General features: G+C 48.2%; 5 protein-coding genes, 2 long non-coding RNA genes and 2 pseudogenes across 11 annotated transcripts in view; 4 read left to right on the top strand and 5 right to left on the bottom strand.

The window, feature by feature from the left end:
• The window catches only part of LOC144156877 (presequence protease, mitochondrial-like), a 229,479-nt gene extending 224,054 nt beyond the window's left edge, over nt 1-5,425 (top strand). The window contains exon 28 of the mRNA XM_077688398.1: nt 1,422-5,425. Coding sequence (XP_077544524.1) covers nt 1,422-2,586 — 1,165 coding nt within the window. The 3' untranslated portion in view covers nt 2,587-5,425. The remainder of the gene's footprint in view (nt 1-1,421) is intronic.
• Nucleotides 5,426-36,545: 31,120 nt separating this feature from the next.
• Nucleotides 36,546-41,902, top strand: LOC144141335 (uncharacterized). The gene is made up of 8 exons (XM_077672929.1): nt 36,546-36,877; nt 36,957-37,053; nt 37,117-37,248; nt 37,335-37,507; nt 37,570-37,906; nt 37,989-38,146; nt 38,215-38,532; nt 41,703-41,902. Exons 1-8 carry the CDS (start codon nt 36,694-36,696, stop codon nt 41,756-41,758), a joined length of 1,455 nt encoding a protein of 484 aa, XP_077529055.1. The 5' UTR covers nt 36,546-36,693; the 3' UTR covers nt 41,759-41,902.
• Nucleotides 41,885-43,972, bottom strand: LOC144141341 (uncharacterized). The gene is made up of 3 exons (XM_077672938.1): nt 43,818-43,972; nt 42,796-42,980; nt 41,885-42,051 (listed from the first exon to the last, which is right to left on the bottom strand). Exons 1-3 carry the CDS (start codon nt 43,844-43,846, stop codon nt 41,885-41,887), a joined length of 381 nt encoding a protein of 126 aa, XP_077529064.1. The 5' UTR covers nt 43,847-43,972.
• A 9,507-nt stretch (nt 43,973-53,479) lies between these two features.
• On the bottom strand, nt 53,480-66,009 carry LOC144141329 (uncharacterized). Of its 4 annotated transcripts, XR_013316531.1 has the most exons (4): nt 65,967-66,009; nt 64,619-64,724; nt 62,591-62,688; nt 59,671-59,767 (listed from the first exon to the last, which is right to left on the bottom strand). It is a non-coding gene; the product is annotated as an uncharacterized LOC144141329 (long non-coding RNA). The 4 variants fall into 4 exon arrangements; XR_013316533.1 differs by lacking the exons at nt 59,671-59,767; nt 64,619-64,724 and adding an exon at nt 53,480-53,549; XR_013316532.1 differs by lacking the exon at nt 64,619-64,724.
• A 211-nt stretch (nt 66,010-66,220) lies between these two features.
• Nucleotides 66,221-71,740, top strand: LOC144156860 (uncharacterized). Its single transcript, XM_077688397.1, has 5 exons — nt 66,221-66,224; nt 69,481-70,479; nt 70,675-70,808; nt 70,899-71,184; nt 71,223-71,740. The coding sequence occupies exons 1-5, from the start codon at nt 66,221-66,223 to the stop codon at nt 71,738-71,740; spliced, it is 1,941 nt and encodes a 646-aa protein (XP_077544523.1).
• A 2,552-nt stretch (nt 71,741-74,292) lies between these two features.
• On the top strand, nt 74,293-74,719 carry LOC144168081 (uncharacterized). Its single transcript, XR_013322158.1, has 3 exons — nt 74,293-74,378; nt 74,438-74,524; nt 74,596-74,719. It is a non-coding gene; the product is annotated as an uncharacterized LOC144168081 (long non-coding RNA).
• Nucleotides 74,720-129,939: 55,220 nt separating this feature from the next.
• On the bottom strand, nt 129,940-191,543 carry LOC144156844 (uncharacterized). The gene is made up of 13 exons (XM_077688396.1): nt 191,237-191,543; nt 190,657-190,765; nt 181,966-182,090; nt 167,181-167,328; nt 154,768-154,980; nt 152,443-152,681; nt 151,597-151,718; nt 150,789-150,911; nt 139,011-139,100; nt 137,103-137,263; nt 132,967-133,150; nt 131,508-131,617; nt 129,940-130,476 (listed from the first exon to the last, which is right to left on the bottom strand). Exons 1-13 carry the CDS (start codon nt 191,541-191,543, stop codon nt 130,305-130,307), a joined length of 2,103 nt encoding a protein of 700 aa, XP_077544522.1. The 3' UTR covers nt 129,940-130,304.
• Nucleotides 191,544-197,851: 6,308 nt separating this feature from the next.
• Nucleotides 197,852-236,188, bottom strand: LOC144156828 (uncharacterized; annotated as a pseudogene).
• An 11,089-nt stretch (nt 236,189-247,277) lies between these two features.
• Nucleotides 247,278-260,095, bottom strand: LOC144156812 (dolichyl pyrophosphate Man9GlcNAc2 alpha-1,3-glucosyltransferase-like; annotated as a pseudogene). Its single transcript, XR_013319782.1, has 15 exons — nt 260,030-260,095; nt 259,813-259,893; nt 259,659-259,743; nt 259,464-259,553; nt 259,262-259,350; nt 257,047-257,138; nt 256,590-256,654; nt 252,900-253,085; nt 251,718-251,853; nt 251,139-251,224; nt 250,750-250,834; nt 249,289-249,359; nt 249,128-249,196; nt 248,153-248,279; nt 247,278-247,475 (listed from the first exon to the last, which is right to left on the bottom strand). The product of XR_013319782.1 is annotated as a dolichyl pyrophosphate Man9GlcNAc2 alpha-1,3-glucosyltransferase-like (transcript).
• Between the last annotated feature and the right edge of the window lie 28,263 nt (nt 260,096-288,358).

The raw sequence follows: 288,358 nt of genomic DNA, 5'->3' as shown, positions 1-288,358 counted from the left end.
TTTTGGCAAACACTTTTTTTGTTCTGTCTCGTTTGCTTTGGTGTTGCCTTATTAACAAAGAGGAAAAGTCTCTGTCCAGTTAACATTGAAGTTTTACTGTTGCTCTCTTTGCAGAGTTGGGGAATGGTTTTCGACAAATTAAAGGTGCCCCTCCCAAATAGGCCTCTGTGTCCTGGTTCAAGCGGTGGTTTACCCGTTTCAGTTGGTACTTGCATAATCTCTCGATGGATTCCACATTATGATTGCAAGCGTCAGGCAGAATGGAGGCATTTACCCGCACACAGGCAGCAGTGATGGCTATATCAAAATACGTACCGGTGATCCGAGCCTTAATGTAGTGATGGATTAAAAAACAGCTTCTTTTATAAGGAAATGGTTGCTTGCGGCCACTATCCGCGAACTCTTATAATCAAATTCCGCTTTTGTAGTTGGCACAAACATTTTTGCGTCTTATGCCACAACTGATTTTTAAAAAATCTGCTGCTGGCAGTGAAACAGGTCTCTGGCACCAGAGCTTCCAGGCTGCTTTGCAGACTTGCCTCCAGTAACCTCATACCTGGTGTGGTACAGTGGGATCCACTGTTAAAGGGAAACGGCGAGCGCGTGGCCACTGCGCTCCGCGAAGCGCCAGCAAGCGGCTTCTCTTGTCTCATGCGGTCAGTGCGCATGTGCCGGCTGTCTCCGATTCTCGCCGCTTCTTGGCGCCGGCGCTTCGGAGCGCAGTGGCCATGCACTCGCTGTTTCCCTTTAACAGTGGACCCCACTGTACATGCAATGAATTACTCGCTCTACTTTAGAGGTAGCTTGTGCAGTTCATTGGTTTGAAGCGAAGAACAAATTACTGCGAGAAAATTTTCTTCGAGATTAATGTTTAAACAAAAAAGTGACCTTTCAGAAGGCTTTCTGGGCTGGACAAGTTGACATGCTATTGGACGCATTTGTGCACATTACGAAACAAAAATTAGGTACTCGAGCTGTAGCTGTAGGAGTTCTGATGTGAAAAGGAAGCTGTTTTGTGCAAGGCCAAAAGGTCCATATTAGGCTTGCACTTGCAGTTGCACTGGCTGTGGCACTGCCAGCTAAAAATTGGACTGGGTTGTTATCTAGTCTGTCCCTTATCTGTTTAATTATGTCATTTTTGTGTCTTTAGTTAATTATGAACTGTCTCGACATGGTTTCGAGACGCTTTCGTATGCAAGGAAACACACCGCTACAGATTTTAGTCTCCAGTTTTCCCCTTCCCATAGCTTGATTAGTCGACTTCAGAGCATCCAACTAGAGTTAGCTGGGTGATACAGCTGTGCTGACCCTTGAGGTACTGCAATGACATCTAGTTAAAACACCATCATGTCAGCCTGGAACCACTCCCCCTGTGTTTGGTTGCCCTGTGCTGCAACTCCTTGCTTATGGTTGTTTCGCAGTGGCAGCAAGAAGCCTGGTGAAGACACAGACTGCATCAAGGAGGCTGAGGGTGTGACCGAGAAGCCTGCTGTGCACTCGCACAAGGGAACATCGCATCTGCCTGAAAGCGAGGGCAGCAGTGACCGGTTCCTCCTGAAACTTCAAGACCTTCCCCGGGATGCCACTCCAGCTCAAATTGCCAGGCACTTGCAGCATGCTGGCATCGAGGTGTCACGAGGCGCGGGCGACGTCCTCCTATTGACCGACAGGAATAACGAGCCCTCTGGCGTAGCCTTTGCCCAGGTGGCCTCAAAAGAGGACCAGGACAGAGCCCTCAACTACATGTGGGAAAGCGCCAAACTGATGGGCCATGAGATCAGGGCTGACGTGGCCAAAACGAAGGATGTTTGTTGCTACATAATGACGAGGAGACCGGCACAGGAAGCTCAGAGAACAGACACCGCCTCCAGCCGCACCATTCTTGTCCGGAACCTGTCGCCTCTCTGTACAGAGGGGAGGCTGAGGCAGCACCTTGCACATTGTGAGATAACGAAAGTGGAGCGTGAGCAGTTCCCTGACAGGGCTCAGAGAGCAGCGTTCGTACAGTTTGCGAGTGCTGATGATGCCCGGAGGGCTTTGGCCATGAACGGCAAGGCACTGACTGGGAAGAAGCTGGAGCTGCATCTAGTTTCTGAAGATTATGCTAGCAGACTCCTTGGGGGAGATCTCTTGAACTTAGCATCATATGCGGAAAAGAAGGTTTCACAACCAGGCAAAAAGTTGACTGGGGGGAAAAGAGTAACCAGGACCCTCGTGGAGCGGAAAAGTAAACACACCTTCCAGAAAGTTACGGAACAGCAGCTGGTCGAAGCACTGCGGACTATAAAGGGCCAACACAAGGTTTTCATCGAGAATCTTCCTTTCAGCACTGGCCAAATTGAGGACCTGCTCTGGCCTGCCAAGCCCAACCAAGTCATTCGCATTCAGCGCGCCAATGGTTCCTTCTCGGCCAAGGCAGTACTGTCGTTTGCAAGTCTGGCCGATGCTCAGGAAGTGGCCAAGAAAGATGGCCAGATGATCTTTGGCCGCCAGGTCAAAGCCCAGCTGTTGACTCCTGATGAGCCCAGCCATAAAGATGAGAACGTGGCGGCCAAAGTAGTGGCTTCTGCCCCTTCTTCCTTGTAAACGAGTGTTTCGGGACGGCGTCTTGCCCCTTTTCATGTGTAGTAAATGAAAGATTAGGTTTTAGCTATACATGTTGCTGAGTGAGTTGGTTCATTTTACAGAAAAAAGATTTAGCGCAGCGAAAGACACGGGCGGCGAAAAGCACGGGACGAGCATGCCCACAGCGCATGTTGCGCCAACTATGTAAAAGCCCATACTTGGGCACTTGTACTGCACGTAATGTACAGCCGTGAGCTGAAGTAAACGGACCACGCGAGCGGTGGCCAAAACTAATCGCTGCGCCGTCTGGTTGCGCAGCGCCTGCTGTCGAGACCGCGCACAGCGCAGGCGCGGCCAACCAGTTTTCCATGCATGCCACTATCACTTGCTTCATCGCGACTAATTCTTGCTTCGATAAATCAACGGCAGGGGAATCCCGCCGCGCAGTTAGGGAAACACTGCCGGGCACCGCCGTATATTTAAAACGGTGCGACTCACCTGATATGCGGCAATGGTTCTACGCTGTCACACATAGCGTCCTGTAGCTGCGAATACGGCTCGTACCCTTTCTGTTCTTCGGTATCACAAGGCTGCAGTGGGAAAGCATTGCAGTAAATACATCCGAAAAAAGGTCTTTGTCTTAGCTGAAGAGTGTACGGGCTATTTTGCTTGTTTTGATTGCTTCTTTATTTGCTTGTATGTCGGCTGGGCTGATCTGTGTTGGGGGTGCGGAGCGCACGTGTCAGAACATTTTTTGCCTTCCGGAACTTCTAGGAAAGTATGGATGTCGCGTATTATGTCCGAAACGGGCGGAGGTGAGCTGGCAAAGTGTATAACATTTTTACCAGTGTTTTTGTCACCTGAGCGGCACCATTTTTGTCCCGGGTTAGGGAGGTGACGATAATGGTCTTTGAGGGTGTTATAAGGGTCATGGTAGATAGAAGCTCCCAGTAAAGACACGAGAACTGTGAGGTCAGTCGAGGGGTGAGGAGGTTTAAATGGGGTGAACGCAAAAATGTGTACCCGGGGATTATGTTGTCAAAACTACGCGGTCACGTTTCGATTCGTCGCGGGTCTACGGCTGTAGCCACTACCGCAGAGATATGTTGACAAAGGAGTAAGTGATGGCTCTTTTGTAATGCGTGCACAGCCCGTCTTCTTCGAATGCCGGCGCCGGCTATCAAAGAAGGGAACCTTCTGCGCGGAGCTTAATTTTAGGTGTGCATTGCATGGCTGGAAATTCATACGGTACACCCGAGGTTTGATCGTTCAGTGCATGCTTCAGTGCATGCTTCTCAGTTGGAGCTGTTGTCTTGTTTCTTCGGTAGCGTGTTTTTGATAAACACCTTGGAGTTTCCGCATGAGAGTGCGAGCTAGAGTTCGGTCATATGGCTATCTGTGTACACAACTATTGACTGTATTTGTGGCCGATCAGCGGCCTATACTCGGTTACAACTCAAGAACGGCACCACCTCATGTAGTGTATCACTCCGCCAAAGCGCCGGACCCGTGATTTAAGTGCGCGCGCGTTTTGAAAGGGGTTTGCTATGAATGCGTGATATCGTCTGCCTTGTCTCACGCAGTTTGTTTGTCGTCACTGGAGTCGTTTATAAGCATATTATGTCCAAAAAATCACGGGAACGGCTCACGCCATGTTCAAAATATTCCCAGTAACGCCCTACTTGCGCCGCGCGGAGAAACATCCGGCTACGGTGATAAGGCACAGCGGCAACTTCCGGTGCCGTTCTTAAGTTGTCACCGAGTATAGTATCGGTTTATTGTTAGGTCCTCCTGACTCTCCGTTGTGACGTCTTATTTAGAGGCCGGACTTTTGTAATTAAACTTAAGTGCATGGCGTTGTGAATGAAATGGGGCTGCCCGCAGGTCTTGGGATTTGCCCGACCTCTGATTTTTTATTTCAGTGGTACTCGGCCGGCAGCATTCCGAGGACTCCTTCGGGGCTTGCAAAAGTGGTGGGGTGATATGTGTCGTATTGTAACACAATTAACCCTTGCAGCCAAAGTTGCTCATACACATCTCCCTATGCTGGCTTTTGAGTGTGGCTTTTCTGCATAATTGGAATGCTGTGCGAAAAGCCAGCTTTAAAATTTGTGCTGTGCGGAGAAGTTATTCTAACATATAATGCAGCAAATCCGCTTTTTTTTTTTTTTAGTTCGTGGCAGGATTTGGAAAAAAAAAAGGAAATTGGGAGTATCGCAGAGGGACCCACGGAGTCTGAAGTGTCTTTACCGACCTTTTTTTCTCTGCGGACCCCCATCTGAGAACGACGGCCCTGTGCAATGCTTTGTAAAATATTACGTGTAAATTTTTTTAATGCAACCGTCGTTTGTTTGCCGCATGCGGTCGACCATAAGCCAGTAATCTTTTTATCTTATATCATTGAATGACCGATCCCTCTTTGGTTCAAATCCTTCAATTTCAACTCGTGTCACAGAAGTGCGCAAGAACGGTCAATACTGTTTTCAAGCGGAAATATTGTAATTGAAAGCTGTAGTTTGTATGTGTTTCGATAGTCGCTGGGCATTTAAAGCTGGGTTCAATGGTGTCCCACATCGCAAAGAAGTTTTTGAACATTAAATGTATGTGTCGGTGCCTCGAACTTGAAAAAACTCCGAAGCTGGATTTTTCCGAGCACTTGCGGAATGACGTATATCCCTCATACGCCAAACGAAGTTTCATAAAGCAATGCAGTACATACCTAAACACAGCTGTCAAAACATCGTGTAAGCTTAGCGTCAATAATTTTTCAACTTCGCTGACATTCTCAGGATGCCTATAATTTTGCATCTATCCTCAAAACCGACGCAGATGGGGTTTTGTCTTATTTTCTTCGACTGCACAGTGATTTTTTTCTGCTTCATTATCTGCTTCAATATATGACGCAGGGGGGGGGGGGGGGGGGGGATGCAAAAAAAAAAAAAAAAACTAAAATCACCAGCGCACCAACTCTGCCAGCGGGCCGCCGATTGCGCCAGCGCGCCATTTCCACAGCAGACAGCGAAAGGGCTGCGCGGTTACCCTGACATCAATTTTTAGGGGCGTGAGACGATCGCGAAGAAGCGAGCGATAGCGGCATGTGTGCTGTACTGCTAGGCCGCGCCTGCGCTGTGCACGTTCTCGACAGCAGGCGCCGCGCAACCAGGCGGCGCAGCGATTATTTTTGGCCACCGCTCCCATGGTCCGTTTACTTCAGCTCACGGCTGTACATACTAGCATGGTGAAGCATTAGAATCGCATGTTCCATGCATGTACTGCTGGTCCTGAAGGTTAATTATACACATATGTGAAGTGCTGCACACTACCCAGCCACTGAGAATGGAGTTCGTGTGTGTTCTTGGTTCCTCACTCCTTGAAGACTGTTGTTGAGGATAAAGAAGATGCTTGGTCACCGGACAGTGCTGCATTCGGGACCACTTCCATGTACCTTTTTAATAGTGTTGCTGTTGGCTGCTTGGCAATTCTTTGTGGTCAACCCACCGAGAAAGAAGTATTTGAGGAGGGGAATCCGCTGGGCTGGGACAGCGCGGACGAGCAGCGCGATAATGTCGCTGCCTGGCAAGGAGGAAATGCAGCTTGCGGAGCAGCACAACAGATGACGCGTCAAGCGCGTTGCCATAGTTTACTTGTTCTATGGTCGCGACGCACAAAAATCGTAATTACATCGAATATACTGTAAACATTGCCAGATTTCTTAATGTAAAATAAATAAATAGAAGTGCTGGACATTTTAGCAGCAGTTATTAATAAATACTGCCCTAGTCACAAGTCATATCGCGCTTGAAACGAAGCTCCATGAGAAGGAATCCCGGAGCAGACAACGTCTTCCAATGCCGCCACCTCACCACGAGTGGTTCGCTCTCGCCTCTCGCGGGCTTCTCAGAATTGCGCGCGCTTTTCATGTTGCACAAGCAGGGCGGGCAGGGCAGGTAGGACGGGGAAGTTAGGACAGTCTAAATATAAACTAATGGCATAGAGGGTAACAACCAGCATTCACTGTTACTAATGATACCTAACTTCTCAACCACATGTTCTTTTTTATTGTAGGTTTTGCGTTCTAAAAAAAATCAAAGCCCCTTCATCTTACGACAACGATGTCTGAAATGCAAAGATTTCTTCCACCACAAACTGACTCCAATGAAAGTCCAGTTGTGCGAGGTGTTTGTCGGTGCCGTCTGCCCACGACGGCAGCTGGCTATGCACTCACTGACCTTGTACCCGCGAGCCTTTTCCCTTTAGCGCCTCGCGACAGAGGGCACGTCGGTGCCGTGCGGCGCCCGGTAAGTTCCTAGCGCCGTGACTTTATCACGCCGCCGGAGCAAGCCCTGTTGCACCTCCTCTATAATTCTTGCTCCGTGGGTCAACCAAATGAAAACCCTGATAAAGCCTCATAGCAGCATGGCAGCTGCTGGCTTTCTAAATTCACTGAGCATCTTGGAATTCCAATTTAGCTTTTGTATATCTCATATTAAATGCTAAATTTGTGCCTGTGTCAGTGTATCATGATAGCAACATAAAAGTGGCATTTTCTGGCAGCCATGAGTAAAGCAAAGTTTGTCAAACTGCTTGCTTGCTAATCTCCCAAAGCAGTTGGGCATGGAACATCCTCTCCAGTACAACAGAGTGTCGTACTAAAACTTATTAGAGGGAAATGTGGTACCATCTTTTCTGCATGACGCCGGCACGGCACTTTCCTCAAGAAGTTCTCCTTTCTTACTTGGCTCCTGAACAAACTCAGAAGATGCCTGTGGCTGTAGAAACACCTATTGGGTTGTCAAAATGCTATTAAATTGCTTCACCACATACTACTACAATTCATGCAATACTTGTCCGTGAGGAATTTGTGAATGCTCAAACTGCGTGGTTTGTCAATAACAAAAAAATTGTGCTGCTCATTGGTTGGTGCACTGCTTGGTTGGACGCCTTCACCACTCCACAGATGGTGAAGGCGTCGGCATAAACAGTAGATCCGATGTTGTGCACAGCACAGCTATCATGTTTCGCCAAAGGATATTGTAAGTGTTTATCAACATTGCAGACCAATGCACGGTTGTTGCCATTGTCAGTTCTTGCCTTTATGTAATAAAGAGCAATTTGAAAATTCTGAAAAAGCCATTGTTGCCCGCAGTTTGCTTCAAATGGCATTATTATGGCTGTTGTCCTCGTGCTTTGCCCTGCAAAGCCATGCAAAGCTCCATGCAGCTCCCATAATAACCGCAGACCTGATTACGATGCACCACCCTTGTGTACTAGTTTTACATGATTAAAGACGAGTGAAGAAAGTGTAGTGTATTGCACCATAGGTGAGTAAATATTCCCTGCATGCCTCAGCAGCATACTGGGAGTGGGGCACTGCTAAGAGGCCTCAAAGAAAAAAAAGAAGAAAAAAAAACGGGCCTTCTCTACTAACGGGAACCTGGGGAGGGGGGAAGCATGCACTGTACAAGTGTATTCAAAGATTTTAAGTCTCGTGCCACACGGCACGTGTTGGTATATATACGCGACATCCCAATTACGCAGATGGAGGAGGAGTAAAATTCGAAACGGAGAACTACAAATTTTAAAGAGATGCAATCAAGCGAGTATGGAGCGAAATAGAAGCAAGCAAGCAAGTGCTAACGAAAAGCAAGTGTCCCAGCGTGTTCTTTTAGCACATGTTTTTGCCGATGGAGATGAACTGCTTTAGCGCGAGGTGTATGAAGACGAGGGTCCCGGTGTGTTCTTTTAGTAGGCGTTGCGCTCTAGCACGGGGCATTGGAAATGTCCCGGTGTTTTATTACCGTGACCACACGAAGATGCGACGACGATGACATGAGACGCTGACAGCCCAAGCCCCTTAGGTGCTTTGCCCCTAAAAGCAGCGAAGTGCCACAAAAAGAAGCTAAGCCGCGGGCCAAGTCAAGTAAGAATGAAACATGTCCCAGCGTTCTCGTAGTGGGTGGCTGACTGCGCTGACATTTTCCATTCAGTTTATTTTAGTATGAATTTTTCTCAGTTCCGTTGTGACCTAAATTGGTGCTCGGACACTTTAAAGGGACACTACTTGTAAAAGCAAGTTGCTGCCAAGACGGCCGTCAACTTTCTGGATGATCAAATGTGCATATTTTCTGCACCCTTTTGAAGGCATCAAAAGGCTTGGCTAAAGCGGGGCTTGATGGCCACCCAGTTTGGGGGCCATGGGCACTGCCATACCGAGATGGCTTAAAAAAGACCTTTCCTGATTGCCTTTCAACCTTCGCGATGAAAGTAGAAGCCAATCAGAGCAGGCGTTGTGAAAAAATGGCAACAATTGAGAGAAGTCGAGGGTTGGGGTGACGTGCTTCATCACATCAAGAAAAAAATAGAAGTGAAACAGGAGAGAGAAATGTTAGCTTTAATTATTTATTTCTTGGCAAACAAGGTGTCATTGGTTGGTCAACAAAAGATTAGGGAACTACAAAATGCGTGATCTGTCACATGCAAAAATCAGTTTTTGTGTCCCTTTAAGCAGCCTGAAGATAAACACCCACACGTGTGTTTGTTTGCATTAAAGACAAAAGGCCCCTTTGCATGTTAGTATGGGCCTAAGTTTTAAATATGTTTTGAAATCTGATGTTAATTTGCGCATGAATAAACTGGTCTTGACAGCGCCACTGGTATTCTCTATTTCTGGAACGTAAAGGTGGAGGAGGGGGTGTGAAGCAGTACTCTGTGCATCTGTTGAGCCAAGGCTTCTTTGCTATGTAGATTATTCTTGACCACAGCCATTCGCAATGAAGAGTTAACTGAAAGCATTAATATTGCCGGGGTGCACATCCACAACCACAAATTCTCTGGGAATTCAACGAATCTCGAAAAATAAGGAACTATCATGAAATTTTGCTTTATTCTGTCTTAGTAGTGGGAAGTGAACATTTCGACTGAATCTGCGAAGAGATGTGTTATGATCGTCTCAGGGGAAACCCCGGAAGTAAGGACGTTACGAAGGCGCCCAGACAGGGCAGCAGCGCTGAGCGCCGCGAAGAAGGAGCATACGCAATGGTGGCCAATGCTGGCGTAGAGACGACTGGCTTCCCACGCTAGAAATCGGGGGAGCGTGTATTGTTTAGAAGAGATCGCCCTCTCCCTCGTTTGCCCCACGCCCGAGAAGCGGGGAAGTGGCAGGCACAGGCGGCCGCTTGCTTGCAGCCTCTCGCTTCGTAGTACAGTGGAATATACGAACATAACACTCCTCCCCCATTAGTTCACCACTTGGGGAGCTTGTCTTCACTGTGCATAATAGCTGGAGGCTTTCCGTCATCGGCACGAGCGCCGAAGATGGCGGTCCGACCCCTCTTGCGGTTCAAGTTGAGTGTCTGGCCCCGTTGCTTGTGAAACGGGGCTTGGCTGGCGAACAATGCTTGGCGGCTGAGGCATCGGCATAAACAGTAGATCCGGTGTTGTGTTGCCTCCTGCGTCGGTCTGACCGCTTTCGGCAGCTTCAAGTGTGGTTTGCGGCGGCTCTTCGTCGTCGGAGATAATGCAGGGAGCAATTCCCGGTCGGAACGTGGTCCCCATGTCTGTTCCAGACTGCCGTCTTGCAGCTCTACCTCAATTGAAAACGAGCTTGTGGAATTCCGGGCAGTTCCAGGAATCCAAGCAGGGCCTGGGCGAAAGTTTCGTGCGAATACAGGCTCTCCGGGCGAAGGCATAGGGGCCTTGCGGGCATTCTCGTCGCAGCGAAGTTTCTGCTTGAGTAATGTAAACTCCACGTCTGCTCGCAGGTTCGGATGCAGCCGGTCGAAAGCTGTTTGAAGTTTTCGCCCCATGAGGAGCTCGGAGGGTGTCGACCCTGTCAACAAGTGCTTCGTAGTCCGGTAGGAGAGGAGGATGCGGTCGATGCCCATCTGAAAATCCCCCGGCTGAGCTTTCTTGAGCTTCGACTTGATGGTTTGGACGACACGTTCGGCGGCGCCGTTCGAAGCAGGATGGTAGGGGCCCGGGGAACGAGAATTCTGCGAATCCCATTGCGAGCGAGGAAGTCGGCGTACTTGTTGCTGGTAAACGCAGTGCCGTTGTTCGATACAATTGTATCCGGCAATCTGTGCGTGGAGAAAATTTTCCGCAGGCACTTGATGGTACTCTCCGCAGATGGTGAAGTCACTGGGACCACTTCCACCCATTTTGGAAACGCGTCGACCAAAACAAAGAAGTAATGGCCTTTGAGTGGCCGGCCGAAGTCCACATGTAGTCGCAACCACGGTTTTTTCGGGAACGGCCAGGGAGTCGATTGAACTCTCCTTCAATGTCTTTGTCAAGTCCGTTCCACCACACGTGGCTTTGCGCGGCTGTTTTCATTTTCTCCACTCCAGGACGTGTTTCGTGGAGCAAGCTTAGAACGTCTGCCTGCAGGGACTCGGGAATAACAACACGGGCACCCCGCAAAACGCAGTTTTCGCGAACGCTGAACTCTGTCTGGCACTTTTGAAACAGCGACCATTCTTCTCCTTGCGGAATCTCGTCACCTGACAGTAACGCTCGAAGCAGACGAGACAGTATGAGGTCACGAAGGGTTGCCTTCGAAATAGTCGATGGAGACGGGAGTCGTGGATAGGATCCTTCAAGCATGAAGATATCTGAGGGCTGTGGGACGTACGTTTTTTGTGCAGGTAGCGGCAGCCGGCTCAAGGCGTTGGCGTTGCTGATGCACGCTCCCGGTCGGTAGATGAGCTGGTACCTGTACGCCGAAAGCGTAATTGCCAATCTAATCATTCGGGCGACGACCGCTGCGGAATCGGTTTGTCCTGTCCCAGCAGTCCCAGCAAGGGTTTGTGATCCGTCACTACCTCGAAATCATGGCCCCACAGGTATTGATGGAACTTCGTGATTCCAAATATTATGGCCAAGGCTTCTTTGTCAAGTTGGCTGTACTTCTGCTCTGCTGGCAGAAGGCTACGCGATGCAAAAACCACTGGGTGCTCTACAGTTTCATCTCACTGTGTGAGAACAGCTCCCACGCCGTACAGCGAAGCATCGCAGCTCAGGACGATGGCTTTGTCGGATCAAAGTGCTGTAGGGCGGGTGCGGAAGTCAGCAGCTCCTTGCTTTTATTGAAAGCTTCTTCCTCTTTCGCTGTCCACTTCCACCGCGCGTCTTTCACGAGCAGCAAGTACAACGGTCGGAGCACTGATGACAGGTCTGGTAGAAAACGCCTTTAAAAGTTGATGAGCGCCAGGTAGCTTTGCAGCTGTCGGACGTCCCCGGGACTTGGCGCCTTCAAGACGGCTTCGACCTTCTTCGGTGTTGGGCGCAGGCCCTCTGCGTCGATGACGTGTCCGAGGTACTCCGCCTCGTTGGCGAGGAAAGTGCATTTTTCGAGCTTAAGCTTCAGGCCTGCATCTTCGAGGCGTTGCAGGACACGGTTCACATTTGTGAAGTGCTCGGCGTCGTTCTTTCCGGTCACAATGGCTATTTACAAAACGGATAGTTCTGCTCACCCTTAAAGGGGTCCTGAAATACCTTCCGCCGATGCGTGGATGTACATGTAACCAAATAAAGCAATGTATTAGCAATCTCCTCCCGCAAAAATTTTGTTGAAGCGATGAGTATTAGCTGAGAAATCGTAAATCAAAAACCGCGTATTATCGTCGCGCCGCGTTTCCTCCTCCTTTCAACTTACTCTCCGCTGTTGACGGCGAGCGAGCCTTCCCTCCCATGATGCTGCGCTCCTCGGCGGTGACTAACTTCCGCTATTGCGCTACTCACACAGCCGTCTGCTACGGGCAAGCTTTGTTGACACCATGAATCCCGCTCTCCACTCAAGGCTGGAAAAGCGAACGAAAAATCTGGCCGCATGTGTGCGGCGGCCTGGCCTTGCCCTTTCGCGGTGTACGTTGCCGCAGAACTTTGCTATCGGCGGCACGCGACTCTTTATCGGCGGCGAACTCGCAGCCGCACGGGGAGGATCCTGCGCTCGCTCCCTTGGATGCACAGCGCACTGTTTATCCCCTCCACCGGGCGGGTGCCCTAACAACTGCACCTGTTGTTTTAATAAAGATTTTCCTCCTCCTCCTCCTCCTCCAAAAAGCGCCGTATCAGATGTGGCCCCGCTGGTGCCGGGTCTTATTTTGTGGCGGTGGTAATTCCTGGCGGCGGCATGTGAAAAAGACATTTTAAACCGATACAGAACCCGTGCACAAAACGCCAGTTCAGCTTGGGGCGACGCGTGGTAGAGAGCGGCAACGTTGGCAAAACATGCTCCTCCGCGGCTCTGAGCTTTCTAGCGCTGGAGCGAGCACCATTTCTTTGACAATATCAAACATCGGTTGCCCTAGAAACAAGTCACAAACCGCTCTAGAAGTCAGTTACGGTTGCGTGATCTTGGTTCAGCTTGGGGCCCCACCTCGCGGCGTATGGGCACTGCAGGCATACTACTCACTCCACTCACTCCCATTTGGAAGTGTGAGATGCATTTGGCATTACAGGAGGCGATGGTGTGTGTGTTGTGGACGCCTTTGTTTCGCGATGAAATGCGACGTTGTGCTTCTGCGGGTGGATAGTGCTTCCCATGGTCTGGATTATCTTTCTCAAGCGGTGTACGACTCAATCTCGCATGGCGTATGTGCAGTGTGCGTGGCTAAAAGCCATCTCGGCTTGTGCGCCAGAGTTAAGTGACTTGCTGTTCGTCCCCGCAAACCGTGCGCGAGGTAAGTGGCGAATTTACGAGGGGCAGGAGGAGGCAACCCATCGTCTGTCAATCGCGGTTCGGACTTGCAACGCATGTTGTGACGTTGTGTTCGTTCGAAACGCATCTCTGGATTGTTTGGAAGTTGAATAAAATGTATGCGTCAAACCCGGGCATTCGGCTCATGGCGTTCTCTGCGATTGCAAGAAAGAAGTGCCACGGGGCTTCAACGCTTTCTTTATGGAACGTACTCAAGTAAGAGAATATTCATGTCGTTTTATGGCCCTGTTGCATTCAATACAAACGGTTAAGCGTTTGTTTACACTTGTTTCGTTTGTCGTAAAATGTCCAAGCACTCCGGCACTCCGCTGGCAGATCAGCCGGCGAGCCGACGCTGAGCCGACGACTCATCTCTTTGCCGGAAGTGCGTGAAAAAGCCGCCCAATAGCAGGATGTCTAGCTTATGACGAACATCTGGGAATCGATGATGTAGACATGTGAAGATGGCGGCGTCCAAAAACACGAAGGAAAGGGTGAGAAAAAAGCGACAAACTTTGCAACAAAAGTGTGAGCTTTCCGCTGCGCGTAAAAGAGTAATACTTGGCACAGATGATGTTGACGACCCAATCTAACGATTGCGCTTTTCAGGGCCCCTTTAAGGAACTCTTCGCTGCTGAACGCCGCTACTGCCGGCATGGGCGGTAAGGGGGGGTTGCCCGGGATTCGGCGCGGAGTGGCAGCCGTCCCTTCGGGGCTCCCTTTGTTACGCTGCGCGATGGGAGGGTGTGTGGGGCGCCGCGAGATGCGGTGAGCGCCCGCGCGAGCTCTCGGAAGCGCAAGGCGCGCTCATCGAGCTACCGTCGCGGCGGCGGCTGCGCGGGTGGGAGGCATGGCTTCCCTGCCCGCTCGTGCGGCCTCCGGAGTGCAAAGCGTCTCCGGGAGCGTCGCGTTCGCCGCGCGCGCGCGCGCGAGATATTCGGAGCGGAGCGCGCTTCCGATACCTCGGCCAGCTTTGCAAACGGTAGTAGGGCTGCATGAACGCCTTGCCTACACCCTCCGTTCGCAATGTCAATCAATGCCTGCACGAGCCAGAAAATCACGGCCGAGAATTACAGGCACTGTTAGGCCCGGGAGATGTACGAATCTGTGGCGTCGCACTCGTTTCTCCCATCGGACCACCAACCTCGCCGAGCCGCCTGAGTTGTCTTTCCCGCTCGCTAGGTGGAAAGTGATGTCGCAATCTCGCAATCGAATAGCTCTCCGATGCAAATGAGCGAGGACATCATCGCCGAACAGCGTAGCAGACGCTCCGCTGTCCAGCAACGCCGCAAACTTTCGACCAGCGATCGTAAGGGCGATGAAAGGCGCTAGTGCGTTGGGGCGTTTTACCCTGCACGCCATCGGGATTAGGGGCTCAGGCTCACCACCTAATGCAGCCATAGCCGTCGGCGACGAAGTGCTCACCGACGGCGGCTGGCGTTTCCCGAATTGCGCTGCCTTTCCGGCGCCGGGCAGGGAGCGGTGCACGCGCGGGCATAGCGGCCCGTTGCGCGGCACTTGTATCAGACGATGCCGCGATGCGACTGCGCAGCCTGAGGCCGCTGTCCGCGCAACGCTACCGGGTTCCCTTGGCTTGCCACACGGGCGTAGCGGTTGGGTTCCGAGTGCGCTACTGCTCCCTGACTGTCGCGCTGCGCGTTCGGTCCCCTCGAGCTTTCCACACGGGCGTAGCTGTTGGGTTCTTCATGCGCGTTTTGTCCCCGGCCGTAGCCGTGCCGCGGCATGCCTTGCTGGGCGTCAGAACGCGCCCGCATGCCGTACGAGTACGGGTCGAGCGCGCGCTCCGACACATCGCGCAGCTCTATTACCGTGCTCTCCGCGTACGCTGCTGTTGCCGCGGCGCGCGGCATGGGCGGTGGGGACGCACCCTGCCATGCGCACCTTGGCTCCAGCGTGGCGTGGGCTGGGGGAGGCGGCCGATAGCTGCGAGCAGCTAGAATATCGGCTTGGATGCGTTTTGCTTCGCTGGCCAGTTCATTGAGGTTGGCAAACTGACTGCCTCGAAGGTACGCTGCAAAAGTTGGGTGGGCTTGTCTCGTCACCCTCTCAACCTTTTCCGCCTCAGACGCCATGGGCTTTGCAAGCAAAAACAACTCCTGCATTGCCATGACGTATTCGAGCAGACTCATCTCGGTGTTGAGTTCGCATCTCTAGCTCGTTCAACGCGGCGCTCGTAATCTGAGGGCAGGAATTCGCTACGAAAGAGCGCTTCAAATTCTCCCATCGTACGAGCGTCGCGCCCCACCAGCCGGTACCACCGTGCAGCCTGGGCGGTCAGCGATTGTCACCCGTTTCCTTAAATTAGGGTGCACTGTCAGAAGATATGGGGAGTCGACTCAAGAGAGCCAACAAACCCCACCGAATCTACAGGGCACAGGTGACAAAGGGGGTGGCCGTCTGATGTGCGGCTTTCGCCGGCTAGAGCGGCAAGAATGAGCAAGAGCCTTGAACGAAGAACAGCACAAAGACTTATATTTAGACAGGCAAGTCACAAATACAAGCACGAGGTAGCAGATCGATGATGACAGACAACCTAGTTGGAATTCTAATACAAGAAACAGTCCAATTAGACAAAATTATACAAACAGGGGCCCTAACAAATGAATATTACGAATCGGAGCAGTTAACTAAAAGAAAATGAACAGTTCGATGCATATGAGAGACAGAGTCCCAGCATATTCACCGACCGGGCCGGACGATGCACCGCTGTCGGAGGCGATTTGGCTACCTGGGAAGCGTGGCTTCGCTGTAGGCCAGGCCGTCCGAGACGATCACGGTCATTCGAGGCCCGGGAGCACGTTGGAGTCCTCCAGGGCGCGGGTCGCCGATGGTGTGATGTACAAACTGGCAGGTGCAGTTGTCAATCACGACGTCCAAACTTAGCTGGTTTGCTTAGGCGCGGCTTCTCTTTTTTATAGGCGCGCCGGTGCGGAGAGGGAGAGCACAACACACAACGCGCCCGCCGCCGTGAGCGAATAACTTCCCTCTTCTCCATTCTAGAATGATCGACGCTCTTTAGAACTGGCAAGGCCACGCGCACCTCCTCGAAAGTACTGGAAGCTTCGACGAAACCGGAGCGGCGGAGGTTTTATTTTTGTTGTTTTTCTCGCCGGCGAGCCGGCGAGTGATCGTGTTACTGTCTCTTCGTTCGAGAAACTTCCAGCCTTGTCTCGGGCGAATAGAATGGAATGAATCGGACGACTGCAAGAAGAATTAGGCGCTGTACAATAAAATGAAAAATTTATAAGGTACTTTTAGACGTCGTACGCTCGAGTTTGTGACACAGCCCCCCAGTTTCAGAATATTATGCAATAATATTCACAAACCTCACAAAGTCGTGTGTACGCGTCGTTCACACTTAGTGAAAAAGAGGCTGTGCCTACTAATACAAAATCAAGTACAGCCCAATGTTCTTCATAAGAATAATGACAGGTACAGAATTCGCATACAGAACAGCGGTTTGGCGCAGATTTCTCAACAAGTACACATCCTAGGCACAACTCGTAAGTTTAAGAACAATAAAGTTCTAGCATTCGAATTAGCCAGTGCCCATAATAAATGTCTGGCCAGTAGTCATTACAAGTGCGAAACTCATGAAAATACATCGTGCGCTCCAGTGCGAAAGTCTCGTACTCTCAAATACAGTGAGTGTACGTCAGTACACAACATAGAATGCACTGTTACAATGAAACTCAAAAGAAACATAACTAATATGTTGTTCACAAACAATAACATGCAACCACAAAGTTCACGAATGTCACCACTAGCAACGCCAACACTACACGGCAAATGTACTGTACAATAGATAGTACGAGCGTTCACGCAAGAAGCAACTAGTGCGTGAATATACACTGTACAGCAGGCCTCTCAAGCTTGGACGTTCCCTGTCTTCCCTATAGGCGGCGTAAAAATCGACGCCCCACGTGACCAACCTAAAGCGCTGTTTTCGACCATCAAGCCCACCAGACGGCGCAGGCAAAATGTTACTTTTGGTATAGAATACAAAACATTAATTCCGTGACTCAAAGAGCCCACACAGTTCGCTTACAATGTGTTATTTAAAAATACTATTAACAAGTTCCGCATCAAACATCCGTTGAGCAAAAATGTACGCAACTTTTTACGAACAGCCGACTGGTGCACCACCTCGTTTCTGAATTCGCAACCACAAAGCCGCCAATTCAAATTGAAACCGCTGCAACGGCCGACCGTTTCAATGTGCGCGGAGCACCGGTTTCGTGACTGTTATTGCTGTTATGTGCTTTTGCGTCCATCAGTTGTTGAGAGGACTGGCAAAACACGGGAATTGAGTGCTTGTGGAATGACAAATGTGGGAAATTCCGCATCGGAAGGCAGCTGTCGAGGCCAGAATATTCGATTCTTCCAACAGAAGGTGAGTGTTATGCACTCCGCTAGAAAGACGGTGCAAAGGAAACCGTTGTCGCCGTCAATACTTCATTTGTGCCCTTCGTTCGAAATCTTAGCGCAAGTGAACGAGTTGTTATGGCAAAAAAAAAAAAATGTTGTCACGAAAGCGACGTACAATTGCAGCGATCGAAATGAAATGATGTCCTGGCCTCTGTAAACTTGCGGATGTCAATAAACGATTTGTTCTCACTTGCTGCTCACTGTGGTCTGTGCCAGTCGAGGCCATCTGGTCACCTGGCGTAACATCACTTCACTAGCGCGGCGCAAGTAAACACGCGACCAGCGTGCCAGCCAGGAGCCAGCAGGAGCAGCCACGGCCGGACTCGACGCCCCTTTCGCGCGCGGGAGGAGGAGAGTCGAGTCCGGCCGTGGAGCAGCGAGCCGGCGGCCGCCGTGCGAGGGCAGCCATGTTATTAAGGAGCTCAAGCGGCCTGTGCAAAAAGCATCCGCCATGTTTACAAAGCCGTGTTTACAGCGCCATCAAGCGGGCGTACTGGGTAGTTCACGACGCCGCCACTACGCTTTTTCTGGCACTACAGGCAAAGCTAGACCTTTGCTTCTCTAAAATCCTCCCTGTTCTGTGCTGTACAGCCAGAGTGACAAAATAAGTAGGACCTTCGCGTACAGTACGACAGAGAAACAATGAAAACAACGTTCAAGTATACAGTACTCGACGTGATAATACAACTCTGTCTTACACAATTCCACTCATTTCCCACGTGCATACCTAAATTTGCATTCTTCATGTTTAGCCCGTGTCTATCGGGCGCTGGCGTAACTGCGGCTGCGGAATGCTTCTCTTCGGAGAAGATCCTTTCCAAATGTCGCGCGAAGCGACAATCTCTTTCGGGACCGCCGTGATACCGGGCCCGCGAAAATGATTTAGGGTCTGGAACTTGACTGTCCCTCGCCTTTCCTCGTGTAGTAACTGACCGGTGTATCTTTACACCTGCTCTATGTGTGCAATGCCTGCGCACACGTTTGCTCCTAAGCTTGCGCCCAAACCTGCACTCTTTGTTTCGGGCTTTCGGCAGCTCAGCTGCTTGCCGAGTTTTGGGAGGCCGGTTTTCAAACGTTTGTTCTTTCCCCGACCTTCGGCACTTATTTTCCTTCTGCGCGGCTCGATCGCAGGGGCCGCAGACTTTGGGCGCCGGAAATGTGCCAGCTTTGCTCTTGCCGGTGCTCGCGTTACGACGAGCACGGCTTCGCCTCTCTCTGAGGCATCGAATCGGGGTTCTTCTTTCGAAACAGCGGGTGGCTTCTCTCCCACCGCTGAAGTCACAGGATCGTCGCCGACGCTTATGTACGGCGCGTTCCCTCCGCGGAGTGCGGCTCCGCTTCGCACGGGGTTTTCAAACTTGACCTTAGCGTCAGTCTCTTTACTCCTCGAACTGTCAGCTACGCTCACGGCGCTAGCCTGCCCAGCGAGTTCGCAGTCTCGAACTGGGTCTTCCTGCTCAATGAGCATGCAATTACCCGTGTCTTTCGGAAAGACAACGGTTTCCTCGGGCACTCTCCCCGTAATATCGGGTACCCCTTCGTCTAGAGGGTTCGGCCCCGACATCGTGATGGCATCCACAACCGGGATGTTATCTCCATCCTCAAGCTCCGCATCACCTGTAGGATCATCGTCCTTCCAGGTCTGAAGTGGTGCGCTTTCGCACAATTCTGGAGGTATTTCCTCCCTGATTGCGGATACTTCCGCCTCTTCGCCTCCGGAGCTATCTTGGCATTCTTTTGCCTTCTCACGGTTAGTACTTTGGCCGCTATTCTCATCTCTTGAATTTTCATCATCTAATGAGGATTCCGCCTTCAACCGTTGTATCTCGAGTCGCCTTTTTAGAATCTCGAGTTCAGCTTTGCGTGCTTTCTCTTCGCGCTCCGCTTTAACTCGCTCCCTTTCGGCCTCTGCCTGGCGGGCTTTCTCTTCTAGCTTCACTTTCTCTCGTTCCAACTGAAGTTGTCTCTGAAATTCTTTCTCTCTTTCTATTTCAGCCCTCTCAGCCTCTTCTCGTGCTGCTTGTCTTGCTCTTTCAGCCTCTTTTCGTGCTGCCTGTCTTGCTCTCTCAGCCTCTTCTCGTGCTGCCTGTCTTGCTCTCTTAACTTTCTCGTTTTCTTCCTTTTCTTTCTGAGCTACCCACTTCTGCAGTTCGGCCCCTGAGAGGCCCAGCTTGCAGCCCAACGCTACGATTTTCTCTAAATCCATGATTGCAAATGTATCGCAATCTAGCCACAATACTCTAGCCTCTAGCTAGGTATATCTACACAGAGAAAGACAACAACGAGAGCACTAGCTTATAAAGGTAGTAGCAACTTATGCCAAAAAAGTTCCAGGCTCTTTTTCCTCCCTACCGCTCACATCAGACGTCCTGTCGCGGACGCCAGAAATTGTCACCCGCTTCCTTTAAATTAGGGTGCACTGTCAGAAGATATGGGGAGTCGACTCAAGAGAGCCAACAAACCCCACCGAATCTACAGGGCACAGGTGACAAAGGGGGTGGCCGTCTGATGTGCGGCTTTCGCCGACTAGAGCGGCAAGAATGAGCAAGAGCCTTGAACGAAGAACAGCACAAAGACTTATATTTAGACAGGCAAGTCACAAATACAAGCACGAGGTAGCAGATCGATGATGACAGACAACCTAGTTGGAATTCTAATACAAGAAAAAGTCCAATAAAACAAAATTATACAAACAGGGGCCCTAACAAATGAATATTACGAATCGGAGCAGTTAACTAAAAGAAAATGAACAGTTCGATGCATATGAGAGACAGAGTCCCAGCATATTCACCGACCGGGCCGGACGATGCACCGCTGTCGGAGGCGATTTGGCTACCTGGGAAGCGTGGCTTCGCTGTAGGCCAGGCCGTCCGAGACGATCACGGTCATTCGAGGCCCGGGAGCACGTTGGAGTCCTCCAGGGCGCGGGTCGCCGATGGTGTGATGTACAAACTGGCAGGTGCAGTTGTCAATCACGACGTCCAAACGTAGCTGGTTTGGTTAGGCGCGGCTTCTCTTTTTTATAGGCGCGCCGGTGCGGAGAGGGAGAGCACAACACACAACGCGCCCGCCGCCGTGAGCGAATAACTTCCCTCTTCTCCATTCTAGAATGATCGACGCTCTTTAGAACTGGCAAGGCCACGCGCACCTCCTCGAAAGTACTGGAAGCTTCGACGAAACCGGAGCGGCGGAGGTTTTATTTTTGTTGTTTTTCTCGCCGGCGAGTGATCGTGTTACTGTCTCTTCGTTCGAGAAACTTCCAGCCTTGTCTCGGGCGAATAGAACCGAATGGAATGAATCGGACGACTGCAAGAAGAATTAGGCGCTGTATAATAAAATGAAAAATTTATAAGGTACTTTTAGACGTCGTACGCTCGAGTTTGTGACAGCGATATAGGCCGAACACGTCCCATAATCACGCTGTCGTCCATACCCGACGCCTCCTGATAGCGGTGCAGCGCCTCTAGGTACTCCGTAGCACTTGGGTATTCTGAGGCTACCGAGCGAGCTGTTAGGCCTGACGCTCGGTTGTGCGCGCACCGCGTTGATCAGGGCTTGTGCGAGATCGACTGCTGCCGAAGGCAGGGGTGGTTCGTCGCGAGACAACGCTGGCGTAAGGCAGGCAACGTGCGCCCTAGCCGTAACCGCTTGCGAGGTCTGCGTGGTGGGGTACGTTCGTGGCGCAAACGCGCCGTCGAACGAGGCGACGGCCGCACCGCTAGAGCCGTGAGGCTCGTACACGGCGGGGTCGGGTGCGCTAGAGCTGCGGCACAGCTCCTCCTTTGCAAACATATCCGCTGGGTTGCTACGACCAAGGCCCGGAGGGCATGATCTCGTTGCAGCCCGTGGTGACAGCAGGTGGTCGCAAGAAGCGTTCCGCCCGCCGACACCGTGCGGCACGCCGGCAGGAGTGGGATGTTAGCTCCCGTGATTCTCCCGCGCGGCGCTTTGGTTGCCTGCTAGGATAGCGCTGCCTGGGCCCCAGAGGGGCCTGGGCGTAGTGGTGGCGGTCGACAGGCGCGGGACTGGGTAATCATCCCTCGCGCTGTCGGAGTGCCTCACGCCGGCAGAAGTGGGATGGCTCCCGTAACTCTCCTGCGCGGCGCGTCGGTTATCGGGGAGATCGGCGCCGCCTCGACAAAGCTCTGGCGTAAGCGCTGCGGCGGGCAGCAGCGGGTCGACAGTGGCGTCCCGCAAGCCGTTACCACAAGCAATCTCGTCCGACAATCAGCCCTCAACTTCGTAATCAAGCAACGAGAAGCGGGGGTGCCGCCCTGTTATCGCAAAAAACCTTGGTTGGGCGCCAATGTGGGCTAACGTACGGGATAGCAGAGGACCCCGGCTAGCTTTGCTAGAGAACGCTACGCGCCGACTAGCCCTGCGGAATCCGAAGACTCACACACGGGTTCGAGTGCTCACATGCGGTATACAGGCTCCGGCAATCCAAAGTGAAGCTTTATTGCCTGGCAGATACAGTGCATACACCAGACAACACGACTATCGCTCGCGGGGAGACAGTGGCTCCTGTCGCTCGCTCAAGCCGCTGGGCTCAGACCTCGATATCCGTCATCACGGCCGCGGGAGCAGGGGAGGCATCCCGAGGCGACCGATCAGGGCAGAATCTCTCGGCAGAGTCCGTGGAGCCAACTGGGTTCACCGTCATCGGGGCACTCGGCGTAGGCACAGCCGGGCCAACCGACTCCGACCAAATCGCCCAGTCGACTCCCCGGCGGAGCGTTCGTTCGTCCCGCAGGTCAGCTCGGGGGTAAAGGAGGTCTTCCCCAGGTTTGGGAGAGGGTGGCGCGAAGGAAGGCGACAAACTGGTCCTCCTTCCCCCGCGCCCTCGCGCACACGTTCGCGGCGACCCGGTTCGGCGCGCGCACGGGGTCACGAAGAGGTCATGACTGAGGTGACGCGCCGGCTGCCCAAAATGGCGGCTCCCAGCTCGCGAAAACATGTGCAGGCGAGGCGTAGGGGAACACAGGCCCCCACAAGGTCTAGATCGAGAGAACTAATCCAGTTTCTTCCTAGGAGTGTAGGACACTGGTCAGGGGTGAGAAACAGCAGCAAGGTCGCATGCCGGTTGCCAAACTGTACTGGAACGGTAACTTTACCCTTGACAGGAGTTCCTTTTCCGCAATAGTTTCTCAGAACAACGTCTGAGGGCTCTATTGTTAGCTCAGGAAAGCGCCCATGAAATGCTTTCTCTCCCATGATGGAGACGCTGGACCCCATGTCGAGCTCCATTCGAAGCGATTTTCCGGCTACTTCAACAATTGCGAAAAATGGCGGAACGGTTCCGGAACTTTCCATTGACCACGTTTCGTATGTCAGTGTCCGACAAGGCGAAGGAATTTCCGCGCTCTCTACAGCATTCACTGGATGTCCTCTTTTCTTGAATGCTTTGTTCAAGTGACGTTTGCTCTCAGCGTCAAACGCTTTCTTTGAAAGACATACTTTGGCTAGATGCCCCACCTTACCACATGCGACACATCGTGCCTTAGCATGCTTCCAAGCAGTTGCGTAGTGCGCATCTCCACAGCGGTAGCAAGTTATCTGCCGTTGCCCCGGCGCCCTCTTCACGACATGAATTTCTTGGGTCTCCTCCATGCTCGGTTTCCTCATCAACATGCTTGAGTCATTCTTCGCGGTCTCCATTGCAACGAGGAGTTTCACCGCAGAGTCAAACGTTAAATTTACTTCTTCGAGCAGGCGGCATTGCGTTGTTGCGTCAGCTATGCCGATAACGAGTCGGTCCCGAAGCATGTCCGGTAGGAAAGTGCCGTACTCGCATTCTGAAGAAAGCTTTTTTAAGGCTGCGATGTAGTTGCTGACAGCTTCTCCAGGTTGGCGGGTGCGACTGTTCAATTTGAAGCGTGACACCACGACGGAGGGCTTGGGCACGGAGTGGCTCGACAGCACGGTGAATATCTCGTCTATCGGCACTTCGTCGGGAGTCTTCGGAGTAAGCAGGTTCCGCAGCAGCGAGTAGTTGCGGGTCCGCAGCAGGTCAGGAACACCGATCTTTTCTTCGCTTCCGGAACGTTGGCGTCGAAGAAAATTTTAGCGCGCTCCAGGTACTCCGTCCACGCCGCTCCTTCCCCGTGAAAAGCTTCCAAGGCACCGTAGGTGGGCATGGTTGAACACGAACGAAGTATGTGCAATGACTTGCACGAAAACTGAATTTACCCTCGTCGCCAAAATTGTTATGATCGTCTCAAGGGAAGCCCCGGAAGTAAGAACGTTACGAAGGCGCCCAGACAGGGCGGCAGCGCTGAGCGCCGCGAAGAAGGAGCAGACGCAATGCTGGCGTAGAGACGACTGGCTTCCCACGCTAGAAATCGGGGGAGCGTTTATTGTTTACAAGAGATCGCCCTCTCCCTCGTTTGCCCCACGCCCGAGAAGCGGGGCAGTGGCGGGCACAGGTAGCCGCTTGCTTGCAGCCTCTCGCTTCGTAGTACAGTGGAATATACGAATATAACAAGATGCCTTAACGCATATGCGAGAATTTATCGATGAAGCTATGTTCTATTCCAACTTGTATTTTTCAGCTTGCCCACCCCTAACGAGTGACGACCTCCCCTCACCTTCATTTCTGCCCATCCACATGAACTGTAGAAGCACTCTCTCCCCGAAATTTTCACGCATATTTGTAGCTTTTTCAATAGCTGAAAAAAGCTATTGCCCACCCACTCTTTGTGACACCGCAGCCTGTCACAAGGCCTTTCACAAGCTTGGCCATCAGTATAAACCTGCGGCTGTTTGGTAAACCTCTTGTTTTATCCACTTACTGGTCACAAACTCGCCTCGACTTATTAATCGCCATATAGCACCAGTATGTAAAAAAATATAATCTGAGCAATTATGCCAACAACAGAAAACCATTAAAAGTGCCTTGGACTTCCTCTTATGAAATAGGAAACTCTTGCTATAACTGGAGTCATCTTCTGATGACACGCTTGCTGACTTGTCGGATGCTGGTGCGGCAAGACAACACGTGCCACGCACTACGGCATAAGTGAGGGGCGTGCAGCTTTGTGGAAGTAAAGTTAGAAAAATGAGGATGAATACGAGAAGGAGACAGGACGAGTGCGGACCATCGCCCTCTTGTCTTCGCATTTGAAATCTGCATTTATAAGGTGGGGCAAAAGTGTAGGTTTATGATTGACGGGAACCATGGGTTGAAGCTGAACATTTACCTTCAAATAGGGTCAAACACTGGTGTGGCCTTCCCGCTCCCTTGAGCTACAATGATTGAGAGCCCGGTTTTTGCTGGTAGGCTGGATGGTTAATGGCCAGCATCCAACTGCATGACCCTCACTTATGGCGGCGACTGCTTCTTCTGAACTCATCCAAGGAAAGTCCGCATGCTTGGCCTGGTGCAGTTGATGTTAGTATAAAAATAATGAAAGATGGCAACTGATGCAATCCAGCTAAGAAAACAGCAATCCACTAAATACTACGATGCACAGCTGAAAGCTGCAGTATCGTACCTTCAGTTCAGTTCATGCGATGAAGATCTACGGGCAGTTTGAGGATGGGGCACACGCTGGTTGGGAACATGGCAGACGACAGCCCATTCTGCCAACGATGTCTGATGTATGTGTCCTGAAAGGAGCCATGAAGACGAAATACAAGTTTGTGTTATTCGAAAGATTTGGTGTTTTGTAGTTCCCCCAGCGCTTGTTTGAATGCATACGCTGCTTTATTTACTGAAAAATTAATCAATCTATGTTAAAATTTTGATTTTCCCGCTAAATCGTGTGTTTTCGTAGCTGCAATGACATCACAGACCGCTCTGCAGCCTAGGATCCCTTGATATGCGCGTCCGCTGTACAGAGTAGAGACACGTACACGCTGGGGCCGCCATTTTGGATCGCTCGCTCGCCGCCGAAGCAAGTTATTGTATCAAAATCGCGCTAAAAGTATCGCCGCAACGCGGTTAACTGGCGAAGTTTGAATCAACCTATCCGTTTCGCGTTGCTGGGTCGCGTGGGAAACGAAACGAACAACGCGCTGAGCACGTTGACCCAAGCACAGCGGCACGGGATTGTTCAAAGGGTGTCTCCACCCTGTACGGCAGAGTTGGTATCGAGGTGTTCGTGCGTTTGTTTACGCTACTGAACCTAGATGGCGCCACCATACCGTGGCGTGTCGTTTTCTGCCTTTTTTTTCGTTCTGGGAGAAAATCGTTTCGTGAAACATACTGCTCGCTCGACAAATATGTTCACATAAGACACTGTCGCGTCAATCAATCGGCCAGTGGCGTCTGAGACAACCCCAAAGCACCGCAGTCCTGTGCAGCTAAACAAGAATAGTGCGCGCAGTACCGACAACAGCAGTACGCAGCGGTACTTATGTTTACATGTGCTTTCGTAACTTACACTTACCACCATTCTTACGGCTTTAAAAAGAATGTGCCCTAAATTCAAGGCAAATAGCTCGTTCGGCAGGCTTATACTCTGCCTAATTTTCGTTTGCTTTAGCCGCCCTCCGCCAATCGCAGAGATGTCTCGTGTGACATCATAGGTTCTGTTGCGGGAAATGAGGTAGTGGGTCGCATGGCCATTTCCTTTTTTCCTAATTATGTGGCTTATTTGAGCGAAGTTTACGTTAAAAGTGGGGTCAGTATGATTCTAACGAGGCAATCTTTTGAATGAACCAAACTTGTGTTTTCTCTTCATGCCTCCTTGAAGGTACAGTGCGAGGAGAAGGGCGTTGGGTGGAAGCAGTGATCTTTGAAGGTGTCTGGCACCTGCACAGGTGACGAAAACTCAAGGCAGGCAACATCCTTACTTGGAGTTGAATACACATCCTGCTATCTGAAGTAGTTTTTATTAAAGGGACACTGAAGTGAATTTGTCAAGCTCCCGTTTTTGCTTGCACTGCGTAGACTGGCTCAAATTAGCACACTTTTTATCGTTTATCCGGTTGACAAATCGGTAATTATTTTACAAAGCGCGAAAGAAGAAAAATTACCATGCGCGGTTTGCGGCGGCCGCACCAACTAAGGCTGTGACGTTGGGAGGAGGGGCGCCGTGATTGGACGATGCCCAAGGTTAGCAATCAAACAAGTTTCGGTTTCGGTTCTGTAAAACATAACCAATGGCGTTGTTGGATGGGCATTCTCAATATCTCAGTAATCATCGTACCGCACTTCTGCCATGTTGTCGGCTGTAAAATGCACAAGATAAGCCTCCCAGGACGGCTTGTAGTCGTAGCATTCACTAGCCGAGACCTACGCAGTGCATGAACGCCCTCCGCGTACCCGCAGACGCCCAAATGTCATGCGCTTTTCCCCCATATTTGAAGCTTGCCTCCCTCATGCCTGTATCGTAAAAAGCGTGTTCGCACCAGGCCAAGGGTCTGTTCATTCTGGCCTGTGCCCACTGCCTGCAAGCAGTCGGTGCTTATGGCAACAGCACGCCAACGAGAACTCGCTAGCGCGCCAGTGCCAGCCTACGCGCGTTTTGTGAACTAGTTCGTGTAGCCGTGAACGTTGCGGCCCAAAAAAAGGTGAACTCAATATCGAAAACATCGGCGGAAAACAAAAAAGTTAAGTTACAAAAAAAAAAGGGCGTACCCGCGGGGATTCGAACTCGCGACTTCCAAAACAGTTGCGGTGACATACCCAGCACCCCAGACTACTGAGCCACGAAGCGATTTTTTTTTTCCTTTAATACATGGAAATTTTAGAGAAGTCAGCCAAGACAATTGACACACAATATAAACACTAACAGACAGCAAAGGGTAAGCACGTCAGTCTAACAAAGGTCGGCACCAATTCAAAACTCAGGCAAGCAAACGCACGCATCCAAAAGATGCAGCCACGCTGGTGGATCACTCTGCGCAACGTAAACGCTCCGTACCAACGCCGCCTGTTCCCGAAAAATGACCTTGGTCGGCCTAGGTGGTTCAGCATGCCGATCAGTCATGCGGCACTTCCACAAGCTAAACAAACCTAGGAGCACAAAAACTTCATACGGCACCCGATTAACGTCCTCAAATGGCAAGAAGCGAATGGTGTATGGGGTGATATCAATGTCCTTTTTTAGTGTCCGTTGCAAAACGTCCCAGAAAAACACCGCGTCACGGCACAGCACAAAACAGTGGTCAATAGTTTCTGGTTGGTTGCACAAGCGGCAATTGTCTGACCAAGGGATCGACATTCCTTTGTCTCGCAGCCATGTTTTAACTGGAATTCAACGTTTGCGAATGAAGCTTAAAGAAAAACGTTTTGGCATTTGGCGGCACGCACATACGCTTGACACGGTCTAAAACATTATTCGTATGGTCCCGCAAGTATGGCTGGCGATAAAGAGGCACGGGGAATAGATTATGAATTAAAGTGTTCGTCATAGCCGTCTTTGAAAGACTAAACAGGTACTCCAGAGAAAACCGCGCAGTAAGGAAATGAAAAGTATCTACAACTTCTTTTAGAAAACCCCATGGCGGCTTTTGGTTCACCTCACCCGTAGAAACAAGGAGAAACGGCAAATGGTAACTTATGCGCTCTTGAATTACAGTACGTAAAAATGGATGCTCCGCCGACTTGTAGAAGAAAAACCGAGACACAAGTTGGTGCACAAACAAATGCATTAACCCAACACCACCAGACGGTAAAGGAAGAAACAAATTACCTTTGCGCATTGGCTCTTATTCAGATCCCCAAACGAAGGTAGCAAACACTCTGTGTAGAGCCTGGACTTTCGCCCGCGCACAGTGCAGTACCTGAAGCACATAAACAAGCTTTGCTACCAAGAAGACATTGAAGACTTGCGCACGGGCAAATGCAGAAAGTTCTCGCCCCATCCATGCCTGCGAGGCACGCTTGACATGCGTGAGTGCTGAAGACCAGTGTGGCCCTGAGTTCCTTATTTGGTGCAAAGGCACGCCAAGGTACTCAAGCGGTGTGCCGTCCCACGTAATACCTGCAAATTTGGAAGGTTGGGTTCCCCACAGGCCAAGCCAAAACCCCTTAGTTTTCTCCATATTCATGACCGCTCCAGACACGTCACAAAACTCCTTAGTCAATGCAAGGGCTTCGTGAACACTACGCTTGTCAACACAAAAATAGGCAATGTCATCAGCATACGCAAGAACTTTAACTTCACATGACGCTAACGAAAAACCACGTACTCTTTGGCTCTTTTGTATGCTAACACAAAGAGGCTCTATGTACAGTGCAAACAGTAGCGGCGATAGAGGACAGCCCTGTCTAACAGACGATCTGATCTGAACTGGCTTCGAGAGGATATGGATGCGATTGACGACAAGTTGTGTACTACAATTCTTGTAGCAAAGCTGAATGCCTCTATATAGCACATCACCTACATTAGCCGCTTCCAATAGTGCAAATAAAAAGTCGTGAGACACCCGATCAAATGCTTTCGCAAGGTCAATTTGGATAAGGGCCACCTGTTCAACCGAATCAGACACGCATTCCAATATAGAACGGGCAATATGTATATTCGTTTGAATACTTCTGTTCCGAATACCGCACGTTTGGTGAGAACCAACTAAACTAGAAATTACCTGTTGAAGACGGTTAGATAAAACTTTGGCGAATATTTTATAGTCAACATTGCAGAGAGATATTGGCCGATAGCCCTCTACAGATCTCAGCTTGTGTTCATCCGCAGTTTTTGGTATTAACACTGTGTGCCCTAAGTAAAAGGTAGGGGGCAAAACACCGTGATCGTATGCGGCTTTGAATATGTCCAAGAGGACTGGAGCGAGGATATCAGAAAACTTCTGATAAAATTCCCCGCTCAGTCCATCCGGTCCCGGGGTCTTGTTTGTCTTAAGCGAAGAGATGGCAATCTTAACCTCTTCCAGTGTAATAGGGCCGGAAACCCCGGCACACTCATCATCCGCAAGCCTTGGAAGTGCTCCAATGAGAGAATGAAAGCCACGCTCTTGACCCACGACATTGGACCCACCAAATAACCTGCTGTAATGAGCATGGAATGCACCGGCAATATCAGCTGAGTCGGTATACCTAGTACCATTATAATTAATCTCAATTATCTCCTTTGCAAGAGCCGATTGGCGCTCATCACACAGCGAACGGCGAGTGGGATAACTGTCATAAAACCTTCGTGTTCTGGACCGAATTAATGCACCGTGGTATTTTTCAGTAACATATTGCTGCAATTGTCCTTTAGTTACGCCAATTTCATCTATACTTGATCCAGGCGTTGCTGCCTCCAGTTCGTGAAGGTCCACCAGTGTACGGGAGATTTTCTACGTACGCAAAGAAAAGTCCTCCTCATGGGGGACTTCAATTGTGTATGTAATGTGCAGGATAGGCTTAGCGTGCAATATGATCGCAGCGCAGCCACCCTGGCTGATCTAGTGCACGAGAATGGTCTTGTTGATGTAGGAGAGAGGAAAGGGAGTTCCGTGCACTTCACTCACTTTCAGTGTACCTCGAATGCACGCCTGGATCGAATTTACATTTCTGCAGAAGAAGTTTCTGGGATTTCCGACTACACTGTGCGCCCTATTTTTTTCACCGATCACTGTATGGTATCTGTTTACTTCGGTAGCTCAAAGCCGCGTGGTGTGCTGCCTCAGTGGGATCTATGGAAGCTCAATGTCTCCTTATTGGCCGATGAAATCTTTTGCAGAAGTATTTCGGAGTGTTTACACAGCACTTTTGCAATAGCTGAGCTTTCATTATATCAACAATGGGATCTTTTCAAGCAAGAGGTGCGAAACTCGGCTATTGAAGAGTCAGCTCGTCTTGCGTTTCTAAAACGCTTTCATGTTCGTGAACTTTCCTGAGCCACGAAGCGAGATGCGAAGGCCGTGCTAATATAGGGTATATATTGTACAACCGGTTTACACTTTTATTTAGTTTTGGCATTTCAAGCAGCTTAGGTGACTATTTGTTGTACTGCGCTCGTGCAGTAAGCGTCGCCCGAGTTTCCACAGTAGCTCACGTCTAGCAATTGCATTTCGTAGACGGAAAAAGCGTTCGCAGATGCGTAGTCGTGCTCCTGACCGCTGTGCTTGTTCGCCCAGCGCAAAAAAGTGCTTCCCGCGCCCTAGTTTTACGCTGTACGGTAAAAATATCAGTTGATTTTATTTCCTTAGTACCTATATTGACTTCGCTGACTCTTCTCCCGCCTTCAAGAGGCTTTATATTTTCCTACTGGCGTACCAGAAGCGTCGCATGTGCGCTTGTGCAGCGCTTATGTGAAGCGGCCTTGACTTGGAGCTAGATACAGTGTACAAACAAACCAAGTAAAGAAAGGCACATTCTTCCATTCACAAACGTGTCCTGGCTTCGTTTCAACTAAGCGAACGAATTGCGACCAAGCAGTTTTTTTTAACCTCCTTGATTGCGACGACCCGCCGGCGGCCGGCGGACGAAACGCTGGGCCGACTGACTCTGTCTGAAGGCCGGGGAGCCGTGCAGTTGCGCAGCCAATTGCCGCCTCATCCCCTCCTGACGTCACACAAAAACGCCATAGAAAATGGGCGTAGAACTAACATTGCCTGCGTACAACTAACATTGCCTGCGTACATGTTTAACTAGGTTACCGCAATATTGAGGAATGTTGAATGTATAGCAGCTTTCATTTATTCATTATGTGAAACACCACACTAACCTATGTTTTGGAGGGATTACGTCACCTACAAAAGTTCAAAAGGTTATGCACAACGGACGCCTTAGCCACAGTTCACTGTACCATCGCCTCCTGTACTTTAGCTGCGTATAATACGGCGCTTACATATACACGCACGCACGACGCACACACATAAATGAAATCCCCAATCGTCAGCCTGTCCACTGCAGGACGAGGGTCTCTCCCAATACGGGAGGTTTTCGCCGCATGCTACACCAAAGGGGCCAATCTTGTTCTCGTGAACGGATGCCATCTTCTAGGCATCGCCTATCTGGTGTAGCCTCTCTGATATCCGCTGATGATATACCACAGGACAAGGCAGCACCCCAGACCGGAGAATATAACAGAACAAAGGGTGGTACCTGTACAAGATTTGAAGTTATTCAGAGGCAGACAGCAGGGCACCCTACATCGATGTGTGATCATTTAGAGACAGAGCTCTCGAAAAACTGGTCACCGAACGGACCCTAAACGTCGCGGCAGCCCTATGCCCCCCCCCCCCCCCCCTCTCACACTAAAACCACAGTTCCAAATAAAGTGGATTCTCTCTTTCTCTCTCTCTCTCTCTTTCGAAAAACTGCAGAAATGCATGTGGAGGAGTGTCACACTGAGCGTGTAGATTTCCCCATGAAATCTAAAAGAAACCGCGAACGTTTGAACGTTTCTCAAACGAAAGAAACGCGTGGTGCCGGTTCGATGGATGATGCAACCAAACTCGGCGGCAGATCCTTTTGTTTTAGTCTCTCATTTGTTGGATGATCGCACAATATTACTTTAGAGTGGAGAAAGCCTAGAATAAAATAATACCGCCATTTCGCGCATCGTGCGTTTCGTTAAAGCCAGATGCTGCGTCGTTCTAAGACGGTCATTTTTTCAAGATGGCCGCCGGCTGTCCCATAATAGAAATTCGTTTCTATTTCATGTTTTTAGTAAGAGTGTAAATCTGATCGCCGTTCTTGGTGTTAATCAATATATACCACAAATACGGGACCTTCGATTGAAGATTGAGCGCGAACAAAAGATTGTTTTTTTTTTCAGGAAAAACTTGCAAAAACGCTCATTTATTGCTGTATCATTCTGTATAACTAAAAAGATACACAAACAGGCTTCGTTTATGTTGACGAACAGAATTTCAACAGGTCAGGCAGGCCGATTCCCGATCATAGCCAATACTCTTTCTATAGCCTTGTAATCGGTGTCGTGCATGAGATCGCGTCATCCGCAATGATCGTGTTGGCGCGGCATTTCTTTGTGTCGGGCCCGCGGAGATTTCGTCCACGTGGAAGAAATCGAACCTCTGTTAGTCACGCAGGCGTAATTATTATAATCATCGTATAAATTACGTCCTATAAATATAAATGTCCGTATTCTACCTGTTTCCTCTTATTTTTACGGAATAGCAATTGCTCAGTTTAAGCCAATCCTTGCAGCGCGTTATTTGTTTTTAGTAATAAACAATGATGAGAAGTTTGAATTCCCTTTCGCGCCCTACTTGTTACTTACCCCTGCTCCATTTATATGTCCCATTTGCACTTCAGCCTTAGTAATGTTGCTCAAAAACAGTCACTTTAAAGAGCAATCATGAATTTTCTACTCGTCGTGCTAGTCGCACTTTTCTTATGGAGTTGCTGAACAAATGTGTACTTTTTTACGGTGAGCTGTCCACAATGATTTGAAGATATGACTCAACACCGATCGAGGCACCTTATTTCTATACTCTTCCGCTTTTTTCTTTTTTTTTTCATTCACTTTTCCTAAATTTGGTAACGCGTACGACGTTACACGCAAAAGTTTCTTGGCGGCGTGCATCTGACACATATGAATTTCTTGAGGACAGACTGGACTTAAATAACTGTAAGCGGTCGCTTTTGTTGGATATCGACGCGTTTCCGTGCAATATATCCAGTCCCCGTGAAATTTATGAAAGTGTGCGCCCGTGAAAATTATGAACGTGTGCGATGAAGCGTCGCTGTGCCATAGGCGCGACAGTCACGCCCTGAAAAATCGCTACATCCGGTGTAAATCAGATCCGTGTAAGTGTCATCAGCTAGATCCGTGCAAATGTCACCCGAATAATACCGTGTTTTAAGCACAATTTCACTGATGTACGAAACCAACTTCACCATTTTGCGAATGCGCTCTTAAAAATCTGTCAACGGTTCCTACCAGCCCATGCAGGCCGTGTCGCTCATACAATTTGTATACCGATTGTCTCATCTTATGGTGTGATTTAGTTATTTTAGGAACCCACCCCGGTGGCTGTTGTGCTTCTGAGCCCAAGGACGCGGGTTCGATTCCAGACCGCGGCAGCCGCTTTTTTTTGTGTGTGTGTGGAGGCGAGAAGCGAAAATGCCTGTGTGTTCTAAATTTCGGCGCTCGTTAAATTGATCCCCCGGTGGTCAAAATTAATCCGGAGCCCTGTACTACGCCGCGCCTCATCGCCTGTGTAGCGTCGGCGTGTGAAACGTCATAATGAATCAAATAAGAAATTTTAGTGCGATTTTAACACATCATTAAACTTAAGGAGCAAAACACAGCTGCTGCGCCCCGATAAAGCCGCGCGCAGCATTCACCCTCGAATGTGCGTTGTCACGTATGGCCAGCTATCGGGCTGTTTTCGTCAGTCTTTTACAAATGCCGGTCGGGTGCGTTTTTGTCCATGTGTATGCCGCATATATCCAGGAAACTGACCGAATACAGCGCCTGCTAATTAACCCAACGCGCGCATGAAATGGACGGCGCATGCAGCATGTTCCGACGTCAGTGCATGCGTGAGGCACGAATCAGAACTTGGGTTTCATTGCCTTCTGTTATTTCGCACTCATTATTTGCCGAATAAATAAATAAACAAACTGGAATTACAACAAGAAAATAACTTTTTATGCCATCGTCAAATAGTATCGAGTTTACTGTACTCCGACTTGGCTTCCTATTTCCTATATTGCCGCTCAGTTCACCATGTACATACCGAAATTTATCGCGGCCTCTTTACAATGCAGATGTGTTCTTTTGGGGAACGTGCACCATATGGAAAGACAAACTGATCGGGTATACGCCGTGCTTTTCCTTCTATGTGTTGGTCGTATCTTTAAGAGCTTCGCGCAGATACACCTAGCTTTTTTCATAATTGCCTGAAAACAGCACCCAGAAATGACTTCCCAACTTTCCTTTCCTATTGTTGAAACATTGCGCGTTTTTCTTAGGCAGTAGATTACGGCTGTATTATAAAAAGGTAATCATGAATCGACAAGGGAAACTTCCAGTTCCATTTGGCCCTTGCAGGCTCGGGTCTCCCTGAATATGTATGCTAATAAAGTATGATGTATTATTATTTGGCTAAGTTTTCACAAGCGTCTCGCACTGTTAACGTTCTCCCTTAAAGGAGTACTGACACCAAATTTTTACTTCATGTTTTTTATTGGTTAGGTGTAATATGTGGTATACGTTGTCATGAAGGGGCATTCTAGCGATTGCGCGATTGAAATGGCGACCTTTGGAAGCAGCCTATTTAGGGCCCCTTTAAAGCTTGCATGGCCGGATTGTTTTTATGGCGCCGCCTGTATATCATCAGACAAACATAATCTAGATAGAAGGCTCAAACGTTTCCTTGTTGCTGGGTCCTCATAATTGTTTGAAAAAATTAATTTACTGGGGAAATTTTATATGCAAGCTATAAAAACTTTTGTGCATCATACTGGGGAGTGCAAGCCATACATGTCGCCAGCGAATTACAATCGTATGTGTTTTCCTTCCAATTGCCGCAGCAATTACACTTGATTCATGAGACAGATTCAAACCCAAAGTTCATGTTCTTTAAATTTCCCCCTTCGTGTGAAATTTAGTCACTTCCCTCTGATCAGCGAACGTTCCGACTAGTCCACACCTTGCACCCTTGTTTGAAATAAACAACATGAATTGGGCTGTTTTATATTTCAACTTCCCCATAAACATTTTACCTATATCGAACGCCAAAGTAGAGCACCATCATGCATATTGTAGCAATAAAACAAAACAAAGACCTAACCCTGACACCCACTTTCCAGCCGATACTGCCTGTACGAAAGCTCATTGGCATATGTCAAGGATATTTTCTCATAATACAAACGAACCTGAATTCCAAGTAACCTGAAAACTAACTTCCCATTTTTGCTTTTGTTCCGTTCCAATGGCATTGCACACACTATCTTCAGATTTTTCCTGTTGTAATGTTTATTCGTAAGAGGCTCCAATGCATCGAACACTTGTCGCGTTCTGCTTGGCGCGAAACGAAATACAGGGCGCCAGGCGTTCTCAGAAATTTCGGGGTGCTGGGAGAGGCACGACGCCTCGCGCGTTCCTTTCTCCCTGCATGCCTTATTTTTTGTTTTCGTCGTCGCCCCGTCCCTTCTAGAGTGTGTCGCAAAGGAAGTTTTAGCAGCCGCAGCGCGAAGTTGGGGGCGGCTTCGGCGGCGCGCGGAGCGGACGTGTTTTTCGGAGCTCCCCGCCAGCCCGTCCCTGTGCCGTGCTGGACCCGCATCGCACGCTCGGCTAGCCCTAGCCGGGGCACTGGACCATCGACATGTGCGACGGTTCCTCTCCACTCAGGCGTGTGATGACTGGCCTACTCAGCAATCGCAGCCCACACCGTTTCCCCGCCGGAGAGCTGCAGCAGTCCCATGCGGCCGTACTTGCGTTGATGACGCTTCGTGGCTTCCTGAAGTCACGGAGGGGCACGGCAGCGAGCGACCTTCGACAGCGAGTCCGAGATTCCCTTGCTGACCTCGCAGCAGAGGCACGGGATGATCTCCTGCGCGACGCGGGACGGAGCGTGGGGCACACGCTTCCAAACATGACCTCGTACGGGAGACTCAACCACGACCCCAACCGACCCAGCGAGGAAGCTACCGCGGGCGACAAAGAAGGAAAAATCGGGCCGGAAACCGGTGTGGCGACGGACAACACCCCCGAGGAAGAAAGCCCCTCACGCCGCGCCACAAACTCGCGCCTCACCACCCAGACAGAAGGTATGCGGCCCAGCTACGCCGCCATTGCGGTGCGCGGGGGGGAGTGACGCAGGCATGGAGGAAGAAAAAGTGGCCCCAGCAGGGGCCCCAGCAAAAACGGCGGAGAGCAGACGACGCGAGGAAGCACATGAGGCCAGAGCGCGCCGACAGCAGCGCCGCTCCGAGCTGCGCAGTGGTCTTGAAGCAATAGGTGACCGGTAAAAAGCGCAAAGGCTCACGGTAGTCGTCTGCTTCTGCCACTTCCGGTTCGAGAGCTCACAATTTCATGGCTGCGGTAGCGTTGTGTGTGGGTTCTCGTTGGCGTTTCTCGGAGCTTGCGTAAAGCTTAGAAAAGAAAAAGATGGTCGGGTGCTCGGCCATTAACTGTAGCGGGGCGAGTGAAAAGGGCCAGAGGATGTTCAGATTTCCTTGGCACGCCCAGCGTAAAATGAAGTGGGCCGTGGCAGTGAAGCGTACTACAACGAAAGGCGCCCTTTGGATGCCCGGCGTTGGCGCAAGATTGTGCCAAGTCCACTTTGTTACAGGTAAGTATCTGCAAAATTGTCCTTATATGTTGGTTGCGACTACAAGAAACTGAAGTCTAAAAAAACTGCATTTGCACAGGCGCCCCTAGCAAGGACCCGCATCATGTGGATTACGTGCCGTCGTTGTTTACATACAACGAGGCGTCCGTTATGACGGCGAGAAAGACGACCGAGAGGTAACGTTTTTATTTTTCTGAAATTATGTAACGTTAACTAAATTGTCCCATGCCTGCCTGCAGCTACGCGAGGCATAAGGCGCTCTCTGAAAAGCGAGCCCTTGCGCAAATGCCCGCCGACACAAGTTTGAACGACAGTGGCGAGGACGACGCCGACGCCGTCGACGTGCCGCTACCAACGCACAGCGACGCAAGGTGTGCACGTGAGGTCCATGTAGCCTCTGCGACTGCATGTTGTTTGCATAACTTTGGTTGCGCTAACAGCCTGTAATTTTTGCCAGCACTAGTACAGAGGACATGCAGCTAGACTCCGCGCATGAAGAGCCATGTGGTGCCGCGCCGCGCATTCGGAACCTTGAAGCTCAAGTGCTTCAGCTGCGAATGCAGTTAGAAAAATGTGAAGCTAGCAAGCTTGCCAAAAACATGGACGAGGCAAAGCTGCAATTTTACACTGGTAAGCTTGTCTTGCATGAAGGTATAATCTCCTGCTGCATCCGAGCCTTCATTTCTTTATAGGACTGTCAAAGGCGCACTTCTTTGCAATCCTGAGCAGCATCGTGCCCGTGCTGCCGCCAGCCAGGTGCAAATGTCCGCACGAGACGCAGCTGCTGATGTTTTTCATGAAGCTGCGTCTCAATGTGCCTTTTTGTGACCTGGCGTATCGGTTTGATTTGACGCCAAAAACCGTGAGTCAGTCATTCAGACGTATCCTGGAGGCAGTACATCACCTTATGAAGAGTTTGGTGGTGTTCCCGAGCCAGGAAGTGTGCCACAGCTGGCTTGGTGAGCACGAGCTCCACCACTTCCCGAGGCTCCGTGCCATCATTGACTGCACAGAAGTGTCCATTGCCAGGTAGTTGACCTTGTTCCCCTACTTTATATTGCTAGCACAAAGTACCGTGCTGAAAAATGTCGTGCATTACTTTGCCTTTCAGACCACTCAACCAGGACGAGCAGCAAATTGTGTGGAGCGATTACAAGCACGACACCACACTCAAGTACCTCGTGGCCGTAAACACCCATGGTGCAGTCATGTTCGTGTCAGAAGCTTTTGGAGGGAGAACTTCCGACAAGGAACTTACACTCTCATGCGGTGAGCATGCATGCAATCATTACAGGAGCCACCTGCTACTGGTGCGAAAAACAATGTTCTTGATGCAGGATTCATGGACAAGCTAGAGGAAGGTGACCAAGTCCTTGCTGACCGCGGATTTTTGCTGTATGAAGAGTTCTACGAAAACAACGTGCAGCTCATCACGCCTAGCTTTACAAAGAACAAGAAGCAACTGGCCGCAGATGAAGTAACGACGTCAAGAAGAATCTCTTCGACAAGGATCATCGTGGAGCGAGCTATCGGGCACCTCAAGAAGTGGCGCATCATGACCGGAAGCGTGCACCACACACTGGTCGACTGTTACGATGAGATCATTATGGTCGTTGCAGGGCTGACAAACCTCTGCCCCCCCCTGTCCAAAAAAGGTAAGCCCTATCTTGTTTGAAATTCTTGCAGTCGTATTGTACAGACAGGCCACAGAAGATGACAGGTTGGTGACTGGAGTTGCACAAAAAATAAGAACAGTACAATCTTGTTGTGCATTTTTATTTTTTGTAGAACAGCCAACTTTCTGTAATCCTGATAAAAAAACTTGCATACAATGGCGTACTGCAAGGTCATTCGTGGAAGATAGTTGCACAAAAAATGCGCATAACATTAGTATGCCTTGAATGGCACTGGCATAATAAAAGACTAGTGTAAAATTGCACAAAAGTAATCTCACTGAAATTTCAAAGATGACAGGTTGGTGACTGGAGTTGCACAAAAAATAACAGTACAATCTTGTGCATTTTTATTTCTTGTAGAACAGACAACCTTTCTGTAATCCTGATAAAAACTTGCGTGCACTGACATACTGCAAGGTCATTCGTGGAAGATAGTTGCACAAAAAATACGCATAACATTTGTATGCCTTGAATGGCACTGACATAAAAACAGGAGCAATACCATTTTAGTGTGCTTGCCACAATAAAAGACTAGTGTAAAATTGCACAAAAGTAATCTCACTGACAGTTCATTATCACAATGCTAAGGCTGTATGCAAGCCTAAAAATGGAAATCACAATTGCGAAATGTTGTCATTACAGAAAAATTCCACACCTCAAATGTACAAGGACACCTAACAAACAAGTATATTTATGAGACAGACACTTTGACAACGCTGGCAGCAACAGTGGGACACACAGGAAACGACCAACTCCACAAATAGGCAGCTATTTCACAGAAAAAAACAAAACAGAAGTATACATGTGCAGATTATGAATAGGCCATACATGCTACACACTGCCCTGATGTGACAACGGACATCCTTTCAGTCGCACGTTTTAGTTGAGCGCGAGTACATTCACAATGCAAGAAAGAATCACTCTACACGTGTGATACCACTAGACCCCTTTTTGGTTTTAGGTGGTCAACCTTTGAACACCAATTAAAATGATTAAACTTATTTTGGCACTCTTTGGCTTCTGTTGACCTTGCGCCACAAAACAAACACATAAAGTACAAATATAGCTGGCTCATAAAAATGCAGTTTGATTTTGTTCCTCTGCACGTCACAAAAAATAGGCACAGTGCTACCTTGTGCCTGACATTGTGATCAACTAGTTTAAAATTGCACACAAATAATGAGACCTGTTGGCACTGCGTCCCGTATCACAAGTTTGCGTCAAAATGCAGCAGCCTAAAGCAGAATTTTCCAGTCGGGAAAAATACTTGGCGACTGCACAAACACTTCACACAGCACCACAGCATAGAAAAATCATGCGATTTTTTTCCTTTGTGTATGTGCTCACCTTACAATATTTTACCCATTCAGGAATTCAACATTGCACTCTGCTGTTCATAAAATGCTAACATGTTCAGACTAGCTTGGAAAAAAGGAAATGCCTCAATATTTCTGAAAAAAAAAAGGAAATACAGTGTGTTAAACGTACCGCTTTCAGACCAGCACCCACCGCGGTAACTCTGTGGCCAAGGATGCGGGTGTGATCCTGGCTGCGGTGGCTGTTTTTCTGATGGAGGGAAGCGAAAACTTTTGTGTCGAGATTCCAGTGCACGTGAAAGATCCACAGGTGTTCAAAATTAATCCGGAGCCCTCCACTACAGCAAGCCTCATAACCGAGGTGTAGCTTCAGCGCGTTCAACCTCATAATCAATTGAAAACAGACGCAACCAGTTTTTGCCAAGTGGCCTAGAGGTCACATGATCCATGTTACCTTGAACAGTGGCTGCCGCACCTGTACCTGCCTTAAAGCAGTTCACCTGACTGATGGATGGCCATTTTCACTAGCAGTCATATCTTGCCAAGAATAATTCTTGGCATTACAATTTCTCGAATGAAACTTTCTACACTTGGGTTGTGGATCTCCATGAAGTCTTCCTCCCTCTGTACTACTACCAGGTGCCCGCCCCCCTCAACATGGACGTAGAAGTAGCACTGTTGTATGTTCTCCAAGTTCAGGTGGAGTTGGGCTTGCACCTGGTAGTAGTAGGCATGGGTGACTTTAAGTCTTCCATCGGCTGAAAGGCAAAAGCCATTCTTTTTCGGACCTTCAGCGAGAAGTTCTGAAGGGTTGCAGTCTCTCAAACTGTATAAGCACTTAACTTCTACAAGGGAAGGCTCATGACACTCGCACCGAAATATCCCATCGGGACTGCAGCCTAGGAGCGGGTACTTCGGGTTTATCATAAGACCGCAGTCTTCAATTCTAGCATTTGAATGCAGGCCTTCAAGGTACCCAAGTAGCCTCTCCTTGGCCACAGCCTCATTGGCGATACCGTACTGCACTGCTGGTGCATTGATTGTTTTGGCATTGAAAATCCTGTTTAGTAGTGTTGTGCACCGTGCCTTCTTTGACCGGCATACATCCTTAAAAATGGATGCCGTTACGCGGCCTTTGCGATGAGAATACCACAGTGGTGCACTCCTCTGGCCACAAGTGGCCTGTTCAATGGCCTTTGCATCTTCTTCAGTGATAGACAACTTCTGCATAGCAACCACCGCCAACTCATCTACATTTTCACTCTGGAGCCCTCTCTGGGCTAACAGCCGTGCGGTAAACATCGACAGTGGTGTTGCGACTGTCACTGCCAGTCTGTCATCACTGGGCATGTTGACAGGTGCTACCAGCTGTGGCCTGTCTGCTTCTGGCCTGGGGGTTGTTAGAGTGTACACTCTTGCATTTGGGGCTACCTGGAAAACACGAACAATTAATACACATGTAATGTGAGGCAGCAACAAATTGCATGTGTGCTTTAAATGTGCCCCCGTAAATTACACGTGTGCTTTAAATGTGCCCCCGTAAATGCAACCATTACCTTTTGAAGTGTCTGCAAGAACACTTCTTCATTTGGAAGCTCCTTGAGGCCTGAGGGCTTCCTCCTTTGGGGCACAGTCTGCTGCGGACCATACCGGTGCCGTGTGTATGACAGCTGCTTTGCCCGTTTTGGCTGCACCTACAACATTTTGTTACCCTATGTGACTGAAATTTCTCACAATACACAAGTTTCTGCACGTCACGAGACTAAGTGTATTTCATTAGTATCATTTTTTGTTATGCAACTAGTCCTAAAATTGCCGTCATACCTTTTTCAGGCGAGGTTTCACCCATGAACATGGCAGTTCAGTCGGAGCCTGCTCAGGAGTGTTGACCTGGGTCCAGAAGTCTACAGCAAAGCAAGCTGCTGCCGCATGACTGCAGACCCGTCCCAACCTGCATATCCACATGAATAAGTTGCGTATCGTAGCAGAAAGCAGTAAAAAGAGGGAAATAAAGCTCACCCTGCCATGCATGAGCATCTGGCATCCTGGATGTTGCCGTTTTCTTCCACTTGTACCCAGCATTCGTATGCTGGGCACGTTGATCGCTGCGACGGGCCTACATAGGCTTTCAGAATGCAGAGACCTTGTCGTGGCCTAGCAGTCATGATGTTGTGGACCTTGCCTGCACAGATCATTTGCGCATTGCCATATGAAGTTCTAGCCACACGTTTACAAAACGCAACCAGGAGCTACTAAATAGCTTATATTTTCATTTATTAGGTGGCATAACTGTCTTGTTTGTGCTACACGGCAAAGTGCAATCAACAGTTGAACACTAATAAGTGCACCTGGTAAATAGCTGATGCACCACTGAATACTCTGTTGAAGAGAATGTGATTTGACTCAAATGCCACCATTCAGCTGCTACACATTTTTCAAAAGTTCAGGTTTGGAATGTCGTTTGGGTCCAAGGAGCACCACCACCAACTTTGGAGGCTTTCAGATGCCTTTGAAACACGAAAAAACAAGCTACTGCCCTTTCCTTAGCGTTTTGCGTATAAACTCACCTGTAGTTTTAATTGCATCACCCACAATGATTTTTTGGCCCAGTTTAACTCTGTAATTATTTTTTAAGTTACGAGAACAGAACTTGGCAGCAGTAACGACATCAAAACATGGCTGGTGAACACTCGATCTTTCAACTGCTTTTGAAAATTGTCCTGCCGATGGGTGAAACTCTCTTAACTCAAATGTCGTTTCAAATAACCGTGTAGTAAATTTATAAGAGCATGTTGTAAATAATCTTTCGGTGCCTTTTTTCTAATCTTGTGTGTCTTGAAACAGTATTTCATAAATGTCACAAATTTATCTGACAACCTGATATGCTGTACTTGCACCACATGTAAAACATAAGGTATGTACACACCTGATTTCACGTACTGGTATGCATCCAGAGCTTTGAACGCATCTGCGGCTTCACCGTCTCCACAGGGCCTCCCCAAAAAATAGCTGCATATATCTGTGTACTTTATAGGAGGCCAGAGGTGAGCCCCAGGCTGGTAACTCAAGTTTCTTCCAGTGTCCAAATTGAATGGTCGGGAAACTGGATCCCTGCAAGGTAAACAAAACAGTTCATTAGCCCACAATCACAGTGCCATACTACAATTGTCCCATTCTTTGACTGTTTCAATGTACTTGTTCAAAATGCACGCAATGACATGGCAAGTACATTAACCAAGGTTAGGCCGATAAAACAGGCTGGAGTTCATTCGCAGTGACTTGTGGAGTTCACCAATCAAATTAAAGCTCACAAGTTGGCCATGCTTTTATATCTGGTCCAAGTGTATTTCCTTTATAATCCTTTACTTTTATTCACATTAATTACAATGCACATCTTCAGTACACCTTGATTTCCTTCGTAGAGGCATTGTTTCAGAAGCCTTGTGTGGATTTTTGACATCGCTTGATAAAACGAACAAGGCTGAACTTCCCAAGGACCGACCTTCAATTAGAGTAGTTTTTTTAAAGTTATTAGCCACTACAACTACAAAAAAAAATTACAAGAGCAACCTGATGAACTCAGCGTGCGCGTTCAGCTTTTACAGCATCCTTTAATATCCACCGCGAGCTTGCTGGAAAAACCAAAAAGGGATGCACGATCGGCACTTAAACAGCGCAAAAAATACAGCAGCGGCTTTCGTAAACTTGCTGCGCGCATCAGTACGACACAACACGGCACAGCGATGTTGTAGAACGAAATGAGGCGAAAAGGTTGTATCATCGCAAAGCTTTCAATAACACATAAAATAGGCTTCAGCGGACGAGCATGGCACGAATAAATGGGAAGCAAGGCGACGCGGGGCGCGTGACTACTGGCGAGGCACGACACACTGGCTGGAAGAACAGAACGTAGCACCTTACGTAGCGTATATGTAACAAAGTGCTTACCTTTCAAGGAAGCCCCTCGGTGCATCCATCGTAGTTATGCGCTGAAGGCACGATGCATCCGTGTTTTCCTTCGGTGGAAGCAGATAACTACAGGTAACTACACCCACACACGCATGTGAAGGCAGCCGGCATGCCGGAGGCCAGGCAGGCCAGGAGAGCTCTCGAACCGGAAGTGGCAGAAGCAGACGACTACCGTGAGCCTTTGCGCTTTTTACCGGTCACCTATCGAGATGGCGCGGGCTGCCGCTGCTCCCCTCGAGAATACTGCGACCGGGCGTACGCCGACACAAGTGCTGCCGGCTGTCGACGGCACCGAACCCCACCCTGCACGACAGAAGGAAAGCAACATGGCTGCACCCAGGCCTGACGCCACTCCTACCCCACCACCCCCGACTCCCCAATCCATCGCCGTAGATTCCAAGGAAGACGACGCCACGGCAGGCCCCTGGCAGATTCAGAGCAAGCGACGGCGGCGCCGTCAACGGCAGACACCGCTTTTGTTACCGGCCAGGGAAACTGCGGGGACCGTCTTGTTCCGCCCTGCGGGAGGTATCTCTTTCCTCTCCGCATCCCCAGACGCGATTTCGCGTCAACTTGCAGCGATAGCGGGAGTGCTCGAGGTGCGGGTGAACGTGCAGCGAAATGTGGTGGCTGCCGACGCCTCATCTCCGGAGTGCCTCGCCAGACTCCTGGATGTGACCTCGCTGTGTGGCTTGACAGTCCGCGCACGAGAACCCACCGGCGGCAACTTCAGCCGCGGGATCATCTACGGCGTTGATGTGAACATATCCACAGCGGATCTCCTTGCTGGGATTGAGGCGACAGTCCCTTTGATCTCCGCCGGGAGAGCCGGACGGAGTAACCTTTGCCTGCACTTCGCCGGGCCGACCCCTCCACAGCAAGTGAGACTCTTCAAGAGGCCTGTCTGGGTGAGAGCTTGTCGCCCTCGGCCACTGCAGTGCAAACGTTGCGGGCGGTTGGACCATGCGACAGCCTCCTGCCCAGGCCCCGCGAGGTGTGCGCGCTGCGGGGGACCGCATCGGCCCGTCGACTGCGGTGCCAGAGTGTCCACCTGCACAAACTGCCGTGGCCCCCACTCTGTCAATGACCCTCAGTGCCCCCGTTGGCAACATGCACGACGGGTGACGACAGAGCTGGTGCGGGCTACACAACCTGTTTCACGAGTGGCCCTCCAGATCTCACTCCGCCAAACTACACCTCCTCAACCGGGTTCACAATCCGTCGGCCTGCAGCCCTCCTCAGCCCCCCAGACAGAGCCAGGTTCCTCCACCCTGACACATGGCCAGCTCTAACGGACCAAGACCACGCGTTCTCCAGTGGAACGTTCACTCACTGCGGAGACGCAGTGCAGAGTTGGCCGACCGCCTCCTACGGGCTGATTTCGATGTACTGGCCCTGCAGGAGGTTACGGTGAGGGGGGAGCCACCCCGGCTTCCTGGATACATAGGCTACCTCAGCCGCACCTCGTGCGAGCTAGAGTCCTGCACCACGACCCCCTGCCTGGATCTCAGTCACCCACAAGGACCGTCACGGGCGGCCCTGTACGTGAGACGGGACCTATCAAGCCTGGCTTTGAACCTGGATGAATTAGCTGGTGGCCCTATGGAGTGCGTCGGCGCTACAGTACGTATGGGCGGCACAGACACCTCGGTTGTCAGTATTTACATCAGGTCAGGAGAACCTTGGGACGCCAGCCAACTGGGCCGACTGCGGAGCCTCCTGGGTCGTGACTGCCTTATCTGCGGGGACTTCAACGCCCACCACCGACACTGCCCTACCAAAAAACACCATATATGGGATCTTATGGGGCCCATATATATGGCATTATTGGATATGGGTATATGGGGATATGGGGGGAAACATATAGGGCTTCTTTCATATAGGGATTTCATATGGTGTCACAGACCCGTATATTTTACATCCCCACATAAAAAGCTCAAATAACTTTTGTTTCGCTTGTTTACACGCGTGAACACAAATATTTGGTGTGGTGAATGTCCTAGCCGCGTTTTCCGGCTTCTCTTTGCGAGGACACAGTGGGGTTTCTGCTTTGTAAGGCATTTATTGCCACATTTGTGTACAAAAACACACATGCAGAACTGAATGATGAACAAATTTATTGCAGAGATGCGCTTTCATTTCACGTCTTTACGCATCTCTGCAATAAACCAGTTCATCTTCAAGCGTCGGGTTTTTGCCGGCACGTCGGTGTCCACTTGACCTATGAAGTAGTCGAATGCACCTGAAAGTGTAATATGTTCGCATTAATTTGGTAAGCTTAATTGCAATGACGTGAAAGTTAACTGGTTAATATGCACTTAGCAAAAAAAATTCCCCCGCATTTCCCCGAGGGGGAGAATGTGAAAGTGCGAATGCACGGTTGTCGGCCCGCTTGCGGCGCTTGCGCTCGGCCCCCGCAGCCCACCGCCTCGCCGCCTTCTCTTCCATCTCTTCCATCGGGTTTGTAGTATCACGTGTACACCACGCAGTTATCAAGCCGCTATAACGCCGCTGAGTCGCCAACGCACGCCGCTGACGACGTAGTTTGAATGCGTTAAAGATATAAGGCGCGTCACTAACACTGATATCACCGTCGCGTCCGTGGCTTGGTCGGTAGAGCGTCGCGCTGCGGCCGCAAAGTCCTCGGATCGAAACCTGGCGCCGGATGCTGTTTCTTTTTTAAATATAGAGGAGCACTGCGGACGCCGCCGCCGCCGCCGCCGCCGGCGGTGGATGGTTTGGGGTCGCTTATAAAGTGCATTCGCACTTAAAAAGAAAGAAAAACGCAACAGCTAGGTTCGATCAAACGCTGGGCGCGGCACAGGAAAAACCAGGAGGAGGTCTTAACGCTAGGCGTGGCTATGGTTTACCGCGAGTCCAAGGACGGAAAGTCACGGCGAAGTCGAGTCGGCTTCGCCGGGAAGCCGCTTACGTTTTTCGGGGAGGCCGCCATTATTCCCACCGGGTGAAAATAACGCTTTTCGGCCAAAAGCGTTATATCCACCCATGCGTCATTTCCGGTTAAACATTTTGCTTACAAGCCAATAACTCCTTATTGTGGTGCTATAATATATAAAACGATAACTATTAAGCTTTAAAAAGCAAGCACAATGACAACGTTTGTTAAAATAGAGCAAGTTTGTATCCTAACTTCTGGTTTTAACGACTGCCGTAGGGGAAGACTTTATTTACATTTTCTTGCTTCACAATAGGTTAGAATTGTTATGCGCAGAATTATTTGAGCTTATTTTGTGGAAAAAATCGATTTGTGAGGCAGTTTGGAACAGTTTGGTTGGTGCAGTTCTCATGTTGGCCACAAAGAGCAGCGGGAGCGGTATAGTTTGCGCGGCGCGTTCAAAACTGTGCTGGAATTCGTGTGAACGCAGTGTGCTCCTTATTCTGTCGTAGCTTTGTGATTTTTATAATTATACTGGGTATACTGTTATCTGGATCTGGTTGATGATATATAAACACAACCGCTGATCAATGGCGGGGGGAGGTCTAAGTAGCCAGGCCCACGACCACTTTGCACTTGTAGTTTCAAAGCCAACACGTCGCGCCTAGCCATCTAGGATGGCTGTGCGCAACGTACTCGCGAAAACAACGTGCAGGTGTACGACAATTGGCGCAAGAATGTCTATTTTTCCATAAATATCAATAGAATAAAGTGCTAGCACGCGTTTTATATGCAGAAAAACTTCATTCAAAGTCTCTTTGGAAGCGTCATAAAACCTATCCTCTTTTTTCTTGTAAGTTTAGGCGATCAAGGTGACTACCCGGCCTTAATTTCTACCACTCGGCTATTGTAATTTCGTGACGTGCGTGAATCTGCTGGACGCCAGATGAGCGTTGTCAACCAACGCATCGATCGCCGATCGGGATTGATGCACGTGAACTATCTTTATAAAGATAGTTTGAGGGCATATAAAGTATACTTACAAACATAACGCCTGAGATCAGCAGTTAGCAAAGTAACGGACAGCCTATCTCGCAAGTGATCGCCTATCGCCTAACCGTGTCAACTCAGCAGTAATGGCGATAAAGAGGGATGTAGACCTAAAAATGCGAAAAGGGGAGGGGATGCTAATATATCTTAGTTATTTACGCCAATGGTACCAGAAGGCGTAAATGTTACTTATTCACACCAATATTGATTATTACTGCGTTTTCTGGTGGCGGCGAGAAACTAAACCCGCACGCGCACGTACACTGCAGCCTGCATCTAACTTTCGCAGTTTTCTTACAAACATTGTTCGTTATAAAAAAAAAAGAAGCTAACGCTCTACGTATATTCTTGGCGCTTATCTACCTAGTATATTATTACTAGCAGTTGTTTCCAGTTTCGAAATTTTACGAATTCAGGGGGGCAAAAATTGGGGTTTATACCGCGTCGATTCGGTCGGGGCAATCAAATCTTGATCGCAGTAAAGAAATATTGAATTGACCCGAGTAAAACGCGTAGCTTTATACACTAATGGGACTCCTAGACTTGATCGAAGCAACTGATAAAATCAGACTAAACGAGGTTGAATTAACGATAGTTGACAGGCTCTCCATCGTTATTTCAACCCAGGCCTACGGGGACCGCTAAAATTTAGTTTAATAAGCGTAAAATGGGACTGACAAAAAATACATGGCTTTGTATACCCTAAGTCGGATCTCATGATTTAACTGAAATAAGTTAGCAGATATAATTAAGTTACATATCAAATAAAGAGAGTGGGCTACATTAAAGTTTGGAAACAGCTAGTGGAGAAATCGGGTTTTTATGAGTGCCGTATTTTGAGAAATTTCTTTTCCAGTCCCGCAAGGAAGAATTAATTACCAGCGACCTTTTGAGATGGCAGGATCAACGGGACAGCACAAGAAAGTGAGCTATGCTTCCTAACGCGCGCTTTTCCTTGCGACGTTTGACAAATGTTCGTATTATAATAAAACGAATATCGCCGGTTTATTTTTTAGTTAACGACAACGCCTGCACTGAGGGTTTAATAAGTTTGTAGGAAGTGGTATAAAAGTGTACTACTTTTCTCGGAAACCTGTGCTCGCGCTTTCTGGACGCTCTCGTGAGCCAGGGTGCACAACTAAAAAAATGCGTACCAATCCACCCTGTGAAGGTGGTTGGAAAGCGAAGCTGTAAACGACACCTATAACGGTTACCCATGCGACGTCACTTGAATTCATACACGTGACTCTCCAAAGAGTGAAACCAGAGACAAGTGAAATGCACTTAACCGCTCCCCTTATTACTTCATAGAGGTATTCTTTGCTAAGGTCAAATGAATGCATGATCCATGAATGGTGTTTGGTCGAGTTGTATTGGTAAAGCACGTGAGTGGAAACTTTTTTTTCATAAAATGAAAGGCAGCTCAAACACGGTGTTAGACGATCGCACTTCTCCTCTGTCTCTGTCGCCGCCGACGGAGGCGATGAGATCGGCGGCAAAGACGGAGACGTGAGGTGCCATTCGTTAATTTGAGCTTAATGTAATTTTTGGTAACTCCTAGCGCATGCGCAAGGCACGAACACGATGGCTACACGTGCCGCCGGCGGAGCGCACAGCGGCGCAAGAGTTCGCGTGACCCTATCACGTGGCATTCAAAGAGAACGCAAGGGGTAGATCTGCACATCTGCTCGGTGAATGCACCGTCTGTCTCCCCGTCTCCGCGTGGGTTCGTGGCTGAATCGGTAAGACGATGGGCTCTCGTTCCAGGTTCAATCCTGGCGGTGCCACTAATTTCTTTCATTTATTCGCGGGAGTTTTCTGCTGACACCAGCAGTCGCGGCAGAACCCTTGGGGGGTAGAAGTACAAAGCTCCACTTTAAAAATATTTACGGGTGAGCATTTAATTGATGGTGGTGCAGTCAGGGCGTGCAATGCAATTCCGGTTGTGTGTCGGACTGTGTTGACGAACTGAATTCGCTTCCCTCCTCTTCGTCCATCCTTCTTGCATGCCACTGCCCACTTTCGCCGAGACTTCAAACCGCGGACGGCGCCGTGCTTGTCTAAAAAGACGCCGAACCGCATACCCACCCGGGTGCGCGCTTATGCCGGCGTAGACAAGAAATGCTTTCGCGTTAAAACAAAAATTGCAGAAATGTTATAGGTTACCATTCTTTCTGGTAGCTTAAAACTGAATGTTTACAGTTAACATAAGCTCGCTGTGACGCTTTAACAAAATGTAATGTTCATAAGCTGTTTCACTGTAATGAAGAAAAAAAATCTTGTAATTCGTGGATATTTTATGCGAAAGCCTATATCGGCTAGGTCGGCAAAAACACGCACCAGGCTGGCGCCAGGTTGGCGTGCGGATATCTGCAAAACGCGTAACCCTCTCCACGCGCTCAAGTCCCATTGGGTGCGACGCGTTCCATAGCGCGTGCATCAGAAATCTCGCCCGAAGTCTCGATTGGCGTCCAACTTAAATGAAGAGAGTGTTTCAGCCAGTGTTCCTAACATCTGGATTCAAGCAGTACGGATTATGCAAGTATCTGCATTAAGTCCGACGAGGGCAGGCAGAAGACCCGTCCACGGATGTATACCGAAAAGAAACACTTTCTTGCACTCCTCTCATACGAATGCGCGCTTAGAGATCCTCTGCAAATATTGTTATTGGGCATTATGGCGCGTTCGCTGGGAAATCATGCTTTCGAGAGCCCTTGAAAAAGAAAAAAAAAGAATCGAAGTCTTAACTTTAAAACAACGAACGTCATTCATTTGCCTAAAATCCTGTAGAATATTGAGAGCAAACTACTTGATTGTTTATTTTTGCCCTCATTAAGGCGCCCATGCATAGTTGCGGATTTTCAATCAGCACTGCAATGTCGGATTCTTCCGATATCTTACTAAAAAGTTCTCTATCCACGTTCCAAATGTTTTTTTAAATGCAGAGCATTTCAGTAACTAACGATGTCACCCGCGTTGACGTCCGTAGTCCGCACCGTCGTTGTCCCTACTATATATAAAAAAAGTACTGTCCGGCGCCCGGTTTCTATCCCGCAACCCTGCGGGCGGAACGCAATGTACATGGTGCTCTACCCACTGCGCCACAAAGCCAACACAGAATGGGACGATACGAACGCGCCTTATATCGTTGACTCATTCAAATTACTGCTGACGAGCGCTCTCTCGTCAGCAGTTGCCACAAGTGCAACAACATTAACGTAACGCAGACTACTTAACGTCGTGCGCCCCCGGAAATGCTCTGCATTTGATCGTGCCCCTCGCGAGGGGGATGTTTCACTGCGTCTTCTCTCGGTCGCGGGACCCGTGGCACCATCTGGCGGAGGCGCGGCACAACTCGTAGCACTTTGAAAAGATGCGGCGCCAGCCAGTTCAGGTGTTTAGGTTAGCGCGCGAAGCGAGTGTTGTAATGCTGGCGCGGCGGGCGCCCCGAACACTCCCGCTGAGTGGGACGCTGACTTCCTTGTGGCCGTGTATGGGGTTGCGCTGATTAAAATTTTTTCAGGCAGTGTGGGCGCGCGTCGCATCCATTAAATTCTCATTGTAACATTATAATAAGTGTTGATTACAGCATTTCTGTATACGATGAATAAATCTGCGCTTGGGAGGCTACTTGGCTCTATATTCCCTATGAGGAAGTATTTTATTATTATTAGGCATAAAATGGTCAGGCCTTTCTACGGCCGGCTGCGCTTTGGCGACCATCAATAGGAGGAGGAAGCAAAATGTTTATTGAGAAAATAAAAAACGGTGGGTGGTACAAAGAAAATTTAAAAACTGCTCGGCTGCACGCACCGCACGCTGGCCTCAAAATATATATGCACTCCGGCGAAATTCACTTCAAGTTTCTTCTATTCCTCGCCAACAAAAAATTAAGAAATTTGTGCCATCGCGCACTCTGTGAAGGTGGACGACATGTGACACGATGTTTGGCTGCAGGAGGCATACACCAACGAAGGTCGCGCAGGAGAAACGGACCTCATGTGGCCGCGAGCTATGCAAGATGACAGCTAATTTCGCTTCATTACTGCGCCCCAGTGCGGACGATTCCCGGCACCGCGGGGAGTTGGAGGAAAGTAGTCACGAATGTAAATGGAGCGCGGGGGAGAGAAGGGCACATGCGTTTTTGTTGACGGAGAACAAGAATACACGGAACCCTAGCCGTATACAAACAAAATTAAATTATTGCTAGAAAGTATGGGTCAATTGAGATTCTCTGCTTGATTGACGTTGTTTATTTGCTGTAAATGACTAACTAGTTTGATTAGTCGTACGTGACCAAAGCTTGTTGAAGGATGACCACATTGAAGAGTGCCATAAATTTTAGCATCATGTCAAGCAGTTTTGAAGTTACTGGCTAACTCATATTGGTTTATTGTGGCTTATTGGCTAAAATTAGTAATTTTATTAGCCATTACATCACTTTGTCCTTTTGTCCAGGGCTCCTTATTGTACAGCTTCAACATTTTAGGAAGTCAATAGGAATTGCCAAAACTGCTGTAAAATTAAGATTTTTATAAAATTGAGAAACACTCGACAATGACAAAGCTAAATTTATTCCGAAGCGGTAAAGTACGCATCCTGTGCTTTTATCATAAATTATCTCTGCCGTTATTTCAATGGTGCACTTTTTCCTAGTGCGATAGGTCTCAGTGCTACGAAAGGTTACTTTGAGACACACTGTTACTTTTTGCGCTTATTTTATTCATAAGATGAGTCGCAAAATAGAATAAACTTTTATTTACCAAAACTCAATGACACTGCTTTCTCCTTGTTGAGCTTGGATGTGTGGCTTTGGTATGGGCACGAAAAATACTCCACTCAATGATGGGTCAGCAGGCACAACTGCATGTGTGAGGGTCCTCTCCTATCTGTCTATGCATGCACTCTTTTGGCCCTGCTGCCTGATGCACGAGTCTTGCTCTGGCTTTGGATGTCCAAAGAAGGCACTGCTCTCACGCCTTTTGTACACCGTGCCAACTTTAGCACTCTAACCATTTAAGTGGTCACGTCTGCCCTGTTTAGCAGTGGTGTTGGCTACCCGTCTTTTATGTTGTCCACCAGTGTTGGCTGTCCATGGCTGTCATATTCAGCCTTTCCTTTTTTGCCCCCCTTCACCAGCTGCACACTCCATTTCACACGTGCAAGAGGTGACATGACTCAAAGCCCACATGAGCCATCGAGATGGCGTGTCCCCGGTATTACAGCACAGGCAGGCGGTGAGCAGTGCTTCTACTTCACACCATTGGCGTCTCCCTACCAATGTCGGCAGCGGCACAAAAGCAGCACCACCTCAGCCACATGCTCCCTTTTAATCTGTACTGATCTCTTTCTAATGACGGATACACGGTAAAATTTTTTGCCAACATGCTCCACCTATTGCTCACAGGTAATGAAATTAAATTATCGATGTGGCTTGAAGACTATTTATTTTGCAAAAGTAGCATGCCAGTATACTCCATTTCATACATAGTGTGCAACACTGCCTAGGCTAAAGAGTATAATAGGAAACTTTTTGCAATGAGAAAAATGCTTGAACAATGAAAAAGTCTTCATACATGTTCTCAACTTGTGTGTAACCTGACAAAAAAGTGAACAGTGGAACAGTGCTCCCAATTTTATTAATGCAACAAGTGTACATCACGCAGATGTCATACATTTCTGGGTATCACACATGTACTGTAGACCAAAAAGAAGCCTTGGTGCTTGGCAGGGCTACGCCTGCAGACGGCCACGGCTGCTTGAACCTGCATGGAGATTAAAAGAAACATGGCAGTACATAGAAGAAATGCAGCAATTACTGGCATGAGAAAAAACTCGCCTGCAATTATCTGCCACACAATTTACAAAGAATGTCATGCACAATAAAACAGGTGCGTACGGGCAATAATACTATGCAGCAGCCTTTCTTGGTCCGCGTGAACGCAGAGGTTAACACTGCAGCGAACCCACTTGTGGCTGCCAGGTGGACAATTTTGAATAGAGTGAAGGCCATTACAGGCACACAAGGAATGCATTATTATGAGAATTTGGTGTGCATACGATTCCTGCTACAAGCAAGGCCGGAGCACTGCAGTTGGTCGCTAGTGTTGCTTGTATAGCAAGCACCTGCCTAGAGATTACTGCACGAGGTGAATATCATAGAAAGTTGCCCTACCGCTGCCATTCACTCAAGAACTGCGACAGTTCACTGCTCAGTGAACACCCTATAGACTTCACTGAGCAGATTTTGCTACCCAGCAAAAGCCGGACACAGATTAAAATTTACCTGATTCATGCTCCCTTCCTTCCCCACTTCGGTTCAACAAAATCTCTTTCCCTTCCTTCCCCACTTCTGTTCAACAAAATCTCTTAAGTGTCTGTACAAAGTTAAGGCATAAAGTTGGGCTAGTTGGTTATCTGACTGCATTTTACTAGCGAAAAATAGACGCGGACGAAGAAGAAGTACACAGGCCACTCGCTAGACCTGTATACTTCTGTGTACTCGCTAGACCGTGTCCTGTGTACTTCTTCTTCGTCCTCGTCTATTTTTCGCTAGTAAAATGCAGTCTGTACAAAGGGTAACTTCACTTCGCTGCTTAATTTATGTGTGCCTTGGATGGTCTGCCAGCATACACATTTTACTGTAAACGGAAAATTTTCGAAGTGTATTAAAGCAAAGCTTTTTACCTCTACCCCCCAAGGGTTCTTTCGCGACCGTTGGTGTCACGAGAAAACTCCAGCGAACGAATAAAATAATTTACTAGCACCGCTGGGAATCGAACCTGGAACTAAGAGACTAACAAAGCTAGAGCCCGTCGTCTTACCGATTTAGCTACGAGCCCACGCGAAGACGGGGAAGACAGGTGGTGTACTCACGAAGCACATCTACGGGTTTACCCCCTGCGTTCTCGCTGAATGCCACGTGAAAGCGTCACGCGACCACTCACGCCCGTCTAGCGGCCCTGTGCGCACCTTGCTCATGTGCTAACAGCTACAAAAATTAAAGGAAGCTCACACCAATGCATGGCATCTCACTTCTAGTCCACCAATGTGCTAAAGCCTGTGGCCTCCAGTGTTCACGTAAAAATCACAGCTCCTTGTCGTCCACCCTCATGCCAAATCAAGGAATACATTCAAATACTCCTTGATGGCCAGGCCATCACTCCAAGCCCCAGCATCAAGATCCTGGGCCAACATCTCGAGGCTAACACCAAGAGTGACGTCTCCTTGCAGCGCCTCAAAAACAGCATTAATCAAATCATACATATGATCAGGCGAGTTGCCACCAAGAAGCGAGGCCTAAAGGAATCCAGTACCTTTCGATTAATTGAAGCTTTTGTCCTCTCGAGAGTCACTTACGTCAACCCCCTGTCTTCCTCTCAACAAGGAAGACATAAAGATGCTTTATATAATGATTAGAAAGGCGGTCGAGCGGGCCATTGGTCTTCTCATGAGTGCGTCCACACAGAGGCTGCTTAGCACGGAGCTCCACAACATTGTGGAAGAGCTGATAGAAGGCCATCTGTCTAACCAGAAGGTCCGACTCAGAACTGCGGTGGGTAACCGCATGCTTCACAAGATTGGCTGGGCAACCCAGAATGTCACTCCGCTTGACGTACTCCCAGACTCTTGGCGACTAAAACTAAAGATGTTCCCTTTTCTTAGAAATATGAACCCTTCACATGACGAGGCTCACCGAAAAGCACGGGCTCAAGTGCTAAACACCATCCTCGGTGGGGATCATGCAGTTATCTACACAGACGCCTCCAAACATCGAGTGCAGCGATACGCCACCATCGTGGCTACATCCAGAACCAACCTCCTCGCGTGTACCTCGCTTAGGACCCAAGAAATGACGGCAGCAGAAGAGGCAGCCATCACCCTGGCTCTCACTCAACCAGGGGTTCGGAGGGTAGTCACCGATTCCAAGCAAGCCTCTAGAATTACCAGCCGGGTTGGGTGTCCTGACCTGCACTGCGCGTGCTAAAAAACCACTCCCCAAACGTTTCCATTCAGCTCATCTGGGTACCCCCTCACGCTTCAATGGAGCGCAACAAATGCGCCCACCCAACAAGCCTGCGCTTTTACCACCCGTGCTATGGATCTGCACGAGGACAGTCACCCGCTTGTCACGTTCAGGGAGATAACCCAGCATTATCGCCTTCTGAGACAGACTGTACCTTCGCCTTACCCTGACCTTTCCAGAGAACAACAAACTACCCTACGGCTCATACAATCCGGCCTACTTCCCACAGTATACGCGTCTTCACTTAATGTATCCGAATCGCTACGACGCAGAATGTAAATTTTGCTCAGAAGTAGGAACACACCGCCCCGTAATCGGGGTGTGCGACTTTAGCCCTGAGCCCCCTCCTCTCTTTCCGTCAACTACCCAACAAGAGCAATGAGAGATGCTGCTGTCCAGGCCCTCTCTACCTACCCAGCTTAAGCGGGTGGACAGAACACAGTGCGCGCGGACTGCATATGGGCCCCACAGAATAAGGAATCACTCCCAGGGTTGCACTCTGGGCCGTTCAGAAATCTTAAAGGGACACTGAAGTAATATGTAAACATTGCCGGATTACTAGCGCAAATTGTAGTCCGGAGTCCCCAGGCCATGTTTCGACCACTCTAGGCGCGTTTACGCGATTTTATTTAGTAGAAAAACTAATTCGAAAATGCTGTCCTCCTCTCTTTACGCTCGCCCATTTTCTGTGGTGTTTTCGTGTGACGTCAGGAGGGGATGAGCTGGCAATTGGCTGCGCCACGGCTGCGCTACTGCACGGCTCCCCGGCCGACAGAGTCAGTCGGCCCAGCGTTTCGTCCGCCGGCCGCCGGCGGGTCGTCGCAATCAAGGAGGTTAAAAAAAAGTTGCTTGGTCGCAATTCGTTCGCTTAGTTGAAACGAAGCCAGGACACGTTTGTGAATGGAAGAATCTGCCTTTCTTTACTTGGTTTGTTTGTACACTGTATCTAGCTCCAAGTCAAGGTCGCTTCACACAAGCGCACATGCGACGCTTCGCTGACTGGTACGCCAGTAGGAAAATATAAGGCCTCTTGAAGGCGGGAGAAGAGTCAGCGAAGTCAATATAGGTACTAAGGCAATAAAATCAACTGATAGTTTTACCGTACAGCGTAAAACTAGGGCGCGGGAAGCACTTTTTTGCGCTGGGCGAACAAGCACAGCGGTCAGCAGCACGACTACGCATCTGCGAACGCTTTTCCGTCTACGAAATGCAATTGCTAGACGTGAGCTACTGTGGAAACTCGGGCGACGCTTACTGCACGATCGCAGTACAACAAATAGTCACCTAAGCGGCTTGAAATGCCAAAACTAAATAAAAGTGTAAACTGGTTGTACAATATATACCCTATATTAGCAAGGCATTCGCGTCGCGCTCCGTGGCCTCCGTGGCCTGGCCGGGGCGCTAGGAATTCACCCTAGATGTTTTGCGAGTCACGAGTTCGAATCCCCGCGGGTAGGTGCTTTTTTTTTTTGTAAGTTAACTTTTTTGTTTTCCGCCGATGTTTTCTATATTGAGTTCACCTTTTTTGGGGCCGCAACGTTCATGGCTACACGAACTAGTTCACAAAACGCGCGCAGGCTGGCACTGGCGCGCTAGCGACTTCTCGTTGGCGTGCTGTTGCCATAAGCACCGACTGCTTGCAGGCAGTGGGCACAGGCCAGAATGAACAGACCCTTGGCCTTGTGCGAACACGCTTTTTACGATACAGGCATGAGAGAGGCAAGCTCCAAATATGGGGGAAAAGCGCATGACATTTGGGCGCCTGCGGGTACGCGGAGGGCGTTCATGCACTGCGTAGGTCTCGGCTAGTGAATGCTACGACTACAAGGCGTCCTGGGAGGCTTATCTTGTGCATTTTACAGCCGACAACATGGCAGAAGCGCTGTACGATGATTACTGAGATATTGAGAATGCCCATCCAACAACGCCATTGGTTATGTTTTACAGAACCGAAACCGAAACTTGTGTGATTGCTAATCTTGGGCATCGTCCAATCACGGCGCCCCTCCTCCCAACGTCACAGCCTTAGTTGGTGCGGCCGCCGCAAACCGCTCATGGTAGTTTTTCTTCTTTCACGCTTTGTAAAATAATTACTGATTTGTCAACCGGATAAACGATGAAAAGTGTGCTAATTTGAGCCAGTCTACGCAGTGCAAGCAAAAACGGGAGCTTGACAAATTCACTTCAGTGTCCCTTTAACAGAAGTATTTCTTCCTCTTCCTCCTCCTTATCTGCGCAAATCTCGTCGCTTCCGTCCGCGGCGCAGAGGCGGAGAAGTCAGATCGTCTAACACCGGGTTGGAGCTTTCATTTTATAAAAAAAAAAGTTTCCTCACTTGTGCTACACCAATACAACTCAACCAAACACCGTTCATGCATCATGCATTGATTTAACCTTACCAAGAATATCTCTTTGAAGTAATAAATGGTGTGGTTGTGTGCATTTCACTTTTCTCTTGTTTTACTATTTGTAGAGCGATGTGAGTGAATTTAAGTGATGTTTCATGGGTAATCGTTCTGGGTGCCGTTTACAGCTTTGCTTTCCAACCACATTCACGGGGTGGATTGGCGCGATTTTTTACTTCAGCTAGAGAGGTGTAACTTTAGTTATTCATTGGTGGTGGTTGTGGTTTGCGACGGGAAAAGGAAAGGAAAGTCACTGGAAATATTTTGAGCTCGGCCAGGTGAGCTCCCTGCCGAGCTCAAAATATTTTCAGTGAATTTCCTTTCCTTTTCCCATCACAAACCACAACCACCATATAGCCTTAGCCAGCACATTTATGTAATAAGTGGATAAACATACATCTTTAAGAGAAGCCTAACCTTATGTTTCATCAAGGCTCACCATCGTGCCAGTTTGCCACATCTGAAACAAGCGGGCTCAACTTTATAGAAAAAAAAACCCAAAACCAAACAAAAGAAACAATTACTAGACAGAGCTTGACAAAACAATGCAGACAAACTTCATTAATTCAAACTCTAAGGAGACGAAAAATTTGGTCGGTTATGATTATATGGGTTTTAATGACGTACGGCCAACTGAAAGCAATGAGCACCAAAAATGAAACTTGTTCAAATTAACCTGAGTTTGAACTAGCCAAGTACGTTTGATTAGTGGTACAGTGCACACACCAATATTACCACTTTCCTGCCCACGCCTGTTCAAATCGATAGCAGTTTATCAATGCTTTCAAGTTCAAATTTTGATATTTTTCCATTCGAATCTGGCGCTTTCCGAGCACGCACTAAGAGCTGGCTCCATCTACTGAGACATTTACTTCTTCTTCACTTTTGTTTTATTGCGAGGTGTCTATTTTTATAAAGCGCCGCCAGAGTTATGTGATGGGTGCCCTGAAGATAAGCAATGGCTATGGCATCACCTGCAACCATGCCATGGAAACGCCGCCTTTCTAGTGATTCTGACAAGCCCACATGTAAACGTTTGGATGATATTAGGAGTGCTGACTCCGAGGACAATTCTTATTCATCGTATTTTTGCATGGAAAGCGAAAGTGTAGAACCAGCTGGGAACCTGGTACCCCTGTCAACACAAGCCCCAGAAAAAGCAAAAGCATGGAAACTATAAATTGTGCTACGAACAAATAATTGGGCCAGAAAACCATGTTTTCTGCAAGCATGTGCAAACAACTTATGTTTCACAAGTTCGAGGAACTGCTTTCTCCAGAGGCATAAAATCCACTAGGGATAACTCTTTTTTTTGTAGTTCAAGAAATTTTAGTAAGGGATGTCATATTTGTAGGAGTTTTGCACCACTAGTATGTGTACACAATGCATATCTTAAATTTTTGTTTTTTCTGTGTGGAGCAACCCTGACATTTTTGCTTTTTTTTGTTTGTCACAATTTTATTGTTGTACAGCCTTTTTTTTCCCCAACACAATACTGTTCCAGTATCCGGGCACTCCCGGATAGCAAGATGTGGTGAGCAGGTAGCACTGACTGCAAAGACAGATACATTCCCTAAGAACAGCAAAAATAACCATACAGGCACACAAGCGAACCATTTCAAACAACATCGGGAAGAATGCATTGGGTTTGTAATGCTGCGGTGGCTAGTGATGCATTGACCTTTCATATTCAACTTTGGATTACACGAAAAGTAGTGTGTGCTGATGGGCAATCTTGTTTGCCCTCAAGTTCAAATTAAAGGCCAAAATCTGCTCAAATTTTCACCAATGTAAAAATACTATCACCCAATAGTACACATAAAAAGAGTGGTAAATGCAAAACACTGAGTTCGAAATACCAGCCTGTGCTACGCAAACGGATTGTAAAAATATGTGTTTTCAAAACAAAAGGAGGGGGAAGAAAAAAAAAAACACACGCACGAGAGCGCGCCACTACCAAAGGCCGGACGTGATGTAGGTGAAGGAATGGATATGCTGTTACTGGCAGCTGCTCACAGCACAGCCTCCAATACTCATGGGATTTGCTTGCGCGTTCGGGATTCACACATTCCACATTATTGTTTCCATAGAAGAACTGCCGGTACTTTGCTGTGGGCTCATTTTATTTTTTATGATTTACTTCAGCGGCACGCCAGCTATCGCTTGCACATCCGGTAACAAGGGGGCGCACTGGGCATTGCCCACCTCAGGCCCCTTATGCCCAACGGGCGCCTCTCGCTTCTTGTGCCTGCCACAGACCAAGGGCGCCTGTGAAGGCCCTTTTCTCCTTTTATTGTATTTTTAGGAGCGGTGCGCCGTCTATCGCTCGCACATCCGGCCGCGCGTGCGCAGCGGCTGGTTTTGGTATCGTCCTCCGGGTGCTTCCCGCTTTTTGCGCCCGCGAAACTGATGTCTATCTGATTTCGATTCACTCAAAAGGTGCCGGCTTGTTACTCTCTTGTTTTTCTAGAATTTTTCTTGTGTTACTCATGAATAAACCACATGTATGTAACAACACAAACGATTTTTTTGTCACTTTATGGTCACCAAAAATTACGATAATTTTTTCTTGAAATAAATTCATCCGAAGAATTTCAATCAGCAATAAATAAATCAACCCTGGGGGGTCGCATTTGACCATGGTGTCGAAACAAAACGAAAACTGGAAAAAAAAAAGATGTTTCTGGCTGGAACGAAAAGAGAATGTCACAATATTATTCCGCCGTTCAGGAGCAAAAACGAAATAATTTCGTTTCGGTTTGCGGTTTGAGTGGCAATTTCAGGTATTTCAGGAATCATTTCAATTTACATTAAGCGAGATGGAAAATTGCTTTGATTATCTGGCATAAAATCGTCTTTCGTGTTTCTCTCACCCACTCTCCTTAGGAAGGCTTGCTGCCTGCTCCCATACTCTCTCCGTTTGTTTCGATAGGCGCAGTGCTGAGCCCCACGCATTATTGCTGCGGTCATCTGGCTGCAATGCAGACGTCACGGCCTTAGTTATTTATTTGGTTAGTTTAATAAAATACCTACATTATCCCTACATTGTTTAGGGGGTGTGATACATGTATAATAAACACTAATATTTTAAAACAAGATATAAAAACAATGAGGAAAAAATGTAACCTTTGGTGTGAACATACACCACTACCAGCGCGTACAGCAGATTACAGCCGCACTCAATGCAAACAGCTACAACTCATGTTGCACTTGTATGCAAGTGCTGCGAAAGTGCAGCGGAAAACATTTCTTAAGCAGCGCAAGCAACAGTTTTGGGCAGGGCAGTACTATCTCTAATAGTTTTTCGAGAAATACGGTTCCAATGCAGATGTGCGCCATTAGTTTTCACCAATTTTCGTGCTGTTATGCCTTCGTCTGGGTATATATCGAGAGGGGTAGGGGGGGGTGGGGGTGTTGCTGAAGGTACTGATGTTAATGCATTGGTACCTGTTCTCATACTATCTCTTTTAAGATTAAAGACAGGAGTTTTACAGTGTTCCATGAGACAGACCATTTTAAACTTTTAACAATAACATCACAACTATATGAGTTCCTCAGAAATTATATTTTTCTAAATATATTAGGCATGACTTCACCTTTTTAAACAATATTTGATAATTCTCATTCTTTTCAACAATTTCACAAATCTAAATTTTGTTTGCGCAAACACGAACCGTTATGAACCATTACGAACCATTATTTTTTTCGTTCCGGAGCTGAAACGGAACGGAACTTTTATTTATGGAACGAAACAGAAACCAGAATGAAAAACATTTCGTTCAGACACCGTGCGTTTGATGAGAGAGAGAGAGAGAGAAAAAAAAAACCCCGACTCTCAAAGGGTTAAAAAAAGCTCCGCCACCTGCCAGCGGATCACATAAACACCCGTGACATGCCTGTGACGGTCCGGCCGTCCGAGGCTTCTTCTTCTGGCCAGCCACGCAGCTGGAGAACCGGTCGAGCTCTCCTGCGAATGCTCCACCCATTTGCTGCCCCGTGCACACATAAAGCTTGTGCGCAGGCTTGCTCCTGAGCTGCTGTCCGCTCGCTGGATGGCTGCAACGTCATTTTAATGGCTGCGCTCTCCTCGATTTCGGTTTCAAAATCGCCAATTTTTGCTGACCGCTTGCAGCGTCCACGTGCGTATTTCAGCTGCTGTATTTTGCAAGCTTGGTTTCTTTTTCAGCAGACTATATGGAAATAGTGTTATGAAGAAGTCGAAATTTTGAGTGCAGTTGGACTTTAAAAGCAGTAGCAACTTTAGTAGCAGAAAAGGGGAGGTGGGCCATTGGTTCATTCTGCAGCCTACTGCAGAACATGGGCCAGACTATGGCAACTCAGATTACTTCAATACTCGAGTTGCAATTGCACTTACCTAACCGCTGTGCTTGGTAAGGTGAACACCATCCACTTTAGCGGTGGCCATGGTTCTCCGGGGCCATCCAGGTGGATACAGCCTTTGGGGTACAGGTACTGCAATGATAGGTTTGTCTTCCAAGCATCACTGTTGCAAGCTTTCAGGTGATCCACAGTAAATGCCCAAATTGCCTTCATGCAGGCTCAGCTAGCACGACAAGATGGCAGACAGCACAATTATGACACTCTGGTTGACGCTTACATTAGATATGAAAGTTCAGAACTTGTCAACGAGCATTGTTGTAACACCGAAAGTTGGGCGAGTTGGTAAATCATCTTGAACGAAACACACACAGCGCTTGTGTTGTACATCCGTCCGTCTTTCGTCCCGTTGTTTTGCGCACTGTGTGTGTTTCTTTCAAGAGCATTGTTGAACGCTCTACAATGTTAGTCCCAACATGCAGCACTAAGTGTACAACATTCAGCCGTGGGGTGCAAAAGAATGCATTTACACATGCACTTGGCACTCGTCAGTAATGCACGTGCATATCCTAGCCAGACTCCACTGCCACTGCCCAATAATTCAAAACTACCTTGACTAGGACGCAACTACTGTAACATAGCCCTAGCTCTCCCTCTCTTTCTCTCACACACGCATTGACGCAGTGTTGAAAGACTGTGCTGAGTATTCCAACACTGATAAACAAAATGTGTAATGATAGCACTTAATGGTGAACAGTGGTATGCTCTTTCTCCAGCTAAGAAAAATATTGCTTATGAGATGACGGTTATTGACACCTGGGAACGGTCACGTCGTCAAGTCAGGCAGAGTTCGAGCGGACGTAGGAAACCGGGGCTGAGGTTCGAGCTGTGCGAGGACACACTTCGTCTCCTTCCAAAAGCGCTGCATGGCACATAACCTTATCGGAAGATTGTCCACCAACAGGACATGACAGGACATAGCCACTGGAAAAGTGTCCATCTGCTAATGTTCAGGTTCTTTGCTACACTTAGAAATATAAGAAATTGTGCATTTAAGGCTAGTCTTAGCCTGTGCAAAAACGAAAAGAAAAAAAAAAGCCTGTATAAATTTGGATTTTAACTTATAGCCTCTGTACAGATAGTTGTTGGCGGCGGTACCTCGCCATGGATTGAACAGCGTTAAGACGGGACAAAGTGAAGCGAAACAACCACACGAGCTGACTAACCACTGTTTATTTTGGAAGGAAATATTTATAGGGAAACAAAGCGAGCATGGTTATCTGTGTGCACTTTGCGGCACGCGGAGAAACAGATCAAATAGGCTGTGATAATGCGTATCTAACATGAGTTGCAGCGTTTTGCAGGTGAAACGTGAACCTCTCCTATCTCGCCAAATATGCGATTTCTCTGCCCACCAGGGCCACGGACAGCATGCTCATGCATATCTCACATGCGCGCTGGCCTCTGCGTGCCTTTTTGAGACAGGACTCAAAATCAGGCTTAAACAGATCGCAACTTTTCACGTGCTGGGCAAGCATGCTGCTGGTCGTTGATCGCCCTGTCTGACCAATGTATGATTGTGGGATGGTGGAACTTCGTATACGACTTCCTCGTCGCATTTGACAGAGGGTTTTGCCAGATTCTTAGTACAGCTCTTGCGCACTTTCTCTAGCTTAGCTCTTCTGCACAGCCCCCTCAGCTTGTTGGTCGATGAGAAAAGCAGACGTACGGGATGACTGCTCTCCTTGCGCCCTTCTGGCGGGATTTTCTTTGGAGCTGTATACAGTCAAACGCCACTACAACGAACGCTTCAACTACGAAATAGTCTGTACAAGGAAGCATGCCATATGGCCTGGCCAGATTCTTATGTATTGTGAAGACCACTACAGCAAATTTGCCTGTTTAATAGAAGAATTAATGCATTCCCAATTGCTGAATTGTGGTCTGATAACGAATACCACATGTCACCATGTGTGCGGTTGCACACGTGGTAACGGGCAGCTGATGGGTGTGCCGTGAGTCATCCAGTTCAGCCAGGTAGCTGTAGGAATCATTAAACACATACAGTGCGTGTTGCATCGTAGCATCGGTTGTGACGGCCGACGGAAATGTCTCGGTGGAAGACCAGGCCTTGGTTTGCTCTGACCTGACAAGTGACCACACCGTGGAGGCTATCATAGAGAAAAGGGACGCCACAAATGATCAGGTGAGCAGTGAGGAATAGCTTCTCCTGTATGGAGCTGAGCGTTATGACTACCGCGAAGCGGTAGCAGCGTTTGATGTGCTGCAGATATAGATCTCGTCACTCTCAGAACTCGCTCCGCAGATCACTGTGCACTTCAATAGCAGCAGGTCAGTGGTGGGTACGCATTCAGTGCATCTTACTACTCTGCACAAGAAAATTGCTGACTTTATTTCGCCTACTGCAGTTTAATTCTGACAATTATTTCTCTCAGTATGCTTATCTACTTTATTGGGTCACTGAAGTGCATGACGTATAAAATGAATAGACGTGTGTAACGAACAAGTATCGCGGTCCCACACGCTTTGTTATACGGGCATTTGACTGTAGTGCATATCGGCCAGGAGCTTGTTGGCTTGCTGTGCAGCAGCTGATCTGGATACCCAGCAGAGCGGAGATGCTAGATTTGAGCCCCAAAACTGGATTGCACCGAGTGCTCGCAGGACGTGAAGAGGGATGGCTATTGCCTTCTAAATCCAGCGTCTCCGCTCCGCTGGGTATCCAGATCAGCTGCTGCACAGCACAGTCAACAAGCTCCTGAGCGGCATGCACTCTCGGTCCAGAGAAATCGCATATTTGGCGAGATAGGAGAGGTTCACGTGTCACCCGCAAGACGCTGCAACTCATGTTAGATACGCACTATTACCGCCTATTTGATCTGTTTCTCCGCGTGCCGCAATGCGTACACAGATAACCATGATCGGTTTGCTCCCCTATAAATAATATTTCCTTCCAAAACAAACTGTGGTTAATCAGCTCCCGTGGTTGTTTCGCTTCACTTTGTCCCGTCTTAGCGCAGTTCAATCCGGGCAACGAACCAACTAGCCCAGCTACAAACACTCCTGCAGTACCTGAGACAAGCGGACACTTGTTCGCAACCGATGCTGAAGAATTTGCATTGCCACCAGCGTACGCGATATCGTGCGTGGCCTCTTGTAAGGCACATAGATGGAAGATGGGCAGATATACGCATTAGCGATAAGTTCGAAAGCCACGGGTCCGAACTAGTAGGCGCGTCCTTTGTCTGAAAATTTTCGCGCTCAACTGTGGCGGATCTAAGGAGCATAGGACAAAAGAATGGGAAGTGTATATAATTTTACACATATCACAAGGTCAAGCGGTAAGGTATCGCAGCAAAACAAGCGATTGAACAATAAACAGTACCACTTACCACTGTAGAAAGAACGTTGAACGATGCGGGAATCGTTACGCGGCCATATCCATGGCCATATCGCTCGCACATGGCTCGCACATCGGCTCGCACGAAAACAACGGTAGCCACACGACTACATCACAGAAAAGAAATAATTGTACAAAACATAGCAGGCGAACGTTCCTAAAATAAAGCCTCATTTAAAATATTTATGTCTGCAAATTTGTAAAACATTTTGATGCAAAAAAAACAGCCGGATACGGATGTGACGCATGGGTGAGAATAACGCTTTCAGCCGAAAAGCGTTATATCCACCGGGTGGTAGCAGACACTTGCCTTTCGGGGATCCGGTGTGCGAGGTCTGGTCGGCCTTCATACCCACGACTACCACGACGACGAGGCGAACTCCTTCCCGTAGAGGAGGCGCTGGTCGTCCCGCCGTGGGCCTAACGACGGACTTCGCTAAAGCCGCGCCAGCGTCTTGCACCTTGAAAAATCTCCAGCCGACTGCCCCTAGCCCCCGCTGAGCCGCTCCCACCCAGATAAACTTCCCCGATCGCCGGACGGCAGTATTGTACACGTTCCTCTAAAATAGGAACGAAACCTCGTTCCTCGTTCCTTCCCAATTTTGAAACGAGTTACCGTTACAAGTTCCTTTATTTCGAAAGGAACGCGTTCCAGTTCCAGTTAAAAAATTGGAACGTTTCGTTACTTTAACGTTACATTCAATTTTTTAAATTAAAATATAGGGTCTGATAGGTAAAATAGAGTTCGAATTTTAAAACTATAATCGAACTACGTATATTATACGAATATGAACACCGCCGGCAGCAGATTATCTAGAAATAAAAATAATAAAAAGGAACGCTCCCTGACAATTTTTTTTTTCAGGAAGCTCCGCACAAACCCTAGACATATCTAACTGCGTTTTTGCTGCTCGTCTATTATAGGTGCAACACATACAATAGACGCAGTAAGGTTCCTGCGCGTCAGATGTGCAAATACAAAGTTACTCACGTGCAGGAAGATAATTAAATTTCTTGCATTCGATTCAATATTACAGTTTATTTAAAATACTTTACAGGACCCTTTGCAGGATTTGGTTAAGGGGGTTACAAAAGTGAAGCGTTGCGGATCGTACAGCACAAATTTACAAGTAAGAAAACGCATTGCAGCAGGCGACAGAATCCAGGTTGGTGCTGAAGCAGGCAAGATGGCGTTCGATGATTCTCAAATGTCCGGTAGACCCACGAAGACCCAACTTGCTACTTGCTCAAACAAAACGAAAAAAAACCAGCTATCTCTCTCTCTTATGGTCAGTCTCGGCGCCGCGCGATTCCTGCGCCCCCGATAAACGAAGTTCACATAAAAAACAGAGAAATGCTTAAATTATCTCAGCTAAACCAGAGTCTTCTCTGGCTAAACCTAGCTAACTCACGAGGGGCTCCGCGTTCGCTCTGGTTCTGTCAACCCACCGGACTCAAGCTTCTGTAAATGGACTTTATAGTTCTCGCTCTGACTGTCCAAGAACACCAAGCACTTCGGTTTTATTACACTAAAACCAAGCCTCGAGGACCTACTAAGTTCTAACTAACACACACTGGGCCGCTGATTGGCCAGGTCAAGAAAACCCAAATATTTGAGCACAAACAATCACGTGATCCACACTAACACTCTCACTCAAACTTCCAGGTATTCATCAAGGCACAAGTATAACACAGGTTTAACTTGAAACCGACCAACTCAGAGCGCTGGTAGTTGACCTTCAGGCGACCTCTCTCAGGTATTGTCCATACGGCGCGCGACGAAAATATGCCCAACAGTGACAGAATTACTGCCCTTTGTCAACACGACGCTTGCAATACAAAAGCACCTTGCACTCCCGTCGGCCCATTCCCGCCAGATCGGCGACAGACCGCGCCGTGACGAACTGCGCGCGTACTCTGTAACTTCGAGCAGTACGACATCCCGAGACACTGCGGTGCGCCCAGCTCTTTTGAGAGCCGGCGACCCTTTGAATGACCTCACAGCGAGCGCAACTGCCCCTACAACAACGCATCCGCGCCTCGCGAGCACTAATGCTGTAATTACCCCTGACAATGTACAGAAGGGGTAGTTTCACAAAGAACCTGGGGCGCCAACAATTCTATCGGCCAGACGGGCATTTTGGCCACCCCAGACAAACGATGAAAGGTGAAAAGCATTCTTCCGGCAGCGCTGTTCACCCGTCGAACGCCACGTAAGCTCAACCGGCATGACAGCAAGCCTAAGCTGCGAACCACTGCGTGGTTATTTTTCTGCCTTTAACCTTCGAGGAAGCACAATCCGCTGAAGGGCCGACAAATTGGGCAGCTTATAGGAAGAGAAACACGACGACTTGTGATTTTTGTACTCGAGCTTTGGCAACAAAAACAGCCAAATCCTGGCGATGTAACGGCAGGAACGCCGTTCCTGCCGTTCCTTCAAAAATCTAACAAGTTACCGTTACAGTTCCACCGATCCTTAATGGAACGGTGGCGTTCCTTCGTTCCTCCAAAAAGGAACTAGTTCCAGGAACGCCGTTCCTTGGAACGCCGTTACGTACAACACTGCCGGACGGTGCCGGACCTTTGTCCCCCCTGTCTTGCACCTTTGTTTCCCTCTCTCCCTGGGCCCCCGCGACTCCGCCGCGTGCCCTCTTCGGAGCAGCGCCAACGAAAGGCAGGAGAAAGAAACAAACAAACAAACGCGGGAAAAGCGGACGGGGTGACTCAGGTCCCGAAGCGCGACGAAAAATGGCCGCTCCCCGTTGAGGAAGCCGTCATGTTGGCTGCCCGAACGAGAAAATTGAGGGCCTGGCCGGCCGGTTATGACAGGGAATCAGTTGGGTACGGTGCACATATTTAATGCGCTGTTTGAGATATCATTATGAGAGTGAACACAAATAAATGTATACTTTTATTCCACAATTCATGCCCATGTAGCACATGAATTTTAATTTGTTAAAACATTTACAACCTTACGGGCCCGATCTGCAACAGTGTGGTAACAACGTGGGTCTGTGTATAGCTTTATATCACGCACAGAAAGTTCCACAGAAAGCTGCATGGTGCCCCGTATGCCCCCACATGACTTCGTGAACCACATATAACCCTGAATGGTGGTTGAAACAAGCCCGTATAATTCGTATAGAGATCGATCCCTTATGGGACCGTATAATATATGCCCGTAAGAATCCATATGGAGATTTCATATGGGCCCATAAGAATTCATATGGGGTTAGACTTCTTATGGGTCCGTATCATATGTGCCCGTAAGATGCCATATGGGAATCTAATATGGGCCCATAAGAATTCATATGTGGTTAGACTTCTTATGGGTCCGTATCATATGGGCCCATAAAAATTCATATGGGTCCCTATATGAATTCTTACGGGCCCATATGAATTTTATGGGGCCCATATAAAAATCATAAGGGTTTTTTCGATAGGGTGGGGAAGTCGCAGAAGCAACAGACGGGGTAGGGACATCCTCGATGCGTCGGTCGCTGCAGGACTGCTGATAATCAACACTGGCAGCCCAACTTTTGTCCGCCGAGCCTGCCAGACGTGCATTGACCTCACACTGGTGTCCGAGCGCTGTACTTACAACTGGGAGACGGCAAACGATACCTGGGGCTCCGACCATTTCCCAGTACTCCTCACCCCGTCCTCCCTGTACCGGCGTTTTGAAACCAGACGCTGCAGCGTGATCAACTGGACCATCTTCAGGCAAAAACTGAGCGAACGACTGGAAACAGCAGACGACAGCACCCTCCTAAAGGAACTTGTTCCCTGCACTGAAGCTGCCACTACCTACACCGAAGTGACCCGGGGAAAGCCGGTGCCTGATATTAAGGCACTCAACCTTCGGGCCGCCAGGACCAGAGCCCACAAGCAGGCCATCCGCCACAACACCCCCACCCTTTGGACGGCCTTCAGACGACTGGACGCAGCAGCCAGACGGCACGCCAGGCAGCAGCGCAAGAGATGCTGGCAAAGCCTTTGCAGCTCCCTTGACAGCAGCCGGGGCCCTGTCCGGGCGTGGAAGCTGTTCAATTCCATCACACAGCCGGTCTGCGCTCTGCGCCCAATCCACTCAGTGGCCATAGGGGCAGGGATACGGGAGCAGGAGCTGGCTGAGCTCCTTGCAGAGCAGTTTGCCCCTTGCATCAACCCGATACACCCACCTCCAACGCCGGTCCCTATGGCCACTATCTTCGGGCTGGCCCACACGAGAGCAGGCTGCTACCTGCTACCATACAGAGTCCCCCTCGCCGAGCCGCCACGGAGACCAGCTGACCCTCGGGTAGAAGCGGCCTGCAACGCAGACATCACACTGGCTGAGCTCCTGACGGCTGTGCGGCGCTGCCCCCGGGGGCATAGCACCCCCGGCGCCGACGGCATCACCTACGCCATGCTACGAAACCTGGACACCGACCAGCAACTGCGTCTACTGGACCTTTTCAACCATGTCTGGAGGACGGCTATTGTGACAGCGGTGCTGAAGACTGGCAAGCCACCTAGCGAGCCTTCCTCGTATCGCGCCATCTCTCTAACCTCAGCGGTGGGGAAACTCTAGGAGACGGTGGTCCTGGGCAGACTAGAATGGCTAACAGACCTACGAAATGCCCTTGATGAAAAGCAGAGTGGCTTCCGAAGGTCTCGCTGCACCGCTGATGCCCTCGCTGATGTGGTGTCGTTTCTAGAGCAGGCTCGACACGAGAGAGAGGGGGCGTACCTCCTGCTCCTGGACGTCAAGTCAGCTTTTGATGCGCTAACGCACCAGACCATCCACGATGCACTTGACCGCCTGGGAGCGGAGGGAAGGCTCAGAAGGTACGTAAGTGGCTTTCTCAGAGACCGCACACTGTGTGTACGCGTCGGCAAGACCCTGAGCGGCCCTCGCGGACTGGGGACTGGTGTCCCGCAGGGCAGCGTCTTGAGCCCACTCCTCTTCAACCTTGCCATGGCGAACCTACCCAGCTGTCTACCGGAATCCCTGGAGTACCCGGTAGAGATGGCCATTTATGCCGACGACGTGGCACTCTGGACCCGGGGCCCCACCAAACACGGAAGGCGGGTTCGCGCGACCCTACAGGTGGCCATCGACGCAGTGGCGAATCACCTGACAAGAAAGGGACTCAGACTCTCCGAGGCCAAACGGAGGCCATCGCCATCCATCCGCGCCCAGCTCAAGTCCGAGGCACTGCTCCACTGTATCTCAACGGACGACCCCTCCCCTGGCGACGCAAAGTCGTCTACCTCGGCCTGGCCATCGACGAAACCCTCTCATGGAAGTCTGCCGTTGGGGCACAGCTGGACCAGATGATCCGCGCCGTTAGGGGCATCAACCAGCTCGTGGCACAGGGTAGAGGGTGCTCGCACCAGTGGGCGCTCCGGATCTACAGAGCCTGCGCTGTCTCGCGTGTTCTTTACGCACTCCCCCTGGTGAACCTCAGGGACGCCCAATGGAAGACCCTGGAGCTGGCCCATCGAAAGGCCCTTCGGCGCTGCGTCGGCCTCCCAAGAGACTCTCCGGTGGCCAGCACCCTGACGGAAACTGGAAGCTGGCTCATCCAGCTGCTCGCCACGCAGCGCTGCGACATGTGGAGCGCCTGCACCGAGCACCTGGAGGTGACCACCTCCTCGCCAGGCTCCGCTCGAGAGGCCAATCCCGCATGGGCAGCATGGCCGCTCTATTCGAGGACTATGTCGAAGTCCCTCAGAGGGCGTGCCTTCTGCCCCCACCGCCGCCGGCAGCCGCACCCCTAGACATAACTACCACGCTGCCAGGAGTTAGGTCCCGGGCGAGACTGCCGGAGGTTGGGATTCGTCAGGAAGCGGCTGCCCTCATAGACCTGGAACCGCCGGGACAACTGCTGGTGTACACAGATGGCTTGGTCCTTCCAAGCGAGGGCCGAGGAGCTGCTGCCTGCACTGCCCCGGCCAGGGGAGCTCATAGGCAATGCCGGCTGCCGTTCCCCACCAGCTCCACAGCGGCCGAGCTGGCAGGCCTACACTTGGCCGCGGACATGCTGCCGCCAGCGGCCACCATCTTCTGCGACTCCCGGCCGGCGCTACTTCGCCTGAGGGAGGCATCTACACCACGGGGGCGAGGTGGCCACTTCGAGATGTCCCTGGTTGCCAAGCTGCGCGACCTGCAGGGACAAGGCTGCAACCTCCGACTGCAGTGGCTCCCTGCCCACGTCGGTATACCGGGGAACGAGGCTGCAGACGAATTAGCCAAAGCAGCCCACCCTTCCCCAACGGCCCCAGTTTCTGCGTCCCTGGTACGCTACGATGTTGCCAGGGGCGTCATCAGGTGTGAGGTGACCGCCCGCCACCCCTGCAAACGAGTGGCCACCGGCGAGGCCCCGCGGCTCCTTCCCACCAGAGGGATAACCCAGACAGAGTGGTCCCTCCTCCTCCGGCTCCGCACCGGCTGCTACAACACAGCAGCACGCCTCCACAGGCAGGGCCGCAAGGCCTCACCCACCTGTGCCCACTGCCCCGACCCCGAGACACTGGATCACGTCCTCTGCTCCTGCCCTGCGTACGCTGGTGCCCGGAACAAACTGGTGTCTGGGTACCGGCGGCTGGGGCTACCATCAAGCACCGCAGAGGACATCCTGCGTCCTAGGGGGCCCTTCATGCTGCACCGGGAGGCCTTCAGGCTGCTTCTCTCGTACCTCGACGAGTCAGGCCTCAACACCCGCCCATGAACTGTTAACACCAGAACCCACCGGCCATCCATTCACTGTTAGCACTCTTGTGTGCGTGGCTGTGTATGTGTGAGCGCGAGTGTGTGTAAATAGGCTGCAGGTAACCTGAGAGCGTATGTATACAGTCTGTACATAGCCTTTTATACATAGTCTGCACATAGCCTGCTATCATACTTATCAACAATGCCCTCTCACTCCTTCTTCCTCCGGCGAGACCTGTGCCCTCTACCGAGAGGCAAAACTTCGCCCTGTAAACATTTTCAAGTTAATAAACAATTTCTCTCTCTCTCTCGAAGTTGGGGAGGGCCGAAAAAAAAGGAAAACGCACGTCCTTGGCCAACGTCCTACCCTCCTCTCACACGCGCACACGTGCGCGCGTTCCTTGCAGAGCGGACCCCTCCTGTTCCTCTCTCTCTGCGCCTGACAGCCGTGGCTGGTGCGTTAGGTTGGGGAGAGTGAACGAAAAGCGCGCGCTTTTGCAGAAACGAGGAGCCATCCTGAGAATCAAACAGAATGGAGAAGGAACATTGTACGAAATTTTGTTGTGTGGCCGCATGTTACGGCGAATATTAGTGGGCCGGAAAGTTCATAGCAACCGACCAGTGAAGGTAACCGCTCGATTTTCTGAGCTCGCCTCGTTCTTTCGAACGCAGTTTACTTCGTAAAAGAGCGGGAACAAGACTGCCCTCCCGTCTAGCTTCTAAGCATCCTTCTTGCTTTTGCGAATGCGTACGGTTGTAAAACGTGGAACATGTATTCAGCGCTTAAATCAGGTGGGCGCTCAGAAGTACATGCTGAAATCGAGTGTAGGTTCTGCAAGAACCTTGATACGTACGATTGGCTTTTAATTTACTTCTCGCCACAGCTGCTGTCGCGCGCGAAAAATATCTCATAAATTTAACTTTGTTATGTTTAATTTCACGCGAGTTTCAGCGGCATGCTGTTCCAGAACACAATTAGCGTTGCAGTTAAGCCATATGTTATCATCTGGTTATGCTAACTGCCTTACGATGTAAAACAACGCCTGACGTCTTTGTAGCATTCACAAACTTTCCATGTGAAAAGCTGGTCTACGTCGGATGCTTATAATTATAAAGAAAATGGCATACGCAAAAAAAAAGCAGCTCAAGGCCAGTTTTAAACACATTTTTCGAGAGCAAAAGGTAAAATAAGGCAACCAAGAAAATACGCCGTTGTACGTAATTTTGTCTAGTTGTGTAATGTTTCCATTCTTGACAATTGCCTATTTTCTCATTTTTGTTCATTGCGGGCTTCTCTTGTTCATTGAAAATTCTCTTGCGCACGCTGTCTGATGACTTCTCAGTTAATTACTGAATTTACCTGTAAAGAAATTTGTGTAAGGTATTTTATATAATTAAGTATTTATATCCTTTTCTGTTTTCCAGGGATGCTTGAGCTAAACCCACTCATGCGATGTGCGTGTCCACACAGGCATTAGAAAAAGTTAAACAAGCGCAAGACAAAATGGAAAGTGAAGCGGCCTGTTTTGCTGTATTCCTTCCTTTAGGTAAGGTTTTCTCCATTAGCTAAAATTTGCTTCACTTCAGTTTTCTGCACCCCTTCTGACTCTGTTTTGGTTTCAGAAATGCCTTAAGATTTACCAGCACCACAAAATTGACATGGGAATAAGCTAGCTCACCTGGCAGCAAACGTCATCCAAAGTGCAGGTGAGCTTTTGAGCACCCTATGTACGTGTTACAGCAATGCCCTTTTGTTTGTTTCTCAGGAATGGCTGTCAAATCTCAATTGAACTGCCAGTACAAGAAAATCAATGAGGCCATATTGTATACCAAAAGTCCTGGTGTTCTGAGAGGTGAGACATTGTCTATGCTGTAACAACTTTGCAACTTGTCCTATAAACTACAATTTTTGTTCATTTCGCAGAATTAAGCGTCGCAGTAACAACCCTACGTGTTACTGGGTTCATGGCTGTCAAGTATGTCATCAAATTGACTCGTCAAGGCGCAGAAGAACAAGCGAGCCCCGGAGGAGGAAAACGAAGACATCGTCTGAAACAGTGTACTTGCGAAATTCATGGCTTTAACAGAATGCGTGTTCGGCTCGATTATTAATGGTAAAATAAAAAGCACATGTCCTTTCATTTTAAAGAGTCTAGGTGTTGTTATTTACGCTAGCTGCATGTTCCTTGCTTTAAAATTCTGCCATTTCTTAGTTTGTTATTTTGCCAGACTGCATTAATTGTGTGTGTTGGTCCGTGTAGGGATCAAATTTATGAATATACATGTCTAAAATGCCGGTTTATACCTTTCAGGAGTTTATGCGGACGAGGTTTGAACCGCTCGCTGATCATGCAGTCAACAATCGTCTCTCTAGGCAAAAGTTAACTTCTATTATTTTCATCTAGTTATTGTTGCATGTATATTAGATTCATGTAACTGTAAGTTACCTGTATATTGCTGCAATATTATTGCTTTGTAAGAGAAATATTGCTTGAAAGTCATATCAACAGTGCGCTGATGTAGCCCTCGTGGTGAAAAAACGTATCTGTTAAGTCGCGGTAATGTTGTAGGAAGCATCGCTTAAACATTAAAGCGACGTTTTCTAAATGTTACCCGCACGTTGGAAAATTATAGCTGGAAAGTTACCGCAAAATTGTAGCAGTGTTATTGCAACTTCATAAAAACATTGCTTGAACGTTGAAGAAACGTTCTTTGTATGTTAAAAGTGTAAATCTAAAGTTTCTGCAATATCGTAGCAATGTTATCACAACGTCTGAATGATACAGGGATATGCTTAAATGTGGTATGCACGTTGCGAAAATGTAGGTGAAAAGTTACTGCAACGTCACCAGAAAACGTCTTATAAATGTTGTTCAGATGTGTCCTGCACGTGGCTTGAAGGTTGCTCCAAGAGTGGAGCAACGTTGGCGAACGTCAGAAACAACGTTATCCAAACGTTAGAACAACACCCTTCAAACATTGCCCCCAAGTTGGAGCAATGCTAATATCATGTTGACGCAGTGTTTCTGGGAAACATTGCACTAACGTTAAAAAAAAGCGGACATTAGCCACGTTTTGGCAACGTTAAGGGGAAACGTTGCAGAAATGTTCGGGCTTATTACTAAACTGCGCACGGCCGCTGGATGAAAGGCGCACTTTGCGTGCGCTCTCATCCAGCGGCCGTGCGACTTCTTACTATACCCAGTTACAACTTAAGAACGGCACCACCTCATGTAGTGTATCACTCCGCCGAAGCGCCGGACCCGTGACGTCAGTGCGCGCGCGTTTTGAAAGAGGATCGCGGTAAATGCGTGACATCATCTGCTTTTCTCACCGAGTTTGTTTGTCGTCACTGCAGTAATTTATAGGCAGATTAAGTCCGAAAAGTCATGGAAACGACTCGTGTCCGGTGTGGTTATTGTGTGCGTGCGCTGTCGGTGATTGCTATCGGTTGTTTATCTTGCGTCTCTCATTTCAGAACTGATCGATTGTCCACACCTCACCCCACCTATTCGTGGACGGCGCGAGATTCCGTAATTATGACATACGAATGAACAAATAAGTTTTAATGTAGGGCGTAAAAGAGCGAGTGCGTCATTAATTTGTATAAGACTCACCATGTTACAAAGATCGATGCAGTTATGCGTACGTGAAGTACTCGATGTGCTAAAGCATTAATTTCGCGAGGTACGCAACATTATGCGAGTTCGACGACGACGCGGAGAACAATTTTAGATTTTTAGATTATGCTGATGGGTAATAACAATGGCATGAAACACTCTTGTGTTTAGTACTGTGTGCACGAAAGCCACGCCAATCGGAGGTGCACATAGGTAGCGCGCTGTTTGTAAAAAGCAAAAAAAATAACAGAATTGCTCCTTTTAGATCTCGCGCGAAAAATAGCTTCGCTTCTGCTTCATTATTACGCGTGAGTTTATTACTTTCTATTCCTGGTTATTGCTCCTTACATGTGCATTGCCTAAGCACTGCCGTCATTTCTACGACTGTCCTTAATATCGCACTGTTACACGTTTTTTTACACAGTCTTGACAAGAAAGCCTGCAGTTTACAGGAAGCGACCATGAAGTGTCTGCGCGTAAAAACCGTGCTTCACGGTGCTGCACATTTTTGGGAAAAAGCGCTTTTAAGCTAAGTTCTGCTCCAGTCTCAACGCAATGCGATTCTGATCGAGTCTCGAAATGGATGGTAAATTCTCCATTCCTGAAAAATGCTCTTTCGCAGCTGCCATGGCAATTGCGATTTTGACAACGCCAATATAGGTTATAACAGGCTATTTCACTTCTTTATGCTCTAATACGCCCTAACACATGGCATTTGGAGTGTCATTTTACGATACTGGGGAAAATGCCTGTACAGGGAAAATTTTTTGGCGTCATAGTTGCAGCTCACCTTTTTATGCCCATTGCTTGAATTTGCATCTGCTGGGGCAAGCTCAAAGAAATCGCAGGCCAAATAGCAAAAAAGTTTGATTTTCTCTTAATTATATGTGGGAGTGAATTATTCACACTTATAATTTGGCTAGAGAAGCGCCACTTATAAACAGCATTTGTTTTTATTCCCTTTTGTGCTGAAATGTTTATGAATGAAAAGTTGTAGTGTCTTCTATGCAAATTCAAGTGCCAAAACAAGGGCATGATGCAGACAGTCTCACTGGCAGACATACTCATGGATACGAGCTTGAGGTATCATGGACACGAGCTTGAGGTACCAATTTACAAATATGAAAAGGTTATCCCAGAAACATTAGCAGGCGTCTCCCCCCCCCCCCCAAAAAAAAAAAAAATAAATTGGGCTAAAACATGTTGTGTGGTTTTGACATGGAGCTTCACTGAACAACAGAATGCAGAGTGCGATAGGTGATTCCCTGCAGGGCTTCCATCTAGATTTAACACTAGGGCACTACCACAGGTGTATGAAGACATTCACAGTGCCCATACACAGTTTTGTTCAATGTTTCCTCCACATTATCACAGTAACGCACTGCTAAGAACCTCGATATCTCACATTTCTCTCTGAAGTATGCTTTACAGTCCAGATGTTGAAACAGCTGCTTACACTTCTATTCAGCTGCCTATTTAACTACGTGAGGCACTTTCGACAAACTTGACACTCAGTCTTCTAAGTTGCATTCAATGACCTCCCCATGCCCATAATATGAGTCACATTTTATCGTGTCTTACAATGAGCCTGAGATTATTATACATGCATTAGTTATAAGCAGTGTACTCTACGTGCACAAAAATCGCAACGGCTGCTTTTTTGATACCATTCAACACGACACCAAGCCAGGGATGTGTTGCAAAATTGCAACTGCACCGTATATTGTAATTTTTTTAATTACATATTACATACATTGAATTACACTGCAAGCTTGACTTGAAATCACATACAAGCACACCTGTAGCGAGAGGAAAAAGTACACATCCTCAGTGAAAACAAAACATCCCATACGTGGCGCTGCCATGAGAAGCCCATTCAAGCACATAAGTAGCATATGATGCCACTCAGAACACTGCAGTGATTTCCCTTATACCTTACTTCCAAATGCTGCCGGTGCAAAGGGGCTTAGTGAGATTGCTATACAAGTCGTTTTTTGCCTCAGCACCTCGGCAACTCTTCATTGCCAGCAGTTCCAAATGAAATAAAATCACCAAACAACCAGAAATATGGTTGCAGGTCACGTAATGCTGCAAGACAATTTCAAGCTTATGCGCAGAAGGTTCCTACTCATCAGGCACAACGCCACAAATTAGACGTAAAGAGAACAAAACGACATGAGCACATTTTGTACAGCAGCTAGTTATCGTAGCAGCCATTTAAAAAAAATTTTCTGTACTGCCGCGAGGCACAGTCCTCTCGTTGAAGCTTGTCGCTGAAAGTTTCAGGCAGTCCGATAACTTGATCAGACAGCCTTGCCCTGATGGTATTCAGCGTATCTTGTGCATTGTTGCAACATGTTGGCATTCGTTCCAAGGGTAGAAGAGTGTATTGTGGAAAGGCAGGGCACACATGGTAGCAATAAAAAAAAATGTTGGTTGGACAGTAAGTTAGCCTGCTAAATGTAGTCGTGCGGGCAGAACAGCCATTCTTATAGAAAAAAAGACTTCCTTAAAATTGTTGACTGCAAGCTTGGGCAGATGGTGGTTTCTCCCTTGTCGATGCAAAAATGAGCGGGAAGTTTTTCTGTTTCCTTTGCGTGCATTCCCCCGACAAGGCGTAAGCTCGTACTGACCTGTTTGCTTCCCCACAAACAGTACCACTTAATGTAACGGGAAATGTATTTCTTCTTTGTGAGGGGATATTAACTGCGTAAAGTGTCAGTGACAAGGGAGAGCAGAGCTAGACACTCTCAGCTTGTACACTAATGTTCGTTTTGTGGGACAGTGATAGAATGCATGTGGACCCGGGACGTCAGTGGGGTGCCTCCCCGCAACACACGGCGGCATGGCACGCCTCAAGCTCACCTGGACCGCTTCTGCGTTACCACGGACTTCTTGCAGTGGGTGGTTAGATGCGGTGTCGCATGTCTTTTCTGACCATGGACTAGTGTCTTTTTCCATATTAATCAGCTTGGCTCGTGTGGAAAGAAAGACCAGCAATCGCCGGATAACGAATCCTGGCGCTGTTCACAAACCTCAACTCGTTGAAAAGGTAAACAAGACCATTGGAAACCTTGAAACCAACCCTGCAGAAGTGGCCGCATGAAAATATTTTAAGGCAAGAATTGAGCGTGAGGCCACAAAGATAGGTAGGCGGGAGGCAGCCGAGCATAAAGTTAGAGCGTTGCCTCAATAATACAAGATTGTCTTTTCAATAATGCAAGATTGTGTCACCATCCCCCTTAGTTTTATGTTTCATGTTCCTCAGCCCTACATTGTTGACCAACCATGTAAACAACCTTGGTATTGGTCCAGAAAAAAAGTTGAATTCTGCTGCATAAAGCAAACATAGTGGGAGGATACACAGGTGGCAAGCTCGCTGTAGGCCAGACCGCTATTCAACATTTGGTGGGCTCTTAAAAGAGCCGTTTGGAGCTTCGGAGCTGAAGACTGCAGCATGGTAAGCCTCACTCCATTTGCTCGATGCCGGAGAGGTCGTCATCTGCACTCCCACAGCTGTCGTCGTCTTCCTCCCCAAGGCTGATGATGATTGGCTCCACATGGTCGCTGAACCCACGCGCCTCTCGGCACTTGTCCTCAATGCCAATGACGTGCTCAACAGCCTTGGCCCAGTTGCTTGGAGAAACAGTCTCAGCTGCTGTGATGAGGAGCTTCCGCACACTGTCAATCTTGAAGTCAGTGTTCAGCCTAGCAACTTCACCTTTCATCTGCGCCCAGATCAGCTCGATGGGGTTAAACTCGCAGTGGTATGGTGGCAACCTCAGAACGACGCACCCAGCCTTTTCTGCCGCGACATCAACTCTGAACTTCACAAACTGGTCTTTCACTGGCACCACCAGTTCAAGAAGGTGCTTCTTTGTCATCGTTGCATCACACGGGATACCTTTTGATGTCAGCCAGGCTAGTATATCAGGCTTGCGTGAGGACATGGTCGGGACAGTCTCCAGGTGCCTGGAGTGGTAGGACGCGTTGTCCATGACGACAACACTACCCTGGGGCAGCTTAGTGAGAACAGAGTCAAACCAAGCCTCGAAATGCTCGCCGTCCATTTCCTCGTGATAGTCTCCCGACTTCGTTCCTTTGAAGACGGACAGACAGCCGTCAACAAAGCCATCCTCGTTGCCGATGTGGGTGACTATCAGCCGCGCTCCTCTTCCGGATGGCTGTTTGAGCCCAGTCGTCAAACCACGCAGGAAAGCGTCCTCAGACGTTTTCACTGTATCGTCCCTCCAAGCCTTCGTCATGGTGTGGCCAGCGTTTACCCAAGTTTCGTCTGTGTAGAACACCTTGCGGTGCTGCTGCCTGTACTCAGCGGTCTGACGAAGGTACCTCTGCCGCCAAATCAGCACGTCCTGACGCTCGATCATCATCGAGTTTCGTTCGCGTTTCTCGAAGACGAAGCCGATGTCACTCAGGAGGCGGCGGATGGTCCACGTTCGAACGCTGGGGAGATGCTCACTCCTCCGAAATTCTTCCGCAATCTTCTGTGCAGTAGGAGGCTCGTTGCGCCGGAAGAGGTCGTGCACAATGTTTCTCAGCGCGCACAAAGTGAAGCCGTTATACATCGCAGTGCGGCGTTTGCGGTTCTCGCTTCCGGGCCTTTTCCGCGAAGGTGTTGTCAGCTTCCCGCCCGTCGCCTTCGCTTTGGATTTGATGACCAAAATCTTCCGGAAACTGACACCGGTGTACTCACTTGTCTTGCGGCAAGTTTCTTTCACGCCAACGTGCTGGTGCTCCCCTCGCAGCTTCATGTAGACGTTCAAAACTGTCTGCTGAACGTGGCGACAAAGAACTGCAGTTCTTCCTGTACAGATGCTTCGGCGTTGACGGGCTCTGAGGGGGAGGTGAACTCGCCCCAGACCGCAAACGCGACGAAGAATCTGGAGTCGAAGAAACAGTAACAAATGCGGCTGCAGGTGGTACTGCGTAGTCATGCTCCGCCAAAAAATCGACCTCGTACGAGACGTCCATGTTGGAGAATGAGATTGATGAGATGGTGGAAAATGTGAGGACAAAAATACAATGCGTGAAGCAAAAAGGCCACTATACGCTAACATATCGTAATTTCAAAGCTAGTCAATAATGCATACGTGTGTAAAATACAACACGTAAGCCATAAAAAGTAAACTGAGCTTTGTTATTTTTTTCTTAATAATGTTCTGTTTTGTCATTTTTGCACGGGGTTTTGACTGGGAATGGCAAGTTTTTTTATATTTTTACGTTTTGATACACGTTAGTTGCGGTAATGTATCTCACATTGAAATTTTAAACTCCCAAGAACATTAAGTTTACTTGTTTTGTTTTTGGGGGTTCTTTTATTTTGTGCTTCCAGAAACATTCGCAGTAACGCACTCTTTGCGCCGAGCGGAGGAACAGCCGGTTGCAGTGATGAGGCGCGAGGTGCCGTTCTTAAGTTGTAACCGGGTATAAACTGCGCACGGCCGCTGGATGAAAGGCGCACTGACGTGCGGCCTGCCGCGTGCCTCCAAAGCGGCGTGAGTGCGCCTAGAGCCGAATACTGCCACCGCGGCGCCACCGTTCCGGGACTGGTTGCGGCGAGCGCGGCCCACGGGACGCCGGCTTTCGGGCCGCTTATTTCGAAGTGTGGGCTTATCATCGGCGTTCCACGCTCCACATAAGGCATTTACCAGCACTAATGTTACGACTGTTAAAAGACAAACACGATTAGCGGCGGCCGAGCTTCATTTGTTGAAGATGCAAGTTAAATTCCGTTCGCAGCAGCAGCATTACGCGTTGATAGTGTGCCTTCTGTCTTGCATTGCTGTGTCGTTGTGTCTTACATCGCCCGGCATGCTCTTTGTGACCTCACGCCCGGCAGAGATTTACGTTTTGTCGGCAAGCTGCGACTGCAGAGAATATATTAAAATTCCGGACAAACAGAACCAATGTTTTTGTGACGGCGCTTGTTATTTATGAGTGCCAACACTTCTCAATGTTTAAGACATAACCAACTTTTTTGTAGGTTTTTTCTCGTGCACTAAATAAAACACCACAATTCGTTTAATCTCACGGCACATATGAATTGATTACACGTTGTTTAGTTATGAAGGAATACTACTATCACAGCTATGTCGGCCTTTCGGCCTTTTTTATTTGGCAATATATATATATATATATATATATATATATATATATATATATATATATATACACACACACAGTTGAATGAGAAGCGATTCCAGTTTCTACCTGATATTTTTACTTGTTCCCTGTAACCTCGAAAAAAAAATGAAGCAGAGCATATGGAATGTCCGAGACGACAAAAATATTAAAAAAAAAAATTGGCGACCTCGGCAAGCTAAATTTTCGCCCGGACACAAAAGAAAAAAACGAAATTTTACAGAAATTCCGAAAATTGCCTAATAAAGCGTAGGCATTCAAACACCGCTTTTCCATTTCACATTTTCTTCCTTTCTTTGCTATTTTAAACCAACAATCTACATCTTGAATATCATAATTATTCTAACTGCGTGAATTACGCATTTTTTGTGCAGATACGAGGCATTACACATCTTGCATTGCGTAGAGATTATGCTTGAGTACTCAAAAAAGAAAGCTGACATGATAATGTATGTAAAAATTTTCCTACGCTACGAAAATTATTTCAAATTGAAGCGCAGTATGTTCACATAGCAAAATTACCGCAACGTCTTTAGAGCGCGCTAATTTGAGAACATAGTGGTGCTGCTCCAGGAGCCCGGCTATTAGCTTCAGGGATAAATGCATATGGGTTTGAATCGGTGATGAAATAACGGAGGAACTGTACCTAGCGCTAGTTCTCATCGCAAAGTTTGAAAAATGCTTAGCAGCTAGGAGAGTCGACCGTACGCACTGTCTCTTGAACACAGCACGGTGCATTTATTTTTCTTTCTATACAACCTCTGTAATCAAGTTTTCAGTAGCGCGTTTAAAGGCATTGTCGTGCCCGCGAAAATGAAACAACCAATATCTCTATGCGCGGCAAGACATGATCGAGCCAGTATAAAAGTATCAAAAGACACGCATAGCAAAATGTCTAGTCTTTTCAAATCCTTTTTGAACCATCCTATCGCGTGTCCTCGTTTTACGAGGTGCGCATTCCACCCGGCCAACATGTTTTTTGCAAAGAAGCTTTCCGCGGTTTCTCTCCTAGGAGTGCGCGCCACGTGACCCCTACGTCACGGTTTCTCTCCGGCGCACCGCCTCCGATGGGAGATCGGAGCTTGTGCTCGCAAGCTACAAACCCTCCGACGCTCGGCGGCGGAGGCGGCGGGATTTCGTCTGCTCGTCGGGCAGCTGGCCGCGACTGAAGTTCTAGAGCGGTTGCAGGCACTGTATTTTTATCGCTTCTTAAAACATTGGACACGAAAATGCGTGGCGCACATGACAGGCGCACCGAGGGAGCCGCGTATACCACCAGCACGGGCGCTTGGCGAACGGCGGCCGCGGCCGCGAAGTGGCGCAGGCCGGCGCCGGTAGCTGCCGGTAGCTCGAGCGACAGCTTGTTATTGCTCCTCAAGGCGCAAACAAAGCTGCGTATAAGAGAAATGGGGTAATGATGTGATGGAAAGTTGCTTTAAAATACTGCTCTGTTCCGATAACAACGAGACCAGTTTTATCGCCAACTTCGAAGAAATAATGGAGATATCAAGGAAAACAGATGCAGAACTGGCTACTCCACCACCACTCTCCGGCAATTTCTCTATGACGTCACATAATCTTGTTTGTGCGATTGGCGGCCGCAGGCCTGAGTCACCGCCAAAATGAAGACCGGGGGATTGTAGTCGGGCCTCTAGTCCCCTTTGATCGTATCACACGAATGCTAACGTGTTGTTATAACACTCTGATAACTACGTTGATAACTATAATGCTGACGTACACGCTGATAACTAAGCTGATAACTAAGCTCCAGTGGTTTGAGGGTAAGGGGAAGCGCAACAAACTGGACGAAGCGGAGACGAGACAAACACAAGCGCTTGTGTTTGTCTCGTCTCCGCTTTGTTCCGTTTTCTGCGCTGCCCCTTACTCTCACAGTTACGTACCAACCGGCTCAAGCCTCAACTCTTCTGAGTTTCAGTTGTGCCCCATGTTACATCACTCCTGCACATAACACGTCACTGCAGCGCGGAATTTCAGTTTTTCAATATTTCTTGATTTTCTCAGTTGCAAAAAACGTATTTCGCGGCTGGGATATGGAGCTGAGTAAGTCACCATGAACTAGTTCCTTAATAGCGGGCGCCCCAACGCTGCCCCCAAGAGGCGCTGGCGTTCTTTGCGTTGCTCTCGCAAGCAGCGCGACTGCCCGTCAGCAGCGGCTCGTTTCCCGATCCACCCGATCAATTACGACAAAAGCAGTGCGAAATTTGTGAATTCCGTGTGTCTTCCGCCAAATAAATGGATAAACCAGGCAATCATGAAGCGTTTTCAGCGCTCGGAAACGATCGGCGCACACGTCGGCCGTGCCTGCGAACACGCCGGTGCGCCTGCCCGTACGGAACTGCAAGTGGCTCGAACCGGCCCAGACCATCGCTGCTCTTCGAAATCAATCTGATCGCGGAAAACAACTTCCTCATGCGAGAAAGTTGATGTTAGTGCGGTGAAAAAAAGTTTCCCATCCAGTCGTCGCCCGCGTCGACGCATTATGCAAACATCCCCCTCGCGAGGGGCACGATCAAATGCAGAGCATTTCCGCGGGGTGCGCGCCTGCAAGTCGTATGGATTACATATTGGTTGTTGTTGTTGTAATTGTTGTCTTCCAGCGTAGACATTGTCGATGAAGTCGATGGTGAAACGTGAAACGTGCCGTGAACCCCCTGCCGCGGCTATGACGCAACGTGGAGCGGCTATGACGCAACACAATCCAACACAATCCACTTTAATCCAAATTCAAATCCAAACCAATCCAAGCCAAGGCAATCCAAGCCAATCCAATCGAATCAAATCCGATGCCCCTCGCGAGAGTGTTATAGCGCCGAAATCGCGCCACCACATGAACGCGTGATGTTGACGTCACGATCACGCCACAGATGTTAGCGACCGGAGAGCGCACGAACGACATATGTGGTTTAAGCGCGAACCGACCGCGGCGAGAGAGCGCGATGCGAGCGCCCCCACCTGTTCTTGCGCGCTAACCGAACACGGCGAGAGAGGGTGTTGCGAGCGCAGAGAAGGCGAGGAGGACGCGGGGGAGAGGGCGCACCTGTGGCCGACGGTTGAATGAGTCAAGGATATCAGGCGCGTTCGTAACCTTCTACTCTGTGTCGGCTTTGTGGTGCAGTGGTTAGAGCGACGTGCACCTTGCGTTCCGCCCGCAGAGTCGTGGGATCGAAACCTGGCGCTGGTAAGTATTATTTCTTTATGTAGTGTAGGGGGAGCGATGCGGACTACGGACGCCAACGCGGGTGACATCGTGAGTTACTGAAATGCTCTGCATTTAAAAATCGTCGCCTGAGCCGCTTGCCAGAGCGGCGATCGAATATTCGCCGCAGTGTTAAGCCTAACATCAGTATGCGGGCCTGTAGGTGGGCCGGCTGGCTGCTACCATGTCGCGCGCCGTTCTCTGCGCGCGGCAGCACCTGCATCGCGTCGACGACCAATTTTTGGTCGGTTGACAAGATCAGTACGTATGAGCTTAACAGAAATTGCCGCACTCGCGGAATCGGCGGTGCTACGGCAGCTCTGCTTTAGAGATAGGCGACTGCAAACAGTGATGTCCGTCCGACAGACGCATCCTCCGTGTGAGCGAAGGAGCTGGCCGAGCGGAGGTCCGCCTGCGGTGTCGTCACGACCTCCCTCGGATTTCTCCGCTGAAACGCTCCGTCGTGTGAATACCCCTTAAAGGGACACTGAAGTGAATTTGTCAAGCTCCCGTTTTTGCTTGCACTGCGTAGACTGGCTCAAATTAGCACACTTTTCATCGTTTTTACGATTGACAAATCGGTAATTATTTTGCAAAGCGCGAAAGAAGAAAAACTACCATGCGCGGTTTGCGGCGGCCGCAGCAACTAAAGCTGTGACGTTAGGAGGAGCGGGCACCGTGATTGGACGATGCCCAAGGTGAGCAACCAAACAAGTTTCGGTTTCGGTTTCGGTTCTGTAAAACACAACCGTTGGCGTTGTTGGATGGGCATTCTCAATAACTCAGTAATCATCGTACCGCGCTTCTGACATGTTGTCAGCTGTAAAAATGCATAAAGATAAGCCTCCCAGGACGGCTTGGAATCGTAGCATTCACTAGCCGAAACCTACGCAGTGCATGAACGCCCTCCGCGTACCCGCAGACGGCCAAATGTCATGCGCTTTTCCCCCATATTTGGAGCTTGCCTCATGCCTGTATCGTAAAAAGCGTGTTCGCACCAGGCAAAGAGTCTGCTCATTCTGGCCTGTGCGCACTGCCTGCAAGCAGTCGGTGCTTATGGCAACAGCACGCCAACGAGAACTCGCTAGCGCGCCAGTGCCAGCCTGCGCGCGTTTTGTGAACTAGTTCGTGGAGCCATGAACGTTGCGGCCCAAAAAAAGGTGAACTCAATATAGAAAACATCGGCGGAAAACGAAAAAGTTTACTTACAGAAAAAAAAAGCACGTACCCGCGGGGATTCGAACTCCTGACTTGCAAAACACTTGCGGTTGCAGATCCAGCGCCCCAAATCACTCAGCCACGGAGCGGGCTCCGCTGGCCTTCGTAATATAGGGTATATATTGTACAACCACTTTACACTTTTATTTAGTTTTGGCATTTCAAGCAGCTTAGGTGACTATTTGTTGTATTGCGCTCGTGCAGTAAGCGTCGCCCGAGTTTCCACAATAGCTCACGTCTAGCAATTGCATTTCGTAGACGGAAAAGCGTTCGCAGATGCGTAGTCGTGCTGCTGACCGCTGTGCTTGTTCGTCCAGCGCAAAAAAGTGCTTCCCGCACCCTAGTTTTACGCTGTACAGTAAAAATATCAGCTGATTTTATTTACTTAGTACCTATATTGACTTCGCTGACTCTTCTCCCGCCTTCAAGAGGCCTTATATTTTCCTACTGGCGTACCAGTCAGCGAAGCGTCGCATGTGCGCTTGTGCAGCGCTTGTGTGAAGCGACCTTGACTTGGAGCTAGATACAGTGTACAAACTAACCAAGTAAAGAAAGGCAGATTGTACCATTCACAAACGTGTCCTGGCTTCGTTTCAACTGAGCGAACGAATTGCGACGACCCGTCGGCGGCCGGCGGACGAAACGCTGGGCCGACTGACTGTCTGAAGGCAGGGGAGCCGTGCATAGCGCAGCTAATTGCGAGCTCGGCTCCTCTCGACGTCACACGAAAACGCATCAGAAAATGGGCGAGCGTAAAGAGAGGAGGACAGCATTTTCGAATTAATTTTTCTACTAAATAAAATCGCGTAAACGCGCCCAGGGTGGTCGAAACATGGTCTGGGGATTCCGGACTACAATTTGCGCAAGTAATCCCGCAAAGCTTGACGAATTCACTTCATAGTCCCCTTAAGTGCTCCGTTCTTTCCGCGCGTCTGCTCGGTACCCGTGCATTACCAAGTGAACCGTAGTGGTTTGGCGTTAAGTTAGCGGTTGCAGTGCTTGTGTGTGTGTGTTCTGTTTTGTTTTCATCATCTGCGGACCGATTTTAGGTCCTAATTTGCTGCCAGAGCGGAAAATGCCGACCACGGCTGTTGCGAGCAGCAGTAGCAGTGTGGTGGTGGTGCCGGTGGTGCTCCGCAGTTCCGCGATGCAAACGTACCGGTATGGCACCGACTGACATAGAAATCGATATCGGGGAGTAAATACGTGTTTTGAATGCCACCGTGCTTGTTATGTTCACCGATTAGTCTTGTTTACGGAAGCGCGGACGTCGAATGCGGAGCTCACACAGCATATGTGGGTCACGGTGATCCGTGCTCGCGATGGACTTTCGACCAGGTGATTGCTACGCTGTTGACATTGCAATGCAATATAATCTCTCTTAACTAGACTTATGGCGGTTACTGACGAAACGAAATTACCTGGGCGGAAAAATAACACGACCGCACAACCAGTCAAATTACTATTCGAAGGTTGAGCAGAAGGGTCGACGTTCGGGCGAGTTAATATTGGTTGATCATGATCGTGATCATGATTGACCTAACTCTGCGCAGCGCATGTGGCCTGTCGCTCGGAGCCCACCTTTGTGAAACTGCTGCTTGCACCAGAAATGCTTTACGCGACCAGCGGTAACTGTTTTGTAATTGTAATACTTTAGATTCCGTGACGCAAAAGAATTAGAAGCTTTTTCTTTGACCGCGTTGTGAGCAGTTTGAGCTATTTTCCAAATGCAGCGTTTACGCGTATCTCGAGCTGCGTTTCCTCATTGGGCTGCCTGCTTATCCTGCTATCGACCAGCAGTGTGCGATGGAGAAAGTTATCCTGCTATATCGTTTGGGAGTGTAATGCGTTGGCCTGGAAAAAAGTAAACAAAACGCCGTGATTTTAAAGGTTCGGTTAGATAAAAAGGGGACGTTTATAATGCCAATCGGCTATAATGACCAAACAATATTGTGAGCGTGTGTAAGCGCAGTCAACATTACTGGACAATTATTGCGCTCTGGGACACTTACGTGCTGTGGCCAATCGCCGTCATTCGGTAGGACCAATCCCTCATCTGTGCGTACCCATTATCATCATCATCTGTACATAATCATCGTCTCGAGTGGCTGATTCCGTTCAGTCACCGACGGTCTCATTAAACCTACTCCGCTGGTACTGGTGCCGACTTGTGCCGGGTCCTCCGTCTCCTTACAAGTGGTGGAGGGTGCTTCTTTCGACCCTAACCTCTCCCTGACCTAGCTGCACCCCTGGAGCTCCGTTCAGGTCGCCTTGTTCAACCGCCATCCAGTCCAATGGACCGAGAAGGCGCACCGAATGCTGCCGCTCCTACTACGCCGGCATGGATGGCATGGATGGTGACTTGCCGCCAGCGCGACCCTCCCGGCTTCGCTGGTCTTCGTGGCGAAGACGTCGAGGAGTGGCTTGACGAATTCAACAGAGTCAGCCAATTTAACAGGTGGGACGAGAAGTTCAAGCTCGATAACGTAGGTCTCTCCCTGCATGAAGTTGCAAAGACCTGGTACCGCAACAACGAACATACCATAACTGATTGGGCCTCCTTCACTGAGAAGATCCGCCAGATATTTGGCACACCGTCTGCGCGTTCAGATGAGGCAAAACGAAAACTAGATGCCCGCTGGCAGCGTCCAGACGAGACATCTGCGTCTTATATTGAGGATGTGCTAGCTCTCTGCCGTCGGGTGAACCCAGACATGGCAGAGGCTGACAAAGTTCGCCATCTACTCAAGGGAATCGCAGAGTTCGCCTTTAACTCGCTTGCCCTATAAAATCCGTCTTCCGTGGAGGACGTACGAACCTCGTGTCAGCGCCTCGACCAGCTACAAGCGATCCGCCTGCAGCCACGGCAGGAGTCAGCTCGTCTTCCTCCTGAGTCGGAGCTTCGTGCTCTCATACGCGATATCATTCGTGAGGAACTCCAAAGGCAAGGCCCATCGTGCCCTCATGGTGACCGGTGTGCTCAGCCTGCGACTGATTTGCGGGGGATTATTAAAGAGGAGCTGGCGTCGATGACGTGTAGCCCGCGCTGTAGCCCCCCAGTGGCTTTCGCCGCACCCTCGTACGCGGACGCAGCTTCGCGACCCCCGGTCTCACCGATCGGAGTTCCTGCACCTCCGCCAATGTTCGAACAGCTCGCAGCGATCTCCTCAGCGGCCCATGCGTCACCAACATATTCCAACTGGCGACTGCGTATGGATTTCCGGCCTAACGAACGCCCGGTCTGTTTCTATTGTGGAATCCGCGGCCACATCTCGCGGTTTTGCCGACGGCGCCAGCAAGATGAGCGGCGAGGCTACGCGCCCTACGAACGCGACGTTCGCTACAGCTACGGACCTCGACGACCTGGAAATCCACTTCACGACCGCTCCCCGTCGCCTCAGTTTTCCCCAGACCGTTCGCGCCGTCAACTGGATCCCAGACGCCGCTCCCCTTCGCCCGGACGTCGTTTCGTCTCGCCTCTTCGCCCCGTTTCGAACGACGCCAACCACCTTCCGGAAAACTAGATGCTGCAGTTTACGGAGGGGAAACTGCATTGTGCGAACTGTCTAAAACTCCTCCGGCGCGTCCCTCGAACATTTTGCCTGTAATTGTGGAAGGAATTGTTGTACAAGCTTTAGTCGACACTGGTGCCAGTATCGCCGTCATGCATAGTGATCTGTGTGACCGGCTACGAAAAGTGAAGACGCCCTACTCTGGACCTTCATTGTGCAGTGCAAATGGAAATGTCATACAGCCTGCCGCATCTTGCACAGCACGTGTCGTCATCGGAGACGATTGTCACCATATTGAGTTTGCCGTTTTGCCAGAATGCGCCCATGAATTAATTTTTGGATGGGACTTTCTTTCTTCAGCTTTTGCGGTTATTTCCTGTCGCCAACCAGCCATTCACATTTCCAGCACAGAGCCGTCCCCTTCACCAAACTCACGACAGCAGAACTTAACCTTACGGACGGACTGTTTTTTGCCGCCGGGTTGTGAAGAAGTTCTTTTGGTGTCCTCGAGCAGCATTTCCGCAGGTGATGTGGTAGCGTCTCCATCAAGCCGCATGCTTCCCCGAGGAATTGCTATGTCCACATGCCTCGTCCGTTTTTCACAAGGATCTGCAGCTTTGGCCGCTCGGAACACCACCACAGAGCCAATTTTGTTGCCTAAGGCATGACCGTCGCTGCTGTGGTTGACAGAGAGCCTGTTTATGTCCTGTCCAACGCAGTACCACCTTCGCGTGCGTGTGACCTTGCTTCTTCGGGTAGTATGTCTAGTATCGCTGCAACCATCAGCCCCGACCTTACATCTGAGCAAACAGAACAGCTGCTCACGGTACTGGCGAAGCACCTTGCATCCTTTGACGTGGTTGCTAACACACTCAAACGGACGACTGTGTCCACTCACCGAATTGAGACAGATGGCTCAGCGATTGTACGCCGGCGACCATACCGCGTCTCTTCTCACGAAAGAAAAATTATTGAAGAGCAGGTCGCTGAGATGCTCAAGCGCGACGTTATCCGCCCATCGTCAAGCTCTTGGTCATCGTCGGTTGTGTTAGTCGAGAAGAAGGATGGATAAGTTCGCTTTTGTGTCGACTACCGTGCACTAAATAAGATCACTCGAAAAGACGTTTATCCGCTGCCCCGCATCGACGATGCTTTGGACAGTCTTCAAGGAGCGGAGTACTTCTCGAGCCTAGACTTACGTTTGGGATATTGGCAGATCCCAATGCACGAGGATGACAAAGAGAAGACGGCGTTTTCCACCCCAGACGGGCTTTTCGAGTTCAACGTGATGCCATTTGGGCTCTGTAACGCGCCTGCCACGTTTGAACGAATGATTGACACCGTGCTTCGTGGTCTTAAGTGGAAAACTTGTCTCTGCTACCTGGACGACATTGTTGTTTTCTCAGGTACATTTGACCAACACTTACGCCGTCTGGACGAAGTACTGAGTTGTCTTTCCAATGCGTGTTTCCGTCTCCAAAACGCTGTAACGCCAAAACTTCCGGTGACGTCACACAAAAATAAAAAACAAAAAACAAATACGCAGAAGCCGTTTATGCATTAAGTAGTAATAAGGATAATCATAAAAAATTAAAAGTATTGCTGCGCGTGTAAGCATTTGCATCGAAACATTTCCCGCATTAACGAAAATGGGGCGGATGCGCCACGAGCGCCTACTAGTGGCACTAGGGGTAGAAAGCACCCGTAAAAAAAAAAGAAACAGTGGCGTTTTTTTATGTGTGCGATTTGTCTGTCCCACGACGTTTGTGTAGGAACTGTTACGAATGTAGTGCATCATAAGGCTCTAAAGTCGTCTGCGCCGTGTGTGTCTTGCCAAGTCGTCATTTGTGCGTGAGGAAGTCGTGGTGGGCTGTTTTTACTCGTAGCGTCGTCACCTATCTCCTGCCGAGAACGTCCTGGCTTTATTTGTTGCTGGTGTGATGTGTGTCTGTGTAAAATCCCCCTGATGGAATTTGAGTGGCTTTGTTCTACGACAGCAGTGGTGACAAGCTACAAGGGTTCTTTTTCTGGCTGTGAACATGGGCTCACCCGACGTTAAACGTGAGGCCTACGTAGCTGGTGTTACAACTCACATTCTAGTTCACTCTAATGACAACGGAAGGTATCCTTTACGGAGTGGTTTCGCAGGTTGCTCTGGGCGGTAGTACAATCGGAGCAACGATGCGTTTTTATCCTGTACGCAATCGTCTGAGGCTGCGTATCTTACAAACAAAGCAGTATGAACGAGCGCGAATATTGTTCAGGTAATCAAATGTGCTGGCGTTATATAGAGTGTTTCATGACTGCTATGGACTATGGTTGTTCGTAAGCATAAGTAGTTATGTCGGCTATACAGATGCACTGCACATCGTGTGTGTGTGTGTGTGTGTGTGTGTGTGCGTGCGTGCGTGCGTGCGTGCGTGTGTGTGTGTACACATATTACAGAGGTGGTGCCACATGTTGGCATCTACGGATAATATGGCGGCACCTGGTGCTTCTGCGGGCCACTACATCTTTCCCTCCCGGGAAACAAACAATCATTAGACTACACAGTCCTGTCTGCACAAATAACCAATACGGTCACTGTTTGTGTGCAGAAATCACCAATACAGTCACTGTCTGTATGAGCCCTGACAGCTGTCAAATCACTGCATGTAATCTTGGAAGTGCACTGGAGGTCTGTGATTTCTCCTAGGCCGGTCAGGTGGTTGCCCTGGCATTGAGTCCATTTCCCTCTACCGGTACACTGCACTCCTCAGTGCCAGAGCCTGGAGCCAGACTTTGTGGCTGTGAACCTTGTGGCTGTGGTGGGCTCGGTGGCACATGTGGTGGTACAGCGCGTGAAGACTCAAGTTGATCTGCGGATGAACTCGCAGATTGTGTTTGTGGCGGACCCCCAGGTGCAGTGATCCAAGTCTTCGATGGTGCAGCTGTACTTTGGTAGTCCCTCAACGGGGGCATGTTGTACGTGCAAGAGTTGTCCTTAGTTTCTTGCCCTGGTGATGCCTCTTTTGGTACCGCTGATAGCTGTGAGGCGTTCCAAGTTAGACCGTCTTCCAGATAGAAGGACCAGCGGCCAATTTTTTTTAGGATTTTTAATAGTGGTCCATAACTTGAAGCCAGGAACTGGTTTCTTCACTCGTATGTAGGTGCCAACTTGGAACTTGGGGACTCTTGCAGCTCGCTGTTGCTCAGCGTATGCCTTACTTTTTCATTCACACTCTGGGACTCTTTTTCCTAGCGGGCTCATCTCCCGTGAAGGATTTGTGCTGAAGTCAGCTGTCAGCTGACCAATGACGTCCAAAGAAGTTCTCATGTGTCGGCCATGTAGAAGAACGGCTGGGGAGAGACCAATGGTGCTGCGAGGGGTGGCTCTGTATACTCCCAAGTACTCAGTCACAGTTTCCTTCACTGAACGCTGCTCCAGCAGAGCCAGGTGAATGTATGACTTCAGTACACAATCAAATCTCAATGAGACGACTTGCCTGTGGGCTGTACACGGCAGAAAAGATGTGGTTAATTTGATTCCACGGTCTTCAAGGAAGGACTCAAATTCCCTTGATGTGAAGTCGACCGTGAACAGACACTATTTCAGTAGGGTTACCCTCACGTACGAAGAGTGCTAGAAGCAACTTCGTCACCGTGTGAGTGGTAGCGTCAGTGCAAAAAGCCACTTCTGGCCACTTTGAAAAATAATCAACTACTCAAATGGCAAATCGGTAGTCTCCAGGTGCACGCTGAAAAGGAGCAACAACGTCAATAGCTATTTTGTCCCAAGGTTTGTCAGGAAGAGGAATTGGCTGAAGTGGTGTGGGTGAGATCTTGGCACTTTTTTCCGCGTGCTGACAAACAAAACTGCGGATAGCTGTTTCATCATGTTTGCGTAACCCTGGCCATCATACTTCTCTTGTAGGCATTGTTTGGTTTTCACGATACGAGGGTGGGATTTGTGAGCCAGCTGGACAAAAGTCGCTGTGAGCTTGACAGGAACTACGATGCGCTTAGTACGGAAGAGCATGCCATCAACTGCTGTCAACTCCTTTTGGACTTCATAGTATGGAGTCAGCTTAGGTGCCCGATTCTTGCGGGGCGGCCACGATGTCTGCACGTAACGGGAAACTTCTCGGAGAGTGGTATCCTCCACTGTCGCTTGTCTCAGTTCATCTTGACGTATAGACGTCACCAGAGACACTATTTCTTCAGACTCGCGTGGTTTCGTGGTGGGCGGTGACAACTTGTTTGAGTGCTGTGGATGCATTTCGGGGCGTAGCATTTTGGGGCCTTGTGTCAACGTTTTACTTGGTTTGTGTCAATGTTTGGCCATAGTAAGGCAGTGTAATTCTGTGCCCACAATCTGGAGGCCAAAAGCTTGTACGGCATCAATACCCAGAAGTGATGTTCCACCTTGGGTAATGTGGAAAGTCACTACAGCTGTTTCCGATTTGTGCACAGTGAGGGCAGGGAACTGTCCACGCACAGGAATTTGTCGACGTGAAAAATCCAGTAATGTTAGTTGCGATTTCTTCAGCTCAACTTGGTCTAGCTCTGAACAGGTTTTGAAAGCTTTCGATACAGCTGAGCCAGTCGATACAGCTGAGATACAGCTGAGCCAGTGTCCACTAAAAATTTATCGATACAGCTGAGCCAGTGTCCACTAAAAATTTTATGATGTGCTGGGGTGATGCCAGAGAAACAGGTTGAACCCCGACATCAAAGTAGACATCCTTACGCTTAATTATCAGTGTGAACAGTAAGAATGTTCATGACACTCTCAGCGTCTTCCTCTGGAACAATTTCGGCGACTCAGGCCAGGCGTCTTCCACGCCCGCGACGCAAACTTCGACAGTACTGTTGAAAGTGACCTCGGGGCGGCCACACTTGAAGCAGGTTCAACCGCGGGCTACGGAGGTAGACAGTTGTCAGTTTTGTGCGACGCAATTTCCACACGCGGCTGTGTTTCTGGAGTACGGGATGACAGCGCCACTACATAGGACACTACAGTAGTATTCTTTACAAGTTATGAAAAAGGAACCAAAGACATTGCTGGATTTGGACCCCGTCATTGCAGAAAGCTGAAAGTATATCGCCCCGCGGCATTACTTCACGTGTTTTTGATAAATTGATTTTAAAAATCCACATACACGCAGTGTTTTATTATGCCTGCTACGCTGCTGGTTCGTTGTTCCCGTTGCTAATGAAAGTGGCATCAAAGGGGCCGACTAAGGGTGTACTGATCTCAAATTGCCGTTATTTTGTTGGCTGTGTTGAATTCTGTCTGAAGTGTCGTCAGCTATTAAAGTTATTTTGGAATTGTGCAGTACATTTCTGAGAAATGAACCCAGCAATGTATCTTTCCTTTATTTTTCTTCAGAGTTTGTAGAATGACCTTCGTGAGAAATAAAAATGTGCTTCTGAAATTGTGCTTCATAGTGATGGCTGGAGTTTCATGATTACATTTTGCTGCTTGTGCAGTTTAACAGTGGAGTATAAATTTTTCCAAAGGAGTTTACAAAGTGTATTGGCAAACAGTCAGGTGTCCAGCGTCCCCTTACAACGATAGAGCCATTATTCTACCAAGTGGGACAATTTTTTCAGAGACTTCCCATAAGAAGCCAGGAATCCCGTCCCCCTCTACAATGCGCCCGGCGAAACATCGAGTGAGCTGGGCATCTGCAAGATAATCGATCCACCCCCCATGCTGATCGCCACCACGCCTGATGTACGCCTGACCTACGGGATGGCGTCATCAACCAACGAGCCTATATATGAACCGACTTCTGCCTGGATCCTCAGTGGGCAAGGCGGCAGCGCATCTGCAACCATGTTGACCAAGCCTGCCGTATTTCTTGTGCAGGTTAGTTACTTGCCTGGTGCTAAATGCTACCGTAGCAATAATGTCAACCTTTTGCTGCTGCCTTGCCCCCAGAGCTTAAAGTGTGCTTGCGACGCGTTTTTGTCGGTTTTCGTTGATTTACTGGGTCTGTGCGGTGACATTGAAGAAAATCCAGGGCCCGATACAACTGTTTCCAAGGAAGTGCAGCCCGATGGAGCAGTTGGAGCAGTATCAGTAGCCGACCTGAGTGACCGTGACCTTATTCTTACGGTATTGTTCCGCCAAGATGAAATGCTGAAATGCATGAACGATTTTGGCGCTGCGCAGAGAAATATAGCTGACACACTTTCTGAATTGAAGACTAGGATTGACTCGTTAGAATCCTCTTTTGAGCACCTTAGCACTTCGCATGATAAAGGTTGCGCGATAGAAGATCAAATGAACGCAATCGAAAAACACACGGAATTCTTGACCGATAAGGTAGAAGACTTGGAAAATCGCGGCCGCCGCAACAACATTATCATACACGGCTTTGAAGAACCTTCAGATGAAACACCGATTACGCTAAGCGAAAGTATATCTGAAAATTTTTTCAAGAGCAAACTAAATCTGAGTGTAACTGGAATAGAAAGGTGCCACAGGCTAGGCAGTAAACGCCCTAACAAAATCAGGCCGGTAATTATTAAATTGATTGACTTGATTGACAGAGAAGCTACAGATGCTAACAAACTGCAGATGCTAACAAATTGATTGACAGAGAAGCTACAGATGCTAACAAACTGCACCAAACTTAAAGGTTCTACTTTATATGTTACTGAAGACTACTCTTTGAAGGTCCGCCAAACAAGGAAGAAGTTATGGGACAGCACAGCTAGTCACAGGGAACAAAAGGAGAGTGTCAAACTTGTGTTTGATAAGATTTTGGTGGGAAAAAAGCTTTACGCTTGGAATGATCAAACTAATGATAGAGTGCTTGTTCCGAAGCATGCGCAGACGTGACCTCAAGGGTACGGCGATTCCCTGAAGCTGCTAAATGTTAATTGCCGAAGTGTCGTAAAAAAAGGACTGGATATCGAACACTTGATAGCAATTCATGACCCCGACGTTATAGCACTCACGGAAACTTGGCTCCATGATAGTGTTTTTGACAATGAATTTGTGCCGCCAGCATACTGTGTGTACAGACGAGACCGTGATTCGAAGGGTGGGGGCGTCGCCCTGCTCTTTAAGAAAAACTTGAAGGTAATGCGAATGCTGGATGTTGCAGGTTTCGAGGCGTTATTCTGTAAATTGTTTTGCGAAAGCATCTGTCTAGTAATTGGAGTTGTTTACAGGCCACCGGGGGCTGATCTTGTGGTGTTAGAAAGTCTCAAGCGCCACATTACTTTAATCACATCCCGAACTACAAAACTCATTTTATGTGGTGATTTCAACTTACCCACAATCAATTGGTCTTCTTTCACCTGCGGTAGCAATAACACTAATAATAATGAAGAGCTCATTCATATTGCCTTTCGTTTTGACTTAATACAACAGGTAAAAGACTACACTCGGGTACAGGGCAATAGCAAGTCGATTCTTGACCTTGTGTTTGTTCAAAGCAATATACCAGGTGAAATTGATTGTGAAGTGGTAGATGGAATTTCAGATCATAATGCCGTTCTAGTAAATTTCACCTCGATTTAAGCCAAGAAGGTTGTTACATCCACTCGTGTACCTGTTTTCTCGTTAGCCGACGATGTGTCAATTTTGGATAAATTGGAGCTGGCCTATGATGAATTTTCTTCTAGTGCTCACTTGTTTGACGTCAACACACTATGGTTAAAGTTCAAGAATACCGTCCATGCATGTATTCAGCTGTTTGTCCCATTCAGAAATAAAAGGGTAAATTTATGCAATCCCTGGATCACGAGGAAAATTATTCACCTTAAAGGGGTCCTGAAATACCTTCCGCCGATGCATGTATGTACATGTAACCAAATAAGACAATGTATTAGCAATCTCCTCCAGCAAGAATTTTGTTAAAGCGATGAGTATTAGCTGAGAAATCGTAAATCAAAAACCGCGCGTTATCGTCGCGCCGCGTTTCCTCCTCTTTTCAACTGTTGACGGCGCGCGAGCACTCCCTCCCATGATGCTGCGCTAGTCAGCGGTGACGTCCTTCCGCATTACGCTCCTCCGACTGCTGTCTGCTACGGGCAAGTTTTGTTGACACCATGAATTCCGCACTCCGCTCAAGGATGGATAAGCGAACGAAAAATCTGGCCGCATGTGTGCGGTGGCCTGGCCTTGCCCTTTCGCGGTGTGCGTTGCTGCAGTGCAGCACGTGACTTTTAATCGGCGGCGAACTCGCAGCCGCTGGGGAGGATCTTGCGCTCGGTCCCTTTCATGCACCGCGCACTGTTTATCCAAAAAGCGCCGTATCAGATGTGGCCCCGCTGGTGCCGGGTCTTATTTTGCGGTGGTGGTAATTCCTGCCGGCGCCATGCGAAAAAGACATTTTAAACCGATTGGCGGTGAGATCTTTGAGTGGCGCCCCCTGGCTCTGACGTCGGCTTAGGGATTCGCGCCGCTGTCGTCTGCTACACTCCGCTTGTGAGGGGCAACAGTGCCTGGGCTAGAAATCGCCAGCTTCGTTGCTGTAGTGCGTTAAAAAGCGTGTCTCTAGCGACTTAGTTATTTTGCCAGCTTCTTACGCATCTGAATAATTTGAAGCTGTATCCCCCACAACTTTGCAACACACGAAGAGATAGAGAACAACTTGCTTCAGAGTATCGGTCAGAAGATCGTGTGTAACTCGTCCTTTCTTGCTTATTATTCGCGAGGATCAGCGATCAGAGCTTCTCGATAAGTATTCAAAATGCATAGGCTTCCCTGCAGTATTTTTGAGATGCTCCTATGAAGACTCAACAGTCTAATACTACGTACCACGCAGCGGCCTCTACACGCTCATCACACAGCAGGAAATAAAGCGGCTTTCTTCTGTTTCTTTCGTTGTCTTGTATCGAATTAATGTTTCTTGCTTTTTTTTTTCTGCCCAACGCATTAATTTTTCTGCGCCGTCACCAACTTCTTATTAGGAGGTTTCGGGATGTTTGGGAGCCTCACAAAGGTCGTGTGGATATTTCCTTCATTTTATATGGCATACATTCCCTTCTTCACAAATTGTCTTTCATTACCGCTGCGTGCAAGAAGGTGCATATCCGCAGCGTGCTTTGTTTATTCACATGCAAATACAATGAGAAGGTTTGTGCTACGCCACCGCGATCGCGCCCTAAACAACGTGGTCCACAGTACTCGAGGGCGGCTTTTGTGCTCCGAATTTCTATCGTAATTATATCGTTATCATAACAAACTGACTCTCAACTCGAACAATGATGACATGATTACGGTGTTGAAGGCATGATATACTCGCTAACTAACGTAATAAATAGTATACCTGCATATATTACAACACTCGAAACCGAAGAAGAATTCCAAGTAGCTCTTTATTGCTTTTCAACCCTTCCAGGCGCGAAGAACAAATCCTATTCTACTCGGGATGGCGTTTTATGATTTGAAGAAAATTACTTTTACTCTCTTGTCCTGGACTGAGGACCCGGCCCACTAACCAGATCGATTTAATTGTTAAACAAAGTTTTCCCCTCCTCCCCTTACTCCTCCTCCTCCTCTTGAGTGCAGTTTTCCTATAACGCATATCCGAATATCGGGAAGATATCTGTGCAAAATGTTCCGAAATATCCCTCCAGGTCTTAACAAACATATATGCGTTACTATAAATTTAACGAAGACGTGACTCGTTTTGCTCAATAAACCTCCATACTGGTTAGATGTCTGGTATAGAATCAGCACGCGCGTATATACACACTGGGTTATTTGGAACTCAACCTACAGTTTTTGCAGTCTATAGTGCATGTCGGCAAACTTTCATGCTTTGACAACGTAAAGTGATGTGACAAAACGCGTTCGAGCGTTCGGCAAGGTTGCAAAAACTGTTTTACCTTACATATGATTACCGGGAATCGTGATGCCTTCTGCCAAAGCCGACAGCCCTGAAGGCCTAGAATTTGTTTTGGTCTTCCATTTTCGCTGTTGTCGGTTATTAGCAGCTGACTGTTCCTTTTGTTCGAATGCTTACATGAGAAGCTGACGCATAGCTCCGTCCGACTCTTCCCGCTCCGCACAGGACCGGCTTCGCAAGGAATGGGGTGGCGCCGGCAATGTTTCTCCCGTATAGCGGTATCCAATACTATACTTTAATTGAGATCATGAGCTAGTGTATGCGATTTTAAGCCTATTAATATGATAAAAAGTTACCCACACGCCAATTCTGGTGCGGACAAGCATCAGACGTTGACCGAGCGCAAAGAAACAGCAGGGAGAGCGATCCTGAGTGAAGCAGACGACAAATGCCAGAATCCCTAAGCTGACGTCACGGAGGCGCGCTTCGCAGCGCCGCCTGTGTTCGCGCTCACCGCCAATACAGAACCCGTGCACAAAACGCTTCAATCATGTGACCAGTTCAGCTTGGGGCGACGCGTGGTGGAGAGCGGCAACGTTGGCAAAACAGCTCCGGCGCGGCTCTGAGCTTTGTAGCGCTGGAGCGAGCGCCTTTCTTTGACGATCTCAAACATCGGTTGCCTTGGCAACAAGGCACAAACCGCCCCAGAAGTCAGTTACGGTTGCGTGATCCCGGTTCAGCTCGGGACCCCACCTCGCGACATGTGGGCACTGCAGGCGTACCACTCACTCTCATTAGGAAGTGTGAGATGCGTTTGGCATTACAGGAGGCGATGGTGTGTGTGTTGTGGACGCCTTTGTTTCGCGATGAAATGCGACGTTGTGCTTCTGAGGGTGAATAGTGCTTCCCATGGTCTGGATTATCTTTCTCGAGCGACGTACGACTCAACCTCGCATGGGGTATGTGCAGTGTGCGTGGCTAAAAGCCGTCTCGGCTTGCGCGCCAGAGTTAAGTGACTTGCTGTTCGTCCCCGCAAACCGCGCGCGAGGTGAGTGCCGAATTTACGACGGGCAGGAGGAGGCAACCCATCGTCTGTCAATCGCGGTTCAGACTTGCAACGCATGTTATGACGTTGTGTTCGTTCGAAACGCATCTCTGGATTGTTTTGAAGTGGAAAAAAATGTATCCGTCAAACCCGGGTATTCGGCTCAGGGCGTTCTCTGCGATTGCACGAAAGAAGTGCCACGGGGCTTCAACGCTTTCTTTATGGAACGTACTCCGGTAAGAGAATATCCATGTCGTGTTATGGCCGTGTTGCATTCAATACGAACGGTTAAGCGTTTGTTTACACTTGTTTCGTTTGTCGTAAAATGTTCAAGCACTCCGACACTCCCCTGGCAGATCAGCCGGCGAGTCGACGCTGAGCAGACGACTCATCTCTTTGCCGGAAGTGCGTGAAAAAGCCGCCCAATAGCACGATGTCTAGCTCATGACGAACATCTGGGAATCGATGATGTAGACATGTGAAGATGGCGGCGTCCAAAAACACGAAGGAAAGGGTGAGAAAAAAGCGACAAACTTTGCAACAAAAGTGTGAGCTTTCCGCCGCGCGTAAAAGAGTAATACTTGGCCCAGATGACCTTGACGACCCAATCTAACGATTGCGCTACTTCATTTAGTGTGCTCAAAATGCCTTTCAGGGCCCCTTTAAAAGGAAAATCAACCGGCTTAGGAAAGCACGTAAAAGAGCTGTTCCCAGAAACTTGAATGATAACATTTCTTTTCTGTTGCGTCAACTTAAGGACAAAATGAAAAACGCAAAGCACAACTTTTACGAATTTCGCTTGAGTAGCATGATAAAGGAATCGCCTTCTCGCTTCTGGCGCTTTATATCACCTAAGGTGTCGACGACTGACAGTTTTGTCATCAGTAACGTTTGTACTTCTGATGCTAGTGCAATCGTTAATGCTTTCAACGACCATTTCCAGTCAGTATTAACAGACGATAACAACGTAAGGCCACCGTTTGATAAATATAAAGGGATACCCCCAATTGAAGACCTGCAAGTTTCCGAGGCTGGAATTTTTTCTTTGCTCTTGAACTTAGATATACGGAAATCCCCGGGTGCAGACCGAATACCAAACGCTTTCTTAAAAAGATATGCCGAGTGGTCCTCTAAATTTCTGGTTATTGTATTTAATGCATCACTGTCCATGGGTAAATTGCCGGATGACTGGACGCTGTCGGTGATAAAACCACTATACAAGCAAGGTAGCAAACAGAATATTCCGAATTATCGCCCAATAGCTCTGACGAGCACTTGCTGCAAACTGCTGGAGCACGTCATTCACAAGCACATTACCCTTTTCCTCGATACCCATTCAATACTGTCACACACCCAGCATGGCTTCCGGCGCGGTTTTTCCACAATAACCCAACTTGTTGAAACTACCCATGATTTCGCTTCAGCCATAAACGAACGATCTCAAGTGGACGCAATTTTTCTGGATTTAGCAAAGGCTTTCGATAAGATCTCCCATCCAAAGTTACTCATCAAACTCACGGACCTTCTAAAAAATTCCCAGCTCTGTAATTGGGTTAGTTCTTTTGTCACGGGTCGTAAGCAATATGTATTATACCAAGAAACTACTTCAGAAGTTTTGCATGTGTGCTCTGGCGTACCACAAGGTTCAGTACTGGGCCCGTTACTATTCCTAGTCTTTATAAATGATGTTGTAGACCAATGTGACGTCAATATAAGACTGTACGCAGATGACTGTGTTATATACTCCGAAATTAAGTCCCCCAGCGACCACCTAAAACTAAACACCGACCTAGGTAAAATAATGCAATGGTGCAATACGTGGCAGATGTCCGTAAATTATAATAAATGTGCTATTATGTCTGTCACTAACAAAAAACACCCTCTTCTTTTTAACTACACCGCCGATGGTAATACATTACCACGGGTCAAAGATTTCAAATACCTCGGTCTTATCATATCCGATGACCTCCATTGAGACAAACATATTGATACCATATCCAGCAAAGCAATGTCGACACTTTATTATTTAAAACGATCATTACGTAATGCTTCAAGTGACACTAAGCTGCTGGCATATAAAGCCCTTATTCTTCCAATTCTGGACTATGCAAATATCATCTGGGATCCTTACGCTGCTGTTAATATTCGCAAAGTAGAAAGGGTACAAAATAACCCAGGCAGCACGAGCATGTGCGGCCAATCTTTGCCCAAAGAACATTGGCCAGCCCTTTTCCTTTCGGCCAAAGTGTTCGGCCCTTAGTCCAAAATGGTCCTTGGCCGTGTAAGGCCGGACCTTGGCTGTTATTCATTGGCCAATCTACTATGGCGGCTAGTACCATTGGCTGACCGACCATTGGCCGAAGAAGTATGGCCTACTATTGGCCAAGCATATATGGCCTACCATTGGCCGAGCATGTATGGCCTACTATTGGCCAATGATGTATGACCTACCATTGGCCTGATTCAGATTATTCTCTGCAGGCCAGAGGAAGCCCGCCCAAGGCTGCTGCCATGCATGCCCTACAGCAGGCCGTTAACCTTGGATTAACATCGAAAATATATATTTAATGAATTTTCATGAATATATTTAATTTTTAATGAATATATTTAATGAATGCTCAGAAAATGTAATTTTAAATACGTCCAAAATGCATTAGTAATGCATTTTAAATGCACAGAAAATACTGCTTCAGATATACTCAAAATGTGTTACTAGTGTATAGAAAATAAAATCATGAATAGATTGAGAGATGCCTTGCAATGTGTTTTTGGGGGAATTGTTAAAGTTCAACTAGAAAATTTCATGTTGTGGTTTCGAAAAGTTTAATAGGCTCTAGCCTCAAGATATGATCCATTGTGAAAATGTAAACCGGCCATGCTCTGATTGCGGGCCAGCAAATGACTGAAAAGAACAGCATGTATGAGCAAGATTGGCAGTTTCAAAGTTGTTTATTGTACACCTCAGCAAAGTGGCCAATTTCGCCATTACTAAGCAGCAGGAATGAATGCCTTTCAGCCACCTCTGCAGCCAGCGCAGATGCAGCGTTGTGCATCAGAGTCCTCGTACTTCGGATTCTCCACGCAACAAATTTCACCAGCACCTGCAGTGAAAAGAAAAGAAAACAGGGGAAAATATTAGGGAAACACTTCTTTTTTAGAGGCAAATAAATGTCAAATCAATCAGGCCTTTTCCCTAGCCGTACCAACGCTCCTCGTGAGCAAGGAGTTTTTAGTTTCCCCTTCAAAGAAAAAAAACCGTCATGAAAGCAATGTCCATTTGAAGGACGTAAGGCAATTTATGTAATGTTAAGCATAGTTTATATCGTCATGCGGCAGTGACATTGGATCTTCAATACCATTATAAAAAAAAAGCATGGTGGTTGGGGGGGGGAGGCTTATGTATGGAGATTGTCTAGGGATAAAAGTTAGCAAAAATTAGTAAAAAAAAAGACACAGCTAACAACGTTACCAAACGTGCAACAGAGTTCTTAGCGTTACGCTGCTTCTCTTTCTTAGGCGCTTGAGTTAACTTGAAATGGTGGCCATTCTAGGTTTTTTATTAACTTCGACAAAACTTGTCTGTGACCTCACAAGGCGCTAATAAAATAAGATAAATAGTAATATTATTAACTATATTTATTGCTATGTGTTCCGTGTTTCGGCGTCAACTTCTTCGGAGATTACGTGCTAAAAAATAGTGCGCAGCGAAACAGTTTAAAAATGCATGGGCAGGATTGTAGTAGGAAGCTTACATAAAAGTCATTAGATTGGCGTAAGCACTCAACAATGCCTTCAAAGGAACGGCAAAGTAAGTTTATTTCGAAAAAGAAAGAAAACTTTCAAGCCGTCCTTAACATTACAAGCTCTTATATGGTAGGCACCTAACCAAAGCGACTAAAACAAGCAAAGCAAGAAAAAGATGTATTTTTGCCTACACACATATGTAATTTTCTTGCTCTCCATCGCACATAACCGGTAATTTTATACTTTTTGCTGTACACAGAACGCAATCAATTTTTAGGGAGCGACGCGGAAAATAATTGTAAATTCTCGCGTCGTTTACATACAAAAAACAGATAAATACCTGTTAGCGTCAGGGACCATCAAGTAAAGAGTAGTGGCTTCATAAATACTCGAGACACCTAAAAGGAACTCGTTTAAGTACACCCTTTAGACGCAAATGAGCAATTGCGGCTGCTAAACACACACAACTGCCAAGCAGCCCACGCGCATCCGCTCTAGACTTGCTGTTTTGCGGTGCCTTTGGCACATTTTTGAAATTCTCACTCGACCACGAGCGGCCTAAGGGCCCCTCGAAACGCGCACACGTGTTCGTGAATGCGCGACAAAATGAATACAGCAAGAAGGGGAAAAGTTGCTAGGAAACACAAAAGATGAAGGGTGAAACGACCTGAAGTTTCACGAAGTTTTGGGGGAGCGATCAAAGGAACAAAAAGAGAGGAACCCGGCCGGGGGACCCGTTCTGGGAACCGAGGGGTCGCCTGCGGGGAACTGGTTGCCCCCCTCGCATCCCCCCTTCCTTCTCCGTCCTTCCTTGGCTGGTTATTGGTTCTGGGAACGGAAACTGATTGTAACTTAGCGGCGACTCTCGTACAGTTTGTCTTAGATGGACAAATCATTTTAAGTCCCTGGGCATGAAGCACTTAGTGTCGCTACAGCCACTTGCACCGAAGATTACGTGTGTGGCTTTTAACACTTTTGGTCACTTCCAAACAGACGGCACAAACTCTTTCATGGCTTTAGTTGACAGAATGGCGACATGCGACGGACAAAAATCGCGAAGGCTACCCGGCTTCTCGCCGTATGGGCAGGGCATGCTCATTAATCGGATGCATGTATGCCACAAACTGGGTTCCTTCCCCGTACGGCGGCTGCTGTCAACATGCGCAGCTGTGAGCGGCTGCTGCGAACAGAAAAAAAAAAAAGCTGCGTCCCTGAATACACTGATTTGATTGTTTGTAGGGTGCGATACTTATGTAGTGCAGCCGGGGAACCTCTTCCCCTTTCACACTCTGTTTGTAGGGTTTAATGCGCCGACGGAAGGCTCCGGATTAATTTCGACCACCTGGTGGTCTTCAACGTGCGTCGAAATCTCGTACACACGGGCGTTTTTGCTCTTCGCCTCCATCACAAAAGCGGCCGCCGCGGCCGGGAATCGAACCCGCGACCTCGTGCTCAGCATGAATACACTTCGCAAATTTCTCAAACGCGTAAATATGGACGGCGGACTTTCGGTGAACAGGCTGTGTTTAAAACGTTCCTGGCTGTTATGTGTTTACTGCAAGTGTTAGTTCTAAATAAGCTCACAATGGAATAACTCTATCTACAGAAAAACTCGTACCAAGAGTCCCCGGCCACTCAGCAAGACCCGAGCTAAAAACTAGGCGCAAAAAGGGTAGCACTAAAATCCTTTTTTTACGTCTTCTTGCTGTCATTGATTTGTGAGTACATTCCCTCGCGCGGAGTAGTTAGGGTTGGAAATCTTGCTCGCAGGTAAAGGTAAGCTTAACAATTACGTGCGGATTTCAAAAAAGGCGTTAACACACTTTGATTGCAAGGCAAACATACATCGATTAATTGTTGTGCGACACCGTACGCGCAAATAGCTGGTAAATCGCCCTTACCTTGGCTAGACGGCAATCCTGATAAAAACGCCGCTGCAACGCGCCGTCCAAGCAGAGGCTTCGTCCGCACGACGACCGCGCGTTGAGGAGTCCGAAAACTTGTAACACCACAAGACAGGCAAACGAAACGCAGTGAGGGCAGACAAAACGTGAAGGAGGGGCCGCTCCCCGCAGGTACCGGGCACAAAGGAGGAGGTAGTGAGCGGCAGTGAGAGGCGCCGAGCTGCTCGCCCTCGCAAGCATAGCCAGCGTTGTCCATCTAAAAGGCCGATATTTTTCAGAAAAAGAAAAATTTCAAAGCCTCCACAGTGATACCGTCGTAACAACGCTGGCAAAGTGCAAGTGTTTTCATACATATATATATATATACTCGTTGAATTAGATGTTTTTGCTTTGTCGATTACGTTGGACAACCGCCGCTTACATATTTGTTCGTCGAGTTTCTCTCTAATACAGAGAGCTTATATGTATGCCTGCCTTAGACAGCGCAGTAAGTGAAAGTATCTCTCTCAGTTTCTTTTATTATAAGTAAACATCGAGGAGAAATTCTCAGTACGTTTATTCATTTGAGATGTATTTTATCCGGCACTTAAGATATGCTTTACGTGAATCTTACGATTCAGCAACTGAAGCAGTGCCTCTAGTGTACTCGAAATGTATTTCGGCAAAGCTTTTTTAATACATTTAAAATGTATTTTCAATAAATATTTTTCCTGCATTGAGAGTATTTCTACCATGTTCGTTCCACAAACCTACAATGCATTTGAAATATATTTCGAATATATTCGGAGTATATTTCTATGCTTCAGCACACTTTTAAAGTATACTCACTCAGAGTGCTGCTCTAAATGTAGTTAGGTAAGCGTATTTTTTAAATATTTACAGTGCATTTGGACCTAGATCGTTTGGTGGGAAGGAATACATTTTCGATATATTCTGAATGCCTTAAGCGCGCATTCGTGAGGTTCAGTACATCCCTAATCTATTTGTAGGGTACTTAAAAGCACTGTATTTTTTCTGCTTCTTTAATAATGTATTTTTAATATTTACTAAAAATTAAGAAAATGCAATTTTTAATGCACTTGAAATACATGTACGAATACAAAGCATATTTGAAATGCACTTCAAGCATACTCGTAGGTATTTCAAACGTATTATTTTTCGCTAAGGGCCCTTATCCTCCCTCTCCTACCCCTCCTCTTTCCTCAGTTACACTCAGCCTGACGTTTGAGCCCACAGTAGACTTTCGATTGATTGACTGTAGGGTTTAACGCGCCGACGCAACGCAGGCGGTGAGGCGCGCCGTAGTGGAGGGCTCCGGATTAAATTTGACCACCTGGGGATCTTTAACGTGCGGCGAAATCTCGTACACACGGGAATTTTTGCTTTTTGCCCCATCAGAAAAGCGGCCGCCGTGGCCGGTAATCGAACCCATGACCACGTGCTCAGCAGCGCAACGCCTTAGCCACTGAGCCATCGCGGCGGGTGGCAGTAGACTTTCACTTCCTGCCTAAGTTTTTAAACAAGCATAGAGTCCCGGACAGAACCTGCGCTTCTTTTTTCTATCTTTCGAGTAAGGGAAAATTTATAAAAGTAGCTCAAAAGCGTTTTAGTAACCACAAAGGTCCGCTAGGCCGGAAATATTCGTGAAAAAATAGGAAGCGACCGGTGCAAGAGTAGAGCGCATGTGGGAGAAACCTGATGGGGGTGATGGAGGTGTAGGGGCAAACATTTTTGTGTTTAGGCAAGACGCGGCCTCATGCCGGATCAGGCCTTCAGCAGTGTCACCAGCACGATTCTTACACCGTGGTCACCAGTAACCTCCACTGGTGTGTTGTTCACTTTATAGATGGCTTGTCGCTGACGATATTGAAAATAATATTGAAGTACTTGGCCATCTGATAGCCTCACAAGGAAATTGTACGGAAGTAATACTTCGTAATGCTCTCGTAATAATTCATTTTGGAGGCAGATTGATCACCTCGGCTGCGTAAAAGTGGCGGCACTCAAAATCGTGAAGAAAGCGTTCAAATGCGCTAGATTCGCTACTTTGAAAAAAAAAACAGCTGTGATACATACGTTGCCAGTGTGAGAATATGTTTGTGGTAACGACATGGACAAGATTGTTAAAGCGATAACTGAAAGCATGCTATGACGTTGTAGGGAAACAGCGCGTAACGTTCCTTTAATTTTCCATGTTATAACTCGCATACGCGTTTCATCACACCCACGGAATACATTATTTCCAAATTCAGGACGCGCCCAGCACGTGATTTCGTACTATTAAGGTATTCACAATCGTCGTATACATAGCTTGGATTAACAACCTGCGTGCAACCTCGTTACGCTTGTATTATCCCCTGTGCATGTCAGGAGAGTTCTTATGCCCTGGGTGCCAGAAATATAGGGCTTCGCAACTTCCGTGGTTCCCACAACTTTTGATGAATAACTCACGTCGTTTCAGAGCATTCGCGTTTCATATAAATATACATTAGAGCGTAAAACCTCAGCATAGCCTGTAGCTATCGTAAAATACATATTTTGAATCCTCGAAGGGTGGTTCTTTTTTTGTCCAGGTACTGAACTCTATAGGAAATAAAACTGAAATGAAGCGTCAAGGATGTTCCACTCACCAATGACGAAACATCGTGTTTTCGGCGACGTAGCTGGGTCACAAGACATCGTGGCACAGGGATGTATGTAGTCATGCATAGCAGGGCTAAGGGGTATGTTTTTATTACGACGCAAATTGAATAATATTTATTAACACAGCATATGTCTCAAATGAAAGGCTGATGTGAATCAGTAGCGCCACGTGTATTACGGGCACTTAGCTGTATGCTAGGAGCATATGCATGTGCTTGGTAGGCTGGGAAAAAGAAAATAATGACTTGTCTACATGCTCATTGCCTGTTTTTACTTTTATTCATGGGTATCACGCCTAAAGTAACCAGAGTGGCACGGTGCTTCCAAACACCACACGAATGCTAGTTAGATCAACTGCAACAGCTGCCGTTTTTTTTTTCGTTTATTTTAAAAGAATGCCCTGACGTCGCCTTTGCGGCGCTAACTTAATACCCTCGTGTGATGTAAATGTAGCATTTAGGTATACTTTTTGTTTAAGCCAGCTTCGGCGCGAAAAAAATGTTTGAAGTTGAATTTAGCATCCCACACACTAAAATTTCAGTTAAAGCAAGTCTCATGTCAGCAGCCCTACCTGCTTTATCAGAGCTTATAAACTAAAGGAGAGATTTTTCTGCCTATAATGGCCTTCATTAGCTGACTCACAGAAAGGGAGATTCGCCGTAGAGGTTACTGCCACCGCCAGGCCCTCGCGAAGCTACATATCATGCTACTGCATGCCATAGAGCCCCCGCGGACAAGCAGCTCGTTCTCCCGCACCATTGTATTTCCCGTCCACCGCGACCCCTCCTTCTAGAGGTCGTCACGTACATACACGCAATTCTCTGTCCGGAGATCTTTTCTACATAGGTGGCCGCAGAGAAAACGAGTATTCCGCGTCCAGATGCTTGTCGTTCGTCTTCGGACCTTTGTTGGCCAAACAGGAAAGAAGTAATTCGTGGCCAGACTGTTTCCGTTCGTGTTCCGACTTCCGCTGGCCAAATGGGAAACGATTAATGCGTGGCCAGACGTTCTTTGTTCGTCATCAGACGTATGGTGGCCGTGGAGAAAGCGTGTACTCCGTGGGCAGATGCTTGCCGTTCATCTGGGGACCTAAACTGGCCAAACAGACAACGCGGCCCCCGTGGCCAGTCGCTTGCAGTTCGTCTTCCGACCTCAGCTGGCCAAAAATGAAACAAGTAATCTGTGGCCGGACACGTGCTGTTCGTCGTCGGACGTGTGGTGACCAATGAAAAAACATGTTCTCTGTGGCCAGATGTTTGCCTTTGGTGTAAAGACCTCGGCTGGCCGAACAGACAACAAGTATTCCGTGACCAAATGCATGCCAAAGAACATAAGTTCTCTGGCAGTCCAAACTTTGCCAATGGCCAAACAGGCCAAGCATCGGCCAAAAATAAGCCAAAGGCTGGCCACGTTTTCTGTGCTGCCTGGGAAGGCAGTAAGGTTCATCTTCAACAGCTATGGAATAACATCGGTTTCTCAGTTAGTTGCCAGAGCAAGCTTAAAACAAATTTCTGCGCGAAATCGTATTTGTCGATTGCTTTTCATGTTTAAACTGGTGAAAAGGACGCTCCACAGCAGAACATCGGACAATGTTGAGTTTTCCTCAGGGTACGCAACAAGGCAACGACATCCGTTCAGTTTAGTACCATTTAAGAACCGAAACAATGTATTTAAGTACTCCTTTATTCCTCGGACCGTAATAGACTGGAATGACCTAAACGCACACGTAGTTACAGAAAATGACATTGACAGATTCCAGATTCATCTTGAAAGTTGAAATTGCTGCTGTCAAAGTGTATCACTGCTTCAATTTTGTCCTATTGTTAGTAGATGTCTGTGCGTACATACATTCCTTAAAAAAAACTGATATCTTGCTTCTGATCCATGTTTCTCACGTTGTGTGATAAATGCACTTTAGTTCAATCTCGAGGCTGAGCTCGAGAAATCGCTGTATTGTTTGCACGGAAGTACTGTGATGTTGTTTGGATGTTTTGTCATCCAAATGTGTACAAATGTATCTTTGTATTAACCACTCTGCTACAACCCCTTTCATTGGGGTTAGCAGTATTACTAAATAAATATATAAATAAAATAAATAAATCTTTAGTTTGTTTAGATTCAACAGCTCTTCCATACACTTGGAAGTTATTATTGTTCTAGCAACTATGACGAGTTGGAGGGGCTTCAGAGTGATGTGTCACTGATTTTCAGGCATGCACAGTTGCATCTGATTATGCAGCTGCTGTAAGAATAGAAAATGATGCGGCATATCAGAATAGTTCAGGACCTTAGCGCTTCATGTTGCTGCATTTCAAGAATATTCTGGCTGTACAGCTGCAGTAAGAATAGGAACCGGTTACCCAGCATGTTGCAATGGTTTGATGTCAGTCCTTCGAGGTGCTAATGTTGCTCCTTTGCACAGGTGGGCTGTTGCTTCTGACGAAGGCTACGGCAAGAATTGCAGACTTATGTAGTACGCTGGAATGGATTCATGTGAGGCCCTCGGGTTGTAAAGCCGCTGCTTCTCAAGCACACCTCTTGTTTACAGCCATGAAGCCGCGGTGAGAGAACATGCCAGGCCTTGAGACTGTGAAGTTGGTGATTCTCATGAACATAACACTGTAATTTTTGTATAGGACCCACACCTCCACTATCACCTTTGCCAGCTCTCCCAGTATTGGCGTTTTCAATGTGTGTGCACAGCCTGGACAGCTTTCATGGTGCGGAAAACACTACTCGAACACTGCGCCATGAAATAATTTTCTTTATGTTGTGCGACGGCTTATGAAGATACCGCATCACTTTCACCTTGTTTTCATGGGGATTGTGTACTTTCGTTTTGCCTTTTAAACTTGATACCGAGGCAGACTGGTGTCAGAAAACCCTCTGCAGAAAACCCTATGAGTCTGGTGGTCAGTGTGTTCCTGGATTACGTGGACACAACTTTTCTGCGTGCACTGCAGAACCGTAATGTGGCTATGCCTCATCAGCGATGGCTCAGAGGTACTGCACTCACCTCATATGGGGGAAGTATTGGGTTCGAATCTGCGCACCGCCGGGCACCGACTGGTTTCTTTAATGGGTACAGGTGTCCCTGGTCGAGTGCGGACCTTTGAAAGGATAACTCACGCCTGGAAAGCTGCCTTTACCCTTGCGAGGGGCTTCCGACCTTTGTCAATCTGGTGGGGCCCCGGCCTTCTACCACACCGAATTGCCGAAGGGAGGAAGAGTCTGGCGGCATGTCCTTCCACAGGCAGTTACTGAGTAGAGTGTGCAGCGTTGCTGTGGAAGTCACCATGTGCATTTGTGTGCCTTGGTGGTGCCGGGCACCTATTGAGAAAATAGGTACAAGCCTGGTGCTCGGCCATTGTTACCACTAGACGATGCTCCTGGCGTGTGACTACACTTGAAGAGTTGACCCAGCTTGTACAGGAATCACCTCTATGCAATTAGGTGGCTAGAAAGTGCAATTTTTTTTGGTTTGTGTCCCCACACGATTGATCAAATCAATATAAGAAAAAGGGACTGCTAGCACACATCTTCACCTCAAAAATTGCAATTAATGGGACAAAAAGTCTACGCAAATTGTAGCAAAAACTGGAAAGCGGCAATAAAGTACACAAGTAGTTTACTGAAACACTGGCACTATCGCCAATTACTGAAATTTTATAAATTGGAGCTGAGCTGGTGGTATATAGCGGCATTGGAGTTGTAGAGAATAAGTGAAAAAAGTTTTGTCAATGGCACCTGCATGATTTCGGTGACACAGGTTTTGGGAATTACATTCTCAGATGTAGGCTATAATTTATATTTTAAGCACCTGCAATGCAGCCTACTAGGGAATGGTGCTATGAGATGCCCCATACCCTACAATGTACCAACAAAGTGACGTGACTCTGGTCTCTGAACCACTGTTAGATGGTACGGACAGTAAACAAAACCGTTCGCAAATGACAGTCAACAGGTGATTTTTAATTTTAACGCTCTCTTTATCTGCTTTTGCTGCTAACGTTCCAATTTTGACACATACACGTTCTGGGGAAATAGAAATTTCGAGAAATGTGAGCACGGCCCCTGCAAAAATGGTCCCAACTCAGCGATTATATCACCGTTTGTTAGCTGGCTGAGAAAGAAATCGTGCAATGTACTTTCCGCCCTTGCATTTCAGAAATACAATACACAGAACTACAACTTTTTCGGAGGCTGTGTTTTTGTTCGTGAACTTGACTAAAAATAGTTACTACAGGCAGGGGCGGATCGAGGCTTTTTCTGAGAGGGGGGTCAGCTCCTATCAGTGATGATGATGAGCAGGAGGAGGAGGTGAAGCTTTATTTATTCACTGAAATTTCGGGAAAGCAAAAACACAAGGAATACAACAAGTCATCAATTCACCTTTTTCTGCGACCTGAGTGGTCATCTCCTTGGAGGTTTAAATTAAAAAATTAAGGGAGGGGTCAGGACATCCGGACCCCCCCTCTGGATCCACCAATGACTACAGGTGCAGGATGCGCTCTTTATCAAGCGTAGATAAGGTGACGGGGATTTCGAGAAAGCCCTTTCTTATATCGTTCCGTCTACTCGGAACGCCAAACAGCGTTCCCGGCTCACAACTCGCAGTGAAGGCAGTTTGTGTGCATTTTTACCATACCGCTACCGCGCACTGCTAATTAGTAAATACCCTTAATAATTACATTGATAATTACAGCTTCGGCGACGGGCCTCGGGGCAAGCAACCGCACTGAAATGGTCCATGTGAAAAGCTTGGCATACTGCTGAAAAACAATGCGATCACAACCATTGTCACTCGAGAATGTAAACACAAGCAGCGCACCATCGCCTCATGTACGATGATCGCGCTCGCCTGCTGTTTATTATTATTTTTTTGATAACTGCTGCTACCACTAGTAGGCGCTCGTGGCGCATCCGCCCCACTTTCGTTATTGTGTGAAACGTTTCGATGCAAATGCTTACATGCGCAGCAATATTTTAACGTTTTATGATTATCCTTATTACTACCTAATGCATAAACGGCTTCTGCATATTTGTTTTTTGTTTTTATTTTTGTGTGACGTCACCGGAAGTTTTGGCGTTACAGCGTTTTGGAGACGGAAACACGCCTTTCCAATGCGGGACTGCAGATAAACACAAAGAAATGCACTTTCGCCAGCAAATCTATCAAAGTATTAGGCCACGTCGTGAGCAAAAAAGGAATTCAACCGGACCCCAAAAAGATTTCGGCAGTTTTAAATTTTCCCCGTCCACAACAGCAGAAGGAACTCCGCAGCTTCATCGGCCTCGCATCATACTTCCGCATTTATACAAAATTTCGCAACAGTTGCTTCCCCGCTACGTCACCTTCTACGCCTTGGCATCCCTTTCGTTTGGACAGAAGATTGCGAACGGGCTTTTCAGGCCCTCAAAGACGCCCTCACGTCGAGCCCCGTCCTTTGCCATTTTAACGACAGCGCTCCCACGATCCTACACACGGACGCCAGTGGGCAAGGCATTGGTGCCGTCTTGCTTCAACTAGACGCCCAACAAAAAGAGCGAGTGGTTGCATATGCCAGTCGTTCGCTTACGGCGCCAGAAAAAAACTACAGCATAACGGAAAAGGAGTGCCTCGCCGTTGTTTGGGCAATTCAAAAGTTTCGCCCTTACTTATACGGCAGGCATTTCACTGTCGTTACCGATCACCATGCGTTGTGCTGGCTGTCGACACTCAAGAACCTTTCCGGACGCCTTGGCCGTTGATTTCTTCGTCTGCAGCAGTACAGTTTTACTGTTACTTATAAGTCCGGCAAGAAGCATTTGGATGCGGACGCCCTTTCACGTTGCCCGTTGTCCAAATCGCCAGCCCCTGTCTCCGCGTCGACGCAGCCTGTCCTGCCCATCGCACCCATTCCTTGCGCCATGGTTGAAGACACACTCAACTTATCGGCCTTGCAACGTGGCGATAATTATTGTCGCCGAATCATAGAAAGACTTGAAGGCACCGCACGACCACCCAACAGCCGCTTACGTCGGCAGCTCAAGAACTTTCAGCTCGTTAGTGGAGTTCTTTGCCGTTACAGCCATCACCCTGCAGGCAGTCGATGGGTCACTGTTTTGCCTCGGATGCTCAGGCCAGTCATTTTAGAGGCATTCCACGATGACGCGACCGCTGGACACCTTGGTTTTAAGAAAACGTACGACCGAATCCGTAGTCGTTTTTGCTGGCCTGGAATGTCCACAAGTGTGGCAAAAAAAAATTGCCCCCACCTCCCCGAAGGGAATCGTGAGGAAGTGCGAATGCATTTCTTGCGCCGAGAGTATACGGCGTAGTAATTCTGCCATCGCCTTGAGAGGCGCAGTACCGGCGAGGGGGAGCTGTCAGGCGAGGGGAGAGGCGCGCGCCGAGGGTGAGTGCAAACCTAACGGGGGGAGAGGCGCGCCAGCTGCAGAGCATGTGACGTCACGGCGCGAGGAGAGGGGGAGCAGACGCAAAGGCGCCAGCGCGCGGTCACGTGGAAGTGTGACGTCACGGCGCGAGGAGCGGTGCGGGAGCCGGCGCGGGAGGCGGAGCGCGCGCGGGTCACGTGGGGTGTGACGTCGCTGCGCCGTTGCTACAGACGCTCCTCTCCGCTCCTCGCGCCGTTGCTAGGGGAGAGGAGGAGGAGCAATGCGGACGGCGGAAGGTTCGGGGTCGCTTATAAAGTGCATCACACTTAATACATTTCATCATGTGCCAAATGCCAACACAGGAAACGCAGTACGTCTTCCCCAGCTGGTCCGTTACAACCAGTTCCCTGTCCCCCTTCTCCTTTTGATACGGTGGGCATTGATCTGTATGGACCACTGCCACGCACACCCACCGGCTACCGCTGGATTGCAACGGCGGTCGACCATTTGACCAGGTACGCGGAAACATCACCTCTGCGATCTCGATGCGCTCAAGAAATAGCAGATTTCGTACTTCAGAGCATCATGCGCCACGGTGCACCTCGCGTGCTTTTGAGCGACCGAGGCAAGGCATTCCTTTCTCAAATTCTGGCTGAAGTGCTTCAAGCAGCAAATACTGTGCATAAAACTACCACTAGCTACCATTTCTTGCTAAATCGTACTCAGTATGTTTCTGTTAATGGCCATGACTCCGGCCCTTGCCCGGTGACATCCGGTGTTCCGCAAGGATCGGTGTTAGGCCCTCTCCTATTCTTAATATATATTAATGATCTTCCTGATAGTGTTAACTCGCCTATAAGGTTGTTATTTACAGAGTCATTTATAACCCATCTGATACCGCGATTCTTCAAATTGACCTCAATAACATTTCAACGTGGTGCGAAACATGGCGTATGAAATTAAATGTTAACAAGTGTAAGTTTATGAGAGTTTCGCGAGCAATTAACCCCACCACTCCTTCCACTTATTACCTCAAAGGCTCGCCTTTAACTGAAGTTACTACCTATAAGTATCTCGGAGTCCATATTACCAATGACCTTTCTTGGGAAACGCACGTGAAATACATTTCTAACAACGCCAATCGCACGCTTGGCTTTCTTCGTCGCAACTTTTCTCTTGCTCCGTCATTGTTGAAACTAATATGATACAAGACACTCGTTCGACCAAAAGTCGAATATGCCTTATCCGTCTGGGACCCCGGTACTAAATCGCTCACCTCATCTCTAGAATCACTGCAAAATCGTGCTGCTAGGTTCATTTTATCAAACTATGAGCGCCTGGCCAGTGTAACCAAAATGAAAAAACGGTTAAATCTGTATGACCTTTCCACACGACGCATCGTTTCTAGCTTGTGTACATTCCATAAAATTTATCACACCAATCAAATTCTTAAACATTTGCTTTTTGCTGGCCCCACTTATGTATCTCCCCGCATTGACCACACTTTCAAAGTTGGTTTACCTTTGTGCAGAACTAAACATTATCATGACTCTTTTTTTCCAAAAACCAGCGTGCACTGGAACGGCCTTCCCGCTTCCATCGTCTGCATCACCGAGCCTGTCACCTTCAAATCGGCATTTACGATTTTGTTCATTGATTGTGATTTTTGTTTCTCTTCCCGCCCCGCTGTGTGTTATTGCTATGTGATTTTTTTTTCCTGGTTACCCCACTCCTCTCTGTAACGCCTGAACGGCATTGAGAGCAAATAAATGAAATGAAAGCCTCAAACCAACGGCATCACCGAACGATTTCATCGTACCCTCTCCGACATGCTATCCATGTATATTAAGCCGGACCACACTAACTGGGATCGAATTCTTCCTTTTGTTACATTCGCCTACAATTCGGCTATCCAGCGCACCACTGGCTACGCACCTTTCTTCCTGATTTTTGGACGCTCCCCCTCTTTCATCATTGACACGGCTTTCTTTTCTGCCCCGGACTCCCTTGCCGCCCCGTTTTCTGACGTGTTCATCTCTCGGCTTAACCACTGTCGTCACCTGGCCCGTCTTCACACTGAACTCGCACAGCAAGAACGCAAAAGCCAGTACGATTCCACTCACCGCTCCGTTCACTTCCGTCTTGGGGACGAAGTATTACTGTGGATGCTGTGGACGCCACTACGCTCCCCCGGTCTATGCGATAAGTTTTTGCATAGGTACATTGGTCCCTACATCGTAGTTGAGCAGACATCTCCTGTAAACTATCTGGTGTCTCCGGCAGCTGCCCCTACTGACCGCCGACGGCGAGAAACTGAAATAGTGCACGTCTCTCGCATGAAACGTTACAACCAGCGTACATCGTGACTCTCGGCGACCAGGATTCCGTTTCCAGCCGAGGGGGGGATATTGTGAGCGTGTGTAAGCGCAGTCAACATTATTAGACAATTATTGCGCTCTGGGACACTTACGTGGTGTGGCCAATCGCCGTCATTCGGTAGGACCAATCCCTCATCTGTGCGTACCCATTATCATCATCATCTGTACATAATCATCGTCTCGAGTGGCTGATTCCGTTGAGTCACCGACGGTCTCATTAAACCTAGTCCGCTTGTACTGGTGCCGACTTGTGCCGGGTCCTCCGTCTCCTTACAATATATAGTATTTTAAATTGACTACAAGGAACCAGAAGCTATTGTAATGTTGTATTATATCGGCGCTCGTGAAAGATACCCAGGTGGTCAAAATTAACCCGGAGCCCTCCACTACGGTGCGCCTCATCACCCTTAAAGCGTCGGGGCGTTAAGCACCATAATTAATAAATTAATCAATCAAACAATCAATAAATGCTGTATTGTAAAGGATAAAGTTGCTTCTAACATATCAGGGGGCTCCGTTCCCTGTCGCAGGTTTGCGTGTGATAAATGGATTTTGCTCCGTCTGCTTGCCGTCCAAGTGCACCCAGCAAACCCTGGAGTTGGTCGTTGGTACAAAGCCGTTGCGATTTATCAACGGCATCCACCGATATCTCAACTCTGTGTGCGTTGGGAAGCGATGCAGCAAAAACACACCGCAACCGCACTGCATTTTCTCCAGGCAGTGTCGTGTGCATGCGTGCGTGCTGTGCGTGTGCGTGTGCGTGTGCGTGTGTGTGTGTGTGTGTTTATTTATTCGGGTGAAGATAAGCAACCCGTTTTTGCCAAATAAAAGCCCGCCAAACTGAAGACAGCCGATCCTTCCGTATCTCCTTTGAATCCGACCTGGCTATCTTCTCTTGAATCTTGCACTTGTGCTGATTGAGTGCCCTCGCCTTCATGGCCACTTCAGCCCTTCTGAACTTGTAAATCGCCTATCTTCTGCGTCTACGTCCATCATTCACCTAAACACGCGTAGTTTAAGAAGACACTTTGATGAAATAACATGTCTGTTATCAGCCATTCGTCACCGTTTTTCTATTATCTGCTTGAGTGAAACGTGGTTGACTCCAAGTGATGGAAATCTATTCGCGTTTGAAGGGTACACCTCTGAATACTGTCATCGTGAACATAGTGGCCATGGTGGGCAGCAATTTGCATCGCATCTTCATTATCTTATCGCCGTCGCTCTGACTTGTCACTGCACTTACATAAGTGCGAATCTGTTTGGATTGAATTTCCTGATGCATTCCTTCCGAAGGATACTAAGCAATTAGTTATCGGTTGCATTTATCGTTCGCCCTCATCATGTCTTACTGATTTCTGTACAGCGTTAAATAGTGTCCTGCACACGTTATCATCAGAAAAGAAAAACGTCGTTATAATGGGTGACATAAACGTCAACCTACTTGACTCTACAACTCCTTCTTACGTCGAATACACTAACGTTCTAAACGGTTACGGTTTAGAATGCCTTATTACACTTCCAACTCGATGTTCTACCACTGGACCTAGCACGTTGATCGACCACGCCTTATCTAATCTTGTTCCTGTGCCCTCTTCAGGAGTGATTGAGGTAGAAATAACAGACCATTACCCCATATTCGTTCAAATAAACATGTCCTCTAGGAACGATGGTATGCTGTTCACTAAGCAGAGTCTAAACGCGCCCTTATTTCTTGAAGAAATAGGAAAAACTGACTGGCCAGCATTTGTGCTCCAGGACGACGCGGAAAAAGCATTCGAGCTATTTGCCTCTACGTTGTCTAATGCTCTTCAAATATCATGTACCACTGTCAAGTGCAAAAAAAGGTTTGCGGCTCCACATAATCCATGGTTAACAGGTAGTCTCTTGAAATGTCTTAGAAAGAAAGACAATCTTTATAAGAAAACTAAAAAACAACCATTTAACTCGCGTCTGCTAGCTCGCTACAAAACGTACTCTAAAGTATTGTGCAAGCTGCTCAAAGACGCTAAAAAAAGTTACTATGACAGCGAAATCACCAGTGCGGGGAATGACGTGCGAAAGCAATGGAAAGTTATAAACTGCTTCCTAAATAAAACATCGGTGAATCCTTCCGTAACAAAAATAAATTCAGACAACAGTACATTTGACAACCCATCTGATATCGCATACGCTTTTCTAGATTCTTTCACACCCAACCGACCAGTTCCGCCGGAATCGCTCAACACGAATTTTCCACGTTTGCCTCGTAGTTTTTTTCTTTTACCCACTTCGCCTGAAGAAGTGTATAGGGTTATTCAGAATTTGAACGACACGGGTCCGGGATTAGACAACTTTAAGCCTTCATATATCAAGTTGATTGCGCATCTCGTCTCTGGAGCATTCGCCCACATTGTAAATCTTATCTTTAAGACTGGTGTATTCCCATCCGTTTTGAAAAACGCCAAGCTAACACCGGTGTTTAAAAAAGGGGACAGACTTCACATATCAAACTACCGCCCCATAGCCGTATTATCCTTCTTTAGCAAAATTATTGAAAAACTACTTGTTCTGAGGCTCACAAGTTATATATCAAAATTTAGCATACTATCGGCGAATCAATTCGGGTTCAGGGCTGGGTATTCCACTGAACTTGCTTTAATATTTCTAACTGATAAATTTAAAGAAGCCATTGATGCGGGATATCTGGTTGGTGCGCTGTTTATTGACCTGTCTAAAGCTTTCGACTCTCTGAACCATACCATATTGTTTAAAAAATTAAATGCAATTGGAATTACCGGCCCTGCTCTAACCCTAATAAAAAGTTATTTAATTGATAGGAAACAAACCGTATGCATCTCTGGTACTTACTCTGAATTCAAATTAACAAACATAGGCGTACCACAGGGATCTCTTCTTGGTCCTCTTTTATTTTTAATATTTATCAATTATCTCCCGCAATGCCTTGCATTTTCAACTGGTGTACTTTATGCTGACGATACCACTATCTTTACAACTGATATGAATTTAGAATCGCTAATTGTGAAGCTTAATGCTGATAGTAATAATTTAGCTGCATGGTGTCGGGAAAACATGTTAACCATTAACTCGTCCGAATCTCGATTTATTATTTTTATATCTCAACACAAAATAATCCCGGAAAACTCTTCCATCTGCCTAAATGATACTCAAGTTCTTTGCTCGGACTACGCCACTTTTTTGGGTGTTGAGCTTGATAAACATCTCAAATTCCAAAAACACATCTCTTTGTTAACTAAAAAGGTAGCATATGGAATACGAATATTAATTAAGGTTCGTCCTTATTTTGGCTTGAAGACTCTAATTTCATTGTACTATGCTTTCATTCATAGTTACATTAGTTATTGCATATCGTCGTGGGGCAATACATACCCGACGCACCTGTCCCCCTTGCAACATATCCAGAATCAAGCCATACGAATTATTACTCATAGTCATTTCCGTTGCAGTTCTTTACCGCTGCTTCGTGCACATAACATTTTATCAGTTTCTAATTTGGTTAATTATTCTGTTTGCATCATAGTATTTAAATTCTCCAGCGGTAGGCTTCCCATCGAAATTATCACTGCTAACCAACTTCCACTTCAGAGCTGCACTCGTTTTGCCCTTCATAACAATGTTTTACTTCCTAAAGCTCAAACTAATTATGGTAAACAAGCTGTTCATTTTTCTGCTGCTTACGAATGGAACTGTTTGCTTCACTTGACAAAAAGTGCTTCAAATATTTTTTCTTTCAAAAATAGCTTACGTGCTCATCTTCAGTCAATTTGAGTTCATTTTGTTCGCGTTTATCACATGTTTTGTTTGCTTTTTTACTTTAATTGTGCAATCTCAGTTTTGTAGTATGTTTTGTCGGTTTCAACATAATACTGTAACCACTGTTTGTTAAAACTTTTACTTGTTGATGCTTGTTTTATAGGAGGTCCCCCTGCAGTCATTGACTTCGGGACCTCCTCCTGTATATACCCTCTGTATGTTGTTTTTTTGTGTTAAATAAGCCACCATCGAATCGTGTGTGTGTGTGTGTGTGTGTGTGTGTGCGTGCGTGCGTGCGTGCGTGCGCGTGTGCGTGTGCGTGTGCGTGTGTGTGTGTGTGTGTGTGTGTGTGTGTGTGTGTGTGTGTGTGTGTGTGTGTGTGTGTGTGTGTGTGTGTGTGTGTGTGTGTGTGTGTGTGTGTGTGTGTGTGTGTGTGTGTGTGTGTGTGTGTGTGTGACATGTGACATTTGCTTCGGCATCACCTGCCCTGGGTGGCAGGCTAGCAGACGCACTAGCGTACAGGCCTCAGCCTTTCCGTCTAGCCTTGCGTGCCACCCAGGGCCTAGTTTTCCGCAAATAAAGATTATTATTATTATTATTATTATTATTATTACCCTCCTGGGTCTGGCGACGGTAGAGTCACGCGCACCACGAAGCGTTCGATGACCTCCGCCTTTCGAGCCACACAACTTCCCGTAATATGGCTCGTTATCTCTGGCATTCCCATCGCGATAACGTCCGTGTGGAATACCACAGATTGAACAGAAACTCGGCCGACCGAAGCGGCGAAAATGAGCTCAAACTGCTCGCTACGCAGCTCAGGCGGCCGCCATCTTGCGTTGCGCCCGCGACCTCCAGTCAGGAGGGTCTTTGTATTGCGCCCCGACCGGAGGACCAATAGCGCTTCAGCATCTATTTCTAGCTTAGTTTGTGCGTCGTTTCTTTTCTGCCGTTTGTGCGTTTGTGAATGAACGAAGATAAAAAATAACACCATCTTCCCGAGGGGAACCATGTGGTGATGCGGAGCGATTACTGCTGCTCGCTCAGGTACTGCTGCTCGACGTTGTCGTTTCGAAGCGGCTTCTCGTTGTCTTAGTTCAGGTTCCGCTGCTCGACGTTCACGAACCGCCGCTGCTTCACGTTGTCGCAGTTCAGCATCCGCCGCTCGACGTTGACGAACCAACGCTGCTTCACGTGCTCGAAGTTCAGGTACTGCTGCTCGACGTTGTCGTTTCGAAGCGGCTTCTCGTTGTCGTAGTTCAGGGTCTACCGATCGTTTCAAACGTTTACGTTCAGCGTCGCGTGCCGTTCGCTTCACAGCTTTGTCTTAATTGGAAGTAACGTTCCTGTGTGCGTTTTTGCTGATGCTAGTATGAGCTTGCGTCAGCCCACTCGCAGACGGGGCTGTTGCTTCCATCACACTGCATCTGATGTCAACGGAGTCAAGCGGAGTCAACTGACGTCAACCGAAGCAAGCGCTGCACCACAGAACAGGGATGAATTTAGAGAAGCAAAGGTCTAGCTTTGCCTTTAGTGCTAGAAAAAGCGTAGTGGCGGCGTCGTGAACTACCGAGGACGCCCGCTTGATGGCGCTGTAAACAAGGCATTGGAAGTGGTGACGAGCTGAACGCGAGTGAGTGTGGTGGGGAGGCCGGACACATCCCGACACAGAACTCTGCGGCTACGGCCACCAAACAGCGACTGACACAGTGGTGGACCATTGTGCGCCAGGCTTGATTCAGGCCAGCAGTCTGTGTTGGGCAGTTGGCTCGACATGCACCTCTTCTGTCGATGACTTTCTTGTTTTTGTGCTCCCCCCGCCAACTGACGTGTGCGTGTGCAATCGCGTGGAGCACTGTGCGCTCGCCGTGAAACAACTTTCCGATAACGTTCTTGTGTTTTCATGCCCCCCTGTGTGTGTGTACGGTTCTTTTTTTGTAATACCGGCTGGGACACCTCTTTGGGGTCCACCCGTTACAAAGGGTCAAGCCACTGCATCATCATCATCATCATCATCATCATCATCATAATCATAATCAAACATGGCGGATGCTTTTTGCCCAGGCCGCTTGAGCTCCTCAATAACATGGCTGCCCTCGCACGGCGGCCGCCGGCTCGCTGCTCTTGCTGGTTCCTGGCATTCCTGGCTGCCACGCTGGCCGCGTGTTTACTCGCGCCGCGCTGGTGAAGTGATGTTACGCCAGGTGACCAGATGGCCTCGACTGGCACAGACCACAGTCAGCAGCAAGTGAGAACAAATCGTTTATTGACAACCGCAAGTTTACAGAGGCCAGGACGTCATCGTCGCTTTCGTGACAACATTTTTTTTTGCCATAACAACTCGTTCACTTGCGCTAATATTTCGAACGAAGGGCACATTGCTTCCAATATTCTGCTGCCCATATCTTTTTTTTTTGGACGTCGCAACAAGTTACGAAGGATACAGACGCTTGGAAATTCTCTCGGATTAAAGCGATAGTTATTGCGAACTCTATCGCTTACTGCGAACATATCTACATTTGAACGTAGCAATGGAACTAAAATCCGTGAGCGAGTGTTTGAGGCGCGGAGTTTTTTTCTCTATCTCTTTTGGGGGGTGCAACAGGCCCCAAGCACGCGCTAAGCAGCATCACAAGTTGGAAGAAAAGGAAAAAAAAGAACACCTACGGCATAAAAAAAATTAATCGGACTTTCTTTACCAACTCTTTCAAAATTCTAAAAGTACTCCCATATGCTCTGTTACTAGTTTATTTACAGTAATGCTTCTTGCATGCTCCATTATTATACTTGATGGTGGCATAAACAGTAGCTTTACCGTTCAACAATAGGATGTACATAACATTGGTATCAGCTGTTTATTACGCTCTAGGGCGGTTACGAACCGTGCGGTAATTAATACTCATGAATGAGATATTTCACTTGCTGATGACATATAGAATGTAATATAAACACGCTCGGTCTAAATAATTTTACCTTCATATTTACACAGTAAAAATGCGACATGAAATTTAATTTCCATAAGCAAGAGAGGATAAATATGATTTCAGAACCCAGCTGCACAATAACGTATTACGCACCCTGTGTTGACTCGCACTTGCACGTCGAAGAGCGACATTGTTAGTTCCATTACCCTGATTAACACCGTTTGCTGCAAGTTGAATTTGACCTCGTTAATCTTGTATTCTTTTTGTTCTCATCGTCTTATTTTTTAAATGCGAATGCATTTATTAGTCGGGGGTTGTCTTGCGTCCATCGAGCGGCGTGCGCCTGCATTCCTCCAGCGCGAGCGCACGTGAGCGCGCGCCTCGTAGATCTGCCTTCGTCGTCCTCGTCGTCGTAAATGCGAATGCATTTCTTAGTCGGGGGTTGTCGTGCTCCGTCGGCGTGCGCCCGCAGGTGTTATCTCTCCGCGCTCAATGCCGAATGCATGCGCTTGAAGCGAGCTGTACTAGTTTGCTCGAAGCGGCAAGGACGGCGAGTACTGCGGTGTTAGTCTCGTGTCTAACGTGTATGGGGACTTGATATCGCACGCCGTTGCCACGTCTCCCGTTCGAGACACGTCTCCGTACAAGGACTTGTACACCCTTGCCTACACCGGAGACGGAGTCTTTGTGGCGACCGTGTACCTCGCACCCAACCTCGCTCGAGACGCCGTTGCCGCGCAGCTGGACGCGGCTATGGAAAGTGTGCGCGTGCGCTCCAAACCATCTGACCCCATAGTCTTGGTTGGCGACTTCAACGTTGACGTGCGCAAGAAGAGTGGCGAGTGGCTGGTCGAGTACATGCAGACCAGGCACTCTATGCATTGTCTCTCTGCCGGCTTCGACACGTGCCCCACTACCATTCACGGGAGTTGCATTGATCTGCTCTTTACGCGAAACTCTGACGCGCGTATGCTTCTCAAAGACCCTTTGACCGTGCACTATAGCGATCATCGGTGCACCCAATGCGTTCGCATTTCTGCACGATTCCCTTCGGGGAGGTGCGGGGGAATTTTTTTTTTGTATGCGTTGCAACGCTGACACTTCAGCCAAGAGCCCCTCCCCCCCCCCCCTCCGTTATGTAATGCCCTTTCAGGTGTAAATAAATGAACTGAAATGTTGAATTTTGCCAGTAGTAATGTGGATGGCCTGATACTGTATTGACAGTAAAATTTTAAAGGACTTTTTATGCTTCAGTGATTGATAAATGTGAAAAAACCATGCACATCAGTAAGCAAGACTCACAAATATGATTTTACGCTGCAATGCATGGACTGCAATTTGCACAGTTCGGTACACGACTTAAAGTTCTTAGTCTCCTTGTAGGTTCAACCAATAGTATCTACTATCTTCCATTCCTTACAATTTAGAACAAGACCTGCCTGCGTGCAATATTTTTGGGAGTGACATCATGGTGCATTGATTGAATAGTTTTCACCCACTTGTGCAACAATTTGCAGTCGGTGGCTACATGTAAAATTGTGCCCTGGAGGGAACTGGGATTTTCACACGCTTACTAACTGAGTGTAGCAGTGGCCTCCCTTATTATATTCAATACAAAAAGCCCTTGCGAGGTATCCGCAGGCAACCCATCCAACTCGCTAAAGCAATCTGCCCTTGAGGTACAAAGCGCCACACCTCCTTCTTCTTCACTAATGTCACAAGCTTATCCCTGTTTCTAGATGACCCGGGCTACTACATCTCCAGACCTCCAAGACAACCTCGGATCCCTCACATTTCTTTGTGTACAAAGGTTTAAAGGCCACCTGCAAGGTCCACACACCGCTATTAACAAAGGACACACCTACTCGGATCACCAGAGCATATAATCATAGTGTCTATCCGAAATGAGCTGCTCCAATAAAGTTTACTTCCTTTCATCTTCTTGCACGAACTTGCTTTAGGCTGATAACAGGAGCTGTACAGTTGGTCTTGCAGCAATTTTTTTGTGCGAAGTGTTGTAAATGTACAGAGAAAGTGAAGTTCTCTTGAGCAGCAGTGAAAGGGAATGGATAAAGTAAACTAGAACCCGCATTTGTTTTCTTACATTTGCCAATGTGTACGCATCGTGATTTATTAATAAACGTTGAATTTCGGGGCTAGAGTGAGCTTAGTGGTTAGCTACGTAACAATATCACATCGCACATTTTGATGCGTCTGAATATTTGTAGTATACCAAATACTCGCCCGAAGTTAAAAATTTTATTCACCGAATATTGTGTTCTTGAATTGAACAACAACTATTCCATTCATACTCAGAAATATGCACATCACATGTATGAACGCATTGATATATGCTGACCTTCTTTTTAAACTTTTGGTGAAAATACCTGGCACTTTGTAACATTTATCTACAGGCAACATAATACATTTGCTCGCGCTGAGAACTTGATCTGGTCGCCTTCCGGTGTGTGCTTCTTTGTTCCATGGTTGTATCTGCAAAAAAAAAAAAAGGAATGAATGAAAAATGTAAATTAAATTGGAAGAAGGAATAGTTAAGAGAATCATGTCACACAAATTCAGAGAAACAAATATAAGTGGAAGTTTAATATACATAAACACACCAGTCGGGCGCATGGCTGTCATATCAGGCAAGCACGAAGAGTTGAAATGGCCTGCCAGTCCTTGGTGCAGTTGGTGCGAGCGCCGACAATGTTGAAGGTTCAGCCAGAATGTCTAAATGAACACCGACCTCTGAAAAAAAAAATAACGCAGTATTTTTGAGTTCACGAGTATTAACCATGACGCAAGCATCAGCTGTCACAAGGCATGCTAATATAACCTAACTCGCATTACCACGTCTCTATGAAGACAAACTTTAGTTGTAGCAGAGCGCTGTTGACTAAATGCTCACTAACGCGTGAAAACAGAAAGGCAACAGTTAGGTAAAGCCTGGGAGAATTGCTGTCCTTTGGTAGCCTCAAAAGTTCCATCCAAAATAATGCCACACCTTTTGAAGCAAATGCGCCCACAACTTTTCAGGTTTTAGTAAGAAATGTTTGAGAGCGGCCAGGACAGTTGAGAGGCTGTTTGTTAAGGGTTTTTCTCTTTTTTTCAAGTTTTTCTTGCTAACTCCGCAAGCACCCTGACCAAAAACTCCGAGGAATGCATATTTTATATTTGAATCATGTAATAAGACAATATTCCAGCGGAAGTCATGCACAAATGAGGTATTGACGACGACAACGGTTTTGTTTGCACCGTCTTTCTAGCGGAGTGCATGACACTCACCTTCTGTTGGAAGAATCAAATATTCTGGCCTCGACAGCTGTCTTCCGATGCGGAATTTCCCACATTTGTCACTCCACAAGCACTCAATTCCCGTGTTTTGCCAGTCCTCTCAACAACTGATGGACGCAAAAGCACATAACAGCAATAACAGTCACGAAACCAGTGCTCCGCGCACATAGAAACGGTGGGCCGTTGCAGCGGTTTCAATTTGAATTGGCGGCTTTGTGGTTGCGAATTCCGAAGCGAGGTGGTGCACCAGTCAGCTGTTCGTAAAAACTTGCGTGCATTTTTGCTCAACAGATGTTTGATGCGGAACTTGTTAATAATATTTTTAAACAACACATTGTAAGCGAACTTTGTTGGCTCTCTAAGTCACGTAATGAATGTTTTGTATTCTCTACCAAAAGTAACCTTTCGGTTGTACCGTCTAGTGGACTGGATGGTCGAAAACAGCGCTCTAGGTTGGTCACGTGGGGCGTCGATTTTTACTCCGCATATAGGGAAACCAGGGAACATCCAAGCTTGAGAGGCCTGGCTGCACTGACGCGCGCAGCACGCTACCACTGCTTATATTCGCACTTGAAGGAGAGGAGACTAGAGGAGGAGAGATGCGCAAGCGCCGAGCATGCGCGGTGTGAGTAGAAGCGAACGCACGCGAAGCGCACGCAGCTGGTATAGAGAGAGAGCGGAGAGAGTAACGCGTAGCTGTTGGAGAGAAGGAAGGAGGAGAGTTGCGAATGCGCAGTGTGAATGCGGACACCGACGACGCGGGACAGGCCACCGCCATAAGATGCTCCGCATCTAAAAGAGACGAGCGGAACCGGAAAGACGATCGCTCGGCCGATCTAACCATATCAAAATGACCGCGCCCGGTGGCACCGTTGCCGAGGTAGAGCGCTCCGAAAATTGCCGTTTTTTCGCCCTTTTGCGCTGATAGTTTATCACCGCGCCTGACAAAAGTATTTTTATGCCGCTTTGCGACGCTTTTCAGCGGAAAAACTTCGCACACGCATAGAATAGGAAACACAGAAGCCGAATATGTGGGTTTCAAAAAAATTCCCCCGCATTTCTCCGAGGGGGAGAATGTGAAAGTGCGAATGCACGGTTGTCGGCCCGCTTGCGGCGCTTGCGCTCGGCCCCCGCAGCCCACCGCCTCGCCGCCTTTTCTTCAATCTCTTCCATCGGGTTTGTAGTATCACGTGTACACCACGCAGTTATCAAGCCGCTATAACGCCGCTGAGTCGCCAACGCACGCCGCTGACGACGTAGTTTGAATGCGTTAAAGATATAAGGCGCGTCACTAACACTGACATCACCGTCGCGTCCGTGGCTTGGTCGGTAGAGCGTCGCGCTGCGGCCGCAAAGTCCTCGGATCGGAACCTGGCGCCGGATGCTGTTTCTTTTTTAAATATAGAGGAGCACTGCGGACGCCGCCGCCGCCGCCGCCGCCGGCGGTGGATGGTTTGGGGTCGCTTATAAAGTGCATTCGCACTTAAAAAACGATGTTTTGGTCATTTTTCCGAAGTTGAAAGCCGCGTCCCCCCTTAAACATCTGCAGCTTAAACATGTGCAGCAGATGCCAGTAACTCTTCAAAATGGTCAACTTTGTGCTGGCTGGATAGCAATGCGGTAACACCAAAACTGGATGCACTAAATATCTGTTTATTTTGTACACTTCCCACAGGCAAGGACATGACAAGGCTAAATTCTACCGAGCAGCTACCCTTTGTACAAACGGCGGAGTAGCTTTCTAGTGGGGGCTGCGGTCAATTATAATAGAGAGACGAACTTCGGTCATGCAACACCGTCAAAGTGTGCAAAAAAATGGCCCGAAGGCCCCATTCAATCTTTGGAGCACACAAACACATTGATACGGTGTATTTACACAGTGAAAGAGACTGACCATGTGTGGTGAAGTTGCGTGTTAACCTTGCGTAAAAAAGTCTCCTGCCTGCCAGTTTAAAAAGAGTGTGCCTTAAAATTGTTCAAGTTAAAAGCTATTTTAAAGAGTGGTCAGCGAGTGCTAGTCTCCTCAAAGATTTTTCGCTCGGAGTGCCTCCATGACAACGTCGTGCGCCCGCGACCTCTTCAGCAACAGGTTCTTGATTTCGAGCAGAAAGGGCGTCACGTCTGGCTGTTCTGCACAGCTCGGGATGTTCAGCAGCTCGGAGAAGAGGCGGGTCCACAGGTCCTGCTGCCAGTACCTGGACGGGGGGAAAGAAGAGTGTTCGCTAGCACTTTGCTCGCGAGTAGATAAATGGACGGAAGTAAAGAAAAGTGGCGTTACCACCCCTGCAAGCAGTTTTGATAGTTCACTCTAAAAATTGCTACAGCGCGAATATAAACAAGGACACAGACAGACGATAGAAGAGCGCTGTCGTCCAACTGAATTTAATAACAGAAAACTTGCACCTGTTATACACACACTTTATGGTAACACCAGTAAAAAATATATATATGTATAAAAAACATAGAACAACAAAACAACAGACAATAAACACAATCTCTGATAGCACGCCAGCATATCAACACGCATACACGCAATTGGCACAATCTATACAGACACCAAATTAATTCATAACCGATGTACAGCCAAACCAATCTACCAGACTACGCGAGAAATAACTGAAGCACACGAAACTGAAAGGCACGGCAGTAAATGTGTGAGTTTGTCGGCACGACAGAGGTGTTTGTGTTTGTCGGCATGTTTGTCGGCACGACAGAGGGTGTAGATATAGAGCTGTGGGAACTGTTAGGTGCCCAATTTTATGCTCAGGTTTATTCCACACTACACGACGTGCAAAGTGATGACTAAGGTACAAAAGACACAGGATATCATTTTTCCCCGACCCTTTTCTTGTGTTCATTGTTGCGTTGCTCAATGCGAACGCCACAGGACACAGTCGCCCACTAACCCGACCAGTTTTAATTGGTTCCTGTTAATGGCACTCCACGCCTTGTTGAGAACGGCAATGCCACTAAAGCTTAATTTTGATATGACAACATGGACGGAAATCTGACGGCTCATGAAATTAGCATAAGCCGATTTAGACACAACAGGCGCCCTCTGCTGCTCAAGATATTTACCGAGGTCCCACGACAACTACCACGTCCTACTAGTGACAACAAACATTTAGGATGCCAACCGACAATTCCTGGCAGTTCCCCTTGGTCGCAGTGATTTCCTGGGAAATGGCGAGAAAGGGAAAGACACAGAAGAGCAAAGGTAGCACACCTCTTGAACCTGAGACGGGGGGCCCATCTGCCGTCTGCGAGTAGCTGGACAGCCATGTATTCCCCGAACAGCAGCACGTGCAGGCAGCCAAGGACACCAAACCAGTCCACCTGCAACACCAGAAAAGAAAACAATGAGGAAATTCTCAAGAGAGAGAGAGAGAGAGAGAGAGAGAGAGAGAGAGAGAGAGAGAGAGAGAGAGAGAAGGCTCTTTAATGTGAACTGGTGAGGTCAGCCCTGCTAGGGACAAGGCTTGCTACACCAGATGGGGGGTCACTACGTTGATGAGTGGTGAATATCAGACATCAGGGTTACAGCAGGAAGTATACAAACATGAAGCGTTAAAAAAAAGAAAAAGAAGAAGAACAAGAAAAACAAGAGTATGCTGCCAACAGAGTCCAGACATAAAAATACAATTGAAAAGAAAATCGTTAATGGAAACGCTGAAAGAGACAACCAAAAAACATCACCACCAGCCCAGCAGCAGTTTGTGGGAATTGCGGAGGTCCGCTATCTTCCCCATCTTTCTCGGCCCACCGCGGAGGCGAGAGGGGTGGGTGGCCCCTCTCTCTTCGCGGCCGCGAACCCCCCTCCCGGGAGGATGCCCGTGGGAGCGGCCCCTCACGTGACCAGTTTGTCCGGAAGCTCCAGGCGGCCTGGTCCGGGGCCGACGACGAAGGAAGGGCCTCTTTGGATACCAGCCATCATCGGGAGCGGCCGTAAGTACGTGTTGCTCCTTTTTGGGCTTCCTTTGTCAGCCCTCGCGCCTGTTTCTCCCGTCCTGGCCAAGGTGGTCTTGGCGGTGGTAGAGCGACGCGCCCGACGTCATTATTGCAGTGCAATAAACGTCGCAGTGGGCGATTTCCGTGTCTTGTGTGTGTGTTCCTTGCTGTTCGCTGCCGCTGCGCCAAGATGGCAGTCCGTGGCGGCGTTCAGTAGAGCTAGCCTTGCGGCCGAGTCTCGAGGGTCAAGCTTGGTCGCCATAAGAACCCTGGTCCCCACAAGTTGAAACCCTGAAATCAGTATTTTTCAGGACAACCTTTCGTGGCTGGATTGCCACGGCCTTCGCTGTCAACAGCATTCGTCGTCGCTAGCTGGGTCCGCCTGTCCGCCAAGTGTTGCCACTTTGGGTTGCGGCTTGAAAGCCAAGTGGAGAGCAATCTTCCATAACCTTGAAATATGCTGCACTCTGAGGGCTGAAATTAAAGTTCCGCAAACCCTGCCTCAAATTTTTCCCTCAAAATGCACGCCAGTTTAATGCCCACTCACAGAACTTATTTTTTTTTTCGACAACATCGTGCTGCACACAGGCACACGGAGAAATACACGCAAGCAGGAGAATCCGCACAGTGGCCACGTCTTGCTTTCTGCGCCTTCTGCGTCTCCTCCGTCAACCACCCCGAGAGAGAGAGAGAGAGAGAGGGAAAAAAAGAAATAATAAAACAGGGTTGTCGCGCACCTGAAAGGTCCATGGCCGGCCCGAGAGCATCTCGGTGCACTTGAAGCTGTCGGTCTCGATGACCTGGGTGAAGGAGGTACCCGTAGGCAGGGCGGTCATGTCGATGGCCCGGCCAAAGTCGTTCAGTTTGATGCACTCGACCCCATTCTCGCCAAAGCGGTCCAGGAAGCCAGCCTCGCTTGGGCTGCGTGGGTGCAGGTAGGTAAAGGAAATACAGGTTGACACCCAATGTGCCTCCCTCTAAATATGTCGCAAAAAAGGGGGGGTGTGAAAAGCCAACTTGTCTTCCCGAGTTTTAATACGTTTAACCGCACCTTTTCGTATAGAGACGGACTGACTGTCTTTGAATGACACCCATTCTACCACAAATTGTGCAGTGATGGGGGCACTGTTTCTTTGTCCGCAAGGATGTAAGGATGTTGTGGTGTACAAAAAAATTTTTTTTTCCTCCTTCAAATGGATCAGTTGCAGAACCAGTACAAACCTTGCCAGGCTGACCTCTGTTAGCCCGATAGATTTGTTTTTACTGCGTGCCTAAGCAAGAATTAGATTGAAACTGTTTTACTCTCCGTTTCCCGGCTTCAAAAACGTCGTCCCATCTGAATGAAGTAGCTTTTGATAACTCTGCCTAGCCCATTTCCAGTACCGAAAAACTTTTCTATCCCGCCCACCCCTCCATTGTTTTATGTTTTCATTAACCTAGGATTAGTCATACCCGTGCCACATGTACAGAGGTCAAAAGTGTTAACAACGCGCGAATGCGTGGCTTTCGATACATGCAGCGCAGCATGCTGGTAGCCACCGGCGTGACCAGCGAGATTACGTGACGGCGCTGCGGCGGCTTGGTATGTGAAAGCTATTGCCTATGCTTCCGTTTTTTGGGGGGCAAGATTCGATGCCGAAAGTCCCCCACCACGACCACCGCTGAAGCTTATATTAAGTGTTATCTTACGCTGATAACCAGTGCAGTCTTGTTTTCGCCTTTGGTATAGTTCCGATAATAAAAAAGTGGAATGTGGGTCTGGCACAGCCATGCTAACGCAGGGTGTGTCGGAAAGAAGGAAACAAGCGTTGGCTCAGTATTTGGCTCAATAGTTTATTGGCGCGGTGAAGTTTTGGCACGCATGCGCAGGCACATACAGCGCGGCGAGGACTCGTGTGGCTCCACGGTTTCGCCGTCATTATTAATAGAGCAAATACCCGCAACGTTATTTAGGCGTTAGTTTCTTTTATTTTCACACCCGCAAAGCCGACAATGGCACAACCTGTCCTCGAAGAAAAAAATAAAAGGAACGCAAATTCTTCTACTACAGCAACAATCTTTCACATATGCGCTCAATACCGGAGCATTTCTCCTCGCCTCCGAACAACTTCTTCCATTCTTCGGGGCAGCGAAGAATACAAGGAAGCTATTATTTCATTGCGGCTCTTCATGCTGTCCCACTCGTTTTTAACTGCTTCCCACAGTTCATCTTTTGATGCATTGTGCAGGGCTTGCTTGCTGAGGCTAATCTTCATCATTCCCCACACATTCTCTATTATATTCAAATCCGGCGATTTAGCAGGCCACGGAAGAACCTGAATACCCAGCTCCTCCAGCGCAGATCTAACAGGCCGTGCTGTGTGTATGGGAGACAGATCCTGTTGAAACCAGAACAGACCGTCGGGAAATGGTCCATCGAGGATGAAGGGAACCAGCTCGGTCACAAGGAGTCTTTCGTAAGAAACTGCGTTGAATCGGCCGTCAAGTCGTATAAGAGGACCAAGGCCCTGCCGCGTCACGCAGCCCCAGACGTTAACGGACTGTCGCCCGCTGTGCCGCACGTGGTGAATGTAAGGCTCTTCCATCCTGCACAAAAAAGCGTTCACTGCGTTCAGAGTACGAAATGCGTTCAGTGCGGCCCTTTTACAAGATTGTGGCTCCATTCATATGTGCAGTTACAGATCTAAGCGAAAGTGGGGTTCCATGAACGTCACAATACAGCAGTTTTTTTAGAAATATGCGTTATAAATTACGCTTCGTCTATGAAGAACTACCCTGGATAAGCATCATGTTTAAATCTTCCAAAAAGCACGTGCCGAACTACAAGAGCAATTAGACAACGCGTTTATTGAAAAAAATAAATAATCTTTGGTTGATACGATACATCCTCCGTCCAAGTCTCGAATCATGAAAACACGCTATATAGTTTTTTTTAACCTAACGTTGCAGTTCGTGTCATTTGTGGGAAGGCGCTTTTTAATAATGTGTTATAAGTTACAGCAAGGGCTCCTCACCAGAGGGAAGCATTAATGACGTCAGTATATAGAGCATAATCAAAAAAGATGATTAACCACATACATTTGATTAAAATTCCCCACAGGATGCGATATAATGCATGTTACTAACCTGTAATGAACGGGCCGATACACTCTTTGCATTTGATGCCAGCTTGTCGTGAATGTGGACTCATCTGAGAAGACCACTGCTTCCCACTCTCGCTCAGTCCAAGGGGCGTGATCTTGGCAGAACTGCAGCCGGTTTTCCTTGTTTCGGTCAGTTAAAAGGGGTTTCTTTGGGGCAACACGGCTCCGCAAACCGACCTCATGGAGGCGGTTCCGAATTGTCTGACTACTCACATCCAAGGAAAGCTCGCTGCGAAGCTCCCTAGCGTTGAGAAAGGGGTTGTCGCAGGCGGCAGCAACAATTAATAGATCTTCCTCTGGTGTCGTACTTCGTGGCCTAGGAGCACGTGCAGCATCCCCGATCCTGCCCTCATCCCGAAAGGCTTGAATTATCCTGTTGACAGAATGAAGGTTTAGCCCAAGTTTCAGAGCGATGGATCGCTGCGATGCGCCTCCTTGGGACAGATGAACAACTTGCAACCTGGTGTCGAGCGGTATTCGTGGTGGCATTTTGTTGGCAAATGACCAGTTACCTTAGACCGCTCGCGGCTTATAACGACTCAATGCGAACTCTGACTGGAGGGCAAATTCTTGTAGTGCCATTCCCTCGGGCTACTTGCTCTCTTTTACCAGGTGATAATACGCAAGCATTTAGTGATACTAGTCGGTCATTGCTGAGCCGATGGCGGTGACGTCATCCTAGGCTGGCGTAGTATATAAAGAACATTTTGTGGACTGCGCCTGAGCACGACTAGGGCACGAACATATCTGCTCGAAATGATATTTGAATAAAATCGGTCCCCGGCTGTAACAACTTATCCTTCCTCATTTCCTGCACATCCTACGTTAGAACGACCATGCCCGGACCACATTCAACTTTTTTTTTATCGGAACCATACCAAAGGCGAAAACGAGACTGCGCTGGTTATCAGCGTCAGATAATGTTTCATGTAGGCGTTGGCGGCGGTCGTGGTGAGGGACTTTCAGTGTCGAACATCTCCCCCTAAAACAAAGGAAGCATCAGCAATAGCCTTTGCTTGCCTAGCTTCCGCAGCGCCGTCCCTTAATCTCGTTGATCACGCCGGTGGCTATCAGCAGGCTGCGCTGCACGTATCGAAAGCCACGCGTTCGCGCGTTGTTGTTAACACTTTTGACCTCTGTACACGAAAAATGACATTATGAGTGCCTAATTCCTTAAGTTTCAAACTTTCAATGCTATTATTCACTGCTACACGCAAAAATCTAATGTCATCCGCTCTAATGTCATTTTTGGTTAAAGGAGTTCCGCACAACTCATTCGCCTTCACAAATGCCTTAAATCTGGCTACTCTCGAATGCAATGGGCACGAAATGGAACCAACGAAGCTCTCAGCACCAGAGTATTGATGCGCAAACGGAGCTGAACTTTGAAATAAGACGATTTGTTATGCCCTCTTGGTGACAACTCCTGAAGAAGATGAAGTTCGCTAAAACAGCGGCAAAAGGTAGAACTTCACGTTACTTGTCGTTTTGAATATTTCGGATTTGGCTACTGCTGGCAGGCGATGGCATCTGCTGAAGCCACTCTTAGAAACAGCTCACATCATTTGTTTAGAAAACACTCGTTTTCTCTCACAAAAACATTTTTAACCCTTCTAAAAAGTTTTTTCTCCCCTGTAAAGACTAAGACTGCGCAATGCTGCTACACGTTAAAAGGGTAACGCTCCAGCAGAACAGAGGAACAGAAAAGAGGTGATCCCCCCATGACTCACAGGTCCTGGAGGAGCACGTTGTCGGGCTTGATGTCAGCGTGGATGACGCCGCACGTGTGCACCTGGTCGACGGCCGTGATGAGCTCCAGGGCCAGGTAGAGGACCAGGCACTCGGGCACAGCAGAGCCCTTGCCCAGACTGCGGTAACGGCTCACCAGGTCCTGCGTGCCAGTGGACACCGTCGAGCCCAGTCACATCGAACTCGCAAAGAGAAAAACGCCTATCGGATCGATATTAGCACGCTAAGGAATGGGATGTCATCCAAGCCCATACCATTTATGAAAGCACCTTATTGTAGGGTGTGGGGACCCTTTAGATCCCCTTTTCACTTTACCACGAGCATGTCGACCGCGTGCGCTATGGCATCTCGCAGGGCGGCGCACCAGCGGGGAAAAACTGGCCCGTCCCCAGAAACCTGCCCCCTTTCAGCCACTCTGTCCAGGTCGGGGCCTACCTTTGACCCCAATTGGATGCGCAAGGTAGGCCTGTGTTTACCTTGCGGGCAGCCCACGTGCCATGACAGCCTATTCAGGAGGGGCCCCAAGGTGCGCGCTGCTACAGTTCTTGGCCCTGTCATGGCGATCAGTATGCGGTGTACCATCCAGCCCATAGATCTCCTGGTTCGTCCTGGCTCTCTGCAGCCTGTCATCATTTTGTTGGCAAGCCAAAACCGTTGTGGTGCCCCTCGAGATGCCGCAAACTTTTAGGGGATTTTGGTGGGTGTATCTGTTGAACCCGCCCTGTAGCCCACAAGGGGTGTGTGAATACTCGAATACGAATCGAATAGTACCTCCGCGAATCAATCAATTCGTGAATCGAATATTCACTATTCGATTTTCGAATAGTCGTGTGGATTTTCCAAATGTGCCCGGCTCTGCGAAAAAGAAAGATATCAGCCTACACAAACGCTCTGCTGATACATTAATCCAAATCGCACTTTCGACGAGCGGGCCTTGCAGAGGCTGTAAAGTTTATTCTGCCGCATGGAGTGATTTGCGACTCTGTTGACAGCATCTTTTCTTTGTGCCGCCGGCATAGACTTGTGGCTGCCATTTTGAATTCTGTGAGCGGATGTTTAGTGTTAGGGCAGCGTCCGCTAAAGCAATCGCCTCCACTCTTGTTGCTTTTGACAGCGCCTCCATTTTCTGGCTTTCTTTAATGCAGTTGGTGTGTTTGTAATGACTTTTTTTTAGACCACAGGGGACAGCGCAGGCTCGTGCGTGGTGACTGTACTGCGAGCTTTCCTTCCGCAATGTATCGTTCATGCTTCAGGCTCCCAATGTGCTTCTAAAGTAGTGCCTCATTGTGGTCTGTGATTCTGGTTGTGCCGTGTTAAGTCATATTTTTCATGCCTGCAAAGTGCTGGAGTCAGAGTTACGAGGCGCTGCCTATGATTGCAGTGCAGAAACTCCAGTGCAAGTCTTTCTGTGTTTTTTTTTTGTTCCCCTCAAATGCGTTATTGCGCTCGCTCCGGATTCCTGAAATACCTACTGTCGCAGTGGTTCGGCATCCAGACTGCTGTTAATGAGTTGAAAACTGCGTTCTTTGGGTAAAGGAGGGGGGAAAAAGTCATTGCTTCTGAACATGCTAAGTACCTTTTGTTTTTGCACAAATACTTATATAAAATCGAGGTACATAAAAAAAAGATATTCGATATTCAATTCCAATATCTTGAAGCGAAGGGAAGCACCTGGAAGCAATCGGGTTCAATATAGTCAGGTTCAAGTGTACGCCGGAATTCACAAAACTTCGCCTTTACAGGTTTCTGCGGGGATGCTTGAGCACTCGAGAAGTAGAGCCACAATCGTAAGCCACCAGGTCTTCAGGAATGGTCATAGTTGAAGGTGAGCAAACAGCGTATAACTAGGCCAGCACCGAGACTGAAATTTGTGGGCGGGGACTACTCACGAGAAGAGTTCCATAGCAGCTGAACGGGAAGACTAGGATGCTGCTATTGCTGAAAAAGCAGCCAAATAACAGGTCGGCGACCGAGTTCACCTGGAAAGAGGACCCAAGAGGAAATGTGTTCAAGCATCAATAAAAGCTGCCTCACACGAACGAAGACTATGCTTCCTTTATTTATTCCAAATACCTACAGCGCCCGTTGGGCATTTTTGTAGGGGGGTTAATTATTAATCACAAAAACAACAAGTAATCATAGAAATGCAAGCTATATAATGGGAATACAGGTTTGTCTCTGTAATCAGAACGCAGCAGAACATAGCAACAGAACATAATTCAGAACAAATCAACAATATACGGTCAAAAGCAGTAAATCAAATGTTAGCATTCAGGAAACACTTTCAAGAGCAGTCAAAACATTTGGTGAGCGCACAATTTCATTCGGGAGCACGTTCCAATCGTTAATTGTATTGGGAAAGAAGGAATACCTAAATACATTGATGCGGCACTGGAACGGTTTAATTTTTTCTAAATTGTCTCTTCGTGCGGACACGTAATTCGGCGTTTTTAGGTAAGTGTTTCTGTTAATTCCAGTTGACCCTATCTTAATGTTATGGAGAAGCTTTAATCTACAAATTTTTCTGCGCGAGCATAATGTTTGCCACCCTAAGTTATCTCGGATGACATAGCTTCTTACATTGAAGTTGAAGTTCCCTGTAACAAATCTGGCTGCACGCTTCTGTACCCTTTCCAGCTGTTCTTTCAACACTTCCGTATATGGGTCCCACACTGCGCACGCGTATTCCAAAATAGGCCTAATGTTGGTGAAATAAGGTGTTTCTTTTAGTGATTGAGGGGAATGTTTGAAATTTCTCTGAAATAAGTACAAGAGCCGAGAAGCTTTTGCAGCTGTTGCATGAATATGGTCTGTCCAATCTAATTTAGAGTTCAATGTTACACCTAGATATTTCATTTGTTGTACACTTTGTAATACATTATTGTTTAAAAGATAACTACACTGCAGTGGTTTTTTCTTATTAGTAAATGTTACATGGTAGCATTTAGCTATGTTTAAAGTCATCTGCCATTGCGCACACCATTCTGATACTTTGAATAAATCTGATTGTAATACATGTGAATCATTGACACTCTTGACAGGGTAGTACAAGACGCAGTCATCGGCGTACAATCTGATATTTGACCGGATACCATTGGGTAGGTCATTCACCAAAAAATCGCGCCAATCCACCCCGTGAATGTGGTTGGAAAGCAAAGCTGTAAACGGCACACATAACGATTACTCCTGCGACGTCACTTAAAATCACTCACATCGCTCTACGAATAGTAAAACCACAGAGAAGTGAAATGCACTTAACCACACCATTTATTACTCCAAAGAGATATTATTGGTAAGTTTAAATCAATGCATGATGCATAAACGGTGTTTGGTTGAGTTGTATTGGTGTAGCACGAGTGGAAACTCTTTTTATAAAATCAAAGTAAGCTCCAACACGGTGTTAGACGATCTGACTTCTCCGTCTCTGCGCCGCGGATGGAGGCGATGAGACTTGCGGCTGAGAAGGAGGAGGAAGAAATACTTCTGTTCAGATTTCTGAACGGCCCAGAGTGCAGCCTTGGGGAGTGATTCCTTCTTCTGTGGGGCCCATATGCAGTCCGCGCGGCCTGTGTTCTGTCCACCCGCTGAAGCTGGGTAGGTAGAGAGGGCCTGGACAGCAGCATCTCCCATTGCTCTTGTTGGGTAGTTGACGGAAAGAGAGGAGGGTGCTCAGGGCTAAAGTCGCACACCCCGATTACGGGGTGGAGTATTCCTACTTCTGGGAAAAATTTACATTCAGCGTCGTAGCAATTCGGATGCATTACGTGAAGACGCGTAGGCTCTGGGAAGGTGCCCTGATTTTATGAGCCGTACGGTAGTTTGTTGTTCTCTTGAAAGGTCAGGGTAAGGCGAAGGTACGGTCTGTCTCAGAAGGCGATAATGCTGAATTATCTCCCTGGACGTGACAAGCGGGTGACTGTCCTCGTGCAGCTCCATAGCACGGGAGGTAAAAGCGCAGGCTTGTTGGGTGGGCGTATTTGTAGCCCTCCATTGAAGCGTGAGGCGGTGTCCAGATGAGCTGAATGGAACCGTTTGGGGAGTGGTTTTTAGCACGCACAGTGCAGGTAAGGACACCCAACCCGACTGGTAATTCCAGTAGGCTTGCTGGGAATCGGTGACTACCCTCCGAACCCCTGTTTGAGTGAGAGCCAAGGTGATGGCTGCCTCTTCTGCTGCCGTGATTTGTTGGGTCGTAAGCGAGGTACACGCAAGGAGGTTGGTTCTGGAGGTAGCCACGATGATGGCGTATTGCTGCCCTCGATATTTGCAGGCGTCTGTGTACATAACTGCGTGATCCCCACCGAGGGCGATGTGTAGCGCTTGAGCCCGTGCTATTCGGTGACCCTCGTCATGTGAGGGGTTCATATTTCTAACCAAAGGGAGCATCTTTAGTTTTAGACGCCAAGAGTCTGGGAGTACGTCAAGCGGAGTGACATTCTGGGCTGCCCAGCCAATCTGGTGAAGCATGCGGTTACCCACCGCAGTTCTGAGTCGGACCTTCTGGTTATAAAGATGGCCTTCTATCAGCTCTTCCACCGTGTTGTGGAGCCCGTGCTAAGCAGCCTCAGTGTGGACACATTCATGAAAAGACCAATGGCCTGCTCAACCACCTTTCTAATCATTATATAAAGCATCTCTATGTCTTCCTCGTCGAGAAGAAGATAGGGGTTCGTCGTAAGTAACTCTGGAGAGGACAAAAGCTTCAATTAATCGAAAGGTACAGGATTCTTTTAGGCCTCGGTTCTTGGTGGCAACTCGCCTGATCATGTGTATGATTAGATTAATGCTGTTTTTGAGGCGCTGCAAGGAGACGTCACTCTTGGTGTTGGACTGGAAATGTAGGCCCAGGATCTTGATGCTGGGGTTTGGAGTGATGGCCTGGTCATCAAGGAGTATTTGAATTTATTCCTTGATTTGGCGTGAGGGCGGACGACAAGGAGCTGTGATTTTTACGTGAACACTGGAGGCCACAGGCTTTAGCACATTGGCGTACTAAAAGTGAGATGCCGTGGATTGGTGTAAGCTTCCTTTATTTTTCGTAACTCTTAGCACATGAGCAAGGTGCGCACAGGGCCGCTAGACGGGCGTGAGTGGTCGCGTGACGCTTTCACGTGGCATTCAGCAAGAAGGCAGGGGGTAAACCCGTATATGTGCTTGGTGAGTACACCATTTGTCTTTCGGTGTTTGCGTGGGCTCGTAGCTGAATCGGTAAGACAACGGGCTCTCGCTTTGTTAGTCTATTAGTTCCAGGTTCGATTCCCGGCGGTGCCAGTAAATTCTTTTATTTGTTCGCTGGAGTTTTCTGGTGACACCAACGGTCGCGAAAGAACCCTTGGGGGGTAGAGGTAGAAAGCTTTGCTTTAAAAACAGCAGCGGGCCAAGAACTGATCCCTGGGGCACGCCCGACATAACTTCAACTGGGGAAGATGAAGTCCCACTTATGACTACCCGTTGTTCCCGTGCAATAAGGTACTGTTTTAACCAACCAAGAAGGCGACTACGGATTCCTAAAAGTGATAACTTATGCAACAAGAGGTTGTGTGGCACTACGTCAAACGCCTTTTTAAAATCTAAAAATACTGCGTCTACTTGCAGGCCCTGGTCGAAAGAGAAGGCAACATCATGAATGAACTCAGTTAATTGTGTGACACACGATAAACCAGAGCGAAAGCCATGCTGAGCTGGTGAAGAGAAATGATTATCCTCAAAATGTTTTATGATAGACGAGTACAAAATATGCTCAAGTGTCTTATAGCAGACTGACGTTAAAGATACTGGTCTATAATTGCATACTTGATTCCGGTCCCCAGCTTTGTGCATGGGTGTGACATTTGCGCTTTTCCAATCACTAGGTAGCATTTCAGTTTGGAGTGACACATTGAAAATTAAAACTAAGAAAGCAGCTACTGCGGCTGCGCAGCGCTTTAAAATGTGGTTTGAGATACCATCAGGGCCATACGCGGAGTATGGATTAAGATTACAGAGTAATGACGTCACACCCTGCTCAGTAATAGCAATGTCATTCATATCTGGCAATTGTGGAAGCGAATGAGACACAAACGTGGGATTTTTAGCTGAAAACATTGAATAAAAATATGCGTTAAAGCACTCGGCTTTAGTGAAATTATCTTCCAGTAATTTGCCGTTATCCCTGATATCAGGAATGCCAACAGGGTCCTTCTTGTTATTTTTGATATAACGCCATACTTCTTTGGGGTTTTAAAGCAAAGCTTTCTACCTCTACCCCCCAAGGGTTCTTTCGCGACCGTTGGTGTCACCAGAAAACTCCAGCGAACAAATAAAAGAATTTACTGGCACCGCCGGGAATCGAACCTGGAACTAATAGACTAACAAAGCGAGAGCCCGTTGTCTTACCGATTCAGCTACGAGCCCACGCAAACACGGGAAGACAAATGGTGCACTCACCAAGCACATATACGGGTTTACCCCCTGCCTTCTTGCTGAATGCCACGTGAAAGCGTCACGCGACCACTCACGCCCGTCTAGCGGCCCTGTGCGCACCTTGCTCATGTGCTAAGAGTTACAAAAATTAAAGGAAGCTTACACCAATCCATGGCATCTCACTTTTAGTACGCCAATGTGCTAAAGCCTGTGGCCTCCAGTGTTCACGTAAAAAATCACAGCTCCTTGTCGTCCGCCCTCACGCCAAATCAAGGAATAAATTCAAATACTCCTTGATGACCAGGCCATCACTCCAAACCCCAGCATCAAGATCCTGGGCCTACATTTCCAGTCCAACACCAAGAGTGACGTGTCCTTGCAGCACCTCAAAAACAGCATTAATCTAATCATACACATGATCAGGCGAGTTGCCACCAAGAACCGAGGCCTAAAAGAATCCTGTACCTTTCGATTAATTGAAGCTTTTGTCCCCTCCAGAGTTACTTACGACGAATCCCTATCTTCTTCTCGACGAGGAAGACATAGAGATGCTTTATATAATGATTAGAAAGGCGGTTGAGCAGGCCATTGGTCTTCTCATGAATGTGTCCACACCGAGGCTGCTTAGCACGGGCTCCACAACACGGTGGAATAGCTGATAGAAGGCCATCGTTCTAACCAGAAGGTCCGACTCAGAACTGCGGTGGGTAACCGCATGCTTCACGAGATTGGCTGGGCAGCCCAGAATGTCACTCCGCTTGACGTACTCCCAGACTCTTGGCGTCTAAAACTAAAGATGCTCCTTTTGGTTAGAAATATGAACCCCTCACATGACGAGGGTCACCGAATAGCACGGGCTCAAGCGCTACACATCGCCCTCGGTGGGGATCACGCAGTTATGTACACAGACGCCTGCAAATATCGAGGGCAGCAATACGCCATCATCGTGGCTACCTCCAGAACCAACCTCCTTGCGTGTACCTCGCTTACGACCCAACAAATCACGGCAGCAGAAGAGGCAGCCATCACCTTGGCTCTCACTCAAACAGGGGTTCGGAGGGTAGTCACCGATTCCCAGCAAGCCTACTGGAATTACCAGTCGGGTTGGGTGTCCTGACCTGCACTGTGCGTGCTAAAAACCACTCCCCAAACGGTTCCATTCAGCTCATCTAGACACCGCCTCACGCTTCAATGGAGGGCTACAAATACGCCCACCCAACAAGCCTGCGCTTTTACCTCCCGTGCTATGGAGCTGCACGAGGACAGTCACCCGCTTGTCACGTCCAGGGAGATAATTCAGCGTTATCGCCTTCTGAGACAGACCGTACCTTCGCCTTACCCTGACCTTTCAAGAGAACAACAAACTACCGTACGGCTCATAAAATCAGGGCACTTTCCCAGAGCCTACGCGTCTTCACGTAATGCATCCGAATTGCTACGACGCTGAATGTAAATTTTTCCCAGAAGTAGGAATACTCCACCCCGTAATCGGGGTGTGCGACTTTAGCCCTGAGCACCCTCCTCTCTTTCCGTCAACTACCCAACAAGAGCAATGGGAGATGCTGCTGTCCAGGCCCTCTCTACCTACCCAGCTTCAGCGGGTGGACAGAACACAGGCCGCGCGGACTGCATATGGGCCCCACAGAAGAAGGAATCACTCCCCAAGGCTGCACTCTGGGCCGTTCAGAAATCTGAACAGAAGTATTTCTTCCTCCTCCTTCTCAGCCGCAAGTCTCATCGCCTCCGTCCGCGGCGCAGAGACGGAGAACTCAGATCGTCTAACACCGTGTTGGAGCTTACTTTGATTTTATAAAAAGAGTTTCCACTCTTGCTACACCAATACAACTCAACCAAACACCGTTTATGCATCATGCATTGATTTAAACTTACCAATAATATCTCTTTGGAGTAATAAATGGTGTGGTTAAGTGCATTTCACTTCTCTGTGGTTTTACTATTCGTAGAGCGATGTGAGTGATTTTAAGTGACGTCGCATGAGTAATCGTTATGGGTGCCGTTTACAGCTTTGCTTTCCAACCACATTCACGGGGTGGATTGGCGCGATTTTTTTCTTCATTCTATCAGCTAGGGATGATAAATATCGGCGTTTTGAAAGCTTCAGGTCGTTTTAAGCTGCACACTAAATTCCTTTAGTTTAGCGTATAGGCTGGGGCTTTTTGTTCGTTTAAATGTCTTGTACATTCTAGCCTTTCTTTTTATGGACGTACGTAACCCTTTACATTTCGCTGCAGTCGTGTTGGGAATGAAAACCACACTGGCACTTCCGACAAGTTTCTAACTGAAGCGACACATTTCCCTTCACCACAATTTTTAAAGATTTGGAAGAAAAAAGTTCAGTCAGTCAGCCCACTTTGTGCCAATATCACAGAACAAGAATAAGATAAGAGGCGAAACTTGGTTTCCTAGCGCGACCACATAATGTCACAAGCGCTCGTCATACGTTGAGCTAGCGTCATCTGCTGCGGGTGAAGAAACTGCGCGGCCGTCGGAATCGGCATTTCACTGCTCAGCCCCAGAACAAGTGCGGCCGCTATCACTTCGTCCATCAAGTGTCGCTACCCTCTCCTTCGCCGTCGCAGCTACGAAGCTTTGCAGTTCGCCTTGGTCTTCATTGTGACATTATCTGGTCGCTCTCCCGCGTTTGCCGCAATGGGCCGTTTCGCCTCATATATTCTTGCTCCGTGGCCAACAGGGACAGTAAAGCGGCTATTGCATATTTAGCCTAGAACACGATGCGTGCTGTGTTAGCCTCATGTAGGGCCCCTTACTTTTTGTGGCGGAAAATTTGCATTTTTGCAAATCTAGGCAGAGGAATCTGGAAAAAGTCTGCGGCAACATTGAAAGCTTGTGACACCCGATGTCACCACAGCGACTGAACAACCTTCCTGCATTGACAGAGTTGACTGGCACTGACGGGCATTTAATGGGCAATGAAAGAAAGTGTGTGTTGAAGTCCCAGCCCAGAAAGACAGAACATCACAATCTTCACCTGGCTTTTCCTATTTGGAAAGAAATGGTGCAGGGTCTCCGGTGCTTGGCCAGGTTCTTGGGCAGAATTCAGGTACACCTGCCATTCAGCAGCCAGGGCCAGTGATTCCTGCCCAAATTCCTGCCCAAGTCCAGGAAAGGCCCCAAACTCTGATCTCTCCTCTGAGACATTGAAGGGCTTGTATCCCCTGCAAGTTGGATATATATCCAACTTGCAGGGCATACAAGCCCTTGAATAACTTGCAAGTGCCCCATTTCTCCAAGTATACTGGCGCAGCCACTCAAGGTCATTCTGGAAGCTCCAATTTCCGAATTCGTTGCGCTTCCAGAAATGCCTTACTTCCGTGGGACAAATTTCACTACCACTTCGATGTGCAGCGAAGTCGTAGTTCAGTCTGCTCTGTTCCCACTTAGAGGGAGGCACGTTGCATTTGTTTGAAAATGGCTTTGACGGGCTGTCCAGTTCAAGTGCATCAGTTCATCAATCAAGAGCACCGGCAGCCGAGTTACTGCTGAATAGCCTGCGTGCCTTCGTTTTGCTGGTCGCTTTTCGCCTCTCATCATTTGTCTGGGAAACCAAAGATGCGCGTCTAGCCGGTAAAAATATTCCCAGTCAGGGAAAGGTCGTCGGCGTCCTTTTGCGGCTCGCCGCACCTTTGCTGTCTTAGGTCCGAGTGGCGCCGAGGGCACGTTGTGACACCAGCAGAAGGTCTCTCTAACGGCCGGGGGTAATTACCGGATTAGAGCGGGCAAAGCGCTGGTGCGCCCTGGTTGGTGGGGTTATGCTCGATGTTGCGTCATTCATGGGGGCCAGAGATGAATAGGGAAAGGCGCAGCGCGGCACTTGGAGAAGCTGTACCATTCAAGACACAAAGTGAAGTTCAACTTCGTGATGGGTCTACAGTGTCACCACGATGTCGGATGTACCGTATTTATTCGAATATAAGGCGAGGTTTTTTTCAGAAATGTGCGGTCTCAAAGTCATACCCCGCCTTATATTCTAAGCTCAGTATCCCAATATGCCGATTCTGGTGTGACAGTTTTGGTTTCCATCTTCCAACCATTTCCAAGCTTCCAAAAGAGCCCGACAACACTGTTGGAAAAGTAGCAAAGAGATTTCAGGATAAAACGCATAAAAGTTTACACAAACGCAGGTTGCAGATAGTAATTACCGAGTTTCGGCAACTGCAAGGGTATTGAATAGTTCGCGATACAGCAGAGGCCATGGCAGCAGACGCCTTCGACCATGTCAACGAGCTGAGCCAGCAGTAGCCGTTCCAAGCCAGTACTAGCCGCAAAGCTTGTAAACAAGTCGGGACGCCATTTTGCATTTTTTTTTGTTAGAGCTCTCGGAGTCCCTGCTGGAAGATTTTCTTTCTATGTGCTTGTTTCACGCCACCAGCGCAATGGCGAGTCGTCGTTGCCACTACGATGCAGCCTTCAAGAGGAAAGTCACAGCAGAGGAGGAAGTCACTGGAAACTGCGCGGCGGGTCGAAAGTTTGACGTTCCCGAAAACAACGTGCGTCGTTGGCGCAAACAGAAGACGTCGCTCTTAGCATGCACCGTGACAAGGAAGGCTTTCCGTGGCCCACGAAAGGGAGCGTTTCCCGAAGTGGAAGAAGTGCTGACGGACTTCGTCAAAGAGATAAGAGGCCGCGGTTTGTGCGCTACTACTAACATCGTGCAGATGAAGGCGCGCGAAATCGCAAAAGAGCATGGAATTCTTGCTCTCAAGTTCAGAGCCAGCCGGGGCTGGGTGCAGAAGTACACGAAGAGGGCCGGGCTTTCGTTGCGAAGGCGGACCTCCGTGATGCAGAATTTGCCAGGAGACTATGAAGAAAAACTAATTTCCTTCCAAAGATATGTTATCGGCCTGCGACGCGACCACGACTTCCTACTTAGGCAGATTGGCAATGCCGACGAAACTCCGATTTTTTTTTTACATGCCGTCGGCCCAGACCATTCACCAAAAAGGTGATCGCCAAGTGAGCCTGCGCGCTAGAGGCAACGAGAAGGCTCGGATAACCGTGATGTTAGCCTGCACCGCGGATGGGCGGAAGTTGCTCCCCTTCATCATCCTGAACAGAAAGACTATGCCAAAGAACGAGGTGTTCCCGCAGAACGTCCACATTCGTTGCCAAGAGAAAGGGTGGATGACGGAAGAGCTTTTTCTTGACTGGATAAAGTCGGTGTGGTGCCGGAGACCAGGGGCACTACTCACCCGGAGGTCAATGCTGGTGCTTGACGCCTTCCGCGGCCACCTCACGGAAGGTACGTGTGAAGAAGCAGCTCATGGACAACCAGACGGATCTGGTCGTCATTTCCGGGGGCATGACGAGTCAACTACAGCCGCTTGACGTTTGCTTTAACAAGCCCTTTAAGGCACACGTCAGACGGCTGTACAATGAATGGATGGCGTCTGACACTGTGGCCCTGACGCCGTCGGGACGTCTGAAGCGGGCGTCCCCGTCTATGCTCGCCCAGTGGGTGGTCGACACTTGGGCAGCGATCCCCGAAGCCATGGTTGCGGCATTGTTCCGCAAGTGCTGCATTTCAAATGCTCTTGACGGCACCGAGGACGATGACCACTTTGAGTGCGCAAGTGACAAGGAAGATTCGGATACCACCACCTCTGAAGACAGTTTCTAAGTTGGACTTCTGTCTCGCTCCGAATAAATATCGTTGTGTGCAGATAGTTCATGAATACACTTGGTGTGTGCTTTGCTGAAAGGTAAGGAATTTAGTTGTCTTTTTTCTTTCCTTATTTCGCCTTATATTAGTGTGCAAACTTTTTTTCTTTTTCTTGGGTCCTTCAACTCCCCGCTCGCCTTCTAATCGTGACCGCCTTATATTCGAATAAATAAGGTATGTGACGAGGGACTGACAGCTGCGTTTGTGATGACAGAACTTCCCAACGCTTTTGAGGGACTCTGGTAATGCACACGCCATGTTGACAAAGGCAGGAATTTCATAGGCGCTGAACACATTTTCGGCAAGCGCCGTAGGAACAATACTTTAGAGTGGCTGCCGGAGGGTTGCTGGCCAGTGCTCAGAGTTGCTATCAGTCGGTTGGTTTTTATTAGTGATGTGCTTGTGCTTTCATGAATAGCTTGGAGTCTAAGTGAGAGTGTGGATCAAGTGATTGTGCATAAACCTTTGGTTGACGTGGTCAATCAGAGGCGCAGCGTGTGTTAGTTGATTAGTTGACGTGCCAACGCAACGCAGGCGATGACGCATGCCGTAGTGGAGGGCTCCGGATTAATCTTGACCTCCTGGGGGTCTTTAGCATGCACCGAAATCTCGTACACACACAATGTGTGTGTGTTAGCAGTCTCTTCTCACACTCTTATGGGACACGGCCTTTAGGCGTGGTTCTAATGTAATAAATCAAGTATTTGGTGTTTTCGGGTGGATCTTAAGAAGGTACAGGAGAGGATCAGACGACCGAACCAGAGCAAATGGAAGCAGTTGCCAGGAAATCCTCGCGATTTAAATGTTTAGCTAAATGCATTTAGGTATTTCTTCGTTTACATCATGAAAATTTTATACATTTAATTGGCATGTCTTGAATTGTAACCAAATGTCGTCGCCTGTAGATTAAAAAGAGTTTTCCCCAGGACCTCAAGGCCATTTCGCACTTCATCGCTGTGTAAAAGTCCTTCAGTGTCCTTAAATATTTTTTGAAAATCATTGGAGGACTCTGGCTGTACTGAGCATGCTGTCGTAGCGGCAGGCCAAACGCAGTCTCTACAATATGACCGAAGGTGTTACATCGACTAATTACTTGAAATTGCGAAAACAACCAGCCGCCGCCGCCGGATTCAGCGGGAGCCTATCTTTGTTGATGCAGCGTGCGCATCCTATCTGCTCCCTCCGTGCTCCCAGCGCTGCCCCGTGGTGGCTTCGGTGACAGCAAACTTCTTCCATAGCGTTACGGCGGGGTTTTGTGACCAGAAAAGCATTGGGGACTCTGATAACTGACATATTTTAATTAAGTGGGTTGCAGAAATCACGCCGCGTTTCCCTTGAGCTCATTCCTCATCTTAGTTTTTCACAGACTGGCTTGCAATAATTACTGTGTCTACTTAATAAAGCACTTGAAAAAAAAACGTGTGGCTTGAACTCCACTTTTCGTAGACACAATCAGGCCATTTCTATGCTGTACACTGGGCAATCAAATCACACATGACTGCCACAGCACTCTAGGTGGAGAATGTGACCGAGGGGTCTGAACCGCAAGGTCTGCGTCACTCACCGCATTCTGGTTGGAGTAGGCTTCGCGCAGGCGTCGTGCCAGCTCGGTGGTGACGTAGAACTCCCACAGGCCGCTGTTGCTCTTGGCATCTAACTTTAACACCACCTGGGTTTGAACAGGGGCCTGTCCAGTTAAGAAAAGGAGGAGTCAGCTTGCTCTGACAGTTACAACAGAGCACATAGTCGTAGGGTGTGCTAGAAGGTGCGCACACTTTGTTTCATTATAGGCACTGAAAAAATTTTTGCACCGAAACTTTTTGCACTAAAACTTCTGCATCGAAAAAATTGGGAGATCCCCAATAGGTTCTAAGAGTGGGACGTTTCCCCCCAGGAACGAAAATGCACGATCGATAAATCAACACACACAAAACCACCGACAACCTTGCTGAGATATAGTTCGACGAATGTCTCGCATAAATACAGCCACGTAGTTGACCGACTATGCGATTTAACGTGTTGATGTTACAGAGGTGCAATAGTGGAGGGCGCCGGGTAAATTTTGACCCCCTCAGTATCTTTAACACGTGCCAAAATCTCAAACGCACGGGCATTCTCACTTTTCACCTCTATCAGAAAAGTGGCTGCCGCAGCCGGGAATCAAACCTACGTTCTTGGGCGCAGCAGCACAATGCCTTAGCCACCGAGTTGCCACGATGGGTCCACCACGTATTTGATCAGTGAATCGAGTTGTGCAAGAATTGATGCAATCCCCCTACGTTCAATCAAGCATTCGCACACTTCACTTCAACACAGCTCAAATAGATGACACAACTGCTTTCACGCTGCACTTGCCACTCAAAATAGCTCACCTGGAAGGATTCGTCCGGTGCATCATCCAGGAACGTTTCCTCTGTGTTCACCGTTTCTGCCAGATAGACACGAGCGTACGACCCCGCCGCCAGGTGGCGCACGACCCTCAGCTGTTGGCCTCCTGCACGAGGGGGCACCGGAAACTTCCAACACTGCACTTTCTGAATCCTCTGCAGAGCTTGTTTTTACACTTGGAAGCCGGTCATGAAAATTTCATGCCCCTCTATTTCAAAGCTAAACTTACTCCTTTTTGCAAACCCTTACACACTTGGCCTAGTACAGCATGAAGTCTCTTGTAGGTGAAGTCACCTTTCGTAGAAACGTTACTGGAGTGGCGACACCTACCATTGGGTGCTGCAAAATCTTCTGGGGGGAAGTTTTAGTCGATCCGAAAATGGGCACAGTCCGACCAATGTGGGTCACATTTTTTCCTTCTTTTTGGGACTTGTACACCTGGTCTCTGAGGCGCGCCTTAGTGGAGGGCTCCGGATTGACTTCAACCGCCCGGGAATATTTCAGCTTCACAATCTTGAGACACGGGCGCTTTTGCTTTTCAACTCTGCCTGAAAAGTAGCCACAATGGCCAGACTGAACCCGTAAACCTTGGGCTCAGCAGCACAACACCCTGGCCGCTGAGCCGCCACGACAATGTGGCCGACTCGTAATTCATTGTACGAATATCTAGCAGAGCTGGTGCTACGACCGACGATAAAGGGTGAGTGAGAGTCTGCCACCACCCAGAGCTAGGAGCATCCTTGACTAGCACCCTCGTGCTGCACACTTTTCAGCATGCCTCATAAGTATTCCCGATCTCCCGGTTGGAGGACACGACAGAGGGCTCTCACCCAGGGTGATGTGCGCATCGGCTTTGAGGGCCGGATGGTTGCTCTTCAACTGGTGAAAGCGCCCCCGGTCACTTTCCGAAACCTGCCACGAGCGAAGGATGCGGCTCCGCACTGCATCCGAGAATGGGTCCACGGAAAAGCCGCCTCTCTTCTGCTCCTCCCTCTCCGCCTCTTCCACCATTTCCTCCTCAACCTCCTCCTCGTCCCCTGCCACCTCCTCTTCATGCTGTTCCCGACACCTGCGCATTGCATTGAGGCTGTCACACATCGAGCCTTTAACGGAGGCTCCAAACGACCTGCCTTCTCTATACAGACTCCCACGCAATGAATATGCAAGAGAAATTGCCTTACGGCTTGCAACAAAGCAGTGTTGCCACTACTAGCATGCAAAAGCTGCCAGCCATTACTCCGTCAGGAATAATGTGCATGTCTGTAGGGAATTTATAATACTAGGACCTTGTCTTGACGGACAGAAACGCCCCAATGCTCCACCGTTAGGAAAGGGCGCAAGACCGAAACGAGTTTCTAGCTCAGCTTGAATCAAAGAAAAACCAGCTTGAAGGGGCCAGTTGGCAAGCAACTGCCCTTCGGTTCTTTGGTCAGTGGCTTCAGCGTACGCGTGTACGAATCAACGAACAGTGTGGGACTCATCAGTGCGGATAAACGTGTTTGAATTGTAAAAGCAAGTAATTTTTGTAATTAGCTACAGTCGAGTCCACTTATAACGATACCATTTATAACAATGTATCGGATATAACGATGAACAACTATGGCACCGTCAACTCTTGTATTCTTTCTATGGTGAAATAAACCACTTATTACAATGCCCCAGTGCCACGCTATCGGATATAACGATTGAACCCGGTTATATTGTGCACCAAAAGTGCAACAGTGACGACTAATGACGCGGTTGCGTAGCCTACTCAAGCAGTGTCTTCGTAGTAGGCCCAATGCATGACGCAGTCCCTCGGGGACTTAGTTTCCGCCAAGTACATTTACCTCAGCTAGGTGAACCACCTATAGATGCTCTTGGAAAAGATTTGCGCTAGCTTCACACGCGGCAAACAAAGGTGACAGACTGGGGCTTCTTTTCTGCAAATTAGCAGCAGTACGACCTTGGTGGCATGCGAATAAAATATTTTGAGCTGTGTTCCGTCTTTTTATTTCGCAACCGGCTTATAACAATTATCGGTTATAACGAGGGGATTTCCTTCGCACTTGGATATTGTTATAAGTGGACTAGACACTATATGGATAGTGGGATGGCTGACTTGCAGCCTTTTCGTACCTCACCAGCGACTAGAAAACACTGTGGAGTTCAGAAGCATCAGAACTTTTGAGTGCGTGAAAAGAAGAAAAATTTGTGGGCTGGGATGCAAGTGTTGCAGAGTGAAAGCACACGTGTGTATTTCTTGCTGAAATCATATGTTCAAAAGAGCCTGCTTGAGTTTATTATTTCCCGCTCCTCCCACAACCCGCAATGCTTTCGGCACTGTTCCAGGTTAGCAACACGCGTTCTACAGGGATTTCAACTTGTTCTTGTTGCGCCAGTGTAACATATTTTCCGTTGAGGGCAAATGGTGGAGCACCAATGAAGTCGTAGAGATCGGGTAGCAGCTTCAGTGACACAGTCTAACTATAAACACTGTCGCCTCAGTGCTTGTTGCAAGTGAGAGCACTGGCGATGTGCTCGAGTCGGAAGTGGGAATGTGCCTTTACAGTTTTGTACTAATGTACACAAGAAGGAAATCTGTTGCCGAAATTGCATGCTGTCGTGGGTGCCGCCGTAGCAGCTAGAAGCGTTCCTCTCCCGCTTGGCTCGGCTAGCCATACAGCTTCGTTCCGCTCCTGAAGCCAAAATTAACCGGAAAGGCTGACAGCTGTTTCTCGCACTTATCTTGCATGAAGCTCCCAAAAAATCAGATGGCTAATATGTTGGAGCTTCACTTTCTTAATAGAACAACTTTTACAATCTTTTACAATGACAATGTTGCTTTTTTGCAGCAACGGGCAACTTTTGGGCTTGGCGAGCATTGCCAGGTAACAACAAAACGCTTCTTCCCAGTACGTGACGGCACGCTTGCAGAAGCTCCGCCCGCATAGAAAGTTTAGCCAGATTTCTCTCTAGTAACCCAATGCATTGTGCTGACGACACCCACCCTTCCTATTTGATTGATTGCGAGGTTTAATGCCCCGACGCTACACCTAGGCTATAAAGCGCGCCATAGTGGAGGGCTCTGGATTCATTTTGACCACCTGAGGATCTTTAATGCGCGTCAATGTTGAACACATGGGCCTTTTTGCTTTTCCCCTCCATCAACCCACCCTTCCTGGAACTCCTGCTCCTGGTACTCGTGCTCCTGGTACCCCTCCTTCCCCTGCTGGACAGCAGAGGGGGGCTGCTGTGGGTGCTCCTCCTCCTGGACAGTCGGCAGCATGCCGCTGACCCCCCTACACAGGGTGGCCCCCACCGAGTGGGCCGATGATGCGCCGCTGCTCACGCTGCTGCTGCTGCTCGCAGAGGATTTGCCCTCCTTGCTGCATTCGAAGATTGTGGTGGAGGTGGGGGTAGAAGAGGAAGGTCCTCCGTCAGGAACAGGGTCAGCCCTGTCGCTAGTGCGAAAAGGAACCAAAAATTATAATTTCTTTTATCAGGTTGTATAGAATCCCCCTCTACAGAGCAGCACCATCTCTTACTTTCCTGAAATTTCCTTGCTAAAATAAATAAGTGTAGATGAAGTTGGCATCACTGCATACTGTGATGGTACGGTGCACCGTGCCCCATTGAAGGTGCTTTCCATAAGCGCTGAAGGCAGAAATACCCATGTGGGAATGAATGAAGAGGCTGTCCTGGCCCCAACTTGAGAGATCTGCTAAGAAGCCCTTCTGCTATAAAGTAGGGGTGTGCGGATATCCGAAAATTTTGAACGTTACTTATATATTAACCATGTTGTTTTCGTATTCGCTTCGATAATTATGTATTCGAAAAAAATTCGAATATTCGAGAGGGTTCGAATATTCGGATTGATTAGATTATGCGAAGCTCACGGAATAAGCCGACAGTCAAGTTTTCTTTTTTAGACTGCGAGCGCGGCATGCATTTGTTAAGACTTATCGTGACGTTCGGAGACCGCAGAACTAAGTGCATACTCTAACCTATTAAAGATTTTGTTCTATCTATAAGTGGATTAGCCACTCGAACAATTGAATAAAGCATGCAAATATGATGCAGTTCGCATCGTTCGGCATCCTCAAATCACATAATGGTGACAACACAAGGAGCGCTCATTGCACGCGCTGCCAGCGACACTGTTCCTGGAGTCGCGCTGAGTCACTTAAGACACTGTGTAATTTGACACAAGCCTCAACAAAATCGAATGAACGATCATTCATGGACACAAGCATGTATCACGGCCCTTTATCGGCCGATGGCCGAAGTGTGTACCTGCAGGCGACACGTGAAATTGCACCTTGCAATTTATCACCTCATGCAGGCAGGCAGAGACAAAGAAACCAAATGATGCGTTGTACAGCATCCAATATTTCAGTCCACCTTATTTCGATTTTGACGGAACAGGGAAGCAAAAAACTAGGAAGCAGTGGCACTCGAGAAGCGTGAAGCCAAGTCATAAAAAGTAAAATCCAAGTCAGCCCCGAGCGTCACTGTGCCACATGATTCCCATGTGAAAGCACGCTGGCTTCAAGTGAACAAATGCCGGCATGAAGCTACAACAAAAAAAAAATCGCGCCAATCCACCCCGTGAATGTGGTTGGAAAGCAAAGCTGTAAACGGCACCCATAACGATTACTCATGCGACGTCACTTAAAATCACTCACATCGCTCTACGAATAGTAAAACCACAGAGAAGTGAAATGCACTTAACCACACCATTTATTACTCCAAAGAGATATTATTGGTAAGTTTAAATCAATGCATGATGCATAAACGGTGTTTGGTTGAGTTGTATTGGTGTAGCAAGAGTGGAAACTCTTTTTATAAAATCAAAGTAAGCTCCAACACGGTGTTAGACGATCTGACTTCTCCGTCTCTGCGCCGCGGACGGAGGCGATGAGACTTGCGGCTGAGAAGGAGGAGGAAGAAATACTTCTGTTCAGATTTCTGAACGGCCCAGAGTGCAGCCTTGGGGAGTGATTCCTTCTTCTGTGGGGCCCATATGCAGTCCGCGCGGCCTGTGTTCTGTCCACCCGCTGAAGCTGGGTAGGTAGAGAGGGCCTGGACAGCAGCATCTCCCATTGCTCTTGTTGGGTAGTTGACGGAAAGAGAGGAGGGTGCTCAGGGCTAAAGTCGCACACCCCGATTACGGGGTGGAGTATTCCTACTTCTGGGAAAAATTTACATTCAGCGTCGTAGCAATTCGGATGCATTACGTGAAGACGCGTAGGCTCTGGGAAGGTGCCCTGATTTTATGAGCCGTACGGTAGTTTGTTGTTCTCTGGAAAGGTCAGGGTAAGGCGAAGGTACGGTCTGTCTCAGAAGGCGATAATGCTGAATTATCTCCCTGGACGTGACAAGCGGGTGACTGTCCTCGTGCAGCTCCATAGCACGGGAGGTAAAAGCGCAGGCTTGTTGGGTGGGCGTATTTGTAGCCCTCCATTGAAGCGTGAGGCGGTGTCCAGATGAGCTGAATGGAACCGTTTGGGGAGCGGTTTTTAGCACGCACAGTGCAGGTCAGGACACCCAACCCGACCGGTAATTCCAGTAGGCTTGCTGGGAATCGGTGACTACCCTCCAAACCCCTGTTTGAGTGAGAGCCAAGGTGATGGCTGCCTCTTCTGCTGCCGTGATTTGTTGGGTCGTAAGCGAGGTACACGCAAGGAGGTTGGTTCTGGAGGTAGCCACGATGATGGCGTATTGCTGCCCTCGATATTTGCAGGCGTCTGTGTACATAACTGCGTGATCCCCACCGAGGGCGATGTGTAGCGCTTGAGCCCGTGCTATTCGGTGACCCTCGTCATGTGAGGGGTTCATATTTCTAACCAAAGGGAGCATCTTTAGTTTTAGACGCCAAGAGTCTGGGAGTACGTCAAGCGGAGTGACATTCTGGGCTGCCCAGCCAATCTGGTGAAGCATGCGGTTACCCACCGCAGTTCTGAGTCGGACCTTCTGGTTATAAAGATGGCCTTCTATCAGCTCTTCCACCGTGTTGTGGAGCCCGTGCTAAGCAGCCTCAGTGTGGACACATTCACGAGAAGACCAATGGCCTGCTCAACCGCCTTTCTAATCATTATATAAAGCATCTCTATGTCTTCCTCGTCGAGAAGAAGATAGGGGTTCGTCGTAAGTAACTCTGGAGAGGACAAAAGCTTCAATTAATCGAAAGGTACAGGATTCTTTTAGGCCTCGGTTCTTGGTGGCAACTCGCCTGATCATGTGTATGATTAGATTAATGCTGTTTTTGAGGCGCTGCAAGGAGACGTCACTCTTGGTGTTGGACTGGAAATGTAGGCCCAGATCTTGATGCTGGGGTTTGGAGTGATGGCCTGGTCATCAAGGAGTATTTGAATTTATTCCTTGATTTGGCGTGAGGGCGGACGACAAGGAGCTGTGATTTTTTACGTGAACACTGGAGGCCACAGGCTTTAGCACATTGGCGTACTAAAAGTGAGATGCCATGGATTGGTGTAAGCTTCCTTTAATTTTTGTAACTCTTAGCACATGAGCAAGGTGCGCACAGGGCCGCTAGACGGGCGTGAGTGGTCGCGTGACGCTTTTACGTGGCATTCAGCAAGAAGGCAGGCGGTAAACCCGTATATGTGCTTGGTGAGTACACCATTTGTCTTCCCGTGTTTGCGTGGGCTCGTAGCTGAATCGGTAAGACAACGGGCTCTCGCTTTGTTAGTCTATTAGTTCCAGGTTCGATTCCTGGCGGTGCCAGTAAATTCTTTTATTTGTTCGCTGGAGTTTTCTGGTGACACCAACGGTCGCGAAAGAACCCTTGGGGGGTAGAGGTAGAAAGCTTTGCTTTAAAAAGGTATGAAGGGTTAAGTGCTAGAGAGCGGCGTCAACAAAGTTTGGCATGCGAAGGCTGGCTGCTGGCTGAAAGCCGTTTTCAGCGCTCCCGACAAGTTGACCCAGCAGGCTAGCAGTACCTCTCCCGTAAAGCGACGTGAGGTCCAATGCACTGTCGAACACAGAACACAGTTCGTAGAATGTGTTCAAAATGTAGTATATAGAATTCCTTTGTTGTGCGGCGCGATCTACGTGGGACAGACGGGCAGATGCCTCAATGAGCGTCTACGCGAGCATGCCTATAATGTGCGCAATGGCAAGGAAGGTTTTTTGGCACAGCATGTCAGCACGTGTAGGGGTGCACTGCGCAGTTCCTTGGCACCACAGTAGTCGAGATAATTAAGGACAAGCAAGCGCGCTTAATCAGTGAGGCAGCTCAGATGCCGCGTGAAAGGAACGACTGTGTTAGCAAACCGTCGGTCGCGTTATCTGACCGTGAATTACATTTCCTGCAATGTGATGCCATACGCGACAGGCCACTGTGATTGTCAAAATGTCTGGCGCGTGTTGGGTGTACTTGCTCTTTCTTTGTCAGTATTTTACAGCAAAGCTGTAAATGGCTATTCTTGGTGACAACTTAAAGGGCCCCTGAGATGGGGGTTTTTGGGGGGTCGATGGTATCGGAGCGCAACGGCTATTTCTTGAACTAATCGTGACGTGTTTGTGCGCTCTTGATTTAATCAATTTTTTACGAGCGTAAAAACATCAGAAAGCTACAAAAAACATCTTTTGTGTGGGTGCTTTTACACAGTCACACATATTTGTTTTATACCGGAGTGTAAAACACTTACACACCGGGCCAAACCGGGCTTGACGCTCCTCCGTTCTCGGCGGAAGGATACAGTGAGCGCAGGAGCAACGACGCTTGCAGCCAGCGTGATCGCTCAGCGCTCCGTGTCTGGTGTTAGAGTATCATCAGTTTTCTTTGCATTTGCTTTCTTGGACGCTGTACCCGAAAGTATTCTTTGCACCATCTGTGTTTCGAGCGTAGCCTCGACGTTGTTCCAGAGGTGGTAACGAACGGCGCGCCAAGGGAGCGCCGCGCCGACGACGAAGGAGGAGCTCCGCACGCAGCGCTTGGACGACGCCGGGCACTGCTCGTGATCACGAGGCGCACGCTCAAGTGTGCTCACGCGGGCTGAATAAATCAGTTCAAGCCCAAACGCTGTCGCAGCTGATTCTCTGCGGCGGTCGCGACAACGGCAGGAGCATGCTCATCCCGTAACGACAACTGCCAAAGCGTTTCATTTCATTGCTTCCCATCAAGCCATGATCGCAGGAAAGTGTGGTTTGCTGCACCGGCCTTCTGAATGAACCTGTTGCCTAGTGTCCTTAGTGCGCTTTACCGTTTACCGTGTTAAATGAAGCAAGAGGAGCCGTTTGCCGCTGAAAACGAAAGGATTGCACTCTGCGGTTTCTGCATTCCGGCTTACCGGCTCTGCCAAGTAGCGACAACTGGCGAATTTGTCGCAAAGCAAATGACACAAACGTTTGTTGCCCAGAACTGTTCGCTTACGCTTGAAATGGCTTGAATCTTAGACGTCTTAGATTGAACTCTCACAATACAATAATTTTTTTTTAAAAGAGCCGTATACTTCTACTGTAGAGCTTAAAAAATCGAAAACATGACGTTGACGCGCCATCTAGTGGGAAGAATTAGGACCAAGTATTGCATTAACCAGAATTCACGCCACCGCTAAATATTTCGATATAAAATGAATAAGATATATTGTAACGATTCCGCAGTTACCTATATTACCTTGCCCAAGACGATTTTGAAAGCATAAAAGAGCTCTGCTAGTTCATAAAGGCATCTGAAGGCATAAAGGCATGAAGGCATAAAGGCATCTGAGATTTCGGCGCACGATAAAGATCCCCAGGTGGTCGAAATTATTCCGGACCCCTCCACTACGGCGCGCCTCATCGCCTGCGTTGCGTCGGCGCGTTAAACACTACAATCAATCAAGAACGCCCACCCAAATTTAAGTACAGTGATATCAAGTGACAAATACGAGATGGGCGAAATTTCGCGTCAAGCGCGGAAAGGACGAATAAGTGACCGCATCTACACATGAAGAGATGATTCGGGTTTGTTTTGTTCACTCATCGGCGCTAAAGCCATGGATTTTATGGGGTGGGCGCGCGTCTTTCAGTAAATTGAATATTTCACCCGTAAAAGGGGGTGGGCGATGTTTCGGGGGAGGGCGTTCACTCGGAACTTTCCGGTAATCTAATCAAAACGCGAGCGTACATTTCGCCGGCGCAGGTGGCTAGCTACTACAGTCGGTAGAAATTCTAGCCTCTGTATAGCTATGTAGCGACGGTAAAAATAAGTTACCGTTCACGGAAACTCTCGCGCATGCAAGGTCGACTTCCGCAATCACCAGTATCTCCTGCTCAAAGTCCGTAAAGACTGAAAACGTAGCTTAAAAAAAAAAAAAGGACGTCGTCGTCTCATGTGCGACCCACTCGCTGAAGTAACCATGGTAACGACGGCGCTCTAAACCAAACCGCCGCCGTCAAAAATCGCGGACATTCCGGCGGCCAACCACGAAATGAGTGCTTCGCCTCGGACGAGGTCGGACTATGTCGTCATCGCAAGCCGCCGAGCCAACAAATAGTTCTGTCTCGTCGGGGTGACAACTTTTGTTAGCGTGAGCGAATATGCTTACTATTTTTGGACTTGTTTCTACAAGAATTATAGAGTAGATTTCTGACACAAACAAAAACACTTTGAAATCCATCTCAGGCCCCCTTTAAGAACGGCACCGGAAGTTGCCGCTGTGCCTTATCACCGTAGCCGGATGTTTCTCCGCCCGGCGCAAGTAGGGCGTTACTGGGAATATTTTGAACATGGCGTGAGCCGTTTCCGTGATTTTTTGGACTTAATATGCTTATAAACGACTCCAGTGACGACAAACAAACTTCGTGAGACAAGGCAGTCGATATCACGCATTCATAGCAAACCCCTTTCAAAACGCGCGCGCACTGACGTCACGGGTCCGGCGCTTTGGCGGAGTGATACACTACATGAGGTGGTGCCGTTCTTGAACTATAGTGCCTATACTCGGTGACAACTTAAGAACGGCACCGGAAGTTGCCGCTGTGCCTTATCACCGTAGCCGGATGTTTCTCCGCGCGGCGCAAGTAGGGCGTTACTGGGAATATTTTGAACATGGCGTGAGCCGTTCCCGTGATTCTTTGGACTTAATATGCTTATAAACGACTCCAGTGACGACAAACAAACTGCGTGAGGCAAGGCAGACGATATCACGCATTCATAGCAAATCCCTTTCAAAACGCGCGCGCACTGACGTCACGGGTCCGGCGCTTTGGCGCAGTGATACACTACATGAGGTGGTGCCGTTCTTGAACTATAGTGCCTAGAATATATATTCTAGGCACTATACTTGAACCATCTCCGGTCCCACAGCGATGTAGACAGGAATCGCTAGCGAGCGTTACGCCATGTTGCGGAGCCCACTTAAATCCCCGGAATCGAAAAACTGCGCGCCGCACCCCCGTGACACGAAAAAAATCACACAAAATAAAAAGGTCCTAGGGCCTTCATAGAGCATGCGCCGTGATTACCATACCCACACTGTAATAAATTTCTACCCACGATTCCTGTGTGTTTTGTAGCGTAAGCTACACTGGCCGAGGTTGAGCAGTTTCGCGTGTGCCGTGAAGGGCCGTTCTGCGCGAGCGCGACTGGCATTGGATTGAATTGAATTCGATTAGATTGGCTTGGCTTGACTTGGCTTGGCTTGACTTGCTTGGCTTGGCTTGGATTTGATTGGATTAAAGTGGATTGTGTTGGATTGTGTGGCGTCATAGCCGCGGCAGACGCACTGGCGCCGGCGCTGCCCAGGTGTGCGCCTCAATAGCGCAGTAGCCAAGTCTGACGATGCGTCGGAGTCGCTTGATAACCGTTTCACGTGGCTCGTGAAGAGGCGTGCTGAGCATGCGCGAGGAGCAGTAACTGGACAGGACTGGACTTTCAGTTAATAACCAGGAACAATGCTCAACCGCAAATTACAAACAAACGTGTTTTGCTTCGTGCACCCCTTGGACTACGACCCAGTCAAACCTCACGTGGAGGCTCGGCACCGCAGCTTTGCTGGCCATCCCTCTTCACAGGGTGGAAGGGCTCTGAATTTTTTTTAATGTTTATTTTTTTCTGTTTTGTTTGTTTTTTTCTGTTTTTATTGTCCTTTCTAAGGCTAAGCATATATATTTGCCGTCATGTGAATAAAGAATCAGTTGGAAGTGAGCGCTCGTCTGTGTGTATTCTTTCCGTCCCGTGTGTTTCTGCTGCGCTACATTTGATCACAACATAGGAAGAACTTTTTTTGATTCTGCTATTTTTGGTCGTTTTACAACATGGTAAACTTCGCTTCTCCCGCGCTCTGCCAGAAATGGCTCGCAGGTGGTGCCAATTTAACGCAATAATAATTTTCCAAAGCCTCCATTTGAAAAATTTGTTTCCAACATTGTATTCCCCACACATTTCGGCATCAGAAGCAAAACGAATTACAGTTGTACCTGCTCTGTGTGCCGAGATATCTGAGGGCGAAATGCTAGCTTCGCATTGCAAGAAAAGTGCCGTTTCACCATCGAATCCTGCGCTAACTTAGCTGTAGAGTGCACTTTAAAGGGACCCTGCAACACTTACCATCGACTACTCGGAATGTATTTTGGGGTAAAGTCTATTGTCCCAGAAATCTCCTCCCGCAAGAATTATGAAAATCCGTTCGCTATCCCCGAGACTACGCGCGATGCAAAATCGCGCATAAATGTTCCCCCTCAACTCAACCGCGGACAACGCGACGAAAGCTGCGCGCTCTCTGCCGGAGATGGGGGCGGCGCGCGGCGTTCTTTTCGGCGGCCTTCGATATGTCACAGGCCGGTGAGTTCTGTCCTTTTCCCCGCAACGTACACGGGTCTATTTCTGGTCTGGTGCCACAAAAAAAGCAGGCATGGCGGCCTGCTCGCAAGCAAGCGCTCAGGCTGGTAGGGCGTTTTTGAAGCAATAAACGTTTGTTGTCGAGTGGGCTCGTTGAAAGTGGAATATTTAGTTCGTCACTCAAACTCCGCGCGCACTCAAAACAAAAGAAACGCCAAAAGCATGTGGACAGGTTCATACACAGCGCCGATGACGGCGGATCGTCACAGGAAATGCCAGAATTTAGCCGCGAAGTTGACCAGCGACAGCCAATAGTACAGCCAGAACAGCCATGACCCCGATTGACGTCGCCGTGCATAATGAGGAGAATTGAAGAGAGCGCGGTTGGTTTTTCCGCGTCTTTCACGGCGATTTGCGCGCTTACCGCTTCACGTGCACGTGTAATATTTGGCTCGGGTGTTCCTGGCAGTGTAATCTAAACGTCGCGCAGGTATAGTTGCACTGCACGAAGAGTGTTGCAGGGTCCCTTTAAAATGCGATTATAATATTTTAGCGCCACCACCATCATCTTCTTAAGCGCCACCATACCATCACCATCAGCAGATTGACCAGCTGGCACGGAACACAATCTGCACCCGGCACACCTCGGGAACGGCACCCGCGTTCTACGCGCCTCGTCGTGTTCATGGCACAGCCAACGCAGCCACAATAAACGTGGGCTCGGCCGCACCGCCTCATCGGCCGCCTACAATTTGGTGACCCGGACGTGATGAATCCGGACTAAGACATGACCGACCCCCGCAACCTCGCGCCCTCGGGCCCTCTTTTGCCTGACGCTTCGTCGCGGCCGCCGGACGTCGCAGTCATACAGCTCCGTTTGCCCACCTTCGTGCGCAAGAACCCACACGTTTGGTTCACCAAGGTCGAAGCCGTCTTCGATCTGCACCGCGAGTAACCTCGGAGACTACTCGGTTTCGCCACTTGCTTTGCAACCTGCCTCCTGCGGTGGCTGATGAGGTGGCAGACGTCATCGGTGCACCTTTGAACGATGCTACGTACAAGCGGCTCAAGCAGAGTATTTTGGACCGAACCACGGCGTCCGAGAGCGCGTGCCTCCGGCACCTGCTCACCCACGAAAAGCTTGGAGATCGCCGCCCTTCCCAGCTGCTCAACACCATGCGACAGCTCGCGGGCGTGAGCAACGTGGACTCGAACGGTGCTCTTTCTGCAGCGCTTGCCACAGTCCACTCGCATCGTTTTAGCTGCTGCAGGGGACTTGACCCTCGACCGCGCCGCCGAGCTTGCCGATAGAGTTCTCGACGCGACTTCTCCCTCAGTCGCTACCCTCGCTTCGACAGCAGAGTCATCGGCCGTGTTCTGCTTAGAGGCTCGGATCGATCAACTCGCCGCTTCCATTGAAGCGCTTAGGACATCCTCTGATCGCCGATGCGGCTCCTCCCATTGTCCTAGCCGTCGTTCGTCTTCCCCGGGAGGTTCTTGCTCGCGCAGCCCTCGAAGCTCGTCTATCTGCTGGTACCATCGCACTTTCCAGCACCGCGCCCGTCACTGCACTTCCCCATGCAGCTGGTCGGGAAACGCGACGCGAGATCACTGATGGTGGCATGCGACCTCGCCTTACAACCCGGCCGCCTTTTCCTGGTCACGGATCGCATTTCTGGTTTGCGCTTCCTTGTAGACACGGGTGCTGAGGTCAGTGTATTACCAGCCACCAAGGATGAGCGTACTTCTAAGTCACCTGGGCCTACGCTTCGTGCCAGCTGGCCAATCTGCTGATGATGATGGTGGCGCTTAAGAAGATGATGATGGTGGTGCTACAATATAATAACAACAAAATATGGTGCCTTTTCATGAGGAAATTTACAGACTGTTCCAGACTGATAGAAAAATGGCCGTGGAGGCTAAAAAAGCCATTTTTAAGAAAACGCTTTTCTTGACTGTTTTTCGGCCCCAAGGACCCAACTGCTAGCTTTGCAGGTCACGTGACAGGGACACATATTGTAGTGTCAAGTTTCGACACTACGAACCGCCACCCTTCCGATTTCAGGAAGTTTGCTGCCAAATTAAAATTATTTCCCCCAATTTGTTTAGAAATTTCTTGGCGTTACCAGGCTATATAATACGCTGGCTTTCATATGAGCTAGAGAAAATATACGCGACAAAAACCGGTTGTCTGTCCCTTTAAGGGCGGACACTGGTTATGAAACAACTTCTTCCAATTTGCAGGTAAACTCTGTGAAACTTGCCAGACTTGCTGCTTTTTTCCCACTCATTTCGAATATGCCATTTTTTTGAGTAAGTCAATTAGTTACCAAGATAATTAGAGATAAATGGCTTTTTTCGGTCAAACAACAGACAAAACAGTGTTGTTCATAAAACTGTAATCCTTATACTTTCCAATACTGTGAACCCTGATGAGTGCAATAAGATAATCAGTTTTTTGATGCACCGCTTGGAACTAATTGTACAGCTCATTAAACTTGGGTGGCACTGGTGTTAAGGAACCATTTTGAGGGCCCATTTCAAACACTGAAGTTTAATGAGCTGTGAAATTATTTCCAAGTGATGCTTCAAAATACTGCTTCGATTTTTGCATTCACCAGGGTTCATATTCAGAGTGTTGAACATATAAGGATTACAGTTTTATGACCAACACTGTTTTGTCTGTTTGACCAAAAATGACTAATTATCTCCAATTACCTTTGGAACTAATTTCCCAACTGAAAAAAAAAGTGGCATATTGGAAATCAGTGGGAAAAAGCAGCAAGACTATCAAGTTTCAGAGTTTACTTGCAAATTAGAAGAAGTTGTTTTAAGACCAGTGTCCGCCCTTAAAGGGGCCCTGCAGCACTTACCATCGACTACTAGGAATGTATTTTGGGGTAAAGTTTATTGTCCCAGCAATCTCCTCCCGCAAGAATTATGAATATCCGTTCACTATCACCGAAACTACGAGCTATGAGAAATCGCGTATAATCGTTCCCTCTCAACTCGACGGCGGACAAAGCGACTAGAGTTCCTGTATATGCTCCCTACGGGAGTTGCTCCCTACGGGGGCTCGCGGCGTTCTTTTCCGCGGCCTTCGATATGTCACAGGCCGGCGAGTTTTCTCCTCTTCTCCGCAACTTGGAAGGGTCTATTTCCGGTCTGGTGTCACAAAAAAGCAGGCATGGGTGCCTGCTCGCAAGCGCGCGCTCGGGCTGGTAGGGCGTTTTTGAAGCAATAAACGTCTGTTGTCGAGTAGTCTGGTTGAAAGGGAAGTATGGAGCTCATCACTAAAAATCCGCGTGCACTCAAAACACAAAACAAACGGCAAAACTGTGCCTACACGTTCAGGCATAGAAGAGGTTCGCACGCAGCGCCGACGACAGCGGATCGTCACAGAAAATGTGACAGCCGACTGGCAAACCATGGGCTCAGTGACGTCGTTTAGGGCATACCAGGGGTGCATAATGAGCGCGGTTGGTTTTTCTGCGTCTTTCACAGAGATTTTTGCGGTAACCTCTTCCCGTGCACGTGTAATATTTGGCTCAGCTATTTCCGGTAGCGTAATCTAAGCGTCGCGAAGTTTTACTTGCATTGCTCAAAGAGTGTTGCAGGGTCCCTTTAAAGATCCCCAGGTGGTCAAAAATAATCCAATGCACTCCACTTTGGCGCACCTCATAACCCCAGGTGTACCTTTGGCATGTTAGACTCCCAAAATTTTGAACTCTGGATACAGTGTTATTCCTATGAGGCAGTCCCTTGGTCTGAGCAGACACAGCTACGTGTGCGGCAGATTACCTGTTCTCGTCCCCTTCCTCCATGGGTGGGCCCATTGGGGAGCGAGGTTCACGGAAGACTGCACCGGTCACGGTCAGCTCCATGAACACTTGAAAAGGTGCGGCCACTGGATTACCAGCGCACTCCACAGCACCGGCGCCCGTCTCGTCTGGGACAGATAAGACGGCACGGCCTCAGCCGATTGACAGCACACTGCGGCTCTTCTCACCAACAGCCAAGTTGAACTATTCTGGTCTAGTAAGAGGGACGGGTGCATCGCACTGAGAAGTAAGTTTCAACACTGTCACAATGCATCCGCTCCTGCCTGGATGTAACGAAGTTGACAAAAGTTCGCAATTTTTTATTGCATGCAGGTTTCAAGTTAAGACTCACGGGAATTCCCGCCGTGGCCGGGAATGGAACCCGCGACATTGTGGAAGCCAAAATGAGAGCATCAGTGAAGGTGAACTCGTTCCTCAAGGATTTATGTCAGCGTAAAAAACTGCGCGAGTTACACTTGCTGCTTTCTTTTGCACAAGCTCAGGCACTACATGGTGCTCCAAAGAAGCACGGCCACTTACCCCCGTGTTCGAAAATGTAATTTAGCCATCACTTTTGCCTTTTGACACTTTTCAGTGCCTTGGGGAAGACGCGGGTCTTAGAATCCTAAAATTTCGCCAAAAAACGCTTTTTTATATCGCTTTTTTCACAAAACCTGGCCTTTTTTTTTCTTCCGGCCATCCAAATATCCAGGCCCAGGAGCAAGTATTGGAGCCGTAATATCAATGGACCTTTTTCCAGTAGCGCTCTGCGCATGAGCTCCTCTTGTTTACAGCGATTCATCCGCCATTATTCGGGGGCAAAATGTAAGTAAAACAACGCCCTGTTCAATTAGCCAGTTGTGAACGAGTGCTACTCGTTGGCCGCACCCTTTGGCCGCACCCAGTGGCCGCACCCTTTCAAGTAGAGTGCTACTCCGTTTCCTAAGCCCTGGAAGCAGCCGACAGGTAGGCCTACCGCTGTCATCGAAAATGTTTTCTGCCACAAAAAACAAGCATGGCACCTGGGACAGCTTCCGCAACGGCGCAAGGCACGCAGAAAAAAAGGGGGCGTGTTCTTCTATAATCTTCCCAACCCCAAATATGGTTCGGGCGGCTGCCGCAAGCGGGCTACTCTACTGAAAAAAGGTCCATTTATAGCAACGACAACTGCTAAAATTGACCAAAAATTGACCAAAAGAGCACCACCTGCTGACCACAAAACAAGCGTGCGACCAAAGCACTAAGCATACTCCGCGCTCTTTCCCTGCTCCGTAGTTCATAGAGTTTCTTACAATATACACTAGAGAGGAATCTGGCGCTGGCATCTATGCGGCTCACATGAAGTCCGTCTGTGTCGTCATGGACCGCCACATGGAGGAAGAAAAAGTTAGGATACGGCTCCACCGGAGAAACGTGAAGCCTATACATAAAAAGTAAAATCGACGTCGGCCCAGGGCGTCACTGCACCACGTGACCCCACCGCGCCGCCGTGTGAGAGCGCGCGGTAGGGTTTATGGGCCGCTGCACGCTCTTCAATTTCGTCTGCTCGAAACTACTCTGCGGCACGTTGTCGCGAAGCCTGTTATATGATGTTTTTTTTTTTTCCCACGGCTTTGGTCTTTCGCACGTACGCGGCACTCCCGCCCGAACAGACGCGGGCATGAGATCGCCGAGCAGACGAATACAGGAAAGACGGTGGAAAGCTACCGCCAACCAAACACGAGAGATGCGAAGGAGTCAGAGACCGCCGCCGGCCCAGCCGACCATGGAGGTCACGTGCTGGGCCGACTCCGGCGGCTTGAGAAAGGGAAACGGCGGAGAGAGCGGCTTCAACGGAGGTGGGCTTGCGAAGGCTAGCTGCGTGACGTCATGCCATCTCCTAACTTTTTCTTCCTCCATTAACCGCCATTAAATCATGCGCTCGCCTAAATTTCATCACTGGCTTGGATTGAAACGTTTTAGTGACCGCAAATTGAAACAAAGTTCCACAAAAACGCGAAAAATAGTGTGCAATTATGCAATTGCAAAATAAAACTGGCTGTTTTAAAACTAATAAAAAAGGAAGTAAAGCGTATTTTTGCCGGAACGTTTGTGCCTGCTATTTTGCAGGCCAAGGTGGTAGTTACGAACAATGTTAAAGGGACACTGAAGTGATTTGTAAACATTGCGGGATTACGAGCGCAAATTGTAGTCCGGAGTCTCTAGGCCCTGTTTCGACCATTCTGAGCGCGTTTGCGTGAATTTATTTAGTAGAAAAATCAATTCGAAAATGCTGTCCTCCTCTCTTTACGCTCGCCCATTTTCTACGGCGTTTTCGTGTGACGTCAGCAGGAGATGATCTGGCAATTGGCTGCGCTACTGCACGGTTCGCCGACCAGCCGACCTACCGATCGAGTCAGTCGGCCGAGCGTTTCGTCCGCCGGCCGCCGACGGGTCGTCGCAATTCGTTCGCTCGGTTGAAACGAAGCCGGGGGCCGAATTCTCTAAAACGACGAGGCGTCGTTTTGAAACGACGGGGTAGCGCCATGCAAATGCATGTGTTCTGGGGTTGGGGCCGTCGCTTTGGGGCGACCCGCAGGGGCAATCACCGCAGAAAAGCGCCGTGGCAAGGGCGCGAAGCGACACCCACTGCCCCCCCGTCGCTTCACTTGTCGCTTCGCGCCCTTGCCACAGCGCTTTTCTGCGGTGATTGCCCCTGCGGGTCGCCCCAAAGCGACGGCCCCAACCCCAGAACACATGCATTTGCATGGCGCTACCCCGTCGTTTCAAAGCGACGCCCGTTTTTTAGAGAATTCGACCCCAGGACACGTTTGTGAATGGAAGAATGTGCCTTTCTTTACTTTGCTAGTTTGTACACTGTATCAATTAAGCTCCGAATCCGGTTCGCTCCACACAAGCGCTGCACAAGTGCACATGGGACGCTTCGCTGACGTTACGCCAGTAGGAAAATATAAGGCCTCTTGAAGGGGGGAGAAGAGTCAGCGAAGTCAATATAGGAACTAAGGAAATAAAATCAACTGATATTTTTACCGTACAGCATAAAACTAGGGTGCGGGAAGCACGTTTTTGCGCTGGGCGAACAAGCACAGCGGTCAGCAGCACGACTACGCATTTGCGAACGCTTTCCGTCTAAGAAATGCAATTGCTAGACGTGAGATAGAGTGGAAACTTGGGGGACGCTTACTGCACAAGCGCAGTACAACAAATAGTCACCTAAGCTACTTGAAATGCTAAAACTAAATAAAAGTGTAAACTGGTTCTACATTATTTACACCTTATTTGCAATGTCGAAACCCCCGACCGTGGCCTAGTGGTTTCGAGCGCTGAGTCACGCATCGCCAGTGTTTTGCAAGTGAGGAGTTCGAATCCCCGCGGGTACATTTTTTTTTATAAGTTAACTTTTTCGTTTTCCGCTGATGTTTTCGATACTGAGTTCACGTTTTTCTGGGTCGCAACGTTCACTGCTCCATGAACTAGTTCACAGAACGCGCGCAGGCTGACACTGGCGCGCTAGCGAGTTCTCGTTGGCGTGCTGTTGCCATAAGCACCGACTACATGCGGGCAGTGGGCACAGGCCAGAATGAACAGACCCTTGGCCTGGTGCGAACACGCTTTTTACGATACAGGCATGAGTGAGGCAAGCTCCAAATATGGGGGAAAAACGCATGGCATTTGAGCGTCTGCGGGGACGCGGAGGGCGTTCATGCACTGCGTAGGCCTCGGCTAGTGAATGCTACGATTCCAAGACGCCCCGGGAGGCTGATCTTATGCATTTTACAGCCGACATCATGGCAGAAGCGTGGTACGACGAACACTGGGATATTGAGAATGCCCATCCAACGACGCCATCGGATGTCAAGCATTTTGCTTTACAGAACCGAAACCGAAACCGAAACTTTTTTGTTTGATGGCTAACTTTGAGCATCGTGCAATCACGGTGCCCCCTCCTCGCGACGTCACAGCGTTTAGTTGGTGCGGCCGCCGCAAACCGCGCATGGTAGTTTTTCTTCTTTCGCGCTTTGTAAAATAATTACCGATTTGTCAACCGGATGAACGATGAAAAGTGTGCTAATTTGAGCCAGTCTACACACTGCAAGCAAAAACGGGAGCTTGACAAATTCACTTCAGTGTCCCTTTAATATTTGGGGAGGAAACTCATTAGAGACTCTTCTTTTAACAACTTTACCATTCTTTCAAATAATAAGTTGTTTGAAGAGTTTGGAAAGTATTTTGAGCGCGCCTATGAAAACGTCACCTTCGTGGTGAACCGGTGCACCGACCGTCAGCTATGTAACAAGAAAAAAAAAGCGTGGCGTTAAAAGCCGTGGACGATGACAAGATAGGACGGATTCATGCGCCCGTACCTGTCGTATCTTGTCTTCGTTGAAGTACGTTTTGTTTCTTTTTTTCGTCGGCTACAAATTTCGCGGTGGCATATTACCCGCTTAGTCATACGTCCTTCGACTGTGGCATGACCAACGTCCGGTGCGATCACGGACTGCCTGCTGTTTCACCGAACAAGGCTACCACAGAACAGGAAGGATTTCGGCTTCCTCGTAGACGTGTTAATGCATAGTGAAGACAGCAAATCCCCAAAAGCGCTTAAGAACCCAATTGTCATGTCAAGCACAAGCCAAACGGGGGGGGGGGGGGGGGGGGGGGGTGTCTTCCTATAAAGTCTACAAATTCTTCAACTCGTTATCATGCGAAAGCCTCTTCATAAAAACTGCTCACCACCCATCCAATCACCTCAACCACTCAAAAGCAGGATACCCACCTCACGCACGCACGACCGCCTATCTAAATTAATTTCCCTTTTGACAGCCATCAAATGGAACGGCCTTCACGAAAGTGTCGTCACACAAACAAACCCGGCACAGTTCAAAGCTGCCGTAAAAAAACTTTTGCACTGATTATTTTTGTGTCATGTATGCGATTATCTTTAGTGGTGTTATCTACTTTGGTGGTTAGCATTGTATGCTTTTTATGAAAATAGCGTGCTTGAAACCCTCTATATTCGTGATATGCTTGTTCGGTTGTATTTTTTTCTCTTGTTTGTTGTTCGGTTGTTGTGTAATTTTCGTGCTTTACCACCCCTCATGTAAAGTCCCAGCCATTGGGGTCTTTGAGGTATCTGTAAATAAATAAAACCCCCACGACGACATGGATTACCAAGCGCAGTTTCCTGTCTAGTACACTTACTAAGAAACTATATGCCGTAGCTGTTCTGCTGGCGTGCAAAAAAAGCACCAAACGTACTCCGCACTCCTTCCCTGTTCTGTGCTATTCCGCGACTTCTCCATTACCCTCCGTGGTGTTGTTGAGCTGTGTTCCGAACTTTTCTTTGTGCTCCTGTTGCGCGGTGTACTCTGGGCCCGTACATAAGCTACAGAGGCAGTTTTAAACTAAAAGTGGTGCAGCATGCATTGATGCACATGGAACCTGCGCGGCTGGGTGGCAGCTGACCCAGTGCGTGAACACTACTAGCGAAAGCAAGAGGTGTCGACGATGAACAGGGATCACCGTCTGTTTCGTGGGCCCAAAGGGAAGTTTCCCGGTGTAGGAAAAAAGTTTTTGGAGTGCCTTTAGGCCACGGAAGACGATGCGCCGTGGGTTAACGACAAATGTGAAATGGCCAGCAACTTCAGCAAGGAGCACATCTCCGTGGCGAGTGTGGGGACGACGGCAAGTAGCATGTTGCAGGGGTGGAAGCGAGCTTGAGTTTTTTGGAGGAACTCAGGGAGCAGAAATAGTGCTGTTTTGGAGCAGCTTTCGAGCACCAAAAAGGGAATTTCGGAGCAGTCTAATTAAGTGTGTTTGGGAGCATATTTATAGAGGCAAACGCCAGTTACTTGCAATTTTTCATTTCTAGTAAGCACTAAAAACAGGAAAAAATTTAAATGGCATTTACTCAACATTCAATCAATACTGAGCCGACAAACGTTTTGACAAGTCAAAAATTTTGCATTCCCGGAATTAAAGCATCACAGCTTACAGAGCAATAAACAAAAAAACTATAGATAAGCGATCCTTTCCTATACCTCCGAGAAGTGAAAAATAGCACCATTACAGCCATGAGAAACAACCAAGAGAAGACCAGAGCTAGGTAAAATGGTCTGTCTTGCACCTAAAATAGCAGGTTCAACTTTATTCTACACCTAATGAGACTATAGAGAAACAAACAAAAACCCTGGCATAGGAAGAAATTAAGAGGAAAAGAAACTTAGAGGAAACTAGAGACAATTTGAACTAAACCTGACAAGGTTCCAGAGAAAGTAAAAATAATTAAATGTTCACATTCCCAAAACAAAGAAAAAATATCCTAGCGTATCATTCACATTATTGACCAAGTAATATCTACATGCTTCTAACTAAGAAATATACTGAGTAAGCCCATCGCGTTTATCCAAATAACGAACGTACCAGTGTTTATCCATTCCTATTTTATTTTTTCAAGCTTAAACAGCGGCTCGCTAAGCAGTCTGTCCACTTTCCTTTCACCATGTTAGAGAAAAATTAGAAAATGCGCACCTACGATTGTGCCAACAACTCCTGTGGCATTACATTATGTAATGGAAATACTGTAGGGATAAAAAAATAGATCCCCTTCCCCCCTCTCTGTGTGCAAGGACTCTAGCCCTCACAAAGACGGAGCGTTTGTCCCGCACCATACACCTTATAGCTCCTGCAGCCAGTCGCTGAGGTGCAGTTAGTATATTGTAATTACTTTGCTCCGTTGATGCAACCAGTACAACGTGGCTGATAAGGCCCCTCGTTCGTACTGGCCCTTTGGAGCCTGTCGTCACTTTGTCGGTGAGTCGAACCCATCGTGGCGTCCCTATGTGATGTTGCGAAAGCTTGGTGAATTTCAGAAGGGGGGGGGGGGGGGGGTACTGTTGTTTACCGTAGCTAACTAACCAGGGTTTCATCACTGTAGCGACACCATTTAAGCCAATGTTGGCATTCGATGCGTGAAAGAAGCCCCCAGTAACCCCACAATACTCAGCATTAGGCAGATGCGTTTAAAACAACACCAGCAAGGTAACATTGAGCAACACTTGAATGTTTGCAACAATTTTTGTTGCCCGTGAGTGCAGTAGAATCTTTAAGATACGACAACGGATGATCCGAATTTCGCGATGATACACACTTTAGAGGTACTACGCTATATAAAATACACTATCATTGGGTTTACGCGAATAATTTCTGGAGCCTCCATGACTGATACAAATGCGCGAACGACAGGTTCACACGAGTGAATGACATGGCACGCCTCGGAGGGGGAGAGGGTGCACTGCGCACTGCACAGATGCTGCACTTTTCTCGATGTCCTGCGATGCACAGTAAGTGCTGGCAGCGTGAGTGAAAAAAACACAGCAAGGTTTTACGCGTTTCAGGTGGCATTCCTCACTGACATGGAAGTAAGGAAAGGACAAAAGAGCATGTGGCCCCAACAAATTCTCACCATCGCGATTCTACTGTACAACGAAAATCCAGCGGGGATTCAGCTGCTTTTCAGAGTGGACGGCCAGTACCTATGCTCCACTAATTTTACGAAACTTTCCATCACGAAACTTGTGTGATTCCTTTATCAGTGTAGTTCATATTCACTGTTGCCTGTCGTGGTTCCTCCCTTCCTGCCTCTTTTTTGGTATATTTTGCAGCTTGCAGAATCAACACCAGTTGCTCATCAGCACTGTGGTCTCTTTTCTTGTCCCATTTGTTAGAGTTGTCCAGATTCCTCTGGAACAAATGAAAAGCGGTGCAAAGGGATAAAGGGGAACCACTGTAGCACAACACCACTAGGCTGGTACAGAGCTCACAGCAACAAACGCCAGAAACACGCAGCATGTAACCATGGGCGTAGGAAGGGGGGGAGAGGGAGAGGGGGGCCCAAGTGCCCCTTTTGGACCCCCCTGAAGACGCCCATGCATGCAAATTGTCGCTGACCAGGCATGACAAGTCAGGGACGCCATCTACATGACTTAAAGGAGGACTGACACGAAATTTTCGTGTTACGTTTTTTTCGCTGCTATGCGTGCCTACCAGCCCACTAATCATAGAATGACAGATTAGACGGTTGAGCGCAGCGTAAACATTCATTTACGGCGTCGTTTATTCGTGTCAGTTTCGGTTTCGACTGAAAAACGCCGAGCGGCCGCCATAACAGGATGTATCACATGACGTCACCATTCGTGCCGCATCGCTGCCTCTCTGGAAGCGCGCGCGAGCGAGCGCACACGCGCGCCCAGACCGGCCGAGGTCTTCGCCGTCCCCACAGGCCCGGGCAGCATGACGTCAGTCCCAAAACCATGACGTGTACACACGCCCGAGCAGCGCGCGCCAACCACGGCCATCGCGTCGGCTTTGTCACGGGAGCCCCGACGTCGGCAGTTTGGGGCAAGTAGCACATGATGTCATGTCGGCCCGCTCTGGGCTTTCTCGTGCGGGCGATGATTAAAATGGATTTTAAATATGTTTCGCTGAACTGTTGCTGTTGAAACTTGCTGGGAGATATCTCCTGATAAAAAGGAAGCGTTTTACATAGTTATCACAGCTTTGAAATTTCGTGTCAGTACTCCTTTAACCACAAAACCTAACCCCGGTGCCAGCCTACCAAACTTTCACTGGCACAATTACCCTCTAATTTACCTCACATAAAATAACAACATCGTTTCCCCTGCACACACTGATATCTAGCTTGGCCAGCTCTGAATGACGATGAGGCAATAAAAAGAGGGCCCTACTTGTTTTTAATCAACTGTCCCTGCCTATTAAGAACCTTCTCTGGCAATGTAACACAAAAAGAGAGCAACGTAACTGGATAATACAGTGTAGACTATTTAAAACGTCACCGCTTATAGTGCGGGACCGGATATAACGCGGATTTTTGTGACCACCGGTTCACCTCCCACAGAACTCAATGCGTAAGCATACCGCTTAGAATGCGGCTGGCCGAAGCACATTACCGCTTATAACGCAGTTTTCTAACGGGACTGCTGATCGACCGGTGCAGCTGGGGCATCGTTTTAGGGTAGCAAAGAAAAAAAGAAGGGATGAAATCGGCCATCTGACGCACCGCGCATCCCTTGCTCTCCTCTAACTTCGACGCACAAAAGAATAAGCACCCTTTAGTTCATGGTAACCACAACTGACCTTGCTTGACGCACCTTGGGAGATAGCGACCCCCGTCCCCGTCCGCGCGCGAACCGCATGGCCCGTTTTCGTACATGATTCGTGCACATCGGCGTTGCGCGTTTTTTTTTTTTTTTTTTTCAGGCTTGTGTCGACGATTTTGTGCCCGCGGTGGCTTCTTCGCATGCAGTGGTAGGAGCCTGACGACTTGCACAATTGGGGAGACGCGCACCTAATAGCTGGAGATCCGGAACGCTCCGACCAGCCGGCTGGCCACGCCAGAAATGTTTAGGCCTATCACCACGGTATTTTTTGATGGGCGCTTTCACAAGCAACGTGGATGGCAGTTTATATTACTCTTTTCGCCCATATTATCAGCTCTTTTCTTTCGTAAGCATCCTCGCTTGCGCCTCGTGCGGCATTTCAGCGAGCAGTTAGAAGCGGTCGCTGGAGCTGCCTGCACCACTTCACGGCCAGAGCCGATGCCATGTTGCCGCCTCTTACCGCGCCGCACCCCACGCCAGTTGTAACTGGGCTGGCGTCGCCGTGCCTGCGGCGTGCTCTCCAAGTTCTCGCGAGAAGACATCGCTCCATGCGGTTCACGCTTTAGAACGTTGTGCAGATAAGCCACCGCTCTTTCCCTTTCCGAACAAGCGAGCCGCGCGAAGCCGAAAATTTCCACCACCAGTACGCTGTTCTGATAAGCAGCCGCCTTCACCATCGTAAAAACAAGGTGGGGTAAAAAAAAATCCCGCTGGCGTTCATATCACGTTCTGCGGCATCTGTTCATAGATGCTAAAAACGCAGCCACGATCCTTGAAGCCACAAATACAACAAAAGTTAAAGCCGTGCTCGCTTGTAAGACCGCATTTGCAATGTGCAAGACCCTGCAGCCGTGGCTTATGTGGGAAAAAAAGAACGATATAAAGACCGTGCCTATTTTTAATTGTCATGCGTTTGAGTGATGATAAATAAAGGTTGACTGAGAGGTAGGTTGCAATGTGGTTTGATTGGCACATGTTTTGGTTATAGTGATTGATTGATTGTAGGATTTAACCAACACCACCTATAGTGGTTTAACGAGCCGCCGCAACACAGGCGATGAGGCGCGCCGTAGTGGAGGGCTCCGGATTAATTTTGGCCACCTGGGGATCTTTAACAAGCGCCGAAATCTCGTATACACGGGTGTTTTTACTTTTCGCCTCCACCAGAAAAGCGGCCGCCGCGGCCGGGAACCTTTTGGCTATAGTTCGGATTTTTGCTGCTCCCGCGACATACGTTATAAGCAGTCTACACTGTACTGTATTTTCGAGAGTGTAAACATTCCCTGACTCTAGACACCCTCTCCTACTTGCAGCAAAAAATTTGGAAGAGAAGTTTGCATGCGACTTTAGGCACCCCCTCCTCTGCAAAGAGGCGTGCGTTGCTCAGGCCGTCAAGTGGGCTTGCTCCCTCTGCTGTTGAGCTTAAGATGTTGGAGATGCGCTACCTCCAGCACCTTGTGCACAGCCAGGCTCGAAGTGGGTCCACGTTACACTGGGCCTCCTCGATTATCACTCCCGGATCGTCCACAGACTGCCACAAACGTGGTCCGGCACTCGATTTTCACATGCATTCCTATGGGGATCCCGGTCTGAATGCAGCCCTCGCACTGACCGCGGACAGTTCAGGACTGGTAAATCAAGGAAGCCCGTTGTGGCCAAGTCATTTAAGAAGTGTTCGATCACAAGCCACTTCAACTGAACAGAAGCCAACCTTTTGACGGGTATACTGACAGCAGTGGCTCGTGCTGTGTGACGGACACAAGTTGTAACGATAGCATCACGTTTAAGCAGTGGGTTCACTGTCTCTACCTATTTAGTTTTGAATGTTTGCCAGATATACCATTACTCCTCGTGCCCGTCTCGTAGAGATAGCACTGCGAAAAATAGTGGCAAGGGGAGGTCATTGAAGCTTTTTCGAATGCAAGCACCCCCTTCACTTTGAACATCGCGATTGTAGGGAAAAAAGGGGGGGCTGCTCAGAATCAAGTAAATATGGTAGTTGGGAGGAGGCTTGGCCCAGGTAAGCCAAGCTGCTTCGGATGGTGTGTGAACCAATATCTGGTGGGCTATAAATGGGGCCATATTGTTGAGCGTGTGGTGCTTCTTATTACAGCTGCACACTGAAGTTACACTTCTCAAGCTGTTCACACAAGCCAAAAAACTAGCAGTACATAACCCTGTTTGGGAGAACACTAGCTCCACATCGGCACGCATTGCTGCAGATCTTTACTGTCAGTGTTGTCCCTTACAGCACAATTTCTCCAAGAAGCTAAAATTTAAAAAGCATGCGAGTAAAGGCCAACTGCACTCAAATTTCAACTCGACCAAATTTATTTTTAATGTGCCGTAAGTACCACCAAATCAGCTGGGACACGAGTGGTTGCCCCGTGAAACGCCTTGTGAATCAGTCACAAGCGTTTAAAAAGTTCCGCCGCGGACCAAGCTGCAGCTGCCGGCAAATCGCGTAAACAGCCATGACGCGCCTGTGACGCTCCAGCCAACGGGGGCTTCTTCCTCTGGCCAGCCGCGCAGCTGGAGAACCGGCCGAGCTCTGCTGCGAAAGCTTCACCCATGTGCTGCCCCGTGCTTGCGTATAGGGACCGGGCAGCTGGACGGGTGGCGCCACCACTCGGCGCTCCCCTCGTCAGTGGAATGAGCCGGTGCATTGGACTACACAGCCTCCCGTTTTTTTTGTGTTTGCATCGATGCTTTGAATGTTTTGGTGGTTTTGTGAGCGGACATGTGAGATGAAACGAAGTCTAGACAGATGTGTTGGGTTCTTAGATGCAGTAACGATTACGTAAACTTGTCGGACGCTTCTAAAGTTGGGTATCGGCTGCAATGGCATGAGCGCTTTTTGCAGCGATTTGCGCTTGGCTCCACCCGTTCGAGTACGAATAAAACTACTAATATTAGTATTCATTTCTTCTTAAATGCACTAATGGCTACGCAAACTTATTGGATGCTTCTAAGGTTGGGAATGGGCTACATTGACATGAGCGCTTTTTGCAACGGTCTGCGCCCATGGCTCCACGTGATCTGAGTAGGAATAAAACTATTAGGATTATTAGTATTCATTTCTACCACTGTAAATTATCTTCACTGGTTTCAATGACTACGGTTGCCGCGCCAGCCTTAGCGCTGGGATACCTCGATATGTGTGCTTTGAAGAGAAAGGCACTTGCGTACGATATGGATTACCGTGTAGCCGTAGAAACGTTGCGGTAGTTTACACTTTCTGAAACAGTGAGCTTTGTGCCTTCGGTTTTGGTGAGCGACACTGGTACAGCATGGGAGCCTGAAAGCCGAAGTGGAAGTCCCACGTTTGTGGTGGTCATTTTTTCAAGAGCAAAGGTTATTCAACCACCCAACAGCAAACTATCCCTCCTCCCCTTCCCGTTTTACTACCTGCGTGGAATAAAGGCTGGCACCGATAGTTAAAAAATGTGGCAGTGTTAACGTCAGCTGGTGTTTTTTAATGCTTAAGTATTCTTTACAGAGTACCTTAAAAAATCGTGTAATGCCTTGTGAAGACACCAAAAACGCGTGATTGGTTGCCTCAAATATGGGTGCATCAATCCGAGTCCTCCAGCACAGACACATTTTCGACACGTTGGAAAAAGTTTAGATTTGGAGAGGGGTGCATGGAAGTTCAAAATTAAACAGCAAAATCATCTAACCCGTCGTCTGATTATTACGATGGTTGAACGCAAAGCTTTCTTCGTGCGAATGAATAGGAAACGGTCAAACAAAGACGCTGTGATCAAAAGACCAAACTGCGTGCTGGTCAAATTCGAAGCTCAACTAGTCAAAGTTTAACTCCAGAAGGCAACCAAGGAAACCCATACGAGAAAGCTTTGCGATAACCATCATCGTCGTTAGACGGAGGAGTGCATGATTTTTCAAGCGTATGTGGCAGCTTGTAACCGCAGCATTCAGTTGTGAAGCTGAGTACCGGCTTCGGTGCACCCTCCTGCTTTGCGTCCTTCAGCCACGCAGGAATTGGTTATTGAAAAACCATTTACCAACTGGCCAGCAACCATTGCAATTCTTATAAATCAATGCTTCTCCACGACAAGCAATAACGTTCTACTATCATGCGGTATTTATTCTATCAGCGATTCCCGATTACTGTAGTAAGAACATTTCTGTGAAATAAACACGTTTCAGCCGTAGGTAATGAAGTTACGGATGCGTCGTCTGTTTCTGTTTTGAGGTAAATCTTAGAAGGCACCCCCAACTTTGTCTTTCGCTTGTGCACGACGTCGACGCCGTTTTGTCATTAACTGTCAAAGGCTAGCGGCGCAGCATTCCTGGATCGGTTGCACACACCGGCTTTGTGGGAGCTTTTAGCTGCAATATACTCCTCGATACGCGAAACTGCATGCAGGCATGAAAAAATTACATGAAGGAACGGACTTTCACTTCCAGCTTGACTTCCAGCTTAGCGCATTGAGCGTCGTCTGCTATTTTTAAATACTGAGTTTGGGCGTAAATCACACACATGGCATGCCTCGTCTGGTCACATCCACGCTCAAGATTTACCGATCTGAAAAAAGTCCTTGTGGTTATGTACACTTTGCAAGCCGCACCGCAGCAGAAAGAAAGAAAGCCATGCACAATAACGCTGCGCTGACCGCCACCGGCATTCCACTGACGAGCGGTTCGCCACGGGCGGCGCTGTTCACTGAAGCGACGGTGGTGCCATACAACGGCCGCAGGCTTGCTCCAGAACTGCTGACCACCCGGCCGCTCACTGGACGGCTGCAGCGTCATTTTAATGGCCGTGCTCACCTCAATTTCGGTTTCAAAATCAGATTTTTGCTGACCGCTTGCGGCATCTATGTGCTTATTTCAGCTGTTGTATTTTGCATCTTGCTTTCTTTTTAGGCAGACTACGGAAATAGTGTTTTCAAGGGGTCGAAGTTTTGAGTGCATTTGGCCTTTAAAACTGGACGCAAAAACAGAACCATTTATGCCAACATAGTTACCTCTATTTCCACTCAAGGGTAGCCACCATACTTATTAGCTGCCCTTACTAATTAACTTGATAACTTTATAAACTTAATAACAGCGCATGCACCAAATCAATTTCCTACAGCTTTCCTTTTGTTAAAACGCGTGTAAGTAGGTTTGAACTTGGCTTAACAATAATCTGCCTCAATTTTGTTCTACAAGGAGTCTACCAAAGGCGAGCCTGATCAATGATTGATTCTAGGGTTTAGCGCACCGACGCCAAGAAGGTGGTGAGGCACGCCGTAGTGGAAGGCTCCGGATTAATTTTGACCACCTGGGAATCTTTAGCGTGCGCGAAATTTCGTGCACTTGGGAGTTCTTGCTATTCGCCTCTATCAGAAAAGCGGCCGCCGTGGCTGAGAATCGAATCTGCGTCCTCATGCTCAGCAGCGCAAGGCAAGCCTGATAGTATCAACAAACTTGTCTTTTCTTTTTTACCCATCAAGCATAAGTCCATTTGGAACACTTGGTGAATTCCTGGAATGACTCAAAATGTGCAAGACTTACAATGCACACTTATGGGCAGCCCCCTGTTGTCAAGTGCATAAAGGAAGGGAGTCCGTGACGCACCATCACTGTCCGGCCCCTTCTCTGTGGGGAGCCCAGCAGGCAGCCGGGAGCGCCTTGTCACCAGGATGCTGTTCTCCAGAAACCCAATACGGTTGTTTCTGGCTACATCATCCTGGCTACTGGGCCTGCAGGAGGGGGGGGGGGGCACACTCAGCATTCCATACGCAGATGCTTATCCTATGGAAGACCCAGCGAACCCGCACAGAAACGGGCACTGCTGTTCTTGTTGGTAGCAACAAGAAAATGAAAGTTTGGTTTATGAAATATTCGACAGCTGTGATAACGATGAGAACAATTTTATGACAGACTTCAAACAAACAATCAAGGTACTAAGGAAAATAAATGAAGCAGTGGTGACTCCTGAGCCACTTTCTAGCGACTGCTTTATGACGTCCAAGAATATTTTGTTTGTGCGATTGGTGGCCACCGACCAATCCCATCGCCGAGAAACATGACCATGCGATTGCAGAGGGTCCTCTAGTTCTTAAATTGTATCACTTGAACCGTAATGTGCAGTTAACATTGATTACTCTGTATTTTGTGCTGGCCCATATTCCGTCACTTTAGCACGAAATTCAAAAGTTCCCAATATTTCTTGCGTTTTCTTGGTAAAAAAAAAAACGTTTTACATGGCTGGAATGGAGCTGAGTTACCAAAGGCGAGGTTTTTAAAATCTAACAAAGCTGTATTTTGTCTTCTCAGGCCAGCCACTTCCACAAGATTTAAAAGGTTAAAAAAATGGTGCCATTAACTCATGATTAGAAAGTGCAGTGCTTTAAGATACCCAACAAATGTAGTCATAGAGTCAAGCTGCAATGTAACGAAGTTGGGAAAATTCTCAATCTACAAGGTTACCTTGAAATTTCACTACATTAAAATTTGCAGTTAAAATGAGGTGTTAACCGCGTGAAGCAGTTCCTCCAAACAAAAACATGGCGCGCATACACAGCTGGCACACTGTTTCTGTTGAAGCTTGATCGTCTACACAGACATCAGCGCGGACCGCACGGAGGGTTTTCTGCACTCGAAAAGACGCCTCGCGAGCCACAGGCGTGCTGAGTAGCCGCGGAGACCCCGTACACGATGCGGGTAGCTCTTCGACTGCTTCTCTGCTCACTGAAACGCTACACAAGGGCAAACAAAGTTGTTCATGCGGGAAAGGAATAATGTGGGCGAAATTTGCAATGTACAACGACACCCGTGCTGCTTAGTAAAGCGCCCAGCAGATATCCTCCGTGGTGGTGAGCCTAATTATCTCAGGCAGGGCCAGCCGGCATCCCCGAATGCTTCGAAGCTCCCGCCATATTCGCCGCGAGCTCGACATGTAGGTGGCGACAGCGTCGCGCTGCTAGTGTGGATGCTCCGCTGAGCGGCCCGTAAGAATGCGCACTGTGGGCGCGCTTCGTGCCTTTTTCCCGCCGTATGTGCGCACGAAAGGTGCAAACAAGAGTGGTATGCTGTAGTTCGGTTCCTCAACGTTCAATGTATAGCATGGAAGCGGCAGTCAGTTTTCATTACTACGCCAAAAAAAAGCGACGACTCATCGGGAATCTCAGAATGGCCGTAATTGTGGCAATGAACTTGTACGCTGTGGCTCGTAGCAAGCTCGATCTTTCAAGACTATGACTTTGAGCCTTCAATAAAAGCATAAATAGAAACAAATCAGGAAGCCTCGATCTCTGAAATTCAGTTTACAACGGCTATCTCAATCGCTTTCACTGGTAGCACGACGCATTCTTGCATTTGTGGGATGCCCTGAAATGGTAACACTACTTAACTGCTCCGAAATTCTTTCTAAGAGCTTACGATATTTTTTATGTGTTCAAAAGGCAACATAAAGTTACTGAATTTTGATCAGCGCAGAGATATAAATGTAACCGCTCCAACGGGTCTTTTAAATGAAATTTTAACGACTCTGAAGGAAGGTTTGATGAATAACGGTTTCGGATCACTTATTTACGGCTTTCGTCGCAAGTGAACTTGCGATTCGAATTGTCAACGCACGCAGTACAAGCAACATCTCATGTTTAGCTAGGTTTTCGCAAAGTGACAAGCAGGTTTACAGTGTGCAAATCAAGCCTCTAGGACCTCACAGTGAGCACAAATTTTCTGTTACGGCTGCTCTGTTGACCATTTGCGTTCCTTTTAAAATCTAACAGGTGCCTGCAACAGCGAGATGTGTTTGCATTCTTGCGTATAAGGTCGCTTACGAACCCTAAAGATGGCAATAAATGAAGTTGCGCTGTTGCAGAAGTAGGAGAACATTTCCTTTTTATTTCTCGTTGCGAATCAGCGCAACGGGTTCCCGGCAACTACTTTGTTTTGTAAACTAAATATCGCATCTGTCTTGGCATTTAATTCTTGAGGATTGGTTAAAAAATAAAATTCTGGCCATTTAGTTTTTTTTCGGAAAGGGGGGGGGGGGGGTCCTGCCAACGTTGCAAGAGCAACAAGAAGAGAACGCATGTAACGCGAAAAGCCAAACTATGGTTATCATAATTACTTACAATCGAAACTACACTAGGCGTCGTGTTCTGTAGCGGTGAAAAAGCAGTACGTATTTTCAAAACTGATTAACCCCCCTTTTGTCCGGGATTGTCCAGGAATTGTGGCTCGCCTTTTTCAAAATTGTATTGAAAGCAAGCATTGTGGGAAAAAATAAAAACAAAATAGCGAGTCATGGCACACACCCCTCACATATGCGGGCAACAACGTGCATTATATCACGCGTTTTTTCCTCTCTCTTTAAACTTCGGTCCACCTGAAGAGGTTAAGACGTGACCATATTAGGCATTTGGTTATGCTGAGTGAGACACGGTTCTGGACAAAGTGATTCATGTCGGATTTGAAAATGATATATATGAAAATGACACACGAAATGCCACATGACAGACGCAAACTCACAACTGCTTAATTTTACCGAAAAATCCCCCCTAAATACTCTTGCGCATCTATAGAAACGTATTTTAAATAGTACGTAAAATTAGCAACTCGATACAGCTGAATAAATGTTTATTCCTCCTCCTCAGTATAAACAACGACTGTCCAAAAATGGTATTTATTTTAGAAAAGGTACGGGAAGGACACGATCACACAGGCGCTTGCGGGTGTAAAATACGTGTCCGGTAATAGAGAGTTATAGCAGATCGGAAAAACGGTTCCGGTACGGTAACGTCTACCGTCTGGACGCCACCGCGCATGCGCAGAACCTTACCGTATACCGGAGCGACTTGGCCGCACGGTACCGAGACGGTCCGTCGTTCGAAAGCGGGCGGCCGGTTTGGAAGAGTTTGGGAGACGTACGATTGGCTCACGCCTAGTCGAACGGATTGTAAATATGAGATCGCTAAGAAAAATGAGGTTGCAACAAGTTAAATCCGCGCGATTCTGACAGCTCAAGCAGCCAGCGAAACACAGTCCCGGCCCAACTGCCGTGGCTTGTGTCGTCGAGCGACGCATGTCCGATAGCTTCTTTTAGATTAAATAAAGGCGATACTGCTACATAACTTGTATTGACAGCCACATGGGGCCCGTCTACAAATCGACGAGTGACGAACAGGCGGTGTCAGGGCGAGGGACTCTCAAATACAACGAAAAACGAGAAACAGCCAGCCGTATGTACTGAGAGCCCCAATAAAAAAAAAGTATGTACTGAGAGCCCAGCTTGACCTGCTGGCGCCATCTATTGAAATGTCGTAGAGGTAAAATGCCCGCTTCATGTTCACGCAGTCGCAGTTCAAATATCCGTAGGGGCGTTCGATGCTTTTTTTTTTTTCGAATACTGTTTTTAGCGCTTTTGAGAACTGAAAACTAATACTTCAGCACATGAAACGCCACAGACTCACGAAAAATTGCCATACGACGTACAACACAAGTCGCTCCCAGTCACGGTAGCATGGACGGTAGTTACGGTCTGCTATAACTCTTAAAACGAGCCTTCCCGGTACGGTCCGGTAACGGGTACCGTGTACCGTACCGGAACCGTTTTTCCGATCTGCTATAACTCTCTAATGTATGGGCGATAGCGAACGGGTCGTGTGTAGTGTAAATTCTTCTTTCTATAAGGACACAGCGCAATTTTACAAGGGTGTGGAATTTGCACGCGTATGCACAGGTCTTGTCGCTTCTTATCCGTTTTGCGTACAAAACTTTTATCCTTTAAATAATCACCACGCCACCTTCAAAAAGCACCCTTCGACGTTCCCGAAACGGCAGACGACTGCACTGAACAATAAGAAAAGTGCAATGTGTGGAAGCAATGTTCACACTCAAGCGGTGACCAGGGCGAAGATGTTTCGTGTAATTAAACCAGCGCATTAACCCGCAACGGCCACTGATTATTGCGATTATAGAGGAAATGCGCGAGCAGAGGTAACTATGTCATTGCTTACTGCCAAACGAGCACACATATTGGTTGTTTTGTCGTGTGCAGCACGCGTCTTGCGCCGCACGCAACGTGAAAAAGCAGACGACGCGAGAGCGCCATCCACACTAGGAGCGGTTCGTCCCGCCGCCGCCAGGGGCCGACTGTGTTCGCGCTCGGGGAGAATAGGGTGTGCGCCTTCCCATTGGCGTAACTTCTCAAGCTCCTCCGGCTACCTTGCGCGGTGCGCAATCGCGGACTCAGGTGCGAGAAAAGCACAAGCGCAAAGCTCATAAAGGCCCACAAATTAAGGTCCCTAAAATTACTAAGGTAGCGCCATCTTTAGATCTCGCCGCCTTTCGCCCTCGCCCGCGCTCCTCTCTTACTTCGTTTTTTGCCATTTTCTTTTTCGCCGGCGAACGCCGCGCGCCATTGGCCAAGGGAAAAGTCACGTGGTTTTGTTTTTTTTGCTCCGCCGCCGGGTCGCCTCTCCGATGCCTCGCCGGCTGGGACATTGCGCAACGCCGCCGCTGCGACGCCATTGCTGGCTTCCGAGCCACCGTCGCCACCGTGCTTCAGTACCGGCTTTATCGTAGGCGCCAGCTACTAGCAAAGTAAGAATTAGCTGCTCGTTTCGAAAAAATGTCGCACCGGTGTCGTTTTAGGTTGTTCTCGGTGTCGATGTGTTGTGCCTTAGGCAGCGCGAATATCGTCAGGCAGGGCACAAGACTTCGTTATTCCGTCCGGGAAACGCGACGCAGAAAGGAGAAAAGTTTGGTTGCATAGATTTGAACGGGCATACTTCAGGCCGACGCTACCATCACTCTTTTGCGAGGTAAGTTTCTGAATGCTTGTTCTTGCTCTGTTAAATTCTGCGCGAGCTTGAGCGGTCACTTACGAAGAAATGCGTATTCCCTTCGCCACCGTCGTCCACGCTTTGTTCTGAGTAGGCATTGCGCGCAGCGCCGAGTTCGTACCGTCGTAAGCTTTGGTTTGTATAAGAGGCCGTGTATTTGTCATGTGCGCGCTTAACTTCCAGCATCAATATCAGCGGCGTAGCATGTTCAGTCAGTTGTCGTAAGGTTTTCGTGACGCGAGAATTGTTCACCTGAATTCATGCTTGTTTTGGCCGACGGCAGCTTGCGTCTGACCCGCCGCGGTGGCTCAGTGGCTAAGGCGTTGCGCTGCTGAGCACGAGGTCGCGGGTTCGATTCCCGGCCGCGGCGGCCGCTTTTCTGATGGAGGCGAAAAGCAAAAACGCCCGTGTGTACGAGATTTCGGCGCACGTTAAAGATCCCCAGGTGGTCAAAATTAATCCGGAGCCCTCCACTACGGCGCGCCTCATCGCCTACGTTGCGTCGGCGCGTTAAACCCTACAATCAATCAATCAATCAGCTTGCGTCTGACCATGTATCGTGTGCGTTCCGAGTGCGTGTACGCTCTTTTTGGCGTGAAGTCATGTTTTGTGCGTTAGCTACCCGGGTGGTATTATAATCCCGTTGTTATGACATCGGAGTGATTTGCTGCGTAATATGGGCTTGGTCGGTGCGGCGCAAATTGAGGCTGTTGCGAGAAAAAAAAAAATTGCGGCTAGGTAAAACAATTTAAGGTCAGCTAATATAGTGACCGCGCCGTTGACGTACGTTTGATGCGCAATTTCTGTTATCGCTTTATTAAATTCGCGCACGTTTGAATGAGCACTTCAAATGCATATTCGCACCGTAACGGCTGTACGCCCTTTCTTCCGTGTATGCACAGAGGAACGTTAATTACGACTTACGTTTGCATTACACGCGATGCCGTACATTTGCAGTGTGCGCGCTTACTTCATCTTAGTAGTCAATGGCGCAGCGTATCCAGTCATTGCGATTTGAACCAAAACACACTGGGCGACTATATTATTTTCAGCAGACGTATTTTTGTCCAGCAAAGCGCTTGCTAAACGGGTTTAGTGTAGCGAGTTGAGCGGACGCGGCACTGAGCAGATGCGCGAACACGAATTTGACCATGCTACGGTAGAACAGTCACTAACTCCCTTCTGCAATGCATTATTGCCTATATTTGCGGAGTGTTTGTGGCGCATCTCAAACTCGGTGGCGACATTTTTTTCCCTTCTCAATAGGATTATTTCACGGATCAATTTGAGCAACGGATATTGGAGAAGCTTGGCGTTAAAAAAACTAAACCCAAATGCCACTCCCAACATTTTTTCTCACGGGAAGCCACGTCAGCAGCACAAGCCACCTGCACGACGTCATTACGGACGTTTGTTCCAATAAAATATCTATTTGCTGGCACCAATTCATTTTTGTGATTTATTGTTTTCTCTTGATAATCATCGTGACATTGGTCCTCTTTCGAATTTCTTTCGGGTGTATCCCTGTGTTAGTGCAATGTACAAATCTGCCAGAATATTTCCCAGCACAAAACAATTCTGTCCAGGCGCCTCCATTAATAACGGCTGTAAACGACCGCGCCCGGTGAAAAAACGTATTGCATGATTAATTAACTCTAGACGGGGCTCTAGAAATCCTATCCTCTAGAAGTTAACGGGGCTCTAGAAATCCTATAAATGCTACCAAAGAGCGATTTCGGCGCGAAAACAAGAGCAAACTGCAGCGAGCGCCCTGAAGCGTAGCGAGGGCGTCTGCTCTCAAGTGGCCAACAAATATGGCGGCCCCGCCGCGGAGTTAAAGGGACGGCGGCGCCGCGGGTGAGAGGAGAGAAAAAAGAGGAGGGCAGCGGAGAAGGAGGGAGCAGTTGGCGCTACCTTAGTTCTTTCAGGGACCTTACCACAAATGCTTTGCACTTGCTGGACCGATGGACTCCAACAAGCACAAGTGGACTCAAACGAACGACAAAGCAGCGGAACGCGGCGGTGGTGGCTGAGGTGGCGGCGACGGCGGCCATGCGCAGTTTGCAGGCAAGACGCTTGTAGGCAGAGCTCGCTGCATCCGCGGCATTGGCGGTACGTGTCGCCATTTGCGTTTTATCAAGACCCCGTTTTGCCACTTGCGTCTCCCAAGGTCTACTTATACAATCAAAATTCCATGCCTAGTTGCCCATGAAATTTTGTTACACTGAAATTTCAGCAAATGGGACTTTGTTGAACAAAGGGTGAAAATACATGGTACTGGAAGTTCAAAAAATTGTGGCTTGTTACGTCGGCGGTTTCGTTACACCGAGATTTGACTCGTATACTGGCACATCACTGAATGTTGCCGTCCCAGCTGGATCACAACTGCATAACCATAAGGAAAGCTGGAAAGCACATGGAAAAGTGACAAGCATAATATAGAAAAGAATTAGGGCTCTGCTCAGCTTTACACGTGTCGTTCAGTTCTCCAGTTCCTAATCAGACACAGTATTACAGTTCTGACCAATTTTAAAAGCATGCAGACAGGTTGAGTGAAACATATATATTGCTGGGCAAGTTCAGTATTGTTTAAAAATGGGCTACACAAGAACGGGACAAGAAAGACGACAGGACAGGAGCATAATCATAATTGCTTGATTCCAGCAAAACACGTGGCTGAAATATTCTTGCACATCCGTGAGAAATTAGAAAATAATAAAAAAGCTTTAAGCAGTTACTGCCGATTAAATTTTGACAAGGAACATGAGGGCTTCACGGACACAGGTTCCTTTGTTTTCAAGTGCAATGCATTTTTATACATTTATGTGATAGGATCACAGCTAATGCACGAAATTTGTTTACAAAGAATTTTTACAATGGTATGGCAAATGTGTGAGTGTGCACTGATGCCACCGAGAACCACTAATGTTTTTCGTCAATTTTTGTCCCGCCATAGCAATCCTGCCTCCTTCTACAAAGCCCCCTGTCCAGTTTCCGAGACAACGAATAGCTGCACTCATGGGCAAAAGTATTGCTAAGTGCCAGAAAGAAGCCACTCATGCTTTCCGCACGGAAAGTGATGACTGCTGTAACGCTATCACTAAATAAAATGAGGGTGTTGTTATCCCCACAATGGCTACATGTTATTTCTCAATAAAAACCACAAACAAAAGGCAAACAAGCCCTTGTTTACTACTAAGTGAGCGGACATTTCTGTTTTTTTACCGCAGTCAGTACGCAACTTGCTGTGCCCTGCCCTGCAGTATTCCACAAATAAGTACACAATAATAATGCATAATGTGAATGGGAAGCTGATGTGAAACAGGCATCCACACTAGCAATGGTTTGGCCCTCTGCTGCCAGGGGGGCCTGACTGTGCTTGTAATCTCGATGAACAGCACAAGGAACGGAAACCAAGCCTCCATGTGAAGTGAAACCAGGCCTCTGCCGAGCAGACTGCTTTTAACCCCACCTGGTGGCAGCAAGTAGCGAGCGAAGCTCTCTCACTCTCCCGCAGAGCTGCTGCGCCTCGTCCTCCACCTTGTGCACATCTGATGACTCGGCTGTCTGGGCTCGCTCGTCTGGAAGTTGGGAGCAGGTCTCTTTGCATGAAACAGGCTTTTGGACAAGACAGATATGCAGATAGACGGATACATGCAAAAATAGGGCTATACTCGGGTACAAGAACAGCAATAGCTCATGCACTCCGCCGAAGTAACGCACCTGGATGTCAATGCGTGTGTTCATGTGTTCCGAATGAAGACTGCTCTCAATGCACGATATCTGCTTTTCCTCGCGTAGTTAGTTTGTCATCGCTGTTGTACTTTGTAAGCAGAAATTAGGTACGAAAAAACAGCTCTCGTGTCCTGTTCAAAAGTGCTAACGGTAACGCACTCTTTGCACCACAAGCAACAGCTGGCTGCGGTGATGTGGCGCAGGGATAACTGCCGTTGTCGTCCTTAAGTTATACTCGAATACCAATAGATACATAATTACACAGACAGACAGACCGGTTGGAGAGAGCGAACGAAGGGATGGAGGGAGGAACGCACCCCCGGGCACCAGGCGCGTCCGCCTGTAGTGAAATATGGCCATCTTGAGCTCCTCGAACTGGAACTCGGTGGTGCCCCGGTAGACGCTGGCCCTATCGTACATGGGGAGCGTCTTCAGGCCCGGGGGGTCGGGCCGCATCACGGGCACCACCCACGTGTCCCAGCGGTCCGGCTCCTGCTCCGGCTTTTTGCGCATACTGGCCACCACGGGGGAGGAAGTGGGCAGGAGGGCCCTGCAATCGCCTGTCAGTGACATGTCACAATAGCCCTCGCCCTCGAAAACAGTCGTGACCAGGGTCGGATCCATTTTTTTTTCTGAGGGGAAGGTTAGCTTCTATCAGTGATGATAATGATTATGGATGATGATGGTGATAATGCGGAGTAGGACAGTAGCCTTTTATTCACCGAAATTTTGGAAACTCACAAATACCAGAAACAGAAAAAAGCATCAACTACACTTTTTGTACGACCTGAGGGTCATCTCGCGGTATGAATTCAGAAATTAAGAGGGAGGTCAGGACAATTGGACCCCCTGCCTTCTTGATCCGCCAATGCTCGTGACATGTGCTCGACGTGCAGCTGACAGATCATGGCCTATTGCTTCAACACACTTTTTGAAAGTCTTACCCTGACCTATGGCCCCAAAATCAATAATCACCAAAGTAGAGGAAGATTGTCTCATGTTATTGAAAAGTCCTTTCAAGAGCAACTTTGTTAGCACAAGACACGCGTGGCGCAGTACGGTCACGTGAGCGAACACCTACCACCTCTACAGCAAGCCGACCTCCCCAGGAAAAGAGTAGGTTTGGACGGCAGGAGCAGGTTCACTCAAGGAGTGTTTTGCGACCGAACACCTGCTGTCGCATTGTGCACGCTGCAACGCACCCCAAAAAAAGAACTCCAGCGAGCAGATGGCGAAGGCGCACTTTCATGCTCTAATCTATATTCACAACACAGCTGCGAGAATCGGTTCAGCGAGTTTACGAACACACCGTCGTGATTGTAGCAAATGATGGCGTAACACCCTGTTTCGAAATCTATAACAAAAGAGACGGTACATTTACTGTTATTTTTTGGTAATTGCATTTTACTTTCTTCATAGTGTCGTACTATGTTACTTACTCTTTTGCCAATGCATATATCTTTGACCTCCTTGTTCTTCCCAATACTGCAGTTCAGTATGCAAGTGGTTGCCTTACAATTAAAGTGCAAAAATACACCGAGGCTGCGCTGGGAATCCTCGACCAAGCTTGGGCTGCAAGATTTATCCGTCGTCTAAGTTGACCCAACGCGCATCAGGAATCTGGCGCATACCGCGCATGTTGCCTCTATTCAACTCTTTGTGTAGCCATTACTGTAGCCAAGATCAAGTCGGAAACACTGGCAGTAAAAACGGACGTCAATGCCTCATACATATGACTATAGATGGTATTCACTGAGAAGTTTAGCTGTCAATTTCTTCGCTTGGCAACATTGGAAACGGCCACGGACATGGCCGAAGCGCCACGGACATGGCGTGGCTTGTGCCACCACTCCAGCATGCCACAGAAAAAAAAAGCACTGGCGCGCGTCGTCTGATTTGCTTCGACCTATTTCTCAACGGTGGTGTCAACAGATAGGTTATTAATCGAACTTAGACTGGACTCTGGAGTCAAGGCATGACTTTGCGTTCAGTGAGGTAAAGTTGGGAACGTCCAACACACATCAGTGCTTAGCACGGACAAGTACCGCCATCCCGCGGAGCCTGACGCAACCAGTGATAGCGCACTCACATGGTTGCGTGCATGCGTGCCTCGCCAGTGAATACAACCTATAACTTCATAGCGTGATGATCCAGCAACCATTAAGAATTACGGCAAAGTAAAACTCATAATGTGTTCGTAATGACTAACTCAGAGGCAAAGGGATAAAGGGACGAAACAAAATACATGCAGAAAGGTGGGGAGCGCCATGACCATCATCATTATAAAAAGGTGGAAGGCATGCTGACAACCTATTAATCAACCACGAGTAACAAACACTGGTCTTACCTAAGGGCGTACAAGGCTGAAACTACATTGTCCGTTAGCCTGCAAGTTTTTAAACAGTGCACTGCGAAGTAGCAACTTGTCTAAGAAGGTCACTCATATCAAGCAGGTCATCATCATCATCATCATCACCACCACCACCACCAGCCTATCTACGCCCACTGTAGGGCAAAGGCCTCTCCCATTATTCTCCAATTACCTCGGTCCTGTGCCAACTGTGACCAATTTATCCCCGCAAACTTCTTGATCTTATCTGCCCATCTAACTTTCTGCCACCCAAGCAGGTATGTGCTTTGAAAAATGCGACGTCACATTGCATCTTTTCAAGCACGCACTGCTTTGAAAGCACGCACCTGTATAGTATAGAGGCGCAAAACATGCAAAGGTAGTTCAATGTAGCATTTTGTTGCCCGCGCGATAGCCATTGCATTACGGCAAACGGATTGCGATTCTTACGGCAAACGGATTGCGACAGCATTCACTTCAAACTGGGCACAGAAAGGGGTGCACGTCACACGTTGTTGAAAAGGTTTTGGTAACATTGCCATTACTGTACTTTCAAATATTTCCTATATTTTCAGCATGAACTAAATAAAATAGGTTAACCTCGTCGTTATTTTTGTTGGTTGTTTACACTGCAATTCCCAGATGAAAAGAAAAAGCAAACTCCAGAATAAGTTCTCCCAGCGATTAATCGAATATTGCATGTTCGCAGTCAACGCTCTATACCTCAGCTACGTACGTAGATGCCGGCAAGAGAAGATGGACTTACGCCGGTAGAGTATGGCAAGGTAAAAAGCACCGACAGGTATCATGCAGATAATGGTAGACGCATCGAGTCCTGTCGTCTGCACAGAGGGTCGACGCAGAGAGGGCCACTGCATTTTAGATAGTGCGCAACTGATTTTGTGGCCCTAGCAGACGGTAACATTAAAGTGCTGACGTGTCACTGTGTGGCTACGAAGGTGTTCTCACGAAGGTGCCTTACAATCATCTGTATACACTCGAGGAAACGGTGCAACTGCCCATGACGAAAAGACGTGTACAGCGACTGAGAACCCACGGAGAGCCAAAGTCACGCGCAGTTAAACGTTTGTGGCAGGATCTGCCCGCACGGTACATGTCCTGCAGACGACCATTGTCACTGGACATCGTCCATCACAAGTGCGTCACAGCGTCGTCGTGATCGGAGTCAGTGTCCACGGTAGAGAAAATTGCTGGCGTGGGAGCCTCAGCCGTTGAGTCGTGGAGACGTTTAGTACGGACATTTACAGCCGTGTCCTTCCTTTGTTCCTGCTGATCCTGTATTGTCTGAAGCAGTGGGGACAGCTTTTTTAGAACGATGACTGCGATCGTGGCGGCTCCGTCTTCCTGGAGGAGGGCAGAACTGTAGAGGCATGTCAGATGAGATAAGCGGAATGCCTGGCCAACGGAACGCTTAATTCTACTGTGACTTGACTAATTATAATTGGTGTAAATATTGTTGACATACCGGTGACCGGATGAATTAAGTTAAAAACTGCCATATTAGTCACCTAGCTGGCTTGCATTAGCGAAAATGTGAAAGGGGATTTCATTGCACTTGTTTTTCACAGGAAATGCATATTGTGGATGCAATGACAATATATGCGGTGCGAGTGTTTGTTCGGCTGCATTCGCTCTTTCCACCGCCTATCTTTTCGATGACCATTGTAGGAGGCGCTGCTGACGTTCACTGGCAGTATCGTTCCTCGACGCTCGCTACGTCAACAGAGTACGGTAGTTCGCCCCGTGGACTACTCCTTGCTGGGGCGTATTCGCACTGCTTGCTGGGCACTGGCGGCAAAGCCAGGCCAGGATACACATTCATATGCAGACAAGACTGGCTGCAACCAATCAGCCATGTCGTGTTCGTTCCTCGTGCGGTGGTCCACAGGCTTAGCTGTAAGATCCCAGTCAAAAATCACAACAGGAATACCGCAAAAACCTAACAAGAATTCCTGTCATACGACAAAAAACTGTTGTGACAACAGAGGTCCTGTTGTTACAACACACCTTTATGTCGTAATGACAGCCACTTTTCTCACTAACAAACATTCCTGCAGTCACAACAGAACTTCTTTTACGCTACTCTTCACAATGGGCAATAGCATTCAAACCATGTGCAACTACTGATGGAACATCGGGATCAAGGCAAGACAGGAATTCGCCACAAAGGAACATCAAAATGAGGACAGGAATACGACACGCGACAGAACATCAGAATCCCGACACGACAAGAATATGACAAGACGACTGTACGGCACGCGAAAATGCGACAAAACTACAAAAATTTTTCTTGTCATTTTCGACTGGAATGTAATGTTTGACTTAAGGGTGATATATCTAAAAAAATTCTACAAAAAACTGTTCAAACAAATATGAAGGGCTTAAGTACCCCTACTCTTTGAAGTTGAAGGAAAGGCAGCAATTATGACAAAATTACCTCACACCGAATCAGGGGAAGTCGATAAGTGAGTAAAGCGTTGCTCCAGCTAAGACTGTGGATGACTATACTGCACGCCAAGCACAATGATTGCGTTGACCATCCGCACACCCGCTGAGAGCTATCGCTTTAGGATGTCATTTTAAGAGCAGCAAGCAACGACACCCGTATTTCTCGTGGTTTTCTCTGGTGCGCCGGAACGTAAGCTGGTTGTCTGCTCTTCACTGGGTCATTCCATACCAAACGTCCCAGCCGTGAAATCGACCATCACGGTTTTGCTCAGTAAAAATTGTGGGTCAACCTCGCATGGCCCACAATGCTCCCTGAAAGCGGTTTTGTCCAAAAAAATTTTGTTCTTTTTCTAGCGGCCCTTTTACCTCCAGGGTTTAAATCAAACTTACGTCTGTGAAAATAATTATGAAAAAGTAACTTCTCTTACAATGGCCACCATTTTTGTTAGCATCATGTTGAGGCCCTGGGCTGCTCTATGCCGCATTTTTAAAATATTTTTCGTTTTCTTTACTGTGGTTACGCCATTCAGAAAATACACGATGTCGAGCATTTTCAAACATTTTTAGCAAATACGAGCACATTCTCTCAACCAATCATCGGAAGCATTTGTACCTGTATCTCAGTATTGTGGAAAATTTGCAAATAATATATTTACACTAAAAAAGGTGAAATGTGCGAGAAAACGTTTGTTAAACTTTAAAAAATCTCCTTTCTGGCCCATATTCACCTTGGAATTGCGCATTGTTGTGCTCGTAGTAGAAATATTAAATACAAGCCATTCACTGGCACAAATGATCGCAGTTTATTTTAGAAAGTTTAATCAGAATAGTTTTTGTTTTAGCAGATAAAAAAAATTTAAACTAGTACAGCGACACTATTTCACCCCGCTGTTCCACAGAGCGTCCTCTCTGCACGGCATGCACCTGCCTGCATGAAAGAGGCGCGAGCCAGCGGGTTTGCGCTACAAGAATCTTAGGCACAGCTTCAATGTCAAAACCCTGAATTAAATGTGCATCAAAGACAATAAAGTAGACGAAGTATCAAGCATAACAACGTGGGACGAGCCTCGCAGCTAAGAGTAATGTTTGTTTTACAACATAACTCAACGCAATCCAAGCTAATACACACGCATGCATGCGCCATGCATATGCACGCATGCGCACACGCAAACGCATGCACGCACACATGTACACGCACACACGCGCACACATGCACATTCCACCTGAACATATGCAAGAAAGCAACTATATCTGGCTATAGATATAGAAGCAGTGTGAGCACGCCTTTTTTGCACAATTAAGAAATAGGTTTCCATTTTTTATTTTCCCTTTTATCGCATTTCATCAGTACTGGTGCAGCTATTTTTGTTGGTTTGCTTAAAGTTTAAACCTTATTCTTCTTCTCAAACACCATGACAGGTTACACGCCATGATTTGGAGGGCCGTCATAAACGCCGCCACGACCCTCACAGTTATTGTCATCATGGTTTGAGACATAATGGTGATGGGCAAAGTAATAGCAGGAAACTTCCAAATAACAGCTGACATTGTAAAAAAAACACGCCATGCAACGTCTCGCGTTTTCTGCCTCGTGGTATTCGGGGTCCCGACGGGCATCGCGTTTACGCTTGGCCCAGCGGCCGGATCGTAGTCGGTGGTCTTTTTCTGCCGCGTTCTCACCCATTGCCGCGTATTTTGTCTCTTTTGTGAGTAAGTTTCACTGTGCAACATACGATGAGGGAAAGCCAGTGTAGAAATACAAGGCTTACACCGATTTCCCTACAGGCTGCTTCACTTCTAAACGCAAGGGCACCGCTAGGAAGACATTTTTCTGGAGGCGAGCAGGTAGCACAAGGTAGAGGGTGTACCTAACGGAGGAATAGGGGAGCGACTTTCTCTGTCGACGCACGCAAAAAACAAAAAAAATACCGAGGAGTTAGCCTATAACAACAGCTCGCTCTTAAAAATACCTTTCATGGGAACTGCACGGGCACTTCAACGCATTCTGCGTATTTTTGCCAACAAGAGGCAATGCTGGTCAAAAGAAAATATGAGAAAGCTTCTTTCGGGCCGCCGATAAGATATATACCACCCAAATGACACTCACGGCTTCCTCTTGGCTTCACCGCTGCCGGCTAAATCGGCCGTCTGGCATCCTGAGTGTCCTGGACAGTTGCTCTACGTTCATCGGAGGCACGTCTTCGGGTCTCTCGCCCAGCCAGGCCACACACTGGTCGGCGACTCTGGCTAGTTTCGGTTTCAAAATTGGGGCGATCCTAGCGGCAGGGTGCTGCGGCGTGGCCCTTCCCTTTCCCTCATCGTTTCTTTCTTTCCACACCACGCATGCTTCCGCGCCTCCTCACGCATGCGCAACAGCTCACCGGCGCCAATATTTTTTTTTTCTTTCTGTGGGCGCGCACGGCCGGCCAGTTCTGTGCGTGCGTAAGCGAGCCGGCGTGCGAAGGGCTGCGCGGGTTGCCTAAACGCCTCCACGGGCTGAAAGTTTCGCTGCATTATAAAATATATACGAATGTATTCTAAATATGGGGCCGCGGGGGAAGGAGCGTCACCAGTCCTGGGCAGCTCTGTGGTGCAGCAACACAGGGCGAAACAGTTCGGCCAAGTTTTTCGTCTTCTCCAAAAATGACAGGTAAGCAAATTAGCTTTGTACAAGTTATAGCGAATTCCTTAGAAGCCAACCGATTGCACTCTTCTATTTTCACTTCGCACATGTAACGTGAAGTTAATGAGACATGTCAGTCGTCTTGGAGTGGAAACTAATGTGCAAATATATCCCAGCCTTGCAGGTACACAAAGTTTTAATAGAAGTAAACGCGCATTCGGCGCGCAGACTCTTGCTCGTAAGGTGAATTTGAGGCGGCATTGCTGTTTTGCGATTGTCTTATACCCCTGTCACACGGGCACTTTCAATCGCGATTGAAGTGAATCGCGATCGAGTTTTCGAGCGCGCTCGACGCAGTGCCGCTGCTACACGGCACGTTTCAATCGCGATCGAGAAGTTGCGCGGGTTGCACTCGTGTACGCCAGATGGCGCTAACAATGTAATTGCGGCCGGTGTCTGGTAACTTCGCGCAGTCGTAGGTATACGTAACTATGTAAATATTACCTCTCACTTATTTGGGTCAAGTTATTTGACACAATTTGTGGCGTTAGTTGAAGTTGTCACATTCTGTGCCATTACTGATCGGGCACGAGAGTATCGCCGCTTTCGTTCGATCGCGCTTGGAAGCCTCGATCGCGCTTGAGAAACCAGGATTGAGTTCGAGCGGGATCGAGCTCGATCGTGATTGAAACTGCCGTGTAGCAGGGGCCCGATCCGGATTGAGCTCGATCCTGATCGACTCAATCGCGATTGAAAGTGCCCGTGTGACAGGGGTATTAGTAACTGCTTGAACGTCGATTCAGGATTCTTATCGATGTATTTTTGTTGTTGTTTCGTGCAGTGGGTTTGAGTCTTGGGTGGGGTCCCAAGTCGAAGACGGTTCGAGACTTCATTGGATGTTTCCTGTGGTGAATCCCCTCAACCCCTCCAAAGTTATCACGCTGCACCTGCTCACAAAGAAGGCAAGCTCAACTGTACGCGCTTCTTGTCATTGACTGCGTACCTATTACCACGGCGATTGTTGGCGCGGGATAGCGTGCCCTAACCAAATTTTCCGGTGCCATCGTGCTCCAAAACGGATATTTGCAGCAAAACTGCTGCCAAACGTTGCTTCAGTGCTCCGAAAAATCTGACGTAAAACCGCGGTGTTCAATGCCAGTCAATTTGCGCAGGGAGCAGTGGAAGGCCAAGCCGAAATACATGCTTTGTCTGCAGCTGCCATTGCAAGCGTTTCGCTCATAAAAAAAAAAGGGTAGCATTGCCGGCTTTGCTGTTCAATCTAACCTGCGCGCCCGCGCCATGTCATCTTATCGCGAGTGCCTTTGCTGTTCCATAGTTCTAAAGATAGAATCGATATCGGACAGGATGAGATAAGAAGCGCTGCCCAGGTACGAGCTAGGGAGTAGCGTGTGACAACCTAGACGATATCTGCAAGTATTGAGCTCGGTACATGCGGCTTACAATACAGGAAAACTTTTTTTCTGCACGTCCCCCCCCCCCCCCCCTCATAATCAGACTGTTCACGCGCCATTAAAAGAAAAGACGGGTGCGCTCGATTTGTGTTGCGATTGTGTTCTGTATTATACGACGTGGTTGTGCATTATTTTTGTACGCAGATATAATCTAGCAATGAGTGGTCAATAGTGCGGTTATTGTGTTGCAAAAGTTTTTTCTCGCTGCATTTTGTTTATGTGAACAAGATTTCTCGGAAGTGTATGGTTGGGTCAACGCTTCCTTTCAGAGTTTGCGTTAACTGGCCCAAAAGGCAGGCGTTGAATCATACCTGTGCGTGCTTTCTTTTAAATTTTAGGTTCCCGTTTACTGTGTCTCTGAACTGAAACGAATTTTTTGAATGTGTAAAGAACATTCCCGTCTCGAGGTGAGCCCAAGAAATAAGTATAAATTGAGTGGAACTTTCAAGTTCTTTCCTTCTCCCGCCGAGGTGTGCGCGAAAAAAAATATGTATACTAATTAGAACTTTCGAAGTTATTCTTGCGTAATCAATTATTGTGTACCTAAATGTGCATCTTGAACGTTTTTTTTTCCTATTCTGCAATGTTGCATGCCTAAATTTGCATGTCATATTTTTGCTTAGAGTCCAACAGAGTGTACATAAAATGTATGTGCATTATATTTTGTGTAGTGCATGTGTTTTCGTGACTTCGAATCAAAGATGTCTTCATATGAATTTTGAATAAAAGAAAAGCGAAAAGAATGTTTGTGTAACGCTCCAATTATTATCACCACAAAGACAACAATTCGACACCAGAAAACATACTATTACCAACATGTTTTCTTCGTTCAATTGTTAAACACGTTACTGCACACACATACCAAACGACGGGCGGCGGCCATTCCGAGGCATCGCCGCCGCTCGTCCAACTTTCGCGCCTGGTGCCATTGCCGAGCGGCCCATGAGCAGCGACCGGCGGCAGGCGCGGAAGTTGGGCGAGCGTCGGTTGCTGCGGCCGGCGCGCGGCGGCCCGGACCGGCTGCCGCGGAAAAATGACGTCATCAGCGTCCGCGACGTCACCAACCTCCTTTCCCCCTCGCCACTCGTTGCCATGACGATAAATGCAACGTTTTTCAGACGCCACGTACAACTAGGGGAGGATTTGGCGCTGTTGGCGCGAATTGCGCGGGACCACGGTGGATGCTAGAGAGGCCGCCCCGTGGTCGAGACTCAGAGCATCCCCCTCGCCGACGGCCTTGGCAACCTCGTCAGCCGGGGTGCGAACCTCGTCCCTGTTCAAGGGCACGCCCGTCAGCGTCACACGCCTCACACCACCGGTCTCCCTCTCTTCGCACTCGACCTTGGCGACCTCCACGACGCCCCTCACGACTGCCCTGGCACCCCTGTAGATGAGGACCGAGGGACGAACCACGAGCGACGTCATCCTAGGAAGGGGGGCGGCTGTTTTACGTGGTCGCCTACTAGCGGCTTCATCCGAGTCTTGGGCTACAGCCCTGGCCGCACAGCGCACGTAGCTCTAGGGACGACTCTTGTGGTACCGCTTGAGTTGTTCTGAGAGAAGTGGCGCTCCTTTGGTGTCGTCATCGTATTTTGCGGCAATGCAATGGGCAATCCTTGTCTCTTCCCTTCTGGATGATTCGTTCGAAGACCGCGGGAAGACCTCCGGACGAGGGGCGGATGAAGGTCACCAACCACCTGGCTGATGTGCTCTCCTTGAGCTTCAGCTTAGCGTCGAAACGGACCATGTCGCCAATGGTGAAGATGTCAGTGAGGTCTTCGACGGTCTTCTGCATGGAGCGTTCCACGACGGCCAGCCGGAAGTAGGCCGCAGGTGTCGGGTGGGGGCCGAGGCGGATGAAGCCGTAGTCGGACCTGAGCCGGTCGATGACTCCGTCGTGGCCCGCCAGGACACGCGGCAAGTCCTCGGCGCAGTCCCGCTCTCTGCAAGTTACGTGTGCTCGATTCAAGTACGAGGTAGTGACGGGGAGAGAGAGGGGGGAGCGGATGAGAAGGAATGAGGATGAAGAGAGGGAGGGAGAAAATCTTTATTGAGCATTAATTTGGCAGTGATTCAGCAGCGCAAGTGACCATGCGCTGCCTGGGCTACTACGGCCCTAGCTGCAGGTCGCAAGCAAGAATTTGTACTCGGGTCGACAGTCGGACAGCGGTCTCTCTAACAAATGGGCTGGAAGGTCTAGGTGTTTTAGGGTTCCAGGTTCCTGACAGAATTTGCATAACACTGAATACATGTGGGAAGAGTAATTGCTTACGCACTCGGTGGGAAAAAGTGCCTGCTTGATTTTGTCTGCGTTTGCTCGGGTTTCCGTTAAAAACCTGTGAGGATCGGGCAAGGTCTGTCTCATGGTAAAATACTAGTGGGTTGTTTCTTGGTAATTGAGAAAAGGTACTATCCTAACGACGTTGCTAATACGGTATCAACGCCGCTTTGAAACCTGTTTGTATGAATTGTGCAGTCGGTATATCGAAATACCTGTTGTTATATCGAACTAGAGTGTTGTGGAGGTTGTACACACTTGCAGGGCTTGGGTGAGGCCCATCATGGAACGCCCTTGACTTGGTGAAAGGCCAGGACCCTCCACCTGGCCTTCACCTTTTTGCGCCCTTTCTGCTCTTCGTCAAAGCGGACCAGGTCACCGAGCTTGAAAGAGTCCGTCACAAACCTCCCCGGACGACCCAGGAACTTGCACGAGAGGACATTGTGGAACTTGCTCTTATGGGTCGTGTCCTCCCGCAGGTCGAAATGACATAGACACAGACGCACGAACGTCTGATGGACGCGGTTTTAACAATCTCAGTTGGTTCTTATACACTGTATGGTGTTGAGACCGGGCAGGGGCACCCGATCCGAGCTCCGTGGCCTCCGACATACGAGGGGTAGCGTGTATGATGCGAGCGGCCAGCCGCTGTTGCAGCCGTGAAGAAGTCCAGAAGCCGTAGGCTAACGTAACTGTTTACTTCATGGCGAGAGGTGAGCCGAAGCCAAAGAACAATGCCCCGACGGGCGAGGTTACAGTACAGGACTCCAGCAGAGTGACAGCATCGATTCGCTGCTCTAACAGGAATGAATTACAGCGCTTGGGCTGCTTCTATTTATACCCAAAAGCGGTAATGGTCAAAACGCCAACAAGTAGCAACACGCCACGAACGTCACAGACACACACAACGCTCTTTCCAGAGTTCGTTAGTCGTCGGTAGCCTCGGCGCAAGTTGAGTCCGAGAGAGGGGAGAGAGGAGGACTCCGTTGCGATCAACGGGGCCTCTGTGTCCTTGAAGAGCGTTGAGACGAGCCTCGCCGGCAGCCGCCGAAGTTTCGAAATGCGCCGAAAGCGAAGCGTCTCGTCTGACTCGGCTTGTCTAAACTTGTCACCGACGTGGTGGCGCCTGACGGCAGAAAGGCGCACGCAGTGGCTTCGCCGCACAGCCGAAGAGTGATGCGGGGAAGTACGGCGGCGCTGGCCGATTCGTAACAGCTTCTCCGCCGGGAGTCCGAGATACCGATGGAGGGTCTTCAACCGTTGTCCGGGGGGATGCTTTCGAAGTGAAGTGCTCGGCAGACGCTCGACTCCAGGCCTTGGCTGTACGTGCTGGAGCGTCACCGGGCGGGTCACTGGACGAGTAGTGGCTCCCCAAGAACGTCTCTGGCTTGGCCAGGCAAGCAACAGAACAACACAGGAAGACACAACCGCATCGCCGGCAAGTGCGAAGACAAATCCACACTGAAGATCTACCAGGCTTTTAGTTGCGATAAAATACGCTAATAACTAACAACACTAGGTATATTTTTGCCCAGCAGTACTTTGGGCCAGCGAACAAACTTGAAAGTTGACATTTCGCGTGATTAGAAATGTCCCACACACAATAAAATGCAATCGTAAAGGGCGAAACCTGCTCCAGGAAAAACAATGAAATTGAGAAAGTCAGGCGTCTACAGGCCACTTCTCGCGCTGAGAGCCGCGATTTGAGCTCTCGTCATTGCTCCGAGCTTTCCCCAATTTGTACCGCACTTTAGGTGCGACCGTTCTCTGAACGCTGCTGCGACCGCGTGAGAGGACACCGGCCGTTCTTCTCGACAACATTCGAGCGCGCGGAAGAGCTAGCGGGATTTTCCACCGTTCATATATACGTTAGGCACGCACTGCTTCTAGGCGGCGTTCCCTTGGCGCTATGCGAGCTCACGGCTTTACCCCTTGGCGTGCGCGCACTAAAACACGCGACACAAGTACGCGCGGAAGTTTTTGCTATCTCCTCGTTGCTCGCCTTTTTATGAACGCGATCGGCAGGCGAACATCGGAACGCGTTTTCGTTTTCTCCTCTAGGCTGGTCGGTTCCCAACTTCGGCTCAGCCACAGGCGACACCGGAACCTCAACTAGCTCAGCCGATGTTGGCCTATCGTCGGGAGCATCAGATGGGAGTGAAACAGGCACGGCGAGATCTTTAGACACCTCGTAACGTCCAACAGACCCTATCTCGTCATCCCTCGCGTTTTCAGCAACAGCCTCAGCACGCGAAGATTGAAGCGTGTTCCCGTTCTTTCTCACTGTCAGGACTACACAACATTCAAGCTGCCCTGTTTCAAAAAACGGTTCAGCCGCCCCAGAAACCTGAATCTCTACGAGCTCGGCTGGCCGTTGCTCGAGGTCAGCTACCTGAGCTGGTGGCAGAACGGAGTCGGCTTGCTCAGTGGCGAGGTCGTCATGACTAGAGGCCGGATTTTTAGGCACTAAAAAAGCACGTTTTAGGCGCCAAAAATAGGCGGCAAAAACAACGTTTTAGGCACTAAAAAGAATAAAATAGGCGCAATAAATTTTTAGATAAATGCTGATAATTTCAAGTGAAGACGTGAGCGAACTGTAAGCACGACAGGAAATCCAAAAATGTCATTGCTATGAGGCCACAATGGTAGTAACAGTTCAATTCAATTCAATTCAATTCAATTCTTTATTTTTCTTTCATAACAAATTCTATACATTGACCATAGACGTGGAATTGCCCCGTAATACCTCTGGGCTAATCCGTTCCGGAATCTTCTGTTTCGGCGTCTTCCGTTTCGGCATGGCTGAAAAGGCCAGCGGAGAAAGCCAGACCATGCACGTCGAAAGACCGGACCAGAAGGGACGGGTGCCTCCTATTGGTCGGGTCCAATCACCTAGAGCCAATTTCTCCCCTGGTGGTGAACCTTTCAACTAGTAAATTACAAACGTGGCCTCCGCGATCGGCTACCGGCGGCGGCTACCAACGGCGCTACCAACGGCGCCGATCGGCTACCAACTGCGCGCCGCCGGCAGCAAATCGCGGAGGCCACGTTACAAACAAGATAAGGGCGTGTACGTCACAGTGTTTTTAGATGCAACGCATCTCTTGCTCAGGGCTATAGCCGCGTTTACATGAATGCGACAAGTGGCGCATCGCATCGCATCGCATCAATTTTCTAGCGCATCGCATCCATGTAAACGGGGCTAATGCGCCAGGAAAGCGCGTGGCATTAATGCGCCAGACAGGGGTTGATTGAGACGCGTAAGTCGACTTTCGAAGTGCATGTAAACGCGAGAGCATCGCATTGGGAATTATGCCGGCAAGAAAAGTAAGCCCTGCAAACGCAGCTTTGCATTTAAAAACGTCTAAATCGAGTGTGAGACGCCAGAAAATGCGAGCCGTGAAAAAAGAACAAGAACCAGCCGTGCCGGAAGCTTTGGAAGCGCCAAAAACGCTGCTTTACCTTCGATGTGCGACACCGTATGGCGCCACCATCGCACCAGGGGGAATGCGGTACATGTAAACGCTAGCGCATCGCATTATTCGTGATGCGCTAGGAAATGTGACGCGCTGCTATCGCATTTTGTCGCATTCATGTAAACGCGGCTTATGTCACTCCTGCGTCTGTCCGGCGGCGGCGTCCGTCTCTCCTCCACTCTCATGTCCTCTCTCTGATAGCGAACGCTCTCGCCTAACAGCGGCAGCGGCGGCGGCGGCGTCGGCGGCGTCGGCACAGGTGCGTCTTTCCTCCACTCTCCTCCTCTCCGCTCTCCGATAGCGAACGCGGTCTCAGTCGACGGTCGTCCGTGCTCCGTTTGCACTCTCTCGCAGTACTCGATGATTGCTTGATGCGACGGTTCCTTTAGAGAATCAACCCAATGGAAACACCAATGGAACCACCCAGATGCGTTGCATTACACCAGGGTTCCCGCGAGGGGAGGTGGGCGTAATTGTTCCCCATCACTTTCGTTGCCGCTGACGGTATCATAGTTCCCCTGGGGAGTAGAGTTGTGCGTCCACCGCCAAGTCCTGCGGGAAAGCCACCCGTAAAGCATGCAGATGCCGCCGCTCCAGTTGCACCGGTGGAAAAGGAGGGGGGGGGGGGGATTGTTAAAAAGAGGACCAGGTTCAAACCCATAGAATTTAGAACAGTAAATATTTCCACGTAGAATGAATAAAGGTATCAAATTGCACTCGAAAGCGAAACTTGACGCTACATAGTGCTGATTTAGGCGCCAATTTGAGAAAAAAGGCATTTATAGGCATTTATCGGAGTTTAGGCACCAACACCCAAAATAGGCATTTATAGGCACTATAAAACCACCATAAAAGCCATCATTGACCTCAAATTTGTGCTCATATATCGAAATGGGGCGATAGGAACGCAAGGAAAAAAATAGGCATTTGCCTAAAATCCGGTCTCTAGTCATGACTCCCAACTGAACCGGGCAAACCGTTTTCTGCCTCGACTGCAGGCTTTCCCACCACGTCGCTCGTTTCTGCACTACCGTCCGAAGGAACAACCTCCGTTTCAGCGGACTCGTGCGGCCTTTCGGTAACCTCATCGTTTACGCATTTCTGCGAAACGTCGCTATCTCGCGAAATGTTCACGTTCAAGTCGGTAGCCGTTCCCATGGCCTCCGGCGAATTTGAACCGTCCAAACACTCCGCCGAGATCTCCAAAACAATAGCCGACACAGTGGACACGCACTGCCCTCTGCCGCCTCTGCCGACAGTCTGAGCTAATGAGCCGTCGTAATCTCTCTGAGCAACCTTGCCGCGCTGCTGGGCCGCAACGGTCGCCTCCGACTCGCGCTCCCGAGCGTCTGCTACTGGCAGCGCTGGTACGGTGCTTTCCTCGCAAACGAGGTCTTTTTCTAGCAGCAATTCTAACTCGGGCTTCACTTGCTGCTCGAGATGAATTTCGTGCTCTATTTTCTTTTTCTCCCGTTGGAGTCTCTCTCCCTCGAGCTCCTTTCTTTCCTGTTCAAGGCGCTCGAGCTCAAGGTCGTACCATCGCATCTTTTCCTCGTGCTGTCGTTCTCTTTCGTCGCATTCCTGCTGTCGTTTCTGCCTCTCGAGCTCCTGAGCCAACACCTTTCCTCGCGTTCCTGCTCTCGTTTCTGCTTCTGCCTTTCCAACTCCTCACGCTGGCGCTCAGCCTCAGCCTCTGCCTCGGCGGCCTGACGTTTCTCGGTCTCCCTGCCATTGATCAGCTCAATGCATTCCGACAGGTCCTCATCGTCAGCCCCGACAGCGAGTATAGCCCGTATCAGCTCTCGCTTTCTCAGCGCGTCCATAACATCCAAGCGCAACTCTTTTGCAAGCTCCAACAACTGCGGTTTTTTCAACGCCTTCAAATTCATGGCCGGTCTAGAGTACTGCTTTCCCACTGCTCCAAAAATGTTTTGCGCGAATAACCCACGCGACAAAAACACACGCCCTACCAGCTATCCTCAGAAGCCTGGTAAATCTCAGTGAAGAAAAGTCCCGCACTCACCATTGACCACCGTGAGTTCTGCGAAGTCCGAAGCCGCCTTGACGTCCGTGGTGTTGGGTCTCGCACCGCTGCCTCCAGGTGTTACGAATTTGCCATCCGACCGCTGCCACCCAGTTGTTGCGACCGAGTGGGGGTACCCGATCCGAGCTCCGTGGCCTCCGACATACGAGTGGTAGCGTGTATGATGCGAGCGGCCAGCCGCTGTTGCAGCCGTGAAGAAGTCCAGAAGCCGTAGGCTAACGTAACTGTTTACTTCATAGCGAGAGGTGAGCCGAAGCCAAAGAACAATGCCCCGACGGGCGAGGTTACAGTACAGGACTCCAGCAGAGTGACAGCATCGACTCGCTGCTCTAACAGGAATGAATTACAGCGCTTGGGCTGCTGCTATTTATACCCAAAAGCGGTAACGGTCAAAACGCCAACAAGTAGCAACACGCCACGAACGTCACAGACACACACAACGCTCTTTCCAGAGTTCGTTAGTCGTCGGTAGCCTCGGCGCACGTTGAGTCTGAGAGAGGGGAGAGAGGAAGACTCCATTGCAATCGACGAGGCCCCTGTGTCCTTGAAGAGCGTTGAGACGAGCCTCGCCGGCAGCCGCCGAAGTTTCGAAATGCGCCGAAAGCGAAGCGTCTCGTCTGACTCGGCTTGTCTAAACTTGTCACCGACATGGTGGCGCCTGACGGCAGAAAGGCGCACGCAGTGGCTTCGCCGCACAGCCGAGGAGTGATGCGGGAAAGTACGGCGGCGCTGGCCGATTCGTAACAATGGCCACAAAACTCTTCTACGGGACTCAGGACGGTGCTGTGGCCGGTGTGTACGAGAGAGCACAAACTATGGAACGTGTTGTGACAGGAAGCAAAGGAGGAATACTTTTATAGTACAGACAGACAGGCACGCACACACACAGAGAGAGAGAGAGAGAGAGAGAGAGAGAGAGAGAGAAATCATTGGCCTGCTACTTCCGACTGTGGCAGTTTTAAAACCGGTACCACATGCCACATCCCTCTTGTTTACGATAGCTGAAACGTTCACTGCCAAGTTGGGCTACAACGTCCCTACTACTGACCACAACATCCTGCAACAACTGCAAAATTTGAGATTCGTAGCGGTACGTACAAGCATTCCTCGAATGCAAATCTCGCGTTCACTTTTGGGTTAACCCAAAAACAGTCCGGTCACAGACGAACCACCTTCGCGCGCCAAAAAGGTCAATAGAAAGTGGAGAGTTTTAGCATAGCGTTACCGTGTTTAGGTTACCGTTTACCGTGTTTGCGGGAGTCCACTGCGCAGCGCGAGAGTTACCGCGAACTGAAGCAAAACAGCGCGAAAAAACGAAGGACGAGGGAGAACATAAGGTACACACGGGCGTTTTTGCTTTTCACCTCCATCAGAAAAGCGGCCGCCGCGTCCTGCGTTCAGCTTCATGTACGGTAGTTTCTAATTCAATTACCCTTTTCCGCGTAGTTTTTATAACTACTGCGCCGTCTTACCTCGACCAAAAACGACCCAAAGAGTTTGTGAAAGCAGTGCCTTTATAAGTGCTTTCATCTCCACGCGGCAATAGGACAGTTTTTCTGAATCTCGTTGGTGCAAGGTCCCGTTAACGAGCTTCCGATGTAGAGTTCCTATGCTCAACTTTTATATTCTGCCGGGCTGGTCCCACCTCATCTCGCCTTTCTGTACTCTGTAGTGCATACGAGCATTAGATCACCAAAGATGAAAGTTCGGTTTGCAGTTCTTACGCTCAGTTCATCTGTGACAAACGCACTCGATGATGATGATGATGATGGTTAGAGTTTTTTGGCGGAAGGCCAGCTGGGGCAAAGAGCGCCAAACAGAAGTATCTAAAATAAAATAGTAGCTACTGAAGCTAAAATAACAATAAAATCAATTAACGGCAGTGGTGATGGCTGGTGTATAGGGCCAGATATGATTATGCGTGATAGGAGATGAGGTTTAAAAACTTCACGTCTGACAAGTACTCAAACACACGTTTCACGGAAAACATGGCATCGTCACCTAGAAACAGCGATGGATGTAGTGGGATATGTTGTCTGTAGAGTTCTCTGAAGTGTTTGTGACGTGTTGTGCGAAGTGCCTTGCATGTGATTAGTATGTGCACTACGGATAGGGCCTCTCCGCACCTGCTGCACTGGGGTCTAGAAGATCCTGTCAGCAGATACGAGTGCGTTGCATGGGTGTGCCCTATCCGCAGCCTACCCAAGGCGACTTCCGTGTGTCTGTTGTGTGAGTCAGATGTGTACCGTCCCAAGTGCGGCTTTATTACATGTAGTTTGTTGTCTGTCTGTTCATTCCAGTGTGTTTGCCATGTTCTGCGCAGGTGTTGTCTTATGTGTGGCTTGAGGTCTGTGTAGGGTACCGTTGTAATGTCCACAGTGTTCCTGAGTGCAGCAGCACCGGCCCTCTCGTCTGCCAACTCATTCCCAGAGATCCCTGCGTGTCCTGGGACCCAGCAGAGGACCAGCTCATGCTTTTGTGCATACACGGACATGATAGTGCAGAATACAAGATTAACTATGTGGTTTTTGGGGGGTGTATGCGATGACAGTGCGCAAACAACACTCAAAGAATCTGTATATATGATGGAATTGGGAATGTGATTTTCAAGGATGTGTCGTACAATCAGTAAAATTCCATACGCTTCTGCTGAAAAAATTGATGTGTGCATGTTCATGGTTCTGGCTGCATTGAAATTAGGACCATGAGCAGCGCACGACACCATACTGGAGGTTTTAGAAGCGTCACTATAAAATTCTGCACATGTGTATTTAAACTGCAAAGACAGAAAGTGCTGCAGTATTGCAGCTCGTGGTACATGATTTTTGTCAAGTCTCATAAAAGAAAGGTCGCACGACACAGGGCGAACTTGCCAAGGCGGTAAACTGTTAGAAAAGGATGACCTGTACACATCTAAAAACGAAGCACTGAAATCCGAGGCTCGCTCTCTCACTCTAAGTGAAAAGGGCAGAGGAATGGATGGGCGATTTGCAAAGAGCAGAGATGTTGATGTATCGTTAAAGACAGTATAAAAAGGATGATTATTCAGTGATGAAATTTTAAAAGCATATAGCAAGTCCATGTACGTTCGTTGGTTCTCAAGGCTCCACTTATCACACTCGACATACAAACTCTCGACAGGGCTAGTGCGAAAAGCACCCGAGGCGAGACGAAGCCCCAAGTGTAGCACTGGGTCAAGCATTCGCAATGCTGTTTTAGTCGCCGACCCATATACCACACTGCCATAGTCTAAACGAGACCCAACCAAAGCAGTATAGAGCCGTAGTAGGAGTTCTTTGTCGGAACCATAATTGATGGGAGAGAACCCTAAGTATATTCATTGTTTTCAGACATTTATGTTTAAGTTCCTTGATGTGTGGAATGAATGTGAGTTTCTGGTCAAACACAACACCTAAGAACTTGTGCTCCTTGTTCACAGGAAGCGACACGCCATTAAGAGTAATGTCTGGGTCCATATGGACCCCGCGCTTCCTGGAGAACACAACGCAGGAGCTTTTTACAGGATTTAATTTAAAACCATTCTTGTCTGCCCAGCCGGCAGGTTTCTTTACACCAAGCTGGACTTGACGTTCGCAGATTGACAGATTGCATGATTTATAGGATATCTGCACGTCATCTACATACATGGAATAAGAGATTGTAGGTGGCAGTGCCTTACTAAGAGAGTTCATTTTTACTATGAAGAGAGTGCAGCTCAACACGCCACCCTGTGGCACGCCATTTTCTTGCACGTAAACGTTTGAGAGTGCACAACCAACTCTTACTCGAAACGTTCTGTCTGACAAGTAACTAACAAGAGTGTTTAACATGTTACCCGATACACCGAATGACTTGAGGTCCCTAAGGATCCCATAACGCCAAGCGGTGTCGTATGCCTTTTCAAGGTCGAAAAAGACAGTTAAACAATACTGCTTATGCGCGAAGGCATCCTTGATATACGAGTCAAGAGCTACCAGTTGATCGTTCGTCGATCGCCCCACCCTAAAGCCTGCCTGGCAGCTCTCGAGAAGACCGTTGTACTCGAGGAAGTACACGAGCCTGCGATTTACCATCTTCTCGAAGAGCTTGCACAGGCAGCTCGTCAGGGCTATAGGACGGTAGCTTGAGGGGGACGACGGGTCCTTTCCCTCCTTCAGGAAAGCTACAACTATAGCCTCCTTCCAAGAGTTTGGAATGTGCCCCGAAAGCCAAATCTTGTTATAGAGGTGTAAGAGTGTTAGAAGTGTGTCTGCGTGCAGGTGTTGTATCATTGTGTATGTGATGTTGTGTGGGCCTGGAGCTGAGGGTTTACACGTGCTTAGAGCAGCCCTCAGCTCATGTAGTGAAAACAGGGAGTTGTAAGAAGTCTGTGATTTGTTGCTGTCGCGTAGGGACTTCTTTTCACAACAGGCTTTATGTTTCAGGAAAGTGTTTGTGTAGTGTGCTGAACTGGACACGTGTTGGAAGTGTTGTGCGAGTGTGTCAGCCTGGTCTTCGAGTGTGTCCCCTGTAGTGCTGACCAGAGGCAGGCTGTGTGTTTGTTGTCCCTTGAGTTTACGTATTCGTGTCCATACTTTCCTTGTGTCTGTGTAAGAGTTTATTGATGTTATGAATGTACGCCAACTCTCTCGTTTTGCCCCACGGCGCACATGTTTTCCTAACGCCTTGGCCCGTTTGAACAAGAGGAGGTTTCCCGACGTGGGGTACCGACGGAGGATACCCCACGCCTTGTTCTGGGCCTCTCGCGCCCGCCTACAGTCCTCATTCCACCACGGCCTCCGCTGGTTGCGCGGGGCACCAGAGGCGTGGGGAATGGACCTTTCGGCGGCGTCGAGGATGTGCGCCGTGAGGAGTTGTGCGGTTTCATCTAAGTGTAGGTGTCCTATGGATGTGTGGTGTAGTTTGGATGTCTCTGTAAATGTATTCCAGTTAGCTCGTGCTTCATTGAACCTATTATGGGAAGATGGACTGCATGGGCCTTTACCTATGTATGTAAGTGAGGTGGGGAAGTGGTCACTACCGTATGGGTCAGTTCCCACACCCCACTCGAGAAGAGGAAAGAGAACTGCAGAGCCAATAGCCAAGTCAAGACATGAGTATGTGTTGTGTCCTATGTTATGGTATGTAGGCTGTTTACTGTTGAAAAGGCATGCTCCAGAAGATGTAAGGAATTTCTCTATAAGGCGACCTCGGGCATCCGTGCGAGAAGAGCCCCAAAGAGTGTTGTGAGCATTAAGGTCTACTGTCAGGATGTATGGTTCGGGCAGCTGGTCAACCAGCGCCTCGAAGTCAGAGCTTAAAAGTGAAACATCAGGAGGAATGTATATGGAGCATACCGTTATCAACCTTTTAGATATTATCAAGCGTATTGCTACAGCCTCAAGGACAGTGTTCAGAGTGAATGGGTGGCATGCTAAGGATTTCCGGACGATTATGGCCACACCGCCAGAAGAGTGTGTGCAGCCATCCCTGTCCCTCCTGTATACCATGTAACTATTCAAGAAATTTGTGTGTTTAGAATTCAAATGTGTTTCCTGAACACACATTACACTTGGCTGATTGGTATGCAGAATCTCATACACGTCGTCAAGATTATTCATAAGGCCTCTGCAGTTCCATTGAACAATATTTTCTTTTCCCATTATTTAGTGTGAGAGCTACTGGAGTGTGTATGTTTATGTGTCGTCTTTCGGGGCTGTGACTCTTTGATTGGGCTTTTTGGGCGGCCTATCTGTAGGCTTGGACGATGGAGGCCACTCCTTGCGCTGCGTTGCAGGCAAGAACGGCACGACGTCCATCTCGTCGTCCGATGTCCTGGGTGTGCCCGTCGAACCGGGCCCCCCGGACTTGGCCCCCCTTCGGGGGCCCTTCGTTTGACCCGCCACCGCCGCTGGTGTCGGGGGCACCAGAAGTGGCACGGGCGGTGCGGTGGTGGTGGGAGCCGGTCCGGGGCCCGTGGTGTCCATGGCACCCTCCAACGCACTGGACGATGGGGAGGCACGGACGGGAGCGGCACCGGTCCCGACGGAAGAGGTTGCCACCACAACCGCTGCTGGCTCAGCGAGCGGTGTGGAGGCGGGCTGGGCTGCCAGAGGCAACCCAGGGGGGGGGGGCGGGGGCGGGACCAAGTCCGACTCGCGGTACTGGGTCCCCGCCGAAACCATACGCCGCTCCGCCCCTCGGCGAGCTGCGTCGGCGTACCTCCCCGGGGGAAAAGAGGCGAACCTCTTTCGCGCCTCGGGGAAGGTGATGTTTTCTGTCACTTTTAGATGGATTATTTTCTTTTCCATTTGGAATTTCTCACACTTCCTCGAGTAGGCGGCATGAGGGCCCCTGCAGTTTGCACATGTGAGGTTGTCAGAATTGCAATTGTCAGTGGGGTGGTCCTGCGCTGCACATTTCGCACAGGTTGTTTTGCCGCGGCAAGAGGTTGTGCTGCGCCCGAACCGCTGGCACTTAAAGCAGCGGCGCGGGTTCGGTATGTACGGGCGAATAGAGCATCGGATGTAGCCTGCATTTATATATTGCGGAAGTGTCGAACGGTCGAAGGTCAGGATGATGTGTTTGGTGGGGATTATCTTATCGTCCCTGCGCATCGTGATGCGGCGCACAGCTGTGACGCCCTGGTCCCTTAACCCTTCAAAAAGGTCGGAATCTGTTTCTGTAAGGAGATCCGACTGTGAAATCACACCCTGGGAGCTGTTCAGGCTCCGGTGGGGCGTGATCTTGATGTCGAGATCATGGATGCGAGTTTGGACAAGAAGTGTGCGGGATTGTTTTTCATTGTTGAGTTCGACAAGGATTTCTCCTGTCCTGAGCTTTTTGGCTACATACTTTTCACCTAATGTGCTTTGCAGAAATTTGGAGACAAGGAATACCGACAGTGAAGTGACGGGTCTCGTTGGGTCAGCTGACTCGATCACAAGAAAACGAGAATAGTTATTCATGTTTGTTGAAGGGACAGTTGTTGACAGAGGTGGGAATGAAACTTCGGTGCGGCCCCTTTTCGGGGGCCGATCACGTCTGGGGGGGGGGTTTGGAAAATGCCATATGATACATTGAAAAGCAGGGAGACGGGGGTACTTTCTCCTTTGACCTTACCCTGGTAGTCAAAGAGGTCCCGGAGCTCCCTGCCTGGTAGACAGGCAGGGAGCCCATCGGCCGGAGCTTGACCAAGGCTCCGACGGCCACCGTTTACGGCTTCTACCCTTCACCTTTAAACACCTCGCCACGGTTGGACACGGCTTATGTTGGGAGCTCGGGGTCCGCGGTGTCGCTGCTCACCGTCACCATGAATACTCAAGGTGCCCCGTGCGGGGCAAACGCACTCGAATTTTGTGAGTTCACATTAAAGCTTGAATCCGCAATTTAAAGGTGCTCATGGTACGCCTGAATTCACAAGGATCTTTTACCGCCTTTCTGGTGTCTTGAACTCAACAAATCCGTTCAGCTGGTCATACAAGACACCTCTTCGAAAGGCGAATCAGTCTTCAATTAGGACTTTATTTTTTTTTTTTGAAAAAGGCTGAATTGTACATAACATGACACAAGGATGCACAAGAAAAACCAGTGTTTGAGGGCCTCAAGAACACTGTATTTGCAGGACTCCTTATATGTATGCACGGTGTCAGCACCTTTTGATGTGTTTGTGGCGACGGGAAGCTGCCGAAATGGCTCATGCTCAAGACGACTCAATGCCACATCGAAAATTTTTTGGTTGAGTAGAAAGAAAAGGGTGGCTAAAACAACAGATTACTGCCTCCCAAAGCAGCTGTTTACAGAATTACATATGTGCCGTACGCGATTACATATGAGCGAATACGCATTCAGCCGTTCACGGTGTAAGGTATATTTGCTCGAAACGTTCCAGAAGAGAGGCACCCGGAGGAAGCAACAAACGGTACACAAATTTTATTCACCCCAGGGTTTACACAATTTCAAAAGAAAAAAGTCACACATGACAAAAGAGTAACCAAATAAAAAAAAACTGCCTAATTTATCACAACGTAGGCTATGAGGCGACTTATACAAAGCGCACGCACTTAAAAACCGCAAAAAATACGAAGGCATACTAGCTAGCCAGCTTCCTTTAATTCTGGTTCTTATCTGTCGCTTGCAGATTTTACGAAATAATAGACTGTCTGCTCTGTTCATACACCGTTGTGCGTGCAAGTTTTTCCGGTTTATTTCAGTCGGAATGGGCTGAACCTGATTCTTGAATACACGTTCGCAATCTTCTTCGACAAAACTTAAATGTGATTGTTGAATGCATCGTAGTTCAACAGATGAGCCTCCAACTCAGCAAGTAATATTTGTTCAAACAATACTGTCAACACCTCCACTATTGGCGCTCACTATTTGCATATAACGGCTGCATTAAACGTGTAGAACATTAACCCTTGCATTAAGCCTGTAAACACTAAACCCTTTTTCCACGACATGGCGCAATTTCAAGAAGTATTTCGATGGTGCCACGAGACCACCGTTTGTTTTCGCAGAAACGACTTCTGGAAGCTCAGTGGACATCAGTGTAGTGCAGTATTCATTGGGGGATATGCCTGCATATACTTTCCGTGCCCCAAATACTGCTGTATATAGCACTACTGCACAGAGAACAAGCGAAAGGCTTGTGTTGAAGTCGACCCGCTGGGTGTTATAGTTATCATCATTAAGTACCTGCAACAGCGATGATCTTCTTAACGAGGCGAAAGCTGTTGACGTTTCAACGAGGTTTTCATCACCTGAGGGGCAGAGATCAGCCACAATATCGCGAGAGGAGTTTCTAGTATCTGATGATGCAACTTCTGTTCTAATAAAAAGACGCTTGTAGGCAGCTGTAAATTGACAGGCAGTAGGGCTGTTGTTTTAGCCGCCATTTCTTTTTGCTCGTATGCACTACAGAGTGCACAAAGGCGAGATGAGGTGGGACCAGCCCGGCAGAATATAAAAGTTGAGCATAGGAACTCTACATCGGAAGCTGGTTAACGGAACCTTGCACCGACGAAATTCAGAAACACTGTCCTATTGCCGCGTGGAGATAAAAGCACTTATAAAGGCACTATTTTCACAAACTCGTTGGGTCGTTTTTGGTCGAGGTAAGACGGCGCAGTAGTTATAAAAACTACGCAGAAAAGGGTAATTGAATTAGAAACTACCGTACATGAAGCTAAACGCAGGCCGCGGCGGCCGCTTTTCTGATGGAGGTGAAAAGCAAAAACGCCCGTGTGTACGAGATTTCGGTGCACGTTAAAGATCCGCAGGTTGTCAAAATTAATCCGGAGCCCTCCACTACGGCGCGCCTCATCGCCTGCTTTGCGTCGGCGCGTTAAACCCCACAATCAATCAAGTTAAACGCTGTAGACAGTTAAAATATAGGCCGACCGTCGATTCTTAGCTAGCCAATGAGCTGCGCTTGCAGGTCAGTGCATACAGGCGACCGAACGCATTTCCACTTAAACAGTGCACGAATGTGATGCGGTAACGTCGACTAGAAGGACGAAGGCGTTTAAGCTAGTCGACTGGAAAGATGATAGATGTTTAAGTTTAGCAACAGCAGTATTAGAAAGCTGGCGCGGTACGTCTGCGCGGCGGCCCGCCGCGGTCGGCTGCAGCGGCCTCCCGCCGCCGAAGCAGACGACGCGCCGGGAGAAGCGCAAGACTTGACTGCAGCGCCGCTAGTTCTCGCGACCGCCACGCGGCCCGCCTCTCCGGCGGAGCTTTCAAACTGATAGCGTCCTCGATAAACACGCACCGGTGTTGCCCCCAAAACCGGCGCGGTGCACAGTGCCCCACGACGGTGCGTACCGGCACGGAGCGTTGATCGAGGACAAACGGGGCGGTTCTACCCAGGCGCCACCTCTTAATCTAAGAAATCAACTCATAAAAACGTTCACAAGTAACAATACAGCATTGTAATGAGACACAGCGCTATTTGAAAGTGGTATTTATTGAAGGCCAATGATTATATGTACGCACAACTTAAATCCGTCACACATGCGGAACAACGTACCGCCACCGCTTCCACTAAACAGCTACATACAAGCTGCTTCTAATCTTCGTATGAGCCATAATGCGAGTGCCTGTTTTGTTCCGCCCTTCCGTTACAGCAAAACAAGTAGGTCTTCATCTTCTAGGCGCTCCGGTAACAGTTCATGACAATTCGATCGAACGAAACGAATGTCAATCCCCAACTTTCTGGCAATGCATGCAGCCGTCTTTGAAGTACACAAAGTTTGCGTCCTCATTTACAATCACTGGCCGTTGTTACCGCCCGTTAGGAGACTGTCGCATCGTTGCCCGATGAATTCACAAGCACGCCATCCTTGTCAGCAACAATACACAGCTCCGTCCGCGTTGACACGAGTGCGGCGATGCGCCGTCGCTGCAGCAGACGGCGGAGGAAGCTCCTTCGCCGGCATCGTCCGCGATGCATCTCGGGACTGCACGCCGGCGCACCGTCGACTCTCTCGGTGCGCGGCGGTGCAACCAAAAACTGCCCCGCGACGGTGCACCCCGGTTTATCGAGGACGGACGGTGCACACCGGTGCGGTTTATCGAGGATGAAAAGGCGCACCGGTGTGCCCCGGTGTGCACCGGTGCAGTTAATCGAGGATGCTATGAGTTTATTCTAGCATGGCCTCCGCGATCGGCGTCCGGCGGCGCGCCGCGCGCCGCCGGCAGCAAATCGCGGAGGCCACGATTCTAGTAACGTTGGGAATCCGCCTTTTTCATTGCGGTGTGCTGCCACCTAGCGTGCCTAGCGGAAGTTGAGGCGGTAGGGTTTGCCGGCGTTTCCTCCGGCTGCGTTCTCGTTGTATGCACGGCAATCCCACATTACGGCGAGGAGCAGCCGAAGTATTTCTTCTGTGTTGGTGTTATAACGCCTTAAGATGACAGCCCCTGGTCATCACATGATACAAGGCGGCTTCTTATCACTGAATGAGGGCTGGCAGAGAAATCTCGGACAGATCCGTGTGCCGTCCGAGTAGCAGAGCGAGCAGTACCGTCGTCTGGCATGAAGTGCGATCGCCAGCTCAACAAAGGCCGGCAGTTCGCAAACTGCCTTTAAGCGCTGGACACATGTACGATTGGTACACGCGATTCGCATGCGACTGATCGTTACGACTGTCGCCCCGACTAGTCGTACGCGTGAATTTGAGACGGCCCGATGCGCGCATGAGATGCGTCGTCGGCGTCGCTCCGCCCACTGCTTCTGCTCCATGGTCAACTACGATGATCGCTGAGCTGAATTTGTAGATTCTGCGCGTTTGTTCGCAAGAAATGGATAAAGCAAGCAATCGTGAAGCGTTTTCTGCCTTCGGAAACAGTCCGCGCACACGCCGGCCGAGCCTGCCAGCTCGGTACACTCAGGGGCTCGAACCGGTGCAGACCACGGTAGCAACCGCGCTTGTCGCTGCTCTTCTGAATCAATCTGATTGCTAAAAAGAAGTTCCACATGCGAGAAAGTAGGTGTTAGTGTGGTGAAAAATTGTGCTAAGGATTGTTGTCAGGGCTTATTTTAAAAGCGGCGATCAGACATCAGAAGAGGGGATTTGCGGCCACGCGTGGCAAGTGTCAAACTGACCATCGTCTCTGTTATAGATATCGGACAACCACCCCGTGCCTGCGCCGCTGCCTTGCCTGGCTGCCGGATGTCCAGATAGTGGTTCCTGCGCCGTTACAAGCCAAAAGTGAGCGACTGCGCCCCGGTGACGTCAGCCCGAGCGTCACTGCATCCAGCGCCACGGACCGTATAAAAGGAGCAAGCTGACCACCAGGACGCGGGATTTGCGGCCACGCGTGGCAAGTGTCAAACTGACCATCGTCTCTGTTATAGGTATGCCTCTCTGTACCAGTTGTATATTTCGTTGTGAATCTTAGTGGCTGCTCATCCCCCCTTTATGAACCTGTAAGTGTTTGTTCTACGGCTATTGTCATGGGTATTGATGTCGGCACATACCGAGCTCGCATTGGTATCTTTGTTGCGTGCCGCTCGTGTGGGCAGTGCATGAGATCCGAGTTCTTCAGTGCATCTTCCGGGTCGTTGCGAGTTGCTTTGCCGAGATCGCCGCTCGTGCTTGTCACTACGTGCTTCGCCTTGCTCTTGCTTCGTGCCGGGGATGTCGAGGCCAATCCTGGTCCAAGGACCGAAGATGTACTTGCGTTAATGAATACTTTTAACACCGCCTATGAAGAACATTTCGCTAGCATAACCGCCGCCCTCAAGAACATAATGCAGGACGTTGCTGACGTGAAAACAAGGGTTACTGCCATTGAGCAGAAGATAAGCAGCGTTCCGATTCTTGAGGCCGACATTACGTCAGTCAGCGGAAGTGTGACCGAAGTCAAAGCAGCCATGTCAACTACAAATGCAGAACTGAGCGACGTAGTGGACGATCTTGCGAATGGCATCAGGCGGAACAACGTCATTGTAAAAGGTTTGGTGGAGGCTGAAGGGGAGGATGGCGCCTCAACCATGGACGTTGTACGAACATTCACTTCAGATCGTTTGGGGGTGACACTGCAGGAGGATGACATCGGCCAAGCATACCGCATTGGTCGACCCCGACCTAATTTTGCGCGGCCAATAATGGTTAAGTTTTCAAATTTCAGGCTAATAGACAAAGTCCTGCGAAGTGGGCCAATGCTAAAAAACGATGAACCCAAAATATGGTTGGAAGAAGACTTCTCGCCAAAAACTCAACTAGCCAGGAAAAAGCTAAGGGATTTCGCTAAAATTAACCGCAAGGAGAAGGAGAGCTTTCTGATCCGATATAACAAACTTTATCTGCACGGCAAAACTTTTAAATATGATTCCGTGTCCAATCAAGTAGTCTTACTGAGCGAGCAGATTAAACACCCCACAGCATGACAACATAACCCCCCGCGACAGAAGTCATACGTAAATGGGAATCTTTCTTTACTTCTCGCAAATTTTCGTAGCATACTGCCGAAAGTGGACACCGTCAAGGCTATGATTGACACGTGCTCTGCTGACGTCATTCTAGGCACGGAAACTTGGCTGCATAACGACGTCCCGAACTATGAATTATCGCTTCCAGACCACTTTTCTGTTTTCCGCAAAGATAGGAGGGAAACTAGAGGGGGAGGAGTGATGGTCGCCATTAGAAGTGATTACCAACCTGTGATTCTTCATACCGAGACGTCGTTAGAGCTGCTTTGGGTGATGGCTCGTTTAAAAGGTGTTACCTATGTCATAGGGGCCTGCTATCGCCCTCCTAGCAATCAGCCTGATTTTATTGATAACCTTAATGACTCATTAGAAGATATTACTAGCCGGTATCCAAGGTGTAATATTATTCTGGGTGGAGATTTTAACTTCCCCGGCATCGACTGGACAAAAACTGTCCCTGGGTCATCAAACCGACATGAGTGCTCTCGTTTTCTTCATACTCTGAGCATGTTTCATTTAACCCAACTTGTTGAGGAACCAACACGAGGTGAACACATTTTGGATTTATTGCTTACGAACGATTCTAATGGTTGTAAAACTTACGTCCTAGAGGAAATAAGCGATCACAGGCTTGTTCACTGTTTATTTCCCGTGTCTGTGCAGAGTAGAACCACAAACAAGAAAAGTATTCTTAATTATTCAAAGGCTGATCAAGCAAAAATGAACAGTATGCTCGAAACTTTTTCGCTCGCATTTCAAAACAGTTTCCATTTCCGGACACCAAATGAAAATTGGGAGCTTTTTCGGGACAAACTAAAGGAAGTTGAGCAGATCTGTATTCCAAAAATATCAATTACAACAAGAGTGGACGCCCCTTGGTTTACAAAAGATGTAAAGAAACGTCTAAATAAAAAGAAACGGGCATACAGAAAGGCGAGGCAAACAAACACTGCAGACAATTGGCAAATTTATATGGAGACGGCCGCGAAAGTGGAAATTTCAATACGGGAAGCTAAAAAAAATCGCGCCAATCCACCCCGTGAATGTGGTTGGAAAGCAAAGCTGTAAACGGCACCCATAACGATTACTCATGCGACGTCACTTAAAATCACTCCCATCGCTCTACGAATAGTAAAACCACAGAGAAGTGAAATGCACTTAACCACACCATTTATTACTCCAAAGAGATATTATTGGTAAGTTTAAATCAATGCATGATGCATAAACGGTGTTTGGTTGAGTTGTATTGGTGTAGCAAGAGTGGAAACTCTTTTTATAAAATCAAAGTAAGCTCCAACACGGTGTTAGACGATCTGACTTCTCCGTCTCTGCGCCGCGGACGGAGGCGATGAGACTTGCGGCTGAGAAGGAGGAGGAAGAAATACTTCTGTTCAGATTTCTGAACGGCCCAGAGTGCAGCCTTGGGGAGTGATTCCTTCTTCTGTGGGGCCCATATGCAGTCCGCGCGGCCTGTGTTCTGTCCACCCGCTGAAGCTGGGTAGGTAGAGAGGGCCTGGACAGCAGCATCTCCCATTGCTCTTGTTGGGTAGTTGACGGAAAGAGACGAGGGTGCTCAGGGCTAAAGTCGCACACCCCGATTACGGGGTGGAGTATTCCTACTTCTGGGAAAAATTTACATTCAGCGTCGTAGCAATTCGGATGCATTACGTGAAGACGCGTAGGCTCTGGGAAGGTGCCCTGATTTTATGAGCCGTACGGTAGTTTGTTGTTCTCTGGAAAGGTCAGGGTAAGGCGAAGGTACGGTCTGTCTCAGAAGGCGATAATGCTGAATTATCTCCCTGGACGTGACAAGCGGGTGACTGTCCTCGTGCAGCTCCATAGCACGGGAGGTAAAAGCGCAGGCTTGTTGGGTGGGCGTATTTGTAGCCCTCCATTGAAGCGTGAGGCGGTGTCCAGATGAGCTGAATGGAACCGTTTGGGGAGTGGTTTTAAAGCAAAGCTTTCTACCTCTACCCCCCAAGGGTTCTTTCGCGACCGTTGGTGTCACCAGAAAACTCCAGCGAACAAATAAAAGAATTTACTGGCACCGCCGGAAATCGAACCTGGAACTAATAGACTAACAAAGCGAGAGCCCGTTGTCTTACCGATTCAGCTACGAGCCCACGCAAACACGGGAAGACAAATGGTGTACTCACCAAGCACATATACGGGTTTACCCCCCTGCCTTCTTGCTGAATGCCACGTGAAAGCGTCACGCGACCACTCACGCCCGTCTAGCGGCCCTGTGCGCACCTTGCTCATGTGCTAAGAGTTACAAAAATTAAAGGAAGCTTACACCAATCCATGGCATCTCACTTTTAGTACGCCAATGTGCTAAAGCCTGTGGCCTCCAGTGTTCACGTAAAAAATCACAGCTCCTTGTCGTCCGCCCTCACGCCATATCAAGGAATAAATTCAAATACTCCTTGATGACCAGGCCATCACTCCAAACCCCAGCATCAAGATCCTGGGCCTACATTTCCAGTCCAACACCAAGAGTGACGTCTCCTTGCAGCGCCTCAAAAACAGCATTAATCTAATCATACACATGATCAGGCGAGTTGCCACCAAGAACCGAGGCCTAAAAGAATCCTGTACCTTTCGATTAATTGAAGCTTTTGTCCTCTCCAGAGTTACTTACGACGAACCCCTATCTTCTTCTCGACGAGGAAGACATAGAGATGCTTTATATAATGATTAGAAAGGCGGTTGAGCAGGCCATTGGTCTTCTCATGAATGTGTCCACACTGAGGCTGCTTAGCACGGGCTCCACAACACGGTGGAAGAGCTGATAGAAGGCCATCTTTATAACCAGAAGGTCCGACTCAGAACTGCGGTGGGTAACCGCATGCTTCACCAGATTGGCTGGGCAGCCCAGAATGTCACTCCGCTTGACGTACTCCCAGACTCTTGGCGTCTAAAACTAAAGATGCTCCCTTTGGTTAGAAATATGAACCCCTCACATGACGAGGGTCACCGAATAGCACGGGCTCAAGCGCTACACATCGCCCTCGGTGGGGATCACGCAGTTATGTACACAGACGCCTGCAAATATCGAGGGCAGCAATACGCCATCATCGTGGCTACCTCCAGAACCAACCTCCTTGCGTGTACCTCGCTTACGACCCAACAAATCACGGCAGCAGAAGAGGCAGCCATCACCTTGGCTCTCACTCAAACAGGGGTTCGGAGGGTAGTCACCGATTCCCAGCAAGCCTACTGGAATTACCAGTCGGGTTGGGTGTCCTGACCTGCACTGTGCGTGCTAAAAACCACTCCCCAAACGGTTCCATTCAGCTCATCTGGACACCGCCTCACGCTTCAATGGAGGGCTACAAATACGCCCACCCAACAAGCCTGCGCTTTTACCTCCCGTGCTATGGAGCTGCACGAGGACAGTCACCCGCTTGTCACGTCCAGGGAGATAATTCAGCATTATCGCCTTCTGAGACAGACCGTACCTTCGCCTTACCCTGACCTTTCCAGAGAACAACAAACTACCGTACGGCTCATAAAATCAGGGCACCTTCCCAGAGCCTACGCGTCTTCACGTAATGCATCCGAATTGCTACGACGCTGAATGTAAATTTTTCCCAGAAGTAGGAATACTCCACCCCGTAATCGGGGTGTGCGACTTTAGCCCTGAGCACCCTCGTCTCTTTCCGTCAACTACCCAACAAGAGCAATGGGAGATGCTGCTGTCCAGGCCCTCTCTACCTACCCAGCTTCAGCGGGTGGACAGAACACAGGCCGCGCGGACTGCATATGGGCCCCACAGAAGAAGGAATCACTCCCCAAGGCTGCACTCTGGGCCGTTCAGAAATCTGAACAGAAGTATTTCTTCCTCCTCCTTCTCAGCCGCAAGTCTCATCGCCTCCGTCCGCGGCGCAGAGACGGAGAAGTCAGATCGTCTAACACCGTGTTGGAGCTTACTTTGATTTTATAAAAAGAGTTTCCACTCTTGCTACACCAATACAACTCAACCAAACACCGTTTATGCATCATGCATTGATTTAAACTTACCAATAATATCTCTTTGGAGTAATAAATGGTGTGGTTAAGTGCATTTCACTTCTCTGTGGTTTTACTATTCGTAGAGCGATGGGAGTGATTTTAAGTGACGTCGCATGAGTAATCGTTATGGGTGCCGTTTACAGCTTTGCTTTCCAACCACATTCACGGGGTGGATTGGCGCGATTTTTTTTTAGCACGCACAGTGCAGGTCAGGACACCCAACCCGACTGGTAATTCCAGTAGGCTTGCTGGGAATCGGTGACTACCCTCCGAACCCCTGTTTGAGTGAGAGCCAAGGTGATGGCTGCCTCTTCTGCTGCCGTGATTTGTTGGGTCGTAAGCGAGGTACACGCAAGGAGGTTGGTTCTGGAGGTAGCCACGATGATGGCGTATTGCTGCCCTCGATATTTGCAGGCGTCTGTGTACATAACTGCGTGATCCCCACCGAGGGCGATGTGTAGCGCTTGAGCCCGTGCTATTCGGTGACCCTCGTCATGTGAGGGGTTCATATTTCTAACCAAAGGGAGCATCTTTAGTTTTAGACGCCAAGAGTCTGGGAGTACGTCAAGCGGAGTGACATTCTGGGCTGCCCAGCCAATCTGGTGAAGCATGCGGTTACCCACCGCAGTTCTGAGTCGGACCTTCTGGTTATAAAGATGGCCTTCTATCAGCTCTTCCACCGTGTTGTGGAGCCCGTGCTAAGCAGCCTCAGTGTGGACACATTCATGAGAAGACCAATGGCCTGCTCAACCGCCTTTCTAATCATTATATAAAGCATCTCTATGTCTTCCTCGTCGAGAAGAAGATAGGGGTTCGTCGTAAGTAACTCTGGAGAGGACAAAAGCTTCAATTAATCGAAAGGTACAGGATTCTTTTAGGCCTCGGTTCTTGGTGGCAACTCGCCTGATCATGTGTATGATTAGATTAATGCTGTTTTTGAGGCGCTGCAAGGAGACGTCACTCTTGGTGTTGGACTGGAAATGTAGGCCCAGGATCTTGATGCTGGGGTTTGGAGTGATGGCCTGGTCATCAAGGAGTATTTGAATTTATTCCTTGATATGGCGTGAGGGCGGACGACAAGGAGCTGTGATTTTTTACGTGAACACTGGAGGCCACAGGCTTTAGCACATTGGCGTACTAAAAGTGAGATGCCATGGATTGGTGTAAGCTTCCTTTAATTTTTGTAACTCTTAGCACATGAGCAAGGTGCGCACAGGGCCGCTAGACGGGCGTGAGTGGTCGCGTGACGCTTTCACGTGGCATTCAGCAAGAAGGCAGGGGGGTAAACCCGTATATGTGCTTGGTGAGTACACCATTTGTCTTCCCGTGTTTGCGTGGGCTCGTAGCTGAATCGGTAAGACAACGGGCTCTCGCTTTGTTAGTCTATTAGTTCCAGGTTCGATTTCCGGCGGTGCCAGTAAATTCTTTTATTTGTTCGCTGGAGTTTTCTGGTGACACCAACGGTCGCGAAAGAACCCTTGGGGGGTAGAGGTAGAAAGCTTTGCTTTAAAACAATTACTTCAATCACACATTACCTACTCTATTATCAACCAACCCTAAAAAATTTTGGCAGGTGGTTAATCCCAAGGATCGTAAAAGCAGCCGATATATTTAATGATCACTTCAGAAATGTCTTTACTCAAGAAGAGCCTATAAACGATTTCCCTGAGAATAATGATTTAAACATTATTTTACCATCAGATGATATTTTTATCACCGTACAAGGCGTGGTTAAGGCTATTGAGAGGCTCCCACTAAATTCTAGCCCAGGGCCTGATGGTATCAACACAAAATTGTTGAAAATGACTTCACAAATATCAGCACTTTTATTGTCATTAATATTTCAACAATCGTTAGACACGGGATGCATCCCTGATGAATGGAAGATCGCAAACGTAGTGCCTATATTTAAATCAGGTGAACTCTCAAACCCCAGTAATTATCGCCCAATTTCCTTAACGTCAGTATGCTGTAAATTATTAGAACACAATCTTCAGTCAAATAATGTCCCACATAAACATAAATAAGCTATTCTTCGAAAATCAACACGGATTTAGATATAAAAAGTCCTGTCAAACGCAGCTTTTCGAATTAGTATCTGACCTTCATTCTTCCATGCATGCCCTTCAATACACCGATGCCATTTTTATTGATTTTGCCAAAGCTTTTGACAGGGTCCCTCACAAACGGTTACTTTCGAAAATTCGCAAACTGCAGTTAAATGATCAAATTACGACATGGATTGAAAATTTCTTATCAAATCGGTACCAACGTGTCATAATAAATGAATTTAGCTCAAGCACCACGCGCGTCCTGTCTGGCGTACCGCAGGGATCTGTGCTTGGGCCTCTTCTTTTTTTAGTTTATATAAATGATATCGCGGCAAACATTGGCTCAACAATAAGACTCTTCGCAGACGATTGCGTCGTTTATCGGCAAATAATTTCTTATGACGATGTACATGCTTTGCAAGCCGACCTAATTAAGCTGACCGAGTGGTGCCATCGATGGCAGATGGAAATTAATGTAGAAAAAACAAAACATATTTCCTTTTCCACGCTCGTCAACACGCCCCGGAATTCTTATACGATTGACAACCTGCAGATCGAACAAGTTGACTGTTTTAAATATCTGGGCGTCTTTTTCACGTCTGACTTGGCTTGGGATACGCACGTAGAGTATATCACCAAAAAAGCCTTTAAAAAGTTAGGCCTTCTTAAACGCCGACTGTCACTCGCAAACGCTGAAACGAAAATGCATGCTTACACTTCCCTGATAAGGACATCTTTAGAATATGTATCAATCATATGGCATCCAAACAGCTCTACTTTGACCAAGCGCCTCGAATCAGTCCAGAATAAGGCTGCCAGGTTTATTTTATCTTCTTACTCATCATTCAACAGTGTTTCCCTTTTAAAACGCACACTCAATCTTTTAAACCTTGACACTAGACGCAAGTTTTTACGTTTGTCTTTTTTTCACTCTTTATATTTTGGTGATTCCTCATTCGCGGCTACGCACATTTTTCCTGCGCATCACATTTCCACGCGTGTTGATCACATTCACAAAGTTTCGCCCATCTTCGCAAGGACAGTAAAGTATCAAACTTCCCCGCTTTTGTTGTCAATCAAAGAATGGAATGCGTTGCCTGAATGTATTGTGGCAATAAGGGAACCTGCTTCATTTCAGAAAGCCCTTTTTGCCTATCTCGACTAAAAAACTGTGCATTTATTGTAAACGATTGTACAATGTTGAAAGGGACTTTTGAATATACGCGACTTTGACCCGATTTTTTAACCCGCCATGTTACCGTTCAAGTTCGCCCCGATGTTTTGTTTCCTGCGCATGCCTTTTCTCCCTTATATCTGTTTTCAATATTGATTGTGTCAATTCCTCCCCCCCCCTATGTAATGCCCCTCGGGGCCTTTAGGGTATGTAAATAAATAAATAAAAATCTGCCGCGATGCAAGCCTACGCTGACCGGTCGCCGCGGCGCGCGGTGCGCCGAGCGGCCCAGAGATGGCGATACCTGCGCGGAATCATCGAAACAGGCTACGCAGATGTCTCGGTCACCGATCGCTCAAACGGCAGTTATAGCTTAGTTCCTCATGCGAGAAAGGGGATGATAGTGTAGTGAAAAGTTGTGTTGCGGATTGTCATTCGCAGTTGCACAGATAGCGGCGATCAAATATCCGTCAGGATGCTAAGCCCAAAGTTCCCATCACCCGAGCCGACGCGAGCGACGCAAGCCGCCGTAGCCGATCGCGTGCGGCCGACGGGAAGCGATAGAAGCCGACACCGTTCCCTTTTCGGCACTCCGAGTTACAGCGGAACGCAGCACAAGTTGTGGGCATTGTTCCGCGCACAACGAGCACACACAAAAAATCAAACGATGTAAATACAACCACGACCCCTTCCCGCTTGTGCGGGAGCTGTGGGGAATGTCGTCTGCTGCCACTACCGGACTGCTTGGGGACTTGGCCGCTAGGGGATTGCGCATGCGCAGTGGGGTTGTGAAAGAGGCGAAGGGAATTCGGACCGAGAGCGATCTGCTCCGCCGTCGCAAAACGCCGAAAAGCGACGGCCGGCTCGTCGCTTTGCGACGTCGCTTTTCGTCGCGCGACAAGGCGCATCGCCAGTGGGAAAGTGAAGCTGAGAAAATCGCAGTTGAAGTTTTACTACAAGTGACAGATTTATCTATTGAGCATGGACGATGCTATATGTACTACGTAGTGGAGCCCCACCGGAAATTGCTATACGCACTACCCATATAGCGCCATCTATGAGGCTCTGTCAGAAACTCCCGAGCTTGCTTGGTGGCGGGCTGACGCGACCTTCGTACGAACGGCAAAGTACCTGCGTACCTGGTTTCGGCCACAGCAAAGTTTGCGCTGTAGTCATGGGCGTGAAATAGATTATGACTGCCCACAGGGCCGTTTAGTTTGAGCATTTATTCGAGGCAGGAACAGAAATTACGCGGGCATCCGGTGCATAACATACGGTGTTGATCAACATATCATATGTTGTGTCGGGCCGCCCGCGTCATTTTTTTATTTTACTTTTGAGTTTTGCGTAATCAAGTATGTATCTATAGTAGTTTCAAGCTGTCTATTCCTGGGTATCGCCAACTCTCTAAATAATATCCCACGGCCAGTGGCGTAGCCAGGGGGGGGGGGGGGGGGGGGCTGACCGGGCTTCAGCCCCCCCCCGAAATTTTTCCGGCCGGTGATCTGCTGGGTGCTATGCCCGGCAGATCACCTGGGAACAAAGGCGCATATCCTTCGAACTGACGTTGTTGCTTCGTACGTGCGAACATTAGGGGAATTCGCGTCTAAACGCATATCTGACGCATGGGCTTACAAATAACGAAGCACAGCAATCAAAATAATTGCGGAGAGGTGCAGCCACAGGCGACGGTCCCCTCGGGTCAGCTCAGCCCTACCAACGCTCAGCGCAAGGGACGCCAAAGCCACACGTTTTTTTTTTGTAAGGTGAATGTCTTGTACAGAAAACTGTGTGGTCGGGTCACAACATAAATGAAAACAAATAAATATACCCCAACCAAATACCTTTTCGAAGCTTCATAGGTTCCCTTTATCAGAACTGACTAAATTTGGCCATAAACGGCAGTTATATAGAAAATGCTCTTTTTAATTTTTTTCTCCCCATGGTGCATCGAAAGTCGGGCGTGGACTTGGAGGGGGCAGAACTAAGAGAAGTAATGACTCCGCCGGCACCAATATGACGTCCTGATGTCAAACAGCACAGCCCATTAGCATGCATTCTCCTCGAGCCATGGCACGTATACAAGCGAGTTGGGGAGAGCTGAATAGTAGTTCTCTTGAACTGGTATTCATCTCTCCCCGACTTGCTTGTATACTTGCCATGGCTCGAGGAGAATGCATGGAAATAATTTTTCTCGGTGTCAGTCACCTGCGCCCTTCCGAAGTATACGCAGTGGTCGTATGTTTCGCAGTGTTAAGCTAATGGGCTGCGCTGTTTGACATCAGGACGTCATTTTGGTGCCGGCGGAGTCATTCCGGGAAGTTTTGCGTTTCACCGCTGTAAATGTCATGGCACCGCCCAAAGGAATTTCGTAAATAGCACCTCGCGCTTTTTCTTTCGGCGGGCTATCGCAGTGTTGACACGGTTTTGTGGGCTACAAGAAGGCATTTCTTTCTGGGAATTCGGGATATCGTTTTGCTTGCCGCTTCGGCGTACACGTAAGGCAGACGCGGGGAGGTCATCGGGAGATGGGCTTGTCTGGGCGTCATTTTGCTTTTTCCCCGCTTGTAATATATTGTGCCCTTACTCAATACCACACCTCGGCGACGCTACGTGCCACCGGAAATGCCGTGAAGGGAAGCGGGAGGCTTCATCTCAGCGAAGAAGATTGGCGCGTCACGCTTTTGAGGGGGAAGCAGGGAGTTGTCTGGAGACTGGAGTCGGGGAATAGAGGGACGCCTGTCATTGATTGCTGAAGAGCGCCGTGACAAATTCTCCAAAGGGTCGAGGTAATGTTCCCCTGTCTATGCAGCCCTGCTTGCAGCACAGGCACCGGTAGACTTCTGCAATAAGTGGACAATTAGCTCTCCCAGGCGACAGAACAGCGATAGGTCAATGTATTCAGCAAATGGGTGCTTTAGCTGGAAGTGAGTCGAGCGCGGGTAAAATTCGCGGAGGTTTTGCGGATTAAGCACGCAATAAAAGATGCCCATGTTCCTTGTGTGTGTCACCCCTCTCTCCCCCGTTTCTTACGAACCGGCAAGGGTGCCGTGCCCGTGTTGGCTGTACCACGCGGTCCCCACATCCCCGTATGGCGGAACCCCTCCCGAGGATGGTTTTGCAGAAAGAGGCATTTTCACTCTTGTGATTGGGTAACTTTGTTTTGCTGCGTTTATCCCTGGCCTAAGAGCCTAGGGAACGGTGCTATAAAAAGGCAGTGCCGATGCTCGCCAGACGCAACAACAGCAATATGTCTAAAAAACAGAAACGCCTGTCCGAGTTTTGGGACAGCTCATCGTCAAAGCGTCAACGTACAAGCGAGGCCTCGACCTGTAAGTCAATTTCTTCAACTGATCTAACTTTACATTGTAATTGATGTCTTGCGGAGTTGCGGTGGCTGGCAATGTGCACAAATATTCTGAAATATATGCATGTTGACTTCATGATGTTTACGCGAGTTCATAGTAATTTTGAAGTGTCGTTGTTATCTAGTTAACGGGAGGATTTATTCTTGCAAATTGTGCCGGCAAGGGCTCCGCTTTATCAGATAACTACAGCCAAATCTCATTACTATATACGAACCCCACATTAACAAATTTCTCAAATTTTTGAATATTTTAAGAATACCCGCCAGACGGCTCATACTTTCAATGTAAAAATGTTTCAAAAATATGAATTTTATATAGCCTATATTTCAGTAAAATGCACGTCATTTATTTTCCTTAATATAATCGATAAACATCAGTATTACGAATTCGGCTCAAAGTAACAGCGTCGCCACTCCCGCGTGAAAGAGAATCCGCCGTTTCTCCGTGCCTTCCCTGAGTGCAGTAGCTATCACCACAATGTCCAGTGCCGCCAGCTAGCGCCGCGACAGAACTGTGGTTTAATGTGCAGTAGCCTAGCAGGCCTAGTCGCGTTTTCCTCTTTTCTCTCTTGTGTTGGGTGACGGTCGCCGGTCGGTCTTTCTTGACGCTAATCTCGTGTGCGGGCAGGTATTCCCTTGGAGTACCTGATTTTTCTGTGAAGTTAGTGTGTGATCTAAAGATTAATGCAACTATAGCGACGATGACGACGCGAAGGAAGGCGACAGTGGTTCACCCAACACAGGAAATAACATCGTGTCGAACATTGATGTCTTAGTGCACATGAGCAAATTCCGCACTTTCATTGCTCGGTGTAATGACGTACCCGATGAGGTATTGCTCAAGGTGGAATATGTAGAGGCAATCCTAATGGGTCGCGCGTGCTGCACGCGCGAGAAAATAACTGGTGTCTTCAAACGAATTAGCTTTGAAGTGACCCCAACATTTTAATTTGAGAGTTTGCTGTCTGCACACGCGTCTACTGCTCACGTATGTCGTTTTCATTCCTAGGTTTCTTTGATTGATCGATTGATTGTAGGTTTTAACGCACCGACGCAAGCAGGCGATGAGACGCACTGTAGTGGAGGGCTCCGGATTAATTTTGACCACCTGCGGATCTTTAACGTGCGCTGAAACCTCATACACACTGGCGTTTTTGCTTTTCGCCCGCATCTGAAAAGCGGATGCCGCCGCCGGGAATCGAACCCGCGACCCATTGAGCACTGGCTTATAATCGCCAGTTTTTCATTACAACGATATTTCGAAACAACGATTTCTGGTGGCCCAACGGGATTCGTTATATCGAGATCTGACTGTTTGCCGCATATCACCAATATTCACGTAGGTTTCTGTACTTCAAAAACTATAGGACTAGGGAAAGATGTTTGGTAACCCTAACTGCGCTTGATAACCAAAATAGATGAAATAGATATGCAGTCACCGTCACTATCACGATTACTGAATACTCCGCTTTTCCTGCTGCAAAATTATTGAAATAAACGCCCGTCATATAACGAATAGGTAACGTCCGGGGAAGAAACCACTAATACCGATTATGTGAATGCCTAAATGTTTAGTAGTTATGACATCTGAGACGGTTTTTAGGAATTTACCAGGACAGCGTTACTATCAGTACATGAAGAGTCGCAAAATTCGGAGCCCTTCCACTACTGTGAAAATGGAAGAGGAGCAAATTTGTATGGGTAACTGTTGAGTTATGTATGCTGACTTACTGTATTGATAGAATAACGACACATGCATGTTTAGTGCTGTTGTGAAGGCTTCCGGCGAAAGAGTATCGTTTTGCCAGTGCATGTCCTGCGTGACAAATGAATGTCGGCTAAAACGCGCCACAGACTACAGGCTCTCTCACTCTCGCCCTGATGCGAGAGTGCCTAATCTACAGCTGCATATAGTGTAATAGCCAAATGATTTCTCTGGTACATTGGTAATCCATAAGCTTCACAGCGCAAAAAGAGACCAGGGGCACATAAGAAGAGGAACTACAAACAAGGCACCCTCACGCTCATAGGTTACATTCAATAATTCACAAACAATAGCCAACGGGCGAAGTCTTTTGTAGGTATGTAACTTTCCCGCCATTAGCTGATTTCGCGTGTTTTAACTTAATCAGCCTAAAATCAACCTCCAGTTTGAACATCACTATCGTCGCCAACCTTACCCGTGCCACTGAAATTCGCTTCATGCTAGAATGCAGTAGTTTATAGCGTTTGAAAAGTGTGCAGCGCCTTCACAAATGTTTTCTTGGTTCCCAGTGGGGAATGAAACGCCGACTCTTTTCAAGCATCGACCCACGTCGGATACTCACGCTGGCTTTGCGCAGCATCCCAATGCCCCCCGTTTTCCGGTCAATCAAGGAGATGCCCAAGGTCAGTTTGATTTCCCGAATTACTGATTAAAACTGCAATGCTTTTCTGATCCCTGTACACAAGCTCAAACACTGTGAAGTGGTGCTTGATCGCTTAGCTTTACCACCTGCGCTGTGTACTCGGCTGAACCACTACAGCACACGCGTCTGCTAAGGAATACGTGCTTCTGTAATGTTTAGAATCAGAATAGTGAGACCCCATTATAGTCCCTTCATCAAATCTCACTACAAACTTCCAACGTGCCTAAAGCAGGAGCCCCGTCGAACGCCGCAGTATTCGCGTTATTATTTTGTGCTACATTTGTATTTGAATACTGCATACAATATTTAACTTTGGCATGACTTCCTATACCTTATGCAGGAACGCGACCAAGAATAGAAGGGGATGACCGCCCCGCGCAGGATGGTACACGCATTCATGTAGATCAGAGGCCTCCTCAAGGTAAGTTTTATTATTGGGCACCCAGCAATAGAAAGGTGTCAAGTTAATTAACTATTTCAGAAACCGAAGGGAGAATTGAGTACAGCAGGCTCGACATTGGGCTCTACCAAAGTGGCACCCAAATTGACGACGTCACAAGGCACCAGCTGCTCAAATCCCCATGGCGTCCTGGTAGAAACTACGATTTCAACAGCGTCTGCGACTCTAAACAAAAGCAGAAATTTCAACTGACGTGGCTTGAAAAGTACCCATGGCTGAGTTATTTCGCTGTGTGTGAGGGCGCGTTTTGCCGTGTTTGTGCAATCTTTTCTCACCCCGAAGTTGGAAAAGGGAAGCACGCGCCCGCTGGCGCGCTCGTGTCCAGACCTTGCACGGACTGGAAACATGCACTCGAAATATTCGATTCCCACCAGAAAACGGGGTACCATCGAGAAAGCCAATCGGCAGCTGACGACTTCATACAGCTCGATATCGCCAGGAAGTTTCAGGTCAAGGAAAACCGGAAGCGACTGGCACCTATCATCGACACAATAATCTTTTGTGGAAGGCAAGGCCTGTCTCTTCGTGGCCACAATGACAGCGGGCCACTAGATCTAAGCACTGTCCCATCAGAGAACGAGGGTAACTTTAGAGCCCTGCTGCGCATGCGGAGTAGTTGCGGCGACACCTGCCTTAAAGAACATATCGAGAGCTGCTCCGGCAATGCCTCCTACTTAAGCCCAGCAATTCAGAATGAGGTCGTTGGGATCTGCGGCACCCTCATCAGAGACAAAATCGTTTCAAAAATTAACAACGCTGGTTGCTTCTCCGTACTCGCAGATGAGACGACCGATGTTGCAGGGATTGAGCAACTTACAATATGTGCCCGCTACCTGGACAAACAAAGCAACCAGGTTGAGGAAGTATTTTTGGGCTTTGTTCCCATACATGACCAAAGCGGCCGGAACCTCGCAGAAGAAATTGTAAAATTTTTGGTGAGCATCGGTATTGACATGAACAACCTTCGCGGGCAGGGGTATGATGGCGCCAGTTCGATGGCCGGGAAAGCAAACGGGGTGCAGGCCGCCGTTCGCGAGAAGTATCCGACTGCGCTGTACACGCACTGTGCAAGCCACTGTTTAAACCTCGTGCTTTGCTCTGCTTGTTGTGTTGCAGATATTAGGAATTGCTTCGGTCGGGTAAGGAAACTGCGAAATTCTTTAGAAAGTCCCCAAGCCGAACAAGCGTGCTAAGCAAACAGATTGTTCAGATGCATTCTGGGTGTAGGCGAACGCGGCTTCTTGGCTTGTGTGAGACCCGTTGGGTAGAGAAACACGATGCACTTCTGTCTTTCGTTAGTCTGTTTGACTCGGTCGTTGCGGCGCTAGAAGAAATTAAGTCGACAGGAAGCCCTGAGAACGCAGCCCAGGCGAACAACCTCATGTGTGCACTGCTTTCGCCGTCATTCATTGTGAGCCTCCATGTCGCAGAGCAAGTGTTTGCAGTGACTCTGCCATTATCGAGGAAGCTCCAAGCAAAGAACGCGGACATGTGCATGGCGATTGAACACATAGATGTTGTGCAACGCACTATTGAGGGTTATCGAGTAAATGCCGAGGCTTGCTTTGGGGAGGTATTCGCCAAGGCTGGAGAATGTGGCGAACAACACAATGTGGAGATAGTAAAGCCAAGGCTTAGCAGCCACCAACGACATCGTGGAAATGCTCCCGCGGAAAGCGCAGAGGACTACTTTCGCAAGTCTCTCTACCTACCCTTCATTGATTTCATACTGTCTCAACTAAACCAGCGATTTGAGACGCACAGGCAGTTAATAGAGAGCTTTAGTGTGCTGATCCCCGCAGCAGTTCCTTCAGCGCTTGATGTCCGCCTCAAGCAAGCAAAGGAACTGATTCTTGCGTTCACCAAAGATGTAGATGAGAGGGCGTGTCTGGGTGAATTTAGGCTCTGGTGGACAAAGTGGGAGGCAACAGAGTCGAGCTTACGCCCAAGCGCTGCTCTTGGTGCTCTTCCTCTCTGCGACAGCACTTTTTACCCGAACATCCATAAGTTGCTGCAAATATTGGTAACGCTACCGCTAACAACTGCCACAGCAGAAAGGTCCTTCTCCAGTTTGAGAAGGCTCAAAACCTACCTGCGCTCGACAATGTCCGAGGACAGGCTGGTTGGCCTGGCTCTTCTCTAGTCTCACAGGGATGTAAACATCAGCCATTCTGATGTCATCGATCGCTTCGCGAGGGTTCCCCGCCGGTTAGGCTTTGTCCTCTAGCTTCCCGCTCTGTATATGCCACGATGGCTTTGTATATACCTGTATACTTTAAAACTGTATATACCTGTATATACTTTAAAACTAACTGTCGGAGTTCTTCCCATTCCCCAAAGCAGAAAATCATTTAGGCCTTGGGATCTATTTTATTTTCGATTGCGTGTTTTCGATGTTTGCTTCATTTGTTGTGTCTCATTTTACTTGTTTCTACTCCACCACTTGCACATTCTTTTCGGTACACATTTATTTCACTGTATTTATTCTTTATAGCACTGTATTTATTCTTTTATACATCTTTTAAAAACTGCATTATTTTTGCCGTTGCCCCACCACCTTCCCCTAGTGGCTTTTCCACAGATGCGGTGCCATGAATGTTTGAAAAATGCCGGGACAGCTGCGCTTAAATCCTGTACAAAATCTTCTAGCTGTCTTGCAACCTGGTGCTGGTAGTGGTGTTGTGCTGGTTCAGTGCTGCTATTTTGCCGTGTATCGGGATGAAATTTGTGTGAAATTATCGTTGGTAGGACAAACCTTCTTGTGGGTATTATTCTTAGTTCCCATATGTAGGGATGCACCTGCGCTCGATATCAATGCACAATATGCTGTATTAGCGTTGCAGTGGACGCTAATCTACGGACGTAACAGGAGTGTACGCACAAAATACTTGCTAATTTCCTTCGCTTGTTTCCACAAAAACAACGAAATAAAGATGTATGTTTAAAGCCTACGCAGATTCATTGTGGATGGCATTCTTTCCTCAAAGTACACACAGTAGACACAAAGTACACACGGACGAGGTTCCCGTGCGTGCATCGCGTCCAGTATCACCTGCGCGAGATTTGAACTTAAAATTTGAGCTTACAACTGCGCACCGGCAAAATAAAACCGCAATATTCAACGTCACTAGCATAAGAGACCTGAAACGCGCTTTATAAACCCCCGAGCGGGAATCGAACCCGCGTCCTCATGCTCAGCAGCAGAACGCCCAATGTTTAATTTAATTTGTTAGGTCGATTATTCCTTTGATTAGTTTGAGATAGAACTGGTATCGTTGTTATTGGGACAAGACAGTCATTTTAATGAACGACAGTCTTCCTAATGAACCCAACATGTATTTTATCTTCACAGCCTTTAAGGGCGCTTGAAAACTGCCGCACTTTTTTTTTTCTTTCGGTGGGGGGAGGGGGGGGGGGTGTCGAGAACAACCTTAGCCCCCCCCGAACAAAAATCCTGGCTACGCGCCTGCCCACGGCGGCTTTATTCGCCTTAATAAGATTCTGAGATCCCTGAGTGAGATGTCTAATACGCTTCCCCGTGCCTCTTAGCGCGATGTGGTTTCGGCAGCGCACAAAACACCAGTTTTAATTGACTACGCAGCAGTTAACTAAAGTATGTTCTACAGGAACTCTTGAGTACAAACGGGGGAACGCGCACCTGTGCTTTTAGCTCGTATGCGTTCGTACACCTTGCCTTGAGCTGTTAAAGTTGGCTTTTCCGCATGGCTGTTAAGCTGTGCAAGGAAGTCATCAGGGCTAAACGTGATGGTAAGAAACCCTTCTGATGTAAAGCAGCTAATCCATAGTGTTTACGAAACTCTTAAGACACATTCTTTTGCAGTGTGACCTTTAAACGTTTCACATCCCTCCTCCCACTCAGCCTTATTTTGGCAAATAAAGGCGCTTTCAACATGCAGACACAGGAAAAGGAAACCGGAAGATGCATGTATAGAACTTTTATCCTGCATTCTTTCACGTGCATGTCACATGCTAGCAGTGCCGTTTGTCCAACACGGTTTACGTTGTGCATTGAAGCAGTTTCTTACCAAGCTCCAAAGACTCCCCTAGGCAATTTCACATCACGAATGGTAAAAAAAAAATATGTAAATTATGTGGAAGCAATGCCCATCTCTTCATTATTGACATTTTCTAGTTTATCAGAGCTGCTGCAGCCAAGCATTATGTTATTTATAAAGTATAAAATACAGAAAGAGGCCATTTCTAAGCCGAAGGAAATATATATTGATTAGCATCTGCATTGTTTGAATTGTATGTTTTCCAATTGGCAGAGCAACTGCCATTATTTCTATGCCACATAAGATGCCCATGATTTTGCTCAAGTATGTGGACTCTTAGGTGGTTACATGCTGATAAAAGAATTCTGTGCTACCTTCATTCACACCCTGCAACTCGTCCGTGTCCATGGTGAGCATGCAGCTGGGTGCACGTGTGACGCTTCCCATGATAAACTTCAGGCGACGTCAGCTCAATTGTACTGAGAGTATGTCTACTCCAGAATGCTTAAATAACTGAATCAATTATGAAAAACAGTCAACTCAAAACAACCTGAAAGAAAAGAAGCGCCACCTACCCTAAAAGAAAAAGAAGACAAGAAGAAACGGGTTAACTATTTTACATTGTTTTCAAGTTATCCAAAAATAAGTCTGCATGCAAAAGGTCCAAGAAAGGCTGTTGTTTCTTACACTTTCAAGAAGACATCAACACTGCTATTGTTTTACAATATGAAGTAAATTTTTATTACACCACATCCTCAGCTTCAATTGAAGTTGTCCTTTCTGGGTGACCTGTAAAACCAAAGGTGCAATACAATTAGCAATACGGCTATGTTGCTTGTATAAAAGACAGAAAAAAAGCACAAAAATAAACATGGCAAAACCCAGGACCTTTATTATGTTTTTTCATTGTTATTTTTGTCTTACTGGCACAATTTGAATTCTTGAAACCAACTTTCGTGAAAAACCTATTCAGCACGATTTTCCATACCAACCATTACTACATTAAATGGCTGCACAATACTTTTTGCCTGAATGTAAATGCGGCTAAGAAATTTACTATTATTTTGAAGCAGCCAGTTTTTATGGCCAGTCACAGAAAATGGGACCAGATGCCGTTGGTGCAGGGCTGCATGTGACCACACCGTGGGAAGTGTTGTGCAATTTTTTTGCAAATCTGTTAGCCCGACAGGAACCACACCGCATGCAGAAGCTGTCGTAGTTTTTGTTATAAATTAACGTGAACCTTTTTCCTCCTCACTTAGAACTGATCTCCTTTTTTTTGCTGTTTGGTCCCGTTTACAGTAAGAACTACCTTTTTTTAGGAAAAAGGAACTGCCACCCAAATAAAACCAGTACTTCTGAGTCAAAAGAGCAATGCACAAGATTAGAATCATACTACACAATGAATGGGAACATATACATGTTGCCCCCCCTTACCCCCCCCCCCCCCCAGCACTTGCACCCTCCCCCATGCCCCCTCCCTATTCTTGCCCGAAACAATGGATTTGCCCTCTCAAGATAAAATTCTGCAGACGCCCATGCTAATACATACGGAACCAGTGAAGTGTGCAGCTGGTCGAATTTGTTCTCAATGCATAAATACAAGGCTGCTTCAAAGAGAAACAAGGCATTGGTGCCTTCCTGGTCTGTTCCACAACTTTCACTACAACCTGGAACGATGTTTTGGCCCTGAGAAAGATTCAGTACACTAATTATACGGCACTAGAAAGCGGATACAAGCATCATCACTGACTCTCCCCATCTCCTATTATTAGCTTCACACTTGTTGATTAAAAAAGTGCTTGTCCTTATGCGTTATCGCACTTGTAACAATGCATGAAACGACATTTAACAAAGTGAGGGGAAACGTGCTGAAGATATCCAATACGCGTTCGCACCGTTCAGTTGCTCCGGCCGGCTGAAGGAACCACGCGACATGCATGCATGCTCGCGCATCGGGTGGAAAGGCTGGTGACGGAAATATAAGCTCGGCGGTCGACGCGGGTGTCCAACTTCAACATCAGTAAAGCAAGCGTTACGGGACAAACCAACGAGGCCAGAAATACCTACCTTCAGACTGGGCAAGCCGTCTTTGAACCACTGCGGCGTGTTGACGGCGCGATCGGGAAGTTGCCACGCCAACTTGACGGCCCTGGCGCGAATCGTGTGCATCAGCCCGGCCCACGATTCAAGACTAACGCTTTATTACCGTGATTTGTCGCAGGGGGGGTCGATCCATCCATGGATCGTTCAAAAGCGACGACAAGCAGCCATGTCGACCGGCCGAACGCTTGAGACCACGTAAAAAAAATAAAAACATAAAAAAAGAGTGCTTCTGACAGCTTCCATAGATGGCGCTATATCGGTAGTGCGTATAGCGATTTCCGGTGAGACTTCACTACGTAGTACATATAGCATCGTCCATTGGGCATATGAAAAAAAGAAAGGTTCTAGAATGTAGCTCGCTTTTCGCTCAACACGAGCATACCAAGTTTGCTGAAATCAGTTGATGGGAAATTTATGAAATCCTCTGTCTACAGATCGCACTTGGCAGAAAAACTGAACAAAAGCAAAGCCATAACGTTGCTTCAATTTTTATGCTGTTGGCAGCGCGCCGTCACTCTTTGGCGACTAGGGCTGAGGTCCCGATCGTGCACCACAGTTGTAAACGTCTATTTTGTTACGTTACTGCTTCGTTTGTAGCAATCAAATCGGATTTGCATCGCGTGAAATGAGTTGCAGCGAAGGGGCTGGTAACGGAATGCCCGCCACTGTTCTGTGACGTGCATGCGCTTGGCTAGGTGGGATAACCAAGTTTTCGGTTTAATCTACTCATATATCACGTCACCAACGCACATTGTGCATTGTCCCTTTAAAGGGACACTGAAGTGATTTGTAAACATTGCGGGATTACCAGCGCAAATTGTAGTTCGGAGTCCGTAGGCATTGTTTCGACCACTCTGGCCGCGTTTACGCGAATTTATTTAGTAGAAAAATCAATTCGCAAATGCTGTCCTCCTCTCTTTACGCTCGCCCATTTTCTGTGGCGTTTCGTGTGACGTCAGCAGGAGATGAGCTGGAAAATGGCTGCTGCTGCACGGTTCGCCGACCAGCGGACCTACCGATCGAGTCAGTCGGCCCAGCGTTTCGTCCGCCGGCCGCCGACGGGTCATCGCTATTCGCTCGCTCAATTGAAACTAAGCCACAACACCTTTGTGAATGAAAGAATGTGCCTTTCCTTACTTTGTTAGTTTGTACACTGTGTCAAACTCAGAGTCCGGGTCGCTCCACATAAGCGCTGCGCAAGTGCACATGCGACGCTTCGCTGACTTTACGCTAGTAGGAAAATCTAAGGCCAATTGAAGGCGGGAGAAGAGTCAGCGAAGTCAATAAAGGTACTAAGAAAATAAAATCACCTGAAACTTTTACCGTACAGCGCAAAACTAGGGAGCAGGAAGCACTTTTTGCGTTGGGTAAACAAGCACAGCGGTCAGCAGCACGACCGCACATCTGCGAACGCTTTTCCGTCAAAGAAATGCAATTGCTAGACGTGAGATATTGTGGAAGTTTGGGGGACACGTACTGCAGGAGTGATATACAACAAATAGTCACTACTTAAAATGCTTAAAATAAATAAAAGTGTAAATGGTCATACATTATAAACCTTATATATCCACTCTGACCGGCGCCGGCTCGTGGCCTAGCGGTCTGAGGCGCTGGGATTTGTTTTGAAAGTCGCAAGTTCGAATCCCCGAGGGTACATGTATTTTTTATTGTAAGTTGATTTTTTCGTATGCGGCCGATGTTTTCTGAACTGAGTTCACCATTTTTGGGCCGTAACGTTCACTGCTCCGCGAGCGAGATCGCAGAGCGAGTTCTCGTTGGCGTGCTGTTGCCACAAGCACCGATTGCTTGCGGGCAGTGGGCCCAGGCCTGAATCAGCACACCCTTGGCCTGGTGCGAACTAGCTTTTTACGAACAGACATGAGTGAGGCAAGCTCCGAATATGCGGGAAAAGCGCATGGCATTTGAGAGTCTGCGGTGACGCGGAGGGCGTTCATCCACTGCGTAGGCCTCGTCTAGTGATTTCTACGATTCCAAGCCGCCCTGGGAGGTTTATCTTATGCATTTACAGCCGGCAACATGGCAGAAGCGCGGTACGATGATTACTGAGATATTGAGAATGCCCATCCAACAACGCCATCAGATGTCAAGCATGTTGTTTTACAGAACCAAAACCGAAACTTTTGATTGCTAACCTTGGGCATCGTCTAATCACGGTGCCCCCCCTCCTGACGTCACAGCCTTTAGTTGGTGCGGCCGCCGCAAACCGCGCATAGTAGTTTTTCTTCTTTCGCGCTTTGTAAAATAATTACCGATTTGTCAACCGAATAAACGATGAATAGTGTGTTAATTTGAGCCAGTCTACACAGTGCAAGCAAAAACGGGAGCTTGACAAATTCACTTCAGTGTCCCTTTAACCAACTTACAACGCCACTCCAGTAAATAATTAAACTTCAGTCTTGAGAAAAGGTCACTACTATTATTCACTCGCTCCAGTCAGTTAATCCCGAAGTCTTTATAAACACGTGCATGTATCATCTTTGCATCGAACAAAGGACGCTGCCATGTTTCTCATGTTGGTGTTTATAAAGTGAGTTATAAAAGTATTAAACAGCACTGCAGAGATTGAGGTGGTTTGATTCACCTGTGGAATTCTAGGGCAGCAATGTGCCTTCACATGCAGCTCAGTGGCCAATTGTGGCTCTATGACCGATTGCATGATTGCAGCTGGGTGACCGATGCACAGATGGGGCTCGTGAGCCATTTAGATGCATCCCAAAGTTTCGAGGGAGCGTACCATCTCTCCTCCGACTTTCCGTCGCGGACTGGGAAAAAGCCAACCCGTGTTGTATACAATTGAAGGGACATGTTCCCCTCACGCAATGACCGTGTGGGAAAGCTAGCGAAAGGGTGTCCATGGGAATGTCACAATCCCCGCTATCTCTATTTCACTGTTCAGTGGAAGTCCAGATCGTTAGCTAACATTTGAAGCCCTGAAGGAACAATGTGCTGTGTACCACTGGCATTTGATTGCCTCGGGTCAAAGATTACTAAATTATACTAGGCTATATAGTTACATTGTGGGAGAGAGGTGTTTTTTAACAGAAAAAAAAGCAGTTCAGTTTTCATGGGCAGAGCTACACCTGATGCACTTAACAAGGGTTCTTGATTGCGTGTTAAAACCCCCTTGTAGATGTTTCTGCGTTTTGCCCCCATCTGAAAGGCACTTCCTGAAGGCACCAACTGGACCCTTCTTTCTGAGCACAGCAGCTCAAGGGGTTGGCCACAGTAGCGGGTTACCCTTTGAAAAGTTTTCACAGAGGTGGAATTGATAGCAACTTTTTTCTTTCCTTTTTAATTGTTGATGTTATTTTTTAAATACGTCTTTCATTCTTAAAAACTGGTGCACAGGAAACAAAAATAAGAGGAAAGGTGGTAGGTTGTCTTTATTCTCGCCTGTTTCCTATGTGCCAATTTTCTTCAAAAATTAATACACACCTACTAGCCCAGCTCGGCACCGTACTGTGTTTGGAGGGGGTGAATACTGTTCCCAAACGTTAACCTTGGGTGGGCGATGTGTCCGTGGCAAGCACTGATTCTGTGCAGCACGGTACTTACAGCAAATAGCAAACGGCCACTTTTTAGTCTCTTTATTTTTTCAGATGCACAAAAATGAATCTTACACAACAGACGGGCCATGCAGACAAAATACAAGATTTAGTGTTTTATAGTGCCTTCAGTGCCTGCCCGGCAGGAAACGATGCTTTAATCAGAGAAATTAAACATTTTAAGCCAAAATTTCAATGCTCCCGCTAAATTGTGTGTTTTCGTGACATCGGCAATGACGTATCCAGATAAGGGCCTTAAAACTGAAGATAGCCTGCTGACCAGGGCTGCTACCATTTCACAGATGGCCGTTTGGTATCGCTCACTTTCATAGATGGCGCTGCAATACTGCTGAAGATGGCACTGCAATACTGCTGCAATACTGCTGAAGAGCAAGATAAAGTTTGAGGAGCGACTTCGTGACATGGAGGACGAAAAATGGGCTGTGAGGGTGTTTAAGTACCTGTATATGAGGAGCGTGGACACGCGGTGGAGATGGAGGACCAGACAGCTGACCAAGCGGTACGGAAAGTCGGTAGGGGAAAGCGGGGTTTACACAACAGTTAAAAAGCAGGTAAAGGCAGCAGAGACGACGAAGTGGGCACAGAGAATGGAAGCGAAAAAAACCCTGGAGACTTATAGGGCAGAGAAACGGGAAATTAAGGAGGGATTCTATGGCAATACGAGAGGCAGTGCATTGCTCTTCGAGGCACGGGCAGGGTGCCTGGGAACCCGGGCATACACGGGCAGCTACAGGCAGCAGGATGAAACGTGTGCATGCTGCGGCAGTGATCGGGAACTATAGACTATATTGTCAGGAGCTGCACAGAGATACGGCCACCACGGGGTGAGGGGGAAACGACGCTGGCGGAGGCTTTGGGATTTGGGGCGAGGGGGAACCTCAACTTCAAGGCCATAGAGGTGACGAAGAGGCGACTGGAGTGGTGGTGGAGGAAAAGTAGGGAAGGGATGGGTACGCAGGCGGAGTAATCATGCGGACGAGAATTTAGAACAGCGAGGGGAGAAAAAAGAGGGGAGGGGGTGATGAGTTTAAAACAGAAAAGAGGGTGAGGTGGGAGGGAGGAAGCAAATCTATAGGTTAGCTGGAAGTAGGGCAAGTAAACGTAATAAAACAGGCAAGTCGGTTGCTGACAACCGACGCCCCGATTAAAAGGGAAAGCCAGTAATAATCATCATCATCATCAGTGCCAGTGTCCACACTTTGCTTCTGGCCGGACTTCTAAAACTGCCTTAGTTTTTAAGGTTTGCACTAACCATTTCCTAACGCGTAAGCTACGACTCAACATGGCAATGTCAGTTACTGTGCTGCTTATGTCAATTGGTCAGTGTTGTGTCAGACAAGTCCAACGCGTCCGACGGCTGTGCAGCCGGCAAAGTGCCACACTAACTTCTTCGGTGTTTGCGTTTTCGTTCGTGACTAATTGTTCACCCCACCATTCTTACTGCTACAAAAAGAATGTGCCTTAAATTTAAGCGCAAATAGCTTGTTCGGCAAACTTTTAAGCCTTGCCTAGTTTGCATTTGCTTTTGCGGGCCTCGCCAATTGTAGAGCAGGCACATATGACATCATAGGTACTGCTGCGGGAAATGCGCTGTTTGGTTGCATGGCCATTCCCTTTTTTTCCTAATTATATAGCTTATTTGAGCAAAGTGCACGTTAAAAGTGGTGCCAACGAGGCAATCTTTCGAATGAACCAAACTTGTGCTTTGTCTGCACGGCCCCTTTAATTAAATAAGATTGTCTTAAGTGTTAATAAAATGATAATAAAATATAAAAGACAGAAATCAAAAGGCACAATCAAAGAATAAAAGACATCAACAGAAAGACACAAGAATGACAACACCCACTGCTCCAAACTCACAGGGCTGAGCCATAATGCTGCACAAAGACAATGTGCAACACAAGAATAGCATCCGCTTGCGACTTGCCTGTTCTAGCAGTGCCCGCTAAAAGTTGGGGAAAAAAAAGCCCTAGACTTCTTTAGTGAAAACCAAAGGTGCTAAAAGAAGTTCAACACTTGCACAACAAAACCGGACTAGCAGTTTCCTCCAATGGTTAAAAAACGGAAGCTACGCTTCTTTGAATGCCCATACCAACAGCACAACACACAAATAACTGCAGAAAGGTAAAAAGAGCAAGGTAAAGAGAAACGACCTAACGGGAGCACTGCACTGAATAATGCTTTGCCCACTCCCCGCTCAATGTCCTGTATGTTTCAAGATTTCCTGGATTTCACGAAAACCATTCGCAGTAATCAGGCAGTCTCATCTCGTGGTAGCACTCACACTCTGAACAATGTATTAGGCTCTTTGTATTCTGTACAGAGCTGCTATTAGCATCATAGGTATTGCAGAGCTCGTCTTTGCACACACTATAGGGCACTGCAACTTTGCATGGTACTTAGATACAACTTTGCTGCCTTTCACGACTTACAAAATCTCAGCAGCTGCATCACTGCATTCTGTGATGCCTTGAGTCTTTGGCGAACTGCTTACTATGGAAACAACAGAGCGTGCGGTTGCAAAAGGCGCATTTCTTGGCAGTGCAAGCACTTGTGGCCCTCAAGACACACTCATTCTTGGGGGTAAAAAAAAATGATTTTTCTGGGCATTGAGAGGCCCAATGCAAATGAGAAAGGTCCAACTGCAAATGCAAGGATGTGCGTTGAACTTAACCGAGTAAGAGAACCTTGCATCTAGTTTCTGCATGCCCAGTGTTTACAGCAAACTACAGTCAAACCTCCTTATTACGAACACTGATATAGCGAATTACCAGCTTTAGCGAACTAAATACAAACTTTGGTTGGTCACGCTTCATTTCAGTGACACTTATTCTTTTTATAACGAAACAAAAACCGCCAGAGCTGCATGTGGTGTCGGCTATAGCGAAGAAATATTTGGTTCACGCGAGGCTTTAAACTCGATAGCTAGTTTTTAAAAAAGCAAAATATAAAAAATGGAAGATAACAGTTTGTGAAACTACAAAAGTAGAAAAGGCCCCTTTGCACGTGGACACTGAAAAACTTCGTCTGGCAGTGCACGCCCTTCTTCAAATAAATTAGAACGCGGGCCTGCTTTGTCAAACCTACTCTGTTCCATTGTAATTTCACGTCACGTTACGGTCCATTTAGTTTGAAATTCCAAAAGGAGACATCTAAGGATTATCTCGTGTATAGTGGATTCGAAGCGTTGAATAATGCGTCTATTATCTAGGATCTTAGCGTGAGCCAGATTGCCGATTGGTCAGAGGTGATTTTTACCTCTGCTGTTTCAACGAATATCAGATATAACGAACTAATTTACTGCCCCGACTAATTTACTGCCCCGACACTACTTTGTTATAACGAGGTTCAACTGTACTCCACAAATATCCGGACACCGTACACGTCCAAACATTCAAAAAAGGTGCGGTAAGGTGAGATCTCGGCAGGGCACTGAATCCGTCAGCACATCGCGGGACAACACGCTGCCCTTGCTGATTTGTAGGTTCGTGGTGGTTATTGTCGGTTCATGGTGGTTATAACGGACTATGGTGGTGTTCATGATGGCGCCTCATTTCTTCTTGATCTTGGTGAACCGCGACGACGGCAGCTCGAACTGCAGGTAGTGGGTGTAGCCAAGGAAGATGACAAAGTGACCGCAGCTGTACAGGGCATTGAGGACGGGATGGATGTCTGGGTAACGTGGCGACGGCGGCACGATCCCGTGCGCAACGTTGAGCACGACACAGCCCAGGAGGGAAAGCGCAAACTGAAAGAAAGGAACATTGCCCCGGCGAGCGTGTTTCGCAAATGAAAAGTTGGCAACAAATCAAGGTTCGCAGTGCTCCGAGCGTCTGTAGGGCGGCGATTGAACTGCGAGGCCCACTTAGACGAGATTTGCAAAAATCAATCCCGTTCGCATGCATCATACGGCAGTAGTGATACTATAAAAGGTACAATCTTTGTCAAAATTTTCTAGGCCACGCCAAAGGTTTCTTGGCCACAAAGAATTCAAAGCAAAAGCTCGACAATTAACTGTCATCAAATTACTTCGTGACAGAAGAAGGAAATGTGTTTTCTCCAGCTTTCTGGCATAAAACGTTTTAGCCTAGCTCAAGAAATAACCATGTACGTTGAAATTATTGTGGCTTATGCACTTTAGCCATTTCCTAGAAAATTCTGACAAACACTGTACATCTGAACTGCGTGAGAATTGAAATGCACAGACACATTAAACGTTTACTGCAAATGGCCAAGTAATGTTACAGCATTTAAAAAGAAATCAGAAAGAAAATATCCCGCAGAATAAAAAGCTGGAGGAAACACCCACCCTTTTTCGAGCAACAAAAAACAGTGCGGCCAAGCAAAGAAAATATTTTCAGCTCTTTGTTATGATTGCCGACTCCGAAAAATGACTCTTAGATATGTGGATATCTGCCTGCTCACCAGTGAGGTCAAAAGACTGTTCCTCTGTGCGTACTTCAGGTAAGCCTCGTATGCGAACACCAGGTTGAGCGCAACCACTGCTACGTAGGGAACCAGCAGGCCGTCCTTGTAAAGCAACGGGAACATACTGGAAACACAAGACGCGGCAAGAAGGGATGAGGAACACACTCCTCTTGCTCCTCCATTATGGGCAATCCCTTTCCAACATCCAAGCCCTCTTAAATGACGGGTGTTCTACCATGCCAGGCTATAATTTTTTTCTTTCTCGCTTGCCTCCAGTAGGGGCAGTAATTCACCTCTCAAGGTACTTTCCCACAGTGGGTGGGAGGAAGGGCCAGCAAAATTTTAATCTTCAATAAATGAAGAACAAAAAACTTGACCGTTTTAACGCCTTTTGAAACACAGGTTTGAGGTCCTTAAGTTACCTAGGCTCAAAACACCTAGGACAAGGGGACACTAGGACACTGGACACCAACGCCACGCCAGTGTGCCGACACTGCAACTTGGTCTAGGGGCAACCAAGCCCAAAGCAACAATGTCGCCCACCACATTCACCAGAATTCGGAATGGTATGCAACTCAAAAAGCAAGTTTTTAATGGAGCGATGGCCCGGCTTAATTGGTGACATTAGTCAAACGTGGGATATGAAATCACACTTGCTGACAAATGAACTAACCTCTAATTGCAACTGCCTGCCATTGGCTTTTGTGACAAACCTCCCCCTGCAGCGCTTTACGCTGCAACCGCCAGCAACTAACAGTTAGCGACACTACAACTGACATCACTGCAATTGACGTCACCTGCAACTGACGTCACCTTTATGCATCACATGAATCCAGCACACTAATATTCGAAATGAACATGGATCAATAATTCGCATAAGTGCTGCTGCAGCTTTATATAAGCATAGTTGTTTTTTAGGACTTCGTAAAAGCCATATTTGCATCAATAACAGCAATTTCCCAGGGTACATACCTGAATGTAGCGATTGTTGAGAACCAAACAACCAGGCCTGGATGTTTATGTAGGATGAGGCAGAACGCTCTGTATGAAAGAACATAAAAAAAAGGAGGCATGATATTTTTGGCCCATGAAATAAAAAGAAATAACAAGATGAAAAACAAGAAAATACTTGCAGTGCTGGGAACAGTATTGTCTTTTCATGAACTTGGTAGGAGCAGAGGAAAAAGGCCAGCGAGCAGTTGATCTGCGCACACACAAATGCATCTTGCATTGACTTGGGAATTTTGATGCGGCATTTAGCTTGTAGCACATCACATCAACTTGCAAGCACGGTTTTAAGGAGATGAACAACAACAACGAACTAGTTGACATTCAGCAACGGCTGAACACAGCAGTTTGCTGTGGTTCTAACACCTGCTCGGTCTAAAGGCACCCACAGCTCTGCAGTGTAATACTAATGAAGAAAACATGCTAAGGCTTGAAATGCAATAAAAAAAATTGAAGCCGTTACACTCAATGTGAAAGCTGTTGGAAGTGCAGAGCAGTGATTCGCCATAATGGGCTGTAGAGCCATTGTCTGCTCACTGCTACCACCCAATGCGATTCAAATTTCCCGCCTTCGCAGTGCTCGCGCACTCCCTGCCAGAAACTGTGCCAGTGGGAGTTCTGTTCTTTTTGTGGTTACTTTCCTCCCACACGCGCCAGCGTTGCAGGGCCACTTTTTTTTGCTTACTACCATGAAAACCAACCCAGCGAGCGTTCCTAACTTAATGAACGCGGGGAGTGCCGGTTAATCGCGTATAATCGCGTATATCTTGCCTCAAATGTACCTGCACTTGCCTTTGCGCTAAACATCGGGGAGATGTATGACAGGCGCCAGCGGTTCACGAGTTTCGAACGCTTATGACTATATACACTGCTTGGCTTTCGAAGCCTCTGGGTTACGCCGCGACGACGGAATACCGTGTGGCTTTACTTGGGTCGAGCAAGCGAGCTACGACGACAAGGCGAGCCCCTTAAGTCATAGTTTCACACTAATATAAACTAGAGGGAAATCTGTCGCTGCAGTTGCGGGCCGCCGTGGGCGGTGCCATTGCCGCTAGCGACGTTCCTCGCCTACTTGGCGTAGCTAGCCATATGGCTTTTCTTTTCGAAGCTAAAATCAACAAAAAAGGGTAACATTTTTTCTTGTTCTTCGTACATAAAGTTTCTAAATAATCACTGACAAATTAATCATTTTGGAGGTTCAATTTCATAATAACAAAACAAACTTCATGAACATTATACAGCGATATTGTTGCTTTTTTGCAGCCAGAGCCAACTTTTCAGCCTGTTCATGAGCCATGCCAAGGACGAGTGGAACTTGCCTGCCCAGTACATGACGAAATGCTCGCTGAAGTGTGGCTCCCCTAGACAGTGGCGCCAGATTTCCCTCTAGTGTATATTAGTATGAAATTCTATGCCTAAAGTGCTCTGCACTATAGAAGAGGGAACACCGCAAGTGCATGAAGGCCGTATAAAATGGCAACTAGGAAGAACATCCAAGAGGCAGCTTGGTTATACTGAGCTCAACTGATTTCACAGGAAAGCAAGGATTGGAAAACATTTGCTCAACAGCGTGAAGCGCCACATACCAGACTGTGTCGGAAGCGTTCGGGCATTGGTCGCAAAAGCACATCAACTGCCGAGACACTTGCCACACCAAGGGCCACCACTCCGCTAAAAGGGCAACGCAAACATGCAAAGTACCATAAATCACTAGAAAAAGAAATGCACACATGACCTCCGTCAATCCCCTTCCTGCTTTTGTAATTGGAGAGTTCGCAAGCTGTAGCACAGAAAAATGTACCCAGAGACAGTACTCCCACTACGTAACTGCGGCTTAGAGTGGCGTACATATATGCACGTTTGTGGCATAGTAATCCACAGACATAGGCAATGCACGTTTAAACATCACAACATTGCGCCATGCCAGGAGATTTTTGTAAAGTTCCCGCATCGAGCAGAAGAAAGAAAGTCTTGCCTTGCCCATGCAAGCATAGTAGGCGAGTAGAGCTTCTTCAGCTTCACAACCACCGCCAGTGCGCACCACAGGTTAGCCACCTTGTCCTGGAAGCAAGAAGAGTTCCCTGCAGCTGTCTGGTGGCTAGAGGATGGGACTGGTGTGCAAGTATTAACAAACTGGCGTTGGCAAGTTCTTACGCAGAAATTTGCTCCCGAGGGAGTCTTCAAACACATGACAGCCATTTCAAAAAAAAAGCAAGAAAAAATAACACCACTCAGAAAACAGATCAACACTTGTAAGCACACAGGTTCGACAAGCAAGTGAGAGAGAGGGGAGAAAAAAGGAAAGCTACCGCATCTAAAACAGGCCCAGAGGAACATTTTATGTTGTATTCCCAAAGCAACTGGCTTACTTAGGAAACAGATGGTGCATCTTTCACTAATTTTGCTATGCATCCTGTCTTAGCTATTTATGCTGCAGACACTTATAATGAGATGGTTAGTTAAAATGACAAGGCTAGTTAAAACTGAACAAATAAAATTTGTGCAGCACTTGTGTTTTAACATATAACTTTCAACGTCATCTCTTCACGCTTACCTCAAACAGCCCCCTGTCCAAGGGAAACAGTCGTCTCAAGACCTGGAGGGCACGGTCCAAGCTGCCCAGGTAAGGTGCCGAGCAGACTGCAAATGTGCCCAGCACTACGGCCGCCAGGGACAAGAGCAACGTGATCCTGAAAATAATGCATCCCGAAATTCACTCCAACACCTTTCGTTCCTTAACACGGGTTCATTACAAAGGTGTCAATTGGTCAATACGAAAACAAAGAGAGCGCGAGCAGCACAACTAACGCAAGTGAGAAAGATAAGTTCCAGAGGCACAACAAATGTTGTGAGCTTCAAGTCACTTTAGACCACTTGTTCCTATACACTTGCCAAAACCTTTGCACCCCGGAGTTGTTACATCTCGTGCAACCACTAAAATGCCACTTCTGCAATTTGTGAACTTCAAATACGGACTCAAGACAACCCAAGAAGAAGACCCAAGAACTTCAAATCTAGAGTCGGATTCAGTTGCAGAACTGTCTACCATCATGGCATACATGGCCGCCAGAGCAGGCTCAAACAAAGAGCGCAAGGTTGTTTATTGCAGATTAAAAGAAAAAAGACAAAGCTACAACCGGGGATTAAGGGTTCAGAAATTTTGAACAGGTTATGCGAAAACTTAAAAAAAAAGTGTCAGCGCACCACCCAACTGCGCAACTTTGGCCCATCATCGGAACGACGCTTCACCAGTATTAAGCTGGGAAAAATATCCAGGGCTATCCCCACTAACGTGAAACCTGGGAAGGGGCGAAGCATGCAGTGTATAAGTGTATTGTTGGCGCCATGGCGTTTTTGCCAACAGAGTTGGAACCATTGGGGGGTAGAGGTACACAGCTTTGCTGTAAAAGTCTCTTGTCTTTGAAGCACGAAACTCTCTAGCGCGAGGCGTAAACGAGTGTCCCGGTGTTTTTTAAGCGCGCGTCACCAAGTGCTCTAACACGAGGCGTAAACGAGTGTCCTGGTTAAGTGCGAGACATAAACGGGTTTCCCGGTGTTTTAGTATTGTGACTACATGAGACGAACGAAGAAAACAGAAGACGCCAACATCCCCAGCCCTTAAGGGGCTTTGCCCCTAAAACTTAACTGAAACTTGTTACTGGTAAAATTGTAACAGCCCACACAGGTGATCATCAAGCGGCAACCAGAGGAAAGTGAGGGGCATGTCACCACTCACTTGGACTAGAGCCCTTGGCCCTGCAGGCAGCAACCGAGCATGTAGCAGAAGAAAGGATTGGCGTAGTACAGAGCCATCTGCTTGTAGTTGAGTGCCAGTGAGAAAGCTATAGCACTCAGAAGCAGCCGTTCGCGCTCCACAAACGCGACAGCCACCAGGGAGACGCCTAGGCTCACGCAGTTGTACCTACAACGTGGTTAAGGATGGTAGCGAAGTCTCGCTGATTAGGGCAGTTCAAGTCAGAGGATTACTTCAGCATTCTTTCATGCAGTCCACGCCTGGCCCAGTTTGCCCCATACTAGGTTTGATATGACGTGAACCACTTATCTTGCTGCTTTTGTTGCTGTGAGAGAAATGGACTCTTTTGCTCACGCAAAGGGTTGTATGTACACCTCTAGTGTTGGGGCACAGGGAGAGCCTAGACGACTGCGACCCCAGGTGGAGGCAAAACGCTGGCGCCTTGTAGGCATTGTAAATCTCCCCCCTAACCGAGACTGTTAATTCCGTGCAGTGCACCTTACAGATCTTGTGCTTGCGCGACCGGCTGCCGCCGTCGCGACCGTCCCCCTCGTGATCTAAAAACTAGGGGTGTGCGAATATTCGAAACTTCGAATATTCGATTCGAATTTTTTGGTATTCGATTCGATTCGAACGACACTTTTATTGTTCGAAATATTCGAACCCAAAATTAAAAAAAAAAATCAGAGCGTGTCTGTATCGGTGTTATTTACAATGGACTCTCGATGATACGATTCTGGGGGTGCGAATTTTGGGATGATACGAATTTCCGAAAAGTCCCGGCGAAATTGCATCGTTTGCAATAGGAAAAATTTCGGCTGTTACGAACGGACCTGCGCGGCCCGGCGGAAGATACGAACGAGCCGGCGAGGCACCCGACTGCCGAACGAGCAAGTGACGGCTCTCGCTCCCCAGTTTGTCACTCTTTCTCCAGAAACGGCCGGGCTGTTGTTTCCTGCTCGCGAAAACGCTCTGCGCACGCCCAACGCGCTGACACCGCCGCGAAACCACCCCCACGCTGCGCGCGGCGCGGCGCGGCCGGCGGCGTCAACATGGCGTCGGCTCCAGCTGCGAAGTGGCGCGGGCGCTCGAACGACCGCTTCTAACCGCTCTTTAAAATGCGGCTCAAGGGAGACACGAAGTTGCTTGTGCGGTAAAGGAGCTGATAATGCATGCGAAAACGGTACTATAAAACATCATCCGCGCCGCTAGTGAAAGTGCCCATAAAATATTTGCCGGGGTGCTAAGCCTAACCATCTCCGGCGGAGCCAAGCCGGCTGTCTCGATCTCATCGCAAGTAGTCAGGCTCCTCCATTCTGCCGCGCGCGTCGTGCGTCATTTTCTGACCGAAGTAGGCGCTACCGCGGGCGCGCAATCGTCGATGTGGGCGTGAAAATACAGCGCTCGCAGAGCCGAGGCGAGCGAATCGCGTGCAAAAACGCACCATGCGGTTCACGCTTGGCTGTTGCGGCGTATAGCGAGCTTGGGCACAGCGAGTGAGGAGACGAGCGCGAAGCTTTACGTGCTCCAGAAAGGACTGCTTTGCGATACGGGGGTTAAAAAAAGCAGAAAAAATCACGAATTTCTTCTCGCGAAAGTAGGAAAAGAAATAAACGAAAACTTTTTTCAGCGCTAAATTTTTTGGCCTGTGTTGGTTCATACGAATTTCAGATGATACGAATATTTTTCGCAGTCTCGCGAGATTAGTATCATCAAGATTTTACTGTATCAGTGCGCGGCAATGTGCACGGGCTCGGGCATGCCAGCTACTAGTGTCTCAAGTGAGCGGCTGTTTTCGGTATCTGTAAAGTGGTGTCGAGCAGGAGGTTGTCACTGTTCCCCGAACATGTCGAGCAGTTAACCTTTCTCCATGTTAACATTTAAGCGAGTGCAGACCTTAACCTGTTGAGTGCAATGGTATTGTGTAATTCCTAATTTTACTTAGTGTGATTTGTTGTGCAATAAAGTTGCAGTTTTTGTGTCTCTAGATGGTGAAAACATTAATTTTACAAAAAACAGTAAGTATTCGTATTCGAAAAATATTCGAAAAATATTCGATTCGATTCGAACTTTGTTTTTATTATTCGAATTCGCTTCGAAATTGAAAAATTGATATTCGCACACCCCTACTAAAAACGAATGTCGTGGTATGTGTGCTGTACTTGTGAAGCTCGGCAACGTCAGGCGTCGTAAGATTGCCGTACTCGCTCGCCAACGCGCTCCGACAGTGTACGCGTCGACTGGGTGCTGGCAGTGCAGTGCTGGAAGAAAAGTAGGCAAGAGATGAGGACGCAGGAGGTGTGGTTAAACAGATGAAAGTTTACAAAGTGAGGGAGGTGAGAAAATAATATGCAAGAGCAGGAAACGGTGAGAGAGTTCAAGCCGCGCGCCGGCGAGCGAGTACGGCAATTTCACGACGCCTTACTTATACCCCTGTCACACAGGCACTTTCAATCGCGATTGAGTCGATCCGGATCGAGCTCAATCCGGATCGGGCGCTGCTACACGGCAGTTTCAATGGCGATCAAGCTCAATCCCGCTCGAACTCAATCCTGGTTTCTCAAGCGCAATCGAGGCTCCCAAGCGCGATCGAAACAAAGCGGCGATACTCTCGTCCCCGCTCAGTAAAGGCACAGAAGTGACAACTTCAACTAATGCCACAAATTGTGTGAAATAACTTCACCCAAATAAGTGTGAGGTAACATTTACATAGTTACGTATACCTACGACCGCGCAAAGGTACTAGACGCCGGCCGCAAGTACATTGTTAGCGCCATCTGGTGTACATGAGTGCAACCGGTGCAACTACTCAATCGCGATTGAAACCTGCCGTGTAGCAGCGGCAGTGTGTCGAGCGCACTCAAAAACTCGATCGCAATTGAAAGTGCCCGTGTGACAGGGGTAGCTTCATGAGTATGGTACGCATATCACGACGTTCGTCTTAGGGTTGACGTAGAGTTCATAGAAGCATAAAGTTCACATATGTGAAAATTGAAGGTGAAATGCGCGCATGTGGCCTCGCAGAGAATTAGCAGTCTCGGGTGGAGGGGGATTTCACAACGCCTTAGAGCCGCCAGCTGGGGCAAAACAAAGGACCACAGTATTGCTGCCAATTATGAATATTTATAGTCCCTGAAAATGATGTGACTAGTAGTAGTAGCAAGCTGCAACTACCAGAACAGTAAAATCAGTGATGACACTAAACACTACAAGAACTCTTGCATGTCACAAACCTCTAGCACTGCTGAGCACCAATTGTCTAGCAGCAAGTATGTTGTAATGATTTTTCAGTGTCAACAAAAAAAATTGCGAGTCGTTACCTTTTTTTCAACAACAGTATAAAATAAAATCAGTTTTCTGGGACTTGATTTCTGGTACACAGCATCGTAGTTACCAACAATTTTGCTGAAATATTCTGAACGGAACATTACTGACATTTTCAGACCAGTGTCTGACTCTGAAAGCCACTGCGAACGTGCTCACAAATATTCTCGGGGCTCTATCCTTAGACAATATTCCCACTGTTAATTTGACTGTCCGCTAAGATGAAGTCTCAGTCTACAGGACCTGGTAAGTTTCCGTCACTCTTTCACAGTTCTATTACAACCACTGCTAATTTACTGCATCTGCGCATGTTGTAGCGGGCACACCAATGCACAACAAAAAGGATACTGAAAGTGACCGTGGTCAATCAGCACCAGGCCTGGCAGGATCAACGTTAGAGTAGTGGCAATGGCCTGGAGGAACAAAAACAAGACAAATTTACTTGAACACTTGTAACATTAAGTTTGTCAGACACTTAATTCAATAAGCACATCTTCCCTCTACTCGGTCTTTACTATTTCAAATGACTCGTCCCCTCACAATCCCCAATGACGAGTCACTTGAAACGCGAAATGGCGAAGACGATGAGAACCAAATTTAAATTTGCCGCCACAAAGTGGACCAACCAGGCAAGCCACTGACGAACAGACGGGATGTAGCGGTGAATGTGGCAACGACCCGTGCAGCCGAAACTGAACAGCCAATTCACGAACCCCGCGACTACCAGGAGAGAAAATTTAAGCTCAGGTCTTGTCTCCTTTTTTTTTCAACTTCTAGCTCACAACAATCGTACACTGTTGCTCACCGAATCTCTTGGTTTCATCCTCAGAGGGGACCATATCGAGTTCCAGAAGAACAGCACTGCTGGGAAGTACACGAGGATGTCAGCAGCCAACGCTGCGCAAAACAATCGCGATACCGATATTATGAACACCGTCCAACTAAAATGAATGGCCTGTGAAGCATGATGCACTGCAGCGCTGTTTAAAAATGCCAGGTTTGGTTTGTAGAATCTCTGTTGGGTGTGTTCTCTAATGGGTTTTGAGGTGCAAACTCATTTCTAATACCGAGTATTCAGGCCGATTACGCTTGCTGATCATGTCCCTCGCCACTTTAGAAAACAGTACCATTTACAATACATTTCTACCCTCCTCTGCCACCACTGTTGTTATTAAAAAAAAATTACATTCTAACAGTTTGTGTTTTGCCATGTTTATCATTTGAGCTCATCACTCCTATTTAGAGATTCATTGATGTGCACCAGTCTTGCACTTGTCCAAGTTGATCAGAGGGCCCACATGCTCTCTTAATGGTTCAAACTTCAAGTTATTGCCATGCAAACAAGCTGTATGCTGAGCTGAAAATGAGCACGCTTGAAACGTGTTCATTATGAAGGAATACGGCAAGGAAAAGACATCACCTAGCAGAAAAGCAAAATGACTAACCATGATATTTGGCAGCAAGAGTGTACCACATCCTACAAACAAGGTGTTTGTGCCGAAATCCACGTTTAGTCACGCTAGCACTCACGCGCCGGTTACTTTTTTATTCTTATTGTCGCAGAATGTGTTGTACACCTGGTTTCGGATAAATTATTCGCAGTGTCTAGAGCGCCGTCCAACGGCTCATTAGCGGGGCCTTGAAGTGCCGTCCGACGGCGCTGCAAGCGTATGCTTCCGTGCCGTCCAGCCAGTCCGGCGCTTGAGCGGCAGAGCTTTCAGCACACGGCCAGGACCGCGTTTTCGAGCTTCAGTCGTTTTAAGATATACCTATACGAAAGAAAAGAAGTTTCTTACGACACACTAGGCAGCTCAAGATCGGACGCTTGCGGGTGGTCATATAAGATGTTGTGTAAATGTATCCCTAGCTGTGAACAAGCGAGCCGAAACCAAGGTGCAATGTGTGCTCACCCAGTGACTCGGGCACGTCGGGCGCGCGATGCGGCGGTGTTCGTACTTGTGACAAGAGATGATGCGACTTCATTTAGAATAGTACTAAAGCATTGCAGGTTGCGCGAAGAGTCGGAAATGACGAACTCAAGCAGACACTTTTCAACGTCTTATTACATCAAGAAATACACACGTTTGCTAGCACGCCACACCTGTATCCCAGGCCGCAAAGTTCGCTTCTTTTCACAGACGCAAAAGTTCTGGCACCTTAGAACTCCACGTTGAAACTCTACGAGTTTCAACGGGGAACAGCGTGTGAACGTGTACCGACAGAGGTACGACAAGGCTGCAAATCAGCCTACTATCCCGCTATGCATCCAGCTATACCTACGAATATGAAGCTTGCTCTGACAAGTCAAAGTAGTTTCTTGGCACTGAAGAGTGCCATGCTGTTCGTCGATTACATGTGTACGCTGAAGCCACTGACCAAAGAGCCGGTGAGCACGGGACGCTGCTTGCCGGCCTAGCGGGCCCGCCTTGGCGGGCCGCGCCAACTTTGACCGGGCAGCGGCTAGCTGCCGTTTGCCATTGCGGATGTAAAGAAACGTTTCGTCACCGACTACGTCGGGTGACTCTGCAGCCGTGATTAACTATCCGGTTTTGCGATGTCGTCGCGCGACGAGGGTTGAGCGATCGGCTCATCGCCGCCTATCGCTTCGCGAAGTGGCGCGGCGTGCTAATAGTCGCCAGTGGGAATGAGTACGCGCACATTGCACCTAATTGGTTTCGGCTCGCTTGCTCACAGGGATACATTAACACAACGGCTTATATAACCGCCCGCGAGCGTCCGATGTTGAGCTGGCTGATGCATCATTAGGAACTGAGCACTTTTCTTTTTTTTCGTGCTGGCCGTGGGCTGAGAGCTCTGCCGCTCAAGAGCCGGACCGGCCGGACGGCACGGGAGCATACGCTTGCAGCGCCGTCGGACAGCACTGCAAGGCCCCGCTAAAGAGCCGTCGGACGACACTCTAGACACTGCGTAAATTATTTTCCTTGCGTAATATCGACAGGTGCCTGCTGACCTGCAACCCCCCCCCCCCCCCCCCCACGCCCTCTCATGACGCTGCTCACCCGTGTATCGCATGAACAGTTTGTGCTCGTAGCTTTCCAATCCACGCGACTCATTCAGCGCGACCCAGCTGCTGTTGATGACGCCGGCGCTGGAAAAAATAAAGAAACGTGCAGAGGACGTTGACTAACTCCACATCCAATCAAGCGTTCAACGACGCAGATACTCCTGTTCAAAATTTCGCACCCTACCAAATTTCCTTACACTTTCCCACAGACCCAGCTGTGGTAGGCAGTCAGAGGTGGGTAGTCCAGACCCCAGTACAGCAGGTCGTTGTCCGTCGAATTCTCATACCTGTTGACGAGCAAGAAAAAAAGCAGCAGCATGACATTCGTTTTTTTTTTTCCCTCTTGCGAGCACCGATTTAACGGAACGAAAGCAGCAACTACAGCGCATTACCATTCAGTTACGGGGAGGTTGACAGTAATTTCCATCCAGTGCCTCTGAGCTTCGTAATCTCCAAACATGGGCGGTTTCCCGGCGCCTGTGCATTAGATCGAAAAATTGACGTCAAACTGATGCAAAAAAGTAAACAAAAGATTGGTCTTCTTACCAGAGTAAGGCCATAGAGAAGTCGCACAGCGCAGCAGAAGCGCTGTGAGGACTCCAAAGTAGCACACGTCGTCGACTTCGGCTGAACGGATAAAAACATCACTTGACAGACATCAAACGTTGATCACAACTGTAGCTAGAGTATTTCGAATAGCTCCACATGCATGAAGTAAGCACTGACATGCAAATGATACTAAACTTTTGGGATGATCGCTTACCGGCAAACATCGTACCACGCGGAGAAGCCGACGTAAACATAAACACCCGCCAGCGCTCGCTGCAGCGGCTGCAGCTCGCCACGCATCCGACTAAAACCTTACCACAACCGCCGCCAAATCGGCCTAAACGCACCCAACTATGCTGGCAACGCTGTCTTTTTGGCCTCAAAATCTCTCCAACTTTGGTGTGAAAAATCGAGGGGCTTTGGCCATGCTGACAACGCTGACGGCGTTGTTTTGTGCATTTCTTGTTTCTTGTTCGTCTGTCCGTGCTTTTGCGGCACCGTTTCAAGAGAACGGACGGACGGCTTGTACGCTGTTGTGGTTTGAAATGGCAGCTGTTATTCCAGCTGACGTTCCTAGGGTGCTACCGAGCCTCACGTCAGTCTGCGCCTCAACTTCAAACATTCAGCTTCGACGACACAAAGGCGGAGACTTAGCGAGCTCGATTTTGTGGCCGTCTACGTCGGTGGTAGCGACAAGCTCGTCAGGAGGTAAGTGTTTAGTCATCTGATATTGCGCTTTTTATACCCCGAAGAAAACACACAAGGTGTTGCTGGCTTAAAGGGACACTGAAGTGAATTTGTCAAGCTCCCGTTTTTGCTTGCACTGCGTAGACTGGCTCAAATTAGCACACATTTCATTGTTTATCCGGTTGACAAATCGGTAATTATTTTACAAAGCGCGAAAGAAGAAAAACTACCATGCGCGGTTTGCGGCGGCCGCACCAACTAGGGCTGTGACGTTGAGAGGAGGGGCGCCGTGATTGGACGACGCCCAAGGTTAGCAATCACACAAGTTTCGGTTTCGGTTTCGGTTCTGTAAAATATAATCAATGGCTTTGTTGGATGGGCATTCTCAATATCTCAGTAATCATCGTACCGCGCTTCTGCCATGTTGTCGGCTGTAAAATGCACAAGATAAGCCTCCCAGGACGGCTTGTAGTCGTAGCATTCACTAGCCGAGACCTACGCAGTGCATGAACGCCCTCCGCGTACCCGCAGACGCCCAAATGTCATGCGCTTTTCCCCCATATTTGGAGCTTGCCTCCCTCAAGCCTGTATCGTAAAAAGCGTGTTCGCACCAGGCCAAGGGTCTGTTCATTCTGGCCTGTGCCCAATGCCTGCAAGCAGTCGGTGCTTATGGCAACAGCACACCAACGAGAACTCGCTAGCGCGCCAGTGCCAGCCTGCGCGCGTTTTGTGAACTAGTTCGTGTAGCCAGGAACGTTGCGGCCCCAAAAAAGGTGAACTCAATATAGAAAACATCGGCGGAAAACACAAAAGTTAAGTTAACTTACAAAAAAAAAAAAAAAAGCACGTACCCGCGGGGATTCGAACTCGTGACTCGCAAAACATTTGCGGTGGAATCCTAGCGCCCCAGACTGCTAGGCCACGGAGCGGGACACGAATGCCTTGCTAATATAGGGTATATATTATACAACCGGTTTACACTTTTATTTAGTTTTGGCATTTCAAGCCGCTTAGGTGACTATTTGTTGTACTGCGATCGTGCAGTAAGCGTCGCCCGAGTTTCCACAGTAGCTCACGTCTAGCAATTGCATTTCGTAGACGGAAAAGCGTTCGCAGATGCGTAGTCGTGCTGCTGACCGCTGTGCTTGTTCGCCCAGCGCAAAAAAGTGCTTCCCGCGCCCTAGTTTTACGCTGTACGGTAAAAATATCAGTTGATTTTATTTGCTTAGTATCTATATTGACTTCGCTGACTCTTCTCCCGCCTTCAAGAGGCCTTATATTTTCCTACTGGCGTACCAGTCAGCGAAGCGTCGCATGTGCAGCGCTTGTGTGAAGCGACCTTGACTTGGAGCTAGATACAGTGTAGAAACAAACCAAGTAAAGAAAGGCACATTCTTCCATTCACAAACGTGTCCTGGCTTCGCTTCAACTAAGTGAACGAATTGCGACCAAGCAATTTTTTTTTAACCTCCTTGATTGCGACGACCCGCCGGCGGCCGGCGGACGAAACGCTGGGCCGACTGACTCTGTCGGCCGGGGAGCCGTGCACTAGCGCAGCCGTGGCGCAGCCAATTGCCAGCTCATCCCCTCCTGACGTCACACGAAAACGCCACAGAAAATGGGCGAGCGTAAAGAGAGGAGGACAGCGTTTTCGAATTAGTTTTTCTACTAAATAAAATCGCGTAAACGCGCCTAGAGTGGTCGAAACATGGCCTGGGGACTCCGGACTACAATTTGCGCTAGTAATCCCGCAATGTTTACATATCACTTCAGTGTCCCTTTAAGGGCTCGTGGTAGAAGTGTAGGCTCATTTTAAAGTGGGTAAGCTACGTGCCATATTTCTTGCGAACGCGCACCCGCAAGCATAGCGTCGTGATTTTTTTTTTTCTTCTTACGGGCTCATATGCGTAACTGAGCCCGAATCTGCTATCTATGGTGTCACTATGCTTATTACTGGTGACAGTTATTACACCGAGGTGAACGTTCACAGCCTCAGTAAGCAGAACAGGGGTTCTGGGTTGCATTCACAAATGCAAAGCGGGCACAGTTTCGGAGGTATTTATTTCGGTATCTTATGTCATCGAAACGTCGCTCACTGCTTCCATTACAGGGGCTGTTCGAAAATTTCCACTACAGCCGGTGCACGTGTACGAGTGGCCGACGGGTGACCTGCGCTGTTTCTAAAGAGAGACAGCTCCTACCTCAAGAGACTGCTTGTCGATGCCTTGGGCTAAGGGCGTCACTGTTCTCGTTGCGGGTGTAAGTATTTCGCAAAATCTGCGCTTCGCAGTCCGTCTTTCGTAGGGACAGTGCAGTGAAAGTATATTCTTGTTGAGAAGCTGGATTATATAAGCGTGCGTGCGTGCGTGCGTGCGTGCGTGCGTGTGTGTGTGTGTGTGTGTGTGTGTGTGTGTGTGTGTGTGTGTGTGTGTGTGTGTGTGTGTGTGTGTGTGTGTGTGTGTGTGTGTGTGTGTGTGTAAAAATACAATTTGCACCTGTCACCACAATTTCTCTTTTAATTTTTTAGGAAACATAATTGAGAATTCCTAGCGCTCGCATGCAGGAGTTAGAAGATGGAATGGATTCCACAGGATACATGCCGCGACTTATTCTGTTCAGGGGAAAGTGAAATGGAGACACTCGATGCTAACAATGAACAAATACTGCGTACCATGCGGTGCACCCACCTAATGCACTCACATTTGGTGCCCAAACATTGGTGTTGAGTGCATTCAAAGCTGCTGTTCCTTTTTTTTTTATCGCTAAGACTGCACTACAGAGGTTGCTGTACATGGTCGTTTTAGAAGTGAGTTATTTATTGCAATTTACTAATGAAATTGCGTTTCGGCAAAAATTTCCTCAAGCAGTGCAAGTGGGGTTTTAAGATTAAAGGAGCCTCAGGTAATCGAAGAATAGGTAGCCATCGCTACTTTTTTGCTGACACGGGGCACTCCTTGACCGGCCCCACATCGCCAGACGAGAATTTTTCTCACATTGCTCATGCCGTAGTCATCATCCTGAGTCTATTGTGCACACTCCAGAACAGAGGCCTGTCTGCTCCATTTCCGATTTCTCCTATCCTGCTTTATCCAAATCCATCTGTTGCCCATAGGTTTTCCTCTCACACTCATCCACCGAGTGTTCCGTTTTATTCAAGCCTCGCATTCCTTGATTGCAACCTTATAGGTGTGTGCAAGTTTTTATGTAACAAAAGGTGCTTTTAAACGAGTAGTGATGCCACATTCCTTGATGAAAAATTAATCATAATGTTTGACTTTGATCTCTACGTACAGTGCTCAGCAATTGAAACGCGATACTCTGAGCGCGTGGCTGCCGGTGCTTGTTGCGCCACAAGTGAGCGCTTGTGGAAGCGAGCTGATGCATTGTGGTATACGATGAGAGTGAGAGCGTTCGTGACGCATGCTTAGTGCATCCGGGAGACAGCCCTTCAGTGTGTGGTTGTTGGCGGCGCCATAGGGGTGCTACATGCCATGGCTTCAAAACACTGTGCCTGCGTGCTGCGCCGCGCCGTGCGAAGCTGGGCGAGCGGACACCGCGCGCATTATGAAGAATTTGAATGCACATTTATCGCGATGTGTTATCGTGGCCCGGCGCAGCACGCAGCCGCAGCGTTTTGAAGCCATGGCATGTAGCACCCCTATGGCGCCGTCAAGAACCACGCACTGAAGGGCTGTCTCCCAGATGCACTAAGCATGCGTCACAAATGGTCTCACCCTCACCGTATACCACAATGCGTCAGCTCGCTTTCACAAGCGCTCACCTGTAACGCAACAAGCACCGGTAGCCACGCGCTCCGAGTATCGCGTTTCAATCGCCGAGCGCTGTACATGGTCACTGGCCAATTTTTTTGGAATGTCCAATAATTCGAAAGCATCAGTGGCACTGCCATCTACCTGGCTGTGCCAGTGTATAACGACGTCTGAAATTTCATACGGTGAAGTTATTCGCCATCTGATTTTTCTGTCTTCTTGTTTACCGCGACGAGAGGTCCAAAATGGCCGTAATCGCAGCAGCCCCAATTCTGTTCTCTTTATCCCACAGCCTTTAACTGCAATTTTCACGTTCCCTTCCTTCACATGAAGCATTACAAGTTTCTCCGTTGTGGGTTACTACCAGTGAGATTGCGTTATCCGCGCACATTTGTTTTTTCAATTGCTTTCACATTGTCTTTTTTTTATGCTAAGTAACTTCAAATTAACCAATATATTGGTTGCAGCCAACTCTTGCAGCCAGCATTGGCTGCAAGAGTTCCACTTTTGTGCAAGGCTTTGGTGGTACTCTTTCTTGCATGGCTTTGGTGTCGTGCTAAAAAACCTACCCCAAGGAACAAGCCATGCAGTGAGGCTTGAAAGTTTGCAAGTTGTGCGGCAGAGCCAACTTTTATTTCTGTATTAATCAGCTTAAAATCAGACCTTGAAGTGAACCAGAGAACAGTAGGCCATTTGCCCTTAGGAGCGCAATGAAAAAGAACTAACGAAGCAGTGCACAGAGAAATGGCCTGAGTGGCATTTCCAGTTCGAGAAGCTCAGAGTAAAATATGTTTTGAGAGGAGGCTGAGAGCAATGGATCGACGTAGGTGGACAGCTAAGGTTTTCAGGTACATATACATGAAAAGCGTGGACACGCGGTGGTTAAGGAGGACTAGATGAAATGCAGAAACAACAGTGGAGAATCTAAGACAGCCAAAGCAACCAAAAGGAGGCAAGGCAGATAGAAATGAATAAATGGAGAGAAGAAATGGAAGCTAAAACGTCGTTAGAAATGTACAGGGCTGAGAAATTGGACAATAGAAAGGAAAATTTCTACGATAATTCTAAGGGAAGCATTTTGCTTCTCGAGGCTAGGAGAGATTGCTTGTGAACTAAGAGCTTTGTGGGAAAGTATACACAAAGTTATGGGGTATGTGCGGTCTGCGGAAAAGAAACAAACTATGCGGCGCATAGTGTTTGAATGCGAGGGTATCCATCCAAACCTAGAGGGAAATGTTTGGCTTCCAGAAGCCGCAGGGTTTCAGGGTAGCACAGAGGAAGTCAACTTCAGGGCTGTCGAGGCGACAAAGGGAAGATATTCTAATAGAATGCTGGTGGATGAAAAGCAGACGGGAATATTGCCTAGGACAGCTACCACGTGTAACAGAAAGAATAAGTATTCTGTCCCTAATAAGTTTTTTTTTGTGCCTGCCCTAAGAGCAGAGCTAGTATTAAATGCGTGTAAAACACAGGTATATTAGTTGGTTTTTTTTTTTTGGTAAGATGACATGTCATCACCCCGCTACAAAAGGGATACCACTATCAGTTATCATCATCATTATTAATGAGGTGCAAGCCTTATCTGCTCCATGAGGCGAAATATTTAGTGTTATAAGCAGTGAATGGCCCTGATATTTATCGGGTACGCGTGGAGCATGGCTTATGAACAAAAGTGTGCTAAAAGGAGAAATAACATAAAAAACGAAAGCAAGTCCTTGGTGGCTCTTACAAGACTGCGTGGCTCAATAACCTCCCATCTGGAGCCATCAGATTGCCTGGTATTTGTCGGAGCTGTTGGGGGACTACATAATTGTGCCTCAATAGCACGCCAGGCGAACCTATCAGTTTACATGATGTTTCTCAAAGGTATTGGAGTTACTAGCACCGTGTCTTGGTATGGAATGTGCTTGACGTCGGGTGTACTGCTAGATTCTGCACCAGCTAACTTTGGTTGACCAGGCAAGTACAATGACAAGACCAAAGTGCAGGAAGCATATAATGCCAGCTGAAGCCACAATGCTTGTTATTTCAAAACAACATAAGCAGACTAAGTGCCCCAAGGAATTTTTGTAAATTGTAAATGCTTCAAACAGAAAACAATGTTGCAAATTGAATTAATAGCAAACACTAATCATGAAGAATTTTAATTTTCCCAACTTTAACATAACATATAAATAGACATTTCATTTTGTCTTTAAAATATTTATTGCCTTGGTGTACTTGCTTATTTTACCCATTTTTTAAATGTAAAACTGATGCTTCACTTAATTATTCAATTGCTTCGGTTAAAGTGAAGCAGGAAATTTGTAATGCAAGTTAAAGGTGTCATGGCCATACAACTTTTCATGTGAAACACATATAAACATTTTTTCTTGCATGCTCATGCTCCCAGCGCTGCTGGAGCAGCAAAAAAGTAAGGAAAGAACGGAAAAAACACTTCAAAAATGAACGAGGGCTGGAGTTAAACAGCTGTATATCATGCTTTTGCTGACTGAGGTAAATTGAACAATGCCAACTGTTCAGCTACAAGGTTAGGATAGGTAGGTTCTGTGGTTTCACGTCGCTGTCGGCTTCGGTGTAACCGAATAAAGAGGGCACCAGAGATAAATGAGATAGAGCAAACAGGAAGGTGGAGGTTCACATCACTGTCGGCTTCGGTGTAACCGAATGAAGAAGAGGGCACCAGAGATAAATGAGATAGAGCAAACAGGAAGGTGGAGGAGGAAAGTATGGTGAAAGTGTGAGGGGGAAAGCAGAGGCCGCGCGAGACATGCTCGGCGGCAGTGATGCACTGTGATAAAACACCAGAGTTGCGCCCGCTGTCGTGTGTTCACTGATGACGCGGTCACTTCTGAGACACAGCAGCTACGCGCCGTCACCGAGAAGACTGCAGTTTGCACTGCGCTCCGATTTTGCATTGGGGGTATCGTAATCTTGAGCAACCTTTTTTTTCCCCCTTTCTTTACTCTGTTTTTTTTTCCTTTTGAGAATTATTCCTAGCTCAGTGTTCAGAGAGATTCACAGTATACTAGTTACGTATTATCATGTTTGCGATTTCTTCTAGTGCAGCCAGTGGTGAGCAAATTCAGTGTCAGATATTCTGCTACCGATCATATGAAAATCACTCTGTACAAACTGCAATGGAGGACAAAACACACATGGACTGCCGACATAGCTCAGAACATTTATTTTGCATTCCAACTTTTAAATGCTCCTTTATCTTTATACGCACAGTGGGCAATGGCATCATCATGCTGGACTCCAATGTGCCAGTGTATTTGTCCAACAATGCTCAAACCATAGAAGAAATCATTGTTTCTGAAATAAACCAAACAGAACAAGCTATTCTTAGTTGAGCGCCAGTTTTCTTGTGTGAGCCATGAATCTGGCGGAAAAGCCAGCTTGTTCTATTCACACATCTGGAGAATGTAGAAATGTGTGGAAGCTTACCTCAGGTGCCACACACACCTAACTGAACATAGCTTGCAGCATATGGAAAAAACAGTGAAAACATGTCTGTTACTGGTGGCTGGTCACAGAAAAGAACGAATAAATGCCGGACTTTTTTGAAAGACAACTCTAGCAGCAAGCCACGCGGTCCGCAGAAGCAGCGCGACACGGGACAGTGAGCGTGCTCACCCACTGAAAGACAGCATAACGAAATAAAAATACCTTGTATGCATTAAAATTTTCTGCCAATCCATTATGGTGACACAATTGCTACAAGCGCATTCTCATTGCACCATAATTTGCAACAGCGAATTTTGTTTTTTGTGGATGAATACCATGCTACTTTGGCTTTGTTTTTAAGCTTAATGAGTACCCAAAATCGCAATAATTGTAAGTGGCCTTTTAATTTAGCGAAATGTCGATGCCCGTCTGGTAACATTGATGTAAACAAACTTCCAAGATGGCGGCGCCCATGTCTGTTTACGACAAGTGAGTTATCGAACTCAAATACCGCGTAATAATTATTTACGGTCTATATTACGAGGTTTTCGAGCTTAAAGGGGTCCTGAAATACCTTCCGCCGATGCATGGATGTACATGCACCCAAATAAAGCAATCTATTTGCAATCTCCTCCCGCAAGAATTTTGTTAAAGCGATGAGTATTAGCTGAGAAATCGTAAATCAAAAACCGCGAATTATCGTCGCTCCGAGTTTCCTCCTCCTTTCGACTTACTCTCCGCTGTTGACGGCGCGCGAGCCTTGCCTCCCATGATGCTGCGCTCCGCAGCGGTGACGTACTTCCGCTATTGCGCTGCTCAGACTGTCGTCTGCTACGGGCAAGCTTTGTTGACACCATGAATCCCGCAGGCACTCCGCTCAAGGCTGGAAAAGCGAACGAAAAATCTGGCCGCATGTATGCGGCGGCCTGGCCTTGCCCTTTCGCGGTGTACGTTGCTGGCGGCACATGACTTTTTATCGGCGGCGAACTCGCAGCCGCACGGGGAGGGTCGTGCGCTCGTTCCTTTGATGCACCGCGCACTGTTTATCCAAAAAGCGCCGTATCAGATGTGGCCCCGCTGGTGCCGGGTCTTATTTTGCGGCGGTGGTAATTCCTGCCGGCGGCATGTGAAAAAGACATTTTGAACCGATACAGAACCCGTGCACAAAACGCTTCAATCATGTGACCAGTTCAGCTTGGGGCGACGCGTGGTGGAGAGCGGCAACGTTGGCAAAACATTCTCCGCCGCGGCTCTGAGCTTTCTAGCGCTGGAGCGAGCGCCATTTCTTTGACAATCTCAAACATCGGTTGCCTTGGCAACAAGGCACAAACCGCTCCAGAAGTCAGTTACGGTTCCGTGATCCCGGTTCAGCTTGGGGCCCCACCTCGCGACATGTGGGCACTGCAGGCGTACCACCCACTCCTATTGGGAAGTGCGAGATGCGTTTGGCATTACAGGAGGCGATGGTGTGTGTGTTGTGGACGCCTTTGTTTCGCGATGAAATGCGACGTTGTGCTTCTGCGGGTGGATAGTTCTTCCCATGGTCTGGATAATCTTTCTTGAGCGACGTACGACTCAACCTCGCATGGGGTATGTGCAGTGTGCGTGGCTAAAAGCCATCGGCTTGTGCGCCAGAGTTAAGTGACTTGCTGTTCGTCCCCGCAAACCGCGCGCGAGGTGAGTACCGAATTTACGACGGGCAGGAGGCAACCCATCCTCTGTCAATCGTGGTTCAGACTTTCAACGCATGTTGTGACGTTGTATTCGTTAGAAACGCATCTCTGGATTGTTTTGAAGTTGAATAAAATGTATGCGTCAAACCCGGGCATTCGGCTCAGGGCGTTCTCTGCAATTGCACGAAAGAAGTGCCACGGGGCTTGAACGCTTTCTTTATGGAACGTACTCAGGTAAGAGAATATCCATGTCGTGTTATGGCCGTGTTGCATTCAATACAAACGGTTAAGCGTTTGTTTTACACTTGTTTCGTTTGTCGTAAAATGCCCAAGCACTCCGGCACTCCGCTGGCAGATCAGCCGGCGAGCCGACGCTGAGCAGACGACTCATCTCTTTGCCGGAAGTGCGTGAAAAAGCCGCCCAATAGCAGGATGTCTAGCTCATGACGAACATCTGGGAATCGATGATGTAGACATGTGAAGATGGCGGCGTCCAAAAACACGAAGGAAAGGGTGAGAAAAAAACGACAAACTTTGCAACAAAAGTGTGAGCTTTCCGCTGCGCGTAAAAGAGTAATACTTGGCACAGAGGACGTTGACGACCCAATCTAACGGTTGCGCTAGTTCATTTAGTGTGCTCAAAATGCCTTTCAGGGCCCCTTTAAGTGACGCACCCGAAGCCCAAATAGCTTCGAAGCCTAGCGATTCTCTACTGTTAAGCTGTGTATAGTACAAATACCAGTGGAATCGGCCGACCTGCTTACCGGCGTTGTTGCACGTCCCGTGGCTGTAACTTGGTTGCTTCATTGCTTGCGGCTGTGCCGTTGTTTTTATAGTACTCCTTTGATGTTCAGGCATGATTTGCCGTGAATGAAACCTGCCTGGTAGCATCGATATCGTTGAAAACCGCGAAGAATGACCGTTACGATTTGCCGATCTTCGCTTCGAGAACTTGTGACGATGCGATGACGATTGGATGTCTTGTGAGTGAGAGAGTGCGAATCAGTCAGTGATCGAACATGCTTTTGAAAACATTTAAATGTGATGAAATCTGATTTTCATGAGGTTGAAATTTACGGGTAAATTTGTCCGTGGTAAGGCGAGGGCGACGCTCACAAATGTTGCACACATCGGTGGCGCAGCTGCGGGTATTGCGGACGTTCAATGGGAATGCGTAGCGAAAATTAGAAGTTGATTAAACACTGAAAGCGTGCATAATAACCGAACATAATAGACAGGACGAGATTGCAATAGACGTTTGCATGTTTTGGAACATGCAGTGAGCACCTTGCTTACACGTTGGTTGACTTCGATGGCCAAACAATTATGGTGGTTTTTGCTTCAGCTGTTAAATATTACCCCACAATGGAGTAAGCTGGAATGCTATCCCCATACACTGCAGGGTGTCGTTACGTTCTAAATGTCCATGCAATGCATCCAGTACTGTGGGCCCACTGTCGCTCAGCTGAATGCTGGGGAGTGCCACATTTTATCAGAAATGTGATGCGTGCCTGACTGTATCAAAATTTGCCCGGATCCACAGTACAAACGTCAGGAGTTCCTCCACCGCAATTTAATCTGGCTGGTGTTGTAGTGACCAAGGCCAAAAGGTGTTGGCTAAGAAGCTATACACAAGTTTATGCATCTTGCCTATGCCACTAGTGCGTATGTATACAAAATATGCGGCCACGCATATATGCATACACCAGCATATATGCTTACAGAATGCAATGCATGCTAGATGAAAAAAAATTTGTTTACCTAATGTCAATTGATGTGGTAGTGCTTGAACCGACATGAAGCACTGCTTAGTGACTGTTACTTATGTTGTTCTGTGTGACTAGTACAGCCACTATTCTGGGTTCGACAGTGCATGATTACCTTGGCATTGTTTATGCTGTGAAGTTCTAAAGCGTGTGGCTAAGGCGTTGTGCTGCTGAACACGAGGTCGCGAGTTCGATTCCCAGCCACGGTGGCCGCTTTTCTAATCGAGGCGGAAAGCAAAATCGCCCGTGTGTACGAGGTTGCGGCACACGTTAAAGATCCCCAGGTGGTCAAAATTTATCCGGAGCCCTCCACTATGGTGTGCCTCATCACCTGCGTTGCGTCGGCGCATTAAACCCTACAATCAATCAATCAAGTTCTAAAAGCGTGATGATGAACACAATATCAGCTGAATTGCATGGCCTGTTTCTTTGAAACTATTGGAGGGTAGAAGAGAAAATGTTTGGGCATGTTGGTTCATACTCACACGAGAAACATAGTGCAGTAAAAACACAAGTCGAGGACGGGACAAGTGCAAAGTTTCAACAAATTCTTTATTGCAGGACCAGCGCATATAAACACATCTGGCTCGTAAGAGGAGAAAAGGAAACAAAAACAAACAGCAAAAGATCAGAGATGAAAACCGCCACGTGGTTTGCAGGGCGGGAAAACAAAACGTACAAACCACATACAGACATCTGGCCACTAGAGAAACGCTACTTTTTGCGCACTACTTGCCATGAATGGGGCTCCATTTTTCAAATTGATGAATACCAATTCGGTTGTGTTTTAAGAAATATTACAAAAGGCAAAAGTAGCAACTGGTCCTGATAAATAGTGATCATAAAAGTTCCCTCAGCTTTCTTGCAATTCTGAAACTTACTAAACTTTAAATCGGTATAAAGGGGAATCACTAAGCTCACATGCCAAATTGTTTCGGTGTCTGCGCTTGTGTCACGCAGTGGTGTAGCCCCAAGCTAGCACATCAGGATGGCTAGGTTCTGCTGTCTCACCCTTCGGAAGACGCTCCTCTTCGTTTTCTTTATGCCGACGCACGGGCAGGCTATGGCGGCAGCGTCCACCACTCTAGCCAGGCCGTGGCCGACACTGCAGCGTTTGGGACGCCGCCCCCGCGGATTTCAAGTAACGGCTGGCAGAATCTCTGGTTTCACTCGTTGTAGAGCCACGTGTGAGAAGAATTCAAGGGATATCCCATGGGAAATTGCTGTGGGTGTCGTTTAAAGCTTTGCTTTCAAACAGTTTTTCGTTTTTATGTTTTTCTCTCTTTCTCTCCTATTACAGGCCAGATGTGTTTATACATGCTGGTCCTACAGTAAAGCATTTATCGAAAGTTAGCTCTTGTCCCGTCCTCACCCCATCCTTTGCTTCTACTGTGCTGTTTTCTGTGTGGTCTAACATTGTTACTCTTTCTTTTTTTTCTTTCTTGCGCGCATATTTCGGCAGACTTCACAGGTTGACAAAATTTGACAGGTGCAATTCAATAAGGTAGGGCACCTAGCAAACTTATACTAAAATTTATCTGTACTACTTGCATCACTACACACTGTCACAGCCATCACTAACTCGGGGGAGGAGCCGCACCCCACTAATGAGAGGGTGGGGAATGATGAGTGGGATCACGACTGTGCTTACAAGAAGCAGATGTGGTCCTCACTAGTGTAAGAAAGTCATGGAAGCGTGATGCAGCTTCTTATGTGTGACAGTTACGAACGAGTAGAATGCCGCTGTCTCCCTTCCGCATCATCATTCCTTCTCTCGATCTTACCATCTTTGACATGCTGGCCACGTCATCCAGCAAGTTGAAGAGCATAACATTGCCCCTTCCAAAGGGGCAGTGTTATGTCACCCATGCCTCATTGACATGGACCCTCCTTTAAGGAGTGCGTGTGTGTTTGCTCATGCATATATGTGAACTTTCATTGTGCTATGTAATCCTGTAAAAGGAGAAATTGATTTTTTTCTCCTTGCAATCATTTGTCTAACTGTTACTGCCCATTTTTTGCCAGGACCTGTTACTCCCAGGGAGCCACAAGCCAGGACGCAACAAACTTGGTATAAACTTGGCACCACTTGTTATGTTGCTGGAGCCCAACTTCTGTTCATGGTCAGCGGAGTAGGGTGCCTCATCTGTTTGAGCTGCGTGTTAGAGCCAGGACACTTGCGGAGCAAGAAGAAAGTGATTGCTGTGGAGCGATTCAGTGATTTTGTTGCTCATGCCCTGCCAAAGTGCAAAAAAGAATAGTTTTGCAAAGAATTATTAACACTGCTAATCTTTTTTCTTTGTGTGCGACATGGCCAGCAGCGACATGGCCAAAGCATTTTTCATTTTGGTTCCTATCGCTTTGGTACGAGGGCGTGGCTCAAAAAGATATCCTGAAGATAACTACATGTACGGTTCTCATTGCCGGCCTTGACCGGGGTCAACTGTTGTATACCCAACTTGGTCACTTGTAGGGCTGGCAAGCCACCTTGAGGAAGGTGTTACAAGAGGGGCGCAGCTTATCTGAAAGCGCCACAGCCCCTGAAGAAATTTTTGTCGAGTAGTGCTCCTGCTACTGCAAAACATTATGCTTCCGCGCAAGAATGACGGCGCTGCCACGCTTGAAATATAGCCAAGTTGGAACTGTTTTGCACACACTCAAGCGTTTCCGCATGTGCGCAAACGAGCGTCATGCCAAAAAAAAAAGCTTCTCCATGTAAAGACAAAGTTGGTAAAGGTTATGAACGTTTGAATGAACGGGTATGCTCAAAAATTAATAATGGTAGTCAAGCAGGCAGATATAGTACCTGTGTGGTTTAGTTGTGCACTTTGACTTCTGCATAGGTGAGAATCGGGTCCGGCTGACTGATACTGACTTGTGACTAAGTGCTGAATTCGAGGTGCTGACTGGTGATATACATACTGACTGGAACGGTCGGTACTGATTGTTACAGCCACTAAATTGGGCCAGCAGTCACACTGTGAGAAAAGCGAAGCTGGTGAGGTTGGAGATTATTTAGCCCCTCCTGACGGGGTGTGCCGCTCCTACCCAGCAATTTTTTGGCACACTGGCCCCCATTGTCGCTGGCTGCCTCGGGTAGGTCACTATCTATGAAGCCAGTCGTGGTTTTAGCCACGGCAAAGTAAAAAAAACAGCGGAGATGGATAGATCCTGTCTTTCATCCTCTTCAGCTGACTATACACATAATCCACATGGATTGTTTATGTATTGTTGTTGAAGTGCAGTTATATAGAATTTAATTTCTCCATGTCAGAATATTTCTCCAATGCCAGAATATGATTTTCAATGGGTACGTGTGCCTTTCATGGCCAGTTTTGTACACCTCAATGTACAGTTTTGTACAGTTTTGTACACCTCAATGTAAGCACACAAATGACACAAATATATTTGTTAATTGCAGTTGTACGCCTTATAGCATAAAACCTGCATTACAAGTGTATGTCGGTGTATATATTTGTGTGGATTGTTATGAATAAAATTTATTTACTAGTGCGATTCTTTTTTTTGTGTTGCATCTTGTCATTATAGTTTGTATCTGCTTGTCCAAGTGTCAGTTCTACCCACCGCGGTGGCTCAGTGGCTAAGGCGTTGCGCTGCTGAGCACGAAGTCGCGGGTTCGGTTCCCGGCAGCGGCGGCCGCTTTTCTGATGGAGGCGAAAAGCAAAAACACCCGTGTGTACGAGATTTCGGCGCACGTTAAAGATCCCCAGGTGGTCAAAATTATGCTGGAGCCCTCCACTACGGTGCACCTCATCGCCTGCATTGCATCGCCGTGTTAAACCCTAACATCAATCAATCAATCAAGTGTCAATTCTACAAGTAACCTTGACTGCCAGGTCCTGCTTAACAGATCGAAATGAAAATATGGCAGCAAAGCAAGCCATGAATCCTACTTTATTTTTCACTAAGTGCAGACAATATTTTTACTGAAGAGTCGTCAGTTCGTCTGTGTACACTAGCTGGCAGGAAAGGCCTCCACGGCACTATTACAAATTTAAAAGTTCCCAGTCGTAACATGGATGGGAAAATGTTTAGAGGTGGCACAACTTTTCACTGCGACCGATAGCATTATCTACCTGTCTGCTCTTCTCTGAAATGGCAATATCTGGTGTACACCATGGTTTGCTCACTGTTGAAAGAAATACCCTAAATCCTGAAGGGCTGCGATAAAACACCGGTCTGTCAAGGGAGCACCAAATTTCTAAGTCAATACAAAATCTGAAAGTAAAGGTCCTCTATTAGTCTAATGTAGTTAAGTGACCTCAACAGCTGAAATACGTATCCTTTTTGCAGGAGGGGGGGAGGGGGCTTTGTTTTACGTGCCAAAGCTGCACATGCTCCTTGAAGGACACCACATTAGGAGCTATGGATCAAGTTGTACCACTTGGGAGCCTTGAAATGTGCAACGAAGTCTCTATATAGAGGTTTTCTTTTCCACCTCTACCAGAAAAATGGCTGCCACAGCTGGGATTGAACCCATGTCTTCGATGATGGCAACAAAACATCCTAGTTGCTGGGCAGTTACAGTGGGTTACCGCAAGACACGCCTGCTTAGGTCGGCTTTATTTCACGACACCTACGCCATGCAAGAAAGCCTAATGCATGCAAAACCTTGCCCAAAGCCAATTTGTTCACTCTGGTGTACATTAGATGAAGTGGAATGTTACCAGTACAGAGTTTATGAGCTGGGAAGAACCATTTACTCAAGAGAACGGCATGAGCAAGACATTGAGTTATTACTTGTTGGCAATGCGTGCAGTAACATCCTGGTCCTAGTAGGCATGCATAGCAAGGGCCTCTTTTGAATGACTGGAAGGACTGCATCCAGTCAAATATATACTGCTATTCACAGCATGTTGAAGAACCACATCCATGTGTGCCAAATTTTGTTCACTGCTCCGCTGTCTTTTCTTCACCTTTTTTTTGTACCATTTTCTAATCAATGGTGTAAACATAAAGCTTTCATTGGCCAAATCAGCTGATGTATCAGGGACCACTTGAAAATGTGCACCATCGGTAGAAAATTACACTGGCTGTTTGAGTGCAACATTGTAATTGTGCACCCAAGTTGACAAAAAGAAAAATAGTGGAAGAAAGCAAGGATGTAATGGCACATAATGTAATAAACGTTTCGTATCAAATGAAAGAACAATTTGTGAGTGAGCCCCCTCTTTATCAATCTACTCCAAGGAATGTGCTCTTGCCAAACGCCTGTGACCTTTTTTTATGCTTCTTATACCTGATCCTGTGACCTTTTTTATGCTTCTTATACCTGATCGACATACCCTAAATAAATCGGTTGCAAGTAGCGCCCGTCCTGTCTGTTCAATGTCCTTGTGGTCTTCGCGCCCAGAACTGATGCACGTACCAATGAGCTCTTGAAGAGTGGTTGGAAGGCAAAAGTAGCTATGGTGCAGCTGTTCCACTAGTAGAAACAGAAAATCCGGGGTGGTTGGGTATAAAACAGATTTTCACCCAAAGGCCAAATTGGGCATAAAACAGCACATCATCCTATCCTAACGCCGAATGCAAACACAAAACAGTGCGGCACTTTTCTGCTGTATATGTGGCAATTATTTGGAAGCAGTCTGTACCTGCCTTGCTGACATAAATATAAGCGAATCAGGCATCATAAGTGGGTAGCACAGGTCACAGCTGTAACTAGAGCTTCTATGTACAGTTAAAAAGCATTGTGCGTTTCGTTGTTCGCCCTTCGCACAAACTTAAGACTATATGCTCAGTAAATTCTTCTGAACGGAACATACATATACTGACACACGTCAAAATATGCGACTACAGATCCCACAGGCTAGAATGCACTACTAACATACTGAAGCGGAGCTTGCACGCTCTAGTAGAATGTAAAACCATGTTGAAGCACACTAGGTTATCTAGAAGTTCTGAGTTATTAGTCACTACTGCTAGGCATATTCCATCACAACTATGAGATAAAAGTGACGGCTGGAAGCACGCCGGGCAATACACGAAGCAGCAAAGGCACCAATGTCGAAAGCTTGCAGGAAGCGTAACGCTTGCCTTCCACTCTCAGATTACTTGGCACAAACGGGTGGTGGTGCTGCACCAAATGCACCACGGTGAGCCAACTTCACACAAGGATCGCACGGAAAACACTCAGCAGCAGTTTGAAGAAAGCAACCAGCAAGAAGGGCACATTGCAGGAGCTTCCAAATAAAGCTGAGCTACTGATTCACTGTAGCTCGGCAGACGCGTCCTGTAGGTGATGGGCAGCATAGCTGAGCGAAGCGACTAAAACCTGACCGCAACACGGACGTTGTTCAGTGCGCGTTGCAAGTGTTGCCAGATGGGCAGCGTTCAGCGTCAGTTGCGGTCAGGACGAAGCAGTGTTGCCAGCACGCGTTTGTACAGTATGCTGGCAACAACATCCGTGTTCCAGTCAGGTTTTAGTCGCTTCGACCTATATGGCGTTGAAGTTGAGGTTCCCCCTCGCCCCAAATTCCAAAGCCTCCGCCAGCGCAGTCGGTGTTAGCCAGCGTTGTTTCCCCCTCACCCCGCGGTGGTCGTATCTCTGTGCAGCCCCTGACAATATGGTCTTTAGTTTCCCGATCACTGCCGCAGCATGCACATGTTTCATCCTGCTGCCTGTAGCTACCCATGTATGCCCGGGTTCTCAGGAACCCCGCCCGTGCCTCGAAGAGCAATGCACTTCATCTCGTATTGCCATAGAATCCCTCCTTCTTAATTTCCCGTTTCTCTGCCTTATAAGTCTCCAGGGCTGTTTTTTGCTTCCATTCTCTGTTCCCATTTTGCCGTCTCTGCTGCCTTTACCTGCTTTTTAACTTTTGTGTAAACCTCACTTTCCCCTGCCAACTTTCCGTACCGCTTGGTCAGCTGTCTGGTCCTCCGTCTCTGCCGCGTGTCCTCATATACTGGTACTTAAACACCCTCGCGACCAATTTTTCGTCCCTCGCCTCGAAAGACAGCCAGTCCATATCCCCCTGTACTGCTTCATTTATAGTTTTGCTGTGGACCACTAGGGCCAGTCTGCCTACCGCCGTCTGATTTACCTCCAGGCCCGCTTGGGTCTCTGGTTTCATGCACAGAACCGAATTTGCGAAAGTTAATCCTGGTACCATAACCCCTTTTTAGACTCCAGGAAGCCACGTTCCGGCTTCCTTTCGTCTTAATGTGAGCCTCATGCACGTGCGTGTAATCTTCGCTGTCGTTCAGCCATACTCCTAAATATTTATACTCTTTCACCAATGGTATTTCTACTTGTTGCACTGATACTGTATTGTGCCCCGCACTGTCGTTAAAGGGGCCCTGAGATGGATTTCAAAGTGTTTTTGTTTGTGTCAGAAAACTACTCTATAGTTCTTGTAGAAACAAGTCCAAAAATAGTAAGCATATTCGCTCACGCTAACAAAAGTTATTACCCCGACGAGACAGAACTATTTGTTGGCTCGGCGGCTTGCGATGACGACATAGTCCGACCTCGTCCGAGGCGAAGCACTCATTTCATGGTTGGCCGCCGGAATGTCCGCGATTTTTGACGGCGGCGGTCATTGGTTTACAGCGTCGTCGTTACGATGGTTACTTCAGCGAGTGGATCGCACATGAGACGACGACGCCTTTTTTTTTTAAGCTACCTTTTCAGTCCTCCCGGACTTTGGGCAGGAGGTACTGGTGATTGCGGAAGTCCACCTTGCATGCGCGAGAGTTTCCGTGAACGGTAACTTATTTTTGCCGTCGCTACATAACGACACAGCAGCTAGAATTTCTAGCGACTGTAACAGCGACGCAGCGAAAACTACTCTAAAGTTCTTGTAGAAACACGTCCGAAAATAGTAAGCATGCGCCGGCGAAATGTACGCTCGCGTCTCGATTAGATTACCGTAAAGTTCCCAGAGAATGCCCTCCCCCGGAACATCGCCCACCTCCTTTTACGGGTGAGATATTCAATTTACTGAAAGACGCGCCCACCCCTTAAAATCGATGGCTTTAGCGCCGATGAGTGCACAAAACAAACCCGAATCATCTCTTCATGTGTATGTGCGGTCACTTATTCGCCCTTTCCGCGCTTGACCCGGAAGTTCCCCAGTCTTGAATTTTTAAGTGCGAAGTACTTCGTCGGACCTACTCCTTCCACCGCCGTCCGTTATCGCGCCCTCCTCTCCTTAGCAACGGCGCGGTAGCGGAGGGAAGGCGTCCATAGCAACAGCGCAGTGACGTCACTACACCATGTGATGGCGCGCGCTCTCACCGTGACGTCACGCGCTCGCGCCTCCTCTCCCCTCGCTCGGCTGCCGCTGCGCTGTTGCGCGCGTTCGCTGCCCTCTCCCCTTCGCTCGTCGCGCTCGCCCGCGCCTCCTCTCTCTCAGCCACCTGGCTCGGCGCGGCACACTTCCCTATATATGCAGCAATAAACGGCCAGACCTCCGTGGGTCGGCGCGCGCGTGCTCTCTCGCTACAGTCTCCTCGCTCTGCTCGGCTCTGCAGTTAGTCGCGCGCGCGTCTTCGTCGAGAGCGGTCGTCTAGTTCTGCAGTCTCGATGGCTGCCGATCCCGAAATGAAGGCTCGCGATGCCGAACGCAAGCGGGCGAAGCGAGCTGCGGCGTGCAAAATGCCACCAAACTTCAACAAACTCCCCCTCATAGCATCACCCCGTGCTTCGCACTTCCTCATACTCCCCTTCGGGGAAATGCGGGGGAATTTTTTCTTGACATCTCCGCAGTTTTGGTTGGCGGTGCGGCCACCTTTTCGTAGTTTTTCGCACCTGACCCGCTCGGCACTTCACGCAAGCAATCTTAGTTGATGTTGTTTACTAAATTCTTGGTAAATGATGATCAGGAGCACGATAAATGACAATTTTTTTCAGAATGAGCGAGCAAAATATCCGCCCCGACTCCAGTCTCCCACGCTTCCAATGGTTCAGATGCCTTTATGAACTAGCATAGCTCTTTTATGCTTTTAAAATCGTGTTGGGCAAGGTAATATAGGTAACTGTGGAATCTTTACAATATATCTTACTCATTTCATATCGAAATATTTTGCGTAGGCGTGAATTCTTGTTAATGCAATAGTACTTGGTCCTAATTGTTTCCACTAGATGGCGGCGTCAACGTCATGTTTTCTATTTTTTAAGCTCTACAGCAGAAGTATACGGCTCTTTTAAAAGAAAATTATTGTATTGTGAGAGTTCAATAATAAACGTCCAAGGTTCAAGCTATTTCAAGCGTAAGCAAACAGCTCTGGGCCACTCTGGACAACAAACTTTTGTGTCATTTGCTTTGAGACAAATTCGCCAGATGTCGCTACTTGGCAGAGCCGGAATGCAGAAACCGCAGAGTGCAATCCTTTCGTTTTCAGCGGCAAACGGCTACACTTGCTTCATTTAACACGGTAAACGGTAAAGCGCGCTAAGGACACTAGGCAACAGGTTCATTCAGAAGGCCGGTGCAGCAAACCACACTTTCCTGCGATCATGACTTGATGGGAAGCAATGAAATGAAACTCTTTGGCAGGGGTTGTCATTACGGGATGCGCATGCTCTTGCCCTTGTCGCGACCGGCGCAGAGAATCAGCTGCGACAGCGTTTGGGCTTGAACTGATTTATTCAGCCCGCGTGAGCACACTTTAGCGTGCGCCTCGTGATCACGAGCAGTGCCCGGCGTCGTCCAAGCGCTGAGCTCCGCGTCCGTCGTCGGCGCGGCGCTCCCTTGGCGCGCCGTTTGTTACCACCTCATAACTGAAACAACGTCGAGGCTACGCTCGAAACACAGATGGTGCAAAGAATCCTTTCGGGTACAGCGTCCAAGAAAGCAAATGCAAAGAAAACTGATCACCATGCAGACACAGAGCGCTGAGCGATCACGCAAGCGTCGTTGCTCCTGCCAACGCCTCCTGAGGCGTTGCTCCTGCGCTCACTGTATCCTTCCGCCGAGAACGGAGGAGCGTCAAGCCCGGTTTGGCCCGGTAAAGGCCTATAAACGGTACCTTCGGCGAGGTCGTTCCGTTCCGGCCAAAATCATTCCGGCGGCCGGAACGCCCGGCGGATGGCGGAAGGGGTTTAAACGGTCTCTCTGGCACACCGCGCACTCCGGCGCCGCTACAGCCATCTTATTGGCCGGCGAGTCCAATGACGTGCGTGCAATGCTTTTACTTTTTTTTTTATTAATGCGTGCTCGATTCGAAGATGTTTGTTGTGTACTTTCGGCGTTGAGAGGCCGCGATACGGATTTACGCCAATTTCAGTAGTGTGAGAGCAGTCTGGAAAAACTAACCTGACCTGGGCAATGGTCGTGCTTGCGCGAGAAACGCGCAGCGCCCCGCGTCGTATGTTGCACCTGGGCGTCAATATTTGTGTAAAGCACAAAGCTACATAACAAGCTTCCAGCCGGCGCCCCCGCGACTGCACAAAAGCAATCGTAGGTAAAAACTGTCGGCAGCTGATTTTAAGCAACGCACGTACATACCGCGGTTTGCTTGTGCATGTTTACGCCATTTGTTTAGATACCCTTATTTATCATCGCTAGGTAGCTACTCCAGGATACTGATTATTAAAACCAAACAAGACGCGGTTCTCGTTAGGGGCGAACGGATCAGATAGTACAGGGAAGCGAGAAGTGTCTAGTTCATATCGTAGCATCGCCCCCGCTCCCCCGCCGACCTCCCGCTTGTCATATTCGACCCGTAGCCGTAGGACACCGCGGGACGCTGCCGCTTCCCATCATTTATTTAGCCTCCGCAGGAATTTAGATCAAGGGTCATAATATAGTTTTAAACCTACAATTTCATTACCCAACAGCGCTTGCGCAAGTTTATTCAGCTTAGATTTGAAGTCGCCCCAGTTTGCGAACTGTAGTGAAGCAATATTAAGTCAACTGGTGTGGGTGGATCGCCATATCCCCCCCTTAACAACAAGTACCCATCTTCCAGCCTCTATTACGTCGAGTGATCAATCGCTCCCATCACAACCACTCTCCTCCCGACTTGATCCTAGCAGTTGACCTACGCAAGGCTTTTGATCGCGTTAACCAATCTGCCATACTAGAGGAACTGGCGCACGCCTACCCAAGCACCCGGGCACAAATCTGGATCCGCAATTTTTTGAACGCTCGGCCAATACGACTTCAAGGATCTCACCCAGGCTGGACTGCTCGCACTTACTACCTTGACCGCGGGGTAACTCAGGGATCCACACTTTCCCCGATACTACGGTATTTAATCTCGCCATGGTAAGGGTCGCTCGAAATCTCGAACGTGACTCTGCTGCACGATTCACAATATATGCAGACGATGTAACCATATGGACTGAATCAGCCGACTTTTCATGCTACGAAGACATGCAAACCGAACTCCAAGCCGCTGCAAATAGCCTTGAATGCTCCTTGGCCTCTCTTGGTTTGGAATTAGCCCCTGAAAAAACCGAATTCTTACCTGTATTTGGCCACAAACCCCCTCCAGACTATAACCTTCCAACTCTTCTTCTCGCCGGTACTCCTATAACAGCTAATTTTCAACCCATACGACTACTCGGAATCCCAATCGAACACAAAAACAGCCCGTCAATATGGTTACAGCAGCTGAAAGCTAAATGGAAAACAATTCAACATGCCATACATCGCCTCTCGAACAAATTTGGTGGAGCAAGCCAGGAGGCAACCCAAACTTTAGCCCACGCCGTCGCAATTGGTACCATAACTTACGCAGCCCAAACCTACGACCTCAACAAAACGGCCATGAGAACGCTTCAACAGCTGCACCGAGCCACCCTTCGCACCATCAGCGGACTACCAAAACATACTCGTCTGGAGAACTTGCAAGCTGCAGTTGCTCTTCCCCCACTGGAAAATATAATTAAAGAGCAAGTGAATCAATCCCTTCATAAGCGCACTATAACTCATCAAGGTGTCTCTATCATCGCCTGGGATAATCTGAAGCCGCCTGAACCCCCCGACATCCCATCGCCTCTCGCTCCGTGGAGCCGCCCTTCTGTCATGGACTCTACGGCCACCCATCCCGTCCCGCGCAACGCCCGCCGCGTCCGCGCTGCCCGCATCAACGCTCTCCGAAACAGTAAACTCCCCAATGAAATCGACATTTACACCGACGCGAGCATTTCTCCTCCGCTAGTTGGCACCGCATGGGCTTCTCCTGACCTCCCTTCCATCCAAGGCAATCGATCCCTTAATATTCCATGTGCTACCATCCTCGAAGCGGAACTCCATGCTATTGTTCAAGCCATAGACTACCCATGTTTGACTTTCCCTCCTCCGTGCCTTCCCAGATACGCATCCTGACAGACTCTTTTGAAGCCCTACAGACTCTAAAATGTCCTACGTCGACCAATACCATCGCCAACAAAATCATTCATCAGATCTCCATCCTGAAATCTAGCGACATTCATGTTCGCATCGACTGGTCACCTGGACACGAGGAGTCATCACCGGGGAACCAGGCAGCCCACTCGGCTGCGCGGGAGTGTATAACCTCTAGTCCTCCGCTGCTACCCAACTTGGCTCCTCCTCCTACTGAGACATTACCACCAGCGATACAGCTTCTACGTTACAAAAAGGAAAAAACAGACCGCCTCAAGGCCCCGACTCCAACTGGCTTTTTATCCGCCCTGCCCCCGCTCCCAAGATCAGCCGAAATTTTCATAAATATTTTGCTAATGCTAGCCTTACCCCTGAGACCTTCCGTAAATGGTACACCCCGTCTCTACCGCCTCGATGTCCCTTCTGTGCCTACCCCATTCCCGCCAATCTCCAGCACCTAATTTGGCACTGCCCGAAGTTCGCACGCTACAGAACCTTCAAGCCTCCTCCAAATACAGCCTCTCTTTACATCGACCCTCATACACTGGAACCCTCCATGCTGGCTTTAATTGCACACTTTTCCCTAAAAAGTGGTCTAGCGCGAGCAGTCTAGGGTCGTGAGCCTGTTCTCCTCACCCCACGCGGCCTCTTCAGCATTCTTAAGGAGCCCACCTGTTTTGGGTCGAACTGTACGCATTTAAGATGTCCCAAGTTACAACCCCCCCTCTACTTCCCCTTCCCCCACTTCACGTAGAGTCTTCCTGCCACAATAAAGGCTACCTCCTCCTCCTCCCTCACACAAACCCCTAACAACTCCACAATTCCGTAAATATTTTAAAATGACTGCAAACCAAGCAGCCTCATCAAGAAATGAGCATGACTAAGCCTAGGAATACCCATGTACGCTCCAAACGAAAAATATGACGCGTTGGGTGTGCGCAACACTTTCGAAGAACAAATCAAGGCGCAAGCCGTGCAACACACTGCGCACCTAGAGCACCTCACAAAGATAGCCGTGAGCAGACACCTATTAGACAGCCTGCGCATTTTATATGAGAAGACCGTCGGCGACAACATCTCCACCCCTGCGGAGAGAGCTGCGAGTTCAGGAACTTGAGGAAATCTGCACGTTGTTTGTATTGACACAGCCACGTGGAGCTATGGTTTCAGCCGCTACCGACTGCTCGAGCAAAGTTCTTGACCCCTGCTCCACCCAAACACCCGAAGGAGGACGAAGAATTGGCCTTTGCCCTAGCCCTATATAGCAGCTACCCAAGTGCGGAAAATGATTAGCGATTCCCATCAAGCGATCTGCAAAAGGAAGAATTTCCAGTAGAAGGCGCAGGATCTTTACCCGCCACGAGACGAACCAAAACACCAGACCCCCACACATGTGGCACTACAAGGCAACGAACGGGCCAATGAGGCTGCTCGAGATCTCACCCACCGAGAGCCCCAGCGCACATTCCACAGACAACTCGAAGGATCGCGTCTGTACTTGCCGAGACGTGCTTGTTCACTAAAAGGGGAAAGACGAAGCCACCCGGCTGCTGACCCGTCGCTCACCAAGAAGCAAGAAGTGGCGTGTAGACGTCTTTAGATGATCACTTATCCTAACCCAAGGCTCTACTGGCCCTTCCATTTGGAAATACACAACGCTGGATGTAAACACTGGCCTAAGCTTGCGACCTTGGCTCGCATGCTATGGGAACGCCCCAGTATACAGAGACATGGGTTCGAAAATTCGAAAGGAACATTTATTATCACTAGTAAGGAGCAATGGGAAACAGTGCCGCACAGCGAAAAGCCTGAAATCCAACAGTGGGCCATCCAAAGGAAAACATCGCCAGGAGCCAAGGCATCTTGGCTGTCGTCTAGAACGCCACAGGCCTGAATAGGCTTCCCCTTTCGACCGACTAAAATTATTTTCTCCTCCTCCAGACCGATCGGAGTTCTAAATTTTCTAAACTAGCCATAGGATTTACTTGAAGTGAATTTAGTGCTGCAAAATATCATGAGCTAATTGCAAATTGGGCATATTTCAGAAAACTTCGGTGACAGAGAAGGATAATAAAACACTCGAAATAAATTCAGCAAAACCCAAAATTAATGTCCACATGTGCCCAAATGCCTAGCTGTCAGTTGTACCACTGATGAAGGCCTTTGAAGGTTGGAATTCCAGAAATGCACCCAGCATTGTTTGCGAAACAGAGACTACAAGTTTATAGTGGTATGGGAGCACAAAGGGAAAGACACGTGAGCGTTGGGGTGCAAAAAAAAAAACATCACTTGGTGCAACATCATCCACCCACCAGTTACGTATCCAGGATTTCATTTCGGAAGAGGATTGGGGCCAAAAAAGGTAATGGAAGAGCATGAAAGGATGAAAGTGCACAAAAAAAATACAAGCCAGAGCAAGGAATTCATTACAAAGAAAAACGGCTTTGTTATTTAACTCAACAGCCCACACAAGCACTGTTTGAATTGCCTGCACAGTGGACGAGCAGATATCACCCTCATACACATGCGGAAGGGGCGTGTTGTGTTGGCTATTGAAATGAACTTTACATGAAGTTTTGTTCACCACACATAAAATTAGAGGTAGAAACTAGCAGGAGGAGCAAAAACACTTTTCAAGACAACAAAGACAACAATTAGTGTAAGTTCTACTCCTTTTCATTCAACTTAACAATTTTAGGCTTTCATATTTCCCAAAATTTTAACAACTGAAGGTTGCAGGCTGACAAAGGTTGATTTTCCTTGCACTTAAACTCAACATTAAATGCACATCTGTAGGTCTGTACATGCTTTATGCCAGATTGACTGCTATCTATCACCCGAGACAAACTATGTCACTGCGATCGCTAATCAGCTATAGTGTCAGCTCTCAGATTTTTTTTAATTAAAATTCGGGATTGGATGGGAATAATACACGTCTAAAAATGCGATCCCAGTACGCATCCCCGCCGCCAGTGTGTTTTATGGTTCCAGGTGAAGGTGGGCCTTGTGAATGCGTTGTGGCTTTCTACTTGGAAAACACGGACAACTGGTACATGGAGCTCAATGTACAGTGATTTCGACATTGCTTGGCACGTAAAGAGGGTCGACATTACGGTAGTAACGACAGGGTAAAATGAATATTGGCATGACGACATACCAACTCAGGTGGATTAGCCAGCAACGACTACAGTTGTCATCAGAACCAATTGGCTGTTTCACATACCCACCCATAATTCTCACAAACCCATTGGCAGATGCAGAAGCTCAGCAGACACACCACAATGGAACTCTCTTGGCTATACCCATCACACGGCAAGATGCTAACACGATACTCTACCGAGCATGTAAACAAGCTACAGCCTTGCATTCGTTTGGCCTGCAGAATCGACATGAACGGCTTCACAGGCTCGATCCAGAGCAAAAGGTCTAGCTCGCTCACGCTCCTCGGCTTCGCAGAAGTCAAGAGACATTGCTACACTGGCTGAGTCTTGGAGTAGCATTGACCTGAAAGTCTCCACACAATCGGACGCGAGGACTGCCCGGACTGCCTTCTGTGTGGTTGTCCTGAAACTATCGAACATTTGCTTAGCGCTTGTCCAAAGTACTCTAGTGAGCGAAAGATCCTTGAGGCAGCGGACACTCGCCCTCTGTCCGAACAAAAGATTTTGGGCACGTGGGCTGGGAACAGGAAACAAAGCCTAGCCGTTAAAGCCCTGCTTATATTTCTTAGCGACTCCTCTGTGGATTCTCGGCTTAAGGTTGCTACAAAATTTGACTGCAGAATAACGTCTCATTTTTTTTATGGAGGATAATTTTATGGTGAAAAGTGGACTGTAATAATCTGATTCAGCGTCCCATTGTACGCGAGGCGTTTATTGGTTGTACTGCTTGTACATAGTTCATTTGTCGATTTCACTGTCATTCCTCATACCTTCTATATTCATTCCGTTCTCTTTTTGTCCCCAGTTCCATTCCCCCAATGGGAAATAGCAGGCCCAAGTACAGTTTCTCAGGCCGGCCTCTTCTCCCTTTCAATAAACATTTACTCTCTCTCTCTCAAAAGGTGACAATGACAATGACCGCTGTTAGAAGCTCATGGCCAATTCCCTTACTCTCATAACAAACCAAATTCTCACATACCGACAGAGTGGGACTGGCGACTGATGATGAAAGGTGCTGTTAAAATTGACAGTGAATTCCCCAGTTTCTATTGGCTGTGATGTGAACATACCCACTTGAAGGAACACTCTGTGGCATTCTTCTTATTTATTTATTGCACAATTTTGCCAAAGGGCATAAAAGTAACACAGGGATAAAAAAAAGGAAAGTGAGGGGATGCAAGCAACTTCACGACCTACAGAATAGTGTATAGGCCAGTCTCGGCAAGAAGTTCCAACAGCTGCTTGTAGAGAAAACCATGCGTGCAATGGGACACTAGTGCTTTTGCATTACAAACCCATAAGAAATGCTACGGTGTCCTCGAACTACTTCTCCTGTCACTAACACAACATATAGGTGAGCACACTTTAACACATTTAAGCGAAACAAAATTTTTGTTCATTGACATACACTTACAGGGCAAAGTGTAGGTAACCTGTGGCATCACTACTAGTAACAGTGCTATGTGCACATACAAGTTTACCCCAGGGAAGTATTTTTGGGGAAAATCACAGGCCTATATGTTCTGGTGTACAGCTGACAATCAAACCATTCAAACTGATGGCCTAGTTTCATCACCTTTGTGGCAAATAATTTCAAAGCAGAAGCTGTTTAGCTTATCACTGAACATAACTGTAGCTCTTTTCAAATAGGTACTTCTCTGACAGAATCTCTTATGATGAAAACATTTGATAATTAGCTCAGTTGTGGAAGTTGAA

The sequence above is a fragment of the Haemaphysalis longicornis genome, unplaced genomic scaffold (genome assembly GCF_048455015.1).
Source record: "Haemaphysalis longicornis isolate Haplotype H1 unplaced genomic scaffold, Haemaphysalis longicornis Haplotype H1 scaffold_1, whole genome shotgun sequence".
NCBI lineage: Eukaryota > Metazoa > Arthropoda > Arachnida > Ixodida > Ixodidae > Haemaphysalis > Haemaphysalis longicornis.
The sequence above is the reverse complement of the archived record's forward strand: the minus strand, read 5'-3'. Positions and strand labels throughout refer to the sequence as shown.

Excerpts from the sequence above, each read along its gene's own strand:
- LOC144141335 (XM_077672929.1), top strand. The coding sequence starts at position 36,694 with ATGGTCGGGTGCTCGGCCATTAACTGTAGCGGGGCGAGTGAAAAGGGC. Across the intron at positions 36,878-36,956 it reads CCAAGTCCACTTTGTTACAG|GCGCCCCTAGCAAGGACCCG; the intron begins GTAAGTATCTGC and ends GCATTTGCACAG. Across the intron at positions 38,147-38,214 it reads GGAACTTACACTCTCATGCG|GATTCATGGACAAGCTAGAG; the intron begins GTGAGCATGCAT and ends TTCTTGATGCAG.
- LOC144141341 (XM_077672938.1), bottom strand. The coding sequence starts at position 43,846 with ATGGATGCACCGAGGGGCTTCCTTGAAAG. Across the intron at positions 42,981-43,817 it reads CCGAGGGGCTTCCTTGAAAG|GGATCCAGTTTCCCGACCAT; the intron begins GTAAGCACTTTG and ends TTTACCTTGCAG. Across the intron at positions 42,052-42,795 it reads ATACCAGTACGTGAAATCAG|GCAAGGTCCACAACATCATG; the intron begins GTGTGTACATAC and ends TGATCTGTGCAG.
- LOC144156860 (XM_077688397.1), top strand. Across the intron at positions 70,809-70,898 it reads AGGGAAGGCTCAGAAGGTAC|GGCAGCGTCTTGAGCCCACT; the intron begins GTAAGTGGCTTT and ends GGTGTCCCGCAG. Across the intron at positions 71,185-71,222 it reads GTCCGAGGCACTGCTCCACT|TCGTCTACCTCGGCCTGGCC; the intron begins GTATCTCAACGG and ends GGCGACGCAAAG.
- LOC144156844 (XM_077688396.1), bottom strand. The coding sequence starts at position 191,543 with ATGGATCCGACCCTGGTCACGACTGTTTTCGAGGGCGAGGGCTATTGT. Across the intron at positions 151,719-152,442 it reads CGATGCGCACATCACCCTGG|GAGGCCAACAGCTGAGGGTC; the intron begins GTGAGAGCCCTC and ends CCCCTCGTGCAG. Across the intron at positions 131,618-132,966 it reads GCCGGCCATGGACCTTTCAG|GTGGACTGGTTTGGTGTCCT; the intron begins GTGCGCGACAAC and ends CTGGTGTTGCAG.